The sequence below is a fragment of the Podarcis erhardii genome (assembly GCF_964252035.2).
Source record: "Podarcis erhardii genome assembly, chromosome: 6".
NCBI lineage: Eukaryota > Metazoa > Chordata > Lepidosauria > Squamata > Lacertidae > Podarcis > Podarcis erhardii.
Genome location: NC_138510.1, coordinates 70586607 through 70812615, shown reverse-complemented (window position 1 = coordinate 70812615; position 226009 = coordinate 70586607). Strand labels below are relative to the sequence as shown.

Sequence of the window (226009 nt, the reverse complement as noted above, 5' to 3'; positions counted from 1 at the left end):
GTCCTTTCGGCCTCCCGGGACCTCTCTGTATTTACTGGTTCTGCCTCTCCTGCTGGCCCCTGCTGCTCTATGGGCCTCACTGCCCCACTGTTCCCCTGGGACTCCTCTGACCTGTCCTCCTCCTCCTGGTTTTCTCCCGGGAATCGTCGCCGTATCTGGTCACAGTGGCGGCGCCAGCATTGCCCCCCATCCGTTAGCACCTCGTACGACACGGGGCCAGTGACCCTGGTGACTGTGGCGGGTACCCATGCAGGGCCTGCCCCAAAATTCTTTGCGTACACTGGGTCCTGGGCCTCGAAGGTCCGGGGGTTCCTGCCTTCCCCCACCCCTACCTCATCCTGAGCTCTATCGGGGTGAAGGCGGTCCAATCTGATTGCAAGGCACCGACCCATTAGTAGTTCAGCGGGGCTCCGGCCAGTCGTTGAGCTGGGGGTGCTGTGCTGTGCTAGAAGGAATGTGGCAAGGCGGTACTCCCAATCCCCTTGCGTCATGCGGCGAAGGGTGTCCTTGGTGGTCCGCACCATGCGTTCTGCTTGGCCATTGGTGGCAGGGTGGAATGGCGCCGAACGGATGTGGCGGATGGCGTTCTGCGCTGTGAAGGTTTGGAATTCTCCTGACGTAAATGCAGTCCCGTTGTCTGAGACGAGAGTGTCAGGGAGCCCGTGCGTTGCAAACAGCCTGCGTAGTACCCGGATGGCTGCGGATGTAGAAGTGGATGGTACCAGTGCGACTTCCAGCCATTTGGTGTAGGAGTCCACCACTATGAAGAATGTTTTCCCCTGAAAGGGGCCAGCGAAGTCCACATGCAGGCGTGACCATGGTGCTCGGGCAGACTCCCAGGACTGGACTGGGGCCCTTGGGGGATCTGGGCGGGATTCTTGGCAGGCCTGGCAGTGTTTGACCCAGGCCTCTATCTCTCCGTCGATCCCCGGCCACCACACATAACTCCTGGCAAGGGCCTTCATTCTTACTACCCCTGGGTGTGTCTCGTGTAGGGCTGTGAGGACCCTTTTGCGGAGGGGCTGGGGAACAACGACCCTGCTTCCCCATAACAGGCACCCCTTGTGGGCCGACAGTTCATGTTTGCGGGTTGTGTAGCTGGCGAATTCTGGCCCGGGGCTGCTGCTGGGCCATCCCCTCCACACCCAGTCCAGGACCCGGGAGATGACCCTATCTTTCTTGGAGTGGTGTGCAACTTCTTGTGCCTGAATGGGGCGGTCGGGAAGCAGCTCCAGGCTCATAACCTCTTGTGCAGGTGCCGGGTCGGGGCCTGTTTCTGGTAGTGGTAGCCTGCTGAGGGCGTCCGCATGGCCCATCGCCTTCCCAGGGCGGTGAATCAGTGCATACTGGTAGCTGGCAAGGAAAATTGACCACCTGAGGACACGAGGAGACAGCACTTGGGGGGTCTGCTTTTCGGGGGCAAACAAGCCAAGCAACGGTTTGTGGTCAGTCACCACGGTGAAGGGCCGCCCATACAAGAAATCATGGAATTTTTTTACTCCCTTCACGATTGCCAGGCCCTCCTTGTCGATTTGTGAGTAGTTCCGCTCGGTTGCGTTGAGTGTCTGGGAAAAGTATGCCACCGGTACCTCTCTTCCATCTGGGAGTTGGTGTCCCAGGACAGCGCCAATGCCATAGGGTGAGGCGTCGCATGCTAGCACCACCGGCAGCCTCTCGTCGAAGTGTGCCAAGACCGAGTTTGAGACAAGCAAGTCCTTGACTGCCTGGAATGCGGCCTCCTGGCGATGGCCCCACACCCAAGGGGCCCGCTTGTCCAGGAGTCTGTGTAGGGGCTCCGCTACCGCCGCCTTGTGGGGAAGGAAGGAATGGTAAAAGTTCAATAGTCCCAAGAAGGCCTGAAGTTCAGTCTTGTTCCTGGGCGCTGGGGCATCACAAATGGCCCGTACCTTGTCCCCAGTCGGGTGGACCCCTTCTGCGTCCACCATGAATCCCAGAAAGTCCACCTGGGGCACTCCTAGTAGACATTTTTCCCGCTTTACCTTGAGACCCGCTGTCTGGAAACGGTGCAGAACGGTGCGGAGGCGGTCCTCAAACTCCTCTGGTGTGGGCCCGGCAATCAACACATCATCGAAGAAGGGGGTGACGCCAGGAATCCCTTTAAGGAGAGAGTCCATTAGATTCTGGAATATGCCTGGTGCCACGCTGACACCGAATTGCAGCCGCTTTACCCTGAATGCTCCTCTGTGCGTCACAATCGTCTGTGCCTCTGCTGTTGCCTCATCTACTGGCAGCTGTTGATGTGCTTGGGCCAAGTCCAGCTTGCCAAAAATTTTCGACCCAGCCAGGGTGGCAAGGACATGGCTGACCACTGGCACTGGGTATGCATGGGCCGTGAGGGCCTTGTTTATGGTACATTTGTAGTCTGCGCAGATGCGGACTGAGCCATTAGGCTTGACGGGTGTGACGATTGGGGTTTCCCAGGGGGCATTAGGTACCGGTTCCAGCACTCCTTGCTCCACGAGCCGGTCCAATTCCTCGTCTATACGGGGTTTCAGAGCGAACGGGACCCGGCGGGCCTTGAGCCTGACTGGTCGTACTGCGGGGTCAAGCTGTAGAGCAATGGGGGGGCCCGTATACTGTCCCAATTTCCCATCGAAAACCCCCGGAAATTCCTTGCATATGGCGTCCACGTCCACTTGTAAGCTAGTGTGGTTCACCCCGGTGACAGCTAGCCCCAGTGGTCCAAACCATGCCAATCCCAGTAAGCTAATGTAGGGGCCCTTGACCACAAGCAAGTCCAGTTGCCGCGTCCGCCCTCGGTATTGCACCCTGAAGGTCCCCACCCCCATTGTGGGGACCTTACGTTTCTGGAAGTCCCGGAGGGTGAATGGGGCCGGCCTGAGTTTGGGACCCCCAGTAGGACACAGTTTCCTTAAGGTCCTTGCCGAGATTATGGATAGAGTTGAACCCGTGTCAAGCTCCATGCGGCATGGGGCCCCCTCTATCTGTACCTCTACATAAATTTTCTCTATGTTGGGGTGGGGCAACTGGTATACCTGGAAGTCCGTGAGCTCTGTCGAGTTGCCTTGGTGCGTTGGGCCCCGGGACCTGGGGTTCTTGGATTGGTCGTCTGATGCCTGGTGTCGGGTGGGCCGAGCCCGACACACCCGGGCGATGTGTCCCGATTTTCTGCACTGTCTGCACTCTGCATTGCGGAAACGGCAGGTCCTCCTCTCATGACTTTCTCCACAGCTTGCGCAGTTCCCTCCTTCTCGTCGAGGCAGCTGTGGTATGTGGGCTGCTTGAGTGCGCTGCTGTACTCGGTGCACCTCCTCCCTGTCAGATCCTGAGTCGTCGGTGAGGTCTTCATGGTGGACCCTCGGTTGGGACGGCTGGCTCGGCCGTGCCTCTTGTGTCGACCTCTCGGCAGCTTCCGTTGCCAGGGCCTCCTCCAGAGCGACCTGGAACGTTAGGTTCTTCTTAGCGTAGAGGCGTCGTTGCAGCTTCTCATCCCTCAGGCCACCGACGAGGCGGTCACGAAGCATGTTCTCCAGCTCTGAGAAGTTGCAGAACCGGGCGGCTTGGCGGAGAGAGGTCACAAACCCAGTTATGGTTTCCCCAGGGGCTTGCCGCTTTGCGTAGAAGGCATTTCGACGAGCCACCACTGAGGGCTGTGGCGAAAAGTGCCCCTTCAGCTGTTCCATTATTGTTTTGTATGGAACAGTAGCGACGTCTTCAGGCGCAAGGAGAGCCCGGGCGATTTCAAATGTCTCCTCTCCGCAGACGCTGAAGAATATTGCCCTCTTCTTGGCGTCTTCTTCATCGGTGACCCCTTTGGCTTCTAGGAGGAAGGTGAAACGGGAGGCGTACGCTTCCCAGTCTCCAGATGCTGGGTTGAACGGCGAGAAGTTGCTGTCAGTTGCCATTCTGAGTTCCTTGTGTCCCGGAGCTGAAGCCTGGATACACGGTGCGAGGCAGCGGTGCGGCAGGTGGCGGTGCTGCGGTGCTGTGTGTGGCAGTCAGCTCAGCGGGATCCCACCTTCGTCGCCAGTGAAATATACTCGGAGTCGCAAAGTGATTTCATGCTCTTTATTCAGCTCATAGTGGTGAGGAGGAATGAATGAAAGTCCCCTCAAAGTATCTGCCTTATATACATTATTTACACAATGGGCTGCACATGATTGGCTAATTCCGGAATTGTACTGTAAACCAATCAGGTTGTGGATTCACTTCAATCTGGAGCATGATTGGGTGGTTCCTGCCAACCAATCATACTGCTGCATTGTTCTAGGACCAATCAGACTGCTGCATTCTGAATCCTATTGTTCTAGGACCAATCAGACTGCTGCCTTTTGGATCCTATTGTTCTAGGACCAATCAGACTGCTGCAGTTTGGATCCTATTCGACTCAGTACATAACAATCTGCCAATTCTTGACAATCAAACTTTTGCTGGAAACACTCAGATCCCGTATATTATAACTCATAAAGCTGGGTTTGTCCTTAAAATATAACAATAAAACAATATATAGGAACAGATAATGGGTTGGAGAGCTCCTATTGAAATTAATTGAGGTCACTCTCTGATTCTCTACCATTCATCCTAGCCGTCGAACAGTCTAACTAAATTCATTTGTATGTGCATATCTTCCTAATAAAGGTAAAGGTACCCCTGACCATTAGGTCTAGTCGCGGATGACTCTGGGGTTGCAGCGCTTATCTCGCTCTATAGGCTGAGGAGCCGGCGTTTGTCCACAGACAGCTTCCAGGTCATGTGGCCAGCATGACTAAGCCGCTTCTGGCAAACCAGAGCAGCACACAGAAATGCCGTTTACCTTCCTGCCGGAGCAGTACCTATTTATCTACTTGCACTTTGACGTGCTTTCGAACTGTTAGGTTGACAGGAGCAGGGACTGAGCAACGGGAGCTCACCCCGTCGCGGGGATTCGAACCGCTGACCTTTCGATCGGCAAGCCCAAGCGGCACAGTGGTTTAACCCACAGCGCCACCCACATCCCATATCTTCCTAGTAGATTGTACTTAATATACATATGTTCAAGGAAACAAGAGAGGTGGAACCTTTGGAGTGAATTGCTCGTTCGCTTCTATTTCGAAACCGCCATCTTAATTGTATATCCAGTTTTTAACTCTTGAAAAAATCAAAGTGCCATAACATTCCACCATAAGGGTGGAACCTATTGACTTACTAACCATCTTTTGCCTTTCTAATTTGTTCCAACCTTAGCCACAAGATGTCTCTGTAAGCTTGAGCAAGACCTGGAGAAACCTTATCCACGTTTGAGTTTCTCGTCCTGCAAAACAGATTTTAGAATACTTACATATTAATGGAATTAAAAATGGATCACAAGTTGTGGGTCAGTTCACACATAACCTTTGCAGGGTGTAGGGTCACTGCTGCACTCACGCCTCGCCACGTTCCTACTTCTCAACACAGGAGTGTTCAGTCCAGTGCACAAAGTCTACCACTGCATGTTTTTGTTCAACGACTACAAAGGAACGCTGGGTTCCTTTGCATAGCCACTAGAGAGCCACTCTTTGTGCCTGGTGGGGCACCAGAAGCAGGCATGTACTATCAATGCACATCGTAATGGGTGCCTACTTCCAAAACCCACCCACCCACCTTGCGTGCTCAGGGGACTTTCTGTCCTCTGTGGACATCAGGTGTGATGCAGCTAGGCAGTGGCAGGGTAGGGGGGGCAGAGGGGTGGTGGCCCCAGGCATAAAATTCTGAGAGGGGCGCAATCCAGGCACCTCTCATCAAGGCTACGTGGCTTAGCTCCTGCCACCTTCCAGAGCCAAAGGAAGGCAAGCTGAGCCCAGTCTGGGCCTTTGGGTCTGGGGCGCCACTTCCTTCTCCTCTTGGCCAATGAAGGGACATCAGCACACCCCACTCCTGGGATGGCTGAGCCGGGAGGCAGCAGAGCCACCAAGCTGAGAAGGTGCCATCAGCAGTGGCAGCCGTGTGCCTTGCGGGCTCTGCTCACAGACACCCACCCCAGCTGCCCCGTCCACTAGGGGGTGCAACGCTTGCCTTGCCTTGGGCAGCGGAAGCCCATGCAAAAACACTGCTGGGACCATCTGCATGCAAGGCAGGTTCTTTTCCAATGAGCAACAGCCATTCCCCTGTTGTTGGCAGGCTGCTATCTCTAAGAGCTTGGAATGATGCTCCACTGTTGCCTATATTTATTTATTTAGAGCTTTTGTACCCCGCAATTCAGGCCCAAAGACTCCCAGAGTGGCTTCCAGGCAATTAACTGAAAGAAGACAGTCCCAACCTGCAGGCTTGCAATGGTTTCAAAATGGCTTCGGTATGGTTTCCTTTGCAAACGAATCAGGGAGGTGAGAAGCACCATGTGGAAGATGTTGAAATAGTTGAATGGATGACTTTGGTGGAACCCACAAAAATAGGACAGGAAGGCAGAAGGCTCTCTCATGCAATTGCTCCCTGGCAGCTGATATTCAGCTGTAAAGGTAAAGATAAAGGGACCTCTGACCATTAGGTCCAGTCGCAGATGATTCCGGGGTTGCAGCGCTCATCTTGCTTTATTGGCCGAGGGAGCCAGCATACAGCTTACGGGTCATGTGGCCAGCATGACTAAGCTGCTTCTGGCGAACCAGAGCAGCACACGGAAATGCCATTTACCTTCCCGCCAGCGTGGTACCTATTTATCTACTTGCACTTTGACGTGCTTTCGAACTGCTAGGTTGGCAGGAGCAGGGACTGAGCAATGGGAGCTCACCCCGTCGCAGGGATTCAAACCGCCAACCTTCTGATCGGCAAGTCCTAGGCTCTGTGGTTTAACCCACAGCGCCACCCGCATCCCTATATTCAGCTGTATGCTGCTTCAATCTGAACCTGGAGGTTGGACATAGCCAACAGGAACATGAAGACCGCAAGCATTAGAAATCAAAGTGAACTTTATTCATTTGAATAATAACCCTTTTCTTTTCACCATTCCTTTTCACCTCCCGCAATGGACGGCTCCCTGTAATACTTTTTCTCAGTGCTGTTTAGTTTTCAGTGGCTGTGTAAATGGAGCTCTCTTGGGAGACTTGGTTCATTAGGCCTATTAAAGGCCCCCAAACAACGAGCTGTTGGGAAAGGCATTAGCTCTAAGAATGATTGCCTGACAGCTGATCCACCAGAGGAGGTTTTGCCAGCCTTGGCGGTTCCAAATCGCAACATGACAAAAGGCTATCATTCAGAATGGCCAGATATAAACCTGGTTTAAGAAAGTAACAGGAACAGGAATAGGAAAGGAACAGGAATCCTGGGTTCATATGATGCAAGCTGAGTCGTGGGTTTTGCTTCTGTTTTACTGCGTTTGTTTATTACTGCTGCTTTGAGACTCCTTCGGGTAGTGATAAAGCGGGATATCAAATCCAAACTCTTCTTCTTCCTCCTCCTCCTTTGGGAGGAAGAGTGGAACAGATTATTTTTAAAGTAAATCCGTTTACCTCCTGCAAGGTGGGGCAGTGTTGCGGGCCGGCACTACCTCACCTGAAGCATCCCAATGGAGGGCTGCCTCAGTCAGGGGAATCCTGGCCAATCTGGCTCTCCAGCAGCCAGGAAGCTTGAATTTAGCTTGCCTGCTGAATTGGCCAATGGCAGGCAGGCTTAGGGGCAAGCATCCTTGGAGTGGTGGAGCTGAACCAGCAGGTTTCACTCAGGTCCACTCCTTGGAAATGTAAGCCCCTTTTTCAGCACACAGAACGCATTGAGTGGACACTGGTAACCTTTCATAGTATGGTGCCCTGTGTGAGACCAAAATTTGGTGTCCCCAAATGGATCTTCTCAGTTATGGATCTTCTCAATTTTGTGCCGCCTCAGCTCAGCACCCTGTGTGGGGGAACAGCCTGCACTGCCCTAAATTTGGCACCCAATGCTAGCTGGGGTTAATGGAACTTGCAGTCCAACAAAATCCAGAGGGGGCACCATGTTAGGGAAGCCAGGATTAAATGGCAGTAGATACTTAATTTCCTGCCTCAGGTGCCAAAGTGTCTTGGCCCTGCGAGTTAACCTGAGGCCATTTGTCTGACAATACTTCAAAAGCTGTTGATGACCTTCGCGTTACAACCGCTTGTCAGCATCTAGTCATTATGTAGCCCAGTGTTTATAGGAGAATGACTCATGGATGAGACATAATGCAAGATGAAGGTCAATCCCGATGACACTCAAGTGAGGAAGGCAGATCTAGGAGAGGGTGGAAAATATGGTGAGGCTGAATTTTCCCACTTCTAAAAGGATGTTTGCTTGACATTTCTTTTTTGGATAAACATCATGGGCGGAAGGGCATAGTCATTCCTCGACATCTGTTGGAAAATAATCACACAGAGATCACTGGTACCCGGTGATGTTTGGGACGGTAGTATCTTCCAGCTTTCACCTCATTGCAGATATTCATACTGTGAACTGTCTCTTTGTTGTTTTGAATAAATGCTGCAACATATGGTCATTTCTGTCATGAGACCTTTGTAGTTTCATCCTGTCGAGAACATAAATTTGGTGCTCCACAGATATCAGGCAAACCTTATCATATTTCCTAATCATGTAGTTGCTGCACTTAGACCTGTTTCTCCCACCTGCCCACATACATAACCCTAAAAGGACATGGGGGGGGGTCACCCTGCATGCTTCCATGTCTCTGCAAAAGGTTTTTTGGGACAATTTTAATATATTTTAAATTATTTTAATCAGCAGCTTTGACACAGCAGCTTTTCTCTTCCTCCTCTCTTCTTTAGATTTCTCTTTTTCTTGAATTTTCTTCCTTCTGACTTTGCTCTCTCTCTCTAGATTAAGTACTGTTTTATCTCAGTAAATTGTAAAAGATACTTTGCAATGGGTCTGTGTTTTTGAATACCTTTGAATAAGTATCAATAAATAAAACTGAAAAACAACAAAGAAAGTTTTGAGTAAATGCAACCTTGCTTACATCAGTTGCAGTTCGTGGTTATGAAGAGCCTAAAACTTACACCCGATGTAAACATTTGTATCACTGGAACCTAAAACCGAGGGATGCAAGTAGAAAGGAATGATGCAGTCATTCTGCATCAGTGAGGATGGCCAGTTCAATATTTATAAAAATGACTTGATTAAGCAGGAGATTGTTAAAACAGGACTATACGGATGTGCGTGTTTCTATCTCTCTCTGTGCATGTGTTTTTCCATTGTGAATTTGCCCGACGAAAGCTTGAAGCTTTAGGAGTTTCAATGACGGTGGCTCCTCTGCAGAAAGAATGGAAAGCTAGTCATATGTCAGGAACGAGAACGCAGCCTTGACAGATTCGCATGGTGGGAGCTGCACATGCAAAGCAAAACGCCATTCAGCCGCTATGTAACTTTGTGATTAACATCCTGGTGGCAGGCATGAAATCACCAGGGAAAGGAGAGTGGGTGTAATTGTTTACTTTTGCCTTTCAGAATGATGGATTCAAGAAAGGAACAAAGGCCTGGTTGTCCTGCCAGCCTAGCACACGGTGTTCTTCACTACATCTTGAAGGAAGAACAGGCTTATTGGCTTTGTGAGGACTAATGCATTTATGGAAGTAAGGGAAAAGGTGGGTGCACTTCCTAAACTTTCTTCCTTGTGGTTGGCATGGTCCTTTGTAGATGAATGCATATATACATTAAGGCAGCTTCTCCTCCACCACCACCATTTTGGACTACAACTCCCAACATCCTTGATCATTGGCCATGGTGGATGGGACTGATGGGAGTTGTGGTCCAGAACATCTGGAGAACCCTAGGTTGGAAAAGGCTGTGTAATGAACTTAACCCTTTTTGGTCATCCTCCAAAGTTTCATTAAGAAGTGTCTTCTTAGTGTCTAAACCAGGGTTGGGGAACCTGTGGTCTTCCAGATACTTCCAGATACTTTTGAGCAGACTACAGCTCCCATCATCCCACTGGAATTGTAGTCCAGCAATACCTACATTTAAACTATTCTTGGTTTAAACCTTTTAGATTACAAATACTGCTTTTAAGTTGCTGAGCCTTTCTCTAGTAAAGGGACCCCTGACCGTTAAGTCCAGTTGCGGACGACTCTGGTGTTGCGGCACTCATCTTGCTTTACTGGCCGAGGGAGCCGGCGTTTGTCCACAGACAGCTTCCAGTCATGTGACCAGCATGACTAAGCTGCTTCTGGCGAACAAGAGCAGCGCACGGAAACACCGTTTACCTTCCCACCGGAGTGGTACCTATTTATCTACTTGCCCTTTGATGTGCTTTCGAACTGCTAGGTTGGCAGGAGCAGGGACTGAGCAATGGGAGCTCACCCCGTCGCGGGGATTCAAACCACCGACCTTCTGATTGGCAAGCCCTAGGCTCTATGGTTTAACCCACAGCCACGCGCGTCCCAAGCCTTTCTCTATTTTATAGTAATTTCTTGTGGTTTGTACTGTAGCTTTATGAAGAACTGTGATATTTTTATTTGCTATATGCTGCACTGAGTAATGTATCACATTAAAAAGACGGGATAGAAATATAAACTTTGGCCTGGCAGCTTTTCACACATCTGTTAACTTCTTGGTGTTCTCTAAATGACATTATGAAGCTATTCACTTCCGAGAGAAGCATACATTGTTGGCAATTTCCATGTGGTATTCTCTGCCTTCTTTGATGCTAATCTCTGGTTCATAAATTATCTGAAGGGATTAATTGGGTCCTCCCTTAAAGAGAGCACGAATTGTGGTGAGACCTGGAAAACCGACACCCTGTGTTGTGGGTGGGTACAATTGGTCAGCCACAACACCCGATTGGTAGGTCCCTTGAAGCTGGATGCAATCTGGCCAATGGGACACAGTCCAAACAGTTTGAGGGACCTATTTATGCCCATGCATGTGACCCAGAGCTTCCTCTTTCGGTGTGTGCATTCGGAACACCCACCCACCTCTCCCTACTTTTAGGGCTTTGCGCTTGACCTTGCTATGCCGTCGTGTGTCATCTGTCATTGGGACAGGGGCACGGCAGGAAGTTTCCCCACTTGGCTGACTGGCTGGTGCCATTTGGGTTTCGCCTGCCGCGGAGCAAATCGTCACAACTTGTAAGGTTGTGGATAGGCTCTGGTTCAGGTGACAGGGATGGGAGAACGCTCTTGCCATCCCTATGTGAAGGGTATTCCTTTAAAGGAATCCAGGGACTCAATGGTTTGGTCAACCCTTGTGAGGGGGTTGTGCCTGTGCCTGAGCCCAGGGGGACATTTGGGTGGTGGAGTTAGCCCGTTCCCTGCTTTCTGCTTATCCAGGTGTTCAACCTTGGCTGACCTATGCTGGAACCTTGGGTCAGCGCTACCTGCATGGTAGGGAGCTAGTCAAACCAGAGCCAATGCAACCAGTCACTTTCTGTAATCAATAAAGTTGTGGCCTAAATTCTGCCAAAAACCAAAACCTAAATTTTGAGTCAAGTGTGAATTTATTTAGGGGGGAGGTTTCTGGGTCTGAACACGCAAATATGTACTTAACAACTATCATTGACTCCCATTAAAATTATGTGTACCTGGCATCTCTAAAACGTTAAATCTTTATTTTCCAAACGCTGTGAGTGTTCAAAATAAGAGGCTGGTTTTTTTGAAAAAACAATATGTGCTAAGACAATAATCTAACAGTGCAAACAGTGCAAACCAATATTTGACAGAAACCCTATGCTCTTTCTGGGGGTGCTAAATGTTTTATACTGAAAAGTTGGGGCACTTCCAGACTGCCACTATTTTCAGTGAGATTCCACCACAAACTGGCAAATTCAGGTTGCACACTTGAAAATGATTTGGTGCTCTTGTGGAATAAACCCTCTTCTCCCTAAAATTGGACTTTTGTCAGAAGTGGTGGGGAAATACATTTGGAAGTGGGGAGAGCATTTGCTTAATGCAATATTCTATAACACCCCCCAAAAAACAAATATGGCCTATTGTTGTTGTTGTTGTTGTTGTTGTTGTTGTTGTTGTTGTTGTTACTACTACTACTACTACTATTAATACCCTGCCCATCTGACTGGGTTGCCCCAGCTACTCTGCAAAGCTTCCAACATATATAAAAACATTAAACATTTTTTAAAAACTTCCCAATACAGGGCTGCTTTCAGATGTCATCTAAAGGTTGCATAGTTATTTATTTCCTTGGCTAGGGGGTTGTAGAACTTCATACCCTCCAACATTTCTCTGATGAAAATAAGGACATCCTAAGGAAAAGTGGGACATTCTGGGATCAAATAAGAAACTGGGACGGCTTCTATAAATCTGGGACTGTCCCTGCAAAATAGGGACACTTGGAGGGTCTGTATTGAGCCAGAAGCCTTTGTACTGGAGATTAACCCCATAATTGCCTGGGCTGCTGCTGTTCAGATGCCACCAACAGACCTGTCACCCCAAAGGAATCTAAAAGTCATTGTGAAAAGTTTGCTGAGAGCTATTGGTTCTTGTTGCCATAGAGATGGGCATGAGATTGGCAATAGCACATTTTTAGAATAATCTTTAAAAAACACGAAACCAAGGCAGGTAATAAATAGATCTGTAGTGTTATGTTCCCGTAACTCATGTTACGTTGCTATTTTTAACCTCACATTTCATTTTCCTCCTCTGACTATGACTTATCTGCCTAATTTAATCTATTTGAATGCATATGTTGAACATCACCATGGCACCACAAAGGACTGAAAGCTTAGTTTCTGCAGTGCTTGGGAAAGGAGAAGGCACAGCCCGTCCCCTCCCAGTTTGCTAAAATGAAATAATTTCCAAAGTGCATGGACCCAAATAAACATTTCCTTGAATTAAGCTTAATTTCTTTTAAAAGCATGTTCATGTTGCCTTCTTCTAGAGAGAATAATTTCCCACTCTTCATCCAGTCTAAATTTAGAAGCTACAGTATTTCAACTCTCTATTATGTTACTAATAAATATACTGTGATATTTATAACCCCCCCCCCTTCGTGTATATTGCCTTAGCCTGGGTCCTTAATTTCTAGGTATGTGGGTGTTTTGTGCATATTCTTGGGAAACAGTATAATTTTAGAATCAGCATTGAACTCACTGGGAAATTAAACTCCACAATAATGACTCTGTTGGAACATCTCGCTGATTTGGGAAAGTGGGGAATATATGCAACAACTTTCACAGGGTGTATGGGGTGTTAGGGGAGGGGTAGTACATCTGATGGGGTAGTTTGTCCATCTTTGGTCCTCAAGCTGCACTCAATTCTCACCTGTGGATTCTAGAATCTGTCATCATGCAGCAGAAGCCATACCCCAGGAACTGGCCAGCAAAACCAGGTGAGGGTAGCTGATGGGTCTTGAACCCTCGTTGAGCTAAGGATTTCCCCTACATGCAAAGACAGGCTCTGGCAGATTGAGTAGATGAGATCAATAGTGGGTCCAATGGTCAAGATGGCATTTTCTGCATGCGCTGTAGAGGGAAGTGATGGGCAGATGGGGCCCATCAAATTGAGAAGGTTTAACTCTGATCCTAAACCTCTACTGCCTTGAGGGATATCTTCAGGAGAAGAACAGGCTAAGCCTAAGGAGTAACCCCTACCAGAGTAAAGTCCCTAACACATTTGGATGGCGTCTTGTACACCTCCTTCTGGCAAATCCTGCAGCCAAGCTGGTGCCAAACGTATGGCTCTGCTTACCTTTAGACCACATCAGTTAGGCTAGGAGTGGGGTCTTGTTATCTGGGCAGCCCAGGACCTCCAATCACACTGCCCAGGCTTGCGCCCCAAAGTGGTTGCTTTGGTGCTGTTAACGCAGCAGTTTGACTTCACCCCCGGAGGTGCACTCCACTGTCTCTCGAGACAGATGCATGCCAACAAAACTTACACAGTTTACCTGGCATCTCAATAAATACAATTTTTATATTGATTTGGTTTTTTTAGTTAAGTAAAATTCAAATATTACGCAAGAATCTTTTTTAAAAAAAATGTATGAAAAGTTTGGGGAATAATAATAATAATAATAATAATAATAATAATAATAATAATATATTTATTTATTTAAACCCTGCCCATCTGGCTGGGTTTCCCCAGTCACTCTGGGCTGTTCTCAACAGAATATTAAAAACACGATAAAAGATCAAACATTAAAAGCTTACCTAAACAGTGCTGCTTTCAGATGCCTTCTAAAAGTCAGGTTGTTGTTTCTTTCCTTAACATCTGATGGGAAGGTGTTCCACAGGGCGGGTGCCACTACTGAGAAGGCCCTCTGCCTGGTTCCCTGTAAGCTCACTTCTCGCAGCGAGGGAACCGCTAGAAGGCCCTTGGCGCTGGACCTCAGTGTCCTGGCTGAACGATGGGGGTGGAGATGCTCCTTCAGGGGTACTGGACCGAGGCTGTTTAAACACTAGCCCTTAACACAAACAGGTTAAAACTGATAAAAACAACAACAGGGCAGGAGTTGGGGAAGATATTTCTTTTGAACAGAGGGATTGGGTTATGTCCGAGGGCATAATACAGACAACAGGTATAAACAGCACTTTCTAGGCAAGACATACATATGGGTCATGATCATTTACAAATACTAAAGTCCACATTGGGGTGGGAGAAAGTCAAAGAATTTGCTATATTTTTGGCTATTTTATGATGGTACTATCTGCAGCAGTGCCAACATGTCCTGGATTAGTTCATATTTATGGGCTCTAAAAATAAATAAGGAATATTGCCATACTAAACCTCAACTCATTTTTACAGTCATATGGAAGTAATATAAACTCTGATTCTTTATGTAATAAGAGCAATGGATAATTGTGTTAAGTTGTGGGTGAACATATCAGACGACACAGCGATTCTTCAAACAGCTCTTGTTTATTCACAGGCCAGAACAGAACTGAACTGAAGGGTTCAGCCAGCCTGCTTATATAGAGCTCCACTAGAATGCAACAGTAACCATTTTCTGTAACTATCCAATCACTGAACGTCACTTTTGATCCCTTATTTGCATATGTGGACCTGAACTGTCTACAGTATCCCCCTGCTGGCCCAGGGCATAACAAATTGTCACTCTGATTCAGAAATATCAGTTCCACAACTCCAAGGAAATCATTTTGGAGGTTGTTGTTTTTTTACACAGAGTACGACTAGGACTATTACATATATTATGCCTGTGCTGTCTTCTCTCCCACACACCCTCAAAGTTGTGTAAAATGATTTTCTTGTCTAGCCTCTGATCCTGATTGTGTAGTCAGATCAATTTTCCTTACTCTGCGCGGCAAGGAGATTGCCATGTCTGCTGCTTTATTCGATATCAAAATAAGATTCGGATCGCTGCCTTAGTTGAGTCTCACAAATGTTAACTGTGACGGATGGATGCAAATGATCCGATTTTATTTTCATTTTAACTCAGCAGAAGGGAGTACATGCTGTTCTTCACTCTGTTTTTCAGTTCAGCGAGAGTTACTAATAAGAGGGTGTAGCAAGCAATAATGGCATTCCTTCCCTGCTGAAAAACAGATTTGGGCTTAAGCCGATTGATTACATTAGGAAGAGGAGGCACATTCAGATCAGCCTGTTTAGCCTTTTAGTATATATGATAGCTGCTTGATGAAAACTTTTGAGGAAGAGATTTGTGCAAACACTCCAAGGAATCTGCATCATGTCAACGCTTTGAGGCGAAGGGCCCTAGTAGTGGCCCAGTTCACATGCCACAGAAAACCACAGATTATGGTTTACAGTGGTACCTTGGTACTCCAACAGCCTAGCCTGGCTCCTGAACAAATCGGCTCCTGAACGCTGCAAACCCTGTTTCAGTTTGTGAATGTTTTTCAGAAGCCAAACGTCTGACGCAGCTTCCGCTTGAGTGCAGGAAGCTCTTGCAGCCAATCGGAAGCCACGCCTTGGTTTTCGAACGGTTTCAGGAGTTGAATGAACTACTGGAATGGATTAAGTTCGACAACCAAGGTACCACTGTATTCTAATTACAAAAATTGCTTCTGCCTTTGCTCCACCCATTGTGCAAGCATTCCTTAGTGTTACGTCCAACTGACGATGAACATGGTTTCTTTCACTCTATTTCTGCAGTAATTTACATGTAAATTAATACTCACTAGCATTTTCGTGTGGATTTATCCCAATATACACATTTTTTGCATGCTGTTTTGACTATATACATATTTTCCAAGAAGCCCCCCCTCAAGGTAATGATTATCTGTATGCTATTTTCACTCATGTCCAATTTTTAATGAACATTTCTCCCTAGTATGTGTATTTTTGGTTGGAAACATTGTTTGGTTGAAAAACTGCACTGCAAAATTTAAAGATTTCAAAGGATAATTGTGATTTGGTTCCCACGTCAGTTTAAAAAGTGTAAACTAAATAGTTTCTCATTAAAATGCAAACAGAATCAAATTTCTTCCTCATCTCTGCTTCTGGCAGTCTGAAATTTGTTCCACCTAGTCTTAGTGGAAGCCAGCAGTACACAACTGAGAAACAGTCCCCTTTACAAATGTTCAATTCTTCCAAAGATAACCTCTATCGGACTGCCGTTCTCAATAAAGTATCACTTCCTTTTCATTCCTGTCTAAAGTCTGCTCCCCTTATTTTAAAATGCAGAGGCTGAGGCATGCAGGTTTCCATAAACCATGAAGCCATGATGACTAAGGCTCTGAATTTCCTTCGATCCCTAGGGGGAATGTACAGCCTCATTGATGCTTGCTGGCCACAGGAGGCCACTGTTGCTCCAGTAAAAATAGATGAGTTGTACAGGTTATTTTCCTGAGCTTGCCCACGTCTGCAGATGCAGAAGCGAATATGTGCGCTGCGAGAGACTCATTTTGTCACTGTATTTTTCCTAAAAAGCGAATAGGCAATGTCTCACCGCATCGTTATGCATTTGGTTGGATGGAATCTGGGTGCCAGTCACCATCTCTGCTGCTGGAAATATGCAACCAAATATTTGGGGGGTAGCAGGGGGAAGTTACGCCTGGTGGTAGCAAAATAAGTGTCCTTCTGATCACTGATGCTATCACAGGCGCTCGTCAACAGGTCGGCTTCAGTCAATGCAGTATTTATGATTGCAATGGATGTGCAATTTTGGGTAGGAAGCAGCACTTTCCCAACTGCAGTAAATTGCTATTTGAATGCTAGGAAAAGACACCCAAATAAAAAAGGTCCTTCAATTCTGCTTTGTTCGGACCTTGTCCAAATCATAGGATTGTTTCCATTTCAGGCCCTGCAGTTTAAGATGGATAGTGACAAACTGGAGCATGTCCAGAAGAGGGCGACGAATAAGATGAGGGACTTGGAGACCAAGTCTAATGAGAGGGAAAATGGAAGGGGTTGGGTATCTTTAATCTGGAGAAAGAGACATGCAGGCGATGGAAGCTGAACACACACCTGGTCCCTTCCTAAACTCCATGTATTCTTATTCCTTCAGGCATATCTTAAACACCCTGTTCAATAGTGGAACCCAAGTCAGACTGTGAAAAATGGCCTTTTTCATGCAAAAACTAGACCCACAAATTTGGCATATTTCCTTCCACATATTCCTGTTTTTTTAGTCATGAATATGAAGTGCTATTCCACCAATTGCCAATCAAATCGGTGGAATGAACTTGATGGGATGTATCCAGAGGTTCTGATGTTGCAAAGTTTGTCTTTGTCCCAAGTTAAATTGCCCTGAGTATTCTGTTTACACAGTATTTTTATCTTCCAGTACTAACCAAAATTATGTCATGTGTACTATGATGGGACATGTCATAGGCTCAAAGGTCAGTTGTTAGATATGTTTGATTTGTACACGTTTTAGGTTATAATACCTTTCCAATGTACAAATTTATTAATAGCACCATTTTAGTTGTTCTAGGAGTTAGGTCTTTTTAAAAATAAGAATAATAATTGTCTGTTTTCTCCAATGCTTTGATTTTGCTGCTCTAAATCTGCATGACAAACAGATGATAAAATATGCCAAATCTAACAAGATGCACAAAAGCATCTTTTCTCACTTCCGAAAACATTTTATTGCCAAGTGTAAGTGTAAAGATCTAATTGTTTGCAGAACTTTTTACACCTTTTACCGGCAAGTTCTGTCACGTCAGAGCCAAAGCTACACATATATTATTGATTGCTCATTCCTCAACCAAGGACGAAAATAAACGTAGCATTAGTTGTGGGAATGCAATTAACACCTTTAAAAAAAAAGAAATCTAACTAGCAACCACTGAGGGAAGGTCGGAAATAGGAATGCATGCAGGAAGGGAGGAATTCATCCCTTGAACCTCCTTTGGAATAAGGCACAGTAGAGACTGTGGTGTCTTTGTGATAAATGGTTTATTTACACAGGTATACAACCTGAGCCTACGATGGAGGGGTTCGCACAGCATGAACGCCACAAGAGAGTCTTGTTTCTCCCATAGCCACAGCCTTGGATTCAAACAGAAATCAAGCATTGCTCTCAAACATTGCTCAGATTCTCTCTCCAGCTTGCTGCTTTTCTTCTAAGTCATATCACTGCAACTCAGCTCTAAACCTTGGTTTTGTCTTGTAACTAACCACCCATTTGCCATCTCACAGAGAGCCCCTTTCCTTTGTTCCCCTTAATGGCCCATCACCCAGGCGATCACCTCAACAAAGGAAGCTAGCCTGGCTTATATTTTAACACTTGCTGGATCCAGGGCTTGGAAGGGTCTCGCATGTAGCCTATTCCCCCTCCCCCAAAACTCATAACAATATTTTGCCCTGAGGTATTAAATAATGGTAGGGCTGCCAGGGTTGTTAGGAACATCCAGTCTTCAGTGTTGCACCTCCATGAAAATTCCAAGTGCAAACCTGGTTTGCAATCTGACTGAGTCATTTTGTGAGTATGGTGTGTATCCAATGTACTACTCAGGCAAATGTTCCCTCAGAACAGGGATTTATTCTTGTGAAGCAAACGTTCTCCCCGTCTCCTCCACCTGCCCTGGGAGCAGATTGTGGAACAAAATGGGTTGCATGTGGGGAGAGAAATCCCATTGTAGATTTGCACTGTCACCTACCCCACCCCCCCAAATAGTTTAATACTGCATTATGTAGAATCATAGAATGGTAGAGTTGGAAGGGACCCCAAGAGTCATCTAGTCCAACCCCCTGCAATGCAGGAATCTCAACTGAAGCATCCATGACAGGTGGCCATCCAACCTCTGCTTAAAAACCTCCAATGAAGGAGAGTCTGCCACCTCTCAAGCCAGTCTTCTTCACTGTCAAACAGTTCTTTCTATCAGAAAGTTCTTCCCCATGTTTAGTTGGAATCTCCTTTCTTGTAACTTGAATCCCTTGGTTCCTAGCCTCCAGAGAAGGAGAAAACAAGCTTGCTCCATCTTCCATGTGACAGACTTTTAGATATTTGAAGAATGTGTCTATTGCAACTTCTAATTGAACAATAGGAAATGCTGTAAGAAGCCAAGTTCGCAAAGGAATGACCGTTCTGTTAACTGGGTTAGTGGTGGTGGTATATTTTTGAACAATGTATTCTTTTCACAAAGCATAATTGGTAACGAACTATTTGTGGAGTGTTTCTTCATAGCCCCAGGGAGCTTATAATGAAGGTTTCCTTGGCAGCTTGTTATTGGGCCTCTGTATGAAATTCCTTAGTTTTCCCCATTTTCTACACTGATCTGTTTTCTTAAAGCAAGGACTAAAGTATGAGATACCCATGGTGTCTTAATTAAATATATTTTATGATATTGTGGATATTTCATATTTTAGTTTTGGAATTACAACGTGACATCTGCAGTATATTATGCTGCTTCAATTAAGGATGTGACTAAAGATCTGGAAGGTTGTGTCAACAAACATTCCAGAATTTGGGTTCATTGTTTAATTACTGCGTAACCTAAGGGATTTCTGCATGGGGACCTCCTCTGCCTACACTACAGCCTGGTAAGGCTTAGCTGCGTGCTGCTCTAGAGAAGGTGCCCCTTTTCCAGTTCCACAAACAAATAAATAACTGGGCACCATGTCTGAGGTGATTTTAGTTCATTTATATGTAGCTACTTGGATTCACATGTCCGTGTTTCACATCTTTGTTAGGAAGCTGTTCACCCATAGGGCTTTTCTGCATGATTAAATTGGGCCATAACCACACTTCATTCTTCATCAGATAATCCTGCAAACCTTGATTTAATGACAATGCTGTGTCATTTGATCCACATGCACTAACTGGGGAGTGGCAGGAAAGAACTAGCTCTTTCTGAAGTAGAATTTGGGGGGGCCAGCCCCCTTCACTGAAAATTTGTGGGTGCCCTGGCACCACAGATGGTGCCCATCCCTATGCTAGGCAGGCCTTTGGCTCTCGTTCTAATGCTTTTAGCAAACTCCTGCCAAGTCTTAGGAAGTATAGAATTGTTACTACTGTAATACCTCTCATGTTCTAGTCAAAAGTATGTGTGTGCGGGAGGGGGGGGGAGATAATATTTTAGTGCCAAGAGACATTAAACAATACATGCTATTTGTGAGAAATGGCACTGTACTTCCTCTATGCAACAATAATTAAAGCTGATTTAGAAATGTTTAACAGCCCAAGCTTTGAAGACAAAATACAAATGGCATCTTAATTTGCTTTTCATATTAGAAGCTAATGGAAAACAGGAAATGCCACCTTTTCCCAAAACAATTTTGTTTAGGGCAGCTCATTTTGGCCTAATCCACCCCATTGAGAATGGTGTTAATGACCTTACAAATTATTCCAGAGTACTGTACACAATGTGGGTTACAGGTATGGTGAATTGTACAAATAACTTGTCTGTGACCCCAGCGAGTCATTCCCAAATCCTCTAAATTTTCTCTTTTACTAATTTGCTAGATCTTTCCTTTCTTTGCTAAATTGGTCCATCTCAAACTCTACAGATTATTTGCTAATTATTATATTGCTGAGTATTGCACACAACGTATCATACTTTATTCCCTTAAAAAAATACAAATAAATCATCAGTATACGCCAAACTTGGAAGAAAGCAACCTTAACTCATCCCCTCAGAAGAAATTCCAGAAGTGAAAGTGGCTTAGTCCCAAGTAAATAGGTATAGAATTGTCTCCTAATAGTGCAGTCCTATCCAAGCCTGCTCAGAAATAATTCCTATCGTTTTCAGTGGGGCTTACTTCATGCCCTCCAACATTTCTCCAATGAAAATAGGGACGTCCTATTCTATCATCATCATAATTTTTATTATTTATACGCCACCAATCTGACTGGATTGCCCCAGTCACTCTGGGCTGCTTCCAACATATTAAAAAACATAATAAAACATTAAACATTTTTTAAAAACTTCCCTATACAGGGCTGCCTTCAAATGTCTTCTGACGGTTGTATAATTACTTATCTCCTTGGCTCGGGGGGGGGGGACGGACATATAACTCCATACCCTCCAACATTTCTCAGATGAAAATAGGGATGTCCTAAGGAAGGGACACGGGTGGCGGAAGGATTATCTGATGAACCACAGAGCCTAGGATTTACTGACCAGAAGGTTGGCGGCTCGAATCCCCGCGACGGGGTGAGCTCCCGTTGCTCAGTCCCTGCTCCTGCCAACCTAGCAGTTTGAAAGCACATCAAAGTGCAAGTAGACAAATAGGTACCGCTCCGACAGGAAGGTAAATGGCGTTTCCGTGCGCTGCTCTGGTTTGCCAGAAGCGGCTTAGTCATGTTGGCGAGATGAGCGCCGCAACCTCAGAGTTGTCCGCAACTGGACCTAACGGTCAGGGGTCCCTTTACCTTTAAGGAAAAGCAGGACATTCCGGGATCAAATCAGAAACTAGGATGGCTTCTGTAAATCCGGGAGTGTCCCTGGAAAATAGGAACACTTAAGGTCCGTTACTTCCAGGTAAATGGGTATAGAACTCTACCCTAAGGCACAGTTACCCCCTCACTACATCTTTCCCACTCCCCCCCCCCCCCCCCCGCTGTTCCTTCACCAACCATCCATCTGGGTTGGCAGCCTTCGAACAGAGTACAGTGCTGTGATCATGGACAGACACCTACAGCCACATTCAACAGATCAAGTGTACCTATGTACCTAAGAGCTCTTTCAACGGCTGTTATAAAGAGCTTATTTTAAATAACAAAACCTTGTCACAAAGTAAAGTTAAGGAAACATTTGAAACGGCTTTGTGCGAAGTAGAAAACAAGAAAGTATAAGTATGATTTGAAATAATTATGGTGTGACAGAACACAGGCGGAAGACACAAGGGACTTGCAAAATACTTTGTGGGAAAATGCAATGTTACACACACACACCAACACACACAGAGCTGGATTTTATAGCTGTGCTATATCATTTGTCCACATGCCCTGTTGCACTCCCACATTGTACTGTATTAACTCACTGGCTTCCCATACAGTTGTAGCACAAGGGTAATCAAATCTTACACTTCAATGTAAGCTGATAACAGTGGTTAGAAAGGAATGTTTCTATGGATCACACAACTAGCACAATGAACTGTGAGGCTTTCACAAATTTCTTTGGAAGGAATCAGGTTATGATACCCTACGTCATAGAAATATACTAGGCCAGCTGGTCCAAACTGTTGGGGCATAAATTCTTGCTTCTGGTGCAAGAATAGCTATAATGTTGTGCAGCTCAGGGAGTAAGTTCAGAGAGCAAAGCATTTAATATCCAATGACCAGGAGATTAGTATTTCTGCAGTATTAAAAACCCTATCAAAATACTGTATGGATTTTCCATTTGCAAGACCATGAGGCCATATATTTAATCTCTAGGGTTGTAAAATGAACATAGACTTCTAGATTAGTGCAGAAGCATTTATAAACGATACTGACCCCCCTGATCACAGAGCATAGCACTTTCTGAAAGTGCATTCTTTTCGCAGGATTATATGGATTCCTTTCTTCAATTTAAATGCAAAAGCCTTCTATTAGTTTCTCAATGGTTGAGTGCCCATGTTTAGGACCTCAGCCTCTGCAGGAGAAAACTTGGAACAGTTAATAATTGTTCTCTGTGCCACATGCCTCTTATTTTTGAAGTCTGTTTTGCCAGCACTGATTGTATTTCACTGAATCTGCTATTTCAAGTGTATTTTGCTCATACGCTATTCTGTTAGGAATAATTATTCAACTGGCCTTTTGGACAATAATTTTTGCCCTCTGCAAAATTACTCTCATCACTAATATCACAGTCTCAGCAAGGGGCACGAAATCCTAGGTAGTTTTGGTAGAGTTAAACTGTAACCATAAAACATGCACACTCAGATTAAGACAGCGATTGTGAAATACAAACCCTTCACAGTCTGAATTTCTAATCCTGACTTGAACCCGGAAGCCTGGGATTTCTTTATAACCACAGAGATGTATTCTGTGGAGGCTTTTTATTAGCAGAAAGTGGTGATGATGAAGAAATTAGATTTGGTTGGAATTTTAATAACAACTGCATATTGGTTGGAGAAGTGGGAATTAGGTAAAGTAAAACACAATTATCCTTTGAAATTTGCTCTTCTCCAGATTGTGATGCAGTTCTTCAGCCAAATAACATTTACCAAAAAAGCATGTATTAGTTAGTGTGCATGCCCACAAAATGCAGGTATTAATGAAAATAAAATATAATAATGCATGTTATTAGTGAAAATTGCTTGCCGAAATGTGTATATTACTCAGAATCACATACATAAATGTATGTATGTATGGGGTGGCGGGGAGGGGGGGGGAGGGATGCACTAACATGCTGACAAATTTTCTGTTTTGTTTTTGTTTTTAATTAAGAAACAGAAACTAATAGTTCTAGTGTGGAGCAAGAGACAGATTAAATTTCACATTGTGTTCACATAGTTGCCCTCTTCCCTTTTATCAGCTTCTTCAATGTTTGTTGTGCATATGAACCAGTGCTTTTTTCTGGAGGGACGCAGGGATACGCATACCCCTAAACATTTTGCGAATCTTTTGTACTTTTGTCCATTTACTGTGTTTATTTTTCCCGATTTGAACTATAAAATGGTGATTTTCTTGAGTCAAAATGAGAGTACCCCTAAACATTTTTTTTTTTTTTTTAGAAAAAAGCACTGATTGAAACTAATTCAGAGCCAGTGCAAATATTCAGACACAGATGTTATGTATGTAGAAGGAAGGCTACTGATTATTCTTTTATGTCTTACCCATTTTGGACCAACTGCGGTTTCCACATGGTTTTTAAAAGCAGCCATATATGTGTGTGTGTGTGTGTGTGTGTGTGTGTGTAGTACATTACAATAGTCTAATGTGAAGAATATCAAGGCATGCGTGACATTAGAGGGCCGTTATTTCTCAGCAGCAGACACCAAACAAAGATGGTGAAAAGTGTTCCTAGCCCTAATTGCCATGTGAGCTATTCAGAAGCAATGCCAGATCCAGACATTCTCAAACTGTGGACTTGCTCCTTAAGGCAAATGCAATTCTATCTAGAACAAGGCAACTCCCACCATCAGCACCCATGTTTTCTGGATTACGTTTCACTCAGTTCGACCTCATCTAGCCCACCCCTAACCTGACTCAGAACCGAGATGGTCTCATGAGACCAAGGAAGAAGCTGAGCTTTGTAACAGCAGCGTGCTGATGATACCTTACCCCCAAATTCCGGACTACCTCACCCAGTGATTTCATGCAGATTTTTAAATAGCATAGGGTACAAGATGGAACTTGCAACATGCCACAAAGCAGCTGCCATGGGGTGGTGCAGAAATTTTCTATGTACAAAGTATAAGACTATTAACCAGTTAAATAAATCTTAGTTGATTAATCGTATGGTCCGCAATCCATTAATTAATTAAGTGTTATATGAGGGTTTTTTTAAAAAAAAAAAAGTTATGGAAAAGTAAACTCCCTTATGTTTTGTAAGAACAAGCAGCCATGACCTTAAAGATAACAGAGGCTCAGTGCTGTAACACTGAAACACTAGTTGCAGAATCACAGCCAAACAAATTAGTTTTTATCTGCAGAGCACAAGATTGCTTGAATGTCAGAGGCACCTCTGCTTGCCTGCCAGTGCCTTCTCTGGTACCCGTTTCTCCTACACTTTCCTACTCTATTAAATGCCATGCAGACAAGTGGCAAGAGAAGTACTGTTACTTACAATATTTTAAACCCTGAAAAAGTACCAGCTAGAGGGTGTGTGTGTGTCAAATGTGTGGTGTGCATATGTAGTGTGTAAGGGGAGTGGGTGGCGCTGTGGTCTAAACCACTGAGCATCTTGGGCTTGCCAATCAGAAGGTCGGCGGTTTGAGTCCACACAACGGGGTTCGAAAGCACCCAGTGCAAGTTGCACCAGAAGCAGTTTAATCATGCTGGCCACATGACCTGGAAAGCTGTCTGCAGACAAACACTGGCTAACTCGGCCTGAAACGAAATGAGCACCTCACCCCATAGTCCCCATTGACTGGACTTAACTGTCCAGGGGTCCTTTACCTTTTTTTTAAACCTATATCTAGTGTGTACACATACATCAGCTCTCACAGGATTGGCTAACCTTGAAGGTGGCTCTCAGACTGAAGAACATTAAAGCATTCTCCTTTATTCTAGAAATAAAAGTTCCTTAAGGAAAACAGGGATCACACCTTAGTTATTCACTCTTCCAGAATGTAATGGGTGACTCATATATAGAGCTGCCAGACAAAACAAAGAAAACAATAGCATTGCCCACTTAAAGGGAGTTTGATATACAGAGATTAGCAAGTCAAGTTGCCATAGCATGGAGACAAACAAGACCACCTGCTAACTGCTGCAGATCAAGCACTATGCAAAAGATGGTTATGTTATATTTTTTCTTTTGTTTTTTAAAGCTGGCACCCTTATTGCATTCCTATGGACATGTGGGTCTCAGATGCATCTCAGAGCCCACAGCATGCCTAACACTGCACAGGATTGCAGCTTTACTTGGAAGTCGTTCCCACTAAACTAAGGTTACCAGATGTCCCCGTTTCCTGGGGACAGTCCCCGGATTTACAAATCAGTCCCCATACAAAATCCATTGAAATTGAAAAGTGTCCCTGGATTCATTGGGGAAAAAATCTGGTTACCTTACACTAAACTCAGTTGCCCGGTCAAAAGTAGGTTGTGGTCCTGATCTTCAGAAACTGGATCTCAGTTTAGAACAGAGCAAAAAATAACCTTCTGAAATTCTCTGCATTTTTTTATGGGCAGTGAAATTTGGGGGAGTTTTGCCAAACTGTTATTTGGAGGAAGGGCTCACTGTTAAACAGTGTGACTGGCATAACTTCCTCCCCCCCCCCCCCAATGCAGGAGCAGCTGCCATGGCTGTGGCTGCCACTTACCTGGATGCTGAGAGACCAGGTGGGCAGAGGAAGGTCAGGATGGAGGGAACACATTGCTGGAGCCAAATCTGGTGGTCCTGACAAGTGTGCCTGCACTGCACTGACTTTTCCACCTGCCCAGGTAACACAGCAGCAATTCCACAGAAATGCCCCACCAGGCTAGTGGTGTTTGCTTTTGCTACACTGCAAGCAACCACAGTGGCAACAGTCGGCAACCTGGCCAGTGTTTTGCTCTTGCTGCAATGCTCCAGTACTAAAACTGGTGCAAAGCATCTTATATGTGTGAAAGAGTGAACTGGGTGACTGAGTTGTGGACTCTCTTCAGGTTTTTAAGTAAGAAGGTTGATGGCCACCTGCCACAGATGCTTTAGGTGAGATTCCTGCATTGCAGGGGGTTGGACTAGATGACCCTGGGGGTTCCTGTCCAACTCTACAAGTTTATCATTAAATGCAATAATAATAATAATAAATAAAATAAAATTCAAGGTAACGGCTGTACAGTGGTACCTCGGCTTACATACACTTCAGGTTACAGACTCTGCTAACCCAGAAATAGTGCTTCAGGTTAAGAACTTTGCTTCAGGATGTGAACAGAAATCGTGTGGTGGCGGTGCGGCAGCAGCGGGAGGCCCCATTAGCTAAAGTGGTGCTTCAGGTTAAGAAGTTTCAGGTTAAGAATGGAGCTCCAGAACGAATTAAGTACTTAACCCGAGGTACCACTGAGGTACCGCTCTGGTGAAAAGAAAAAATTGGGAAGCGAAACAAAAATTATTAGAAATTTTCTCAGAGGGGAGGAGTTTCAGTTACAGAAATCAGTCACCACCTCTCTCCTTTCTCCCTGGAGAGCTTTTAATCATGTTAAAACTGCGAGCACATCACATACACATCCTATGCCCTTTTAAAATTCCTTTTTTGTGGGGTGAGGGCTGTTGGCTTGTTTTATTATTATTATTATTATGTATTTTGTGGGTTTACATCTTGATTTTATTTTGTGAACCGCCCTGAGACGGTATAGGCCGGTATATAAATTCAATAAAATAAAATAAAAATACACTCCCCCCATCACTTGAATCCTGTGGTCCCCCCCACAAAAAAAACCCCTAAAACGCTCCCTAGTCCTCCTAGAACACTCATCTCTCCTGACTGCAGCCTGGGAAACTCTATATAGCCTTAGCCTCCCAATGCAAAGTGGCCCCTTTTCTCAGAGGAACGCTGCAACAGGTGAGAAAGGCGCTTCTGGCGCGCAGGGTGGGCGGTGGCGGCGGCGGCGGCCTCAGCAGCAGCTGCAGAGCCTCCCAGGGCCTCTTGTTGAAAGGTCTCCTAGCAACCTCCCGACCAATGGGGCGCCGCGTGGGGAAGGGAGAGGCGGGGCCCGCGCAGTCAGCCCGCGCGTGGGCGGGGCCAGGTCGGTTAGTGCCGGAGGCGGCGGCGAAGGAGGTAGAAGCAGCCGAGGTCGCCAGCTTGCCCCGCCCCCCTGTCCTCTCGCAGCAGCAGCAGCAGGTGGGCAGCGCCAGGTGCCTGGCAGGTGAGGGGAGGGCAGCTGCCACTCAGCCCAGCGGGAAGTGGGGCGGAGTTGCCCCAGGAGCAGGTTTGGACTTGGGGGGCGGCAGCTCACCCGCCCCACCCCGAGGTGGGTGGGGGGTAGGGAGGGAAGGAGAATAGGAAATAATACCAAGGGCGGGGGGGGGGGGAGAGACAGATGCATAGGGAGGCGGTGCACACGTGGAAGCGGGCCTGGGGGGGGGGGTGCTAGCTCGAGCTGCAACTGCATTGTAGATTTTGGAAGGAAGCACGAGGGTCATCTAGTCCAACCCCGTTCTGCAATGCAGGACTCTCTTTGCAATGCAGAACCCTCACGACCCTGAGGTTAAGAATTTGGGGACAGGGGTCTCAAGCTCCCACGTGCGCTTACACCGCCCACGGGGTGGGATGGGATGGGGCTCCGCCTACAGCGTCAATCCCTAAATCCCCTGTGGTGACGTGTTGTTTTTTTCTCTCTGTCTATCTCGTCCAGTTCTGATCTCTTGTCTGCTTGTAAGTAGCCAAACTGGATTCCCTGCCTTTCCTCCCCCCACTCCCGAGCTTTTGGAGATTTAAGTCCAGCCCCCCTCTTAAGTTGATGCGAGCTGTTTGTGGATCTGGTTAATCATTGCTTGGGACAGTCAAGGTTGTCTGCTGGTTTGGTATGTCACAGGGATTACACCTGGTTGTTTTCCAGTTCATATTGTGCTTGAGCTGCGAAGTGTGGTTCTTGTGCGTTTTCTTAGCTCTGGTGGAAAGAAAAAAATAGCAACATCATCTGGTATTAGAAGGACAAATGGAAATGATAGTGTTGTACTTACTAAACTTATTTTTATCCACCAGGCTTTTTTAAAAGTGTGGTTGTATAGCCTTTATGCAGTCCAGTTTCTCCAGATCTTTCCGGAGATTGCATGCTGATTCTTGTTATAACGCAAAGACATTGTCCATCAGTTCCAGAAAAGCTGTTTATTGTCCCCTCCTCTTGCTACCTTACGCTTAGTACTAATGCTTCCCCAGACATCTAGTATAATACATACGAGAGACAAACAAAGAGCTTGTTAGAAAATTTTAAGGTTAGTTATAGGGTTGTATAATTGCATCATTTCTGTGGCCCCTTAAATTATCCTTTGCAAAATTGGTTTTGTTTCATCCGGATAACAGAGCTGTCTATTAAGGAGATTACTTGCCAAATGAAAGGCTTAAGCTTTTATAAACTCTCTTTGCAATCTAATCTTAGAACACAGTTCTCCATGTGCTGTTTCTAGTTATGGTGTGCAGGACCGTCCTGTAATGATTTAGCATACATCCTTACCCCATGGTTAATCTCTGAAGCCATGAGTAGCTGTGAACGAGATTTGAAATAAAGTTACGTGATGTCAACTCTTTTATGGATGCTTTGTCTCAACATTTGCAAAATAATCTGAACCCTGTTAGGGGAGGTACATATGCTGCTGTGGAAAGGGGGTTGTGTTTTTAAGAACTTGGAACAAGCCTCTTTTCTTTTTGGATGACACAGCATGTGGTATTGAAAAGGCAGATGGTGTAATGTGATTGCACTGTAGTGCTGTAGGAACCTATTTATCTTCTGTCACTTAATTCTGAACTAGCCGGGGTTCTAAAATCTCACTTTAAACCTATTTATCAAGTCTAAATAATTTACAGCACCATATGAGCTTATAATCGAGCTGTTCTGCATGGAAAGGTTTGCAGTAAAGCTGTCAATATGAATTTGTTTTTAAACCTACAGTTAAAATTTGCTACTTTCATAGTCTGAATTCAACCTTGTGTTTACCTGTGTTCACTCTGTTCTGTGAAAATATTTATTCCTGGGGAGGGAATCCTAAGGCACAAATCGAAAATCCACACTGAAGCAAACCAATCAAGTGTTGTATGTTATATAAAGTGACTGGAAACTCAGATGGGCAGTACAACACAGATGTTTCCATGAATAAACAGTTAAATACCATCTAGTGCTGGTGACTGTTAAATTGGGTTGAATTTTGTACTACGCAAAATTATACATTCATTCTAGAGATACTAAAAGCCACTGTGATGTAGTGTTTGGGTTCAAATCACTATATGGCCACAAAACTTACTGGGCCACCATGGGTCAGTGGTTGCCTCTTCGCCTATAATTTGATCTCTTTGGAGGAAGTGGGCTTAAAAATGTAATAGCTACTGGCATGTCAATGTCAAGAAAGCATTTTTCTTACATAAAATATAGGTAAGCCACTATGCATCTTTTGAGCATGGCTGCGTAAATGAGCAAGTTTGCTACAACCAGAGGTGAGGTAGCTGGGTAGAGGAGACTTTGGACCCTATAAACTTTTATTTATGAGAGGATTGGCTCATGATTTCCATTTTCACTTTTAGCATATTATAAAGTCACCACAGGGTTATTTTCCTTAAGACGGTTTTGCTCTTTCCTATGAATGTGGCTTAAGCTGACGTTTTTCTCCACTTCAGGGAGCTAGTTCTGAAGTTTATACCCTGACGCCGTCAATACTTCTTGCTACATGGAGTGATGAAGTAATCACCACGCGAAATTGGCTTGGTAGCATAAAAAAGAAAGAAAGAGGTAAATCGTCTAACAACTTTGTTCAATTCTGATGTGATATTCTGAACTCGAGTGAATCAGATTTTCTTCCTAGTTTTGAAAATCATGGAAATATTGTCAGTAATGTCTCTTCCCTCTTTGTGCAGCACACCTTTTTGGGAGGAATTAACACCGATTCCTGAATGTTTCTATTTTTTCCCCGTCCGTGAAGAATACAGAGTTGATGTGATTGCATATTGATAAACTTCGAATGTATAAAACCGTTTCATTGCCTATAAGAGCCCATTTGTCATACACGGATGATAAGGCAATTTGTCTAACGCAACCCTGTTACTTTTCCTTTTCTTCACATGGATGATTAAGTATTGATTTGTAACTTGAGGTTTACCTAACTATTGCAAACCTCTGCATGGTGATGCGTTTATAAACTGTTAGCCAGGCCCATGGATCCGAAAATCAAAGAGTGTGGCTTCTAACTACCGTACATAGAATGCCTTCTGTGCCTGCTTTAGCCTCTCATTTGATTTAAATACTCACATTAATCTAAATTAATCTAAAATCAAAGAGTGTGGCTTCTAACTACCGTACATAGAATGCCTTCTGTGCCTGCTTTAGCCTCTCATTTGATTTAAATACTCACATTAATCTAAAACGTTCTTGCTATTTTAGGAGATGCTTACGTAGGAGATTTAACCCGCAGTGGCTCATAATGCTTCTCTGCTGAAGCAGTTGATCTGTTTCTCTGGATGCGTTAGTTGCTATGGGAGATTGGAACACTGTTACAGTGCCAGCACTGTCGCCAGGTGAATTATTGAAGTCATAAGTTAAATTTTGGATGTCTTAATGCAGGAAGGGTTGATTATAATTATTAAAAGATCTTAGCAGTTGATAGTCGAGACTGACCGTCTGTATACAAAATAGTTAAATTAATCTTTAAAATGGAAATCCATAACTATGTAACTGCTTCTAATAGGTTTTGCTGAAGAAAGTTGGTTTTTGGAGGATTGTGAGATATATATGTAGAGAGAGGAAGGTAGCTAAGTATTTCCATCTAACAATCAACAGTAAATTTATTGTAATGTCTTGTATGTTCAGAGTGTTGTGGCTAACGTAGTAAGCTTTGTTGGGGAAAGTTGAGGCATAAGACGCTGTATCTACAAGGTCACTCGTACTGATTATACATAAGAAAGAAGGAAAGTACATTCGTTATTTAATCAGATGCAAAGCTTCACAGTGAGAGATGTTGCCACAAATCTTTTGGAATTGTTCTTATAATTAGCTTGCTGGATGTCATAGCTCTCGGTTTCCAACGTTTAGCAACCGTTGGTTAGTCATCCAAATTCTTCAATTGTGTATTGTTTATCTTCGTTACACAGGAATTACACTTGCCTTGAAACCAAGTGAATGGTCTCTGATGATGGCTATACATGTTTGAGTAAAACAAAAACGATTGGTAATATTTTTGTAATGTTTTGCTTTTTCCTCTCCAGATAATATCACTTGGTATACCTCAGGCAGAAACATGTCCCCCTCAAGCTTAAGTGCACAGCAAGCGCATTGCTCACCACTGCCTTTGTCCAAAAGTGCGCACAGCTTTTTCAGTGCCTTCTGCACAGAAGAGAATGTTGAACAGAGCCTCTCCTATCTTAACAGGGTAAATTGACTTAATTGTGTAGCAAATATAAGCATGCTCTTTGAGGAATGAATGCCCCACTCCACCCCACCCACCCACCCACCATTTGCTCCTTATGGCAGAAATAGTACTCTGTTTGATAAAGATCTGGATGTTGCCAGAGATTGGTTTAAAAGGAATTTGTTCTGTTGCGCTAGGAGCTGACCACGCTGGGCTTCCCTTCGCTTTATGCAGACTCCAGAGGCAAAGAGTTAAACGTAGTATCGGTTTTAAACTGTGTGAATGACATGCTGCTGCTTCAGCGCAAGACTCTACGAGCTCAGGAAGAAACCGAAACCCAGCATCTAAAACTGGGTAGTGACATGGACCACCTCCAGAACAGCTATACCAAGTTAAAGGTGCAACATTTTATTATTAATTGTTTTATTTTATTTGGATTGCTCATTTGCTCTTGATTCCATGGCAGGTTACAGCCATAAAATTCATTGAAACGCCACCAACGCGTAAAAAGGAATGCTGTGTATAGTATCAGAATGCAGCATTACAGCAAATAATAATAATAATAATAATAATAATAATAATAATAATAATAATAATAATTTATTATTATTACTATTTATACCCTGCCCATCTGGCTGAGTTTCCTCAGCCACTCTGGGCGGCTCCCATTCAAATGTTAAAAACAGTACAGCATTAAATATTAAAAACTTCCCTGAACAGGGCTGCCTTCAGATGTCTTTTAAAGATAGGATATGTGCTTATTTCCTTCACATATGAAGGCAGGGTGTTCCACAGGGTGGGCGCCACTACTGAGAAGGCCCCCTGTCTGGTTCCCTGTAACCTCACTTCTCGCAATGATGGAACCGCCAGAAGGTCCTCGGTGCTGGATCTCAGTGTCCGGGCAGAACGATGGGGGTGGAGACGCTCCTTCAGGTATACAGGACCAAGGCCATTTAGGGCTTTAAAGGTCAGCACCAACACTTTGAATTGTGCTCAGAAACGTACTGGGAGCCAATGCAGATCTCTAAGGACTGGTGTTATGTGGTCCCGGCGGCCAGTCCCAGTCACCAGTCTAGCTGCCGCATTCTGGATTAATTGCAGTTTCCGGGTCACCTTCAAAGGTAGCCTCACGTAGAGTGCATTGCAGTAGTCCAAGCGGACAACCAACCATTTACCAGTCCACCTCGGATCAACCCCCTCTTAAAGCCCAGGCAACTCAGTGTTTAACTGGCACCAAAAGATTAATGATGGTGCAAACTGTTTTCCAAGGAGAAGGGAGTTCCATAAACAGGGTGCCATCTTAGAGAAGGTGCTTTCTCATGCCATTCTGCAGTGATTGCTCCCTAAGAAATGAACAGTGAGAGGGGCCTTTCCTGATAACCTTAGCGCAAGGGGCACAAATAGGGAGAGGTGGCTCTTTCAAATATTTGTGCCCCGTATCATTTTGCTTTTGATGCTAACACCTTGAATTGGACTTGGTAGCATACAATAGGCGAAGATTATTCTGAGATACTGAGCTGATCACCTGGTCTGATTTCTATTTATCTTCTAAAGTAGAATTTGGATTTATTATTGCAGGTAAATAGAATATTTTAAATGTGTGCTTTTATGTCAACTGACTTACTTAGAATGCCCTCAGTATTTTGTAAGGGAACTCACTTCAGCCTTGTCATGGACGCAACATTCAGCTTCCCTGTGTGCCACAAATAGGCATGTATTTTTGTGTGTGTATATCAGATGAAAAACTGATTCTTGAAGTTGCATTTCACATCAGGGGCCTTTTACTGCCATATCCTTTCGGTTGGGTCTTCATAGCACTGCGCTTTATTTAATTCAGAGCAGCGCTACGGCCAGGGCCTTTTTGCAACAATATTCACGGGCATGGAGTACTGGAACATTTATATTTTATTTATATTTTTTTGCTGCCTATGCCAGCCATTTTATGCAGGCACTCATGGCACTTTTATCACTATATGAGCATGATCATCTCTCTCTCTCTCTCTCTCTCTCTCTCTTTTAAAAAACCACTTGCTATGGTAGTTATCCTGGTAGTTCTCTCTTTAACACAGCATGGTTAACACAGCACACTTTGCATGCAGTATAAATGGCCCTCAGCCTTACCACTTCTAGCCTTGTGTTAATGGATTAATTCCAGAAGGCAGAGTGTGCTGTGCAATGCACATGGTCACAACTAGGATTAGATCCTCCTTATTCCAGGTCTGCAGGTTGGAGGCAAATGGAATAACTTCATTAAAATACAGAAGAACATAGAACTTCATTTCAACGCATTCCGTGAAAGTAAGCTGTTGTGCTAATGCCCTGGGTTCAGACTAATAGAAGCCAACCGCTTAGTACTAAGTGTTTGTTTCTGTGACCAAACACTACAATCTCAGTAGTTTGGCAGCAGCCAGTTGTATTTCAGGTAAACTTCTGAGACTGAATTGTGGGTCACCTCCGCTCCCCCTCTTTTTTTTTTTAAACAGGAGCAGCTGGAAACTTCTAGAAGAGAAATAGTTGGACTTCAAGAAAGGGACAGGCAGTTGCAATGCAAAAACAGGAATCTACACCAGTTGCTAAAAACGGAAAAAGATGAGGTTAGTCAGCCTCTGTGTTGATGGCAGTGGCATTGATAATTTTTGCTAGACAGAGTGAACTTTAAAAAAATATTGCCAGCCTATCATTTAAAGGGAAATTCATTAGGTGTGGAGTTGTTGAAACCTGTGTTTGCAGCAGGCTTGTGTAATTGACGGTGTGGAAGCTGTAGGCCTCCAGATGGTGATGGACTACAACTCCTATCATCACTGACCAGCACTGGCTGCTGATTTTCTGGGGTTCTAAAATGTGAAAGCTTCCCGCACAAGTACAAATGGTTGCCTTCCGCAAGTTGGCAGGTGACATCACCAGGGGCTACAGCTGGCATACTCAACGCGGGTGGCGCTGTGGTCTAAACCACTGAGCCTGTTGGGCTTGCCGGTCAGAAGGTTGGCGGTTCAAATCCCCGCGACGGGGTGAGCTCCCTTGCTCTGTTCCAGCTCCTGCCAACCTAGCAGTTTGAAAGCATGCCAGTGCAAGTAGATAAATAGATACTGCTGTGGTGGGAAGGTAAAGGGTGTTTCCGTGTGCTCTGGTTTCCGTCACGGTGTTCCGTTGTGCCAGAAGTGGTTTAGTCATGCTGGCCGCATGATCTGGAAAACTGTCTCCGGACAAACGCCGGCTCCCTCGGCCTGAAAGCAAGATGAGCGCCACACCCCATACTCGCCTTTGACTGGACTTAATTGTCCAGGGGTCCTTTACCTTTTACCTTTACTCAACCCAGCAGCCCACCTATTTTGTGTTAAATAAACACATTTCTAGGAAACTGCACTGCATCTTCAGTTTCACACAAAAGGTAGTCAAGTTGTTTTCACGATTATTAACTCTGAAATGAAATGGAGGTGATTCAAGGGTTATTAGCATCTTAGTTTTTCATTCTAAATCTGCTCAAGAGCTTTGAAGTAAGGTTACCAGACATTCCCTTTTCCTGGGGACAGTCCCCGGATTTACAAATCAGACCCCATACAAAATCCATTGAAGTTGAGAAGTGTCCCCAGATTTATTGAAAATAATCTGGTAACCTTACTTTGAAGGACCCCTTGGAACAGTAGGGAAGGTTGTGTAGGCAAAAGAGAATTTGTGGGTCACCCCTCCCCTTTTATTTGGCTCAAGGAAGCTTCCACCATATCAAAGAGCTTTTCAGAAGCAGTGGTGCAATTGCATCCAAACCAATAATTGGAATTTCTGGCTGCATCAGTAGCAGAATTACTGACCTAAGCAGTTTCATATTAGGCAGGAATTTTAATTCAAAATCAAGAGTAATCTTTTCTTTAAAAATATGCATTTTGTAGGTACAGAAACTACAGAACATCGTTGCAAGTCGAGCCACCCAGTACAATCATGATATGAAGAGAAAAGAAAGAGAATACAACAAACTGAAGGAGCGCTTTCATCAACTTCTTATGAACAAGAAAGATAAGAAAATGAGTATGTCTTCTAAATCTTTTTCTAGGGGTGGGGCTGGTCAGTTTTGTTCCCCATTCTAGTTTTAATTTATCAGTCATTCCCTTTTTTGTTTCCAAACTGATAGGCATGGAAACTCCTAAATTTTGGTAAATCCTGGCAGTTTAGGGAAGACTATTCCTCAGGTTGCATTGTCCAAACATCATGATGTATAGTGCAGGAAAAGTGGTACCTTCGAAGAAACACAGTACAGTTGTACCTTGGAAATCCTTTCGACTTCCAAAACATTTGGAAACCAAAGTGCAGCTTCTGATTGGCTGCAGGAAGCTCCTGCAGCCAATCGAAAGCTGCGAAAGCCCCATCGGATGTTTGGATTCCAAAGAATGTTCACAAACCGGAACAATCACTTCCGGGTTTGCGGAGTTGAGGAGCCAAAACATCCGAGTACAAAGGTGTTTGGGATTCAGGGTACGACTGTATATTGCTTTTCTCAGAACCTAACTTGATATGAAGCCTAACTCGGGGTTGGCAGGTAGACGGCAATGGATGTTTCTGGTACGTTTAGGTTTGGACATAGCAAGGACAACAACCAGTGCCAACTTGCCAATGTCCATCTGCACGAGGCTGAAAGTGGACAGTGTGATGACACAGTCTCACTCACTTGGGCTTCTGTACTTCACACAGCGTAATGCAGTACAAAATGTATGGTCAATTGTCATCTTCTAGGGTGTCTGAAATGTGTTTTTAATTTCTCCTTCTTGCAGCCATGGATGTTCTAAACTATGTAGGTAGAGTTGATGGCAAGAGAGGTGCATGGAGAACTGGGAAAACAGAAGCGAGGTGAGCTGGTCAACGTCTAATGTTAAAGAGCTATTACTGCCTTGTTTTTGCTTTATTTTTGCATTTCTCATGCTTGGTTACTATGCGTGTTCTGCTTTCAGAAACGAAGAGGAGATGTTCAAAGCTCTCTTAAACGAGTACGAACAGCGTCAGAAACAGCTTCTGATAGAAAATGCTGAGCTCAAAAAGCTGCTTCAGCAAATGAAGAAGGAGATAATCTCTCTCCTTCCATCACAGAAGCAGAAACCTAAGGAGAAGGCTGAAGATGGCAATGGAACTGTAAGTTTTAACACACACACACACAGCAAAAACAAAATGGCACCGTAAGGTGTTGTACCATGAGATCGTATGAATTGTTTTTCACTTTTGTCTTCTGTGATTCATCTTTTAAATGGTTAGACTTGCATCTTCCACCAGGTGCCACTTGAGTAGTTCCGAACTAAGATAACCATACAGTCAATGGGAATTAGTCACAAGTAACCTTACTTCTCCTGTTGACTTCAGAATGTGCCATAGTCATAGAATCATAGAATCATAGAGTTGGAAGAGACCACAAGGGCCATCGAGTCCAACCCCCTGCCAAGCAGGAAACACCATCAGAGCACTCCTGACATATGGTTGTCAAGCCTCTGCTTAAAGACCTCCAAAGAAGGAGACTCCACCACACTCCTTGGCAGCAAATTCCACTGTCGAACAGCTCTTACTGTCAGGAAGTTCTTCCTAATGTTTTGGTGGAATCTTCTTTCTTGTAGTTTGGAACCATTGCTCCGTGTCCGCTTCTCTGGAGCAGCAGAAAACAACCTTTCTCCCTCCTCTATATGTGACATCCTTTTATATATTTGAACATGGCTATCATATCACCCCTTAACCTCCTCTTCTCCAGGCTAAACATGCCCAGCTCCCTTAGCCGTTCCTCATAGTCAGGCTCTAACTCCACATGTTTTATTTTCTGCAAGACAGGAATAGCAGATTTCTGTTCCTTGTGGGAGAGCATAGTTTATATATATGGGTGTGTTTTCATTAACTTGGGCATGTTGGAATTGTTGCTCTTAAACCAGAAATTAAATTCCTGCCAGCAGCATTTCATTTTTTTATACTTCCCATTATTACACAAACTTCAGAGCTAGATTAGATTTGCAAAACAGATTAACTCCAGCTAAACTCCCCTTATTCTATCTACTCTGTGTGTTTGTATCTGCCAGTTACTTTCACTGCTTCCATAGTTATTAAAGCGTCACTTGACAATCTTCATAACATTTAACACTATAACATTTGAACACATTGTGTCATTCTTTTTTACTTTCAGTAGATGGAGTTATTGCTTTATTTTGCCACAAGAAACACCCTGGTTTATAGGATTGGAACTGGTGACCTAGGGTGCCAGGCTTAAAGCACAAGAGAAATTGGGAGATTCTTGGGGACTGAATTCATGTATCTTCTTTGAAGAATTATGTGTGTGTGTGTGTGTGTGTGTGTGTGTTTTTAAAAAAATATGATCCAAGGTACTATTTTCCCGAAATGTTCTATGCTGCCTTTTCAACTGCCTTTGCAGTATATTCGACATAAACATGTTTTTTTTTCTAAAAAAAGTTTTTGGAGCCCGTGCAATTTCACAACCAGTTCTGAGTGCATCGTGTCCAGAAAAACAGGATTTTAGAATTCTGAGCTGCCTTAACTGGTAGGAGATGTTGGTTAAAGGCTATGGAAATATCCTTTTATTTAAGCGGTTTTCTAGAGGAGGTGTACACATTGTGTATATAAATAGCTGTGTAGATGAATAGCCTATGCTGGAAAGCATAATGTTGTAACAGTAAGAGAGATTTCTGCAAGAAATAAACTTAGGTATATTTGTTTGAAGATTTATCTTTGTTTTTCAACTCAAAAAAGTTCTCAAAATAGACAGGAGCACTAAAAGCTAAATATTTACAGTCAACCATCTACGTTAAAACGCAAACTAAATCGACAGTATTAAAAGTAGGATAATATGAACCAAACAATCCCACAATTACCTCATACAGTTTTGGAAACCACTGCTGCTTCCCGGATATCTTCTTAACCAAGCATTTCCTTTTAGGTTCTCTCAGACATGGAGGAGGACTCTGGAGAAGCAAATAAAGAGAATGTGTGGGAACTTTCTTGTGAAACAGTGCGTGAACAGCTTGCTAACAGCATTCGGAAACAGTGGAGAATGCTGAAAAATCATGTTGAAAACCTGGACAACCAAGGTAAAAATAGAGATCTGCATCATTCTTGTGACATCTTTAATTCTTCTGTAATGTTGGTTGAGCACTTGCTATGGAAATCTCAAGCAATAGAAACTGGATTTTCCTTACTACAGGGGAACAGCTAGAAGAAAGCTGCATTTAATACAATCATTTTATTTAAGATATATTATGACAGAAAAATTTCATTATATCCTTCAGGAATTGGGGAACAAGACTTACATCATTGTCTATTTACAAATCACTTAATTTATAATCACACAAGCATTATTAGCAGATTTGACTTTAATGGAAAATTCTTGGTCTCCCTTTGTCCCCAAACACTTTATCTCAATTCTTTCAGTTGTAGAAGTTTTGAGAATAGTGCTTCTGTTATCCTGTATTTTCAGGCATTTTGGGTTCTTCTGCTTTCCATCTCTCAAGTTTTCTCCTTCTATATATTACAGCCCCTAACAAACTCAGTAATGCCCAGTGCCCATCTTTTTTATTATGTTTCCTTTGTACATTAAGTAAACTATCACATTCTGATTCCATTCAAGTCTTTTGGAGCCTTGCTAATGCCTTCATTGGACGTTTGGCATAATTGCTTTGAAAGAGACGCTGGCCATTTATCTAATGACTAAGAGAGCCCATGTAGCCCCAGAGAACCTGAGCAATTTAACAGACAATTGAGTGTTGGTTTTCTCCATTTTCATTATACAGAGGACTGGTGAGTATGATCTGTGCTGCAACACCTCCAGAATTTATTGACTTCTGTGGTCGATTGTTTGTAGATTTTTCTCCTCTAGAACAAATTTAATAACTATTTCTTAATAAAAAGGCAGAAATTAACAGAAGGCACTTTTCAAACTTGCAGTATCGCATGTGCATTCTGGGTCACCGAACGAGAAAGATACAATCTCAAGAGAGAGCCATGAGCTAGAAGTCGAGAGGCTGCAGTTGGAAATTCAGCAGTGCAAAGAGATGGTAAAAACTCAGCAGCAGCTCTTACAGGTAAGCATCTTATCAGATACATGGTCTTAAATGAAGTGTGCAAGAGGTATCAGGTAGTTCAGTCTTAGCTTTCCACTTAACAATTTCCTCGTGTTCTTTTAGGTCTGTAGTAATTAAATAATAATAATACGGATCTACAAACAGTTTTTAAAAGTACACATTTTAACATGATTTTAAGAAGTCTGCCTTGCCTGTGCATTGTTGGATCCTGGCTCAAATGGAAAAGAACAAGGTCACAAATTCCTGAAGGGGGTTATGCAGGCTTTTGTATCCTGGTGTGCTTCAGAACTAATTTTAGGAAGGAGGGCAAGGAAAACAAAACTCTAGCTGCTCTGCTTCCTTGTACTTTGAATTGACTAGTTTCATGCATGCTGCAGGTTACATAATGTTCCAAGTACAGAGCAGCTGAATTGAAATGGAATCTTTTTCTTATGCTCAGTAGTTCAGTTTATAGAGTCCTCCTTTCCACCAACACATGTTTTTCTGACTTTTGGGCCTAGTAGAACACCTAGTTAATTGTCAAGTTTATTTTGACTTTTTCTGGTAACTAAAGATAACTTTATTTTGGCCCAGGTAGTAGCTTCCAAATAATCACTTCTCATCCCCGCCCCCCGTACTTACGTGCAGCAGCAGCTAACGTCTCCATGTGATGATGACACTAATATGTTGCTAAAGGACTGTTACTTGCTGGAAGAAAAGGAGAGGCTGAAGGAGGAGTGGAAACTGTTCCGGGAACAGAAGAAGAACTTTGAGAGAGAGCGCAAAAGTTTTACAGAGGCTGCTATCAGGCTAGGACTTGAGGTACTCAAAATGATTCTGTGCTTTCTAAGGCTGGAGTTCAGTCTTTTCCTGTGCTTCTCAGGTAAATCAAATTACCAGGAACTAGAGCTGATCTGTGTAGCAGGCCTTGTTCATATTGTGTCCACTGTTTACCACACAATGAACACTCAAATGTTTGAAAGCAAAAGCAGGCAGGGCATGTTTAGGGGAGCTGCGGATAGCTACAGCTTCTTTGCATTTATTTTTTTGTATTTATAGATCTACACCCCCCACTAAAGCATGCCTGCTGTATGATATCTGGTCAGCCTTTGGCTCTAATTCCAACCATCCAAGTATTACAGCTTGTGGGTTCCCCTAGGTTGGCTTAGGGGATGTTGAGCTAGAAGAGCCATGGACCTGATCTACCTCGGATGCTCTTAAAAGCTTGCTCAGCAGCACCACAGTTCCAGGTGAAGCTCTGCAAAAGCTCTAAAACTTTGTGATAGCATTCCTTCTCTGTTTAGTGTGGGAGGTACGCAAGCAGATTATTTAATTCCTCTTTCTACAGGAAAGCAGAGATTGTGTGAGTTTAGATCCAGTGAGCCAGTGTGGTGTGGTGGTTAAGAGCGGTAGACTCGTTATCTGGTGAACCAGGTTCGCGTCTCCGCTCCTCCACATGCAGCTGCTGGGTGACCTTGGGGTAGTCATACTTCTCTGCAGTCACTCAGCCTCACTCACCTCACATAGTGTTTGTTGTGGGGGAGGAAAGGAAAGGAGATTGTTAGCCGCTTTGAGACTCCTTAGGGTAGTGATAAAGCGGGATATCCAATCCAAACTCCTCCTCCTCCTCTTCTTCTTCTTTTCATTAAGCATCTCTTAGAAGCTCCTTTCTCACTCTTTCCTGCGCTTGCTCAGAGTGGATCCAAATTCTCTCTCTTTGCTGCTTGTTCTCAGGCATCCTCTCCACCTTTCATTTCTTCTTTCCTTTTGCCTTATAATCCTTTGAACCTATGAATATCCGTGATGTTAAAGCTTCTGCGTCCTTCAAGTTAGAAGACTATGATCAGTTCGTGTGTTTTTCATAAGAGCAGAATAGTCCTTAGGTCAGATCCTTCTTTCGTCTTCGAAATCGACACCATATTTCACAGGACATTTTTCAAAGGAGCTTGCTCTTACTCCCTCATGTCCTGAACCTTTTTTGTTGCCCCAAATGTTCTCTGGCTGCTGAGCAAAACCTGGCACAAATTACCGTACACATCATTCCAAGAGACAATCTCTTTGTTTCCTTCCATCTCACCTCCTTGGTGGAAAAGGTCACCAGCCCTGCAATTGCCAGGTGGACCAAAGCCTGCTTAGCTTTGGCCTATGAAGCACAGCACATCCCAACACCTCTGAACATAGGAGCACATTCCACCAGCGTGGCTGCCACCTCACTGTCCTCTGTCATCTCGGAAAGCTGCCAGGCAGCAATTTGGTCCTTGGATAAGCACCTTCACAAGATACTACAATCAGGACTAAGGCATCTCCCCATAGGCCAGTGTTGAGTGGGTCCCCAGATGTTGTTGGACTGCAACTCCCATCATTCCTAACCAGCATGATCAGTGGTCAGGGATGATGGGAGTTGTAGTCCAACAACATTTGGGGACCCACAGGTTGAGAACCGCTGCCATAGGCAGTGTTTTCAGCCCAGAGTTGTCCTCCCTTTGTAAATAGCCACTTGCCCACCCAGTATTTAATAGAGCCTGTTACGTATTCCACCTTGGGAGAACTCCTTCACCAAACAGAGAATGGAATGTTGGCACTTGCAGGGAAGTTCATTTCTGATTTGGGGTGCAGACGTATTAAGCTTAAATTGGCTATCAAATTGTGCAGGAGGCTCTTTCATGGTCTCCTAGCCAGGTCATTATGTATGTTATTAAATTACTTTTTCTGCTGCAGCCATGATGTGAAACTTATGGGGGTGGGGAGAGCTTAGGTTCAGTGCCTGAAGTTGCATGGTCCATGCTTTCCTGTGTGAGTGGGAGATAACCCACGTTTGATACCTCCACTAACCAAAGCAGAAGGGGACCTCCAGGTGAAGGCCAATGTTATAATCTTCTTTAACAGCCTGCGTTCAGTTAATTTATTAAGTATATTGCCAAGATGTATGTTGATTTGTTGTGGTAATTTTGGGTTTTCTCTTGGTGTAGAGGAAGGCATTTGAGGAGGATCGTGGGACGTGGCTGAAGCAACAGTTCTTGAGTATGACTCCTGACCAAAATAAATGTGACCATGCAAAACCTCAAAGTGCCTTCTGGGGAAGTAAGACTTTTCTAAAAAAAACTTTTCACAAACTCATTCTCCCTTTAACAGCAGAAATGCCTACTTTTAGCTGTAAGTCTCTACGACTAAATTTGTGGTGATAAGTGCAATATTGTTCACTGGATTTCTGTTGTATACACTTAGTGTAAGTAAAGGACATGATAAAGGACAAAGCGGTGTACTGCAACGGTTTTATTTTGCTTTCTAATGAACTGCTCGCTGCACCAACAAACCTCTAGTAGCTTCCCGGCTCTGACAGCATTTGGCATTATTGTTTCCTAAGAAGCAACATTTGTTTTGCAGGTACCGACTCAGATTATCCATTAGCAAATTTCAGGTATCGCCAAAAGAAACTAAACCACATGACCAATGCCTCCAAATTCTCAGATGTTTGTCAGGCAGCTCTGCATATCCTTGAGAACAGGTACCCGCATTTATCACTTTTGCCTCCCCTTCCCTACAGCATTAAAAAGTTAACAGGCTGTGAGGTAGAAATATTCACAAACCTCAGAAGTTTTTGGATTAGATGTTTGTTCCAAGAGATGTTAGAATCACTTGACTCTGTGTAATAATTGCTCTCTTGCATAGGAGCCAACTCCTAGGGGCCCTGGGGGCTTTGGCCCCCACAAAATATTTGAGGGGGTGCCCCCCCCCCGATAAAATTGATGGGCATTTCCAAATGGGGTGTGTGCACTGTGTCATGTGATTGGTTATGCAGGACAGGGCTTCCCTGGGCCCCCACAATATTTTATTCAAGTTGGCACCCTTGTTCTTTCTCTTATGTAATCTGTTCTTAGCTGTTTCCTGGTTTCAACAAGTATAATGGTTAGACAGTTGGGTTAAGGTCTGAGGGATCTGGGTTCGCATTTTCACTCAGCCATGAGGCTCACTGGATGGTCTTGAGGCAGTTGCCTTCTCTCAGCCCAAGTGGGGGGTTGTTGTGAGGCTAAAACGGGAAGGTGGGTGACCCACGTTTACCACTCTGAACTCTGAAAGGTGGGGTATGAATATAATAGTACATATAATACTTCCCCTCCCTAACAGTTTTCCAGTCTCACAAGGTCTTGCAAGATGTCTGACGGGGAGATGGGTTAATTTTGCAATGAATTGGGGCATTCCAACATATGTTTATTTTTTTATTAGAGTCGTACCTCAGAAGTCAGACAGAATCCGTTCCGGAAGTCCGTTCGACTTCCAAAACTTTTGGAAACCAAGGTGCGGCTTTCGATTGGCTGCAGGAAGTTCCTGCAGCCAATCGGAACGCGCTTCAGACGTTTGGGATCCAAAGGACGTTCGCAAACCGGAACACTCACTTCCGGGTTTGCGGCGTTTGGGAGCCAAAACGTTCAACTCGCAAGGCGTTTGACTTCTGCGGTACGACTGTATCTACTTATAAAAGTATTTAAATACCACTAAATCACATGAAAGTGGCTTTACAACATTAAAAAGATATAAAATTAAAAAAGAGTTTAAAACAACCAACGACAAACCATTGTGGGGGGTGGGAGGAATACTCTTAATTGCCTGCAGAGGAGGCCTGGCAGACTAAAAAGGTTTTCAGCAGGCGTTTAAAAGTTGGCACAGAAGGTGCCTGATGAATCTCTATTGACAGAGTATTCCGCAAGACTGGGCCAATGACACTCACAACTCGGTTTCTTGTTGTTGTCACACGAACCTCACTAACTTGGGGAACGGTCAGCAGTGCTCCTGCATAGGTTCTCAGTGACTGAGCTGAGATATAAGGGTTCAGGGTGCTCCCTGAGTTGGCTTGGAGTGGACCTAAGTTGTTCAGGGACTTGTAAATCAATACAAGAACCTTGAACCTGGCTTGGTGGTAGATGAGCAGTCAGTGCAGCTGTTTTAACAATGGTGTCCCATGTTTTCGGCCAGAAACTCCCATCAGCGGCCCTCAAGTTTGTTGTCCCTCAAGTTTTTTGTCGCACACCTGGCCGTAGAGCTGTCATTGGAATTGTTCAGGGCAGGGCAAGTCTACACAACGTAGACCAAGCCGATTGTATCCCACCAGCCCTGCGTTTTGCTTGGCATGGGCCATTCCTTGCACCATGGAGGTAGATAATGAAGAACCCAATGGTACATTGGCATATATAGTTGCCGTATATAATTGGTAAACAGTGCCTGGCTTGGGGTGGTAGGTGTCATAAATGGCGTGAGCCAGGGCGGCTCCTCCAAATTAATGTGCTTGACCCTCTCTTCTTGTTTCTGTTTCTCCTTCGCCTCAAGTGCTCCTCTGGATAAAACGCCCGATGACCGAAAGCCAAGCCAGCTTAGAAAGGAACAGTTGAGAAAGATGCAGACTACTGATGCCAGTCCCGTTGCGCAAGACGATGTGGACAGCTTGCACATGCCACTGCCAGCAAACTTATGCACAGAGCACATAGATAACTTGCCTTAGATTCTCGGACCCCCCCCTCTCTCTCTCTCTCTCTCTCTCTCTCTCTCTCTCTGCTTAACTGGATGTGTCCATAAACTTTCGTTTGGCGAAACAGGGTGTTTGTTTTTCATGGAATCAATCAGCGGACATTGATAGCGGTTGTGCTGTATGTGTGGCTTTTTAAGGATCCCCCCCCCCATCCCAGCCCTCACTTCGGACCTTTCCTGTCTGTACCCTTTGGAAGGCTGTTTAAAAATATATGTCTTGAAACAGATTATATTCTTAGAACAGAAGACGTTCTTGGATGGAAGGAATGTTTGAATCTTCTGATAGTGAAATTGTATTTTTTACTTCAGGTACTAGTAGTGCTTTTAGCACTAGTATGGGGGAATATTCACTTGCGTCTCAAGTGTAACTGGCATTGAAACTCTCCCCCCCCCCCAACTTGAATGTACAGCATATTGCAGGTGATTAACACGGCAGGCTCTATATTTATTGTGTGACTTTGGGATTACCTCTTTTCATAAATTAAAAAGCAAGGTATTAGCTTGCACATAGATGGATACACACACACACATTATAACGTGTCAATGCCATGAAATTAAATTCACAGGTCCCAAAAAATCATAGTATTTTACATGCCAATTGTCACAGAGGTTTTTTTTTTAAAAATTGTGATACTATGTTTACAGATGGGGGATTTTTTTTTAATGCTCAGAGAAAAAGAACCTTATAATGCATCTGCAAAATAAATGTAATAAGTGTATTCTGCAAAATACAGATGAATGGATTCTGGTGTTTTATTTATCAATTGGAAGCACTGTACCAAATCGGAGGTAGGTTACAATGGAGCCCCCTCTGGCTTGCCAAGGTTTTCCATCTGGCCTCTGAATTCTAACAGCTAAGCGTTAAGTGTTTCATCAGCTCATGAATCTATGCTTGAAGAATCAAAGTTGTGTTTATTTGTATGCAACATAATTTTTAGAATTGATACTTTCCATGAAAAAGTAGTATTGATACTTTCCATGAAAAAGTTGCGGTATCTCCCTGCTACACAGTTTGCATTATGTAATGCATTTTAGCAAAACAAACAAGAACTACGCGATTCTTTTTTGCAAGTTTCCAGGGTTTCTAAAATGTAAGACTTGGAGCCAATTCACACAAAATTATTTTTTCTACATGAGAGAAGACCCAATATACTTTTTTAATGGTGTGCATGCAGGCATATACCTACTGCAGAGGTCACTCACTGTATTGGGCCAATGACCACATTTGGAATAGCAGTTGTGAGGGTTTGACTTGTAACACAAAATAACACCCACATCTTGAAAGAGCACCACAAGAGACAAGGCAGCAGAGTGTTGTGGACATGCCTCACCCTCCGGTGTGGGGGAAAGGCAGCTACATCACCCATCATCGTGCTCAGGGAAGCTCCTTATTCAGAACATTAAATAAAAAAAGCACATTGCCTGCTTTTGACACAGTGACATTCTTGGCTTCATGGAATGCTTGAGAATATTTGACAGTGATCAAACAACGGGCAATCTGTTGACTGGTCAACTGGCACTCTTGACCTGTCAGCTCCCCAACTTGCCAACACAACGCTGACATCAGTCAAACTTTCAGTTTAGGTCATTCTCAGATAATATGCAAACTTGATAAACCCAAAAGGTAAATGGAAACATGGTGAGTGAAGACACCTCAAACCCCCCCCCCCCCATCACATCTAACTTAGCCAGCAAGTGCTGGTAGGACTTCAGATACAGTTGCCAATCCATTGCTCCACACACTTCAAGGTTAGAATCCTGCAACGTGTTATACATAAGGCTACCTCTGAAGACAGCTTGGAAACCTGCTGGTGCAGAATTCAGCAGCCTGGTTGCTTACAGGAGCAAGACAGAGCATATAATGTCAATCCCGGTCCAGCTGCACTGGCAGCCAATTAGTTTCAGAGCCCAATTCAAAGGGCTGGTTTTGACCTATAAAATCTTCAACGGCTCAGGACCGCAATAACGCCTCTCCATTTGAACCTACCCAGGCCCTACGTTCAGCATCTGAGGCCCTTCTTCATGAGCCTCATCCACGAAAAATCCAGAGGGTAGCAACATGAGAATGGGTCTTTTCTGCAGTGGCTTCCCACTTGTGGAATGTTCTCCCCAAGGAGGCATGAGTAGCGCCTTCATAATACACCTTTAGGCACCAGGGAAAAATGTTCCTCTTGAACCAGGCCTTTGGCTGATTAATCTATGGCCTGTTTGTGGGAGTGCAGGGGGAGTACTGGTTTCCCTTTGTTCTTATTTTTATTATGTATTTGGTGGTTTTTATATTGTAATTTTACATTTTGAACCTCCCTGAGATCTATGGATGAAGGGCAGTATATAAATGTAATTGACAACAACAACAGTCCACCCCACTAAGAATTACAGTCTGAGATTGCACTCCTATATCCAGTTAACCTGGGAGTAAACCCCAATGAACTGAATGGGGCCTGCTTCTGAATCGACGTGTAGGATGTCGCTGTAAATTAGTCACACTTTAGTCCAGAGGTAGAGGATGTATGACTGCAGATGTGGGCTACAGGTCCATTACCCCTGGCCATTAATCTGTCAATACAGCCCATCAGGAAGGACTAAAATTCAAGTACAGAATGTTCACACCAGCCAGAAAGTCTTTGTATCTCATCTTTTCTTGTATAAACAATAAAAAAGTGCCAGTTCGTCACAAAAGTATATTTATATTTCGCTCCTTTAACCAGACATATTTGTTACTTCTCCCACCAGAGCGACTTGCCAAGCCATTTTATAACCATTAGCTAATGTGGCACCTTCCAATATTCCAATATTGAGCAACAACCAGCTAGGTAGCTACAAGAAGACAGCCCATTAGAGGTTTGAAATGACAATCCATGTTGTTTTGAAAAAAAATCTTTAACTCCACCAGTTCCAGAGATTTCAGTAGTTGCTGTCCAGGCATTTTAGTAATTTCTGCAAAGACCCCAGTACAAAACGGCAACATTTCTTCCTTTCTTTTTAAAGTCCACCACATATGCTGAAATGACCCTGGTTCCTTACACAACCTTGAATTAGAGATAGTCAGTGGAAGCTGTCTCAGAGTGCAAAAATGATATATGACCTCTATTTTTAATGCTTGTTCCCACGTACTAGATTATATAAATTTAAATGAGAAATTTAACCACATAGAATTCTAACAATGGTCTTCGATCAAAATATTCCAGTTGGACTCTTACATCCGTTTCAGGCCCTCTTCAGAGCCAATATCAATGCCAAGAAGTACATTTTAAGCACAAGACACCAACTCCTTCCTTTCACCTTCAGTGCTCGGAAACAGTAGCTCAGGGGTCAGCAAACTTTTTCAGCAGGGGGCCGGTCCACTGTCCCTCAGACCTTGTGGGGGGCTGGACTATATTTTGAAAAAAAGAAAAGGAACAAATTCCTATGCCCCACAACTAACCCAGAGATGCATTTTAAATAAAAGCACACATTCTACTCATGTAAAAATACTAGGCAGGCCCCACAACTAACCCAGAGATGCATTTTAAATAAAAGGACACATTCTACTCATGTAAAAACATGCTGATTCCCGGACTGTCTGCGGACCAGATTTAGAAGGCGATTGGGCCAGATCCGGCCCACGGGCCTTAGTTTGCCTACCCATGCAATAGCTTAATGATCCTTCAGGAATTGCTGCTCAACATGTTCCTATCTAATAAAGGAACCCACTTGATGCCAATTAAACCAGTTAAAACATTCATTTTAAAGGTTGAATATTTCTAACAGGAGTCCTGTATATTGGGATGGAATTTTAATTTAGCCATACTATTAACACTGAATAATCCGCAAGCAATTATATTCAGCTGCAATGAAGCTGGATGGACAAACGACTCTGGTTTGTCTTGGTTCGTTGCTTCCCTGGAATGACCTGCCTTTGGGGGGACAGAGAAAGCTTTCACTGACCTGCTATTGCCCAAATACCCCTTTCTTCTGGAAAACTACATAACTTGGCATTCATGGAAGATACAATATTTGCTCATCACTGTCAATATTTTTGTAGACAAAAAAGTAATCCCTTGGTCACTGTGACCGGTGATAAAAGGACACACTGCAAATTGCAGCAATGTTGCTGAAGAGGAAAATAACCCAGAGAGGCAGATTAGAATGCTGTAGAAGATCTAAAGTACATTCTTTAGAAAAAACAACAACAACAAGTTAATGCACAAATCTTCCTTTAAGATGTTGATGAATTCCCAATACCCATCAGCTCCAGCCAGGATGGCCAATGGTCAGTGGTGGACATTCTTGGACTGTGGGTCTGGGCAGTTGCCTGGCCATGCCATCATTTAACATGGTCCTTGAATGCCTGTCCACTGCCTGCCTCAGACTCAAAAACCCTCCAAGTGTCCCTATTTTCCAGTGACAGTCCTGGATTTACAGAAGCCATCCCGGTTTATGACCTGAACCTGAAATGTCCTGCTTTTTCTTAGGACTTTCAACCGGGAAATGTTGGAGGGTCTGATAAGATGCCCCATTTTACTCAGAGAAATGATGGAGGGTATAGAGTTATGTGACCCCTGAGCCAAGCAGTTAAGTAACTACAACACTTAGGAGACATCTAAATGCAGTTCTGTATAGTTTTATTATGTTTTTTATATATGTTGGAAGCCGCCCAGTGTGGCTGAGGCAACCAAATCAGGTAGGCGGGGTAGAAATAATAAAATTAATTATTATTATTATTATTATTATTATTGAATAGGACGTCTCTATTTTTATCAGAGAAATGTTGGAGAGTATGGACTCATTATGTCCCAAACTACAATGTTCCTTTTTACGCACAAGGCTTCCACTCGTCTCTCCATCCTTTTTGAGAATGACACCATTGACTTGGCTTTCTCTGTCTAATGCCACTATTTCCTTGTAACAAGTTTTGTCACTTCTCTCCTTCAAACATAGCAAAATATGCCCCACCACCTGTTCCCTTAGCACCCCTCTAAAGAAAACCAACCATTCAAGCTGACATCTCCTGTTCATTCCTCACCCTTGACTCCTGCAACCTCCTCCTCCTCCTCTCTGTTAATCCATTAGCTCACCTCAGTCTTCTTGCCTCTGTCCAGAACATAAGCCAAAATAATTACTGTGTTGCGCTGATCAGGGCCAGTCCTACCATCAGGCAGAGTCAAGCAGCTGCCTCAGGCGGTGGGTGCAATGAGGCGGGAAGCAATGGAGGACAGAGGACAGAGCTGTGTGCCTGACCTGCTCCCCCTAACCTAACCTGCTGTCTTCAGTAGTGGTGGAAGAGACTCCAGATATTCAAGTAAGAATCAACTGCTAATCCAGCCGGCTTCTGAACAAGGAGTGGATAGAGCACCATCTTGACCTTTGCCTCAGACAGGAGATGGTCTAGACCAGTGTTTCCCAACCTTTGGCCTCTAGCTGTTTTTGGACTACAACTCCCATCATCCCTAGCTAGCAAGACCCAGTGGTCAGGGATGTTGGGAATTGTAGTCCATAAACAGCTGGAGACCAAAGGTTGGGAAACACTGGTCTAGACTACAGGATGTCCCAGGAAGCTCCCAGCACAGGTTTCTTGCCATCTCCCAGATCTTTCACAGGCTCCTTCAAAGCCCTCCATGGTCTTGTCCATCTATTTGTGCCACACCTTTCAGTTCTTATATTTTGGTATTACTCAGTCCCTCCACTTTCAACATGTTAAGAAAAGGATCTTGCTCCATCAAACAGCTCTGCACCTTCTCCATAAGGAGGCTACCTCTTACCATGAGGCAAGGTGTGGTGACTGCCTCAGGGGCAGAAGATCCATCCCCTAAGGAATGTATTGCCCTCTGTTGCTGCTGCAGTGGCAATTTCAGCTGTGGTGCATTCCTTGGAGGCCACATCTGCTGCCACCTCAGCAGCCCCCTCCACAATGTTGCCTCTGGGCAAAGAGGAGGCGCTGCTGGTCTTCACCCACCCTTGTTCTCAGTGTAGATCATCGCTCGCTCCTTCTTCTCTGGCAGAGTGGGTTCTCCTAAGGCACCAAAATGTCTTGGCCCAGCTCTGGCTGCAGTGGAGTGAGAGGGACATACTAAGATGATGTAAGCTGCCCAGAGTGGCTGGGGAAACCCAGCCAGATGGGTGAGGTATAAATAATAACATTATTATTATAGCAGAGTAAGAGTCCTGCTAGATTAGGCCAAAGGCCCATCTAATCCAGCATCCCAGACCTTCCAAGTGTCCCTATTTTCCAGGGACAGTCCCGGATTTACAGAAGCTATCCCAATTTCTGATTTGATTCCAGAATGTCTGGCTTTTCCTTAGGATATCCCTATTTTCGTCAGATAAATGTTGGAGGGTATGAAGTTATCTGACCCTTGAGCCATCTGAAGGTTGCCCTTTATAGGGAAATTTTTAATTTTTTATGTTTTATTCTGCTTTTATATATGGTGGAGGCCGCCCAGTCAGATGGGTGGGGTATAAATATAATAATAATAATAATAATAATAATAATAATAATAATAATAATAGGATGTCCCTATTTTCATCAGAGAAATGTTGGAAAGTATGGCATTCTGCTCCCACAGTGGTTAACCAGATGTTTGGCTATACAATGGTAGGTGCAAGGTTCAAAATAACTTATCCGTATTTGTCAGTAGGTAAACCATTGCACCATATGTTAGGTTAGAATGACCAGGTCAATGTCTCTCTCCTAAAGTGATGCCTAAGATGACTGCTGGACATGAGGAAATCTACACCCCCAAAATTATTATTTTTTTAAAAAAATCAGCGATTGCCAAAAGAAAAGTTTGCTGAGAGAGATAAACATCTGCATGCTCAGCAAAATCTTGATCAGGATGGATCATGTGATGCTGCTGATCTCCCTATAAAATGCCCACTGTGGCTGAGGGCTATCATTCGCCTTCACCATGAGGGGAATAGTCCTAGCCCTCCTGTTCGCCCTTGTGGGTAAGTCGGCAATTGCTTTTACTATTATCCTTTTGCAGAACTCTACTGTAGAGTTTAGCAAAAGAAGAAGAAGGTTATTTTCTGCTGTCAGTACTCACATTGTGACTTATTCAATTTCTCTCTTCTAGCGTGCCAGAAGATTCCATACAGTAAGTTCATCAGTAATCTAACCTTATTTTAAAATCATTATAGTACCTTTGTTGAAGTTGCATGATAGTCAACCACTTAGGGTAGGGTGGGAAGAGATTAGTTGAGTTTGTGTAGTGTAGTGTCTGAACTGCAAAATCTGGAAGTTCCTTGTTTAAGTATTGTTAAGTGACCCAAAATGCTTAAATCTTTCTGAGCCTCAGCCCTGAAATATGGGGAACAATAAATATGACCTACCTTGCAGGCTTGTTGTAAGAATTACAAAATTAAATTATGAGAAGAGCTTGAAAATTATAGAGGGCTGTCTAAATTCTAAGCTTTATTAATTCATTCATTAATGATTTTTAAATGCACTTACATCTCACCCAAAGCTCAATATGAGTACGTTTTAAAGATACTGAAGGAAGTATGAAGTAATTTACGAATTAATAAGCAGAAGCAACAACTCACTGTTCAAAGGAAATTTCGTTTCCTATTGCAGTGTTATATTAAAGCCCAAAGAGGCTGACAAATACATAAATCACAGTTCTGCTAATTAAAACTTCTCTCCTTATTAATCAAGTGAAGTTTTAGTGTGATCATCACTGAGTAATTAATCTGATTGTTGCATGCAGTTCTAGTGGCAATACATTTATGAAACACAATGGGTGTAAATGAACCTTTGTGGATATATCTTTGTGGGTATAGATTTGAGCAGCAGAAAGCTTTTCCAGTAATGAATCCATTTTCCAGCATACACTTTAGCTAAGCCACTCTAATAGCAAACTCAGGTGGTAGGTGCCAAAAGAAATGGAGCTGAAAAAGGGCAATGCTCAGGGAAAGCGGTGTGTGAGAGAGTGTTATCAGCATGCTCAGGAAAACCCAGAGGTATTTTAAAGTGTGTTTTAAAGTGGGGGGTAGGGAGGAAGAAATCTCCAAACTGCATGCTCAGATGCCAGAGAATATTAAGTGTCGGTTGGAAAATAAACCTGGAATACCAGGAGGGAGGGGATATGGACTGCAGCAACCTGAAAAAGTGCATAGCTGGCTGGCTGGAATCCTGAACAGGAGTTCAGGAGTTCTGATAATAAACTGCATAGATGATAGATAGATAGCTAGATAGCTAGCTAGCTAGCTAGATAGATAGCTAGCTAGCTAGATAGCTAGATAGATAGCTAGATAGATGATAGATAGATAGACTAGATAGATGATAGATAGATAGATAGATAGATAGATAGATAGATAGATAGATAGATAGAGATAGATAGATAGTCAGAAAGCTAGATAGATAGATTAAAATGTTGTACTTTACTGAAACTGAATGCTGGACGATTCAAGACAGAGTAGAAGAAAGTAATTATTCAAACAGCACCTAGTTAACCTCTGGAACTCACTCCCACTGGAGGTGATGATGGCTTTAAAACAGGATTTAAAACTTTCATGGAAGAGAGGGTTATTGGCAACTGCTAGCCATAATGGCTATGCTCTGCCCCCACGATTTGCAGCTGTATGCTTCTGAATACCAGTTGCTGGAAATCACAGGAGACGAGTGTGCTGCTCTTCTGCTTGGGTTTTGCTTGCAAGTTTCCCACAGGCATTTGGTTGGCTACTGTGAGAACAGGACGCTGGAGTAGATGGGACAATGCCCTAATCCAGCAGTCTCTTCTTGTGCTTGTATGTTTGTGCAGTTATACTCACATTAACCTATCCGATTTCTTTCCCTCAGAGGGCCAGACGCAAGAACCTGGTAAGTCTGAGAGGAATTTAAATCATCTGAAAATCTCCAGTTTAATTCCTACCTGGGTGTGTCTCCATCTGGAATATAGGGACAATTGTGCAGGCCAGCCTTAGATAGTTGTTGTAAGGACTGCAGGAAGATCATTTATGTGAACTGCTTTGAACACTATAAAGTGCTCCGCACTATTGATTCACAATACTAAATGTTTTTAATTCATGAATTTCTTTAACTGATAATCAATTACTGCAGCCAGTGTGGTGACAGAATAGGAACCAAAATGGGGCAACAGAGAAACAAGAGGGTGGTATTAAGTGTGTTTGGTGAACCCCTGAGGTTCCCAGAAGTACAAATTCTTTAAAACAAACAAACAAACAAACAAAAACACATGCCTTAAAGCAGCCCCATGAGGCTTGGAATAGCTATGGAATGTTGGCTGCCATTTGAGGTGGTGGTGGGGAAACTACATAGGGAATGGAATGGAGTGAGGCAAAGAAGGGCATGGCTGGCTGACGAGAATCTTAGACAGGAACACTTCTATTAGAACATGAGGATACACCAAAACATTTTGTTTTAGGACCCACTTGTATATTTCACAGTGAAGTGGTTATGGTCTACTGTTATACACAATTTGTAACCTATCCAATTTCTTTTCCCAGGGACTGAGACTGCCGAAATCAGTAAGTCTATCTATAACATGTCATAACACTGATTAACATGACTTGTAGGGCAGTTGACTAACCGAGGGGGGAATTAGTTGAGCTGGTATATTGCCAACAGTTTCAGTCCTATAGGTGGGGAAACTGTGGCCCTACAGATCTTCTTAGAACACAGGCTCATTATCTTGCCCATTGACCATTGATGTGTATTGAAGCCCAGCATCACCCCTGCTATTATACACACCTACCAATGGAAGTAAGCTCCATTGCACTCAAGAGAATTTACGTATTTCTGAGTAGATAGCCATAGGATTGCACTGTGCAGCTGAGCTACAAATTTGAAAATTCCCAGTGTATATCCTTAGGCACACCACCCTATTTGCTCCTCAGCCATGAATCTATCTGCAATATGGGGATAATAATACTGACCAAATCAGTATTACAAAATAAACGACCTAAAGCGTTTTGAATGCTCAAGTCCTATCTAAACATTGAACATTTTAGATTAATCATTTAATGACATTTAAATGCATCCACATCTCACCCAAAGCTCAGGATTGGAGACATTTTCAAGATGCTGAAGGAAATATAAAGCAACAGTAGTAAGCGAAAGCAGCACTCATGCTTAAACGAAACGTTTTCTTGCCTGTTTCCTATTGCAGGGCAAAATTTTAAATTGCAGCTCTGAGAGCGAAACATCACCCTGCAATTAATCCATTAAAGTGTTAAATTAATCACAACATAGATTAAGCTGATTAAATCTTGACACCCTACTGGGTGTGCATATATGGAATACAGCAGGTGTAAATTGTTCTCTCTCTTATTTTTTGTAGAGCCACGCTTTGAACATGGGAAACGCTACCACTACAAGTATGTTGCTGACGTTGTCACCACAGTGCAAGGATATGAGATGGGAAGATCTGTTGTGAGACTGACTGGAGGGCTAGATATCTATGGAGGCGAGCAGGAGAATATTCTCAAGGTAAGCATCACCATTATGTAGCCATCAGACTACAGTGCATCCCTTCTAGAATTCCTGATGCATTGCAAACAAGGAGGTGCCATCTAGCTTTCACTGTAAACTCCAGTGCTCTCCACCCATCATGCAATCCTAAAATCAAATGTGTATCCAAAATAGAATCGGTGGGAGGGGAGAGGGTAGGTGATGTTCTTGATGAACCTTAAAGTAAATGTATGCTGAACTTTAAATTAACCTTAAGTTAAAGATTAAACATGAAAAAGTGAAGCAGCTGTTTACCAACAACAACATTTTAAATTTTTTTTTTTCAATCTTGGATTTCCTCAAATTTCTATTGTGGTGGCCCAGAGAAGGCTGCGATCAGAGGAATGAGGAGAGGTGAAATGAAGACAACTAGACCAGCCCTAGTATTGAGCAGAAGAGAGAGAGGCAGCTGCTTTGGGGTGTCATGAAAGGGCAGCAAATCATATTGACTAAATGTTCACATGGGACTAAAATCACCCATGGATTGCAAAGGGGAAAGCTAAGTTGGCTTTCATTTCACTCTTTGACATCACAACTGTTTAAAAAAATAGTTGCGAACTTTTCACAGAACATTATTTCTGGGGCTATAGTTCATAAAAGAGTTCCTATGCACATGTTTGCTTTATCTCTACTACATTATATAACAGTACACTGGGGAGCCAGTTTAATTACAAGGAAAGAAGGGGGAATTAAGTTAGCTCTTTATTTAGACCACTACACCAACATGGTGCAGTAGCTCAAGTGTTAGACTAGGAGTTAGGGGACCGGAGTTCAAATCCCCACTTAGCTGTGATGCTCACGGGGGGAACTCAGATCAGCCACAGTCCCTTAGCCTAATCTACCTCACAGGGTTGTTGTGAGGAGAACAACCATGTAGACCACCTTGAGCTACTCTGAGGAAAAGTGGGGTAAAAATGCAATAATAGTAAGAACAATACGTTTATCGCTTGAAGATATTGAAGATATTATATGCAAAAGTATATCTAATGCAAAAAAGAAAGACAGTATAATCATTTTTAGGGTATCCTGTTTGTATTTAAAAGACGTTATTTGGTATAACATGAAAGGGCACGATGCAGCCAAAACTAATAATTGTTGCCCTGCAATCTGCACACACTTCAGTAGAGCTTACTTTTGAGCAGACGTGTATTAGATGGCACTCTTTATCTCTCCCGCTGAAGTCAGTTGGATTTACAGGTGCTTCGCTTCAGTTGGATTGAGACACTGTTCTTCGTTTCAGAAACAAAATGAAAAGCAATTTGTTTACTCTCTCATCTTTGTCCTCAGATTGCATCTCTGAAAGTTGAAGATGCTGTCGGAATCTTTCCGGGAGAGCCTCCATTTGCATCACCCTCCAGGCAACCTGAATCACTTATTGCTTGCACCAAATATTCTTTCCTGTTTGGCTACGTCAATGGCAAGGTTCAGAACATCCGTGTGCCAAGAGACCCACCTCTGCCTTGTGTGAATCTTGTCAGAGGCTTCCTGAATGGATTTTCCATGTCAATTAAAAACCAGAAAGAGTATGAGCTACAAGAGGTTTGTTTCCTCCGTGTACATTTAATATGCATTTGGACTTGTCTTTTCGAGCAGCTTTAGTTTACCTCAGTCCTGAACTATCTCACTTTTTTTTACTTTCCCCACTGTTTTCTGTTCCCCTGAATGACTCCTGTGGTTTTCTGCTTTTCTGTCTGGCCCTACCATTTGGTAGAGTGAGGCAGCTGCTTCAGGCAACAGTTGCTGTGGGTGGGGAGCAGTAGCAAGGCCTTGGAGGGTGGAGCTGTGTGGATCCCATGGCCTGCCCTCTGACCCTTAAGTTAGCCTGCAGGCCTCAGGTGGACACTCACCCTCCTGTCACCAGTGCTGAAACAAGCCAACCTGATCAGCACCTATATGTTGTAGGAGGAGGGAGGCAACATTTTGTTCACCTCAGGAAGCAAAATGTGTGATGCCACCCCTTTCCCATCTCACTCCAAGCCACCAAATTTCCCATTTACACCTAGATAATTAGAAATGCTATTCAGTTAGATACTTTCTCATTGAGTAATTGAATTTGCAATTGAGGTTCCCTGGACAGTGCTATTTTTCTAGAAAAAGAGATGCCAGAACTCATCAGGAACACTTCCCTTGTTCTCTTGTAATGGCACTGGTGCCCACCTGAGAGGTGCCAGAACTGAGTTTCAGCAAGTTCCCAGGGATTTCAGATGGTAGGGTTTGTCTCCCACAGTTTGGGTTTCCCTCAACATTAAATCCACAGGCCTATGTCAGTGTTTGGGGCTTATTCAAATAACTGCAAGGCCTACTTCTATCTGGCTGTCTAAAATATCAATAAATAAATAACATGTGGTGTTTTAAACCAGAATAAATGAGATAAATGGTGCAGTTAGGTAATCTTATGTTCTAGAGACTTAACAGTCTAACCAGGGTGGGGTCTATTTAGACGGTAAAGTGTATTAAAGTGTATTAATTCACTTATTTCAGACTTCCTGATCATCCATTGAGTGGGGCCCTGGATCTCTGCCCCCAAGCCCAGCCCCTTATGAAGCCACTAAATGAATGCTGCCATGGATGTGCATCTTGCCATTCATGGCTCATGATCTGTCATGGATGCTTTAGCTGAGATTCCTGTACTGCAGGAATTTGGACCAAAGGACCCTTGTGGTCCCTTCAAACTCTACAATTCTATGACTCTACAAAACACTCAGCTATGGAAATTGTACATGCCTAACAATAGTTCCAGTTTCCTGGGACACACTCCACAAATTCCTTTGCATGCCTTCTTCCTCTCATTTAAAAAATAAAAACAATAAAACCCCCTAGAGTTTATCATGTGCCATTCTACAGAGTGACTAAATCTATACTTGCAGGATGGAATTGGAGGTGAGTGCCACACAAGATACGTCATCCGAGATGACAGGAGGAGCAGCACAGTCCTTGTTTCTAGGACCAAAGACTCAAACAACTGCAGGAACAAAATGGAGCGCAGCATTGGAACATTCTTCATCCACCGTAACCCCAACTGCCTGCTGGTAAGAATGTTAGAACGTGATTTGCTTACAAGCGAGGGTAACGTCCGCCTGAAAGCCATGCTAACTAGAGGTGCTTCCTTCGGTTATATAGCAAAACAGGATGATTCAAGGGACTGAAGCTTTCACCTTCAAACTGAAATATAATCCCTCTGGAGCTGACGCTCAGATCATGCAAGTCGATGCCGAACAAGTCTACCAGCTTTCTCCATTCAGTGGAGCTGAGGGTGCCGGAGTTATGAAAGCTACGTAAGTAGCCACAGCTTAAATAATAACTTTTAAAAGAGTCTGCAAGTGAGCCATGGTTCCAGCTAGGCTATGCAAGAGTCGGTCTTAGTAGCAACTGGGTTGCTACTAAAAGCATTTGCAGCATTGCAAAATAAAAATAAAATAAAGAAAATCCTCCCAAATAATAGCTGCTGTTATCTGTCTGTAGGTAAAGGCTGTTCATGTCCACTTAACTGCTTTACACCAATGAAATATTAGTTTTAAAGTCCTGGGCCTGGAGACAATGGGCAGAATTAACCCAATGAGTTCTGGCAGCATAATCTCTGTGTAAGGACTTTCACCTAGGCAATGGGTTTTTCCCTACCTCTGTTCCTCACCCCATGCCCTTCCCATGCCCTCCTGTATCAGGAGAATCCCCAGAACATTGACCAGGAGAGGAGAGGGAGAGATAATTCCATCTGAAATGATGAAGCTGGTGAAACATTTAACATAGCACCACGCTGTTGAGTATTTTGCAAACTACAAATGGCGAAGGGAAAAACAAACAAACAAAAAAAGGTTTGGGGTGCGAAATCAAATGCTTGCCATTACATGGGGACAGGTGTCCTTCGTGTGGTCTACGTTCTCTTGATTTCATCATCCCCACAGACTTTAATACATCAGACTTCCGTTCAGGAGTAAATGAGGCATTGCACAGAGTGTAAATTAACAGCAGAAGTTTGTTGTATGAGCACATGGAATGGAAGTCAGGCCTGCAAGCAGAAACAATCCAATCAAATATTTCCCCATCATCCACTAGAGATACAATTCTGACTCAGTCTTGGCTACATTTCCATCAGCTTCTCCATATCTCCCAGTTGTCCTCCTCCTAATTTTCCCTGGGCCGATCTAGAAACTGCCCGGATGAGCAAGAGCACAAATCACTTACCCCTGAATGGTACCTGTGGTTTTCTCTTCCCTTCCAGGCAAAGGCTCACACTGACTGAGGTGACAAATGAACATGCCCAACTGCCGCAGGTTCAGCTTCGGAATGTAAACATTCATTACGAGTTCCCAGAGGTTCTTCCCCAAATGCTTGTCAGAACTGGAGATGTTAAGCAACAGGTAGGGAATGTGTTGGCGTATGGAATAGTTCTACGGTTCAAAAAGCCGATAAGAGAGCAGTGTGCTTTTCTCCATCACAGTGAATATATTCTAGCTACTGTTTCCTTCTTGTTACAGATTGAAGAGCTATTGGTTGAGCTTGACCGTTTCCCACAAGACATCCGTGGAGACAATGCCCACAAGTACTTACAGCTTAGCCAGCTGCTCCGTTATTTGAATCTGGAAAATTTGCACCTTCTCTACAATAAGTTTTCGAACAAACCTAACGCCAGGTACGTTGGCTGACTAGCTCATAAGACACAGCAGCATCATAGGCTGCGAACACACTAGCACCAAAATGTAGGTTTCCCCCATCCCCTATCCTGAATCGTTCATGCTCATCATCAGCATGCTTCTTTCAATCTAGATTGATTCTAGATCCTGTTGTCCACAAGGGTGGATGGACTCTGAACCAGTCAGTGTTTGCTCCGTAGTGAAGAATGAAGAATGAAATTTTCAGAATGTTCTTTTTCTGCTCACTGCAGGAATGCCTTCCTGATTGGAGTCGCCTCTGTTGGCACTGTAGAATCACTGACATTCCTCAAAGAAAAAGTTGTCAAAGATGAACTGCACGATTTGGAATTGTACTGGACAATTTCCCTAGCCTTACACTCTGTCAAGCCTAACGTAGATAAAGCTGAAGAAATTGCTGACGTGCTAATCGTAAGTACATGTAAAATTATAATTGAGTGTATAAGAATGAAAAATGTGTTACATAGAAAATCACATTAGCTATAAAATCTACAGGAGAAAAAATTATCACAAAGTAACAAGAAGCTTCCTTCAAATTCTGGTTCATTGGAAATCTTTCTTTCACCCACAGAAAATGCTCCCCAAAATAAAGAATACCGGATCAGTTTGGCTTGTGAAGATTTTCTACCTGGGATATGGTACCACCGTCTACAAACAATGTGTTCATTCTCGCTCCTGCTCCAGCAAATTGCTTGAGGTATATGGTCCTTGTTCCAAGTTATTCCCCCCCCCCCAATAAAAAGAAGAATACCTTTCCCAGAGAGAAGGGAGAATTACACACCTTAAACTATTAATTTTGAAATCCCACCATAGCCAAAACATACCTGCTCCGCACAGGGACTTGTTTAGCTTCCCACACAAAGATGTATAGTTTTCCTTGAGTGAATTTCGCCCTGTGCCTTTCAAGAAGGCCAGTTGTGTGCTTGTGAAACATTTGGGATCTTGGGTTAGCTTGTCAACAAATAGTTCTTGCCTTTTTTTTGAGTTTTCTTTGTGTGAATGGACTGTTGGGCCCCTAAAGTCTTTTCAGTGCCATCAGTGCCACGTTCCTATACTTTTGCAATCAGCACTTAACATATTCTGAAACCATAGAGACACTTATAGGCGGTTCCAGTAATCTATGGTCCCTCTCAATCTCACTCTTCATCTTTTCCTCATTGAGCGAGGATAGTGACATGTACAACATTTATGGAGTTCTGAATGGAATTAAAAAGTGTTCATCTCATTTGTCTGCAGCCTCTGCACGACTTCCTAACTGATGCAACCAGGCAACACAATGAAAACAAAATTACTCTGGCTCTGAAAGCCATCGGCAATGCAGCTCAGCCAGCCAGCCTGAAGCTAGTGAAAACCGTGATTGATTCCAACAGATATTCAGAATACATTCAAGCAGTTGCTGTTCAGACTATGGCGCGAATTGGCAAACAGGAACCTACAAAGGTAAGAAGAGCAAAGGAAAGTCACCTTGATATATTGACTGCAAAGTATTTGGCATTATGAAGCGACTGAGATTTACTGCTGTCAATGGACTGCAAACTCACACAGTCACATCTGATAAAGATCTTTTAAAAACAGCAGCAGCAGCAGCAACAACAACCCCTTTCTCAAAGCTATTTAAAACTCTCCCAAACATTGTTTTCCTGTCTGTGAGTTGATCCCCAAGGCAGATCCATTTAAATCTGAGCATTTGATTCATCCCTCCAATGCACTCAACTGCTGCCAGGTAAATACTATTAGTTGATCCCCCACATGGTGTGTTTCTCTTTCTGTAGGTCCAAGGCATTCTCCTCCAGATCTTTGCAGACCCTTCATATAATGTGACCATCCGAATGATGGCTTGCATTGGCCTCTTCGAAACCAACCCTGCCATCCCAACAGTGACAGCTATTGCCAATGTATTGCTCAAAGAGAACAATTTGCAATTGGTCAATTTTGCCTACTCTCACATGAAAGCTTGGTCAAATGTCAGGATCCCACTGTACTACAGCCTGTAAGTCGATCTACAGTCAGATCACCTTTCATGCAATAAATCTGTTGCTGCTATTCATTAGAGTTGGTTCTGGTCCTACTGCTAAACTGGTAACATTTCAGTGGGACTCAAGTTAGTAAGATTTATTGCAGCAGGTTTGCTCTAAGCATAACTAAATCTGGATCCAATTCACTGTAATTGAGATGTTTGTTCTGCCAAATTTGGGAAGTGCTTTCATTTTTATATGTGTTTTCGTAGTATTTTAATCATCAAATTCTCATTGAAGACCACCTTGGGATTTGTTACGCAAAGGGCAGAACATGAATGCATTAAGTAGACAAGCAAAAAAGCAAACATGCATGTAGAGACTTTTGCTGTTACTTGCTGCTAATTTCAAACCTGTTTTATTTAGGTCTTCTGCGTGCAGTATGGCTCTTAAACTTCTGAACCCCAGACCCCTCCATCAGAGCAAAGTTTTATTTGTCAGTGGCTTCAGCAGTAAGTAGCAGACAACGGTTCATTTCCCGGCTTTTATCCAAACGAGCAACCATCTTTTGGATATCACAACCCGCTCCTTAGCACTTTGGAACAGAAAGCATCTATTCCAAAGGGCTCAATGATTTTAAAGACCCTTTAACATACTATGTTGGACATGGGCGTAGCAGGGGGTGGCAGGTTCCTCCCCCCCCCCAAAAAATCAAGCAAATAAATAAAAATACTTAATTAAAAGTAGAAATAAACAAAATATTTGAAACTGAAATTTCAAATATTCTGTTGTGTTGGCAGCAGTAACATCCTGTTGAATTTCACAAACAAAAAACCATGGATGGTTGCAAGCTTCTGCCAGGGAAAATCTTTCCAAGCAGTAGAAGCCAAGGGATCCCATTTTGATTCACAAGGATTAATAACACAGCAATGGCTCATTGTTGTTGCTTTTTCCACCGCAGGCAAACACAGAGCGGGATTCCTCGTGAAATGGTTTATGATCGAAAGCCCCCAAACAATGCTCCCTTCGACTATAATCTGGAAAACAGAAGTAAACTTTGCAGGTTCAACTATTCAGCCTCTAGAGGTTTGTGTTACATTTTATTCAGTTCATTTCTAGGGGTTGGGAGGTGGGGACGCTTGAGAGGTTTGTTTTGCTATCTTACCATGTTGCTACATAGGTGCTGAACGTTAGCAAACTGCTCTCAAAACTTTCCCTCTGTTTTTTGTTTTTTTAAAAGGTTAGAGTGAGAACTCAGGGCCTCAAGGAACTCTTCTGGAGGAACACGCACCAATTCGATAAATACCCTGCATATCAGAAGATAAAGGACACTGAAGCAAAAGTATGCATATTTCCAGATTCTCAGTGTATTCACTATAGGAGGTCCTTGTCAGGGTGGTTACACTAGTGAACCACTCGATTTGGTGCCACATTTCTCCACTTCGAATGGAGATCCACAGCGTGGCAAAAGCTGCAGTGAATAACCTGATAACCCATTCCCAGCTAAATAAATTGAGCTGTTTCTGAGGGCATTGTGAAATCAAGGAAAGCTGTGAGCATTTTCAACAGGAGTGTACTGAGGGCTGCAGAATTAAATAGCAAAACCATTTCTGTTGCTCTTTATTTCCTTAAATTTACTTGAATAAACTCAGTATTGAATAACCCTCATGGGCTTGATTTTCAGCTGCCGGGATTCAAGGAGTTCCCTCGTGAGATTCCTGTGATATCTGCCTCTGTCAAAATGTTTGGCCAAGAATTGATCTTTATCACCACTGATGAAATGCAGGCATTTATGAAGGTATGGAAGTTTGTGTCCCCCCACCCTCAACATATTTATCAGCTTTGTCTCCTTGTCTTTTAACCTATTGCATCTTTGCCCTATAGGACATGCAGCAGCAAAGACAAGATCAGCTGCCCATGCTGCATAAGGTTATCGAAGGCCTTAAAAACATCAACCAACATATTATGAAAGCTGTGATGCTAGATGTTCAGTATGTGGTTCCAACAGTTATTGGTCTGCCATTCCAAGCAAGAGCCAATAGCATCATCATGGCACACGGTTTATTAAAGGGTAAGCTTGGAGATAATCAAATTTCACAATGGTTTGTTGGAAATCACATACGTTGGAGAAAATCACAGAGCATGACTGATCTGAGACCCAGGTTTTAGGGAGCAGGCTTAATTACTTTGCTTCCCCCAGAAAATAATCGGAAGTGTCATTTCAGAAGGGTTCTGGGAATTGTGCCTCTGTGAGGGGCAAATTGCAGTTACTGGGATCCTTTGGGGAAAACCATGGCTGTTGAACTGGTATAAACGTGCTTTAAATCTAAGGTGTGTGGATTTGATCTACTGCATTTCACACTAGCCTAATTTCAGTGAAGTTACTTCCTATTTACTAAGGTGTAATGAGAGCACAACAAAGGTCGGTCTTTTGCTGCATCGAAGAATCATCTGTCATGCTCATGACAACTTAGTTAATAGCACCAGAGTACACTAACATCCCTGCCTGAGTTGTAAGCAGAAGACCACTCTGTTTTTCTCCACAATGTTTCATCAGTTAATGGCCTATTTCTTTGATATACCAAATCATTAGCAAGTCTCTTTAAAAGCCCTATATTTACTAATGTAAATGGTTCACTAGTAAATGGTTAAGAGAAACTTCACAGATGTTTGTCTTTGTTTTGAGCATTTTTTGTCTTCCTTTTGTCTCTCTAGCAAGGACAGAGTTATCTCATGGTGATCTCAGAGAAGCCAATATCCACCTTCAAGTTGACAGCAAACTTGCGTAAGTAAATGAACATTGTTAGATTGGAAAAATAAGGAAACGAGAGAAACGAAATGGACAGATTATTCCAGCCTACTGAAATGTTCTCATTCTCACTGCCTTTTAGCCTCCAGGGCTATGGAATGATTTTCTGGGGAGTGAACACATACGACATGCAACATGGTTTGGAAATGAGAGCCCAGATCCGTACACAAGGCGTACTCAACATGAATGCCACAGTGGACATCAGAAACAAGAACTTCAAATTTGACATCGCCCCACCCCGTGATGATCAGTTTGAGTTGGCAATGGCAAGGTAGAGTGGCTATTTTATCATTTTCCCTCATAAGTAAGGATACATACAACTTGACCATAGGAGATTTTTAGGTAAGAGCCAGATGCAAAATCAAGGCTTATATCATTCTCTGTTATTGGCTTCCCCAAAATCCTGTTTTGCGATATAATTCTCCATTTTGAGGAAGGATTAGTATGAATATATGAAGTTGCCCTAAATTGAGTCAGGCCATAAGCTTAACTTGCCCAGTGTCATTTCCTATGACTAGCAATTCAAGGTTTCAGACAGAAATGTGCCCCAGTCGTGCAGCCCAAACCATCTTTTAACAATGTCAAGAATCCAAAATTGAGCCCCAGCATCCTGTATCTTCAGAGTCAGCCTCTTACTTCTCAGCTAGTGTCTCTCCTCTTGCTGTGTTCCCAGCACAAATGAGTTCTTTTTTGATATGCCCGGCTTCATATTTGCATGTTGAAAAGTTTTCATTGCATATCCACACAGTCATGAGGCACATACTGTTGCAAGATACATACATTCTGAGAAGAAGGCTTCAGTACTTCCAGAAAGACCTGAAATCGATATTTTGGATGGAGATTTCGACTCAGAAAAAGGCAACATTAAGGTAAATTGTGTGTGTGTGTGTGTGTGTGTGTGTGTGTGTGTGTGTGTGTGTGCAGATGTGTTCTGTGGTAAATGCCATTATACTCTGTCCTTGTATTTAGCTGATTGTGGTTCAGATATGTCGTCTTTTTTTTCTTCTATAACTCTCCTTTTATTTAGTTAGTACTGTTTAGAAATCTGGGGGAAATTGTCCTTGTGTATTTAGCGAAATTAGATTCTTTCTTGAAAGTGCTTGAACACTGTGGATATTCACAGGTAAAAGTCAAATGATGGTGGCTCCATGCTAAGTTTACAACTAATACAGACATGCCTTTTGCAAAAGTTAACGTGCCATGGTAAAGATGTAAATTATTAGCTAAAGGCTAAAGGTGTCACCTGAGCAGAGAAATCTTAAGTCATCGTATGAGTTTTAACTCATTAATTAATCAATTTAATTATGGATCAAAGCCATAGTTCTGAAGAAGAAGAAATGCTTTTCTTTCCCATAATTTATATCCACAGGTGATATTTTATAAAAGGTACTACACGCACTCATGAGATGGGCTTATAGGAATAATAATAATAGTAATATAATAATAATAAAATGTTTCCAGAGCCCTCCTAGAACACACACACACACACACACACACACACACACACACACACCCCTCAGATTCCACGGGGTTGGGTTTTTTAAAATTATTGTTGTATGGTGCCCATTTCTGGTTTTGGAGTATGTGCTGGGATTTATTTCTAAATACTGACAAGCCTCTGTTCAATTCAGCAATCAAGCGATTCCTACAAATCTAAGCCCACTTGCATATGGGTGCCTTGGTGCATGACTCAGTTGTGTTTGAAGACCATCAAGAAAACAAAAGACATGCCCAAAGTGACTTCTTGGTTGCACTACCTGTGTGAAGAACATCAAGTGGAGCTTCTCTATGTACAAGGTATTATCATATGACCAAGACATTCTGTTTGTAAGTACCCACAAGGTTGCCTTCTGCTTCTAATGTTTATGCACGCTTTCTAATCTATACAGTTGTTCCTCTGGAGAAGATTCAAGGCGAGTTCCAACTAGGCTCTGGAGCACTGAGGACGAAAAGGGATGTGAGAGCTTCTGAAGCAGTAAAGGTACGTAAACGACACTTGATCTTAAGGTGTCACTTCTACTGTCCAAACTAAATATTTCTGTGGAACAATCTATAGAGGGGGCCTATATTGGGACTGCGCCATTTTAAAGGGTCGAAGCCGTCCACATAAGAATCATGGGGTAGGAGGTGCTGGAGATGAAATGTATTTCTGAACAAATGAGCACCTCTGTTTTGCCCACCTCCTCTTCTCTGCAGCGACTAACATAGCTATGCATGTGTTATAACAAATACAGCCAGTTGAACAGCAATTATTATTTGCCCCTTGTTAAGGAAAGCAAGTGAATGATGTCATGATGTATATATATTTAACCAAGGTGTTTCTTTGCTTTGCTCTGAATCACGCTGCAGCGTGGAGACAAAACTCAGAAGGATGCAAGGGATGCCAAAGGCCACGATGATGAGCATTACAGAAAATCGGATCGTTTCCCATCTCCACCACCCGGTTCTACTAAAAAATGGCCCAGCAAAAAGAGCAGCAGTAGCAGCAGCAGCAGCAGCAGTGACAGCAGCAGTGACAGCAGCAGCAGCAGTGATAGCAGCAGCAGTGGCAGCAGCAGCAGCGACAGCAGCGACACCAGCAGCAGCGACAGCAGCAGCAGCAGCAGCGACAGCAGCAACAGTGACATCAAAGATAAACATCCCCGTAAAACCAAGTATTCTCCGCAGAGAAAGTCCAGAGACAGTTCTTCCAGCAGCAGCAGCAGCAGCAGTGGCAGCAGTGACAGCAGCAGCAGCAGCAGTGACAGCAGCAGCAGTGACAGCAGTGACAGTAGCAGCAGCAGCAGCAGTGACAGCAGTGACAGCAGTGACAGCAGCAGCAGCAGCAGTGACAGCAGTGACAGCAGCAGCAGTGACAGCAGTGACAGCAGCAGTGACAGCAGCAGCAGCAGCAGCAGCAGTGACAGCAGTGACAGCAGTGACAGCAGCAGCAGTGACAGCAGTGACAGCAGTGACAGCAGCAGTAGCAGCAGCAGCAGTGACAGCAGTGACAGCAGCAGCGACAGCAGTGACAGCAGCAGCGACAGCAGCGACAGCAGCGACAGCAGCAGTAGCAGTAGCAGTGAAAGCTCTGACATTTCCCGGGAAAAGGTAACTATTTTGTCACTGCTCTCAGTCGAATGCATGAGTGTGGTTGGAACACAGCCGTAGCCACCACATTTGAAAGGAAGGAGAAAGCAAGCAGCACTGCTTCATGGGTGCCAGCATGTCTGGCTAAGGCAGGCAGCAACTGGCACGCCAGACCAAGCAGCCACTGTTCTTACTCTGAGGCCGAGCCACATGGGGAGAGGTCGCATATAGACTGTTCCCAAGTCACCCCCAAATCCGCCAAAGTCTCCTGAGATGTCACAAAGATTGAAAGGAGACTTTGGTGAAGCTTAATGATGCTTGAGGTGACTTTTCTGTGGTGGCAACAGGGGTGAAGGTGCCGACAGGCTCTGCCTCGGGTGACAAAACAAGCTGGGCTGGCTGTTTCTAGCTAATATTCCAACAGAAAAGGCTTGGATTTTGCTAATTATGTTAATGAATATTCACTTTCTCATTGTCAGAGAAAGAGAAAGAGGTTGATCCTCAGAAGCACCCGCTGTTGAATTTTTAAAAACCAACATTGTTCATGGGGTTAAATCTGTCATGTTATCTTTTTAAAGTTTTGTTATTCTGTGTTGGTGCCATTGAAAAAAGCAATCCCTTTTCTTGAAAACTCTTAAACTTTTTTTCTTTTCTCAGGGAAGGCATTCCAAACTTCTTCAATATTCTTTCCTGTCAGTGAAACAGCAGGTAAGATTTTTGGTTTTTTGTTCGTTTTTAGTTATGGGGTGACATAGAAGGCAGATTGCACACACAGAAAGAAAGGGATGTCAGAAATGCACCACTAGAGCGTTTGTACTAGCAGCAATACAGTTTTTTTAAAAAAAAAATTGTTGCAAAAAGTTGGGTGCCATCCCCACTTTCTGCTGAGTGGTAGCAAGATTATTGTCCGGGCACTCACCCAGGGTCTGCTTTCCTGTGGAGAACTGAGACACGGCGGAGAGCGTTGTAGCTTTAAGAAATGTGGTTTATTCACCTATATACATCTCCTGTCTGCATGAAGGGAGTAAAGAACTTATAGCATCGTCGTTTCAAGAGGGGCTTTGTCCCCCACAGCAGTGCAGCCCTGGAGCCCAAAGCATCTCTCCCTGCCAGCCTTCAGCCAGCCTGCCCAACAGGGATGCCATGTCTTTTCTCTGCCTTCTATTTCCCTGCATACCTTGCTCAAGACTCTCTTTTCCTGTCACCTCAAACTCATACCCCATCACCATGGCAACCCAAGCACAGGCTCTCAGATGGGCCATCAACCCCCTTTGTCATGTTAATGCCTCTATCCCAGGTGAGGCCCTGGCTTAGAAAGAAATATTAGTCTGTAGTTTTCCACTGACCTCAAATCTTCCCTTTAATACTCCAAATAATCAAAACCACAATTTCTAGGGGTTTTTTTGGGGGGGTTCCCCCAATTCATAAGACCACCTTTCTACTCCCATTGCACCATTTCTCCCAAATTGTCCACGCCATTTTCTTGCAAAAGCCAGATGACGAAATTCTCAGCCTGCTGGATTGCTGATTTCTCATTATTGTTAAGACTAGTATTTTTAAATCACACTGCAGTTGCAATCCTGCCCTTTCCCGTGCGAGGTGATAGTGTAATCTTCTGGGTGAAGGAGTGCTTGGTGACTTTTCCAGCATTAATGATACTCATCCCCCACCCTCCCACTCCCACCATCTTTGTTAAAATGCATAGGGTGGTATATTCTGAAACAATTTCGTGATGGAGACCAGGAGATAACGATTATATACTTTTACAGCGTTTAGCACCCACAAGGAAAGTGTAGAGGCTGGTCCATTGTGGTGAATGGAGCCCTGTCACACTGCCTCACTTGGATCCAGCACAGGAGGGGGCCCTGACTGCCAACTTTATCCTTCTTAGCTGCAATGTCACCCTTTTAGAACACAGCAGGGAGCATGGGGGTGGGACTAGAATGAGTTGGCTCTGCTTGTCCGTCTCCACCTATCGTTGGCCTCTCCACCTTTCCCTCTGCCAGTTGCCGCCGCAAAGAAAACTGCCTTCATCACTGTTTAATCTGGGACTAACTTTAAATCTTGACGATGCTTTTTCTTTTCATTTTTTTAGAGAAGACAACAGCAAAGTAGCTCCTCCTCCAGCTCCAGCAGCTCCTCTAGCTCCAGCGATGAAGAATACACAAAAGGCTCTTCGGTCAGTATCCCTTTGGAAAATGGCAAGGCTGAAGGAAATTTACAAGCTGGGCATAGTTGGAACAAATTGGAAAATATATTAATCGCTTATAGCTTATTTGGGTTTTTATATACTTAATTATCTTTTGATGTATTCATTGCCTTTTGACTCAGTAGGGACATCAAAGTAGTTCTTGATAAAATATGTCTTAGATTAAAATTAAAATACAAAAAAAAACCCCAGTAATAAATTAGTATCTAGACTGAGTAGGCTAGAGCAGAACAGAAATCTGTTATGATGAGGCTGCCTCAATGAGCCATTTCTGAAAGGGCCAAAGAAATAACTTAATCATCCTTCTAAAGGTTTCAGAAGAGACTCAATTGTCTCCCCCCAACATTTTATTTATTCGATTATATACCATCCTTCATCGAAAGATGGCACAGCAGTGTACAACATTAAGAACACATTTTACGGGGCACGATAATAAAAACTCAATAAACAGTATAATAATAAAATAATCATAATAACACACACCCCGCCCCAGCTTTAACAACCCATATATTATTTAATGGCCAAAGGCCTGGGTAAAGAGGAAAGCCTAAGGGCATGTAATAATGGTGCCAGGCGAGCCTCTCAGAGGAGAGTATTCCACAAATGGGGAGCCACTACAGAGAAGGCCCTCCCAGACCTTACGTGGAGGAGGTACACATAGAAGGGCCTCAGATGATGAATGCAGAGTCTGGGACAGTTTATATGGGGAGAGGCAGTCCTTGAGGTATTGCGGTCCTGAGGTGTTTGAGGCTTTGTAGGTCAGAACCAGCATTTTGAATTGGGTCCAGAATTGCTAATTGGCAGCCAGTGCAGTTGGGCCACAATCGGTGTAATAAACCATCTTGTCCCAGTGAGCAACCTGGCCACTGAATTCTGCACCAGCTGAAGTTTCTGAACCGTCTTCAGAGGCAGCCCTGCGTTTGCAGTAATCCGATCTAGAGGTTTTGGAGCCACTGGCATCTGTCTAGTAGATGATACTAATAGGTCTGAGTAATTTATTTGACTAGGCCAACAATCTAAATAATTTTGTTTTCCTTCTTTTTTGGTCCCAGGAAAAAGTAGCATCCTTTGCTGTCAAATGCCTCACTCGCAATAAGAGACAATACGGAATCGTCGGCGACGTTTATCACGGCTCCTCCATGCTGAAAGTGACTATAAGAAACATCACACGGCCAAGCAAGCCAGTTGTCTGCTTCGAAAGCATAATGGTCACCCCTCACAAGCTCAGGGTGAGTCTCTTCAAAGCGTGTCGACCCCTCACAGAGCATTCAATCCAAATGCTAATGCTGCTTTTTAACAAAAATGTGCTGTACTCTGCCCCTTAGACCACTCTAGAAGCAGGCTGGGATTGCAAAGACTACCAGGTCGCTGCAGAAGTCGAGACGGGTTGGTTTGCTAAAAGGCCAGCAGTTCAGTTCAAGGCTAAACACAAAAGGCTTCCTGCAGTAGTGACGAACTTTGTGGAACAGTGAGTAGTTGTGCATCTTCAAATGATTCACTTATGACATCCCTGCTAAGTGTATTGCAGCCAAGCATATGGGTGTGTTTACTGTGGCCAAAAAGGAGATGTCCGGTTTTAATCTAAATCCCATCTCAGACATGTTGCTGGAAGCTGCCCAAAGTGGCTGGGAAAACCCAGCCAGATGGATGGGGTATAAATATTATTATACCTTTTTTTTCTTTTTGAAGGCCTGGGACATAGAAAGTGGGGTGTGAATACCTGCTGAAGAGGAACAGCCTTCAAAAAGCTGTTAGCATTTCTTCACAAACTGCCACTTTTGGGGCAGAAGCCAAATCAGGGCTATGGACAATTGCTACTTATCATCCCTTTATGTCTTTCTGGCAATAAAAAATGGGAGACATTTAGCCCCAGCAAGCCTCCTAGTTGCTGTTGATATGAAGACATTCCCTGGAAAGCTCAACCAAGTAGTTGCCATAGTTTCCATCTCAGGACAGGCAGCTATCTCTGAGTACATTGGCAAAGGACAAACAAAGAGAAGGGGTGACAAAGATTCAGTCCCTCACCTCTTTGGCCTGCCTTACACTTATTTCATTTAGTGTGGTGTGCAGCAATCTGGGATAAAATCATCCTTGCCCATCAAGTCAGTCACAATCCAGAGTCTACATTTCTGGAAGGTTTCTGTGGGAAAGTCCCCCCGCCCACCGTTTGAACAACAAAAACACAATCCTCAGCGCCAAACGTAAATCAGGCTTGTAATTTCCAGGACCCCTGTCTGCCCACCTTGCTGCCTAAATCTTCTTTAAATTTATCAACATGCCCTGAAGCCTGAATTTGCTTTGTGGTGGGTCATCTATGATGGTTTTATGTTAGTCCTAAAGGCTATTTGAATGAGACTGCTATAGTTGTTGTTGTTGTTGTTGTTGTTGTTGTTGTTGTTGTTGTTTTAGCTTCTTTTCATGTCTAAGACAGTCTTATATTGCCAAGATTCATCACCTCTCAGTTTTTTATTCTTAAACAACACCTAAATTTTATGTCCACTACATTCTTATTTCTGCTTATTTTGCCCGGCCATTATTACTGTTAATTATTTCTTCATATATGCACCCTCATGCATAGTATTACTGCTAATCACACCTTTTATGTTACTACAGCCAATTAAGACAGATTTTCCTTTTTTTTTAAAAAAAAAAAAAAGAATAACTACAGTGATTCCTGGAGCTGCTTACATGATGGGCTACTCATACAAAGTTCAAAGAAATCCCTCTCAAGAGGTTACACTGGTTATAGCTCTAACTGATCCTAGAAGCTACGCCGTGATCATGAGGACACCCACTGTGAGTTGCAGATGACATTATTTGAGATGTGACAGGTGTGAAAGTATTATTTCGAATGAAATTCAGGGGTGTACATGTCCACCATTTTTATGACCCTTTGTTTTTTGGATCTGGGACCATGATTAAGAGGAATAGCTGGCGGCATTTATAATGTGTCACCAGAGGTGAAATTCTTGACCATTTTAAGATGACCTCTGGTTGTTGTTCCCAGAACTGATTTTACAGTCATGTGTAAAGAGGAAGCCTTGTATACTTGTCTTCCTGTGTGCACTTAGTGCATATCCATTTGCCCCCAAAGTGTACATTTAAAGTTGTTCAGCTATTAACTTCTGAGATACAATGCAATACAAGTTATTGGGCCAGTATGATCTTAGTTGACCAATCATACAAAGAGGAAGGAATACTTGAGGATGAAGTGAGAAATCATTCATGTATAAGGATGTTGCTGAACGGTGTGCGAACAACGTAAGGGTTTGACATGTGAACCGCCCTGAGATTTACGGATGAGAGGCGGTATACAATTTAATAAATATTAATAATAAAATAACACATCCTTGTGCCTGTTTGAAGAACAAAGAGAAAGACAACACAGCCAATTTCTAATTTGTTTTCCTATTCCTTTCCAGGTGACCATCTATGCTGAAGACTGCATGATTCCATTTTCACTGCCCATCGGCGACTCCAGCCAACCTTCAAAACTCTGGGATGTTCCTTCAGTAATACTTGCTAGTCAGAATGGTCAGTAGCTAAACCATTCCCATAGCATCAAAAATAATAATATATTTTTTTTTTTAGCGAATCAGTTTCTTTGAATGCCTCTAAGTATTTTTCTTTACAATTATCTCAGATTATTGTGAATGCAGAAAAGAAACAGTGAAAGCTGCAAGATCTAGTTTTCTCAGTATTTACTTCTTAGCTGGGGTAAAATGTACCAAGACTTCTTGCATATTCACCATAGTTCCATAATTTTAAATCCTATTTCAGAGGCCTTTTACTTAAAACCCAGTCCACTGCCAGCTAATTCAAATCTATCACTTAACAAGATTTGTCCTGGGTGATGTTCAAACGATTAAAAACCAAAATCTTTCTGCTAAAATTATATACAAAATGCAGGGTTTCCGGGCAGAAATCAGCAACATTTATGGGAAAATCCGGACGTATGGCCACCCATGTTGGCAGTGTTGTTTTTGCTGATTTTCCTGAAAAAACATCAATTTTCTTTTGTGATTTTGCCAAAAAAGCTGAACAACTTTGGCCAAAAAAAGCTCTGAATTTTTGAAAGATGGCAACCCTAACAAAATGCCCATGCTATTCCCCAAGCTCATTATCTCCTTGGCCAATATGTTGGTTATTGATTGCTTCCATGATGTACATAATATTTAAAAAATGTTTTTCCCTCTCTCTCTCTTACTCATGTTTATTTCTCTGTTATCAGGTGTCTGCAAAATCGATGGTCAAAAGATCACAACCTTCACTGGACAAAACTTTGACAAAAGATTGCCTCCAGATTGTTTCATGACTTTGTTACAAGACTGTACCTGTGACAAGAAGTTTATGGTGCTGATAAAATATGAATCTAATAATGCAAACAACATCCTACTCAAAATAACCATCGCTGGCAGGTAAGTACTCTTAACCACAGTATCTTTGCACTAATCCAATCCAGTCACAGGGTGAAAGGAAAAGTTTCAGCTTCCAAAAGAAAAAAGTGCATGTTTAACGGTTTGTTGTAAAATATTCTAACCCTACTCTTCTTCCAAAAGAAACCAGAATAGCTTGCATCAAGATTAATCAACATTAAAGCAAAAAACAAAAACAAATACATAATACATTGTTTTATTTCAGCCATGTAACTAAATCATACTGGGCATCTGAAAACATTCAGTGTAGGGGTTGGGTGGGCTTTCAAAGGGAGAGCATTTTACAAGACTGGGTATCATTACCAATCCCACTCCTTATGTGCTTCAGCTGGTGATGGAATCCAAAGCTGAATCTCACATGTTTACTTGAAGGTGCCAAGTGGCTAATTTGGGCAGTATTAACACTTCTGGAATATATGCAGTGTGTTCAAGCCTTTTATCTATTGCTCCCTTGGTTCTCTATGTTTTCCTCTTAACACTGTAAACAAACAATTCTCTAGCTTCCCAAATAAGCTTACTTGCTTTTCAAGAATTAAAACAATGACAAATCACAGGACAGGACAGGGAGTGATATTCTAACTAAGAATCAGTAGCTAGCAGAATGCAACTTTAGTTTTAAATGAATCTGATGAGCTTAGAATTGGGTTTGGGGTTTGGATGAAATTTATATCAGGAAAGAAAAAAAGATTAAAGGATGCACAGTAGCGGATTCAATTATTTTGTCCCTTTAATAATAGTACTTAGATAAGAGAAAAACATAATATAAACTATTTTATTGGAAGTAATTGAAACTCATTGAGAGAGAATTCATTAATTGCTTCTCTGCCCCCCCTTTTTTAACAAGTGAAATTACCCTCAAGAATCGCAATGGAAAGAACATAGTAGAAATTGATGGTTCTGTAATACCAATGGCACGTCTCCCAGTCAGACATGAAGGTATGTAATTGTATTTTTAGAAGTTAAGTCATCTGTTGTCTCAAGGTGGCAGGCAAAGAAAGAAATAAAACACCAGTATAACACCAGTATGAAATAAATACTGGATGAGAGTTTATTGTTCCTGCAATTCAGGGCTAGGATGTTGTATTTACACAGATCAACATGCACAAAAAACAGAATAATAATGTATACTCTCTCACTTTAAACTATACTGAAATAAATAATGGAGGCATTGATGAACAGGAATTTTCAGTTGAACAGGATCAGTAGTTTAATCCGAAGAATATTTTATTTTATATGTTTACCCAATTCTCGATGGATTCATCAGTTTGTCTTTTCTTTAACTTACAGAGTTTACCATTAAATCAGACCGCAAAGATAACGAAATTGTACTTTCTTCATTGTTTGGGATTCACGAGCTGATCTACAATGGACGTAATGTTCAGGTATTTTCCTTCTGCAGCTAATGCTTTCAAGGTTTTAAAACGATTTGCAAACAGCAAAACAAAACCTGTGCTTGCCTATCAGATCATCAAAGTACATTGCCCTCTTCAGCTAATAATGATAATGCTCACAGTCTCAGACTCCGCTACTCTTCAAATCAATAAAACATAACTGGGATGTTCCCAGTGCCTTTCTGATAAGCAGTGGCTGGAAGAACAGATGTGTGAAGTTATAATCATCAACGCCAGTTTTAAGTCTCTCCAGTCTCCAAGATAACTTTAAACTTTAAAGTGAATTATTTCCCTCTAGCTACTGAATGTGTCACTAATGCAGTTATGGAATTAACACAGAGAGGGTAGAGAAATCCCCATTAGGACCCTGTGTGGTGCTGGACTGAGGCACATAGCTGTAAAGATCTAGTAGACTTTGAATTTGAAACATGCTCCTCTTTGCTGTGTATTATATTTTCACTGCTTGCTTTGGCAGGATGAGCCAAATTCTTATTGTCAACTCAATCCCAACTACTTCCTCCCTCTTTTTTCCTCTCTTCATAAAGGTAACTGTTACTCCCACTATCGGATATACCTGTGGTCTTTGTGAAGTATATGGCGGAAATGCAGAAAAATTACGAACACCAAGTGGCTACTCAGCTAAAGATCCAGAGAGCTTTGCTCAGTCCTGGCTGGTCCCCGATGAATGTGGTGGAGGTAGGTAGAGTCTGATAGTTTGTTTTAATTATGACTAAGGTAGCTAGGTCTGGGTTTGAAGGGATCATGCAGAATTTAGCCCTTCCTCCATCAGTAAGCTTTGGTGGACTTAACCTGGCTGCAGCAGTGGAGGGCAGCAACAGGCAGTTGGGTCTAGCTGCCATTTTAATTTCCCATAATGCCCCAGAGCAATGCCAGATCAGAGACAATGTGGAAAATGTAAACGCGGCTAAAACCAGCTGCACATCATTGCTCAAAGCACTAGGATAACAACAATAGCAGCAATAAATGAGGTAGGCAACTGTGGTGGGGAGTCCACAGCTGCCCAAGGTTGCCAGTCAGATAGTCATCGAAAATGAATAGAAACTTTCAACCTTTCAATTAAATTGCTCGAATCCATATACCTGCTAAGTGACAAGCATCAAGATGGTGACTCTATGAACGTTGCTTTTCTTGTTGGGTTATGAAGCCCAGTTCATTGTTTTGTTGGACTTTATCACTGTTAAATATGGAATTCTGCTGTAGAACCTCTGGCTTTTTTTAGTTTTTGTTTTTTTAAATCAGTGTCTTAAAAGGTTTGTACTTTATCTGTTGCAGCCTGCAAACTGAAACACTCAACTAGGAGACTTGAGAAACCAATCCGGATTGGAGAAGAAGATATGCAATGTATTTCTACTCTGCCCGTGTTGAGCTGTAAGGAGAAGTGCAGACCCACCACAACAACTCAGGTGTCTTCTAGCTTCCACTGTCTCTCAGCTGGTAAGTCCATGTAATGTCTACTGGTTTGGACTACACACTAAAATTACACTAGTCATGCTTTAATTTTGCAGAATGACATTTTGCTACCTTTCTGGATGTCCCCAGGGTTTAAAACATCTTTCCTTTAGGGGGATCAAAGAAAGAAGCAGCAAGGAGCCTGATTTTATTGGAGTTCAGAGTGCTATAACAGCAAGCCTAGGCTCATGGTTTTTTGCTTCTATGAAAGATTAGGCTTTTGCTTGTAGCGTGTTTAAAGCACCTGAAACTCTCTGGCATCAGTAAGCACTGTAAATAAATTTGCTTTTTATCCTTTCACGGATTGCCAGATTGGTGTATAACATATGCTTTTATATTAATAACTGGTTAAACATTGGCTTGCGTTAATAAAAGTTTATTCACTATGGTCATAATAATGAAAATTGCTCTAGAGTGCATCAACAGCATCTCTAAGGAAGTTTACTCAGATATAAGTCCAACGGAGTATGTCTAGCATTGTAGCCTGTACTGGAAACATGATTTGAAATGAATTTGCCCCATATGAAGCACATCAGTGAGTGAAACTATACATGGGAGATGCAGGGGGACAATAATGCTCTCTTCCCTCCCAAGGGTTCAATGGCAGTGCCTTTTGAAAATAGCAATGCTAGAGCGAAGGTTTTTTCTTTTGAAAGTTGTAGCTGGGAGCTCCAGCTAAACCTTCAGGTGTAGGTATAAGAAGCACCATTCATTTTGCAAAAGTTTAATCCTTTTCATGTTTTTTTACTTATTTCCTTTTGTTTCTTCTAGGGGCAACCTTGCCAACTGATCTGGTTACCCTCGCTTCAAAATCAGAAGACCTGGTTTCCTCTGTTGAAGCCCACGTAACATGTAGTTGTGCTGAAGAACAATGTGAAGCTTAACTTTCCTACTGAACAGATTAGAAGCCCGTAATACCGTTTACTGTGGGAGGCCAGTATGTTAATTCTAGGCAGCCACACAGAAGTTAATTGAAAAAGCACTGCTGAGCCATCTGAAGTCGAGTCATAACCCTGCAGAAGCAAAGGCAATTATGAATGAAATGGATGAGTTTCTAATAAACACTTGCATTCAGAAAAATAAAGTGGTGGTTTCTTCTTTTCATTAGTTATGCAAAAAGGTGACATGATATATTTGTATGCATGAATGAATGATTGGAAATTTGGGTACTGTGACTATGTTTTAATTTTTTAATAGTAAAGAGGCAGGAGGAAATATTCTTTTCCAATTAATTTTTATTGAATTTCAATTAAAAAACCACACCAAATTAACATCAAGTTTAATATCAAACTGAATACATAATTTAAAAGTTGACTTCCCACCCTTCTTCCACGGTAGGGAAAGTGTTAAATGCATCAAAATAAAAGGAACAATTTCTGTCCCATCAGGAAGAATGTCCCAATTTCTGTCCCATCAGGAAGACTATACTTTCTTTTTTATAAACATTATATGCAACCGAGACAGAAAAATTATCTTAACAGAATTCCTGGGAGTTCATTTGCTGGAAGTAAGATTAGCACCCAAAACTGTCTATGCCATAATTATCTGTGGGCCTGTAAGCATGTGTAATGATGCAATTACACATTTTGTATATTTATTCACATAAAAATATAAATCAATGCCAACCCTGCCAACCTCACCCTAGAAGCATTCTTATGTTTTTAAGACCACACAATGAACAATAAAAGACTGACACGTTCTACATTGAAGATCATTATTTCCTTAGACTTGATTAGAGAATGGATAAGGAGAAGAGGACTTGACTCCAAAGAGAGGAAAGGGGGAGGACTACAAGTAATCAGCTAAGAAATACTGCTGCAGCAGGGGGTAGAACTAATCAGTGGTGGTTTGTACAGATGCTCAGTGAAAACATGAATAAGAACTTCCGAAGAAACATGCTGGATCAGACCAGAGGCCTGTCCAACCCAGCATCTTGTTCTGATGGTGGACAAACAGATGCCTATGGGAAACTCATATGTGTAGGAATAGTTCCCTAAGATCAAAATGATCTATAATAGCACAATATCTAGTCCCTATATCATGAAAGTGGAAGTGAGATGTCCTTCCAATGAGGTGAGCAAGCTGTACTGATGCTTATTGCTCTTTGTTTAATGGGAGAACAGATGCATATGCATCCTAATTTTTTACATCTATCATCTATCTATCTATCTATCTATCATCTATCTATCTATCTATCTATCTATCTATCTATCTATCTATCTATCTATCTATCTATCTTTCTATCTTTATCTATCTATCTATCTATCTATCTATCTATCTATCTATCTATCTATCTATCATCTATCTATCTATCTATCTATCTATCTATCTATCTATCTATCTATCTATCTATCATCTATCATCTATCTATCTATCATCATCTATCTATATCTATCATCTATCAACTATCTATCTATCTATCTATCTATCTATCTATCTATCTATCTATCTATCATCTATCTCATCTACACATACACACATGAATGAGAAAACTATACTGAAATGTTTTTATAAATCACTGGGCTGTTGCTGTAGGTGGAAGGGTAACACTGCTGATCATCACTACTATTCTCAAAGGCTGGTGAGAGCATCTACGCTGGTGTCTCTCTGTGCATGATTGAGGCAGGAGAGTTCAATTTTAATAGATTTCCATTTTAGCCATTAAAGTAGAAATGGGGGACCTGTTGCCCTCCATGTATTGCTGGTCTCTAGCTCCCAGGAGCCCCATCCAGAACAGCCAACGATGTGGGGTGATGGCAGTTGCAAATCAGCAACATCTGGATGGCCACAGGTCTCCATTGCTGCATCCCTGGATAGTCCCACTAGGCCAAATTAAAGTGCCAAACCTATTCATCGTGTGTAAAAGATGGAAAGACAAGCTTATTTTTAATAAACAATGTAAATAAAGACTGTACAGAGTCAAAACCACCTTTCTTTGTTATTCCTCTTATCAGCCTCTGATGTTGAGATAAGCTCTCCATATGTGCTATACCTGAAAGGTACCCACATCATTCAGCCTGGACACTGAGGTCCAGCTCCAAGGGCGTTCTGGTAGTTCCCTCACTGTGAGAAGTGAAGTTCCAGGGAACCAGACCAAGGGGCTTCTTGGTAGTGGCGCTCTCCCTGCAGAACGCCCTCCCAGCAGATTTCAAGGAGACAAATAACTATACAACTTTAAAGGACGCTTGAAGGCAACTCTGTATAGGGAAGTGTGGCATTTGTACAGAGCCCCCGGTCATCTCATGGACTATTGACCTGTACACCACTAATCTGCTGCCACCAACCAGGCCCTCCCTGGTAAATCACTTAGTCTCAGTCAGGTTCTCAAATTAACAAAGAAGAGTGTAGTTTATTGCAGACACAAACTTTAACTGCATTCCAAACATTGTTACTCTTTACCTTCTTAGTCTTAGTTTATCCTGTCTCTGTCTCTTCTACCTCCCCTCACACAAGAACCCACTGCACTAACTGTCTATTTCCAACTGCCTGCCAACTGCTTTTCTAACTGCCTTTCCCAACCAACCAACCAACCAACCCACTAAAACCAACCAACTACCCACCAACAACTACCTCAAACCTCGGGCTAAGCCCTTTGATAAACAGGTAGACTCCGCCTCTGGCTTTCCTATTGGTATACATTTTAACCCTTTCTCTCCCCCTGTACAAACATTTTCAAATGAACGGGCAAACGCCGCATCCCTCCCCCCTTAAAGAAGTTTGATCAGGAGAGATAACTGAACAGAGTTACACTCCTGATCAAACTGCATTAAACATTTAAAGCAACTCAGTTATCTACAGGTGTCAGGTCTGCCTCTAGATCCCAGCTCACAGAGGACCAACGCCCGGTGGATATAATATACAAAGTCTTTATTGAAGTTTAGTTTCCATTTCAAGGCTCTGGGCGCGCAGACCCACGTCTCGACGCTAGACCGGCTAAGTCCCCTCTGACTCACTGCTCCTCCCACACCAGTTTAAGATCCTCGCCCGGCTCCACCTCCTACGCTGTTCTTTCCTTCGCTGGGTCTTTCTGCCCTCTGGGGTCTCCTCCTTCCTGGACTCCTCTGACACTGACCCCCCTTGGTCTTCCCCTTCCTTCTGGCGGGCTTTAGGACCTGGCTCCCTACCCGGGCTCCCTGCTGTGCCGCTCGCCTGTACATTTGAACTTGGCGTGCGCGCCCAGCCGGTAACCTTCCTCTTGACCGTTTCCCCGCTTCCTGATGTGGGCGTGACCAAACCTGACTCCTCTCCTCCCGCTGGTGGTGAGAGCACTGGTCCCGATTCCTGGGACTCCCCCTCCCCACTGCGCTCTGGTGGGGAAGCTGGTCCTGATTTCCAACTGCTGCTCAGGGACTCCCCGCTGGCCCCTTCCTCCTGGGGCTTCCCCCCGGAACCCCCCTCGCCCTGGCCATCGGCGCTCCCTTCTGTGAGTCCTCCGATTCGCTGGAGAGGCTTGTGGAATAACTCTTTCCACTGTCACTGCCTGCTCCCCCCTCGTACTCCTCCTCCTCACTCTCCATTTGCTCCCCCTCCTGTGTCTCTCCTTCTGAACCCCTGACATCAGGAAATATTATTAACTGTCCATGGTTAACCTTCATCATCGGGTCTTCTTGATAAAGCATTGGCCACAATGTTCAGGAACCCTTTCATGCTTCTTATGGTGAAATTGAAGTCCTGCAGCAACAGGGCCCACCTCAGCAGTTTGCTATTAGTTCTCATCGTCCTTAGCCAAAGCAAGGCTGAATGATCGGTGCACAGTATAAATTTCCGGCCCCAGATGTAAGGTTTTAACTTCTGTAGGGACCAGATGATAGCAAAACATTCTTTTTCTATCATGGAAAGGTGTTTCTCTCTGGGTAGCAATTTCTTGCTGACATACGTGATCGGATGCAGATTGTCTTCCTCTCCCAGTTGACACAGCACGGCTCCGATCCCAGCATTCGACGCATCTGTAAAGATGCTGAACTCTAGGTCGTAGTCTGGTGTGACGAGGACTGGTCTGGTAGTCAAGGCATTCTTTAGCGCATCAAATGACTGCTGGCATGCTGATGTCCACTCCACATGCTCCAGTTCTTTCTTACGAGTCGGTCAGTGGTGCAGCTAGTTCACTGAACTTAGGGATAAATCTTCAATAATACCCTGCCAAACCTAAGAATGCTCTCACTTTCTTTTTTGACATAGGAGTAGGCCAGTTTGTAACTGCCTCCACCTTGGTCTCTAAAGGCTTTATTATTCCTCCACCCACCATATGTCCAAGGTACAGTCATACATCGGGTTAAATGTGCTTCAGGTTGAGCGTTTTCAAGTTACGCTCCACGGCGACCTGGAAGTAACGGAGCGAGTTACTTCCGGGTTTCGCCGCTTGTGCATGCGCAGATGCTCAAAATGAGGTCACGAGCATGTGCGGAAGTGGCAAAATGAGACCCGTGCACGTGCAGAAGCGTCTTACGTTCTACTCAGGATGTGAACGGAGCTCCGGAATAGATCCCATCCGCATCCAGAGGTACCACTGTACTTGATTTCTGCGTCCCCAATCTGACATTTACTAGCCTTAATGGTCAAGCCCACCTCTTTAATTCTTTGTAGCACTAACTCTAGGTGCTCTTTGTGTTCGGACCAGGTTTGACTAAAAATTGCAATAGCCTTTTGTCAAGTCTAGACAGGTAATGAAATGGCACCTGTCTATGGTATCAATTAGGTCATCTAAGCAGGGCATTGGATAGGCATCTGCCTTAGTGACGTGATTTAACTTTTGATAGTCAATACAAAATCTTATAGAGCCATCAGGTTTGTCTACCAGCGCTACCGGTGCTGCCCAGGGACTCTCTGAGGGGGTTATGATCCCTGCCTTCAGCATCTCCTGCACCTCGTTGCGGACTTTATCCATGTATGTCCCAGTTATCCGATAAGGGGTCACTGCAATGGGTTTAGCATCCCCAGTGTCTATGCGATGGACCACTCCCTTTGCTATTCCTGGAACATTACTAAAGACGGCTTTGTATTTTTGTAGGGTACTTCCTTATGTAGCGTTTGCCCTCCTAGGTGTGTGACATCATACTGGGTTCATAAGGAAAGGGTTAACTAATTGTAAAATGACTAACCTATAGGAACCCAAGGGGAGGAGTTAGAGTTAGAGTTGTTAAGAGCCAGTCTGGAGTTAAAGAAGGGAGAGGGAGGATAAGTCTGTGGGTTGGGCTAGTCTGATGTGAGAGAGTGAGAGAATCTGTTAAGAGGAGTCAGTCAAACAGTTGAGATAATCAGTCAGAAGGTATTAGGAAGGTATAGGCTGGTAAAGAAACTAAAGTTAAGATACTGACAAGAAAAGTATCTAAGAAACCATAAACTTGTTAACGCTTATAAAAGAAACTTGTTTATTTGGTTCAATTTTAACAACTGTCTGGATTCAGTGTTTTACCCAAGAGTAACGGGTTAGTGGCAGCGGGGAAGCGAGCACAGTGGTGGTACAGGGATCAATAGACCGTCAAATGTCCGGGGACCCTGTATGATCGCCACAAATACCTCCTCCCACTGTGATTGGGTTAACGAAGGGGCTAGATTCACCTCTTTCTGATTACAATGTTGCTCCCCTCTCCCTTCCTATTGGTATACATTTTAACCCTTTCTCTCCCCCTGTACAAACATTTTCAAATGAACAGGCAAACGCCACATCAAGTTTTTAATGTTTGATGTTTTTATTATGCTTTAATGTTTTTCGGAAGCCACCCAAAGTGGCTAGGGCAACCCAGTCAGATGAGTGGGGTACAAATAATAAATATTATTATTATAATTATATTTTTAAAGTCCATACATATTGGACCTATGTTTCTGTGGTGGGAGGGCTTTTCCCCCAATTGGAAGCAACCATTTGTCTCACTACTGTCATAAGAAAGAAGACCAATTTTTTATGCTTGACATTTGGATTGATATCGTTTTCCATTGACAGTAGGACAAAAGGACTTACATGGAATCAGGTACAAGACATTGTCCCATTATGGCAGATGACAGTCAGTAAAAAAAAAATCAGGTCCAGATATATTTAAGTAATCGATACACCACACATGGAGGACTGTGCCTGTTATGTATTGAAGTTCTCACCCTGGCCACCAGGAGTATTGTGTATATAGTTTTCACTCAGGTCCACATCAGTTACTTTAGGCGGGAAACCCTGGGTTGTTGTTGCTACAATGTTGACAGCCAGCTGCCTATAAAAGCAGGCCAGCTGAGCTGTTTGCTGTTCAGTTCTGTTCCAGCTTACAAATGAAGAGCTGCTTTGGAGAAATCGCTGTGTCGTCTGCTATGTCTACCCACTATTTAACAGTGCCTTTAAGCTTACATCCTCTCCAGCATAAAGGCTAGAGAATATAGTTAACTCTTGAGGAAGTTGTGGAGACTGAGGATTGCTACTTTCCCACAGCTCCCTAAGTCTCCTCCTCTGGTTCCTTCCCAAGCAATCTGAGGCTCCATCATTTTGCCTGTCTTTGCTCTGCCCTTTTCATACCTCTTCTGGTTCTGGGAGACCAGAGGAGAGGGGAGTTGGTCACAGCAGTCAGAGGGACCTTTGGGCTATCTCTACAGCCTGCCTAATCTCTGCCTCTTTGCTCCTCCCCAGCCTCTACTTCTGCCTCTTCCAGCTCACTAAAGTCTTATTGCCACTTCCAACACCTCCTCATCCCAGTCTGCTCCCTCTTTTCCTTCTGATCACTCATGGTCATCCCACCACCAGTCCCATGGCTCTGAGTCTTCTTCGCTGGGGGGGGGCGGATTCCCCAGCTGGTACCTCCCAACCCTACTCTGCCAGACCATGACAGTTAAGTAACAAAGGTCCTGCTGTCATGGATGAGCCAATGATACGGCAGAGTGTTGGGGTCCCTTAGCAGCACAAGTAGCATCTTGATAGCAGCAGTCCAGTAAAACATCTCCGCCCCCCTTCATTAAAATACACATGGCTTGGTAACTTTTTTTTTTTTTTTAAAGTATTATGAGGTGCTTTGAGCACAATTTCTTTTTGGGTGGAAAAGCAGGATACAAATTAAATGACTGGCCCCTGAACATGTGAACCGACTGCTGGAACAGCAATGTGTTTGATGTGACATGAACATACAGCTGTGATAGCTCAGTCAGTAGAGCATGAGACTCTTAATCTCAGGGTTATGAGTTCAAGTCCCATGTTGGGCAAAAGATTCCTGCATCGCAGGGAGCTGGACTAGATGACGCTCGCGGTCCCTTCCAACTCTACAGTTCTATGATTTCAGTTGATCTGTGGTGGTCATTCAAAGCAGCAAGACACCACATGAATCTGCCAGCACGAAGGAATAAGCAAGAATATATGAGGCAGCCCCAGTACATGACAGAATCCTGGGAAGTGGCCAAAATAAACAGATTGAAGGCTAAACTGAAAGTTCTTTGTGGAGAACTTTGGGTCCAAATTGTGTGTATGTGTGTGTCAAAAAACCCCACACATCAAAGTTGTTGCCTCAGCGCACCTCCACCCCAACTGTTGCTTGTTTCACATTAGGAAGCGTTCTTCTGCCACCAGTGGTGCTCCCCCTGGTGGATGACAGACACAGTTTGTGTTTCGCATGGAAAGCTGCTGTGTACCAAGTCAGACCATGGGTCCATCTACTGAAGCTTACTATTGTCTACACTGGTTTCTAATGTTGCATTATTTTGGGAGGTCATAAAGCTACCAAAAGGGATGCGGGTGGCACTGTGGGTTAAACCACAGAGCTAGGACTTGCCAATCAGAAGGTTGGCGGTTCGAATCCCCGCAACGGGGTGAGCTCCCGTTGCTCGGTCCTTGCTCCTGCCAACCTAGCAGTTCAAAAGCACGTCAAAGTGCAAGTAGATAAATAGGTACCGCTGTGGCAGGAAGGTAAACGGCGTTTCCGTGTGCTGCTCTGGTTCACCAGAAGCGGCTTAGTCATGCTGGCCACATGACCTGGAAACTGTACACCGGCTCCCTCGGCCAATAAAGCAAGATGAGCGCCGCAACCCCAGAGTTGGCCACGACTGGACCTAATGATCAGGGGTCCCTTTACCTTTACCTAAAGCTACCAATACTTCTGTGTAATGTCAGAATGGGTGTATAAAATCAACACACCAAATAAGGATGCGTGCAGACAAGGATGCGTGCAGATACATCGTTGACGTATCAGAATATTCGATCTAGTTCACATTGAAAGGCAAATCTGCCTAATTTGCACTTTCCATAACAATACAAGGACCGAAACACTGTTGGATGAAATGGACAAGAAGGAAGAGGTTAATTTCCTTCATGAGTGCAAATCATCCCATGTATGAGATAAGCCAACAGGCCAAAGGTCAGCCAAGACAGCTGCTATGGTGATGGCTCAGTGCCATCTATCTAAGTGACTGAGACATGTCAGCTCATTAGTCAGTCAGTGAGTCTGTCTGTGTGCCAGGGTCAGTCTTGAGAAGTGAGTTGGAGTCTGTGTAACATCTAGAATTGCTGGAACAACAGAGATACTTTTTGTTTGTATCTATCTGTATCTATATCTGCAAAGTCTACCAGCTCTATGTATATATCAGCATCCGGAACTGTATTACTGAAGCCTAATATTCTACAGCAGTAAACGATTTTGGATCTTAAGCTGCCTCTGTGTGGTGACTGGAACTAGAGACAATTCCACTGTGTGGGTATCTCACCTCAGATCCCCAATGAACACATCCACCCTTTGATGTCTACAATTCTCCGAATTTTGCATTGCTGTTTTTTCAGCCAAGTCATGTTAACAAAAACACATATATTAGGGTAGTGTGTGCATAAAAATGCATATATTAGTGAAAAATTGCATACAAATTTGCATTATATTAGGGGAAACTGCTCTGCAAAAAAGGGAGAAGTATTTAAGGCAAAATCTCATAAAAACATTTGTAGAAATGGACACTAAAATGCTGGTGAGCTTTGATGATGCTTTTACAAAATCACCAACTGGTGTGGAAATGTGGAGAACTGAATTTAAGATTGGGAAAATGAGAAATCGAGGAAACCTGAAACTGATAGGGGAATGCGGAATTTCAAAGGATAGTTGTGCTTTAGTTTGCATATTGTTTTGCAGAGTGTGAATTAGGTAATCCACCTTTCCGTGGGGATGGAATTGGCTATCTGATGTTTAGAAGATATCTGAAGGCAGCCCTGTTTAGGGAAGTTTTTAATGACTGATATTTTAATGTATTCTTAATCTTTTGTTGGAAGCCACCCAGAATGGCTGGGGAAACCCAGCCAGATGGGCGGGGTATAAATAAATAAATAAATAAATAAATAAATAAATAAATCTCCCTCATCCCTAACTGAATTGCAGGTGTGGGCAAAATGATTCATTGCTCCACAAGTGATCTTCACATATCTTTTAGGCTGCAGTCCACACATTCCCCATGACTGAAGGGACTTTACGTTATCTGCAGTCCTGCTAGGACAGAAGGGGCATTTGTAAGAACACTGCTGGGCCAGATCAGGCACCCAACGACAGTACGACGAGTTAAACTAAACAGGAGTGCACTTTGGCTGTGAGACCAAATTGTCCCAGGACAGCCGCGTCTCAATATGCAGCTTTCCTACCCCTACTGTTCACTCCGTTGCTCTGCCTTGAGAAAGGGCAATGTGTGTTGTGTACATCCTGGGTGGGAAACCTGCAAACCTCCAGGTGGTCTTGGACTTTCATTCCTTACCTGTGGCTGTGATGGCTGAGACTGAGAGGAACTGAAGCCCAATGACATTGACTGAGCCACAGATGTGCAACCCCTGCTTGAGTATGTTCACAAAAAGGCCTTTAAAAAACAGTATTTTATTTAGAACTATCAGAAGGCATGGCTATATGATAGGTTATGACATACCCCTCAACTGTCCTGATTTGAGCTGGAATTACAGAAGCTATCCTGGCTTCTGATTGGCTCCTGGGATGTTGGCCTATTTTGGCTCCCGCAAGAGTATGGCCCCCCAAAGATGCCCCTTTTGGGGGGCACACTCACTCACAAGTCACCTGGTTCGCTCAAGAGTGCGGCCCCCAAACCATGCACCCCAACTTTCCTCTGAGGAATGTTGGGGGCGTATGTTGTGAACATCAGGCCTCTTTCAGAACTGTGGCCCTGATTTAGATGCCTCTCTCACCCAGGTGGCTGCTATATCTTATATAAAAAAAGAAGGAGACAGGGTGAGGGGTTCATAAGACAGAAAGAGACAACCACACCTACAGTGGCAACGCAACAGAATCTTGGGGGACTTTTCAACAAGACTCCAACAGCTGTACCAGGGCTGGGGGATCTCAGGTCTGGTGGCAACAGTAGTCCTCCTGGCCTCTCAGCCCAACCCATGGGATTCCCCTCATGCCACACTCATTTCCGCCGACCACACTTTCACAGTTCCAGCTCTGCACCTACCTTGAGTTCTTTTACTTGGCTGGAATGTGTTCATGAAGTATAATAAGTCCTTTTGCATGCCTAACAAGAGAGAGGAAGAGAAGGGTGTGTGGTGGGAGAAACTTTGAACTTTTGCATGGCTGGAATGTAGATAAGAGGCTTATCAGCTACTCTGCCTACTTTTGCCCCTGGCCATGCCCACCATGGGCAGCAGTGGCCCCTGGAAGGATACCCCTGAGGGAATGTGGCCTTCAGGCCAAAAAAGGTCCCCTACTTCCAAAGAAGCTACAGGAATGGATGGGAAAGAAGACCCTCCAAGCTTAGCTGTTGCTGATGTTGCTGCTGCAACATAGCAGGACGTGAAGGATCTTGACAAGCTGGAACATGTGCAGAGGAGGGCGACCAAGATTATCAAGGGTCTGGAAACCACGACTTATGAGGAACAGTTGAGGGAGTTAGGTATTTTTAGCCTGGAGAAGAGGAGACTGAGAGGAGCTATGTCAGCCATCTTCAAATATCTAAAAGGCTGTCACATGGAGGATGGAGCAAGCTTGTTTATAAAATAATAATAATAATAATAATAATAATAATAATAATAATTATTTATTTATGCCCCGCCCATCTGGCTGGGCTTCCCCAGCCACTCTGGGCAGCTTCCAACCGAATATTAAAATACAGCAATACATCAAACATTAAAAGCTTCCCTAAACAGCGCTGCCTTCAGATGTCTTCTAAAAGCTTGGTAGCTGTTGTTCTCTTTGACATCTGATGGGAGGGTGTTCCACAGGGCGGATGCCACTACCGCAAAGGCCTTCTGCCTGGTTCCCTGTAACTTATAATAATAATAATAATAATTTATTATTTATACCCCGCCCATCTGGCTGAGTTTCCCCAGCCACTCTGGGCGGCTCCCAATCAGTATTAAAAACAATACAGCATTACATATTAAAAACATCCCTGAACAGGGCTGCCTTAAAATGTCTTCTGAACGTCAGGTAATTCTTTATCTCTTTGACATCTGATGGGAGGGCGTTCCACAGGGCGGGCGCCACTACCGAGAAGGCCCTCTGTCTGGTTCCCTGTAGCCTCACTTCTCGCAATGAGGGAACCGCCAGAAGGCCCTCGGCGCTGGATCTCAGTGTCCGGGCTGAACGATGGGGGTGGCTTCTCGCAGTGAGGGAACTGCCAGAAGGCCCTCGGCGCTGGACCTCAGTGTCCAGGTAGAACTATGGGGGTGGAGACGCTCCTTCAGATATACTGGACCGAGGCCATTTAGGGCTTTAAAGGTCAGCACCAACACTTTGAATTGTGCTTGGAAACGTACTGGGAGCTAGTGTAAGTCTTTCAAGACCGGTGTTATGTGGTCTCGGCGGCCGCTCCCAGTCACCAGTCTAGCTGCCGCATTCTGGATTAGTTGTAGTTTCCGGGTCACCTTCAAAGGTAGCCCCACGTAGAGCGCATTGCAGTAGTCGAAGCGGGAGATAACCAGAGCATGCACGGAGCATGTTTACTCCTGCTCTGGAGGCTAGGACCCAAACCAATGGATTCAAGTTACAAGAATGTTGATTCTGACTAAACATCAGAAAGAACTTTCTGAGAGTAAGAGCAGTTCTACAGTGGAGGCTGTGGACTCTCCTTTGTCAGAGGTTTTTAAGCAGAGCTTGGGTGGCTTTAGTTGAGATTCCTGCATTGCAAGGCACTGGAAAAGTTGACACTCAGGGTCCCTTCCAAATCTTCAGTTTTATGAGGCAGTTTACATATACCAATGAAGCCATGCACGTAAGCTGGGATGCCTTTCAGATAGTTTTATATGATTGCTGATGTCTCTGTCCTGCAGTGAAAGAACACAGATAAGAGCTTGGGCCATGTGTGTCAGGTCAAAATGACCTTGCCAACCTTATGTCTAAATACAAATGTTTCGAAACCTTCCAGCTCATCATGGCCATCCACGATTCTCCTTCTGGAGTAAACATTTCTATATATATATATTCTTAAATAATCATGTATCCTAAGTTTGCTGTTTTGTTTTTTTTAAAAGAAATTAAATCTCCATCATATATACTCTTAGCAAATTCAGGAAGCTGAGCCATGACAGCGATGTAGCTAAAATTGAGAAATAAGAGAAGGTATCAACGTGTGGGAGGAAGGGCTGGTCCCAAAGTTTGCAGAAGTACAGATAAAAACATATTTAGGAAAGACAGAAAAGGCCTAAAGGGCAAGGAGGAGGAAACATCCCAAAATAGCCCAGTGAGAATTCTCCAAATTTTGCATTGCACTTCACCAACCCAGTAAAGAGTACAAAAATTCATATACTGGGGGAATGTGAGCATAAAAATCCAAATATTAGTGAGATTTTACACACACACACACACACACACACACACACACACCATGAAGGGAATCCGCTTGCAATAAATGGGCACAAAAAAGTTTACTATGAGAAATTTGCACAAAAATGCTGATTTTTCATGAAGATAGAAAATGCTGCAGAAATATGGAGGACTGAATTTAAGTCTGGAAAAACGAGAAACCAACAGCACCAAAATGGAAAGATCTGCCCTGCCTTACTGGTGGAATGAATGGGAGAACAACCTTTAGTATGCCAAAAGCAACCATAGCTTGCTGGCTGGCTCAGATCATGAGCAGCAGCACTTCACAATTCCATTGAAGTTGCCCCTGTTTCCTGCCTTCCTCCACCCTGCGCTTGCATCGCAGCAGTGAATAGTTTGAGGGGGCGCATCAATATTTTTCGTTCTCTTTATAAAGCAAAAAAAGCCAATATGGTTGCCAACAGAATGTTTGAGCAACTTGAGTAACCAAGTTGATAACTCAGTAACTCCTCCCCCAGCACCAGATGCCTGTTAATCATTCTTTGTGTATAAAAGCTGGTGTTGTTCCCTGACATTTTCATTCACCTTGAACATGAGGGGGGTCGTTTTTGTGCTGCTCATCACTCTTGTGGGTAAGCTCCCTACTCCCTCTGCCACTATGTAGGGATGATGATCTCTAGGGGGACAAGGTGGAATTGGAAGTCTCACCTCACCCTATCCCAAGTGAAATCTCTATCTATCATCTATCTATCATAGATTATCTGTCTATCATATTAAATTACAATTCTTTCCACTTACAAATGTATTTCTTCCCCACACAGGGAGCCAGAAAAATGGTATCGGTAAGTCAAGTTCTCATTATTAACATGCTATCTTTTTGGTAGTTACTGGCTAAAGTGTAGAAAGGTTCTCTGTGGATTTGTGTTACAGTAATTTACATTTTGCCATTCCCCCCCCCTCAAAGGGCACAACACACCACAAGGGACCATGTAACGGTTGTTTTCATTTTTGTGGCGTGGAGGGGGAGTGAGAAGGATTAATTTATGGGAGGGTCAAGATTCACAGCATGAGTTATAGGCCTGCTCTTAGATACTGTATGTCCAACTGTATAGCCTATTAGTTACTAGTGTGTAAGCCTACTGAACTCAGTAGGACACACTTCCAGGTAAACATATATAGGACTGAATTGTGCAAGGATTGTTTTTGCATTCAGCTGTGTTTAGGAATCACAGAAATTGTTATTTACATGTAAAACTGCTTTTGAGAGACTATTACTGGTAACCTTTTGGTTTCAAGCTGAATTCAGCATCCTGACGTATACTAGAAATATTATAATTCATTCACATATTTTGCATAGTTTATTTTGTATAATTTATAGTACTTTGGGAATGGGCTCAATTCCCAAGCATCACAGATATTACTGTTACTGTTGTGTTCTTATTTGTGTAGGTACTCAGAATTATCTCTCCCCCTCCTTTTTAACAGAACCTGGTTTTAGCAATCTCAAATCCTACCTTTACAACTATACCGGACTCATTCAGATTGGATTGGAAGATGGGGATTTAGAAAAATCTGTCTTAAAACTGTCTTGCCAAGTAAAGATCAGCAGAGTATCCCAGGAAGACCACATTCTTAAGGTAGATTATGATAACAATTTTTAATTTTAGTGACTAAACTTACCTGTCAAGCTCTTTCTTTCTTCACCTGGAATCGTGTGGCTTTGGTTGGCTGGCATCCATCTGTCTCAGGGAGTGTGCTTTCAGGGGTGAAGTTACACCATACCATTGGAGAGTTACAGAGCCTGCTGTGGCTGTAGAAACTGATACAGGAGAGACTGGTTTTTTAGATAGCTGGTTTGATAGGGGACCTTTTTAAGTGGAGAAGGGGTGGGCAGCTTAAGCATGGAAGCAAGTGTCTAGAATCTCATGAGAGGCAGGCGGAAACAGGTTGAAGGGCCCCCACCCAAAGCTCTTTTCTTTAGAACAAAAATGCCATTGATGCTTTTGTTAGGTGTATTGGTATGTAAGGTGATATCAACACTTAAGACTTAAGGCTATTGATTTCAGTGGTTCCACTCTGAAGATGACTAACATTAGATATCACCCAATACTTTTGGGTTAACCTTTTCAGCCAAAATATACAGATGTTATCAATACATTTTCATCCGTGAAGGAACTGAAGGAGAATGGCTTATTACAACTCACACAGAAACAAAACATGGCTAGACTAGTGAGGTCCGTTTATTCAGAATAGCTCAGAAAGACATAAGCATCAGTGTAGCTACATGGGATCTTCTAGGAGATTTCTACTAAGCTAGTGAAAAAGATGTGGACCAGCCTACCAATGTCGGCAACTCCTAAAGAATTAGATGGGCAAACTTGAACACAAATACAAAAGTTTAGTAGCTTAACACAGTTTTTTATACTGGGGTGGACAAGTGAGTTGTATGTCTGGGAAACTGATAAAGGGTGTGTGTGGACATGACAGTAACCTCATCAAATGCTTTAGAAATGTAGGAGCTGTTTGTCATTCTGATAGGCCTTGTAAAATTGAACAGAGCTCTTGAGGGTAAGCCTCTATTAAGAGAGGGGGTAGAAAGAGCAACCCCAAACAGATAAGGGGGAGGGTGTGTGAAAGGCAGCAGAAGAGAATAAGTTGCAAGGTTAACCAAAATGGAGGACTCTTGTATCAGAGCACAATGAAGTGTTTGCCAGCATACAACAATTTCAAGTGTTGTGTCATAACACAAGGAATAGCGCTGAGGTCATGATGAACCCTACTCAGCGTACTATTCTGGTCCCAGCTAGAAGGAAGAAATAAGGTTACTCAGGCATGTTTTCCATAGTTACTTGGGAGTAAGGGCCCACTCAGGAGATACATGTTCTCAGTTTTGGTGCCACATTCAAATTTAGGTAAATCTTTTTCTCCTCCTTATATGACTCTTCTGTTGCTTGCATGTAAATATTTTAATTTGGCTCAAATCTTCACTCTTCTGGTGCTTTTGCTCTTAGGTCCTTTCTCCACAAGTGGAAGAATACAATGGAATGTGGCCCAGAGATCCGATCTTCAAAACACCCACTCTCACTCAGAAGCTGGATCTATGTTTTCCTGAACCATTTAAGTTTGAGTACAGAAGAGGTTGCATTGGAAATATTTATGCCCTTAAAAATGTCTCATTCGAGTGCATAAATATAATAAGGGGCATCCTGAACTTGCTGCAGATATCTGTAAATGAGATGGAGAGTGTGTACGAGTTGCAAGAGGTATGGGATTTTTTTGGGGGGGGGGTCTTTTCAGATTCTAAAATGACTCATTTTAAGAACAAACATTAGAGTATTAGAATCATGTGTTGTTGTTTTTACATGGGAAAGTGTCCCCCAGGGCTTGTTCCTGTGAACCACTTAATTGCTTTTTAATCACTTGATTACTTAGCAATTATTGACTTGCATTTGAACAGAAGTGAGCTAACTCCATTATGAGCATTGTGTCCAAAATTATGAGTGGTGCTGCAAAAGCTCTTTCTGTCATTTTTGATTTATCATGGCTTATTCATACATTAAATGTGATGCTGTAATGATCTAGTGATGAACATGAATCAGCATGCAGAACTATAGGGTTGGAAGAGATGCAAAGTTCATCCTGCCAAACTTCCTAGGCCAGCCTTCCTTTATCTGGTATAATTCAGGTGTTTTGGAGAACTGCCGTTAGCTGCAACCAGGATGGCCAGTGATCAGGGATGATGGGAGTTGTAGTCCAAAATATCTGGAGGGCACCAGGTTAGGGAAGATTGTCCCAGACAATGTCCTTAACCAACATCCCTTTCGCAATCTGCCATGCCAACTATATTAGAGAGTGCCAAAAGTAATGTGCTACTCCATCACAAGCTACACAGATGTTTTGCGCTACTCAGACAATGAAGTTCCTTAATTTAGAAAATGTGTGTCCATCTTGGGTGGCCCTGCACGGCATAGCTCATAGCTTCTTGGAGATATTCAAGCCCCTTTGCCACGACAAGGCAGTGATCCATGAAGGGGTTCCAGCTACATATAGAAGCAGTGAAATAAACATATATGTAGTGATCACTTATGATGAGTGGCTTTCACATTGACCAATGAACTTTCAGACCTTGAAGATGAAAGCAAAACCGTCCTAATGAGTTACATCTAGGGATGGGGGAGAATTCAACATAGGTTTGTCGCATAAATTATGCCTTGTCCACAATGATCTCATTGCAGATAAATTGATTTCAAATGAAAGCTTTCTCCAGATTGGGAACAATATCACTTTCCCCAAGTTGCCCCCATCTCTGGTACCTCAAGAGAACCACGGGTGAAGAAGAACATCAGAAATGAAATAATTTCCTTCCCACATAGTCTATCTAAATATCTGTTGCCCTGCATTGTCCATGCTTACCTATTCCCATCCTGAAAACATATGACTTTACTCACTTCACTTTGATGAGCTTAGTGTGCCTTGTTCATTCCTGATTTCTCCTTTCAACAAACTGTAACCTAAATTATGTGGGTTAATAGGAAGTGAGGGAGACAGTTATGTAGGACACCACATTGCTATGGTGCACGAGACTTTCTGATCTTCCTAGGACCTAAGATTTTGTGATTTCATTGTTGTCCATTGCTCTTTGCAGGATGGAGTTGGAGGAACTTGCCTCACCAAGTACATTGTCCAGGAGGACAAGGCCAATAATATAAGCACCATTTCCCGAACCAAAGACCTCAGCAACTGCACAAACAAAGTTGTGAAGAACATTGGAATGGCCTATGTCCGGCCTTGTCCTACATGTCCTTTGGTAAGGAGCCTTAACAGCAGCCATTGATGTAAATATTCACAACGGAGGTTGCTTCAAATTGTATAAACCAAGTTAATTTTAAAAGAACTTGATATAAGCAGTTTATTTGTCCTTATTAGAACATTACAAACACAAGAGGGGCTGTGGCCTTCAACTACCGACTAAAATACATGGATACCGGAGCCCTGATCACACACGTTGACTCCCGGCAGGTGTATACTATCTCCCCATTCAATGAAGTTGGTAGTACTGCTGTTATGGACGCAAGGTATGTCTGACACGGTGGTACAATCAGAGCAAGGGACAAGCATGTCACCAGAATTGTGGATTGGTTTGCACATGCATGCACATCACTCTATTGGCACATGATTAGGCTGTGCTTGCTGACTGGTAGCTGAGTATGGGAAACCCTTCAAAAGTGTTGTGTCTAAGGTGATGTCAGGGGATATGCAAGTGTTTGGAGTGTTTGATCTGTGATGGCTGCAGCATCACATGAAAATATCACTTCATTCTGTGGTCAACAAGTGATGACAACATTAAAGATATGGCAGCTCTCCAATGGTCAGCTGATTTTCTCTTGAAGTGAGAGAACTCTCAAGGACCGCCTCTCTTCATATAAACCGTCCCAGACTCTGAGTTCATCATTCCCTTCTGCGTGTGGCTCCTCCATGCGAGGTCCGGAGGGTGACAGCATGAGAACGGGCCTTTTTTGCAGTGCCTCCCCATTTGTGGCCTGCTCAACCCAGGGACCATTATTATATATTTTTAGGTGCCAGGCAAAAACGTTCCTCTTCAACCAGGCCTTGGGCTGATTAATATTTATATCCTTTTAATTGTGTCTGTGTTGCTGTTTTGGTTATTTACTTGTGTTTTACCTTGTATTTTATTCTGTGAACTGCCCTGAGATCTTCTGATGAAGGGCAGTAATATATAATCAGTGTTTGATGCAATGCTGGATCAAGAATGCTGCCTTGAAGCAGATCTTATAGGGTTTGAAACAAGTGTCCTTCCCAGTCCTACCTCGATTGAACCCAGGACTTCTCCATGTGAAGCATGGGATCTACCATTGAGCTGCATGTTCAGGTTGTAGAATCCTAAACTGACCAATGCTTTGAGCCCTCAGACTGGGCACCATGGTGACGTTGAACATGGGTTTCTCTCAGTCAAAGTGAAGGCTTTTCCTTTCTGTCAGAATCTATAGACTTCAACCTTAATCCTTCTTCTCAGCGTTAATACATGAATTTATTTCTTACCCCATCCAGACAAAACTTGACTTTGATTGAAACAACAACCAACCAAGACAAAATGCCAGGGAACTTGCTGCAAAACTACGGAAATATTCATTATCAGTTTCCAGAAGACCTTCCCCAGATGGCTCTGCACCTAATAAAGACCGATAACCCTGAGCCACGGGTGAGACATTTTGCGACAGAAAATGAATGGAAGGCCTAGAAAATGAATCTAGATAGTCAAGGAGGGAATATAACCAGTTTCTTTCACCCTCTGTTTACCTTATAGATGGTGAAAATGCTGGAGTGGCTAATTCAGGAGAGCCAGCTACAACTCCACCCAGAAACTCCAGCCAAGTTCTTTGAACTTATTGAACTTTCCCGAGCAGCCACCCTTGAAGATCTTGAATCTCTCTGGAAACAATTTTCAGATAGACAGCTATACAGGTATTTGGTGCTGTTAATGTGCAACCCATGTTTTTAGTTGGCATGGCCAGCTCTAGGTGTGAGTGGGGCCTCAGTGTAGTGCCCTCTGGTGGGTCCCTTCCTCTGTGCACTGCCAGTTCTTACTTGACTCGACTGGGTGGTTGGAGGTCATCATGGGTGCTCTGTGCAATTTTAAGCAACTGAAATGGTGGCTTACTAGTCAGCAGAGTGCTGGAAAAAGAGGGGACCAAGCCAACCATCAAAGGTGGGCTCCGCTGGGGCACTGGAAGTTGTCCAAGGATGCCAGGTGATTATGTTGGACCCTACTAGTCAGGGGAAACAGAAGATGATGATCTCTCACCTTGCTTTACAGGCGCTGGCTATTGAGCGCAGTTGCTGTAGCAGGAACCACCAATACGTTCACATTCCTGAAGCAAAGAATTCAAGAAGAGTCTCTCAATTCCTTGGAGTCTGCTCTCACTCTTACTTTGGCCTTCCATTTAACAAAAACCAGTAGCCTTACCTTAAAAGCGGCAGCAGTAAGTATACTGTTTAATGTTACCCACTTCCCTAAGCAGTAGGGAGCTTCAGAGCAGCATTTCAGTCTCAGTTTTTCTTCTGCCTTCACTGAAAAAGATCACAAGAGTACAAAGCTTCCTTTTCTTTTGAATAAATGATATGCAATCAGTTTTAATCAGTTTGTAATCTCTCCACTTTTTCGAGGTGGTTAAAGCGTTTGAATAATCTTGAGCCTCAGATATTGAGATTTACCTCAGAATTAATATGCTCAGCAGCCCTAAACAAATTACCCAAAATAATGACATTGTTGCAACGCTGTGTGTAATCCTTTTCTTCCCATGTGGCTAGTGTTTCTTCACAGTATCATTTTCTAGCTTGTTTTTTGCACTTGCTGTCCTTATTTGCTGACACTTCCATTTGATACAATTGGTAGTGGCGATGACCCAGATGATTTTGTTTATGGGGTCCATGATGTCATCATAGCGGTGTGACATCATTGGTTATTATGCCCCATGTGATCTTGCTTCAGGTTGCATAGGGAAACAAGAGCAAATCAGTGAGGGCAAGCAGAAGAAGTAAAGTGGTGCTGAAACGGACAGCGTCAAAGCAATATATGTTTTTGTTGGGTGTCAGAAAAGGGTGTGCTTTTGACACTCTCGGGAATAAATATGTAATGGGACCAGAAGTTGAGATTTAAACTATTGCACAAGGTCCGTCTGTGTGGTAAGGCTTATAGATAGCAAGATGTTTGGTTTTATCATCATCATCATTACCTCTCCTTCATCCTTCAGTCAAAGTTACAACAATTAAAAAAACTAAATTAAAAAATATTTTAAAAGCTTACAATTACCAAAAAAAAAAAAAGCAATCGGAAGAAATAAGGTTGTTCTGAAAACACACACCTCAGGTGTCAACGGCTAGGGGAAAGGAGGTGTGTCTTCAGCATTTGCCGAAAACATTTGCTGGTTGCACCTCTATGGAGAGAGAATTTCAAAACTTAGGAGCTGCCACAGAAAATGTCCTCTCCCAGGTCAGCACTATCTAAGCTTCTGAGGGCTGTAGAACTACTTAGAGCAGGGCATCTGTAGGGAAGGAGGTGGTGCTTCAGGTGATTTGGGGGTCTGAGAAAATTGTAGGAAGGGCTGAAAAATCTTTACAGTGTGTCATTATTTTTGGTTTCAAGCTGTAATTCTCTGTACCAGAGTTATTAATGTAATAATTTTTGTAAGCCTCCTTGAGCTCTGGGAAAAGTGGGTCAGATATATTTCAAACAAACCAATGGCTCTAGCAAATATCCACATTACATTGTCTTTGTTTTGGCTTCTGCAGGATCTGATTACCTCTCCTGGAGTTCAGAAATCCTCAGCGCTTCGCATCGTCGTTGACTTAGGATACGGTGCCATGGTAAACAGGCACTGCACTGACTTGCTTTACTGCCCTGCTGAAATTCTTCAGGTAACAAATCAGTGTTCACATTTCCTTAAAGTGTGCAAAAACCTGCCTGCAGATTGGCGCCTTGCGTTGTGGGAATTTGATTGAGACTCAGTTATTCCCTGGCTTTCACACATCTTTTTTTTTCTTTTTTACTTTACAAAGTTGTTATTGTACTTCACCAGATTTACAGTATTTGTAAGAATGGATTCCAAATATCATTGAATTTGTCCATGGCAAGTCTGCGTAAAGGTAAAGGACCCCTGGACGGTTAAGTCCAGTCAAAGGCAACTATGGGGTTGCGGCGTTCATCTCGCTTTCAGACCGAGGGAGCTTTCCATGTCATGTGGCCAGCATGACTAAACCGCTTCTGGCGCAACGGTACACCGTGACGGAAACCAGAGTGCACGGAAATGCCGTTTACCTTCCCGCCACAGTGGTACCTATTTATCTACTTGCACTTTGACTTGCTTTCGAACTGCTAGGTTGGCAGGAGCAGGGACCGAGCAACGGGAGCTCACCCCGTTGTGGGGATTCGAACCGCTGACCTTCTGATCAGCAAGCCCAAGAGGCTCAGTGGTTTAGACCACAGTGCCACCCGCATTTCAATTCATCAGTATCAGTCATTTTGCTGTGGTAAGGGCACAGAGAGTCCACTCATATTGTCCTTTTGTAATGTCCCATGTCCTGGCTTTCACACATCCTAAATATTCCAAAGCAGCTCTCATCTCCAAATGTTCATGTGCATTCTGAGAAAAAATGTGATTCAAGTTGTGAGTTTTATGTGGATGAACTGCTAGTTGTTTTGCTGTTCTAGAGTTGCTGTGCATTCCACATAGGCAAACATCCTGAGCTTCCTAGGAAAGATCAGCAACTGAACAATTAACACGAGACCCTTGTTCTGTTTCCAGCCTCTCCATGATCTTGCAGCTGGTGCAGTCAGCGAAGGACACGAGGAAGACATGGTGCTGGCCTTGAAGGCCATGGGCAACGCAGGAGAACCAGCCAGCATCAATTACATCAAGATGTTCTTGCCAGGGTTTTCATCTACGGCTGATGCTTTGCCAGAGAATGTCCAGACTGAGGCAGTACTAGCCTTGAGGAAAATAGCAAGGAAGCAAGCCCCAGAAGTAAGCAAAGTCATTCTTAACCAAATAAATGGGACACAGAGCAAATGTCAGGTGTAATCTAAAATAGGGGCCAGGAAGCATGCACATTAATGTAGGGCACTGAACCTGGGTTATCAGCAAATGGATGCCGTGCGGTACAAATTATTTTGCTAAAAGTGTATTTGCTTAGCAAAGGATCCTCCCAAGGGCACATGAGAGGCATTCACTGGGATGGTTATGTGGCCTTCTGAGAGACCCTTTCCTACCCTCTCTCACAGAAGGGTAACATGGCGGCAAGCCATTGCAAAAAGGCATTTAACTGTTTGTGTCACAGGCGAACTTTTAATCTCTGAATTGCATCCGAAGTGTCAAATCATGGGCTGGTACAACAGTACCAATTTATACAAAACACCGCAGCTCAGATGTAGGAGGGTCCTATAATTGACTATTATATATATGCAGTGCTTTTTTCTAAAAAAAAAAAAAATGTTTAGGGGTACTCTCATTTTGACTCAAGAAAAGCACTATTTTATAGTTCAAATCAGGAAAAATAAATACAGTAAATGGACAAAAGTACAAAAATTCACAAAATGTTTAGGGGTATGCGTCCCCCTGCATCCCACCAGTAAAAACTCCCACTGTATATATGTGTGTATATTCTCCAAAGTTTGCAAAGCAGTTCTCCAGCCAAATCATGTGTACAAAAATGATTATTCTGGGGATAAAGTGTGCATAAAAATGCATAAATTCATGGAAATCACATGCAAAAATGCATTCATTTAGGGAAAATTGCTCTGCAAAATTTGTATATTAGGCAAAATGCCACACAAACATGCATATTAGGAGAAATTTGCACTAAAATGCTGGTGGATTTTCACAATATGTGGAAATTGTGGAGATTGGGAAAACGTGAAATTGACAAATTCACCCATTTCTAGTCATAAGGCCGCTTCCTTTACTGGTACATAACTTCCCGTTTAAGTTGTGGCATTGTCCTTTTTCTCTCCAGGTGCGGGAAATTCTCTTTCAGATCTTTGCAAACAACTCTCTTCCTTCTAAAGTCCGGATGGTTTCCTGTGTTGTTTTCTTTGAAACCAAACCTGCTGTCCCTCTAGTGACAGCTTTGGCCAATGTCGTGCAAAGGGAGAGAAACCTGCAGGTTGCCAGCTTTGCCTATTCGCACATGAAGGTGTTGGCCATGGGCAAGATTCCACAGCTCTATGACCTGTAAGTAGAAGGAGAACTACAAACAAGGGAGCCTAGTAAACCAGCACAGCATCAAGGGTTACTGGAGCTCCATTGGCCTGGTTGCAAAAGCCCTGTGCAAGCAATTGGTTCACACCTCTGGCTGTTTGGAAGGGAAGGGTCTTTCAGAAAGAGAGAGAGAAATAGGGTCGGAGAGAGACGATTGGTGGTCATTCACTTTTTTTTTTACTCTGGTCCCACCACCAGCATGCAGCCCCCCAAATGTTACACTCCAAGGGAAAGTGGCCTTCAACAGAAATAAGGTTCTACATCCTTAACCGACACAGTCAGCCCACCCTATGTGGTTGGATCCTGAACTGATTTCCCACCTGCACAGCATCCACTCATCAAAAAGCAGGCCAGGGAGTCGCACCGGACGCATAGCCAAGAAAGGCACCTTCTCAAAGTCTGGTGAGCAGTTGCCCAGCTTTGGGAAGGAGGCATGAGGGCTCAGACAGGGCCCTAGAGCCCTCCTTCCTCCTTCCCAAAGATGGGCAAGCACTTACAGGCCTTTGGGAAAGAAGTGAGAGTGCTCTAGGACCCTGTCAGAACCTCACACGTCCTTCCCAAAGCCTGGCTTAGGCCAGCGCCACAAGGTCTGGGGGGAGGGCGTCATGTGGCCAAGGTCGACCCCTGAGCAGGCCCCATGTGACTAGGAGAACCTTTAAACTCCACTTGGGTCTTTAAAAACAATCAAAAAACAACGTGGAGGGTTTTGATTCCCCTCTTCATAATAAGTAAACATCTTCCTGAAAGTTGCTAAGTCTATTAAAGGTAAAGGTAAAGGGACCCCTGACTATTAGGTCCAGTCGTGACCGACTCTGGGGTTACGGCGCTCATCTCGCTTTATTGGCCCAGGGTGCCAGTGTACAGCTTCCAAGGTCATGTGGCCAGCATGACTAAGTCGCTTCTGGCAAATCAGAGCAGCGCACGGAAACGCTATTTACCTTCCCACCAGAGCAGTACCTATTTATCTGCTTGCACATTGGCGTGCTTTCGAACTGCTAGGTTGGCAGGAGCAGAGACCGAGCAACGGGAGCTTACCCCGTCGCGGGGATTCGAACTGCTGACCTTCTGATCAACAAGTCCTAGGCTCTGTGGTTTAACCCACAGCACCACCCGCATCCCACGAGGAGCTAAGTCTATTGCAGTGCCTTAAACACAGTGATTTTTTCAGAGGGGTACACATACCCCTAGACATTTTGTGAATCTAAGTTTGGCCTCATTGAAGGGCAGTATTTCAATATGAGTAGGAAAATGAGAGTACCCCTAAACATTTTTTAAGAAAAAAAGCACTGCTTAAATAGGATTATGATATTGTTCCCCTGCTGTCCCTTAGGTCTGCAGCTTGCAGAGTTGCCATCATGCTGCTCTCTCCCAGACTAGAGAACTTGAGCATTCGCTACAGCAGCGTCATCCACATCGATGGCTTCTACCGTAAGTAACTGGTTCGGCTGCATGATTTCTTTTTTTCTTTTTAAACTGGATTACTTGTCCTGCAAGATGTTGCTGCTGTACGAAGCTCCATCTTTATATTTCAAAAGATTGTGGCTGCATCATCCCATGCTGTGGTTTGGCAATATATTAAAAGAGGAACTTATGATGAAGGGAGACTCATGTTCCAAGTTCCCATGTCAATGTCGTGGACTTTAGATGGTGAAGTGGTGAGGGATCTTTTGACTTCACACCAGCACTCGTTCCTCAAACAGGTTTCCTCCCCATCGTCAAATCCAGCACAAATTCCTTATCTTTACCTACAAAACCCTTCTGTAAAGCCGCTCCCCTTCCTCCCACATCACTGGGGGACCCGGCTGCGTCATGGTCCCTAGCCGACCTATCTGGTCAACCGGGGGGCATGGCTTACGCTATTTAAACTACTGCGTGGCCAGGGGGCTCTTCCTTCTTGCCTCCTCCTGTGTTGGATTGCCCTCCCTCCCGCCCTAGTTTCATGCGTTTGCTTTTGGCTTTGCTATGGACCACGGTTGGTCACCTGTTTAGGGGGCCAGGCAGGAATTTTCCCACTTGGCAAATTGTCACCAGCCATGTGGTTTTCGCCTGCCTCGTAGCAATCGTCACAACTTTGTAAGGTTTGGTGGTTAGGCACTGGTAAAACCTGGTTTATGGGAGGGGAAGTAGTGGCCTTCAGCTGCCCCTCCTCTTGAAGGGTATTCCGTTAAAGGGATCCAGGAATGTGGATCCTGTCCAAAGCCCAGGTATGGGCTAGGGCCATGCCACGATCTCATCGGTGACCCTGGGGGAGCTCGCACTTGATGTACATTAACAGGGCTCCCCCTACTGGTGGTTAACCCTTATGAGACTATCTGCATGGTGGGCAGGAGTCAGATATAGTCAGTTCAGTTCCAATGCCTAAGCCAGTACTGCCGTGTGTTTTATTTTCCAAGAGGTGGGGGAGGGCCCAGGGCCTTGTCATGCAATATATCTCCCCGTACCAGGGGCACCATCTATGTGGGGCTATGGGGGCCATTTTCAAGAAGGGAGCTAAGCCCCCACAAAATTCTGCAGCTATCCTCAAAAGGGACGAGTATGCTTGGGATGGGGCAGGGCAAAACGTCTTCACATCTAAAGCCCTAAACAACTTGGGATCAGGAAGTCTAAGGGATCACTTGGCTCCCTATATCCCTGCCTGGGAACTGCACTCTTTGGATGAGGCACTGCTGAGAGCACCATACGTACTGGGAGAGACCCCTGCCTGCAACCCTGGAGAGCTGCTGCCAATCAGTGTTGACACTACTAAGCTAAATGGACCAATAGGCTGTCTCGCTATGATTCCACTTGCTGTGTAATTTGCGAGTATATCGAATCACATCTAATTGTCTGTGTGGAACAAATCCTACAATGAGCAGCAAACAGTTTTTATTTATTTTGTAAATTCCTATCATAGGAAATTACAGAGCTGGTGCAATTGGAAGAGTCTACCTAATGAATAGTCCAAAGACTCTGTTTCCATCAGTCCTTGCAAAGATGAGAGGCTACTACGCCACTTCAGCAATGGATATTGCAGAGGTAAGTACATATCAATGAAAATGTTATATAATTCCTTCTTCTAAAGCTACGATTTTAGAGGAAAATGTTAGCTTTTTCATTAGATCCAACATTATTATTATTATTTGAAGGCATGAAGCTTAAAATTAAGGGCTCAGTTTTGTCAATGGTGCTGGGAATTGGAGCTCTCCAAGGGATTTTCCAACCACACTCAGCACCCTTAACAAACTACAGTTCCCAGGATAGGGGGAGGGAGCCATGACTGCCAAAGTGGTGTAAGAGTACTTTAAATGTATGGTACAGATGTGATGGTAGTCCAGCTACATCAGGAGCGATCTAAGCTATAATGCTCAGGGCCAAATATGCTTTGTTTCCATTGCATGCTAATATTCCTCCTGTTCCTAGCAACCTGCCATGTTGCTTGCCAGGGGCAAGAATGGTAGTTTATCATAAACAAAGGAACACTGCCGAGAAAAATACTGTGTGTGAAGTAGGGAGGGAAAGATTTATCAGTTCCAGTTCTCTCAGTATCTGAATTTTTTAAATCTTATATTCAGTTTTCCACATTTAGCAGCAATTTGCAGATTATTGTTTTTTTAAAAACCTTATGGAAATTCACCAGCATTTTAGTGTGAATTTCTCCTAACAAACAGCTTTTTGTATGCAGTGTACACATTTTTGGAACAATTTCTCCAAATACAATGCATTTTTTTGTTAATGTTCACTGATATATCAATTTTTATCCATACTTTCCACTAACATATGCATTTCTGTAAGCATTGTTAGGTTGGAAAGGTAAAGGTAAAGGTACCCCTGCCCATACGGGCCAGTCGTGTCCGACTCTAGGGTTGTGCGCCCATCTCACTTAAGAGGCTGGGGGCCAGCGCTGTCCGGAAACACTTTTGGGTCACGTTGCCAGTGTGACTAAGCTGCAGCTGGCGAGCCAGCGCAGCACATGGAAATGCCGTTTACCTTCCCGCTATAAAGCGGTACCTATTTATCTACTTGCACTTAAGGGTGCTTTCGAACTGCTAGGTGGGCAGGAGCTGGGACCAAACGACGGGAGCTCACCACGCCGACGATCGGCAAGGCCTAGGCACTGAGGTTTTACACACAGCACCACCCGTGTCCCTTCTTAGGTGGGAAAACTGCACTGCAAAATTCAGATCTGAATGAATTTCCAAAGATAGCTGTGTTTCGGTTCTCATTTGTTTTGAAAAGTGCAAATTTGATAGATTCAGCTTTAAATATGAACTGAATCGAATTTTTCCTCCATCCCTCATTTGAAGGTTCCAACACCACTGGTTTCTTCCTATCTGGACTTCCTCTTATTCCAAATAATCATTTCAGTTTGTGTTTCGATGCTTCATTGTAGGGAAGGTATTGAAGTTACCTGAGATGAAATCGTACTATCAATGGAATTCCTCGAATATCTTCTCTGCTCTGTTTAGTTTCCTCCAGGCTTTTTCTTTACAAAGATTAACTAAACAACCTTTCCTCATTTTCTTTTCTTCAGAGATTCTGCACTTCATATTTTTGCGCATATAAAGCTTATTTGTTTTACATAGGTTCGTTTCGACCTGGAAGGCCTCGCTGATATCTTCAAAACACAAGATATTCCATTTGCTGAATCTTCAACGTACAAAAAAATTAGGGCACTTGGGAAACTGGTATGTGTGTGCCTTTTTGTTGTTGTTAGTTTGAATCACAGTAGATTTTTAATTGGAAATGTGGCCTGCCACTTCGTTTGCTTTTTTAGCCTAACTTCATTCCTGCTGAAGGGGGTTACTACTGCGCCAATGGATCAGGCCAATGGTCCATCCATTCCAGCATCCTATTGTCACACTTGTCATCCAGATGCCAGTGGGAAACCCATAAACTGGACCTGAGCACCACAGCACCCTGTCTACTTGCAATTCCCTGGCAACTGGTATCCAGAGCCGTACTGCCTTTGACAGTGGCCATAGAACATAGCCATTGTGGCTAGTAGCCGCTGCATTTTGCATGCATGAATATACATGTTTCTGGATGTTGCCGCAAACCACTCTTCCTCCGACCACACCTGATAAGTAGCTGAAAGGACAACAATCCCCCATCTAGCCAGAACCCTCCTAAGAGAAGTCAAAAGCTTATTCCCAGAGCCAAACACTGCATACCATGTGTATCTTGGCTTGATCTCCACTACCCCATGTTCTCACCATTTGTTGCCAAAATGTCCCATTTATCATCTTTTTCAGTTGTTTGTTTCAAGAAGTTTCAGAGAACATTTGTAGCAAATAATAGGTGTTTAGCTAGCATAGGAACATAAAAAGAGCACTGCTGGCTCAGCCCAAAGTTCCACCAAGTCCTGCATTCTGTTATCACAGTGGCCAACCAAATGCCTATGGCAAACTTGTGAGCAGGACCTGAGTACAAAAGCATGCTCCTCACAGCATTTCCGCCAGCAAATGGTATATATAGAGGCATACTGCCTCAGCCAGTGAAGACAGAGCATAGTCATCGTGACTAGTAACCATGGATAACTTTTTCCTCTGTGAATTCGTCTAATCCTCTTGTAAAGCCACTTCTGGGAGTGAATCCCACCATTTAACTATACCCCCTGTGAAGAGTACAATTCAAGTCTCCCATTTTAGAGGAGCTGCAAACAACACATTTTCAGACTTTCCCATGGTGGGTTTACAGTACGTCTTAACAATGCGAGTCAGTCAATCAATCAATCAATCAGTGACAACCATGTGCATGCACACACAATCTGTAGATCTCCTCCTATATAAATAAAATGCAAGGGTGTCGTCACACTGTGATTCGTGCGACCATCTATTGGAGACTACGCCAATTTTGGTGTGATAGCAGATAGGGAGATGAGCGAGCAGCATGGGTGGCAGGTGGCTAGGCAAGCTGTTTAATGGAGGGGGACAGCTGCTTCACAGAGTGGTTTGGTTCAGTCACCCCAAAGTTGGAGGTGTCTATAAATACATTGTTGCATCCAGGCACGCAGAAGGCATTATAGGTCAATGATAAATTCCTGCCAGGCAAAATAAATAAAGGAGAGCATGGAGCAGGGGCAGTGAGGGGTATGGCTCAAAGAAGGGTAATGACCTGGAGAGAGTCCCAAAGATCAGATATAGAGATGCCCAGGGGCCCCTAGGCTTGCAGTTGTCCACCCCTTGTCCAAAGAAAACCAAATGAGTATGTTTCAATTAGCAACTATATAATTTCTGCAATAATTAAAGGTAAATTGACACTATGTGAAACCCAACATGACTATAAGCAACCTCAAAAAAACCCAATCATTTCTCTCTTGCCAGCTAAAGGGATGGAAGGAACTCTCTTCAGAAAAGCCTCAGTTGTTCAGCTCTCTGAAATTATTTAGTCATGATATTGCCTTTGTTCTGGTTGACAAAGAATTCATTGAAAAGGCTGTGAAGGTACGTCAACTTTTGTCAGTCTGGAAGGGTGTGGAAATACTCTCCATCTCTAATTGCTGATTAAACACAGTTGCATCTTTAATTTTGCTTAGCTTGTGACCCAGCCAGCAGAGATGCTGACCGCCCTGTTCCAAAATGGCATAACAGGCAGATGGACCCAGCCCATACTGGCAGGAGAACTTCGACATGTTGTACCTACCTGTGTAGGCCTCCCACTGGAACTTGGCTTATATGGCGCCAGCGTGGCAGATGTTTCAGCAAAAGGTGAGCTCTGGTACAGCCCCATACCACCTTAGCTTTGTTAGTGATCACTGGGGATGGTGGAGAGATTCAGTTCAGCTTGCACAAACCTATCTAATTTTCACTCCCAGAAACAGTATGTGAAGCGAAAAACAGCTATCCTTCAAAAAATTGCACTTCTCCTGATTTTGCAGTGTAGTTCCCCATCCAGAAAATGTGTACACAGATGTGCATATTAGAGGAAAGTGTGCCTAAAAATGCACATATTCATGAAAATAACATGCAAAATGCTATGTTAGCAAAATATGTATATGGGAAATTGCTTGCAGAAATGCACATCCTGGGAAAATATGCACTAAAATGCCAACAACTTTTTGTGATTACACACACACACACACACACACACACACACATTCATACTCATGCAAACTGATGCAGAAAACATAGTGAGCTGCTGGAAAATTAGAAACTTCAGAGAAACCAATATTGACAGATTCACCCATCCCTAGAACTTAGTGAATTGCTTATACATTTGTGAAAATGAAAATATGCTATCTGATAACAGTAAATCCATGTCTTGAGTTCCTTTTTCGCTTCATGCTTTTGACATTTAATCACTCTTTTTTTACTTCCTACAGTCGATGGGAAGATATTTCCTTCTTTGACTAATGACTCTGGACCAGAACAGTTGCTTAAAGCCAGCCTGCTTCTTAGTGCTGACATTAACTCAAGGTAGGCATGATTGCTGATATGAAATTAGGATTGCTTAATTTTCTGATGAATGGCGAAATTAGGAAGGAATTGTTTGCATAGTCCAAACTGGGGTTTGGTGGTGCCCAACTGACTAGCATTGGCCTTCTGTCTTCTGTTCCAAAGATGGGAGACATGAGTCACACTATTGCAAGTTTTTCAAGTGGGGCCACCTGGCACCTGGGAATGTCAGATTGCAGGTGTAGCGGACAGCACTATACCTATATCAAAGAAGAATATTGCGATGGGCATTGCCGACTTCCGGTCGGCGCCAGCGTTTGATGGCGGTCCTAGCCTCGAGCTCCGAGGCAGGACTGCTCCGTAAGTTCGGGTCTTACCCGCTACGGCAAGCGGGGGACCCCTAAAATCACAGGCGCTGAAGCCTGTGAGCAAGGAGATTCGGTGGGCACCTTTGCGCCCCCCCGGCATCGTGAAAGAGCCTTTTTAAAGGCTCCGGAGCGGCATCGGGGTGAGCGCGGTGCTGAGGATCGCTACCCAGCTTACGGAGTGAAGCCGCGTCGCCATTAACGGAGAGCGCCGATTTCTTTCTGAAACTAACGATTGGCAACAACAATACCCGTGAGTAAGAACGCAAAATTAAAACGGGACTTAAAAATCCAGAAGATTTGGCTGAAAACGGGAAGGTAAAAATTAAGGAAGTCAGCCTCCCGGATCTGCATGATTAACGGAGCAATGAAAAGACCGAGCTGTGTTTAAATGGACTTTCTTTTTAACTTTTATTAGACCAGACATCGAAAGGATCTCCCCCCTGTAGTGCAGGGGAAGGGGGGGAGGAAACAGAATTAATTTAACCTGCAATAGAAAGGGATAAGGAATAAAAAACCTCTGCTGCCGACACTTCTGGTCAGACTGCCGGAGCAGCGATCGCCTGAAAAAGGAACTGTCAAGTGAGCTGTCAAAGGACAGTGGTTATAAAATAAGACTTATTTGAAACATATTAACGGGACTTTGGTGGATTACAATTTTAACAGTAAAGTGCTACAAATTAAAGACTTTTAGTGGGACTTTTGCCTCTGGACTTTCTGTTTCTTTGTTGTGGGTGACTTTGGATGGTTACAATTTCCCCCTCTAGAGGGCTTTAGTTGCATTACGGTGTATCCAGCGGGACTTTCCACTTGCAACTTTCCTGTGTGAATGACCTTGAGTTATGAGCAACCCGCCAGAAGAGATTTCAACAAGAAGTAAAACAAAGCAGGCTCAAAAACAAGCTCAAAAAAGAGGCTCTTTATCAGGAGCAGCAGCTGCACAAGAAAAAATAACAGCAGCATCAATGGAGTCAATGACACAGGCTCTGCTCAAAATAAATCAGTCACTAGAAGTACTCACCAAGCAATCTGCAGAACTTACTAAACAGTCTACAGAGAACTCTAAGAAACTGACGGAGTTGACAACAAGATTAGACCTGAACACAACAACAATTTCATCTAACACAGATTCTATAAACCGTTTGGTTCAAGAGTCTACGGAAACAAGGAGAATAGCTGAGAGTGCTAGGTCTACTGCCGAAGAAACCAAAGGAAAGTTTGCGCCTATTGCAAAAAAAGTACATGAACATGATACAGCATTAGCCCTACTAGAACTGGAAAGGAAAAGCAAGAACCTGAAACTAAGACTGGTTCCAGAAGAGGAAGAGGACAAGCTTGGGGAATTCCTCACAGATAAATTTCAAGATTTTTGGAATGATGAGCTAGATGGAGAAGAAGATGAATTTGTGATAACCTCAGCCTTTCGGATTGGCAGAAAGCAAGGGAAGAAGCCAAGAGATTGTTTAATTACCCTGGGATCAAAGGAACAAAGAGACAAAATACTGAACCTACATTTCCAGAAGGCCTTGGTCATTAAAAATTCTCAGATCCAGATTTTCAAGGATATTCCTAAATACTTTTTGGAGGTTAGATCTCAATTTAAAGAATTAGTTGATCTACTTAAACAGAATAATATCCCATTCAGGTGGGAATTTCCACAAGGGCTGTCCTTTAACTTTAAAGGGAAGAAAATTAAAATAAAATCAAACCAGGATAAAGAACTCTTTTTGGAAAGAAATCAAGAGGATCTTCAGAAAGGAACTGTTAGTGAGGGGGAAGTACCGGACATTTCAAATCTATCATTTGGACTGAACCGAGCACCGACCGAGGAGGAACAACAACTTGGTGCAGTCGGTGGAAGAGCTACCCAATAACAAAAATGTCTCTGCAACTCTACAGCTGGAATTGTAATGGTTTGAACCACCCTCGAAAAAGGGGCCAAGTATTTCATCTATTAAAGAAAGAACATCTAGATGTAATCTGCCTACAAGAAACCCACATTGCCAGGATACATAAAAAACTTTTAACAAACAAGAGATTAGGACAAGAATTTATTTCATCAGATAGAGTTAAGAAAAGAGGAGTTGTGATTTATGTTAAGGAAAAATTTGAACCAAAACTGATTTTTAAGGATGACCAAGGAAGATACCTGGCAGTGGAAATTCAAATTTATGGAGAAAAGATGTTGATTGTTGGAGTTTATGCACCAAACGAGGGGAAGGCTGAATTTTTCAAGAAGTTGCACGAGACTTTAATGGACTTTTTGGATTTTAAAATTATAATGATGGGTGATATGAATGGAGTCGTCTCCACAAACATGGACAAGGCCCAAAGACAAACAATATCTAATGATGGAAGACTACCAAAGACTTTCTTTGAACTGACTGACACTATGGACCTGATTGACATTTGGAGAACTAGGAACCCTCTGGAAAGGGAGGGGACCTTTTTCTCTGAAGCAAAAATGACATGGACTAGAATTGATCAAATATGGACTTCTAGTAATCTGGCATCGAAGGTTAAAAAAATAGAAATCTGCCCAAAGACCTGTTCTGACCACAATGCTGTCAAGATGGAAATGAAACTGACAACAGCTGGAACCTTTAGATGGAGAATGAATGACACCCTCTTTGGAGATGAGGAAATTTGTAAAAAGGCCCAAAAAACACTTAAAGACTACTTCGAGATTAACATGAGATCAGACACCGAAAAAAGAGTTATTTGGGATGCAAGTAAAGCCGTGATGCGTGGCTTCCTAATACAACAGAATTCAATAAAGAGGAAAAAACAGAATGAGAAGAAAGAGAAAATTTGGAACCTAATAAAAGAAGGGGAAAAGAAATTGAGATCTAAGCCTAAATCTCATGAGATATTAAGAGAAATAAAATTTTATCAAACACAATATATGGAATTGATGAATCAGGAAATAGAATGGAAAATCAAACAAATGAGACAAAAGACTTTTGAGTCCGCAGATAAATGTGGGAAGCTACTGTCTTGGCAATTGAAAAAGAGGCAAAAATTGAATACAGTGACATCACTTGAAGTAGATGGGAAGTTTATTAATAAACCAAATGAGATAAGCAATTGTTTTCAAAGTTTCTTCAAGAAATTATACAAACAAGGGCCAAAAAACGAACAGGAGATAGAAGAATTTATCCAAAAATACGGCCTACCAAAAATCTCTGAAAATAATAGAAGGAGTTTGAATGAGAAAATTACAGATCAAGAAATAGAGAGCGCCATTCAGGATATGCAGCTGGGAAAATCACCAGGACCAGACGGACTAACCGCGAGATATTATAAAGTACTGAAGGATTGGTTAATACAACCATTGAAAGAAGTCTGCAATCAAATTTTGGAAGGGAAAAAGGCTCCCGAATCGTGGAAGGAAGCATTCATTTCACTTATACCGAAGACAGAAACTGAGAAACATCAAGTTAAGAATTATCGCCCTATATCACTTTTGAATGTGGATTATAAAATTTTTGCAGACATTTTAGCAAAAAGATTCAAAAAAGTGTTGTTAGAGGAGATTCACAGGGACCAAACAGGCTTTCTACCAGGCAGGCAATTGTCAGATAATGTGAGGAATATTATAGATATTCTAGAACTTCTGGAAACTGACATAAATAGAAAAGCTGTTTTGATTTTTGTGGATGCAGAGAAAGCCTTTGACAATATTTGTTGGAGCTTTATGAAGAGGAATCTCCAAGGGATGGGGGTAGGCAAGAACTTTCAAAATGGTATAAGTGCAATTTACTCTGAGCAAAAGGCCAAACTAATTGTAAATGGTATGGTTATGGACGAAATTCCAATAGAGAAAGGGACACGACAGGGATGCCCAATCTCTCCTCTATTGTTTATATCGGTACTGGAGGTTTTCCTAAATATGATTAGAAGAGACCAGCTGGTTAAAGGTATACAGGTCGGAACTAAACATTATAAGTTAAGAGCATTTGCAGATGATCTAGTTTTGACATTACAACAGCCAGAAACCAGTACAAAAAGAGTTTTGGAACTTATTGAAATATTTGGTCAGGTAGCAGGTTTTAAATTAAATAAACATAAGACAAAGGTGTTGGAAAAAAATCTTACGGTGGGGGAAAAAGACAGTTTTCAAAGAGAAACTGGTTTGGAAATTACTAAAAAGGTAAAATAAAGATAATTATGAGAAATGTTGGGCTGAAGTGAAGAAAGATTTTGATATATGGTCAAGATTGAGACTTTCCTTGTTAGGCCGAATTGCTGTTATCAAGATGAATGTATTGCCGAGATTGTTGTTTCTGTTCCAGACATTGCAAATCCTAGATAAGATGGACTGTTTCAAGAAGTGGCAGAAAGACATATCTAAATTTGTCTGGCAGGGCAAAAAACCCAGAATAAAATTTAAGATTCTAACTGATGCAAAGGATAGAGGGGGCTTTGCTCTGCCGGACTTAAAACTTTACTATGAAGCAGCAGCTTTCTGCTGGCTGAAACCATGGCTACTTCTTGAGAATACAGACATTCTAGACCTGGAAGGTTATGACAATAACTTTGGTTGGCATGCATATTTATGGTACGATAAGGTAAAGGTACATAGAAATTTTAAAAACCATATTGTTAGGAAAGCATTGTATAATGTATGGAATCGATATAAAGATTTGTTTGAAAGTAAAACCCCTAGGTGGTTGTCACCAATGGAAGCCAAGGCGGTAAAAAGACTGAACATGGATACAGATTGGCCAAAATATTGTGAAATTATAGAATATGATGGTGAAAAGTTGAAATTACAGAGTTTCGAGAAATTGAAACCTAAAGTCCGAGATTGGTTACATTATTTCCAGATCAATGAAACTTTTAAGCAGGACAGAAAACTAGGATTTCAGAAGGAGAGGTCAAAGTTAGAAACAGAATTGCTAGAACCCAATACTAAGAATTTGTCCAGAATGTATAATCTGCTGCTAAAATGGAATACACAGGATGAAACGGTTAAATCAGCTATGATTAAGTGGGCACAGGATATTGGTCATGATATTATGTTTGCTGACTGGGAGCAGTTATGGACCACAGGTATTAAATTTACGGCATGCAGTGCCCTGAAAGAGAACATAATGAAAATGATCTATAGGTGGTACATGACCCCAGTCAAGCTTGCAAAGATATATCATTTGCCCAATAACAATTGTTGGAAGTGTAATGAATGTGAAGGAACTTTTTATCACCTTTGGTGGACCTGCCCAAAGATTAAGGCCTACTGGGAAATGATCTATAACGAAATTAAGAAAATCCTTAAGTGGACATTTGTAAAGAAACCGGAGGCTTTTCTCCTGGGCATGGTCGGCCAATTGGTACCAAAGAAAGATAGGACCTTTTTTATGTATGCAACAACAGCAGCAAGAATCCTTTTGGCGAAGTATTGGAAGACTAAAGAATTACCTACTCTGGAAGAATGGCAGACCAAGGTGACCGAATTTATGGGACTGGCAGAGATGACCGGCAGAATCTGTGACCAGAGGAAAGAGACAGTGGAGGAGGACTGGAAAAAATTTAAAATCTATCTTAAAAATTGTTGTAAAATTTCGGAATGTTAAGATGTCAAGGGATTGGATACAAAGAATTACAGCTATAAATTGAAATTTATAAAATAGAATTTTGTTTTAAAGAGAATTAAATATAAAAATGGGATGAAGAATTGCTAAAAATTTTAAAATATGGATGCAGTGAAGGGGAGGTTCGGGGAAGTCGTGTTATGTTTATTTGTTTTTTGTTTATGTTGTAAAATCAATAAAAATTATTTAAAAAAAAAAAAAAAAACAAAGAAGAATATTGCTTTGTGCTTCCATTACCTCAGTCTGTGAGAAATTACAGAGGCAGTGCTTAACCAGGTTTGGCTTCCATTCAAAGGAAAGGTGACAAAAGACTTTAAAAAAATTCTTTAATATCTGAGTTTATTTGTAACTATACAAGTCCACTCCACCAAGAAAGAAAGTCCCCTGCCACTAAAATTCATAATCTGCATGATCTAACAAAAATATTGACACGGCTCCTATGTTTGAATCACTAATAGTCCCTTGTGGTTATATTTACTGACAGATTCTCATTCTGTATGTTGCATATTGAATGAGATTCTAAATGTGTGTACTGTGAGTGCAAGGGAATAGTTTACATTATTATCTAAGTTGGTATTTCCATCTTTTTTCAGCGTATCAACACACCTGGTAGGAGTGATGGCAATCAACACACCACATTTCCAATCTGGTCTTGAATTCCACGCTAAATTCCATGCAAGCATGCCGGTTAAATGTGATGCCAAGATAGACATGAAAGAGGAAATATTTAAGTTTGAAATGACCCCAGTCCAGCAGCAGACAGAATTATTGGCTGTGAGGTACAGTAGCTATAACTTAATTGTGGCAAATAGCAGTGAATTGTGCTGTTGCAAAAATTATAAATATATGTTGGTTTCTTAATGCAGTAATACTTCTGGAAGTATACAGGGTTGCTTTTTCTTTTTAATTCGTCATGTTCTCAGTGGTTTCTAAACATCTATTTACCTTTACAGGCAATTTCTGTTACCGGTATTTGGTGGCCCTGATCTTGCAGTCCTTACCAAGGCAATAAAGTAGATGAGAATTTTGCCTAAGTAAGGACTTCAGGGTCAGCCTCAATAGACACTAAAGTGGCTACTACAGATCAAAATGCAATTCTCACTACAGTGGAATTCCAAGAGCAACAAAGGATGTGCGACACAACGATGTCTGGAGTGTGCTTTGGAAAGGTTGGCCAACTCTCTCCACCCGCAGATTCCTGAATCACACGCCTCATTTGTGTCTCAGTTGTTCTCAGTATCACCTCTGTCATTCATTCAAGTCACAAACATGAGAATGACTGGACTGAAAATTACAGCGACCTTATATTATGTATATTTGGTTTATTCCACTTACATATTGAGTGTTTTACACCTGTGCTTTCAGGACTAAATTTTATGCTGTGTCAAGGAATGCGGATGAACCAAATTCACCTTTGATGACCCCGGTTCCGCCAGACCTGATTGGATTTGATGTTCTAGAACAATGCTTTGGATCATCAAAAGTTAGGACCAAAAGGGTAATGGATAGTACATTGTAAATATACACACAGCAGATGATCCAGGTCCTGCTGCTGATTCCAGTTTATTTATAAATTTCCATACTTATCCAATATGCTCAATTAAAGAATCTAAATATTTGTTTATCCACTGAAATATTGTGAAGTAAATATATACCGTTTCAGTAATTCACAATTGTAGCCTATCTATATAATACAACTTCACAAAACCTATTACTTTGTGGAAACGCGTTGGGGCACCCAGTTTACCTATCTACGCATATCCAGGCCTGAGCTTTAACTAATCTGGTGAGGTAAATCCAGTTTCATATAAGGGGGGGGGGAATTGCCTCAGAATTTATTTACTACTTTTTTCCTGTCCAATATTTTATCAGTTGTTGCTCTTTTTAACGCAGCAAAGAAGTGTCTTTGATATTGCATCACGGGCATTCATTTATGGCTTGAAAGAAGAGTTTCACCACAGTCAAAGAAACGCAATGTGTTCACCCAGCTCATATATCAAACTATCTAGCTTAGGATATCAAACATGTTTCACCATGAAAGAGTGCAGCACTGCGTTCTTCAAAGATGCATACCTACACAAGTATTTTGGGCAATGTGAAGTCAAGCTAGCTGTGAAACCAGGTACAGTTTCTATTAGAAATTTATCACTACTAATCAAACTTGAACACACACACGAATTTTGTGGTTCTCAACCCTTATACTGAATTGTAAACCATTCCTATACAATAATACTTTGCCTTTCTTAGGGGTCTCCCTCCATACTCTGCATAAGCCCCATCCCATCACCCCATGGCTGTCAATTCTTTGCAAAAAGGAGAGCATCAAACATTTGATTAGAAAAATACTTTCATAAATGCAGTTTCTCCTTATCATTGAAGAATAAAGTGCTGAGGAATTATCTGTCATCTTAAAAGTGACCAAGAAGCCCCACTAAAAGGGGGAAATCTCACCAGCTTTGATCTGTTTGGGCAGTGTGCACCCTATGAATCAATGGGAAATATTTCCAGGCAAATGTGTTTAGGTCTGGAGAAAGGTTTCATTGCATTTTCCATGCGGTAGGTCAATAGGTTCATTAACAGTAATCTACACCCACAATGCTCACTAGTGTCAACTTTGAAGAGCCCTTGGGCAAGATGCTCTCCATTGGTCCTTCCCTCCACGAATGGACCCATCTCCATCACTGCTATCCATTTGCTTGCCTTCCTTCTCTGGGCCCAGAGCACAGAGTCAAGAATCTCTTGACTCTGGTCATTCTTTGCATGTCTGGAGGGAGGAACAAGCAGCAGCTGCATATTAGGAGGAGAAGTAAGGCCTGGAAGCTCTGGAGGGCAGCAGTCGTCCCCACCCCCCGGCACCCTGCACAGTTGTGGGCCAGTAATGTCAACGCTTGACACCCTACCTGATGCTCCCCACAACTGATGTTAATAGTTATTGTTCTAACTCATGCACGGGTTTTTTCGACAGAAGCGGCTAGAACCAAAATACAGCTAGAGGTTCAAGCAGACTCTAAATCGCATTCAAACACAATCCACCTGAGGCACACCGATGAAGATGAAGATAATGTAGATAATGAATCCTCTTCTTATGAAGACCAAAAGGCTAAGAGAAAGAAGTGGAAGACTAAAGGGAAGAAAGAGGATGCTAAAACCAAGAAGAGTAAAGGAACCAAACTGGTTTGTATGGCTTGAAATGAAAATGAAACCAAGGCGTGTGGAGGAGAGAGGGAATGAATGGAAAAGAGGTGGGTGGGTGAGACTCTTAGTCTTACAACTAAGTGCTGGGCCACTCATACATATTCATAACTTGCATGTGAAAATGGGCTATCACAATGAATGGGGAAACTTTTTCATCACCTACCCTGTAGTCTGCTCAGTTGTAGTTAGGCTATATAGTTCATATATATGGAAGTTAAAATCGCTACATTATTAAATACACTTACTAGTTAGTGTACTAAAGCTTTCATAGATTATGAACCTATTTCAAAATGTTTTTGGCTTATTAACTAATATCCAGCCTACTACTTAATACTGCTTTGTTTTTTCAGCCCTTGTGCTGATAAAATTAGGACCTTTTAAATGATTTAACCTCATTAAATATCTGATCTCGCACAATAGAATTTCATTGGAAATGTTTTGCAAAACAGCATATTATACCAGGAAGATGTATTTAAATTCCAGTGTGCTGTTCAGTTTTCCTCGAACAGTGTGATAATGTTTGTGGTAATGTTTCTGAAGTAAGTCCCCGCCCCCATTTATTTCTGACTTTAGCCCAAATTCTTGAGACACAATAAATCATCGGTGCTGGTTGCTGATCTCCGTGCTATCCAGAATGAGAAGAAGGTCACCATATTTCACCTTGAGCTCCACGATGAGTTACACACTTCCAGGCCTACAGTACAAGTCTTTGTGTCAGACTTGAAAGAATCCAAAAGACCCAAGCTCTGTGCTGGTATTTCCATTCTTGATCCTCAGAAGGCTGAGGTAAGAAACAACTATATAACCAAAAATACTGTATTTCCCCAACCAAGTCATTCAGCAACAATTACAATATTTATCAGTAGTAGTGGGGCAGAGCTGCAGAACCACCTTACTCCTGGCACCAGTGTATCTGCTGCTTATGTGGACAGGGCTGGGGAGAGGTGGTGGCAAAGTCAGGGCCACGGGGTGTAGTAGTAGTAGTAGTAGTAGTAATTATTAATCATTTATCATTTATACCCCACCCATCTGGCTGGGTTTTCCCAGCCACTCTGGGTGGCTCCCAGCAGAATAATAATAATAATAATAATAATAATAATAATAATAATAAAGATCAAACATTAAGAACTTCCCTAAACAGGGCTGCCACAGGTGTAAAGGAGTCAAAGCAAGAAAGAAGTTTATTTCAGTTGTGGCCTGCTTCTTAACAGATTTTCTTGAGTTGCCATTTTGCTGGTTGCTTTTATTTCACGCAGTTGTTTGGAAGTTCTGCCTGAAAAGATTCATTGCAAATGGTGGCAGAAATGCCATCTCAGTTGTGACCTTGGGCTGCAATGGACGGAAAGTGCTACTTGACTTTCAGAGGCCACTATGGTATTTGGTTAACATGCTTTTTTTCGTTTTAAAGACTAACCTAGAACTGCATTTCCCAGTAATGGTTAAGGAAACAGAAGAGTGCAGTGATATGAAAAATCAGTGTAGTAACTGCAGCGATGTAGCTACTTTGATTTTTATATCAGAGGCATAAAATCCACTACCTATTTCTTCTCAGGGTTATCTAAAATGGGGCTGGGATTGTCGAGACTACAATATTGCAACGAAGGTTGAATATGGATGGTTTGCTGGTTATCCAGCTATGCAAATCAAGGTGGACTGGCTCAGAGTTCCTCCAAGACTAGAAGCTGCTGCAAGTGGGTGAGAATTAAGTAATTCCGAACTTCAAATATATGTTTAGATTTATATGTGGAAATCGAGCTGAGCTATATCTGCAGAGAACTACCAGCAAGGAATGCCATTATGTGAGTGTTTCTTGCCCCAGCAAAATGAGTTGGATTAAAACATTAGTACTCTTCCTCTTCTCCTTTCAGTGAAGATGCACAAGGTTGTTTCTAGTCTGAAACGGACAGAATTTTAAGGCATTCTACCAAATGTGGATTTAATCCTTTCACTCCTTTTCCCTTTAGGCTATCCACATTTGTTCCTGATATGGCCTGTAGGCTTGGATTGTCCCAAAGTGAACAGAAGAATCCTTCACAGCAGACTTCTGTAGTTGTGGCTCTCACATCTCCGAGAAGCTGTGCTCTTGTTCTGAAGCTACATAATGTAAATTATTTGCTTTGGGGTTTCCACATTCCTTAATAATCTTAGCGCAGTAATCCAAAGTGTACGTGTGGGGATGGGGGGCGGGGAGAGAAGATCTGTCATGGAATTGCCACGGCATCCGGAACCCTGTGAGCTCACAATGGCCAGGGCAGGAGGTGAAGGGTGGCTCTTGTATCGTTCCTGGCAAGTCTTTGCCATTCTGAATCCCACCACCCTAAAACAATTGTTTAAATAGTCATTTATATCGCTCCAATTAATAAATGACAGAGTGGCAAATAAAACCAAGCTTCCCACAGAGGGAGTCATGGAATCATGCTGCTCTCAAGATAAATTCCTCCACAAATCTGCAGATGGAAAGAAGGCTGCGTGTGCCAACCGCTCATATTGTACCATAGGAAAGAAAGAACATTTGCGATAAGACTGTGCAAATGAAGCAAATGTGTTTATTTTCCGTTAATCTGTTCCATTTTCCAAAGAGCGTGTAAGGCTTTGTCAAGAACTAAGCAAATGAAAAGAGGAAAGCAAATACAGAAGAAGGCTAAAATCCTATACTTGCTTACTTGGGAGAAAGTCCCCTTGAACCTAATAAGACATACTTCTGAGTCAGCATACCTAGGATTGGGCTATATGCTTGGCACTAGGGCTGAGCCAAAACCAAGTAGGAGGTGACTTTCATTAGCCAGTGTCTCAATGGTAGAGCATCTGCTTTGCATTCAGAAGGCTCCAATTTCAATCTCTGGCACCTTCAGGCAGGGTGAAAAGTATCATCTTTCACCAACAAAATGTCATTTTCGTTCAGCCCTAGTTCTCTAACAGTGCCTTTAAGATATATATAGGATGCAGGAATTTAACAGGTGAAACATTCCCCATTGCTGCAGCTGGTCTTAGTGCCTGGTGTTCTTGGGCAGCTGCTGGGGAACCAACACACTGAAACAACTCACCATGGACATCTGCCTTGGAGCCCTTAAAAAACAAAACCCATTTCCAGCTGGGCACTTTAGCCACTACCAGGCAGCTGGGTCTAGCTGCTATTTAAATTTCTCACCATGCCCGGGAGTGTTGTGGCATTCTGGGAAATTTAAATGGTGGCTGGATCCAGCTACCTTGCACTGCTCAGAGTGCTGCTGCCAACCCCTGTCACTAGATAGAGCCACCATGAAGCACCAGCAGAGGAGAGGACCTTTCAGAGAGCAGTTAGCCCAGAGGTCTCTCAAACCTGGAACAGACACTGCCCATTAACTGAGTGCAATTGTAAGAGCGGTGGACTCGTAATCTGGTGAACTGGGTTCGTGTCCCTGCTCTTCCACATGCAGCTGCTGGGTGACCTTGGGCTAGTCACACTTCTTTGAAGTCTCTCAGCCCCACACACTTGTGGGGGAGGAAGGGAAAGGAGAATGTTAGCCGCTTTGAGACTCCTTAAAGGGAGTGAAAGGCGGGGTATCAAATCCAAACTACTACTACTACTACTCTTCTTCTTCTTCTTCTTCTTCTTCTTCTTCTTCTTCTTCTTCTTCTTCTTCTTCAGTATGACTTTCTAACCATTTCTACCACCTGTGTTGCTTCCCCTTGCAATAGAAATATTATGCAGGGCCTTCCTTTCAGCCAGAAATCAGCAGAACTGAGTTCTGGCACTTCTCAAGTGGGCGCCATCGCCATTATAAGACAACAAGGGAGACGTTGGTGGTGGGTTCCGGCACCTCTTTTTCTAGAAAAATAGCACTGATATTATCTTACCTTTTTATTAGGTCACACTTTATGACACAAACATCTGGCTACCACTTCCACTCCCTGTAGCCCAACATGCAGAAGATTTAGCAAAGCAGCCCCACGCCTGGAGTTTCATCTCTAATCTGCCATCCTCATTTGTTGAAAATCTGAAAGGTTAGTAGGTTAGCCAGCGTCGTTTTTCTCTCCTGGTTCCAGCAAAAGTTGGTTTACACCAGGGCTACAAACCACAAATCCTGGAAGCATCTTATCAGGTGGTTGAGAGACCTCAGTTGGTCCTCAGCACACCTTCCAAACTCCTTGCCAGTCACTGAATCACTTTCTGGGTTGAAAACTCAATAATAAAATATGCCAGAAGAATATCTCTTATCAGAATATTATTTCTAACCATTTGAAGATGCTTACTGATAGCGTTTGCTTTTTAGGTCGTTGTTCAGTATCACAAGACACTATCACAACTTTCAACAATGTTAGCTTTCGCTATATAATGCCTGCAAACTGCTACCATGTCTTGGTCCATGACTGTAGCCCGGAACTGAAATTCCTGGTGAGGGTAATGAAAGCAGAACAGTCAACTGATCTGATAATGGCCCGTATCGACTTTGCCAATCTGTAAGTAAAGCACTATAAGTTAGGGTTGCCATATTTCAGAAAGTGAAAATCTGGACAAAAAATTTGTTGACCTATTTATTTATTTATTTTAGGGGGGAAGGTTGTTTAGCTTTTTTTGCTTTTTTTTGGGTGCAAAACCACCAGAAAAAAAATAAGTTTTTCGTCTACTTATAAGAAAATAGGCAAGAAGACCCACTTACAACATGGGTTGCCTTACACCCAGGTTTCCCTGGACATTTAGAATGGACATAACAATTTAACAATGGACACCAATTTAGGGATAAAAATCCTGGCGATGTCCAGGATTTTCCAGGCATATGGCTGCCCTACAAAAGTCAACCTGATCAAAATATGAGAAGCCAAATAGTTAATGAATATTGGTAATATGACTAGTAGAAAGACTAGTTATACTGGTAATCAAACTAGATTGATACACTTTCCCCAACAAATATTTGAATTTGTCATACAAAATATTCTTAACCACCAGTGATTGATAACAAGGTAGAATGTTCATTGGTTCAATGTGAACAAGTTGTCAAACAAGGTATGCACTTGGTATGTATGACATAAATGTATCATTGCCTTAATTAAACCAGATTTTTTCTGTTTAAAGGGAGGTTGACATGTATTCTTCAAATGGACTTGAAAAGCTGAGGATTAACGGTACTGAAATTCCACCAGAGAATCTCCCATTCACTTTCAATTCCAAAGGTAGCATACCTTTTCTGACTTCTCCTGAATTGTCTGACTCACTTGAACTATCTATAACAAATTGTAAAGGGACTTATGTATGCCAGTGGTTAGCAACTGAAAGGATGACCTTAGGGCCATGTACTAGGGCTTACCACTACCACAGCTAAAATGTCACATGCCCACACAATCCGGCACAAATTTTTCATCTGTCCTTTCCATTGGCAACTTGGAGGAGAGCAGATGGTTTCTCTCAAGGAGCCGGACTGGGCCCCTACTTTGGCAGGTGTTGATATCCAATATCTATGGTCTGGTATATATCTGATTTTTCCTTTGGGACCAGTTGATCGTGGAATTAGGCCTAAACATTATTCAAATATTTTATTTATTCCGGGAACCTTTTATATTGCAAACACAGTATAGAGTAATTCTTACTTGCTGGGAGCTTTCACATAAGCAGCAGCAAGATTTCAGCTCCACATATCTGATGCTTTAATTGAAACAGAGAGAAATCAGTAATGGTGACAATTTGCACTGAGATGTTACACCAGAGTTTTTAGGGGGAAGTAATTCTGTTTTCTGGTTACAGGTGATATCCTTATCACTCGTGAGAAGAATGGCTTATCACTAAAAGCTCCAGAAGTTGGCATTGAAAATCTCTTCTATGATGGACGCACGCTTATGGTATACTTTTATTTGCTATCCTACCAATGTCTTGGATTTTTACAAACACATATGCAGCCAGAAGTGCATTGACTTTTACCACGTTCCTATGCAGATTCAAGTACCTTTATCAATGATTGGGAAAACCTGTGGAATGTGTGGAAGATACGATGCTGAATATGAACAGGAATATAAGATGCCCAGTGGATATGAAGCCAAAAATGCTGTGAGCTTTGCTCAGTCTTGGATTCTTCCGTCAGAATCCTGTACCAAAGGTTAGGCAATTATCTATTAATATGTGAATATTTGGGCACTGATGCACATATTTTCTTCTTCACAACCTTTTAACAGAATACAGTTCTGGGGCGGGGAAAACACCAAAAAGGGAACCCGAAATTTCCATGACTGTGACTAATTTCCAAATCATGGTTCCATCCACCCCTCACTAATCACCAAAGCCAACATGTGCTTTTAACGATATATAGTAGCAGCAGAAAAATATGAACAACCTCTGTTCAACCTCTGGGAAGTATGTGTCTTCTAAAACACAATTGTATACTTCACACATTATGGCTTTCTCTCATGCATTGCATTGATGTAGTCAGGTAGTTGAGCTTCCCATTGCAGAACACTGGTTGAGTCTCACTCTCTAGTATAGCTCATAATCCCTGCTCAATTTAAGCAGACACCTTTCCCTATTCTGTCTTCATGTCAGGCTGTAACACATTTTGCACAAACAAAACCGAATAACCCACCAACACAGGCAAGTTATCAATTTGCCATGTTTTCATAATTTATGTTGTAATGCGAGATTTCCAGCTGCAGTTTGGAAGCTTTAGCAAAAATCAGGTTTCTTCAAGAACCATTTTTTTCTTCCCAGTTAAATGAATATATATATATATATATATATATATATATAGGTATATGGGTTTGAAAGCTGAAATAAATAAGTAAATAAAAACCACCCTCTCACACTAAAGCATATTAAAACAGAGAGCTATGTATTACAATACAGAATGCAATCCACTGGGGTTGATCAAGTGAAGTCTCACTGAAGTTACTTTGCTCTTGAAATCCTGCGCAGAAATTAATCGTTCATTACTTTGGCTGCAAGCTATGTCCATTGTACTCCAGTTTGTTGTCGATCCAGTGATAAATCTTTGAGAGAAATCTTTATCAGTGTTCTGCTCAATAAGTAGAGTTCTAAATGCATAGTCTTTTTAAACAGTCACATGGTGAAATTGAATTAACAGGAAAAGTTTCAAATAGCAAAACTGTATCACATCCCATTTTTGTTCCAGAATCTGCTACCATTCCACGGGGAAGAGCAAATAGGTATTGACCAGAAGCTCAAGGATATCAAAATTGTAACTGAGATTCAGGCAGCATGTTCCTGTGAATATCTGCAATGCACAGCTTGGTGTTATTTGGCAGAAGATTAGAGCTTCAAATGGTTTCCATTCCAAGGCCAATATATTTAATGGACAGAGCAATGGAATTATTTCAAACAGGAAAAGTAGCATCACTTTCTCCTTTGAAGAACAATGCATTTCTACCATAATACTATCAGTAATTTTCAATAGTAATTTTTAAAAAATCTATTTGTGTTAAATCATTTAATAAAACATCATGATTCCAAGAGCACAGCTGCACTTGTTCTGTGTTTTTCGAAATACCATGTTGCATCGAGTCCAGATTCCATGACACACATTCACAAAACACACCCTCAGTATTGGCTGGTGCAACCGATACCAGAAATAAGCAGCCAGGCGTTACTGCAGAGCAATTTCAGAATTGGGAGCAAGGTGACTTGGCTTTTAGGCATCCAAATGATGCTTTTTTAAAAAAGCCCAAAGCCCTGGGATCTCTATGACAGTGGTTCCCAAAGTGGGTGGTACACCCCCGGGGGCTGGTGGGATTACCCAGAGGGCTGCTGGAGGTGTAAATAGCGACCAAACTTTGAAAAGCTGCTATCACTGGATCATGCTCAGCAATTTCAATTATTCAAACTGAACAGTTTAAATCGAATTCTCAATAAACGTAGGCAGTCGTTACTGCCCAAATTTTATGGTGCTGCTATCTTCCTTAGCACGTTGTACAACCTGCCATTCCAAATAATAGTTTTTATAGGGTTGGTGGGTACCAGGGATGAGTCTATGTTTGACTTTTATTATGTTTTTATATGGGTTGGAAGCCACCCCCATTGGCTGGGGAAACCCAGAGGGTGGTAACATGAGAACGGACCTTCTCTGCAGTGGCTCCCTGTCTGTGGAATGCTCTCCCCAGGGAAGTTCGCCTGGCGCCTTCATTGTGCACCTTTGGGTGCCACGCAAAAATGTTCCTTTTTAACCAGGCCATTGGTTGATCCAATTTACATCCTATGTCCTTTTAAAATGTGTTTTTTCTCTGTGGAGGGGGCGGCTATTGGGTTGTTGTTTTTATTTTTATTAGGTATCTTTGTGGCTTTATATCTTGATTTTATTCTGTGAACCGCCCTGAGACCCCCCAGGTATAGAGCGGTATATAAATTCAATCCATCAATAAATTGTGGTTTTATTTTTTTGTTCTGGGAACCGCTCTGAGACCTCTTGGTATAGGTCGGTATATAAATGCAATAAATAATAATTATTTTTATTTTTATGGAGCCAAGGAGTTGTGGCGCAACCACCCCCCTCAAAATTTGGGAAAGTTTACACAGTGAATACAGAGCGCAGAGGATCAAGTACTGCTCTTTAAAGTGTCCAAATTAGGCAGCTCCTGAGGGATTTATTATTTTATTATTTGTATTATTATCCCACTTGAGTTTTGTCTCTGAACTGTTAAGGCAACTGGCACAGCCAACCCCTGAGGGTGAAACATGGCAGGTGACGCTAAGGGGCGCTCATTTCCCCTCAGCGTCTCCCCCTCCATTTCTGGGCGGAGCCATCCCACCTTCCCCACGCCAGCCCTCAGCCAGGCATTATATATTCTCGAAGAGGCAGAGGCGAAAAGGAGCAGCCGCCGCGGACGCGCACGCACTCACGCACGCCCCGCTTAAGCACCTGATACGAAGACATGGAGGGGTTGCTAAGCGGCGCCGGCGCGCGCCTCCCGGTCGCGCTCCTCCTCCTCATCTCCCACCTGCGGCTGAGCTCCGGCGCGTGTCCGTGCGAGGACCCCGCGCTCTGCAACCCCATTTCCGGAGCCAGGGACTTCGAGGTGCGCAGGCGCAAAACAACCTCTTAGGCGTCGCGGAGGGGGAGAGGAGAGGAGAGGAGGGCGCGGTTGCCTGGTGAGAGCACGTGACGCTCCTCTCAGCCAATCCTCGACGGTGTTGGTGAGGGTGGGGAGAGAGATCGGGAGGTGGTGGTAACTTGGAAGGTTGTTCCTGTCAGGGGTGGTGAGGAAGCCTCTCCAGACGTTGCTGAACTACAAACTCCCGTCCCAACCCCAGCAAGCGTAGCCAACGGCTAGGGAGTACGAGAGGTGGTTGTTCACCAACACCTGGACCAGGGTTTCCCGAACTTGGGTCCCCAGCTGGCTTTGGACTACAGTTCCCATCATCCCTGACCAATGGTCCTGCTAGCTAGGGTTGATGGGAGTTGTAGTCCAAAAAAACAGATAGAGATGCAACTTCGAGACACACTGATCTGGAAGGCTGAAGCTTCCATACATATCCTGCAATGCTTGCTAAGTCCGCCATGCCCTCTCCATAGGCAGAGATTCAGCAACTGCAAGTTTTCTGCACCACAGGGAAAGCTTCACCTGTTGGATTTCTGCTTTTCATGCAGTGCTAAAGGCCCTGGTGTCCTCTCAAGGAAGGCACAAAACCTGAATATTCTTTGGGGGCTTATATGTAACTCTGGGCCTCCCCTTGTTGAAAACTGATTGGCACTGCCCTCTGTGGCCAAAACACTAGAAGAATGAGTTAAAACAGGCTATGCAGTGGGAAAAGAGAAGCAAAGGAAACAAGTTTCCTGTTGTGGTTCTGGCCATGTGAAAGTCAATTTCTTTATGCAGGTAAGCAGGAGGCATCAGCTCAAGGACACATTCCACCTATGCTAAAGCAGCACTGGAAGGCATGAAGTAGGTTTAGTGACAAGAGAATATATATGCCTGGCCTGGGCAGAGGACTGAGGGCCAGATAGAAAGATACTGAGGGTCACATTTAGCTCCTGGGCCTAAGGTTCCTTATCTCTGCTGTGCATAATACAGTGGTGCCCCGCAAGACGAATGCCTCGCTAAACGAAAAACCCGCAAGACGAAAGGGGTTTCCGATTTTTAGCGGCTTCGCAAGACGAATTTCCCTATGGGCTTGCTTCGCAAAACGAAAGCCCATAGGGAAATCTCCGGGGACAGCGGGGGAACCCTCCTCCCACCGCAAGCCCCGGGAAGAGAGGAGAAGCTGCGCGCCTTCCCCTCTGTTCCCGGACCTGTCCTGAAGGCTTGCGGTGGGAGGTCCGGGAACAGAGGAGAAGGCGCGCAGCTTCTCCTCTCTTCCCGGGGCTTGCGGTGGGAGGAGGGTTTTTCCTCCCCACCGCCAACATTCAGAAGGCTGTTCTGAAGGCTGGCGGTGGGAAGAAAAGCCCTTCTCCCGCCTCCAGCCTTCAGAAGAGTTCCCCGCAGGGCTCCCCAAGCTGTGAATGTCTGCCGCGCGCGAGGGGCGCTCTGCTTAAGAGCGCCCCTCGTGCGGGGCAGCAGGCTGCTATCCGCAGCTTGGAGAGCCCTGTGGGGAAGTCCGGCAGGGCTCCCCAAGCTGCAGATGTCTGCCCCACCCGAGGGGCGCTCTGCTTAAGAGCGCCCCTCGTGCGGGGCAGCAGGCTGCTATCAGCAGCTTGGAGAGCCCTGTGGGGAAGTCCGGCAGGGCTCCCCAAGCTGCAGATGTCTGCCCCACCCGAGGGGCGCTCTGCTTAAGAGCGCCCCTCGTGCGGGGCAGCAGGCTGCTATCCGCAGCTTGGAGAGCCCTGCGGGGAAGTCAGGGCTCCCCAAGCTGCAGATGTCTGCCCCGCCCGAGGGGCGCTCTGCTTAAGAGCGCCCCTCGTGCGGGGCAGCAGGCTGCTATCCGCAGCTTGGAGAGCCCTGCGGGGAAGTCCTGCAGGGCTCCCCAAGCTGCAGATGTCTGCCCCGGGCGAGGGGCGCTCTGCTTAAGAGCGCCCCTCGTGCGGGGCAGCAGGCTGCTATCCGCAGCTTGGAGAGCCCTGCGGGGAAGTCAGGGCTCCCCAAGCTGCAGATGTCTGCCCCGCCCGAGGGGCGCTCTGCTTAAGAGCGCCCCTCGTGCGGGGCAGCAGGCTGCTATCCGCAGCTTGGAGAGCCCTGCGGGGAAGTCCTGCAGGGCTCCCCAAGCTGCAGATGTCTGCCCCGGGCGAGGGGCGCTCTGCTTCAGAGCGTCCCTCGCACCCGGCAGCAGGCTGCTATTCGCAGCCTAGGCAGCCCTGCAGGAACTCTTCTGAAGGCTGGCGGCGGGAGAAGGGCTTTTCTTCCCACCGCCAGCCTTCAGAAGGCTGTTCTGAAGCCTGGCGGTGGGGAGAAAAGTCCTCCCCCCCCCCACCAGCCTTCAGAAGAGGTCCGGGGAAAGACTGTCCCCGGACCTGGTCTGAAGGCGGTCTCCCTAGGAACGCATTAATTGATTTTCAATGCATTCCTATGGGAAACCGTGCTTCGCAAGACGAAAAACTCGCAAGAAGAAAAAACTTGCGGAACGAATTAATTTCGTCTTGCGAGGCACCACTGTATATAGCCATAGCCATCATGGCTAGTGGCAATGGATAGTCTTATCCTTCATGAATTTGTCTCATCTCTTATTTTAAGGTGTCCAAGGTAGAATCTACACACATATTTTAAAAATGCTCTGAAAATGCTTTTTTAAAAAATGTTTTGAAAAATACATTGAATTTGGCATAGCTCACTGCCACCACCTAGTGTCACATCTGCATATTGCACTTTACAACACATTTGAAACATTTTATTTTCAGCTATATAAACTGAGTCCCAAGTTGCAATGCATAGATTGCAATCCTGTGCATAATTAAACCTGTTTGGATCCATAGATTTCAAGGGGCTTAGGTGTATCTCCGTTGAAATGTATACAGAACTGTTTTATTTATTTTTCATTTGAACATCCTGTTTTTACCACAACACTGCTGAACCGTAATAGTCCCTTTTACTGAGAAAATTTGTCTGAGGCAGATATGTATCTGAGGAAATGAAACCAATGTGCCCTGCCCCTTCAGGCATGCTTCTAATTGTTAAAATGCTCAAATTAGATGGGAAGTGCATTTCACCTACTTATCTGAAAGTAAACTCCCAAATGTATTGTCTCTTGCTTCCCAGGGATAATTGGTTGAGCCCTGGAAAATCCTCACCAACTTATATTACAAGATGTTCTGTGGGTTGCTGCCTAGAAGTGGTTTAATTAACGATACCCATCTTTGTGCTTCATATTAGTCAGTAAACTTTGAATTTTAGCTAATCTCTTTAAAGATAATACTTATTTGAAAGGATAAATGTTTATCATGAGATCCCATAATTTAGCGAACTATCTTATTTGATCCATACAAAGATTAAGTCTCTTTAGAGACATCGTTTTTTGGCAATCTACTTCATGAATTAGGAACACTACTAGCATTTGACCATGAGAGCCTATTGTGGGAGCTACACTGATGACCTATGAGGGCTTTCGTGTTTTTTTCTGGTCCTTATGTCTTTGTGTTGCACCTGCCTTTAGAGTTTTAAGGCACTGGGTGCAAACTATTTTATTTACCTGTACATTTAATGGTGTTCAGTAGGTTTAGCTGAGTTGTGTCGCTGCTGTTGCCACTGGCTTTTAATTTTTGATTATCATGTAACTTAAGTGTTGGTGGACTTCAATACAGACGATTTTTGTGCTTATAGTGTTGTAAGCCCAGTGGCGTAGCGTGGGGGGTGCAGGGGGGCCGCCCGCACCGGGCGCAACATCTGGGGGTTAGGGTTAGGGGGTGCAAATCCACGGGTTAGGGGGCGCAAATTACTTGTCTTGCCCCGGGTGCTGACAACCCAGGCTACACCACTGTGTAAGCCACCTTGAGGATTTCTGTTGAACAATTGATAGAACTATATTGAATAAGTAATAACCAATTGAACAAATAAACGATTTAAATGACACCAATAACAAGAGTTAGCACATCTGGCTGTTGTAGGGGGAGAGAGAGATTTTTACTATTTTTCTTTTTCTTTTTGCTATGCCTCGGCAGGTCTTTATATTTGACATTGGTGGGAAGGCCTGGAAATTTTATGACTGGTCACATATTACTACAGTGGCGATTTTCGGAAAATACGACCCTGAGCTTATGTGTTACGCCCATTCAAGAGGAGCCAGAGTTGTTTTAAAAGGTACGTTCTGCAGAGAACATTTTGGTGTATCGTCAGCATCTTGTATGCGTTTTCTCATAAGTAATTTCCACTGAGTTACTCCTGTTCAGTGTGCACAGGAGCGCAACCTTAATAATTATATGAGATTATTGTGATTGTGTGAAAGTAAGCTTGCACTGTCAACTTGCACCACCAGTCTCAGGACACACTAGCGATCTCCATTATGTTAAGCTGCTTCAAGCACAAAGGGATGATGGACCGATCAGTTTGTCTTTGGGGAGCTCTCTTTTGAAATTTGCTGGCTTTAGATTCATGCATACTAAGAAGTGTAAAGCATGCATGATTCTCCTCCCATTATCCCTAGTTCTAGACTCATTTACACAGAAGATAAAGTTCCGATTGTTTCAGGAGAACTTCTATGTAAGCTCTGTTAAATGGTTGTGTAACTGATCATGAGACTTCATGTGATATCCTGTACTGTTGTCATACTGTGGACAGCCAAGGATAAAAGGAGATGTAACTGCTTGAGCACATGCTGCCAGGCCAGAACACAAATGTATCGCTCCAGAAAACCATGGTCTGGATGTAAAGTCTGGAAGCTATGGTGTTTCCATTTACATTGAACGTGCTTTTTTAAAAAAAACAAACACCAAAAAACAGTGTTGCATTTATTTTGAGAAAGAAGCACACTTGCATATCTTCAGACTGATAGCGTATTCCCAGTCTAGATCAGGATCCCATATAGATCTCCTGCCAAGAAATCTCCTGCGGCTGCTATTTGTCGCCAGCACCAGAGGTGCTGTTTACTGCAAATAGCATCTTCAGAGGCACATGCCAGCCAGGAGATTAAGGACCCATAAAACTGCTTTTCCTTCAAAATAAAAGTGGTAGCATTAAGCACACTTTTTTTTAAAAAAAAGTGTGCTGAAAGAAACATGTAGTTTATGTAACATGTAGCTTACTCCTTGGGCCCCATTACATAGTCTAAATTATTAGTGTAAGCTCTGGCACACATTGGAGTTAACTAGATCAAGTAATTGGGAACAAGAATCTGGATCACAAAAGAAGGAGGATACAACTCAGTTTTATTCAGCAGTAAATCAACAAACCAATGCAGTGGTGTCAGCAACAGTATAATAAGTTTAGCACAACGATAGACGTGCGTTCACAAAAGTTCAGCAATATATCTTGTGACTAGATTTAATTCTTAAGTAACTTCTGAAGCAGTTTCTAAATGCTTTTTAAATTTCTTGTTTCGCTTTCTCCTTTCCTTTATGAACATTGGTGTTCAGACCCTCTCTTCTTGCTAATATCCAAAGCCCACTGCTAATCACATAATCCACTTCAGCAGGTGTTCATACAAACCTTGATCTGCTGATGAAGGCTTTTTGCCCCAGGATGTGTACAAAGAGCTCTGGGTGGATAGATTGGGATAGTTATGAAGTAAGGGATTAGGGCTCCAATCCTAAACATAGCCTATCACAAAGTAAGCCCCCTTGAGTTAAGTGGAATATACTGCTATATATTATGTGAGATTTAATATCACGGTAGTCTAAAATATTTCTTGTACCTTCTAGCAATTCAAGCCTGGCACTTAATCACATTTTCTTATTTAGGAGACATATCTGTGAAGTCAATTGTTGACCCTGCTGTCAGAGCAGCCTGGATAAAAGAAAAAGTGAATCTGGCCAAAAGACAGCATCTGGATGGAATCAATATAGACATTGAACAGGAGGTTGCAAAGTCTTCACCTGAATACTATGCGTTAACAGATTTGGTTAAAGAAACAACAGAATCTTTTCACAGAGAAATTCCAGGATCACAGGTAAAAAATAAAGCAGAGATTATTCTTACACAAATATGAATTCAGTTCCACACCAGCCAAATTCCATTGATTCATCTCAGTGCATGACATTAAACACTCCTTTTTTTGACACCATTTACTGTTGTGAGCACAAATTTTGGTACCGGATATTGATAATAGGCACAGATATTCCATTAAGTGTCAGCCCAGCAACAAAAAAAGCAGTAATAGGCCAGGAATAATAATAATAATAATAATAATAATAATAATAATAATAATAATAATAATAATAATAATTTTATTTATACCCGCCCATCTGGCTGGGTTGCCCCAGCCACTCTAGACGGCTTCCAACACATATAAAAACATAAATAAAACATCAAACATTAATGATAACAATCTGATCCAATGTAAAACGTCACAATAACTTTTAAATAAACAAATTTAGAATCTTATACCTTGTTGCCAAGTATACACAGATGATGCTGTGGTTGTGTCCCCAAACATTCCAAGAAATTAACAGGAATGGATTGTATTCAGATGAGTTTTACTTAGAGTAGACCCTGTGAAATTAATAAACATGAGTCAGTTAGGGCCTTAATTTTAATAGGTTCACCCTGAGTAAAGCGAAGTTGAAGAACACACTATATGCAGTATTGAAATGAATTGCAAATTGTGTATAATGTACTAAGAATATCCATTCAGAGATAGATGTGTGTTTTTATTTCCCCCCACAGGTGACTTTTGATGTAGCCTGGTCTCCAGATTGCATAGACAAACGATGTTACAACTACACCGGGATTGCAGAGTCTTGTGATTTCGTATTTGTTATGTCTTATGATGAACAGAGTCAGGTGTGGTCAGAATGCATAGCCAGAGCCAATGCTCCATATAACCACACCATAATGGGTAAGAACCAAATATATAATCTTTCCAAAAACGTTGAAGCCATGGAAATTTGTTCCCACTTTCCCCCCCCCCCCCAGGGAAGAAAACAAGTAAAAAAAAAAAATTGGGGGAGAGAGGGTTGAAAAATGGAGTTCTGAGGAAGGCGAGAGGATTTAAGAATTGTAACATTTGATATATGATTGTTCCAGTTGAATTTCAGATGGTTGGATATAATATTATTTTTTTTGTTATTTAATTAGAATATGAAAAATACATTCACATGGGCATTAATCCAAAGAAGATTGTGATGGGTGTTCCATGGTATGGCTATGATTATACCTGTCTAGGCTTAATTAAGGTAAGAGAAAGATAGCTGATTTATTATATTTATTATTTAAAACAACTTCTATTTATTATTTAAAATGCTTACAGAGATACATAATATATAACACTATAACTTTCATAATTCAGTAACATAAATAAATTATACGGATATATGTTTTCCTTAGAATCATTATTCAAAACGATAGCAATGCCAAATGTTCTTTATAAAACCTGCTTATTTGCATGTTATTTTCTCTTCTAATACAAGTTCTGATAATGTTACAATGTCCCAAATATTTTCAAACCCATTTTGAGACTGGAGATGCAGTGCTCTTTGTCTAAGCTTTTGCAATACTTATTTTTTACAGTAAAGTAGACAATAAGGTAGTAGCTAACATCTAACTATGTTTTGTTCGCTGTTGTCTCTGAAGTTTAATTCAGGGGCATGGATTAAAGACTGTTCCCTTTTTTTGAGTTTTAACACATCTGTGTAACAGAAGTTGCTTTTCTTCAGGCCCATGTTTGTTCAATCGCAAAAGTTCCTTTCCGTGGGGCTCCATGCAGTGACGCAGCAGGACGTCAGCGCCCGTATAAAGTAATCATGGATCTGGTAAATAGTTCTATTTCTGGGATCCTGTGGGATGAGGAACAGGAAGCCCCATATTTAGAATACAAGGTGAGTTGTTAAAAGACTTGCTTTCTGAAATGTATTTGCCTCTATTGATGATTTCAGCTGCTGGGCAAACACTGTTGGAACGATGCAATCTTTCAGGGACCCTGATCCCAGACCATTTATGACTTTTTAAAATTGTGCCCAGAAGCAAACTTGGATCTAGTGAAGCTCTTTAAGTATAGGGGTGAAAATGCTAATACCAACCAGCATCTCTCAACAACCTAGCTGCTGTATTCAGCACCAACTGGTTTCTGAATTTTCCCCAAAAGCAGAAGCTAAAACGTGTTGCATTAATCAAGCATGGATAATCCTGATGAAATGGGTACCTGCCATGTCTTGGCTGAAGGCTTCATATATGGGGAAAGTAGACTTGCAGAATTTGCAAATAATTATTGGAAACATAAACAGTAAGCAGACATATTATTAACCAGTACTCTGTGTAACATGTTGTCAATAACCAATCATTTTATATAGCGTTTAAAATTTGCAACGGGCTTCCTCTTGCTTTGCTTCATGGTAAAACTTTGAGGCAGGTGCCCATTAGAGAAGTTGTTTTGTCTGAGTATATGCAAAGGAGCATTTGGCAGAGATTTGAGTTCGGCTCTCTTGGATCCAAGTGCAAAAACCTCTCATCATCAAGCTTACTTTGCAGGAGGCATATTAACACATTCTCTTTGTTTCACTGTTTTGTAGGACAAACATGGCATTTTTCATCAAGTGTGGTTTGACAATCCCAGGAGCATTTCTCTGAAGGCAGCCTATGTGAAAAAACTTGGCTTAAGGGGTATTGGCATGTGGAACGCGGATTGCCTTAACTACTCTGGTGGCTCCTTAGCACAAGAGCAAACAGCAGCAATGTGGGCAGCCTTGATACCAAAGTGACTTAAGGAGAGTGCTTAGTTTGCCTGTTAGCTGTCATTATTTTCAATTTTAATGCATTTTTAAATACAGATATAATTAGTTTTAATTATCTGGTTTTTATTTTTTCAATTCTAATACATCATTATCAATAAAATTAAATACCTGCTTTATATTTTGTTCAGCATTAATAAAAAACATTTTAAGTACCGTATATCACATGTGTTTCTTTCATCCTGTAACTGATTGATTAGCAAAACCTTTCAATAGTACCATGGGCACTAGGAAGAGCCCATAGAATGGGGGAAGAAGCAGAAAGCGAGGGGAATCGCCCTAACATTTCTAACATCCCTTCCCCTGTAAAGGCCTAACCTTTTCAACCCATCATGTGTTCCTCTGTTCTCCACCCTCACGATAGCATTTCTAATTCTCATGACACCTCTGGCCTATGCAAACACATAATCTAATTCCAATGTACCCATCCCTTTCTGACTACAACAGGGGGCCAGCAGTGCCCTATAACAAGAGCCAACCTAAGCCCATGGCAGAAAATAAATAAATAAATACAGCAAGAAAAAAAATATCACACAAATATCATCTGCTCACCAACCCTCCAACTGCCTGGCCTGATTTCACCACTAAGAGATAACCCAGGCGAGGTCAAAAGGCAGAGCACCCTCACTCTTGTGACACAATACACAAGCTGGCCTCAGGACAACCTCTCCCTGACAAGCCACTTCAGAAAGCACCCTGGGGGTGCAGTTTCTACATGGGCTCAACATGCCACCACCAGCTCCACCTTCCAACAGCCGTCTCAAGAAGTAGGATAGCATGACATTAAAGTCGCTCTTCAAGGAGATGTGCTGTTGCTGCTCTACTTTCTTTTTCAGTTAGATCTCGAAAACTTCTCTCCCCCAAGCAAAGATGGAAGTCCAAAGACTCCTATAATCCTGGTGATCATTCGGCAGCTCGTGCATTCATTCTATTTGTATGCCAAGGACGAGTGGGGGACAGTTGGAAACACCACTCCTATGGGGTTAAGTTACCCGTTTTCTTTATAGGCATACGCAGAACTAACTCAATGCACAAACATATTGGGACGTAGCAAAGTACACTGGGCCCTTTTCTCAATGTACCATTTTTACTCAAGAGAATATACTGTGCACTATCAACTCTGACTAAAGTATTCTGACTGGTGTTCCTTTTCATAGCTGCAGGAGGAACTTCTCTCTTTTGAAAATACATACCCTAAGAAAGCAAAGGACAGAAAACTGTTGGTCAGTGTAAATAAAATGCAGGGGGAAGATGCACATAAAACCATGAGCCATATCCTGAGCTGCCAACATCGAGAGAACTGCCAGATCAATGACTTGACATGGGAGAGGGGCAAGAGACAGTTCTGGTTAATAATCGACTACCCATGTTCACAGCTTAGGTCAAGGTGCATAGCTGATAACGTTGATAACGCTTAGCTTTATTCATCACACGGGGACTGGCCTTATATATGTAAGGCCTTTACCTATACAAATTATATTAACTCTGGAAAACCAGCCGAGTTTTATTTGATCTTTTGTGTAACATTTCAGTTTCTTTTTATCAGCTAAGCTGAAGAACAAATCAAGGAATTGCTTAGGAAGATAAGGTGGTGTATTCAGGGCCGGATTTAGGTTTGATTAGGCCCTAAGCTACTGAAGGTAATGGGGCCCTTTGTATGTCCAGCTGTCCTTTGTCAACAACAAATTGTCGCTGTTTTTTGTGTTGAATATATGCTATACAGTATGGTCATTTATGGACCTATGAGGTATCAAAAGCCATTTGCACATATCAAAATATGTATTTTATCAAAGTAATTGATATAGAAATGAGCAAACGAGTGATATTTTAGGGAGCAGGCTAGCAGGCGGGGCCCATTACTTACATTACAGGAGCCTACACAACACAAAACACTGTTGCTGTATGTAGGTTTTATTTTTTTATTTTATATTTTGGAAATGTACATCCAGTTTTTCCCCCTTTAATTTTTTGGGGCGCCCCCAAGAGAGTGGGGCGCTAAGCTATAGCTTGTTTAGCTTATATGTAAATCCGGCACTGGGTGTATTACACCGAGTCACTCGGACCATTGCTCCGTCTAGCAATAGCCCTCCAGATTTTTAGAGAGATGCATTTCCCAATCCTGGAGATAGGATCGGACCTGGGACCCTTTGATGCATGCCCAGTGTACTACAGAATGAACAGCCCTTCCCCAGGGATATTTACATCTTACCAGAGGGGATAGCCTATTATTCTACTGTAGCAAAAACAATGAAAAGTCTTATGATACCTTAAAGCAGCGGTGAGGGGACCTCTGGCTCAGGGTCAAAATACAGCCCTCCAGGCTTATCTAGTTCCCCTTGGGACTACATAATATGGACAGATGGGATGTCAGTCCCTAGCTACATGTAACTTTATAACCTGTTGATCAGGTAGATATATATCTCAGCTTTGCTATCATCAACAGTGGAAAAGGCCATCTGTCCAGAGGAAAAAAGTGTTTGAGGGTAAGATACTCTACTGAATGGAACAAAATATGGGCCAAGGGTCTTAAGAACCATGAAACAGGTTACATGAGCCCAAGGGGGCTTTTGTCACACAGTTCTCCTTAATAATAATAATTTTCTACCCGTTGCGACATTTAATAAAACACTATACAGTGGTACCTCGGGTTACATACGCTTCAGGTTACATACGCTTCATGTTACAGGCTCCACTAACCCAGAAATAGTGCTTCAGGTTAAGAACTTTGCTTCAGGATGAGAACAGAAATTGTGCTCTGGCGGCACGGCAGCAGCAGGAGGCCCCATTCGCTAACGTGGTGCTTCAGGTTAAGAACAGTTTCAGGTTAAGTACAGACCTCCGGAACAAATTAAGTACTTAACCCGAGGTACCACTGTATTTCAAGAACAGATTGACTGCAACATAGCCACCCCTTATTTTGTATTTTGTTTTATGAAATAGTATATTAAATTTCCATAGTGGAGGCAGATCTGTTTTTTTAAAAAAAAAAATTCGATAGAGCTGGCTTTTCAAACTTGCACGCCAAGGAGCAGGCAGAATTGATGCTTTGCAGCTACAAAATTAAGGACTTGAGTCTCACTTTCAATCTTAGATGTCAAATGCTTCCTTAACAAATGGTAAAAAGGAAATGGATGGGGGGTGGGTTTCTGTTGGTTGATGTATTTAGGGATACCAAATACAGAGGGCTAGGAGGTGCAGCTCTCTCAAACCTTGTGAAATTAGGCTGCTTCCTCTTTGTTGAAAAAGTCCCCCCTTCACTAATACTGTAAAATGCTGACTTCCTACTTCTGCCAAAATCCCCCTCAGTCTGCAAACACTGGCAGGGGCAGCTGACTGAGGGAAATGATGACCATCTCCATCTACAAACCCGGTCTGAGGCACTGACTGGCACTAGGGGGAGCCCACAGACTTAACGTGGCCATCACTGAGTAACCCCAGCATGCACACCCCTTTTTCTGGACACCCCCTGGCCTAGAACTTCTTTCCTTGTTAAGAATCAGCAGAGGAATTGTTCCCACAGCGACAGATCCAATAGCCATGTGCAAGGCCTAGTCCCCAGTTTGACCAGGAATTTTCTTCTGAGGGCTCAAGGACAACAGCACGTAGTGTCTTGATTTGATAGGGTTGGGCTTTGGGTTAGAAAATGAACCAGCGGAGCAATGTTACTAAATTTACTGTTGCTGAAAATTCAGGCTGCAATCCTGGGCCTGCTTAACTCACGGAACATAGTGCTGTTTGCTAGGAATGAGCCACACAGCGTGTTTTCTGTGGGGTGCTTCTTTTGCTGAAATCCCATTTAAACCAGCTGCAGACTGAAAGTGACCAGTTGGTGCATTTCAACCGCTGCATTTGCAAGCAGCGTTTACCAGTCCCAAATATTGTGCAAAAGGATGGCTAGTCTAGGGTCGCCACCTTTCCCTTATAATAAGGGGACCTGCTGACCAGGGAAGCGGTGGGTACTAGGTGGCCGTGTGGGTCCTTGTTGGTTTTACGCGCTTCCTTGACCCTGTTCCTTTATAGAGGGGTTAGGTGGATATTGCATGCATAGTCTATAGGTATCAATGAAACCCCCTCCCCTCCCCCCAAAAACCACCTCATGACTATTTAAGTGTTTTAAATGTGTGCTGCAGATGAAAACTCAAACTCCCTTGCAAGAAACGGTTAACAGCCCCAAATTCTCTTAGAGCTTGATCCTTTGAAAATAGAAATGAGTGCCAATTAGTTCAGCTGAATATGGTATGCAGAGGATTGGAGCCTTAAAATGGTGGTTGTTTTTTAAATTATTTAAATAAATATGATGGAAAATATTGTCTAAAGGACTATGGAATTATCACTCTCATCCTTTGGAAGTCTACGTTGACTCTCTGGCACCTGAGACAGAATGATTTGACTTGTCCCACTTCCCGTAGGATGAAAATGAGGAGGGGGGAGGGGAGTTCTGTACACACCAACGAAGAATCTTGATTCCGGTGGGGGGAGGGGTTGTGGAAGTGAGACTGTGGCATGGGGAGGTTGCTAGGCAGTAGAGACACACACCTGCTGGCTGCCCTTCTCCTCCGCCTGTGGCTGGGCTCAGGCACGTGCCCCTGCGAAAACCCCGTGCTCTGCAACCCCATCTCTGAAAGCAGAGAGTTTGAGGTGCGCAGGAACAAGGTCCCTTATGGGAACCATGTGGGGGTAAAATTTATTATGATTGTTATTTTGCAATGAATAGGATTAAAGGGCACATCATGTGGACCAGTCAATCCCTAACAATGAAATGGAGAAATCTAACAGACAGTTGCAAAGTCACCTCCTGCCCTGGCCACCTCTTTTAAGGCTCCCCTACTACTCAGCCTGATCTGTTTTCTTCCTCAAAGGGTAGCTCTGGTTTTATTGAGAAGGAGAGGAAGGAGCTCTGGCAGAGGGGCTTCCAGGAAATATAGGACACTCTTCCCTCTGAAGGCAGCCAACTCAGAGAGTGCCTTAAGCTGTCACCACCACTCCATTCTCGATTTCCAGGCCTGCACCCACTTCCTCCATCCAGTGGTGTATCGTGGGTTGCCAATGCATGGGGCCCGCATGGGAGGGAGGGAAATGGTTGGAGTCCGCATGCACACATTCATCGGCCTAACGGTATCCACGTCATCCATGAGATTGCAGCCGCAGAGAAAGAGGAGTCGTTCTGTTGTCTGGAGAGGCCACTCCTTGGTTTGCATGGAGAAGCCATTTTCAACAGAGCCCAGCAACGGAAGGATGCAACTGTATTGAGGCAGCACCGGATGTTGAAATTTTGCACCCCCCCAACAATTTTGCGCCCAGGGCAACTCCCATACCACACCAATACCTCCATCTGTTCAAAAAGGAAAGAAGGCAAGCTTTCCTCAGACGAGGTGGAAGGGGAAGAGGAGAAGGGAGACACTGTGGGATCTCTTGAGTTACTTTTCCTTAACTAGTTATGTTTTCCCCTTCCTGTTCTGTTGTTTATTTTTTTACTTACTTGCTTAAGCACGAATTGAACTGGTAAGGGGTGTGCCCTGCCCACCAAATGTACCCTCTAAAATTTTTCATTCCCTGCCAATGGGGGGGGGGGGTTAAACATCCCATACAGACTCCCCTTCCTCCCTACAGAGAAGGAACTTATTGTGGTAAATACCAACTTTCACACCTCCATATCAGTAGAAGCTTCCTCTATTATTCCCCCCCCCCCAACACATAACAAAGGCACAGAAGCACAAACATAGAAATCCTGTCCTGGGATGTCGGGTGAGGATGCCTCTAGGACTCAGGAGGGCTTATGTGTAAGTTGGGGTTTCCCCTTGTACAAAACTCGGTGACAGTGCATTCTGTATCAAAATAGTAGAAAAAGAGTTGACTTTTAGTAGGAGACAGTGGGTGCAGAGTAGCGACCAAAGGAGACAAAGTGAACATATATTTTGGGTGGCAGTGTACTGCTGGATCCACGATCTGTTGGGGACCCTACTTTTTATGAATTCGCAACACATCACTTTATTGGTCAACTGCGAGAGTGTGCTTGGCATTTGAGACATTAAACAAATAATAGAGCTGATGAAGAGAGTTAACATCTCCAGTTGTTGAGGGAGAGAGAAAGAGCTTTGCTGTGCCTCTGCAGGTCTTTGTATTTGATGTTGGCGGGAAGACTTGGAAGCTCTATGACTGGTCGCAAATTACGACAGTGGCGGCTTTTGGAAAATATGACCCTGAGCTCATGTGCTACGCTCATTCAAAAGGATCCAGAGTAGTTTTAAAAGGTATCTTCTGAGCAGGGTAATAAGAACATTTTTGTGCAAACTCGGAATGGATGCTTTCTGAAGTATATGTCCCTTGTAGGTCAATGAAGTTTACATGCATTAAATGCACGTATGACGGCAGACGTTAATATGACCCTATATGAGAATCACATAACAACTGTGATTCTCATCACAGTTTCTCTGTAGTGTGTGAAAGTGACTTGTTCCACCAGCTGGTACTACCCGAGAGGCCTAGAACTGGCTAATAATCTCCAGTCTACGTTAAGATGCCTCTGCTATAAAAGAAAGAAAATAGTCTGCATTGCATTGCTTTTGGGGAATCTCTCTTTTGAAGGTTCACAGCTTTAGATGCATGTAGAATCTGCTGCGTTCTTTGCTCACCCACCTAAACAAGTTCCACTGATTTCATAGACGTTCTTCAGGTAGCCTTTCCCAGGAATGCTGTTCAACTGCCGCCACCCATCTTGGTGTGGAAATCCCCAAAGGCATATGGCAAAACATCCTCTCCCTGATTCAACAAAATCAGCTTGTGTATTCAGCCACTGTAGCAGCAGATACACATCTGGCATTAGCTTCGCCCAAGGCATGATGGAGAGCAGCAATGGCTGGAAAAAGATAGACATAACATTTTACAAGGACAGGAAGGAACACCACGGACAGAATAATTGTCACACACAGGAGGAATAGGGATGTAGTTTGAATGCTTCACCTATAGTTTTATAAACCCTTTAAATGTGTGAAGACGAATGGATATCATTAATATTGCAGTTGTTGCATAAGGGATTTTTTTTTACTGAAAGGTAATTGAAATGAATAAGATTTTGGAACACAGAAACAAAGTAAGTCATCAAACCATCAATTCTAGCATGCAGGAGGCCACCTAAATTATATAATGATTGGGATTAGTAATTGTATTATAATTTGGCATTGTTATAATGAGACTATCATTGCATAGCTGTAATTGAAAACTAATAAAAATTATTGTAAAAAAATAATAATACACACCTGGCAATCCATCTGCATCTGTATCACAAATTGACTTTATTGAGTTGGCTGTATGCAGCTGTGGCCTCTGCATCCCCATTTGGGGCCACTAATTATTGCTACTGACTAACTGCCCTTCATTAGAGCTATAACAAGACCAATGTGTTTACTTTATTTCCAACCATTTTAAAAATCTTATCTCCCCGCCCCCAAAAGGAGATTCAAAGTCTATAGGTATATAATGAAATAAGTGGTTCAAACTCTAATCCTAAAGTCATGTGGTAGACTTCTGAGTAAACATATTTAAGATGCCAGTGGTATTTTTATATACAGGGAACAACCATTTTGCATGTGTTCAAAGCACATGCAACCATGTGCCATTTTTAGACCTGGAAGATGGCGTAACGGGAGTTCGTGTCCCGCTGATGTGTGCAATGACCCAGAATGCAACTGTTTATATAAACATCTCATCTAGTGAAATTTGTATTAATTTGGTGAAAATTTGTTTTTTAAAAAAACTGGAAAATCAATAAAAACAATAGGCCAAATATATATATATCATCTAGTGATGCAAAACTTTGACAACTAATTGCCATTTGTTCTTTAGGAGACATACCTCTGAAGAAAATTGTTAACCCTGCTGCCAGGACAGCCTGGATAAACCATCAGGTGGCCCTGGCCAAAAGGCAGTATATGGATGGAATCAATATAGACATTGAGCAACAGGTTAAAAAGTATTCGGCCAAATATTATGCATTGACAGCTTTGGTTGAAGAAATGACAGAAGCATTTCACAAAGAAATTCCAGGATCACAGGTAAAAATAAAGCAGATTCCTCTTACAGGTTGTTTACATATCACATGATGAAGTGTTTCACTCCAGTGGATGGGATTCAAGGCTCCTGCTAGCATTTCCCATTGTGAGCACAAATTTTGGTCCTGAATATAGGTGTAGAACTCTAAAACTATGAAGAACTGCAAAATTCTACAGTACAAATCCTACAAACACCTTCCTTATCTCCTCAAAGTCATTTCTCCTGCATATTCCCCATCTTACATGTTAATTTATTATTAATAGCTATATCCCACACCTTTTTATATCATTTTTCCATTTTATATTCTGCTTGCCCCTTCCACTTCCTAGCTATAGTTTGTGCAGCTGCCAATAAATTTGTGAGCAAGTCCTTCATAGTCTCTTCTTATGTTCCTATAGTAGCAGATGATTATGATGGTTGGCATTTCTATTTATTACTCACACTTCTTCACTATAAGGTATTTTAAATTGTTGTAACCCATCCTGGGATCTTAATAATAGTAAAAACAATTTAAAACTAATTACAGTCCCAAGAATAGTCTGGGTCCTAAAAATACGTCCCCCCCCCCCCGGTTCACTGTTTGTCAAAAAACAAATACAGTGGTACCTCAGGTTACAGACGCTTCAGGTTACAGACTCTGCTAACCCAGAAATAGTACCTCGGGTTAAGAACTTTGCTTCAGGGTAAGAACAGAAATCGCACATCGGCGGTGTGGTGGCAGCAGCGGGAGGCCCCATTAGCTAAAGTGGTACCTCAGGTCAAGAACAGTTTCAGGTTAAGAATGGACCTCCAGAATGAATTAAGTTCTTAACCCGAGGTACCACTGTAACCTAAAACCAACTAACCAACCCTTTATCGACTTAAGCCACAATCCCATCTGATAGCACTGTTGCGTCCTTTTAGAGTATCTGTGCCAGCTTTCTGGCCTTCTGTGAACACCTATTCTGTAACAGATAGCCAGTGCTTTTTTTCCTTAAAAAAAATATATGTTTAGGGGTACTCTCATTTTCCTACTCATATTGAAATACTGCCCCTCAGTGAGGTCAAACTTAGATTCACAAAATGTTTAGGGGTATGCGTACCCCTGCGTACCCCCCAGAAAAAAAAGCACTGAATTCACAACATATATGTGTTCAGCTAGGCTGTGGGAAAACCCAAATCGATGCAAAGTGTGAAGAGCTGGCTGCTCAAATTGTGGGTGGCTGCACTAATGGAGAAAATTGGCAAGCTAGTCTTGAAATTTAGGCTGGAATCCCACACTTACCTGGGTGTGTGCCCCATTGAATACAGTAGGACATACACCCGAGGAAACATGCATAGAAATCAGCTCTAATGACACTCCCTTGTTATAATTTGGAAAAAATAATAGGCATATATATATATATATATATATATATATATATATATATATATTTGCTTTCGTAGATTTTCACGGGTACAGGAATGCAGGTTTTGGTGTCCTCGGGTGTCTTCCCGTGTAAAAGTTGGGGTGTCTAGGCGACGTTTCGACGAGGTCTCACTCGTCATCTTCAGGCTGGTGCTTTCGGCTTCTTGTTACTGGAACAGAGCAGGATCTCAGTGTTTGAGTTCCTATAAATACTGTAGAGGGGGTGTGGTGTATAGCCTCCAATGTTCTGGGCAGAGAGGAAGTTCCCAGGCTAGTGTGCCTTTTCTTCTTTTGTTCCTTAATTACTTGAGAGATATCTTGAGTGATTTCTTGAGTGATATCCTGAGTACCACTTAGGTGGGTCATTAGGTGTGGATTAGTTGTTAAAGTCTTTGTGTCTTGACCTCTTGAACTTTGTGAAGAGTTTTCCTGAGAAGATGGCTGTACTGTACTTAGTTGTGCTCTGGCTTGGCTTCGTGTATAGGGGCGAGCTGTGGTTTTGTGGCTTGTGTCAGCCAGATCTGTGTAGGGATTGCAGGGGGGTGCAGCATCCGGAGGTGCCACCATGGATTGGCTACTGGATGGTGTCTGTAATTCATCTGTGGAGAGGGTCTGGGTTTGGGTCTGGTGTGGTTGATTGGTGTTGGCGTTCTGTGTGCCTCTGGATCTGGTGTCAGTTTTTGTGGGGAGGGCTAATTTCCAGATGTCTGGCAAGCGGGATGTGTCGTCACGCTTGTTCATGTTGTGAGGGTGTTTCTCTATCTCGATGGCTTCCATGATTATTCTCTTGTGGTGATGTTCCGTGTTAAAGAGCAATTTGGAATCTGCAAAATTAATTTCGTGTCCTGTTTCTTTCAACTTCCTCTCTTTTCCAACACATGAAAGAAACAGGACACGAAATTAATTTTGCAGATTCCAAATTGCTCTTTAACACGGAACATCACCACAAGAGAATAATCATGGAAGCCATCGAGATAGAGAAACACCCTCACAACATGAACAAGCGTGACGACACATCCCGCTTGCCAGACATCTGGAAATTAGCCCTCCCCACAAAAACTGACACCAGATCCAGAGGCACACAGAACGCCAACACCAATCAACCACACCAGACCCAAACCCAGACCCTCTCCACAGATGAATTACAGACACCATCCAGTAGCCAATCCATGGTGGCACCTCCGGATGCTGCACCCCCCTGCAATCCCTACACAGATCTGGCTGACACAAGCCACAAAACCACAGCTCGCCCCTATACACGAAGCCAAGCCAGAGCACAACTAAGTACAGTACAGCCATCTTCTCAGGAAAACTCTTCACAAAGTTCAAGAGGTCAAGACACAAAGACTTTAACAACTAATCCACACCTAATGACCCACCTAAGTGGTACTCAGGATATCACTCAAGAAATCACTCAAGATATCTCTCAAGTAATTAAGGAACAAAAGAAGAAAAGGCACACTAGCCTGGGAACTTCCTCTCTGCCCAGAACATTGGAGGCTATACACCACACCCCCTCTACAGTATTTATAGGAACTCAAACACTGAGATCCTGCTCTGTTCCAGTAACAAGAAGCCGAAAGCACCAGCCTGAAGATGACGAGTGAGACCTCGTCGAAACGTCGCCTAGACACCCCAACTTTTACACAGGAAGACACCCGAGGACACCAAAACCTGCATATATATATATATATATATATTTCTGATAACGCTGCAGTTGAGGTGGAAACATTTTTTCAATTGTAATTTTTAATGCAGTGTTATTGGGCAGGGGTCAGCAAACTTTTTGAGCAGGGGGCCGATCCACTGTCCCTCAGACCTTGTGGAGGGCCAGACTATATTTTTTTTTGGGGGGGGGGATGAATGAATTCCTATGCCCCACAACTAACCCAGAGATGCATTTTAAATAAAAGCACACATTCTACTCATGTAAAAACACTAGGCAGGCTCCGCAAATAACCCGGAGATGCATTTTAAATAAAAGGGCACATTCTACTCATGTAAAAACACACTGATTCCCGGACTGTCTGCAGGCCGGATTTAGAAGGCGATTGTGCCGGATCCGGCCCCCAAGCCTTAGTTTGCCTACCCATGTTATAGGGTGTGTTTGTGTGTGTGTTGTTGCTGCAATAACATATGCAATAACAATTGTTTCTACAAATAATGACTGTTTAGTGACAAACGTGCAGTTCTCTTTCCTCCACAGGTAACTTTTGATGTACCCTGGTGTCCAGAATGCATATACAAAAGAGTATACAACTATACTGGGATAGCTAATTCCTGTGATTTCGTGTTTGTGATGTCTTATGATGAACAGAGCCAGATGTGGTCACATTGCATACTAGGAGCTAACGCTCCATACAACCAAACCTTAGCTGGTAAGTTAGCCTCAGTTTAGGCACTATGAAAGTCCACTGGAGATTGGCAGTAGGCTTAGCAACCCTAAGAACCTTAATTAGAATAAATTATGTAAATTGTGGAACTTTGAATAAATCTGTATATTGCTTGGAAGCGATACATTAAAACCATGTTTGAGAGAGTTGCAATGCACATCTTTAAGCAGATACAGTAGTAGAAATCCCAGTTGTGGATCTTGGTTCTAAAGGAAGTGTAGCCACCTTAAAATCTGTCAACATCTGTTCTCATATTAAGGTGCCTTCTTGATAAGAGCAAGACATAAATCACATGGAAAATGGAATCACACAGCACTCTTCAAAGGTAGCTAGCTGCATGTGAAAAAGACTCGGAGGGCTAGTTGTATCTTGAATATGTTTCTCAACAGCTTTTGATTTGTTAATGCTACAAACGTAGCTGCAGGCGTGGAAGTAAGAATAAAAAAGCAGGCAGGTAAATGTTAAATTTTATATTAAATTAGGCTATGACAATTATATTCGCATCGGCATTAATCCCAAAAAGCTTGTGATGGGTGTTCCATGGTATGGCTATGATTATACCTGCCGAGGTTTATCTAAGGTAAGAGAAAGACTGCTAATTTCTAACTATGTTTTGCTCGCTGTGGTTTATAAAGTTTGTTTTTGTGGGCACGGATTCTACACTGATTCAAAACTGTTGTAACAGCCTGCGTTTTACCTCCGCCCAATTCTATAAATTTGCACACCGTGGTTAGTGCGTGGTGTACTTAAGCAGAATTTTGTTAAGAAAATGGAGAGCTTGTTAAACAGAATATATCTTATTTCTGAGAGATTTTAATGGGGTAGTAGACTCATGTGTGGACGAGGAATTAAAACATATGCACGTGATCTACATAGCGCTTCTTGTGCTTTAGTACACTTGCATGACACAAGTTGTGTTTCTTCAGGACCATGTTTGTTCCGTTGCAAAAATCCCCTTCCGAGGGGCTCCATGCAGTGATCCTGCGGGACACCAAGTGCCCTACAAAGCAATAATGAAGCAGATAGTTCCCAGATCCCTGTCTGGGATCCTGTGGGATAAGGAACAGAAAGCTCCATATGTGGAATACAAGGCAAGTTGTATAAAATTCCTTTATATGTTTTTTTAAAAACCATTTATTTATTATTCTATATATAAAAAAGAAAGTTACAGCAGTGCATCTGTTCATTCAGGATTGAATCCCTCCTGGCAAGAAGCCACCTCGTACATTCCTAGTTCTAACACACAAAATTCTGGTAATCTCATGGTGGTCTATCAGCTTTCTGTAATAATTGGAGAAGAGAGAAAATGATAAATGCACAACAGCAATAATTTAACCAAAGGAGGAGGAAAGGTGGACGGAAAGTAATCTGTTTATTTTTTTATTTAATTTTTATTGGAATTTTATTTACAACATAACACAAACCCCCAATACACAAATCCACCCTCATTAAACATGAACTTAACATACAGTGAGCATAACATTCAACAATACAAACAACCAAATAAAAGACTTCCTTTATCCTGTATCTGGCCTCTTTATTTACTTCTTATAAACTGTTTCCTTTATGAATAATTATTAAGATTTTCCTAATTATATAAATATCCACAAAGTCTCCTGAAGACATTAATAGAAACAAATCCAGGTATGTATTTTAGGGCACTGTTTTGTGAAGTATTCTCTGCATTTTCCCCATGCTTTTTGAAACTCTTGTCTAGTGTGATCTCTAACTGCCTCTGTTAATCTAGCCAGTTCAATATACTCTAACAGTTTAGCTTGCCATTCCTTTTTTTGTTGGCACAGTTTCTTTCCCCCCAGTTTTTAGCAATTATTTCTTTAAAATTTCTCTTTTAGCTAGTTGCATCAGTCCCTGTAACCAAGTCTGTATTGAAGGGGCTTAGCTTCTCAGTAGCACCATATTGATTTTACTTTTACTGTCAAGCAAGTTTAATAATAATGATAATGATAATGTTCCTATTTATACCTCGCCTGTCTGGCTGGGTTTCCCCAGGCGGAGTGCAGCATATCTAAAAACATAATAAAGAACACATATCAAGCCTTTGAAACCTCCCAATACAGGGCTGCCTTCAGATGTCTTCTAAAAGTTGTGTGATACTTTATCTCCTTGACATCTGAAGGAAGGGCGTTCCACAGGCGGGCGCCCCTGCTGAGAAGACCTTCTGCCTGGTTCCTTGTAACATCACTTCTCACAGTAAGGGAACCGTCAGAAGGCCCTCAGAGGAGGCTTTCAGAGCCCCATACATCTGGCAAGGAGCCAAAAATTGTAACGACAGAAGAAAACTTGCCTACTCTTTCCCATCAGCTTTCTGCAGAATAATTTGTAGAAGATATCAAATCTAACTGGCCAGTGTGTATACAGTGGTACCTCTGGTTGCAAATGGGATTTGTTCTGGAGGCCCTTCGCAACCTGAAGAGAACACAACCCACATCTGCGCGTCTGCACACGTCGTGATTCACCGCTTCTGTGTGTGCGCGTGATGTCATTTTGCACGTCTGCACATGCACTAGCGGCAAAACCTGGAAGTAACCCTTTCCGGTACTTCCGGGTTGCCGCAGGATGCAACCTGAAAACGCGCAACCTGAAGCAAACGTAACATGAGGTATGACTGTATAGCCCTAGTTCAGGCTTCCTCAACCTCGGCCCTCCAGATGTTTTAAGACTACAATTCCCAGCATCCCTGACCACTGGTCCTGCTAGCTAGGGATCATGGGTGTTGTAGGCCAAAAGCATCTGGAGGGCCAAGGCTGAGGAAGCCTGCCCTAGTTCCTTGGATTTCTCCTATGCTCATGAACACCTAAAGCTGTGAGGCTGGGTTTGGAAAGAATACAGGGAAAGCATGTTAACATCTTTTCTCCCTTTGACACATTTGCAGGACCCACGGGGCGCTTTCCACCAAGTGTGGTTTGACAATCCCAGGAGCATTTCTCTGAAGGCAGCCTACGTGAAAAAACACGGCTTGCGAGGCATTGGCATGTGGCATGCGGATTGTCTCAGCTACTCCGGAGACTCGGCAGCACAAGGGCAGACAGCAGCAATGTGGGAGGCCTTGAAACCAAAGTGACTTTATGAAAATATGGGCTAAAATTTGGACAGCTGTGAATGGCTAATTTCCTTCATGGGCATAGAATGCAAAGAGGGGAGAATCCTTTGAAATGTACCTCACCTTTCCCTCACTACAGTAAAAAGGCATACTGTGTACTATTGTACCAATAGATTCTTACTGTCATTTATTTATTTCTGTATAAGAAGAGGGGAAAATGTTACAGCAATGACTCTGTGTAGGTTACCTTGAGTTCCCTGGAAGAAAGGCAACATAAAAATGTAATAAATGAGTCACCAATCGAAAACCTTCTATAGCTGCCGTTGGACCTCATTACTTGACTTAGAACATGCATGATATACTGCTGCAGTTAAAACGAGCATCACGCTGTGCAAATGAAAGCCATGCACAATTTCTCATACACAAACTGAAAAATGAACAGTCAATCATTTGGATGAGGAGTAAGAAATATCGCATTGCTGAATTATTTGTGGTTTCCATAGCCTAGTTCAAGATGAGTAATTCAGTAGGACTGCTTGGTTGCGTCTTCAGGCCTTCACTTTTAAAAACTATATAACAAAACATTGTTAATAGTTGTATTACATTTAGGCTTGTTTTTATCAGATCAGTTGAAGAGTTACTTTAAAAAAAAAAAAAGTTCTAAACTTCTTTCCAAAAAATAATTTCATACATTCAATTCTAATTATCTTTAAAACCATTCATATGACATAACATGATTTTTGTCATGCACCATTTTAGTATTGAAAGAGGAAGCCTGTTGATCCCTAAATATATGTAACACACACACACACACACACACACACACACACACACACACTGCTATTATCTGCAGTGAAAGACTGTAGCCTAAGTGGCATTTGGGAGTCTGTTCAGAAGTGCCCTGGGTGGGTGAAATGGGAAGCAAATTTTTCCATTGGGCTAGCACAAGCCTCTTGCACGAGCCAAAGTAGCTTGCTCAGTCCTGGCACTAATCTACTTTAATCAATCACCTGGTCAAGGAAGTGAGAAAGTCAGATGGTCTGCACTGAGACTTTTATTCTCTGCCATCCCTTCGAAGTTGACTGGCTGTCAAGTGACGATGCCACCCATTTATTTAGAATATTTGTGCACAGATCACGACATACACAGGTGTTTAACTTGCATAGTACACACACACACAGAGAGAGAGAGAGAGACAGAGAGACAGAGAGACAGATTGTAATAAAATTTCTAAGTGGTTTACAAGGAATATTAACTCAATAAAGAAATAGTTAAAATAATTGAAAATCCTCCAAACTTTGTCAAACAGAGCCAACTCCAGAACAGATATGTACATTGCTAACAAGCAATGGCATACCTCTTCATCCTATTCTTCGTGCGAGAGCATGGCAGCCATTTTGGGTGCTGCGATCTCACCCCAGTAACTCTGGTCTCTTAGGTACATCTCTGATGGCTAGTAACACCTGTGTGCCATTTTTGACGTTTAGCAGCTTTAGTTTGCATTGTTCTGCATCACTTTTTAAAAAAAATCTTTTGTGGGTCCCCCCACTTTGCTAAAAGATTTGAAAATGGTGCATTTCTTTTGCATGGTGATGGACAACAGATCTCCCCTGTTTAAACAGAGAGGCAAAAAACATGAACTTTTGCCTCCTGCACGAATATTGCTCCCTCCTTGTAAATAAAGCTGATGTCCCCAAGGCTTCAAAACACACTTGAACCAGGGCTTTTTTTCCACCAGAACTCGCTGAAACTCTGTTGTGGCACCTCTCAGGCCATTCTAAGAGAACAAGGGAGAGGTTCGTGGTGAGTTCTGGCACCTTTTTTTCTAGAAAAATAGCACTGATTTGAACCAGCCCTTAATTTTAAGCCTTTCACAAGGAATGAATTCACAACTTCTGTTTTCTTAATTAAAAGCAAACAAATCTGGCATCTAAAATTAAGCACGAAGCGAAATAGAGTGAGGGTTAAATCCTAAAAAAAAGCGCAACAACTTTGGTCGGTCCTCACGCATGTTCACTTCATCAAATCTGGCCCTCTTTGAAAAAAGTTTGGGTACCCCAATAAAGGTTTTTCTGAATAATACTAGTGCTAGGGATTGCTCAATGTATGCAGAGTTTCTCTTCCCAAAAGCTTACCAGGATTTTAATATCCTCTTTCATATTTCATATCGTCTATTACTCATAGTAATTAGCACTTCCTTGTCAGCTTTCCAGCTGTTACCATGTTAATGCCTCCTATTTGGCTCCTTGACTAGACGTATGACATGGTTTTCAGGCAGGAAGAGCTCACGGGCAGGGCTTGCCGAAATTTACCACAGATGAGGCATTTACATTCCAGAAACTCATTCTCTGAGGATGATAACAGGTCTAAGATCTGATCGGAATATGGTGGCTGATGGATTTACTTTGATGCGTTTACCTTTTTTAACCAAATCAATTTTTGTTAAAAGTAAATCCATCAGCTGCCATTATTTAGATGCATTGTGATATTGTGAAGGGCAAGTTGTTTCTCAACTTCTACAGAAAGAATGGAAGCTTGTTTACAAGATGAACCAACACCAGTGTGGGGCCTAAGGCGTAAGGTTTAGATAGATCTCCATTATCTGCTTCTTGCATCGCTCACCCATCTCAGCTCCCCACTAAGCCGCCAAGGGACTTCAACTAGCCACGAGCAAATGTAAACCCAATAGCAGTCTTCCTCTACTACATTGTTGATCTTGCTAACAACTAAAAACTTGGGGCTTGAGAGTGGAAAGCAAGAAGGTATGTAGCAGCTTACTCAGAAGCAGATACCTTTCTTTTACACCAGAATTGCAACTGCAGAAGAGGAAAAAGGAGTCAAATGTGGTTTCCATAAATGAGAATGAATATAGTAATAATACTAGATGCTGGCTGCTTCCTCCTATCTCACTCTACATGGAAGCAAGACTTGGGCTGTGTAATTGCTATATATTTGAAGCCCGTTCCTCTCATCAAAGAATTCTGGACACTGTAGTTTTACCCCTCACAGTTTCAACCCCCCCCCCCAAAAAAACCCCCATTAACCAACTACAGTACTCATAATTCTTTGGAAAAAAAGGATATGGCTTAAAGTGTAACGTGTCTATTGAGATGCAACTTACAAGTGTGTTTAAGTTTATAACCAGTTTTTGATTTTCAAAACACTTAGATTTGAAATAAATACAAAAAGTGGAGACGTTTACTTATAGGGTTTTTTTGTCTTTTGTCTTTAGATTTCTTATAAATGTTGGTTTTCCCCAATCTGTAGTAGATAACTGTCCACACACACTGTGGCACACGCAGAACCAGCCCTGCTTAACAGGCAACGTGCAGCGTCCGGGAGAAGCTTCAGACAGCATCCTAATCACCAGAGGATGTTGGGAAGAATTCAGGAGTCACCTGAGGCGGCTCTTTGCCATTAAGAAGAAGCCAACTACTGGAGCTGCAGTGGTTTTGGAGTCAGGCTTCCATTGCAATACACACCAGAAGGATTTTCCACCTCCCCCTGTGAGGAAAGGTTCCAGCATTGGGGACTTTTCAGTTTAGAGTAAAAGCAAGTAAGAGGTGACATGACAGACGTTTATAAAATTATGCATGGAATCGAGAAAATGGATAGAGGAAAGCTTCCCTCCACTTTCTCATAACACAAGAATTCATGGACATCAATGAAGCTGGATGTGGGAAGATTCAGGTGATATGGAGGTACTTCTTCAAGCAACTGCATATTGAACTATGGAGCTTGCTCCCACAGAAGGCAGTTCTGGCCACCTACTCGGATGGCTTTAAAAGAGGACGAGATAAATTCATGGTTCAAAAAATTAACGGCTACTAGCCATGACGGTTATGGGCCAATTCCTGACTGAACGGACTGCTTGCGATGCAGCCAGCTTTTATGTCCTGGCGGTGGATCTGACTGAACACCGGCTCTGTCAGGTCCGTCGCTGAAGCAACCCCCGGCCAACTAGAGCCATGACTGACCCATTTTAAATTTTCATTTTCAGCAGGCAATCTCACTAGCTCCCACGGCCGGATGAGGGCGACTGTATCTGTATCTGTATCAGTGTATCTGAAGAAGTGTGCATGCACACGAAAGCTCATACCAAGAACTGACTTAGTTGGTCTTTAAGGTGCTACTGGAAGGAATTTGTTTTGTTTTGACTGTGGCATCAGCTGGTTGTGAGGGCAGGTCCCCCTCACCCACCTACCCCAGCTATCTAGCGGCCAGGCTGCTATTGCTACCACCACCTGGAAAACAGGTGTGTGGTCTTTCTGTTGTGAAGACAGGATGTTAGATGGGTCATAGCCCTGATCCAGCGGGCTCTTCCTATGTTCCCGCTTCCAACTGACATTTTGTCCCTGCACATGGTTGTTCGTTACTGGAATGAGGTGATAATGCCATTTAACGCCAGCAGTAGAATTATTACAGATCGGTGTTGTGATGAATTACTGTTGTTCAACATTCATTTTCAACACACACAACATCTCTCCTATAGCTGAACAAATTTAAAACTGGAAGAAATAGGTTCTGGGAGTAGCTATACAAATATGCAGAGAAGAATCTCACAAACGGCAGCCAGCTAATAGACTTGTCCTTCAGGGTGGAGTCTTAAAGAAGACTGAACTTTCTTGTGCGCCAGTTCTGCCTTCAGTGCTCGCAAATCAGAAGCTGCCTGCTTCCTCATCTAGAAAAAAATATTCCGAGATTGCAAAAGGAAGAATGAAATTAGAACCTTCGTATTATTTTATAGATACAGTTCAACCTTTATGTGGATTAATAACCATTTCCTTGTTCTTCCATCTTTCAAGCCCAATGAGTTAAAGGATGAATCATTTTGGTTTGTTTCTGGCATATTAAGGTCACTAGTAATGGCAAGCCCTAGTGTACAAATTACATCATATTCCCATTAATGAGAGTGGGAAATGAGGTGAAGAAATATCACAGATTGTACTGCAGATCTCAAAGTGGTGTGTTTCTGTTCCTGTGATTTTTCTGACCACAAATTGCCAATTGTTGTTGTTGTATTATTAGTACAATACCATAAATGTACAACACATTTTAGAGGGTAGTATAAGCAAAAGAGGTCCCTGAGCTACATTTAGACTACTGAAAAGCACACGCCATCTTGGTACTCCATGTTGGCAGGTACAATGCTTAAAGCAGAGATGCTAAACATGTTTGGATCCCAGGCACATTTGGAATTTTGAAAAATTGGTAGAGGCACAGCGGATGTGAGAAAACATTATGTTCTGTCCCACCCTGTGTCAGCTGCATGCAGCACTGTTTTCTGTTCCACTGCAATTCATCTTCTGCTGAAATCTACGCTATTCGTCTTGCTGTCCGCTGCGGCAAAATTATTTGTGTATCCTATGCAATTACACTGCCTGTATGCTATTCCACCCATCATTTCAGTGCAAATGAAAGGCAAGACGAGTGGTTTGTTAATCAGTTACGTGCCCTTTGCCAACTGAAAACAGCAACCATCACAGTGGACACCAGTTGTATTTGCTGGTTCCAGACATGGGACCAAAAAGTAAAAAGCTATATTGCTTTTCTATGTGGTGTAGGACATTCTCTGGTGCAGCATCACAGACTTTTAGGTCCCTATTCAAAGAACAAGGGTTGCATATTTGCTTTTTGAAAAATAGCCTCTCTTTCCTCCTTAGTGGAGTAGTGGCTGCTTACAGAAACACCGCTGCTATGGAAGCAAAGTTAAAGTTCAGTGTTTTGGTGAACCAGATCTCAAATATGACCATGTGCTTAACTCCAGGGTGAACACCCTTTAGTCCTCAGCTCCATAGTGCAATGAACTCAGAATACGCCTACAGAACAAAAGCAATTGAAAAGCAGAAGTTATTTCCTTGACCTCCAGCTCTCCAGTCTTGAACTACTGAAGAGCCAAGTGTGGTGTAGTGGGTGATGTGTTTGACTATGACTAGGGAGGTCCAGGTTTGATTCCTCACTTAGCTATGAAGCTCTCAAGAAGCTATGAAGCTATCCCATAGTTACTTTTTCTCAGCCTAAGCTTTGTAAGAGGTATTCTGAGGATAAAATGGGGGATTTGGGATGTATGCCACTTTAAACTCCTGAAAGGTGTGACTTAAATGTTGTTTTTTTAAAAAAAGAAAAACACTAAAGGGTATGCTTGAGATAAAAATCTAAATATAATGTTTGCATTCTTCACTTGGATATAAAACGAACTAGGCAAGTTAAGGTGTAATACCTTAATTTCTATGACAAGCTTCATTTTTGCATTATCAACCTTTCTCCTTAGTTGTTCAATTTCATGCTGCAGAGTGATGATCTGGATTATTGTATTATTCTAGAAGAAACAAAGAAAAGTTTCGTACAGTTCAGAGTTAACATACATCCTGCACTTATTAATATCACTGTCTGTGCAAAACGTCCAAATCTGCATCTCTCCTTAAAATGATATGATTTAGTCCCTCAGCTTCTGTTGTATCACCTTCCTCCCAGAAACATGCATAGGGCAGAACATCAGGGCTATGTCTCATGCAGTTATTCAAATGGTGGACTGATTGGTCACATGGCAGGTGAGGCCCTGGCCTCACTGTATTAACATAAAATAATGCAATTCTGCATGTGAATTTACTTCCATGCTTAGTTGGTACACACCTGGTAGACCTTGCTATAGCTACCCTAGACTGACCCAAGCCCAAAATAAATTTGTCCTTCCCTTCTCCCCATGAGACTTCTATCTATTAAAAGGCACAGGTGAATTTCAAAGAGAGAGAGAGTTCATGTGCAGATATGGGTGCTTCCAACGTGAGTTATCTTCCTGTCTCTCCACACCTCTTTGTTGTGAGAGGGCATGTGTTGGACTCCATTTTGGGGATTGGGGTAGACAAGAGGCTATTTTCTGGAATCAAGGGATCCAGTTTTGTCTAATATTTCTTTGGCAAATGTAGGGAAATGGGCAAGGAATCCTGTGGTTTGTATTTTGTTTGTACTGCCAGTTTTAGACTCTCCCATCTCCCCTTTTGATATCACATAGTTTTGAGTTTGAATGTGTGACTATATAATAAAATTGAGTATTAATTTCTCCTTACAGCTATTATTTCAGGCAATGATTGCATCTATCTATCTATTGGATGGCTTTCCTTCACCCAAATGGAAGAGACCATTGTCATAGATGTCACCTGGCCTCACAGCTTTGTAAAGGAAAATGGCAGCACCATTGCCACAAAGGAAAACTAACACAACAAGTGGTAGCTGAAATGGTTGAAAATGAAGATAGAAAGCTGTGAGAAACTAAACGAGGAAGTTCCTGGTGCTACCATCCGTGCAGTAGTGAAAATGGTCAAGAATGTGTTTCCTTTACCCACTCAGAGTGTGCTCAAATAATCACATCTTTCTCTACCAGAACGAGCAGGAAAGAACACCAGCTCCTTGATTAACATTCTAGAAAGTTCCAGAGTTGCTCCGAGCAAATGCAGAACTCAGTTGTGGGAATGAACAGAGCTGACAAAGGTGTTGTCTTAACGCATGATCGAAACCAGGAATGGAGAACCTGTGGCATTCCAGATGTTGTATTCCGATTCCCATCATCCCTGACTACTGGCAATGAGGCTGGTAGGAGTCCAACAGCATCTGGCAGATCACAGGCACACTGTCACTGCTGTAAACAGAAGGTAATCTGAAGGGGGGGGGAAATCATTCATGCCTTATAACTGGGATATATAACTGGGATAAATCTTGGTTTAACAGGAAGATAACTTGAAAGATGTAAACAGGAGGAAGTTTGCTACATGAGAAAAGGCTGAGACACAAGCAAATCCTTTGGTTCTCAGAGTAATTAGCAGAACTGTGTTGATATCTCAAGGGCATGATTCATATGGGAAGGATTTAATTAACTTAAAACTGTATTCTCACGAGTTTCATTGTCGAGCCAGCGAGAAAGCTATTTTATACACACAAAACAATTTAATTACATATCGGAGTTGAATCAGGCAAGCAGTGTGTTATGCCAATTCAAATTGAGGGGGAAAGAGCCTGCAGAGAAATTTCCATCTTTCCTGTTTGTAAAGCTATGATTTTTGGCAAGGCCACGTTGTTACAATGCTATGTATTAATTTACATTTCATCTAGTTTGGGGGACTTCTCTCTGTCTCTCTCTACTGCCATTATAGTATTTGTCTTCTAGTGCAGGTCACTATCAATTTCCATTATTTTCACATTCTAAACACAATGCCTTGATACAGAAAAGCTTGCATGGGCAACCTGTGGTCCTTCTGAAGTTGTTGGACTTCCATCAACCCCAGCTGGCATGGTCAATGGTCAAGGATGAAGGCAGAGAGCTGTAGCATGACAACATCTGAAAATCCACAGCTTGCCCATCCCTGTAGTAAAGAAACTGACTACCCAGGTAAGTGTATGTTTAGGATCATGGCTTGAAAGTTAATCTGCATGGATATCATTTTCCTGTGCAAAAGAAAAACAGTCTGATACAAATATTCCTGATGAGCGTGTTCCTTTATGGAATTGAGCCTTTGAGATATAAAAAGTAGCTCAATTTAAATTATACAGGCAGGGATTATGTCAGATTAGTAAAGGAAATTATTAAACTCTCTTCAAGGGTTATTATAAAATCTGAAGAATACTTATCTGTCTAAATGGCATGAAGGAGCTTAGATTTTATGGAAAGGAGAGCTAAAGACTGAGCAAACAGCATTACCTTTGAATTAGCAACCTGTGTTAAATTATTTCGTTTTTTCCTTATATCCCTAGCTTCTAGCTGCACCAACAATTTCTGGTAGTGAAGTTCTAAATCTTCCCGCAGTTTATTCGAAACTTCCTCCAAGGAAGCTGTGACTTTTTTAGCTTCAAAATATTTCTTTTTCCAGGAATCACGAGCTGTACGGGGAAACAGATCAAAATGATATTCTCAATGGCACAATTCTATTCAGGTTTTCAGACCATTTTCAGTTCAGTGAGGCTTAGTCCTAGGAAAATACAGAATTGTAACTTAAGAACCAGAATAGTAAGCAATATTGCTCAGTTCAAACATAAACCAAAAATATTAAGAGTTGAAAACATTGTATAAATTTTAACATGCTAGGTCAAGTGCCACAGCTTTCATACAGTACTTAAAAATGAATAGCTGGACTCTAGCATGTGGAAACCCAAACTCTCGAATGTGTGGTTTGCAGGCAGGTATGAGACTTTGCTTTAACAAAGGTAAAGAAGGGGTATAAACTGAGAGACATCTAAGAAATGGTCCAATTCTGATGGAAACCAGGGTGCTAGATGACACACTACCATGGAGGAGGAAGCAAAAGCAAACCCACCTCCAACAATGATGCTATCTTCTAGCTTTGCTAGCTCCTCAGTCCTCCACCACCTCCACTCAAGCAGAAATAAAGTTATTCTTCCTTCACCTTCTTTATTTCCTTGACCTGTCAAAACCCACTAAACCACACCCGCAACCAGTCAAAAGCTACCTTGGTTTTTATAGACATAAAGCAGTTACGCTTTGTCAATGTATCTCTTGGGCTTCCCTTTTTCCAAGATATTGCTTTGGTGACTCCTGAGACAATGGAGGCCAATGCAAAAGCTGCCTGTTCACCTAAGTACAACTTTTAAAAAGCAGAAGGTGGGGTGGAGGGGGGAGACTTCGCTGTTCGTTTTTTTCTGGCAACTGGCCTAAAACGAAACAAAACAAAAACTAAGGAGGGAGGTGTGTGGGGGAGTGTCGATAACAACCTCAACAGATATCTCAGCCTAATAACACATACCCTGGTATCTCCTGAGTTTGTTCTGTTCCAGTAAGCTCCTCACTTTTTTAACCAGCTCTTCTCTAGCCCTCTCCAGGTGCTTTCGTTCTGCCTTGGTGTGTTGCAGCTGTCTGATCAACTCACTACCTGAGGAAAAGAAACCTCAAGATTAGTATACTTGTGCTGGTTAAAAAATGCGGAAAGCCCAGGATAAAGAAATCTGACACAGGAGTGCCTCCGAGAAGAAAAGAAGCCCAGGTCTACAGAAAGATCTGCAGTATTTTAGGGGTCTTTGATGTGGCAATTTGGAGCATCAGATCCCTGCCTGCCTCCCAAGATCCAGGCACACAGCCCATACTAACATTCTGCCTGTATCTGTCCTGTACGAGATGCTAGTGCACAAAACTCCACACCGTATGAAACAAATCCTTCTCTGTGACTTTCCCCTTCACGTACCTCAGACATACCATCTGAAGGTGTCACTGCAACAATTCCTCTTGAGGGCTGGGAAGGGAATTTTAAAACTTGCAAACACATATTGTGTTGCCCAGGCTTTCCCTGATCAATACATTTCCGCCAGGACGGTAATGTTTTAATGCTTGTAGTTTTGCATAGAGATTTTGAATATTCAGCATTTTAGAAATGCTTTTAAATAAACGAAACAATGCCTAAACGCCTAGAGATTAATGAGACCAGGCATGTCTACTGGGAACCTGCCACTGCCTAGCTCCTATCAAAAGCAGAAACCGTGCAACATATGGGCAAGTACAAAAAGTCTGCACTACTCCAGAGAGGTGTTGTGGCTGGAGTTGGACTAGGACCAAGGAAACCCGGGTTCAAATCACCTCTCAGCCACAAAGTTTACTGGGTGGCCTTAGGCCAATCATGACCTCTCAGGGTAACCTACCTACCTCAGAGGATTGTTGTGAGGTTGAAATGAGGAAGGGGAGAACCATGTATTTACATGGCTGAGCTCCTTGTACAAATGGTGCTCTATATACCATATTTTTTCGTGTATAACACACACCCATGTATAAGACGTCCCCTGTTTTGGGGGACTCCAACTTGAAAAAATGGGGGAGCGGGGAGATTGTATCCGGGTATAAGATGACCCACAATTCTGAACATAATTTTTAAATAAAAAACCTTTGTCTTATACATGGAAAAGTACGGTACATATACTGTATGTGAAATAACAAATATAAGTTCAATGGGGATTGTGCTAATTGTATAACAAAACACTTAGTCTGTGATGTGACACAGGCGGCTGGATTAATTTTAATGATGTAAAAACTGAATTAAGCCAAATTATCCTCCCTCAGGGGCACTCGGTCAAAGGAAAGGCAAGCACCGGGGTTGGGATTAGTGTCTTTGGAACATGCCAGCAATGACAAGTGACTCCTTAGAGGCTCCCCGACAACGGTGTTTGCTTAGACAATGCATGCACTGGGGTCACTTACGTTTAAGCAAACTCTGCCTCCTACTTCGTAAGAGAGCCAGGAAAAGCCTGCTGCTGTTAAGTTATGCCATTTTTAACTACCGAGTTGTTGCACACCCTCAAAATTGAGAGTGGTGAGAGGGGTCCTAGCACATACTTTGTACTTGGTTTCCTTGGAATGAAGGTCCCTAGAGAATTGTTGTTTTTGTGTGTGTGTGTTATAAGGTTTATCTACACACACGTACAAGCAGAGCATGAGATTCAAGGCTTTTCCTGCTTTTCCCATTAGGTTTCCAGAGGCTTTGATTTCTGTCAAGTCATATTAACACTATATGTTTAAAGAACATGGCTTCCCCCCAAAGAATGCTGGGACACATAGTTTACCCCTCACAGAGCTTCAGTTCCCAGCACTCTTAACTATGAATGTAAGACAGTGATTTCAGTCCTGACCTAGCTTTGTCGCAATCCGTTTCCATTCTGCTGCAGTTTGGCTTCTGCTAAAACAGACATTTGTTCATCTCACTATCCACGATGACTGAAACTAATTACATAATTAATTCCAGTACATTTCAGTGCAAGAGAAACGGCAAAAACAATGCGGAAAACAGTGTATCTTTTATGTGATGCTTATGGACTGAAAAGCAGCAGCAAAAACTGCTCGCATTCGCTTGTGAGATTTCCGTGCCTGATCTCAGATGAACCTGTGAATTAGGAGTGACTTCTGCTGTTGTTTCCATTTCCAGCAGAATTCTTTGACATCCCTACCATTAACTATGGTGCCCAGGAACCTTTGGGGAAAGGTGTGCTTTCAATGTACGGTGTGGATGTGTAGGTCTCTTGCTGTCAATCTTTGTTCCCTTTCACAGTCAGGCATTGTGGGGGAAGACTTTAACCCCATAGGATCTCTTAGAACAATTTGCTCACCCTCTCTTGGAAAGATTCCGCTGGGAGCTTCAGCTCTGTTTACAGACAGAGCCAGAAGAGGTGGAGTAGGAGGCGAAATATACTGGCTCAGATGTGCAAAGTCATTTAGGTTATTTTCATCAGTCTAGGGACCAAATGAAAAAGCATGTCAGCATTTGCTGCTTTCCCTACAGTACATGAAACTGGAGATTCTATTTATATCAGTCTTAAAGGGAAGGCTAACTCAAGTGTCCTTTTAGTGGAAAACAATAGTTACCTTCAGGGAACCCTGTCTGCAACCTGTCTGGCTAGGAATCCATATGCCTCTGCCACCGACCTCTGAACATTGCAGAGTATCGAGGGCATATTTCATGGCACACATCTGACCCATGTGTTCTGATGGACAAGCAAGCTGAACTTCAGCACTGCCCCAGATAGTGGGGTAGGAGAGCTGAAAATAATGCCAATATATTTCACATCTGTCAATCCATGAGCTGTTTTGGTTTCAGATAGCACATGCGTACACAAATCTAAAAGCCAGGGCCACAAAGTTTCACGGCCCTCTAGCAGCTATGGTGGCTCGGTTACCAGGAGTAATATATTTAGTGTTACCTTTACCTGGAAGTGTATACTAACCAAACTAAAGCTCCTAGGATTATTTTTTATAATACAACCCAAAAATGAATTATATTGGGGTAGATTATTTGCAAAAATATGTACATTAGCCAAAACAGGATATTTCACCCTCAATTGTTTAAGGATTTTCATGAGGATTTATGTCCCCAAAAATGTGAATTGTTGCAGAAACGTGGAAAACTGAATTTAATATTTTTAAAAAATGAAAAACTGAGAGAACCAAAATTTACATAGCCTTCCGTTCCTGTTTCCAACTAAATATGCATAGACTTGGTCTACTCCTTGGTACTTTGGTACTGAATATATCTCTGTGTATGTGTACATATACATACATACGCAAACATTATAAACCCACATGGATCTCCAATTGCTTGTAGCATATGTGCTACTTCAAATGTATGGCAAAAGCGCTTGTTTCATGAGCATTTGTCAAGAGTGGGTAGAAGTTATTCTGCTTCAACAACGAAATCTTATTGCAATCAACAATCCAAAAGAAAAGAAAAACGAGCTCAAGTTATTGAAACGATTGCAACCAATTTCAACTACCTTATTTATTTATTTTGCTAGATGTTTGGAAACATACCTGGCTATCTTGCACGCTACCGGTGTCAGCAACAGACTTGGCAATTCCAGGATGCTGTTGGCTAAAGATGAAATTAAAGCACAGTGCAATTACATTAGAAACAATAAATAATTCCAGGGCGCTGTTGGCTAAAGATGAAATCCAAGTGCAGTGTAGTAATTACATTAGAAACAAACCACCTTAATTAAATTTGTTTAAAAGGCTGGTGGGATCTAACAAATATAGAGTGCTGGGGTGGCAGATTACCAATCTGAAAACGGGGCGCTGAAATTAGGGTGCGGCAGCTTGCTGGTAGCCAACTGGACTGGTAGCAAACATTCCATGGAAGCACTAACCTCACACACAGGAAATGAGCTGAAGAGAACAGGTTCACAGGTTTAATTATATTTGTCTGAAAACTAATTAAAGTGTTTGCTTTTTCCCCCATTATCCAACATGTTGGGAGCCCTTAATGCAACTTTAATGAAGGGCAGCTAATACTGTCAGCATGACGGCTTGTTTATTTCAAGTGTTTTTAGCCTTTATCACAAAGATATATAAAGAAATTTCTCCGTTTCGTTACCTCCTCATTCTGTGTGAATAGTCCATGTCTCTCTCCTCCAAAGATTCTGGGATTCCAGAATCCCCTGTGGTGTGTCTTCCCATTCCAATACCTGTCAGGTTGCCTTCATTTTCTATATTTGCATCCAGCGCAATAGGAGCTTCTACATCAGAGGTCAAAAAAATAATAATATTTAGCTGTTTTTAATGGTGTGTTTTAATGTTGTAACCTGCCCTGGGACGTTAGGGTGTAGGGCGGGTAATAAATAATACCCAATATTAAATAATATTTCTGTTTCCATATACATGTTTTTACTTCTGCCATCCACCACCAGAAGCAATGGCTTGGCGAAAAAATGAGTGTGTACAGATTCTGGGCATATCTGCCTGAAGCAAAAATGGAAATTATCAATGCAAAGTCAAGAACGCCAGTTGGCTCACAGGCAGGATATAGAAGAAAGACCCTGAGATGAAAGAAAACTCTAAGGGCAAATGCCAGTATGTTTTAATAAAAACGTGTCCAGCCCCATCACACAGGAGATTGTAAAATGTAGAAAATGGGAGGCAATCTGGACAAAAGTGCATATTAGCCGACGGGCAGAATACATTTCCCCTTTCTTAAACTGCTGTAGTTTGCAATGTCCAACCATTTCAAGTTTCTATTTTTTTCATCTAGGTTAGGATTGCTGTCACTCCTGGCTTTTAATTAGGCCCGATGCAAGCAAGCGGATCTTATCACCTAAAGAACCACCAATGTTTACTACTGAAAAACTGTCCTCATGTGGCTTCTGGACCAGTTCCACAGATCACTGAGCTTTATTAAATAGTTTAATGAAATTACCGTATTTTTCCATGTATAACACGAACCTGTGTATAAGACGCCCCTGTTTTTGGGACTCCAAATTCAGAAAATGGGGGGAGATTGCCAAGAGTTGTTAAGGTTTTTTTTTGGGGGGGGGTGCCAAATATTGCTCAGCTGCCTGATTGACACTACCAATCCCACGCGTCGCCAGAGCCACCAATCGTCTGCCCGCTCGCCACTAATCACCCGCCCAATTTCCATAGCAGCAGCCAATCAATAACAGTCCTTGTGGCAGCCACCAATCACATGCCCAATCGCCGCTGACAATCTCCTGCTTGCGGCTGCTACCAATTGCCCGTCCCCCCTCTGCACTATCCGTGTATAAGACGACCCAAAATGTTTAACATTATTTCCTAATAAAAAAACCTCATTTTATACACGGAAAAATACGGTTAAGTGCATTATTTATTAAATGCTTTCATGCAAACCAAAGGGTTGGGATTCAGAATGGCTATTCCGTAAATGGAAGGCCTCCTTATGTTGATGGAAAGCTCTCAGATCCCATGGAGGTTCCCCAAGTAGAGGAAGGCGGGAGGCAATCTTTGCTTATTCCTCTGCCCCTTGGAATCCTGCATGGTTCCTCTCATGCTGTTCCAGATGGCTCCCCGAATCTCCACAGCAGCTTTTTCAGATAGATTTTTTTTTTACAATGCTAATGCAAAATACAAATAAACTTTAAATGGAGTGCTTAGTGGAGCAATGTATACCTTTTATCTTCTGTGTGATGTGATTGACTTGAATCTGGTTGTTTCCCTCTTGCTCTCGGTTCTGATTCATACGCAAAGGTGCAACAGAATCTTTGTGTTCCTTGACCTTTCTAGGAGTATTTTGCTGCCGTTCTCGAGCTTGGCTGAAAGACTTTCGCTGAGGAATTTTCACTGATGTGGATTTTCTTAGAGAGTTTTGTTTTGCAGAAATTTTATATTGGAATGTATAGGGAGATTTAATGGATTCCTTTAGGTCTCTGTTACAACTAATTTCTCCTGGAGGCAGTACATAATTATATATTAGGCTATATATACTTATGAGAGTTGTGTTAAGTTGTAGATTTATCATATATTATTATAAATAATCATATTTAATAGTCATGTTAACGTAAGTAATATGAACTGCTTTATGCACATTTTGAACTTTTTTTTTGGTAAGTCGCTTTAAGTTTATTTTATTTCTAAGAAGGCTGGGCATAAATTCTAAAGAAATATATACCCAAGTAAATAAAAGTTAAGGGTTTTTTTTTGGTAACAAGTGATATTGTTGGAACCATTGTTAAATTAAAAAAGCAAATGTTACCATATGCTACAGTCTAGGTAGGACCAAAATACAATTAAAGATCAGGAACTCGTATTGCAAACAAGTCGTTCTGATTTGATTTCCTCCCCACCCCTGAAACCTTAATTTTGAACGAAACCAGTCCGGACATATGATTAATTGAACAAGGGAATGGCAGTGTGACAAATGAAGTTTCAGGGAAGAAAAACCTGATGGGACCAAAACTCTAGCAAAACTGTTAACACCAAAAGGCACAAAACCAGATTAGTAGACGGGAATCCTACTGCTAGCATCATCAATACAGACAATGAAATAATGGCCAGGTTAAAGATGCTTAATCTCCCTCTCAAATAAGGTATGGTAGGGCAGGAGGGGAGATGCAACAGGCTCCAAGCCTCGATTGTGGAGAAAGAAATTAAAACTATGCTTTCCTCCTCATGTTGAAAACTCCTCATGGTTTCAAACAAGGTATAACTTGTCTGATCTTAATATGAAGTGCAGCTCTTGCTGGAGGAGAAATAATTGAAAACTATTTTTTAAAAAAATCAGAGGAAAAGAAATATTTGTGCTTGTCCTTGCAATTTGACCTGCACTTGGTTGTTATAGCAATTAAGCAGCCTTGATATATCTCACCTTCCCTTCTTTGTGAATTATATTTCTCTTTAATCCTTTCGTTCTGTTCTTGCTTAGAGATCTGTGTTGCAGGGAGATCTTGAGCACTTCCTTTTTCAGTTTCGTCCCATCCTATTAAATTATTTTTATCCTGAGTTGGGCTGAGATGACGTTTCAAGGAACTCTCCAAAACAGTGGGGTTCTGACCAGATTCACAATCTGGAGCTGATACATCAGGTGGTCTATGATATGATGTATATGCACGTATATAGTCTGCATTACTGTGATGTCTTTCTGGAGTTGACGATGAAGATGAATAAATACTTTCTACTCCAGGCAACAAATAAAGTTCTGGATGAAATGCCTGAAATATACAGCAAGTTAATCTGAAATAAATAATATATTTTTAAAGTATAATATATATTTAAAGCAAAGTAGCTTTGCTTTTACACAAAAATTGATGTAACAATATACATACATAGGGAGGAGCAAACGATTTGAGCTTCAGTTCTGTTTCTTGCTTTGCTTTTACCTTGGAAGGTAAGAACAGAAACGACGTTATCAAAACAGGATAGTGCCATACCATTCAATTTGTATAGCATCTTACATTCCTGAAAGCCAGAATATAACATTATTTTTTTAAAATGCTATACTCAAACTTTTGTGAATAATGGAAAACACAGAATATTTATCTTGGGAATTCTGGTAGATTATAAAAGAATTTATAAGCCTTTGTAAATAAAAAATGGCACAACTATTTTTTTATTTACAAAGGCTTATAAATTCTTTTTCACTTTGGCAGTTTTATTTTTATTGTTTTATTGCATCTGTCTGTTTTTAGATAATTTCTAATAATTTTTTTATAAGTGTTAGACTCAGAGATGCCCTTCTGCAAATGGCTCATTCCATTTCTGGAAGGGAATGCGATTCAGCAGAAGTGTCTGAACCATCTTAGATCACTGCTCCCTTAGGATTGATCCATTAATCAACCGATAAATCAATTAATTAAATCTCATTAATCACCTAAGGTTTCTTCAGTTGTGTGAATGCCTTAGAAGTAACATAGAAAATGCTGCTATAAATTTGGCTGCCCTTGTTATTATTCTGAATTTATATGATCAGAGGTTTATCAAAAGTATAATAGTTCCAGTCTTCAGAAAGTCACACTCATCAGTGTTAATGGGGAGGCACAAGGAGAGCTTTAGAAGCAAGTTTTGGCAGTTTTGAATCTGGATAGAAAAAGGGAAAGAGCGTCAAGAGCACTTGGAGTTTATAGATAAGCTGACTAAAACAGAAGTATATTTGGGGTGCAATTTTTCTTTTGAGAGCTAATAGAGAATTGGTGGTTTTGCTTTAGAAGTCTGTCTTTATTACTTTCTCCTTAGAAATATTAAACTGTTATAAAATATCTCATTCTTGTGCTACCTCTGGACTTCTCACAGGGGAGTTGGAAGTATATAACAATATAAAAAGATGCTTGTTTAAAACCACACCAGATTTTTACCATGAAGGGTTGCGGTTCATTAAAATAAAAGCATGTTGCTTAATTTGAATGTCACTTAACTTTAATGGCTACAAAAAAATAAGGCTGCTGATTCCCCTAAAATAAAAGCAACATGTCTTTACAGAGTTCAAGTATCTCTTCTCTTATTAGAAAGAAGTATCTCTGGGAAGAGATTAAGGCGCTGTTGGGCAACGGTAGAACTGGGAAATTCAGTAAATGTTTGTTCACATGCGTATAATTACATATAATTGCTCTGACCGCTCAAATATTATAAAACAACTTCAACCTTTCCTATCAAGTAAATCAAAAGGGTGTTTTATACCATTTGTACAAGGGCTTTTTGAAACGTACAAAAAAGTGGGAAAAGACCAAAACCATATACATAGTGATTTGCTAAAGATATAGCATGGGCTCCTTACAAACTATAGTTTGTAAATTGGGAACAGGGCTTGAGAATATGCACTCCCTGCTCCCTTATTCCTCCCCACACCTTGCTAGAACCCCCCACTGCATGATCTTGTTGGTCTTAATCATGGTTTGATTATAATGCCTACAGTGAAGCTAACCAATTCCGATATTGATCTGGATTTGAAAGCAAGGGTTGAAGCAGGTTTGGAAATCTTGGTTAAGATGGAACCGGATTAGTGTTAGCCTTGGTTAACATCACAGCAGATGTGGCACTACAATATGAAAAGACAGCTGGCAAGTGAAGGAGGACTTGCACTGAAGGGGTCAGGAGGAAGGGAAGGAAGTACATGTTCATGAGGTCAGCTCCCAGTCAGCAAACCGTAGTTTTCAGGAATACAGTGAACTGTATCCAAATGGGTCACATTTCTTATGGAAATCAATGGCACAAGTAGGTCATGACTAGCTTATATTCCAGCTATTTCACTTGAACAATGTATGAATCGCTTTCTCTTGATAAAACCTAGTGCCTTAATCACGTTTGTTGGGAATACAGTGGTACCTCAGGTTACATACGCTTCAGGTTACATACGCTTCAGGTTACACACTCCGCTAACCCAGAAATAGTGCTTCAGGTTAAGAACTTTGCTTCAGGATAAGAACAGAAATCGGGCTCCGGCGGCGCGGTGGCAGCAGGAGGCCCCATTAGCTAAAGTGGTGCTTCAGGTTAAGAACAGTTTCAGGTTAAGAATGGACCTCTGGAACGAATTAAGTATTTAACCCGAGGTACCACTGTACCAATGACTGTGTGGGTAACTTCTGTAGTTATTTAAATATTATGACACTAAGCTTTTCTTTTTCCTAAGCAGAGCAGTTAAAACTTGATTTGATTCTGTAAATACAACTGAGAGATTTGCAGTAAAGAGAAATATGTTTGGACAAGACAAGAGCTTGTCAGCTCTTCCCAGGGAGTCTGTGACAACCATCTAAAGTAGGCTTTCCAAGCTACACACTCTGCACACAGGCAGATCGTGCACTTGAAAGAACCATCTCATTTTCTTCATGGTTGCGTCTTTTATTAGTCTTGGCTCGGAAAAGAATTGGGGCAGTAAAAAAAAAAGGGAAAGCAAAACAAATTCCAAACCTCTTTGTCAGAAAGGCTTCCAGCAGCTCAAAGGGAAATGATTAAAACTTGCAATTAGACCATTAATTTTCCTCGGAATTACTACTCTCCGCTATGTCAGCTATTAAGATCAAAACATTAAGAGTGCTTTTAAAATTGCCGAGCGTTTTTACATGGGAGGTCTATCTCATTGCATTCGTGGGAATTTACGTTGTTAAAGGTGAAATGAAAGTGAAAGCGAGAGGCATTTTTGCAGAGAACAAACATGGTGGACAACGTAGGTTCAAAGTTTGCTTTGTAGGCCAGTTAACAGAAGGACTCTCTTAGAGAACCTAACACCCGTAAGGTTCCACTCAACTAAGTTACACTCAGGGTGCTGCAATACAACCTATTTAATAAGCAGTCATTTGGATTTGATTGCAGATGTCGCCAGCTACTTTATGAGTGTTCGTCCTGATTTGCTCTTGGGGAGATTACGCAGGTGTTGCATCAACCAAGCATTATCTCACACTTTCCGGTGCATTTTCCTATTATTTCCTTATCACAAAAAGAAACAATGCTTTGGGAAAGCAGGTTTGCTTTGCAAGAGCTCCAAATTGGCTCTAACAGCATAATCTGATGTCTAAGGGGCTTAGTTTGGTCAGAATCAAGTACTCATTGTCAGGGTTAACGCTAAATACATTACTTCTGGTAGATGAGCACCATCGCTGCTAGAAGGCCGTGAAAATTTGTGTCCCAGGCTTTTTGGATTCATCTACCCATGTATTATCTGAAACCAAAGGGGTGCATTGGGTGCCAGACGTGTTTTTTTTTTTAAGCTCTCCTACCCCACTAGATCAAACCTATCCATTCTGAAGGAAATCAGCCCTGAGTGCTCACTGGAAGGACAGATCCTAAAGCTGAGGCTCCAATACTTTGGCCACCTCATGAGAAGAGAAGACTCCCTGGAAAAGAAACTGGTGTTGGGAAAGATGGAGGGCACAAGGAGAAGGGGACAACAGAGGACGAGGTGGTTGGACAGTATTCTCAAAGCTACTAACATGAGTCTGACCAAACTGCGGGAGGCAGTGGAAGACAGGAGTGCCTGGCGTGCTCGGTCCATGGGATCACAAGGAATCAGACAGGACTAAACGACTAAACAACAACAACCCCACTATTGTTATATTTAAGGTTGTGGGTTCAAGCCCCATGTTTGGCAAAAGATTTCTGCATTGGTTGGACTAGAATCAGAGGTAGGCAACCTTATCCAAGTATGGGCTGGTAGACGCTCTGTCTGTCGGAGGATGAGCCGGAGCGTGCACACACACGTGCTCTTCCGGGTTGGAGGAGTGCCTGTGCACATGCGCACACACTATTTCCGGTGCTCCTTCAACCCAGAAGTGTGCCAGAAATAGTGTGTGTGCATGCGCATGGGCACTTCTCTGTCCCGCACGCATGCACACACACTATTTTCAGCACACATCCGGGTTGGAGGAGCGCCCGAGTGCATGCGCACAGGTGCTATCAACCCGGATGTCGGTCCCCGCGCCGCGCCGGTAAGAGTGGGCAGCGGGGGGCAGCAGAGGTCGCCATGGGCTGGTTAGACAAGCCTCGTGGGCCGCTACCAACCCATGGGCCTTAGGTTGCCAATCCCTAGACTAGATGTTCCTTATGGTCCCATCCAACTCAATGGTTCATATTCTTCCAAGCTCCCAGCTCGTGAGTGGCAGGTATGGAAGTTACAGAATTTTAGAAATGTAAGCCATGATCAAAATTGCACGTGACAGAAGAGACCCATATAATGTGGATTTCCCCAAATATTCACCTCCTCATGACTTCAAATTAAACTTGTGGTGTATAGTGTAAGGGCAGCCATGCAGAAAGATAAAGCCAAAACTCCTTTTGGCATCTACAGCCCATGAGCAAAGAAGCCTACTGGACTGTGACCAAAACATGAATAATTTTAAAAAAATAATCTTGGTTTTATAACTCTTTATTTTGAAACGGTAGCTGCCAGGGAGGAAAAAAATCACATTTCCCCCCCGACTGCCACTACATGAACATGAAATGTTAAATGGGAACATTTGAAAATAAGCACACAGCTCTTCTTGATAACCCACTCACAGAAACACAGAAGAAACTTACCACTGCAAGTTTCTTCCCTATACATTTTAGGAAGATATACTTATCCACAACTGCATCTTCACCCAGGTAGTCTCCGAGCTGCTCTCTTAATGTTCTCAATGTCATATAAGGTGGCACCCTAGAATACCAGATTACATTACTGCAGAGACATGATTGATATATTTGTTTTGGAAGTGGGTGTATAAAGGCAATGTACATTAATTACATGCCACAAAGATCTAATTTTACCTCCGAAAGCTCACACTGATGGCTTAATCCTTGAACATGAACTTTTAGAGCCCTCTGGTGCCAAGGTGGGTTTTCTTGTGCACAAACAATGAAACATTTATTTTGTGATAACAAATAGAATCTCCAAGGTGCCAGAAATCTCTTTATTCACGTGATTCATCCATGTCAAGCTCTTAACACCGTAGCCGAAACTTCTAATTTCATGCGTAAGATCTTAGTTAGCAAGACCGATGTTCTAAGCAGTTTCTCAGATAATTAAGGCAGGAATTTTCTTCATTATAAGATAGCATTGTATTGTAATTCATAATGCTAGGAATGAATAACACTAATAGGACATTAATAGTTTCTGTGATCTATAGATAAGTAACTATTAAAATTCCCTATGATCTTGGAAATGTAACTAGGTGGGTACAAGTTTCTGAACTTAGTAAGGTGATTAACCTGAAGACAATAAGACTCTTGCCTAATTTAGAGTTGTTGACATTTTCTACAGTGATTGCCAACATCTTTCCCCACCAATATGTCTGGTATTGAAGGAGTGCACTTTACACAGAAGAACACTAAACACTTCTGCACGATAGACCTGAACAACCATTACTTATTTCCAGTAAAATCTAGGAATTGTAGTCAGGGATGGAAGAGAAATCTGACTCGGTACTCATTTAAAGCCAAATCTATCAAATTGGCTCTTTCTGAAACAATGCAAACCAAAACACAACTGTCCTTCAAAATTCATACTTATCTGAATATTGCAATCCAGTTCTTCAATCAGTGTTTACAAAAATGTATATATATAGGGAAAGTGTGCATAAAAATATAATTAGTGAAAATAGCATTCAGAAATGCATTATATTTTGGGAAATACTTGCAAAAATGTGTATAAACTGCACGTAAAAAGGTGTTTATTAGGAGAAATTAACACTAAAATGCTGGTGAATTTTCATGAGGACTTAAAAAAAATATAAATAACAAATTGCTGAAAAATGTGGAGAACTGCATTTCAGTCTGGGAAAATGAGAAACCGAGAGAACCAAAACTGAGATCTTTGCATCCCTGATTGTAGGTTGCTGAGAAAAGGGAGAGTAGCGATCACTAACAGAAAATAAGCAGAACCTCATAAACTGAAATTCTCAGGATTCTTGGCGGCAGGAGCCCAAGAGTTAACATGATATAAACTGACATACGTGTGCTATAAAGAAGTGCATTTATTTTAAAATACTGTCTGACTTAAACGGTTGGGGCAAGTTGCTCCTTTTGTTTGAACCTGAACTCTCGTTTCTAAAACCTTAACGATAAAACTTTCCAATACAATGAATATAACACACATTTTATTGTAATCTCCTATGTGGCATGCTGAAATCAGGAGCAAAGGACCAGGCAGAAGAGGAGCTCCTGGACTCTGTCCCTTCCTGTTACTTGTCCAGTCCAAACCCCATCTTCCCAGAAGCTCATTTCTCATTAATGAGAGATAAGATACAAGAAACCCAAATCTTTTCCCCTCAGGGAGAAAAGCAGCTTGAGGGTGGTTTTGAGAGGACAAATGATTGAAAAACCCCTCCCCTCCCCTTGAGTAATTTGGCTGTTTTCCATTTTACAAAAGAATTGATGGCAGAATCATGGAAGCTTCCCAACATACGACATTTGGCTTTTAGAAAACTATACGACTTATATAATGGATAAATTGCTACTAGAACTGCTGCTCTCAAAGGCAGACCCGACGTTTATTATTCCAACTCACCTTATAAATCCCGCCGAAAAAAATTTGCTGGCAACATCCACAGGAACTGTATTCAACTTGAAATTCCACACGTCTTCCGGAACGTAAAAAACGTGAAGCTCTAAAAGCTAAATGCATTAAAATAAATATTTAATTTTTTTAAAAAAATCTTATATGCAATTAGTATGGACAAACTAAATATGCAAAGGGGCAACCCAAACCCCCAATCCACTATTCTGGAGGGGCTTTAAATGGGGTGGAGGTTTGGACTGACGCCAAATGAGATATCTTTGATTTCTTATACACACAAGTCCTGTAACAGGAGGGAACTATTAATGGTGTGTTTGTTTGTTTGTTTGTTTGTTTGTTTAGTCAAACACTATGTCTGCCGGGATGACAGAAACTCTGACATGGTAACAAGACACAATGAAACTGAATACTACTGTTAAAGGTTTGCCTATCAGATTTCTGCAACTGGCCTGCTTGGCACTTAATGCTAAACTAAGGTTGTTGGGACAGTGGAATGTGCTGTTGGAATGTTTAAGCTGCATGCTTCCACATGTATGCTATACGCTTCCACACTGCTCAGGGAATGGGAGCAAGCTTAACACATTGTGGTGATCAAAAGTGGCTTCTGGTAGGATGAAGCTGTGCTAGTTTCGCTCTTGAACTGAGAGATGAGCTTCCCCTTCCCCAATATCCAGCACTGTTATCCATGTTTGACTGACTACTAAGTAAAGGTAAAGGTAAAGGGACCCCTGACCATTAGGTCCAGTCACGACCGACCTTGGGGTTGCGGCACTCATCTCGCTTTATTGGCTGAAGGAGCCGGCGTACGGCTTCCGGGTCATGTGGCCAGCATGACTAAGCCGCTTCTGGCAAACCAGAGCAGCACATAGAAATGCCGTTTACCTTCCCGCTGGAGCGGTACCTATTTATCTACTTGCACTTTGTGCTTTCGAACTGCTAGGTTGGCAGAAGGGAACAAGCAATGGGAGCTCACCCCGTCGCAGGGATTCGAACCACCGACCTTCTGATCGGCAAGCCCTAGGCTCTGTGGTTTAGACCACAGTGCCACCCGTGTCCCTTGACTACTAAGTAACAGCACTCAAAAAAGAAAAGTAATGTCACCTCGGAACCAGTGTTGGAAACTCCCGTTGTTCTAGGTACATTTTGCGACAGGGAATTTCATTAGAGTGAGCAGTTTCTGAGCTCTGGGCACAGCCTAAGATTTCAGATTAAAACTGTGGAGTAGAAGGAGGACCTTTTTCTGTCTGCCCACTTCAAGCTACTCTTCAAAGACTGGAGAAGAGATCCTCTTAAGAATATTGGGGGGAGGGGGGAGCAGGGGAAGGACTAGACCATGTGAAAAATGAACATAATATTTTAGCCACAGTTCATTTATTTTCAGCTTTGAATTCTTGTTATAAAAAAGTGTGCCTACAAACATTCAGTTGTTGCACCCATAACCTAGGTTTAAGGTGCTGTTTAGCTCCCAGCTTTCATATCTCAGTTTCTAACCCTGCTCAGAACATAAAAGAACTGTGGCAGATCACTGGGTAAAAATGGCAACACAGTCATTTAAATTTATGGAAGCTGAATGGAGAGCTGTGCCTCATATACCGGTAATCTAAAAGTGCCATGGGATAATTACATTACCAGTTTAAAATACTGTTTGAGCATTCTGGAATATATGGGTTGTGGAGACATTTTTATAAAAGGAGTTAAGGCAATATATATTGATCAATCAGCAAAACTGCAAGTAAATACTGACTGAGAATTGTAAAATAACTAAAGGAACCAGACAAGGCTGCCCACTGTCACATTTATTGTTTATAACAGTTTTAGAAGTTTTGGTGCAAATAAAAAGATGTAATCAAGAAATTAAAGGAATAAGGATGGCGCAGAGACAATAAATTAAAAGCTTTTGCAGATGCTCAAAAGATGACATGGCGGCGGGGGGTTTGACGAAAACACTATATCTCCATTCATGCGATCCTTTCAAAATGTGTCATTTCTTTTCTAGGTTAAACTGATTAAGCCAGAACCGGCTTTCGATCTGGTCAGTCTAGCTTTTATTTTCACAACTAGGTGGATTTGCGGGGAGGTTGGTTTTAATTAGAAATTAGGAAAGCAGAGTAATTAGCAATACAGGGCTTTGTTACCCCTGCTCCTCCCTCCATTAGATCTGTACAGTTAAGCTATTAGCGACATGATAGCAGGGAGGAGGTGCTCCCTTCGCTGTATTAAGGTAGCCTAACACTCCTTTGCTTTGAACTTCTTATTTAAAAAAAGTATCAACTGTTGCTAATAGCATTTCAGGTCTATTAGTCACAGAACATGAACACTGAGCACTCATGTGCGTAACTAGCAGCTGTCGCAACCTTCTAAACTGAAGCACCACGTAGGGTAATATGACCCTGAGCTTAAAGATAAAAAGTGTAACAGACAAGAGAGAACGCTGAGGAGACTTCAGTTACCACCTGCCCTGTTCCTGATGGAGATGAACTCCCACTGGCAACAAAGGAAAACCTTTACTAAATCACACCCAATGCCTATATGTATTTAATCCCCATAAAGCAAATTTAAAACATTATTTGGGTAATGTTTAAAACCAGCCTACTTGTAAACACCTTTCACAGGCGGTGAGAATTGATCACACAAAAAATGAAGATAATAAAGGGCTTTGTTTATAGGAAAAAGCAATTTATATACGTTGCTGTTACCTCATCAATCTACAGCAGAAAATGTACACTTAAGATTGGATAGACATGCTTTCTAAGTTCCATTATTTCTCACCTCTGATGTGGGAGGTCTGATATGGCTGGATGGCATAGTTCCTGTTTAGCCTCGTTCACAGCGAATTCCGAATCATTTTTTTAAAAAAACCGCACAAACATAATTTAACAGAGGATATTGGTCTCTCGGAGGTAACATTCCACTCATTTCATATGTATTTCCGTGTCAAAAACATTGCTGCGTTTAAAAATGAGACTACTTAGGATGACAGAAGACTTTGCTTCTAGCTAATCTGAAAACAAAATGAAAGGATTCAAACGTTGGCTAACATCACGCTTTGATGTGAACACTCCTTATATACAAGTAAATATCACCTTAGTAACCCAGTGAATTGCACAACCAGGGCCATGTAACTGAGATTTATTTCAGTAATCAAAGGTCTGTTCTACGCACATTGCTTACATGGGGATAATTGCCATGTAGAATAAAAACAATAACATGAATGCCATCGGTTGGACAATGCAGTTTATGCTGTAAAAAGGCACTGGCCAGATAATCCTAACTGTAACTACACTCAGAAATATGAAGAATTAGTACCTGAATCTGCTTGCCCCTTTCCTCACTCATAACAGCACAATTATCCTATACTTGGCAGTAACCAAAATGGAACTTATGTCTAAAAACATGCATAACTAGAAGGAATGAGCAACACTCACACATAAACAGAGCTTGGGAAACACAGTATGCACCACTGATATTGGCTTAGGTGTTTTGTAGATCATATTGTCAAGATGTGTAGTTTTATGATCTTTGGGGAACTAGGGCTGAGCCTGAGGATCATACAAATGACGAGCACTCGAAGCCAGTTGATCTGTGTTATTCATACCCCTTTGGGGAGTTGAAGGATCATGAGGATCATATGAAACACATTGTCGTGGTGCTCAGTGCATGTCCTGCAGACAGCCCAGTAGACGAAGGCCATCCTCGCAGGGGTCAACCCCTATATTATTATTATTATTATTATTATTATTATTATTATTATTAATTATTGTTATTATTATTAGTAGTAGTAGTATTACTCAATTTATTATCCACCCTTCACCAGCAGGTCCCAGGGCATCTTCTAACAATTAAAAATTCCACATTAAAAACAATTAAAACAAATGAGCGTTGCGGGAATAGGATGGGTTCTGAAAACATTTATCTCAGGTGTTAGGGTAAAGGTTAGAGTAAAGATGTGTCTTCAGCATACACCGGAAACTATCTAATGAAGGTGTCCGATGCAACTCTGTGGAATTCTACAACCTAGGAGCTGCCAGAGAATATCATTGCCCAGGCTACCATCTCCAGAACCTCTGAGGGTGATGGAACTACCAACTACTACTCTGGTCAGTCTTAACATCCAAGAGGGTCTGTAGGGAAGTAGAAAGTTTGGAGGGAATACTTGGCAACTAAGTTGTCTAGGGCTTTAAACACTAGTGCGAGCGCCTTTGAATCAGGCCTGGAAACAAACCGAAAACAGGAGTTACATGAGATCTAAAAGGAACCACAACCTGTCATCTGGCTGCTGCTTTTTGGACCAGTTGAAGTTCTGAGTTGTTTTTATTAAGTTTGGTTTCCCGATCCTATCTTGTGAGAGTGAGTCTGTATTTCATTAAAGATATACTAATCTTCCTGTCACCTTTGCTACCTCGGTTAGATCACAAAACTTGGGAGTTGTGGTTAGGTCATAAAACAGATATTTTATGATGTCTTCCTCCTGGTTGCTGCCCTGCTGCCCTTGTGAGCATCTTCCCTCAAAAGACAAACAAGTAAACAGATTGGGGAATTTCCACTGTTGCAATTGTACGCCTAGCAACACTCACTAATTTCTGAACCGGGCATTTTTATCATCCTGCCGCACCCGTCCCTCCCTCTCCACGCATTTACTCAGCATACTACATCAAAGGATATTATCTAATGACATGAGAAAAATCATGCCAATACTTTCCAGATGTAGGCCATTTGCCACTGGTTGTGTTTTCCTGGACATGCTCCTGTGCGTTTTAACAGCCTTCTCACTTGAAAATATAGAAGACTATAGTTTTACCTGGCAGGGGTAAATGATTGGGATTGCTTGATCCCTGTATTGATTCAGAAATTAATGATTCAGTCTTGATTCAACCTGTTGTTGTTTTTTGTTTTTATTTTAAGGATGGAGGGCAAACCTACGAAAGACAGCAACCCTGTATGTAAGGAAAATGCAAGATGAAGGATGCACACTGAGCTGGAGAGCAAACCCCACTGAAATAAGTGGAATTTACTTCCAAATAAGCACGCAGAGTTAAACAAACAAAACCAAAATGAAATTAACTGTGATTTATTTATTTATTTATTTATTTATTTATTTATTTAAAGCCTAGCCCGGGCAATCATCTCACATGCATTTGTTACTTTTCTCCTGGTGTAGCTATAAAATGAGTTCAGAAGTTAAACCCTTGAAGAATAACAAAAACAAAGGAGAGAGCTCACTAGGCTAGGAAAGGGTGGTTGGGTGTGTTTTACTTTATATATATAAATATAAATAAAACTGCAGGCCATTTCACTTGCTAGGGCCGAGTCCTGTTTGCTCCTCTGGTTGGTCGGTGCACAAATAGGGCAAAATTCTCATTTCTGCTGTGTTCCCCTCGTCCCCTTACTGGCAGCAGAGGGGAGAAAGGGCAGCTAGGCATGAAGGTCTAAGGAGGAGAGAGGCCTGTGCATGGCATCAGCCTTCTCTGTAGGGACTAAACTCTACCCCCAAACTTATATACAAGGCTGGACGGGAGTGTTTAGAAGCCGTCCCGCTCCCTCGGTTTCCCCAGGGCGAAACAGAGAACGTTCAGCCAAAAGGCCTAGACCATGGACAGGCAAACTAAGGCTGGATCCAGCCCAATCGCCTTCTAAATCCGGCCCGCGGATGGTCCGGGAATCAGCATGAGTAGAATGTGTGCTAATCTCTGGGTTATTTGTGGGCCCTGCCTGGTATTTTTACATGAGTAGAATGTGTGCTTTTATTTAAAATGCATCTCTAGGTTATTTGTGGGGCATAGGAATTTGTTCATTTCCCCTCCAAAAATATAGTCCGGCCCACCACAAGGTTTGAGGGACAGGGGACCGGCCCCCTGCTGAAAAGGTTTGCTGACCCCTGGCCTAGATGGTGCCCTGAAGGCTGGGCGCATTGTCAAAGAGAGGCAGAGTGGAGGAAATCCTTGGGACCGATAGGAGAGGGTGGTGCAGGGCTTGATGCCAATCTAAGGGAAACGAGCTGACTTCCCTTCCAGCCTCTGCGTTTGCAGCAGCAATGCCAGGCGGAGGCCTCAATCTAGGCTCAGGCCGGCACCTCGGCCTGAACACAGTGGAACGGGGAAGGGTAGGCGTGAGCCTAGAGAGGAGAGTTGGTTCTCCTTACCCGCTCCCTTACTCACAGGAAGGCCAGTTGGCGAGGCAGGACCCAGTGGCTTCTGCAGGAGGATCCTGAGCAACCTATAGGCTGGAGCCTGCTGGCTGCAGAGGACTTGGCAGTTGCTGAAGGCCTTGCCGGCTGAGCAAAACACGGACTGCAGTACTGGTTGCAGGAGGGCCCTCTGAGGCATTGGGAGACCACGAAACCTGGGGGGTGAGCTAGCCGACCCGACCGGAAGAGTCTGCGACCAGAAGGTGGAGGAGCACCAAAAAGAAGGGGTGAAATTTAAAAGAATATTTAGTTAAATATGTTAAGATAAATGGAATTATTTGCGAGTACCATATAGGCCTAGGATCTAAACATGTGATGTTGTAGAACATCATGGATAAAAGTCAATATGAAAAGAAAGAAAGATGTTAATAGGACTATGTAAATTTCATGTGAAATTACTTTTGGAAAACCGCTACAATGATTGATATGGAAACTCAGCCAGGGGGATTTGAGGAAGTCACTTAACAATGTTAACAGAAGTGGAATTATTATAATTAAGATAAAGGTTTTTGTTTGTTTGTTTTTGATGTTCTTGTTTTGTTTGTTATAAATTTGGAAAACCAATAATTTTTTTTGGAAAAATAATAATAAAATAAACCTGGGGGTGAGAGCAGGGGGACAGCATTACAGCCAGCCCCTTTTTTTGGGGGGGGGGGAGCCTCCTTTGTGGGAAAATCCCCCCAGGGGGATTTAGGCAGTTAGCAGTGGCTGGGGTTAGAATATTGCCCTTGCTGTTGTGAGGCCTAGGCTTGAGCAGTCGTATAGGGAAGGGTGAAGGGAGTTTCTTCCAGAGCTTGATACTCATTTGCTGTGGCCTTGTTATTTTCTCGGTAGGTAGTGCTGTATAGTGGTTAGCGCACTAAGCCCAAGGAGCTGAGAGAGATCAGGTTTAAAAATCCCCCTTCAACTGCAAGTTCATGCCAAGTCTCATTTTGTGGTTGGCTCCAGGTGAAGGCAAGGGGAGGCAGGGGAGGCCCTATGGGTAAAGGAACGGCGCCACCTGCACCCCAGAGGAAGCGTGGGCAGCCAACCCCCTCCCCCTCACCTGAGGAGGTGGAAAAGCCAGATTTGGGGGGGGGCACTATATTGACAAGCCTTGAGGCCTTGAAGGGGCAGAAATCAGCCCCTGCCTCAGCTGCGGCTTCCAATTCAGCAGCTGCAGTGGGAAGTGCCTGGCAGCAGCAACAAAAAGAAAAAGTCTAACCAGGGTGCTGTTGATTTAACTTTAGCACGTTTGAATGCCTTGGGGGACAGATGTCAGTTCTGCTCCACTAGCTGTGGAAGTCACACAGGAAGCAAGTGTGTCTGCTGACACAGCAACGGGTGAGGCATTTTCCTCCCATCAATGGAATTGGTCAGGGTGGCATCCACAATCGCCAAGGGCTTGTCAGGGTTGGTGTTCTGCCCAATGGCCATTCTCCCTTTTGGTGGCTAAGGCTTTTTCTGGACCCCCCTCCAGGGAGAATCATGGGTTTGAGCCCCACGTTGGGCAAAAGCTTCCTTCATTCCAGGTTGGGCTAGATGAGCCTTGCTGTCCCTTCCAACTCAACAATTCTATGATAACATAACATATTGTAGAAGTTTATACATTTTTAATTATGCTAATGTTTAAATATGTTTGTTAAATTATTGTCTCCCCACCCAGCTTTGTTTTTATCTGTAAGCCGCCTTGAGTCCCTGTCAGGGAGAAAGGCAGGGTATTAATACATGATGATGATAGGAACGGCATGTAACTGTAATCAAGTGCCCAGAAGCAAATCCAAGCATTACCCCTAATCCTTAAAAAATTACCCTGCAGATGTAGATAACCTACTACATATTGCAAGTGGATGATGGGTGGAGGCTGATTACGAACCTTCCACGGCTAAAACTGCGACCCGGCTATCCCACCTGTACTCAGAACTATTCCCAGGTAAGAGTGACAAACGGCCACCCAATCTTTGCTTCAAAAACTCCAAGGAAGGACTCTCTCATGGGAGTGGAACAGGTCTTACTGCCGGAGTCTTCCTAACGTTTACGATGCAAATTGTGGGTGTCACCTGCGTAGAACAGTAGAGTTGGAAGGGATTCCAGGGTCGTGTAGCAAAAACCCCTTGCAATGCAATGCAAGTCTTAAGTGTTTCTAAACCTCGCCCCGCCACCACACGAGGTTGGGAAGAACCTTAAAATCTCGTTTCTTCCCTTTTAAAACCCTTCCCTTCATTTCCCTCTGGGCAGCTCCCTCTTCCGCCCCTGGGGGCGGTGGGGTGGGGTGAGATCCGGGAGGCAGGCTTTTTCCTTCTTCCAAAAAGGAGCCCGGCAGCGAGCGCTGCGCGTGAGTCTGCAAGCCGCCGCGAGTCTGCGGGCGGGAGAGTTTGCCGAGCGCCGGAAACTTAGTTGGGAAAGTTGCGAAGGCGCCTCTTCGGCTCGGCTTGCCCCAGAAAACAAGCGGGATCCTCGAGCGAGGGGACCATGTCCGGCTCCTCCAACGTGGCGGCCATGAAGAAGGTCGTGCAGCAGCTGCGCCTCGAGGCCAGCGTGAGCCGCGTGAAGGTGAGAGCCGGGGCGAAGCCGCGGGTGGAGAGGGTGCCATTACCACTGCCGCCATTATTGCGCCTCGGGGCAGCGCCTACTCATGGCTGCTCCCCGGGGCGTTAATCTGAGCCCCGGGAGCTGTTGCTCCCGCTCACACAACTGCTTCAAATATTTCGTTTGCACTTCCCTTCGCTAGGCATAGGAAAGGTTGGTGCGCAGCGCCTTAGCAATGGCAGAGCGCGCGTAAAAACCCTGTGCGTAAAATCCAACGCACTCGCCAAAAGCGGGGCGCAGGAGACACCCCAACCCGACCTTCCCAACTGGCTTGATCTCTCTCTAGCTTGGCCCGTTAGGCGCTTGTTCCCGGAGAAGCGGCTGATCGCCGCCGCCTAGTCCCCACCCATACTTGGATCTAGTTATTCCCTTGTTTCCCTCCTGGGACCTGTTGTCTTTCTCTTAGAAAGTTGGAGGAGGAGGAAGGGTTGGCTTGGGAGCGCTTCTGAAATCATGAAGCGGGGGCTTTGTCATCTCGGCTTTCTCTCCCTTGGAAGCCTTTTTGTTCCTCGGAGGGAGGGAGGGAAGGAAGGAAGGAAGGAAGGAAGGGGAGGCGCAGCGAGCGATCTGGCGAGCTGAGCCTGAGTCCGCCCAAGCCGCAAAATGGGGAAGTGTGCGAGGCCCCGGGCAAGCGGAGGAAGAAAGATCGCGGCGGGGCGGGGGAATCCCCGGCTTTAAAAACAAGCACTTTTGAGCCTTTGGCCTCGGGCGTTCCGAGCAATCCAGGCCGATTTAAGAATGGCGAACTTTGGTCGCTTCCCCCCCTCAAGCGCTCAAAGCACTTCGCATCGAGAAGCGGAGTTAACCTTTGCATACAGGACCCACGAGTAAGATCTTTTGAGAATGCTTGCTTCTTGAAGTGAGGACCTGGCAACCTTATGCTCAGCGTCGCTTCGTTTGCTTACTGATTCGTTAACTGTTAATACACTTGTTGCGTTTTCGCCTTCAGTTCCAGCAAGGGCAATTTGTTGTGCAAGCAAGGAACTCACAAATATTATTCCTCTGGTGCCACCATGTCTCCTTGGGGAAACGTGGCTCTTTCAGAGCAAGAGACTCGGCCCCCAGGATATCCACATCCAGACAGCTTATATTTGTGTTGTTCTTGTGAAAATCCCTTACAGTTCTGCACTGGAGTGGGGGCAACCTGTGGCCTTCCAGATCTTCTTGGACTTTCAGCTCCCACCACTGTTGCCAATTGGTTGTACTGGCTGGGACTGATGAGAGGTGGAGGGCAGCATGTGGGGAGCCACAGATCTTACACCCCCCCCCCAAGTTAGAGGTTTAGTGCCAAATGTGCCAGATTCATTCTGTAACATCTCCCATTAATAAGAGTTCAGAAGGCTGGTCTTAAAGGCAGTGGTGCTAAGTAGGACTGATGTGTGGCCTCATAGGGGCCTGATGCAGATCACCGCATCCTTCCTGGTTTTAAAAAGTAGTATAGTCAACTGAGTGTGTACACAAATACAGGTGCTCACTTTATTAATTTTGCTTTACCAAATGTATACTAAGGTAAAGGTAAAGGGACCCCTGACCATTAGGTCCAGTCGTGACCAACTCGGGTTGCAGCACTCATCTCGCTTTACTGGCTGAGGCAGCTGGTGTTTGTCTGCAGACAGCTTCCGGGTCATGTGGCCAGCATGACTACACCACTTCTGGCAAACCAGAGCAGCGCACAGAAACGCCGTTTACCTTCCCACCGGAGCGGTACCTATTTATCTACTTGCACTTTGACGTGCTTTCAAACTGCTAGGTTGGCAGGAGCAGGGACCAAGCAATGGGAGCTCACCCCCTCGCGGGGATTTGAACCGCGGACCTTCTGATCGGCAAGTCCTAGGCTCTGTGGTTTAACCCACAGTGCCACCTGCGTCCCTAAATGTACAGTATTTGTATACCAAATTATGCTTACTCCCAAGATTGCATGATGGGGGCTCTGATTTGATGTTCTTTGTTAGCTTTTGTTCTAAAGCATGTAGAGTGGGTGAAGACATACTGTGTACTTGATGACTCAAATAATACACGCAGCTGTCAGAACGTTAGTCCATGAAGTCTAGAATCAAAAATTACCAAGCTGTGCCGCTTCTTGGAGATCTGCTGCCAGTGCAGTCCAACTGGAACCTTGGGGGGTGGGGTGAGGAATCCATTTTGATTTCTGATTAGCATATGCATATTAACATCCTATTAAGTATATTACTGAATCATGTGGATTTGTTCTAGGTTTCACAAGCTGCAGCTGACTTGAAGCAGTTTTGCCTGCAGAATGCACACCATGACCCCCTACTAACAGGAGTTTCTTCAAGTACAAATCCATTTAGGCCGCAGAAAGTGTGTTCATTTCTCTAACTTGTGTGACCTACATGAACTCTTTTAGTGGTAAGTTTTTAAGTAAATTATATGGCTTTGGTGTCTTTATAAAAGGGATGGGGAGTCTGTAGCACTCTAGATGCTGTTGGACTTCAGCTCCCATCATCTCCAGCTAGCATGTCTCAAGGGTTAGGGATGCTGGAAGTTGTAGCCCAGGAACATACCCTACCCAAAATAATTATGGTTCCATTCCTTACGCTACGTAGAGTTAAACTAACACTTACCCACTTGAGTTGAATGCTAGATATGCTTTCTAGAAAGTAAGTCCCACTGTGTTCTATAGGACTTTCTCCTAGGCAAGTGTATAGTAGTGCAGCTTAAGTTGCACCAGTTTCTAGGCTAAGAACTTGTTATTGTGAATCATAAATGAGAACTGATTGTGCATATCTACTAACATACTGTAATTTTTAAATAATTAAATTTTGTGGAGATACAGGGCTCTATTTACCATTTCACATTAAAAACTTCTTACTGAATTTAGATAGAACTAATGTTAAAACTCTTGGCTGCCTGTGGGCTGGGGCAGTCATCCTTTCCTAACCTTGTGCTGCAGTCCAACGGCTATTGACCTCAGCCAACGTGATGGGAAATGTAGGCCAAAACAGCTGGAAGGCACCAGGTTGGTGAAGCTGGTCTGTGTAGGATATATGAATGAGCAGATAATCCCATGTGCCATATGATCTTTGGGGGGAAACCTGCTATATGTTCTCTCAGGCAGATACACAGATGAGGGCTAGCTAGCCTTCAGCCTTCCTAGAGCACCCATCTCCTTGCAACTCCTAAGTAAAATAAGCCTGACTAGCAAACTTCCTTTGTAACGTAAAAAACATTTAGTGACTACATGGGAGGAAAGCTGTTTTGTTTTTGGTGTGTTTTTTTGCATCTTAGCAATTTTGTTCTATGTACAGTGGTGCCCCGCAAGACGAAAAACTCGCTAGACGAAAGAGTTTTTCCGTTTTTGAGGTGCTTCGCAAGACAAATTTCCCTATCGTCTTGCGAGTTCTTCCTCTTCCCCCCCCTTTTTCTAAGCCGCTAATAGCCGTGCTTCGCAAGACGAAAAAACCGCAATACGAAGAGACTCGCGGAACGAATTAATTTCTTCTTGCGAGGCACCACTGTATTTGGAATTGCAGACAGAAGAGCTCAGTTGAAGGAGTTAGTAGTTTTCAGAATTCACACATATCAGCAAATGAGTTTTTCTTTTGTGTTTTTCAGAACTAATCTGTTGTGGGTCTGGTGAATATGGAAGTGAAAGAGAGTGACCTGGAACCTGTACAGAAACTTTGTGTTAAATGTGCCAACTTAGAACTAGTAATACTGCTACTGTTGTCAAACTTCTTACAATCTACCTCTCTAAACTTGTATGCTAGTTGCAATAACTTCTGTTATCATGATGGAATCAATTTTATATTCCAGCAATAAAGAGTTGATTTAATAACTTTGCTGGTATAATGCTTTACACATTAGATTAAAAAAAAAAAACACAGGGCATTGTCAAAACGTAACTTTCTAAAATGGCACAAGCAAGACACCATCAAACTGCTTGCAGCAGCAGTCTGCCACTTCTTTTTCTTACTACAGTGGCTAGAGTAGGGGTAGTCAACCTGTTGCCCCACAGATGTTGGGCTCCCAACTTCCCATCAGCCCCTGCTGGTACAGTTACCGGTAATTGTCAGGTTGTTGTGAGTTGTACTCAATATTTAGAGGGGACCGCATCGAGTACCTTGGGGTTAAAGGATTCTACAACTGAGGACAGCAGCCAGTTTGGCATTATTCGAAGATGGAAACTGTTTAGGGTTATTACCTCCGTTTGAAAGTTTATGTTGACCAAACAGTTTAAGCTCAGCAGTTTCTGGCAGTTAAGACACAACAAGCCACAGCTAGTTGAAAATAACAAATTCCTCTCTCCTTGTGGCTATGCATAGGTGGTAGGCCATACATTTAACAACCATTAAACCAGGACTTAAATGAGCTGTTTTGAGTATAAACAATAACTGCAAGGTAATACTCAGATTTAAAATTAGCAAGGTTTTTTCTTGTATTATTTAAATCAATATATGAAGACTGGTTTTTAATGAAACCTGTTTTATATGCCTTTAACCCTTACTGAAGTTTTTTTGTGTGAAGAAGGGAAAAATTTGGGGTACACTGCCTTCCATGAAGCCAGAATGCAATGCTAGTCACTGTCTCCTGTCTCTAATATTTTCAGAGTTAAATAGAGACTTGGATCCCCCCCTTAAGTCTTACAGATTTATGCAATACTTGACTTGTATTTCCATACCTTAATCAGCACTGAATGTGACCATACAAGTTAAGATACAAGACAACCCTTGCAAATTACTGAAAATGGTATTTGACAATCTTTATCAAGATCAGTTGTCTTTTGACCAAGAATAGACTTGAGGCAACTCCTTAGCAACCCCTGTGTTCCTGAAAACTCAGCAGAACATGAAACAGCAGTTTCGCACTTTTAGTCTGTTATAGGTGGAATTTTCTTCGACTTGTGTCCATTTCACGGCGCTAAAAGATAAAGCAGTCATGAGTAAGAGACAGATTATTAAATATTAAACAATTTTAATAGGGGTTTTTTTGCATGTTAGGAATGCTGAATACCAGGCATAGTTTCACAAGGAGTTTAGGTAGGGGATCAGGTAACCACATAAGCACTTCAAAAGTTAAGTCAGCCTCACTTTAGGTCATCAAATAATTTGGCTTGTGCTTCCTGACTGGGCTAGCCCAAGACTTTCGCTGCCCAAGGCAGATGGCAAGAGCTTGGGCTGCCCAAGCTTGGGCTGGCAGCTAAATCTTACTTTGCCTAAATTTTACTTTGACACTGGTAGGCAAAAAGGGGACTTGTTTTGGCACATTCCCAAATGAGTCCCTGCTCCCGGTTTGGCCCTGGAAAGTGGCAGAGACAATCCCTAAAATTGTACTGGGCTTCTGTGGCCACCTAATATGAAGTGCAACTGCAGGAACTGCCTGGTTGCCCCTTCAGCTCTAAACATGGAACTGCAGAAAGAAAGCTGGGGTTGTCCCCAACCACAATAATAGAAAAGGCACAGGACTAGGGACCAACAGCCTGAACCTATGCATGGTTGCCGTGTTCAATGGACCTTACTCCCAGGTAAATTTATTTTTGCTTGGCAAATTGCCCTGGTTGCTACATTAAAATAGGTAGATGTACATTGCTACATTAAAATATGTAGATGTACCTAGGAGCAAGCATAATTGAAAATAGGATTGCCTCAAATGGACAAGGTGCTGGCAAGTACAGTGAATGATAGGGATAAGGCCCTCACAAGCAAACTTCTGGCTTGGTTATGAAAGCTAGCCCAAATCTGTAGATGCTTGACCTTAGGAACTGCACAGAGTACACATGAACTAGATGTATGGCTCTTTGCATTCTGGCTGCTGTCCAAGCTAAATATATAAAACTGTCACTCCATATTCAGGAAAACCAATATGGGAATGGCAATTTCAAGTATTTTTAAATATTTTGTAGAAGAAAGATGTTGCATACCCAATTAAGTGCGCTACTACTTGCACCCTGTAAATGCTGTCTAGCCTCTTGACATTTCTTACACATACAGAATTCTTCATTGCTAAGAGATTGTTGAAATATAATACCTTGTGAATCCATTCATATTCGCCAAATTTAGAATCAAACGTTCCCTTTTGAAGAGACCTTAATTTCAGGGTAAAACGTGGGCCCAGTTCTTGAATTGCCACCCTTTTCTCATTTTTGAAGATGTATCTTTAAAAGATGATAGGAAACATTAGCAAAAATGTCAAGCAAAGTGAGTTCTTACACCTTGCAACAGATGTTTTCACTCACCTATGGAATCTGAAAAATATATAGTCACGCTGATTGTGAAATGTAGCTACTTGTCTACCGACGAACTGGGGATCGTGAGGGAATAAAGAAGCAAACATCCGCCCAATGGAATGGCCCAATCGTGTTGTAAAGTTGTTCAGGATTATTTCAGGCTGATGTTCTGAGGGAGCTTTTCCTTTTCGCTAGAACAAAATAACAGTATTACACTGAGCACACAGTCACGCAAGTTGGAAGACTCTGCTTGTGAAAATAAACTCACCTTTATTTCTTTACGCAGACGAACACTACTCATCCTAAAATGAGCAGTTGGACCTTCAGGCAAGTGACTTAACACAAGCCCATCTATTCCAACAGAGTTAAGACAAACACAGTTAAACAATTTTCACATAAAAGCACTCAGTGCAAAGGCAGCTTCTGTAGAAACTTAAAATAGTGACAGACTATCCAGTGCAAGAGTAATAATTATTGCACTTACCATTCTATACTTTATGCAAAACTGCAGTTTCCACATTACATATCATACATGCACATCCTTAAGTACCATTAAAATGCTGTTTTGCTTATAATCTAATTGTGCTATCATTATTTATTAATTGTCTATCTCCCCCCCCCCAAGAGCCAAGGACAGCAATTATCAACTGTAACATTAATAACTACTGTATAAAAGAGAGTCTCATATGTGAAGGATACTTGGTACTTTACGATCTTCATTAATAACAATCAGATCTGTAAAGTCCCTCGAGATACACTGTGGAATTATTCTTTTTAGAGCCAGTCCTCTTCGATAGTAAACATGTGAATTCGGAATACAAGTTGATAACTGTTCACAGAATCTCACAGTTCTCTGCAAGCAAAAAAATAAAAAAATAAAAATTAAAAATGCAAAAGACTTGGTTGGGTGAGATAATTCTGGGGGAAATATAGCAGATAACCAATTAATTCTGATATCTTGGCTAAAAAAATATATGTATCAAGTTATTCTTCCATTATAGCCACCAAATATTTTAAGAGAGTTTTTCTTCAAACGTGCTTTTTGTGAATGGGTCACTGCACTTCAATTTTTAAGGTTATATGAAGATTATTGTGTGTCATTCTTTTTTAAAAAGAAGAAACTGGCAGTAGATCATACACATTAAATTTACAAACGGATAAGAAATCTGGAGCAAATAAACAATCCCACAATGTTATGCCTCCTAACCTTACGTATAAGCTATGTGTAACAAGCTTTTACCATCTTTCTTTTTATTTATTTCAAAGAATTTTTTTTTACCCCACGGGGCCTGTCAGATGTTGTGATAAGAATCTTTGGAACCGTCTGCCTGTTGAAATAGGGTGCAAATTCATCCGTAGCTTCATCCAAAGTAACCTGGAAATATAAAATGATAAATGTTACATGAAATCACACAAGAGTATTTTTGTTGTTGATGATGATGCTAAAAATCAAAACCTTCAATTTGAGAGAGTTAACAGCCAGTAATCATTTCATACCAGAACCATACATATACTTGTAGGCATTTGGATAACAATCTTTAAATATTAAGCAACACATATGAGGCCCTTTAAAATAAGACTGCAACATAAGGATCAGAGGTAGATAAATAGATCTACCATCAGGCAGATGCTTCAGGTATATTTTCAAGACAGAACCATAAAAGGCTGCCTTAAGACAGGTCAGACTGTGTGTGCCCATCTAAATCAGTATTATCTTATCTAACTTGCAGCAGTGCTCCAATCTTTCACACCTTCTGCCATCTGATCACTTTAGATTTCAGGGATTGAACCTGGGACCTGAGAAAAATCTTAGGGAAACTTGCTTTATCTTGCAAAATAAAAACCCAGTGTCTAATATTTTATTGAGAAATAGACTCTACCAGCTTGAAAACTTAACATTTGATCAGTAACCTATGGCTATTAATGGCCTATTACAAAACGGGGGGGGGGGGGAGGAATTAAATACTTTTATCCACATCCATCTACTTCGGTTATTTATTAAATGTAATCATGCAAAAACTATTCAGAATATACAACAGGGAAATGTTATTCAACATTGGCACATTTTAAGGGAAACTATAGTTTTCTCAAATAGTGCTACCTCTTCATCGTTTGGATCAACTGTGGTTTCATCATATATACGCTGGTTTTCAATTGTCTTTGGTACCGGCTTTGGTGGTGCCTGCAAGAAATAAAATTAATATAAAATAATAAGTATTCATGTAATCTCTTTTTCCAATAACTGCTCCAGTAGTTTTTATTAAATTTATATACTGCCCTATACCCGGAGATCTCAGGGCGGTTCACAGAACAAAATCAAAATATAAAATCAAAAAATATATAATCAAAATAAAAACCCAATAACCCCCCCCCCCAGAAAAACCCCACATTTTAAAAGGACATAGGATGTCAGTCAAATCAACCAAAGGCCTGGTTAAAAGGGAACTTCTTGCGTGGCGCCTAAAGCGGTATAATGAAGTTCCCTGGGAAGAGCACTCCACAGACTGTGTTAAGTGTGTTGATTAAGTCTGGTGGTAGAAAGAAAGTTACTAGGACCGCCTCTAGCCAAAATGTACTTACACCAAAAAGTAACTTGTCTTCTAAAACTGTACCGCAAAGTAGCTAAGTTTCTATTAGCTACTCAAAACAATGTGCTCGCATCAAGTGTAATCAATTTTAATAATTTCTGAATGTTTAAAGGTTCTAAACAGAATTATAACTATAGAAATTATCAAAATTCTGCAGTTACTAAAATGTATTACATTTGCATACAAGCAACCACGGTTGTGCTCCAAAACTGTTTTTCTTACAACAGAATAAAATTCACTAATACTTCAGTAATGCATGAAAAGGCTATCAAAATGGCAACACCACCTTAGTATTTGGTTATCACATTGCATCTTTTCAAAGTCCTGCAGCTGTAGATCAGTACTCAAACCCACTGTCAGTGCCTTTCACTTTCAATTGCCAAGGGTCTACCAGAGTTGAAGGCTCTCATGCTTTGGGTCTTTGACCCACACCCACACTTTCCCATTCAGTTTTTATCTAGCAGGAGACAACTGCTGTCAACCATTTTCAATTCCCCACAACACCCAGGAGCAACACTATGCCAGGGCTTTGTGGTCAAATTGTGGGTGCTTACAGTCACATATTGCAAATAATGGAATTGCTGCTACCCTTCACCATTCATAAACATACCAAGGAGCTCCCATTCAGCAACTCTTCATTGGAGGTTCCCTCAAGCCTGGAAGATGTTCTTATTTGCAATAATATCCATGTAAGGCAGAATAGTATTATCACCTCTCTGTTACGGATGGTGTGATTCCATAATGTGACAAAGTGTGTTTGTGTGTGTGTGTGTTACAGGGGGGTAAAGTTTGGTTAACAGGGTAGAGGGCAGTTTGATGATGATTATCTAGAGCAGTACTGGGCTCTCCACTTTCAAGCTGAGACAGCGCAGCCATCTGTTGGGGATGCTCTAGTTCTAATTTCCTGCACTGAGTAGGAGGTTGGACTAAATAGGCTATGAAGGCCCCTCCAGGTCTAGTTTTTTATTGAGTCCCCACAGTCACATAACCTATCTACCCAATGGTATCGCACCCAACGGCGAGAATGTTTTCTAAGACCACTTGCTACAACAAATGTACACATATCAGGAATTCACTGTACAAGAGAAAATAAACTCTACGAAGTCAGTTGCAAGTCAATGAACATTTACTTTTATTAATAAAAAGTACATATTAAGACAGGACGCAGGTGGCGCTGTGGTCTAAACCACAGAGCCTAGGGCTTGCAGATCAGAAGGTCAGCGGTTCGAATCCCCGTGACGGGGTGAGCTCCCATTGCTCGGTCTCAGCTCCTGACCACCTAGCAGTTCGAAAGCACGCCAAAAGTGCAAGTAGATAAATAGGTACCGTTCTGGCGGGAAGGTAAACGGTGTTTCCGTGCTCTGCTCTGATTCACCAGAAGCGGCTTAGTCATGCTGGCCACATGACCCGGAAGCTGTACGCCGGCTCCCTCGGCCAATAAAGCGAGATGAGCGTCACAACCCCAGAGTCATCCGTGAATGGCCCTTTACATATTAAGACACATAAAATTCCTACTTCTTCCCCTTTACCTTGTCTCCAAGTGCTTCTCGCTCCTTTTTTCTCTTTTTCTTAATGGCTAATTTCTCCTGGACCATACAGGAAGGAAAGAAAGAAAACAAAACGTTTTGATAAACTTGGCCACTAAGAATGAACAAACAGGCACATCCTTCTCATGAACGATAGCAAAGCTAGTATATATAGAAATTCAGGTACTGATCACATAGATGAGATAAAAACTCAATACACTGCTCTCAACAATAAATTTTAAAGGCAGAAGAACTTGCCACAGTTCTTCCCTACCTCTCTTCCAAGATGTGCCCAGTAGTGTTATCCGATTTTCTTCCCCCCAGTCACCCTGTGGCTCAATCTGAGGGAACTGACTTGCCCAGCCCATCGATTTGAGTTTTTGCCTCCGAGTGGGCACTTGAAATCGAGTCTGACCAGCCGAAATCAAACGAAAAGACGTACAGTACCTCCCGATCCCTCTCACGACGAAGCATATCCCTGCCCCAGTCTCGATATTTTGTTAATACTTCATCCCCCCCCAACCACGTGTGCGCCTTTAAACGCCCCAACAGCTTCCAACCATCCCTCTTCCTCCTCCTCATTTCAGGCTCCCCAAGATCCGGACAGCTGCGACGTATCATCTGCCAGCGGCCACCCTTCCCAACCTCCCTCCCTCCCTCTCACAACTCCCACCTTCCTTTGCTGCTGCTTCCAGCGCAGAAACATGAAATGGCGCCGCTGCTTGTTCTTGATTTCCGAGACGCTGAAAGACGGCGGGAACAGGACCTGGCCCTGCTCGGGGGCGCTGCCTTGTCCCCCCTCAGGGCCAAGCCCTTCGCTCGTTCTCTCAGCATCGTGCTGCTCCTTCTGCCGTTTCTTCCCTTTCCCCGGGATGCCGGCCATGCTGTCTCCCGCAGGCACTGACCTTTCACCCCGCTCTTCCACTTCCTCTTCCGGGCTCACGCCGCGAGAGGCTCGCGTGATTGCGCGTGCGCGAGCGGGCAACGGCCGCATCTATTTTCGAATTTTTAACGTTCCTGAGGCACGGCGTTCTGTGCGCGCGACTCCCCCCCCCCCGCGACGCCCTCATCTCTGCTATAACAGGAGGGCGAGGCGGGGGGCGAATTCTGCGCCTGCGCATTACGCGAAGGCTGAGGCAAAGTTGTTTTTCGTGAGGGAGCGTGACTAAAATGGGAGATTATCAGGAGGACTGTGTGTGCTTTTACTGCAACGTACATTTAAAAGTTTCAGGGCTGTGGGGAAGTAAAAGGGTAGGGTCGAGGTCACTAGGCGCATGCTCGGAGCCGGCAAGCCTCGCCCGTCAGCGGACGAGTTAGGCGTGGAAGGCACTTTGCGCATGCGCGAAATGACGCCGAAGGGAATCCTTAGAGATAGAAAAGATTCAGAATGGATCTTGAGGATATATGGTTTATTTTCACATTTATACAACCTGAGCTTACAATGGGAGGGCCTCACACCATGAACACCCCAAGAAGGTCTTGCTTCTCCCATAGGCACAGCCTTAGATTCCAGCAGAAATCATGGATGCTTTAAGTTGAAAGTTCTGCATTCCAGGGGGTTCGACTAGATGACCCTTGGTGTCCCTTCCAACTCAACAATTCTATGATTCTATGCCCATCAGAGGCTTCAGCCCTCTGCTCACATACACAGCTCACTCTGATTTTGTCCTTCTAGCTACCAACCAGTTGAGGGAGTCCTTTGGCACGGAGCCACTGCTGTTTGTTCCCTTAAGGACCCAGGCTTATGCTGTTACCAAGAAGCTGGTCTGGTTATTCCAATAATTCAGGCTTCCTCAACCTTGGCCCTCCAGATGTTTTTGGCCTACAACTCCCATGATCCCTAGCTAGCAGTACCAGTAGTCAGGGATGATGGGAATTGTAGTCTCAAAACATCTGGAGGGCTGAAGTTGAGGAAGCCTGCAATAATTGAAATCCTTGCTGGATCTGGGAGTTAGAAGAGACTCAGGCAAACAACCTATCCCCCCTCCAAAAAAAACACCCTCACAACATTTAAAATATGTTGTTAAAGTGGTAATTAGGGTCAAATTCCATTATTCCTGTTGGGACAAAATCCTAGCATGTGGACATTTAACTGACAATTGATGATAATATCTTTAGAAGCGGGCAGCAACCCTAATGTGTGTGCGCGCAGTTCCACACATACAAGTCTCATTAAAATCAATGAAGACCACAGTTTTCTACCCATTCATCCTTGAGTCCGCCAGGGACCTGTCAAGTTGCTATCTGGCCCACCCCACCTCATGAAACTTGCAACAATGTGCACTTAATAAATAAATAAAAAATACCCTCCTAGGGTGCCATACAATACACATTATTTACCAATTCAGTAATTAATTAGTATTGTTACCTGATACAAGTACCCCTCAACAAACTTCAAGCAATTTTGGGTTAGTGATGAGATACAGGCTGAACAGAGATCAACACCAGAATATGTGCTCTGAACTTTACAAAAGACAGCCCTTTATTTGAAAGTGCTAGTGATTTGAAGAGCAATCCAGCCCAAGGCCAATTTCAAGAAAAGGAACCATAAGAAGGAAGAGCAGGGGGCTTGATGTTTTCCATAAACAGAACCAGAATAGCAGACTGATCCAGTTATGTGGTCACATACTTCCCCAATAAAGTGAGCTGTGTTGTGCTTCTGTTTAAATGACAGTAATGGGTTTCTGAATTTGCATCTACACATATAAATTAGCACATGCTAATGTGTCCTTTGGGGGGGGGGAGCATTTCCTCTTTTTTGGCAGTGTTTAGACAGAACACTGGACTGTAGGACTAAAAGTGTTCCTTACTACACTTTTGCATGGGCTCTTGAGACTGGAAGTAAAGGAGTGTGTAGAGCTAAATCTACACTGCCAGAACTCAACCTGCATTTACCAGTAATTATAGACATGTTTAGTTCAGTGGATACGCAAAGCATGGAGACACATCCCCCCCCCACCAAAATCTATAAAAGCAGAGGCACAATTGGTCTGTCTAGGGTCCCAGCAGACTACAAGGGCACTTGAGTTACCTTACCTTTAATTAAAAGTTACTGGGCTGTCTGGAAAAGTGTACTTACAGAGAATAGACAGAAGAGTCAGTAATTTCAGGCAACAAATGATCAGTGTCCTTTCCTGTGATCTGCTGCTGCAGTTGAATTTACTGCTTGTTTTACTGGAAGTATCTTCATAAAAGAGGAAATGTATAATATTTTCATTTTCAGCTATTTTCCTTTTATACTTATGTAATTGTAAAGTTCTTTCCTCACAGTAGTTTTGCATTTTGATGGATTACAAAAGTTGATGAACTTGAAAAACCTGAGCATAGATTCAGGCAAGTAGGAGCACAAGACCTGTTTTTTATTTGCCATACAGCACCGTCACACTGCCTGAATCTTAAAAGTGCTACTGGTGCTACTTAGCACCAGGGCAGGTGTCTACGTATTATGTAGTTTATGAAGCTTATCATCTCCCAGACATGATAGGCTCTAAATTTGTGCTAAGTATTTAATTAAAAATATTAAACGGTCAATTCCTTGAGGTATCTACATTTCCTTCTGTGTATGTAAAGCAGCTCTCTCACACATACTAGTATTTATAAGAATTACACATAGAACTTGTGTGATTTAAAGCAACAGATTTCAAAATTCAAAATTGATAAAAATGTACGTGGTATATACATAAATTGTCTGAATAAATAAAAACAAATGCTAAAGAATGAAGCAACTACCACAGGAGGTACCTTTCCCTCCTGAGCTCCTCAACACACACACCCCTTTTGTAATGGGCACACAGCCTCACCTGGGCCTCACAACCTGGCTTTCTACATCAGGTGTAGCAAAACAGCCCATCACCAATCCGTGCTACATGGAATGAGGAGAAGCGGCACATTATTTTTTGCTGCAGCTAGGAAAACGTGGCCCCGATGACTAAACAACAGCAAAATCCTCTGACTAAATTTGCATCAGTCCAGCAGTATTCGTCTTGCCTGCCCCTTATCCTCCTCCTGTGGCAGCACCGGCCATTTTGCCCAGGGCTTGCTCAAATCTGGAGCTAGCAGTGAGAAATCACTTGCACATCCTCTAACATCTCTCCGGTGAAAATAGGGACATCCTAAGGAAAAGAAGGACATTCTGGTATGGAATCGGAAACCAGGATGGCTTCTGTAAATCCAGGACTGTCCCTGGAAAATAGGGAAACTTGGAGGGTCTGCTCTTGCTACATCACATTCACACACATGTAATCACATCATTGTTCTCCTTGTTCCTATTCTCTGAACCTGCATTACCTGAAATATTGCCTTATAATTCTTATACTGTTGAAATTCACATTGCCACTATGACAGATTGATTGTCTTTATCCCCCAGGTGAACTGCTACTGTTTTCCCTAGGCTTATTTCCAAGAAAATCTAGGGAATACAAACACACGTACACACACACACACACACACACACACACACACACACACACAACTTCCTGGAACCAAGGAGTGACAAGTGAAATGCACTGTAAACACAGGAAAATTAGACTCACTGACCTGAAAAGAATGTGATACAATCATGAATGAAGTTGTGATTTAAATAACACTTTAATAAAAAGGCATAACTACTGAATTAAATCATAACTCAAACTGTGGGAAGCATAGAGTATTTCTTAATAGAGACAGGATGTCTCCTTCAGGATGTTGTACTGATTATGTATATATCTATATGCACCAAGCATGCACATAGCAAATAGCTACTTATACTAAAAAGGCTTTACAGATGCAATGTCCCAAATCTGCATCTGGTTGTTTACTAAGCAAAAGTTACATTCAAAAAGTGCCGTGCGTAGATTTTGACTGCGATCCTATTTGACGGAGATTTCAGCGGGATTCCTGAATAAGTGCAGAAAGGATCTGTCAACATGAAGCTTCTAGCACATTTAGACGTGACTTTAGAGCACAAGCACTTCTTTTGAGAGAAAATAATACAATGGGGAAAAAATGTTAAAGTCTAATATACTCACAAAAATAGCATTCTTGCACACCCTCCAAGTGTCCCTGTTGACTGGCCAGAAATGAGACCTTGGGGTCATAGTGGCAGTGGAGAAGCGTGGGGGGTGCAGGGGGAGCCGGCCGCACCGGGCGCAACATCTGGGGGTTAGGGTTAGGGGTAGGGTTAGGGTTAGGGGGCGCAAATCCACGGGTTAGGGGGCGCAAATTACTTGCCGTGCCCCGGGTGCTGACAACCCACGCTACGCCACTGCATAGTGGATAGGTAAATGAAGATGTCCACCTCATTTGTGGCAGCTGTGAAAAAGGTGAATTCTATGGAAGGAATCATCAGGAGAGGGACTGAAAATGCAGACCTTCCAAGCATCCCTGTGTTCCAGGGACAGTCCTAGATTTACAGAAGCTTCTGACTTGATTCCGGGATGTCCCACTTTTCATTGGATAAATGTTGGAGGGTATGGAGTTATGAGACCTTGAGCTAAGGAAATAAGTAACTACACAACCTTTAGAAGACATCTGAGGGAAGCTTTTTAATGTTTAATGTTTTATTATGTTTTTTATATACGTTGGAAGCCACCCAGAGTGGCTAGTGCAACCCAGTCAGATGAACAGTGTATTGTTATTGTTGTTGTTGTTATATAGGACACCCCTATTCTCATCGAAGAAATGTTGAAGGGTATGAAATAAAAGGGCCAGGGCCATAATAAAGGTAAAGGTACCCCTGCCCATTCGGGCCAGTCTTGCCAGACTCTAGGGTTGTGCGCTCATCTCACTCTATAGGGTCATAATACTGTTACAGAAATCCATGGTTCAACTGCACTTGGAATACCATGTAAAGTTCTGGCAGCCTCACCTCAAAAAGGCTAGTGTAGAGTTGGAAAAAGTTCAGAAAAAGGCAACGAAAATGATCAAGGGGATGGGGCAACACCCTGTGAAGAATGGTTGCAGCATCTGGGGCTCAGATATGATTTCTAACTGGTCCAGTTTATGGAGGCAAATTAGCTGAGATAATTCAAAGTTTCTAGTCATTTAGGGCAAGTGCAAATACTTTTACTATTTACTGGGAGAAAATAACTGAAAATACACAAAGGGTTATTCGGTGCAGAACCCTTTCTCAGCTAGTGTTGAGGGTTTCCTTTTATGGCCTTTGCAAAAGAAAAGAAAAATTACTTAAATATGCAAGATTCAGTGATTTCATACCACCTCTTTATATAAGGATGTTGTCATTTGCAACTACAACACTAAATCATCTCTCTCAGATCCTTATGGTGATAGTTCCTAAGGTGACGATCTCACTGTTCATTGTCTGCTTCTTTGAGCTGAGTACTTTGTGCCTTTCCTATATGCATGAACTTCATGCCGGAAAAGATGGGTGGATTTGGGCTGGATTTCCTCCCCTGGGCCTGGTTCTTAATCTTCCCAGGATCTGCTTGTTACATTTGGATCACACACACCCACTACTAGAAAAAATTTAAAACAATTAGTGCTGACATGCTTTGCAAATAAAAATGCTACGTGCAGGGCTGGCCCTATTATGTGAGCAGTTCCCTGAAGGTAGATTTGGGGAAGCAAATTATTTTTTATTAATTTATGAAGGTTTTCTTTTTCTTTTTAATGTACCAGCCCTATTCTATGCAGAGTTAGGAGTGAGAAACCTGACAGGTGTCAATGTTCTTACAGATGCCTGTCTCGGAAAAAGGAATGGGTTGATTGTGTGATAAATAGTATTGTGTGTGTGACATACCGTATTAATACAGTGGCACCTCGGGTTACATACGCTTCAGGTTACATATGCTTCAGGTTACAGACTCTGCTAACCCAGAAATAGTACCTCGGGTTGAGAACTTTGTTTCAGGATGAGAACAGAAATCGTGCTTCGGTGGCGCGGTGGCAGCAGGAGGCCCCATTAACTAAAGTGGGCCTTCAGGTTAAGAACAGTTTCAGGTTAAGAACGGACCTCCAGAACGAATTAAATACTTAACCCGAGGTACCACTGTATTGGGTTATGAAACATGGATTTGTAGGCATTACTATTGTTTTGGAAGGTCAGGTGGTCTTTTCTTTCGCCAGAGGCTGAAATTTTCTCCATCAGGTGCCAAAATGTTTTTAGCCACTTCTGGCCAAGTACAACTATGGTTGAAGAAGCTCTTCTATGCAAAAGATGTGTTCTTCTATACTGGGGGCAGGGGGGGGCGGAGCTCTGCATTTGGTCCTCAAGCCAAATGGATTTCATTTCGTCCTGTGAAGCCATTTCCCCCAAACCATGCCCACCTGTCCCAAACCTGATATAGAATCATAGAGTTGTAGAGTTGGAAGGGACCCCAAGAGTCACCTAGTCCAACCCCCTGCAATGCAGGAATCTCGGCTAACGCATCCCTGGCAGATGGCCATCCAAGCTCTGCTTAAAAACCTCCAAGGAAGAAGAGTCCACAACCTCCAGAGGGAGTCCATTCCTCTGTCGAACAGCTCTTACTAACAGAAATTTCTTCCTGGTGTTCAATCGGAATGTCCTTTATTGTAACTTGAAGCCATTGGTTTGAGTCCTACCTTCCAGAGCAAGAGAAAACAAGCTTGCTCCATCTTCCATGTTCTGTCTTCCGTCATACATAACACTTTAGTTATGCATACAAATCTGGTCACAAGCAAAGGCCTACATGTGAAGAAGGCACGTATCACAGCTCAATGCATGTATGTAGAAGTCTTGAGATTCAACCCTTAGCATCTCTAAGAGAGAAAAAAGCGATGGGAAAGGCAATGGAATCAGAAAGGTACACAGTAGGTTTATTGTCTCAACCCTTGCCCCAACCTCCCACTTCACATAATGCAGTTAGGTTTAGGGTTTAGCAGTTGGCAAGTGAGTCCTACTGAGACTCTTGCACATCTGTGGCACATGGTAGATTGTGCTCTTGGTAGCAGTAGTAGCTGCAAGTCAATCACTCCCCACAGGCTTCAGTGAGATTCGATTTCATTAAAGGCCAGTCCACCCATGAGGCAAGCTGAGGCAATTGCCTCGGGGGGCAGGATCCACAAGGGCAGCAGATCCGGCCTCCAATAAATGCATCGCCTGCTGCTGCTACTGCTATGGTGGCAGCAATGGCTGCAGCGCACACTTCTTGGAGGCCAGACCTCCCTCTTGCTTCTACAGCGGCCTCCCAGTGAACAGGACACCTTGAAAGCAAACCACACCTTGAAAGCACATTCAAAGCACATTCGTTTTCCTCAGAGAATCCTGGGCACTGTAGTTTACCCCTCACAGAGTTACAATTCCCAGCGGCCCTTCACAAACTACAGTGCCCAGAATTCTTTGAGGGGGGAAATATGCTTCAGATGTGGTTTAAAACTATAGTGTGTACACAGCCATAAAATTCACAGTGAAGGTCTGTGGCAATAATCTTGCCATGAAAGATCAATGATTGGATAGAGCCAGGCAATCTACCCTTCCAGAAGCAACCAAAGTTACAATATAAAATGTGAACTTTTTAAAAAAAATTGTAAATTTCTCATATGTTTATTCATGCAGGAAGAAGCCTTGCGAGACAAGATGTAAATTATTTCAATCACGCAGGAGAGGTTACATGACTCTGATACATTAAAACGAATCTCTTTAAAAACCTGCAGGCAGGGCAAGATGTTTTGTAAGAAGCTAACAATAAAAAAATTTTAAAATGTTGAGCACGTACTGGGGAATGTTTCTGGAGTGGCCGCTTTGCATATTCAAAGAACTTCCTTCTAATCTAAGCGGCATTTGAATAGGTCCTGTGGACTCTTTCAGGCAACACACACTAAATATTGTAAAGGTAAATTAACATGCAGAGCATGTCTGTGAATCCAAGTAGGCAGGGCAGCTTCAGTATTAATAACGATACTTTGCGCTCGTTAAAAGCCTTTGATCGTGATGATCTCATGTTATTTACAACGTGCACAGTGTTAATATCCCCATTTTACAGGTGAGCATACTGAGGCACTGGGATGTAAGCGCATTGCCTATGGCCACACAGAGAACTAGCAGCTTTTGGAGTCCTGGCTTGAAGTCTCTAATTACTCCTATTAGACAACACTTGTTTTCATAATAATGAAACTCATTGTTTGTCTATTACAGGATACCGAGAAGCAGGTCTTAGGCATGAGGCTTGTCCTATACTGTACAGACACGGGAGAGCTCCATGGTGGTGACTGGGGTTCCCCTCTATGAAGCTGTGGGAATCAGTACTGCCAAAACCAGCGAGTTTGCCAATATAAACAAATTCCCTGAGAAAGAGCCATGTTGCAGCAAAAACAACAAAGTGTCTTGCAGTACTGTACTTGAAACAATTTTTTTATGGCAGATAGTTTATGCCAGGCTAAATGTGCTGGCTAAGGTGATTGTTGCTGTTAATATAAAGCTAAACGCCTGTTGGATGAAAACACACACACACATTTTGATCTCCAAAGAGCACATTCAATTATAATTTAGCATAATAATGTTACACACACCCAAATCTGTAAGTGAATTTGCAGGGGTTCCTGCACGTATCCCAGGCTTGGTTTCCTTTGAATAGGGTCACCTGAGACTTGCGGCATTTGTGTGATGTACAGTTTTATTTATGCATATATACCAGCTGAACTTAAGATGGGGGTTCTCAGAATCAACTTCAGCAGATATTGCTCCATGTCACATTTTTAGGGGAGCTTTCTTAACAGAGAGCAAGTCAGGCTTCTGGGTCTTTTTCAGATAGAGCATCTACACCATACATTTAAAGCACAAGACTTCCCCCAAAGGATGCTGGGAGCTGTAGTTGACCCGTCACAGAGATACGATTCTCAGCATCCTTAACAGAGTACAGTTCCCAGGATTTAAGTGTGTTAAATGCACTTTAAATGTATGGCGTGGATATGTGATCGGTTTCACACAGAGACATGTCTGTGTACAAATGATATATTTAAAACCCCCAAAGATTCCTGGGAATTGTAGTTTACACCTCACAAGCAATAATTCTCAGCACTCTTAACAATCTGCAGTTCCTAGGATTCTTGGGGGAAGGGTGTGCTTTAAAGGGAAACCATACCCTTCAGCAGATTCCCGATGAAAATAAGGATGCCCTAAGGAAAAGTGTCAAACCTATCCATTCTTAAGGAAATCAGCCCTGAGTGCTCACTGGAAGAATAGATCCTGAAGCTGAGACTCCAGTACTTTGGCCACCTCATGAGAAGAGAAGACTCCCTGGAAAAGACCCTGATGTTGGGAAAGATGGAGGGCACAAGGAGAAGGGGACAACAGAGGACGAGATAGTTGGACAGTGTTCTCGAAGCTACCAGCATGAGTTTGACTAAACTGCGGAAGGCAGTGGAAGACAGAAGTGCCTGGCGTGCTCTGGTCCAGGGGGTCATGAAGAGTAGGACACGACTAAACGACTAAACAACAACAAGGAAAAGTGGGACATTATGGGATCAAATCAGAAACCAGGATGGCTTTTGTAAATCCGGGACTGTCCCTGGAAAATTGGCGCACTTGGAAGGTCTGGGATAGTGTGTACATAGCCTGTGATGCCAACTCCACCCAGGGGAGGGTGGGAATTAGACCCTGATTCCCAAATGGCTCTCTTCTTCCCATATAGTCCATCAATCAAATGACATGCCTTAAGAAAACCAAGGCAGCCTTGGTTCCATTAACCTTCTCCAAATCTCTGTCTTGCAACTAAGAATCGCAGTGCTGTAAGAGACCCCCTCAGATGACACCTAGACTAGCTCGGTAATTTGCAAACAGAGCACTGTGTCTGGAAAGTGCTTTACAGATAAACTGTAATGGGTGTTGGAAACAATGTCTATGGGTACTGCTGGGGGACAATAATTAAATCAAAGGGAAGTTCAGAGTTAAGTCACATGTCCCCTAATGGATATTTTTAGTGGAACCACTGACATACAAACCAACCCTAAGCACATTAACCTCCCCACCACAAAATGAATAGGAGTTACTTCCAATGAAAATGTTGAAGAGTTAGGTGACAGCTGCATCTGATATTTAAGCCACTTATTGCTTTTTTTAAAAAAAAATCCTAAGCAAAAATACATAAAATGACTTTTCTTTGCGAAGGTAATACTTCCTCGCCTTTCTATAGGTTATCGATGAGCGGCCATGACTGGAACCCCCTGCAAACGGTTCAGTCTTTGCAAGTGTTATTGGAAGAAACTTGCATGATTCTTGGTTTTGCTTTAGAGTTCTCCTAAGCTCAGAAAGATCCAGCCCATTGGAGCTCCTCCTCTAGTCCTTGGCTTCTTTGCTTCCAGTTTCCAGGCTCCCCCAGAAGACCTGTTTCTTTGGCCCTCATCCTGATTTGCTTGCACAAATCTTACAGGGTGGTTAGACTATGGACATTAACTCTTCTGCTTGCCCCCAAGCCTTGAAAGCACAGATCCGCTGTCGCCTAGTAAACCTACTTGCTAGTACTGAATCAGAGCCAACATCTGCTGAAAAACTGATTGATGTTTGCTCCGATTCAGCGGCAAAGAGCTGGTTTTCCTGGGGGGAAATTGCAAAAATGATTCAGCTGATATTCCCCCCCCCCCCGGCTTGCATTGCATCTTCCAATTTGGGCACCTGGCCAAGACGATCCAATTCTGCACAGGCTGGTAAAATTAAGGCTGGGTGGTAGCCCTACGCATAGGCCTCATTTTCCCCTGTGTGGTAACTTCCCATCAACTGGGGAGCGACAAAACCTATGGCATTGTGGTTTGCAGGCGAATTAACCAAGGCGAGTTGTTTCAACAGGAAGGCGTTGGCATCAAAAGTCATGGCAAGTGCGGTGTCTAAACTAAGGGACATCCCTTACTTATAAGTAAACTAAGGTCACAGACTACCCAAGGTATATGCAGTACACAAGGAACATTGGATAACTCTTATTGCTGAGAGTGTTTGAGTGTTTCTGATCTCCAAATCAAGCAATGAGGAATCCCTCAGACTGAGAATGTGCAGATATTTAATGAAGGAACACTGCATTAATGAACCACCACACTGCAGAGGTGGTTTCCTACAGAGAATGAAGAAGCATTCCAAGAACAAATTCCCAGCATTAACTGGACAGAAAGGTCTACTGGTGGTTACTAGGCATAACAGCTATCCAAATGTGGCTAGTGTACTGATATAGGGATGCGGGTGGCACTGTGATCTAAGTCACTGAGCCTCTTGGGCTTGCCCATCAGAAAGTAGGCGGTTTGTACCCCCGCAACAGGGTGAGCTCCCGTTGCTCCGTCCCAGCTCCTGCCAACGCAGCAGTTCAAAAGCACACCAGTGCAAGTAGATAAATTGGTACTGCTACGATGGGAAGGTAAACAGCAATTCCTTGCGCTCTGGATTCCGTCATGGTGTTCTGTTGCCCCAGAAGCGGTTTAGTCATGCTGGCCACATGACCCGGAAAGCTGTCTGTGGACAAGCGCCGGCTCCCTCAGCCTGAAAGCAAGATGAGCGCTGCAACCCCATAGTTGCCTTTGACTGGACTTAACCACCCGGGGTCCTTTACCTTTTACCTCACCTTAGGGTAAAGGTAAAGGGACCCCTGACCGTTTGGTCCAGTCGCGAATGACTCTGGGGTTGCGGCGCTCATCTCACTTTATTGGCTGAGGAAACTGGTGTACAGCTTCCGGGTCATGTGGCCAGCATGACTAAGCTGCTTCTGGCGAACCAGAGCAGCGCACGGAAACACCATTTACCTTCCCACTGCAGTGGTACTTATTTATCTACTTGCACTTTGACGTGCTTTCGAACTGCTAGGTTGGGAGGAGCAGAGACCGAGCAACAGGAGCACACCTCGTTACGGGGATTCGAACCACCAACCTTCTGATCGGCAAGCCCTTGGCTCTGTGGTTTAGACCACAGTGCCACCCGCGTCCCTTACCTTAGTGTACTGATATGTAATTAACGTCCCTTCTAGTTCAGAATTGTTCCAGTGTGAACCGGTGTGAACTGGCTCTTATTCAGAGGCCAGTTGAGGAACCACTTCCTGGCACCCTCAGGAAGTTGTCAAAGCCCCCATACTTAAAATTTCAGTACGGCATCCACAAGCAGTCTTTAGGATAGACCTCATCTCTGTTGTTGACTGCATCCTTTTCATGCAGAAAATCCCAGGTCCAATCCCTCGTGTCACTTGGTAGACTTGGGAGAAACTCCTGTCTGAGATCCTTGAGAGTCACTGCCCATCAGAGTATGGAATACTGAGCTGGAGACACCCCATGATCTGACTCAGTAAAAGGCAGCCAGTGTGGTGTAGTGGTTAAGAGCGGTGGACTTGTAATCTGGTGAACCGGGTTCGATTCCCTGCTCCTCCACCTGCAGCTGCTGGGTGACCTTGGGCTAGTCACACTTCTTTGAAGTCTCTCAGCCTCACTCACCTCTTGGAGTGTTTGTTGTGGGGGAGGAAGGGAAAAGGAGATTGTTAGCCGCTTTGAGACTCCTTAGGGTAGTGATACAGCAGGATATCAAATTCAAACTCTGCTTCTTCTTTTTTGACTGCTTCTGGTGAATAACCTTGGGCAATCATTGAGGAATTTGCCTCTGAGCAAGGACTTCCTCACTTCCCTTGTGCCTGTACCCACAGCTGGCACAATATGGATGTTAAGTAGCAATAACCAGTTCCATAATGTCTTTTAATATGTGAAGTGTATCACCGCCAGCTTTTTATTTGTCCTCACGTAACATGGGGATGGGTGTTTCCATGCTTAGAGGAAGTGAGACAGAGAAAATGTTGGCTTCCTCAAAAGAGAGCCAACCATTTCTTGCAAAGTTGGCTAAGATCTCAGTGGACTATAGGTGCCTACTTTGCGCGAGCACATTTGCCCTATTACACACTCAACAAAGGGTGTGGGTGCCTCCTTTATTCTGGAAGGTTCCTGTGCCTTTAACAGTTGCCTCACACAGCAACTCATCCTCAGGACCCAGCTTCCACCACCACATAACCCTTCAATCTGAAGAAGTGTGCATACACACGAAAGCTCATACCAATAACAAACATAGTTCAACTCAGTACATAACATACTGGAAGGATTTTTTTTATTTTGTTTCGACTACGGCAGACCAACATGGCTACCTACCTGTAACTTTCAATTTCTGTTTGTCATGCAGCAAAGGCAGAGAAGCCCTACACCAGGGGTCAGCAAACGTTTTCAGCAAGGGGCCGGTCCACTGTCCCTCTGACCTTGTGGGGGGCTGGACTATATTTTTTTTTGGGGGGGGGGAATGAATGAATTCCTATGCCCCACAAATAACCCAGAGATGCATTTTAAATAAAAGGACACATTCTACTCATGTAAAAACACGCTGATTCCCGGACCGTCCACAAGCCGGATTTAGAAGACAATTGGGCCGGATCCGGCCCCCAGGCCTTAGTTTGCCTACCCAGAGGTACAATTCCAAGCCCCCTTAACAAACTACAGTTTCCAGGATTCGGGAGGGGGGAGGGGGGAGTCATTAGCTCTACATGCATGATGGGAGTGCAGCATAAAGAAATAGAAAGATAGAAAGCAATGCATTCTGTGTACAGTGGTACCTCTACTTACGAACGTGAAAGAAACAATAATGTCTGTGTTAGATAGGCTCTTTCCGTTGTTCAAAAAAGATCGGTAGGTTTCAATAGTGTAATTCCAACTAGCAAAATAAAATCATTGGTGTTTACCTCCTACGCATCATGGAGAGGCACCCCTGTTTTCCAGGAAACTGGGATTACTGTATTAAATTAGCTCATTGCCTAGATCTTATTATTCACCATTTCAGAAATGCATTGTGCCAGCAAAGTAGATAAATTTGGGGAGAGACCACAGCTGAATGGCAGAAAATGTGTTTCACACACAAAATGTCCCAAGTTCAGTTCCTGGAATCTCCCATTGAAAGGACCAGGTAACAGATTATGGGAAAAGACCTCTCCCTGGGAGCCTGGAGAGAATTGTTTATTTATTTGCTTATATACCACTTTTATGCCAAAATTGCTTTGAAGCAGTTTACAGTCAATGCATATTGTAAATAAAATACACAATAACCGTTCCATTGTGACATTAAAACATCCTTAATTAAAAAATACAATTTAATGAGCAATTTAAAAAGCACGACAATTAAATCAGTTTAAAAAGAGCTGAGACAATAAAATCAGATGAAACTGGTCAGAGAAACAGGTGTGTCTTTAGGAGCCGGTGGAATGCCAACATTGATGGGGCCTCTCTTATTTCAGAAGACATTGCCCATAATTTCCTGCTCATATCCTATTCTTTTTGATACCACAAATGCTCCAGTTTGTTTTTTTGCCTACTTTTTGTTACACTGTAGTGCAAAAGACCCTTTCTAATAATAATAATAATTTATTTATTTATACATACCCCGCCCATCTGGCTGGGTTTCCCCAGCCACTCTGGGCGGCTCCCAATAGAATATTAAAAACACAATAAAACATCAAACATTAAAAACTTCCCTAAATGGAAATAGTGCAACAGGGGAGGCATTGCAGAACATCTAATGAAGTGGATTCTTGTGTGGGCAGTCCTGTGTAAATGCACCACTAATACACTATTGTTGTACCAATGCAGAAAGTCCCCACAATCTCCCACCATTCAGGAGCAAGCCCTTTGCTTCTAAATCTTAAGTTTTTTGACTGCTTTGGCTCTTATCTTCTGAAAAACTTGATCATGCCATTTTCCACACACCCCCCCCCCAATGAAGATTCCACTGGATTAGCGCATGCCCCCATGCATAAGTCTAGGTAGTTATTTTAAACACGGATTCAGAACTTTCTTCCTGAAATTACTATGTTGGGGAGGTCACTTTGACAAATTATGAGTCCTGAAAGCCCTTCGCTTTAAACCCAAATGTGTGGGCCTGTGGTGAGAGAAGAGCACTCTTAACAGACACAGAGATACTGTCATCTTCAGTCTTACTTTGCACCTGGTTCCTGGTTGTTATATATCCGAATTTGCAAAAGAAGCACTGTGAATCTCAAGGAGCTGGCATAATGCTAAGGTTATACTGAACCTTCAGCAGCGTGAACAGTCATTTGTTTGAAGTGTTTATACTCTGCTAATCAACTGGAAAAGCTCTGAGTGTGGCTTACAAATCGAGAAAAATAATGCACTTTTCACAAGTGTACAGAAGGCATAATTCCCTGATTATGAGCTGTTGGGAGATTGCCACTGTTTTAGGTGGTAGAGTCCTCTCATGGGGCTGTAGCACTTCACTCTGCAGATAGGGAGGCGCTAGCTGGAATGTGCTACCTTGTGAAAAATCATACCCACATCAAAACCAACTGCCCCAGACAGGAGGTTGGTTTGAGAGCAGTAAAATGTTTTAATTTAATTGCCGTAGTCAAACTATGGGAAAAGGCTACCTCAAATAAGGATCTTCTTGTTCCTCGTCTGCCGGAATCAGCGCTTTCCTACCTTATCCCAGGAATCAATTCAATCCTGGCATCCTATCAGACAGCTGATTGTCTGCACAGATTGGCATGTGAGACAAGCAGGCTCTCACATCTCCTGGGAGAAAAAGATGACCTTGTCAGATCTGAGGCAATACACCGGCAACAATATCATGCTGTTAATTGTACATTGCTTTGCAAGATGGAGAACTTCTTTCCCCCTGGAAAGTTTTATTGAATTTTTTAGTGATACAACAAGAAGAAAGAGCTAATCTACAGAGAATACTAACAAGAGAGAAACTTGAAGTGATGAAAAGAAATAGAAAACTACAAAATTCTCTCTCCCCTGCTATATCTTAACTTTTATCCCATACAGAAAAAGGTGAGCCTTCCCGGCTCTCACCTGTAAGCATCCCTCTCTTCTCATAGCCTGTGAAATCCCCTCTTCCCCTCCTCTCACAAAGGGCCCGTCAAAGTATCATTCACCTTCACCTGCATGCAATTCTTACCCAAATACAATAAGAGAGAATGATAAAAGTAATAAACTACCAAAAGAAGGAGAGATAGAAAAGAAGGAAATACCTGTAGATAAAAAGGGACTTCCAGCTATCCGTCTGTTGGTTAGGTAAAGGAAAAGGGACGCCTGATCATTAGGTCCAGTCGTGGCCGACTCTGGGGTTGCAGCGCTCATCTCGCTTTATTGGCCGAGGGAGCCAGCGCACAGCTTCCAGGTCATGTGGCCAGCATGACTAAGCCGCTTCTGGTGAACCAGAGCAGCGCATGGAAACGCCGTTTACCTTCCCGCCGGAGCGGTGCCTATTTATCTACTTGCACTTTGACGTGCTTTTGAACTGCTAGGTTGGCAGGAGCAGGGACCGAGCAACGGGACCTCACACCGTCGCGGGGATTCGAACCGCCAACCTTCTGATCGGCAAGTCCTAGGCTTTGTGGTTTAATCCACAGTGCCACGGAAAACAGAGAACTTCTAAAGCATACAGTTAGGTCTCAATCTGAACAAGGGCTGTCAACCTTAATGCAAGTTCTCAGATCAGAAACATCAGTAGTAATAAAGCAGAGAACACTCAAAGGCAGATGCAGAGTGTCCTTCCCGCACTTGCATTTAGAAACTACAACCAAATTCTGAGCATCTAGGTTGCTGGGTATCCAAACAACCTTAAAAAATGTGCTGTTTCTCAGGGATCTCAAAGCAGTGTTCCTTATGTATTCAAGCCTTTTGATGGTTCAGTATGCGTTCAGACAGTAAACGCAAGTTTGGAAGGGTACTCTACAATTTATCTGTGCAACAGATTTATTTATTTCATGATATAGATAGAGAGATAACTTGACTTTTTAAAAAAAAAAATCTTCCAAGCAATTATAGTACTGTACAGCCCTAACATGTCTGCTCAGAAATATTTCCCCATTAAGTTCAACAAGACTTACTCCGAATTAGTTGACAGAGGACCAAAAACTTACAGTGCTTTAATACTAATTTCCACCATGGACAGAATAATTGCCACACACAGGAAGAACAAGGATATAGTTTGAGTTCCTCACTTGTAGTTTTATAAATCATTTAATGTGTCAACATGAACAGAAGTTATTCATATTGCAGTTGTTGTATAAGGGATTGTTTTTATGATCTGAATGTAATGGAAATTAATAAGATTTTGGAACGCAGAAATAAAGAAAATAATCAAATCACCAAATCTAGCATGCGGGGGGGGTACTTTATCTAAATTATATAATTCGGTATTTGAACGATTGGTATTAATAATTGTATTATAAATTGGCATTGTTATAATGAGGCTATTATTGGACTGTAATTGAAAACTAATAAAAAATATTATTAAAAAAATAGTATTTTCCTGTCGGCATTGAGGGGAAGGATGAGGATTTCTAACAGAGAATTGCCAGCATTCTTACTAAACTGCAGTTTCCAGGATTCTTTGGAGTAAGAGCCATGAAATTTACATTGACATAATCCCAATAGCAATTTGAAGTGTAGAAATGCAGAGGCCCAAATTCAGACACTCACTGTTTGACAACTAGCCTCTCATCTGGGACTGTGGGGCATGATTTTTATGTGGCAGCTCTTCATCAGAGCATTCTACCATCTGTACACTTCTGGAAGCATATCCGAGACTGAGAAATGGAAATCTAGCATCCATTTCCATATACGGTGGTACCTCGGTTTTTGAACGTCTCTGTTAACGAATGTTTTGGAACTCGAACGCCGTAAACCTGGAAGTAAATATTTCCATTTTTGAATGCGCCTCAGAAGTTGAATGGCTTCCACTGAGGTACCACTGTATTTTTCTCAATTTTCTTTATTAAATTTGCAGACCGCCCTTTGTGTCTCAGACCACCCTTTGTGTCTCGGTTTTCAAATGTTTCAGAACTTGAACGGTCTTCCGGAACGGATTATGTTAAAAAACTGAGGTGCCACTGTAGGTTTTTTCTGATCCTCAGATTTGCAGAGGTTTAAGTCAAATCACAAAAATGCAGATTAATGTGGGCAAGTCACTAAAAATTGACTACAGTGGTACCTCGGTTACATACGCTTCAGGTTACATACGCTTCAGGTTACACACTCTGCTAACCCAGAAATAGTGCTTCAGGTTAAGAACTTTGCTTCAGGATGAGAACAGAAATCGGGCTCCGGTGGCGCGGCGGCAGCAGGAGGCCCCATTAGCTAAGAGTGGTGCTTCAGGTTAAGAACAGTTTCAGGTTAAGAACGGACCTCCAGAACTAATTAAATACTTAACCTGAGGTACCACTGTATGTGCTTGAACAGCGAGGATCTGGAGGTGCCCAGGATGTCCCTCTGCAATTAAGCAAAAGTGACATTTGCAGGAAATATCCGAAGAATTTGGATTGGGCGGGGGGAAGAGTGAGAGACGTTGATAAGGCTAGTGAAATTTCTTTGGAGGCTGAGGAGGATGTTCATTCAACATTTTATGCTGCCACTCCTAAAGTCAAATCTCACAGCATGTCAAAGTGTCCCAGATTCTCCTCCCCACAAAAAAGAAGAAGAAAAAGGCTCCATGGGGATCTTCTCTGAGCAGCTTGTTGGAATCCAGCCACTGTTACTCAACATATGTGAGTAACAGCATTAGCAAAAGTAGACAGGCTGGGAGAAACACAGATTGCCAAGGACAAAAGTGAGCCTAATCGGTTCCCTGTAAAGAATAAAGCTTGCTATTTGCAGTACTGCCAGCACCTGATAAGCAATTTTCTTCTGTGCACGAATGTATATTTTATTAATGATGTTTAAGCCATATCTAATTGCCACTAGCAGAAAGGTTGGCATTTACCTCCAACATACAAAACCGCACCTGCCTTCCAGCGAACCCAGGAAACTCCCTGAGGAATTGCTCTCATATTCTTCTGGGAAGCTTTGCTTCTGTTTTATAGTGTTTTCAGGCAACTGTAATTCTCCGCTCCCAAAACCTTCACAGTTCTCTTTATGGTTGTGTAAGGATTAGCAGTTTAAAACGCAGCAGGGTTTTCCCGCGCCCACTGCTGGGTTTCACGTCACGTTTGCACTTAATGTACACACAAGACAGTGGTGAGTACTAGCATCGGGTGCTGATTACCTGATTTGTTTCCCTGGACTTGAATCTCCAGCCCCAAACTGCAATGTGTGCCCACCACACATCTCAGTTTAACTGTGGCCTTCTGTTTTCAAATGGGATGGAAGCTGATTTGAGAGAAAACCCATCAAAAAGGAGTATTTCTCAAGAAGTCTATGGATTATGGCCAACTACATGTGCAGTTGGTTTTTGAAGACCATTGGGAGGGTGTGCACTAGGGCCGCGGTCAATGGTATTCCAACAGCAGTGGGGAAAGAAGGCTTCACTCTCTCCTTTAGACCATTTCCCTGCTCAAAATCCCTCTCCTCACTGCTCTCCTCTCATTGTGAATAGCAGCCAGTCCATGAGGGTAGCCAGGATTTTTGTTAGGAGGGGCATGCCTTTTGTTAGGGCGGGGGGCAGAACCTCAGTTTGCTATGTATTTTTATTGATTTAGTGTGGGCAGCTGCCCCTCCCTGCCCCCTCTGGCTACGCCCATAGCAGCCATAGTATCATACCCTCCAACATTTCTCCGATGAAAATAAGCATGTCCTATTCCATAATAATATTATTAATAATGGTAATTTTATCCACCTCTCCTGGTATGCCCTGCAGAGGATCTTAAGGTCCATGAATAATTATAGTTTAGAGGTCCCGGGCCCTAAGGAAGTCAGATTATCCTCCACCAGGGCCAGGGCCTTCTCAGTGATGGCTCCGACCTGGTGGAATGCTCTGTTCCATGAGACCAGCGTCATGCAGGATTTAACTTCCTTCCGCAGGGCCTGTAAGACAGAGCTATTCCGCCTGGCTTTCAATTTGAACTTAGCCTGATCTATTCCCCTTCCTTCCCTCCCCTTCCCCTTTTTATGAAGATTACCTGCTCTGGGATCCCACAGCTAATTCTTCCCTGGTCTCCTCGCTGGCCCAAATAGGACTAATTTAGCCAGCTAGTCCTGGTGATCATCTAATGTTTATTGAATGGATTTCCCCCCCTAAACTGATTTTTGAATTCTGAATTTATTGTTATTCATGTTGTTTTTTGTTGCATCAGTTAAGTGTTTTAAATTTGTTGTTAGCCGCCCCAAGCCTGGTTTTCTGAACCAGGAAGGGCGGGGTATATATATATAAAAAATATTTATTATTTATTTACACCCCACCCATCTGACTGGGTTGCCGCAGCTACTCTGAACACTTTCCAACATATATATAAACATAATAAAACATTAAACATTTTTTTTAAAACTTCCCCATACAGGACTGCCTTCAGATGTCTTCTAAAGGTTGTTATAGTCACTTATTCCCTTGGCTCAGGAGTCGCATAACTCCATACCCCCACTCAACATTTATCCAATGAAAAAATAGGGTTGTCCTAAGGAAAAGCAGGACATTCCGGGATCCAGTCAGAAGCCGGAATGGCTTCTGTAAATCCAGGACTGTCCCTGGAACATGGGGGCACTTGGAGAGTCTGCAGTATGCGGGGAGCCCAATTCTGATGGCATGGGCAAACTTAAAGTCCTCTTCCTTTCTACCCCATGCAACAGCACCAATCCCACGCCAGCCATTTAGCTCTTTTTTAAATTACCTATGCCACACCAAACAACATGACCAGCACCATGTAGGCAGGCTGAACTATTCCAGGAAGCTATTCTTTACTGTAAACCAGGAGTCTTGAGGGCAGGTTGTCCCGTCTGTTCAGAGAGACACTTTCTCTGAAGCATTTGATCTTCTAAAGCAAACCATTTAAGTATGTAATTTACAGCTCGTTCTGCATCGTTCCAGTAAAGGCACTGCTCTCAAGCCTCCACCCTACATAATGCCCTACATAATGCCACCTATTTAGAGGCCCCACATTCCCTTTGTTGCCCCTACATGTGATTAATGCCAGTGTTAAGTTGTGGGTGAACATATCAGACAACACAGCAATTCTTCAACAGCTCTTGTTTATTCACAGGCCAGGACAGAACTGAACTGAAGGGTTCAGTCAGCCTGCTTATATAGAGCTCCAGTACAACGTAACTGTAACAATTTTCTAAAACTATCCAATCACTGAACGTCACTTTCGATCCCTTATTTGCATAACTATCTACAGTATCCCCCTGCTGGCCCAGGGTGAGAACTTCAGTACATAGCAGCCGGAATATGGCATAATGTAACCTACAGTCAAAATCTGACCGAGCCTCATTTTCCCAAGCAGGTCTTCTGTGAAAAAAGAGAATTAACACCACCTGGATGTAGCCTGTTGTTCTCCAAAGACATTACTAAGATCATAACTACCTCACTGGTGTGTAACTGTCAATTGCAAACTTATAGCTGCACACCCCCTTTGTAATTTTTGGTGTCCACTTTTAGGACTGGCCCTACTGTTAGGCCGAGTGAGGCAGCTACCTTGGGTGGCAGATGTCAGGAAACAAGAAGTCTCCACTCAGAGTCCCACGAGCTCATCTGCTCTGCTCCTCCTAAGCTATCCTGTTCCCCACAGCCACAACAGAAAATATTGTCCTTTTGCCTGTGCTGAAATGAGATTTGACGGCAAGTCTCATCTGATTATCGTCACCATACATTCAAAGCACATGATTTTCCCTCAAAGAATATTGGGAGCTGTAATTTGCTCCTCACCGAACTACAGTTCCCAGCACCCATAATAAATAACAGTTCCCCAAGATTTTTTGGGAGAAAGCCTTGTGCTGTAAATGTATGGGGATGGGGGAGGGGTGCCATCTTGTCCTTAATCTCAGGCAAAAAAAATCCCAGTTCAGTCCTGCTTGCTATGATAGAGGCCTGCGTACATGCAAATGATATACCTGCAGCAGCATAAAGTATGAATTGTCCTTTAGAAAATCGCATTTAGCTGGCCACACCAAAACAACTCATTACCAATAAACTGTGTTTAGTTTTCCCTGGTTGGGAAGAGGAAGTCTAGATGTTCCTTGAGGAAGAGTGTGGTTTTATAAGGAACCCTAGAAAAACACATTGTAATTTCCTATAATTATATGTTTTACAAAGGCATAGATTAGAATATGCAACTGATTTTCGAATGGATCGTTTCCGCTTTCTGTATTCAATGAATAACACTAAAAGGTGTTAGGCTGGTGGATTTAAGAATGTTAATTGCACTTAAGCCTCATGCTTTCAAGGAGCTTAAACATATTTAACTCTGTGCTGAGTTGTTGCTCTGGTATAGAAACTTTTTCAAAACAGAATGACGATCTTCAAAGAGTTCATCCATAACCTACAATCAACAAGCAGAGACAGTTCTCCTTCAGCAGCTGACTCTGTTTAAATAAGGGGCTGTGTTGCTAACTAAGATTGCTTAAAACAAAATCATCTTGTTGCATTGACAGTTTGTACCATCACAGAAACCTAATTATTTTCTTTCACCCGTGTGTAGCTGGTAGGATTGACACACATACCTATAGAATCCACCAACCACCTCCACCTAATAGCCTCCGGAATATGTCATTATTAGATTACACAACTTGCAGAAATTACATTATTGATCTCAGGTCATAGAGAGAAGCAGGGTGGCAAAGGGATGAGGAAGAGGTTGAAGGTTTTCCTAAAGCACCCTGGAGCCTATACAAAAATTGCTTATTACAAAACTGCAAATGCTAATGATATCTTTTTCTTCTGCATGTACCAAGAAATACAGAACAGATTCCTGATAAGGCTTTTTTTAAAAAAGCCTATGATTGTTTCTAGGTTCCAAAGGTAACTGTGAGTCCACTTGTGTTTGCTCCCTTTCAAGATCTCCTGATAATCCTGTGGACGATCATCCTTTAAAAAAAAAAAAGAATAAAGAATAAAATACATTGGGTACATCTAGACTGTGAGGTGGGATTCAGTTGAGTACTGGAAAATTTAGGTTGGGCAATTAAAAGCTTTTGCCGCTCTAGGGAACCAAACCTGCTCCCCCCTTTGTGGTAAGGAAAGTTATTATTATTATTATTATTATTATTATTATTATTATTATTATTATTTACACAGCATCATATAACCACTCCACAAACAAATAAAGATGGATGTTTAATAAACAAGTAATTTGGAAGTGATGGCTGACATTTCCATTCTGTGAAGAATATATGCCTCCCCCCCCCCCCGCCCCCCTGCAGACCTGGCTTACTATAAGGCAGAGAGGGAGGCTCAGGCTTCAAATGGTTAGTTATTTAACTTTCTTACCGCTGTGTTTCTGCTGTTGGCATGGGAGCAGGTGAGGTACATACAGGAAAAAAAATAACCTGGGTGGCATTGGTATCTTGACTTCAGAGAGTCACTATTTTGCTGTTCCACCTCAGGCAGCAAAATGTCTTGGGCAGGCTCTGCCGCTTTCTCTCACGCTTTCAGGAACAGCCTCTCCAGCTTGCTACGCTGGGTGGAAAGGCTGCTTTTATACCTCAAAACTCCCCAGTCCTGTTGATCTCTCTGCCCGTTCTCCTCACCTTGAAGCAGTCGCTCGTATGGAACTGTGCAGACACTGTCAAGGACGGATAAAAGTGAGTTCAGCACAGCTCGCCAGGTCACTGCGGCGTCTCACGGCTGGGATGGCCCTATCTTAATGGCGCTGGGGTCCTCTTCGTCTTCTTTTAAAAACATTTATAAGGGCATAAACATTGATGGATTACTAAACACACACAGAGAGAGAGACAAAACCTGAGTGTATGTGGTTTCACAACTCTCAGCAAACTGCAATTATCCTTATTATTTTTTTGCCAACCTTGATAAGCAAAAGGAAAATACTCTGAGCAAGTGCGCTTAACTGCAGGTTGGTTATGCTCTTTTCATGCATGGGAGGGGGGGGAAGCAGAACCACACAGACTGCCTTTTGCACTAAATAGGCCTGGGCGCAGGGGCATTCTGAGGTGGGGATGGGGGGGGGGGCGATCCGCCCCAGTGCCATTCCAAAGGGTGTGTGTGACAAAATGCTGACCTCTGATCAGCGGCACCCCCCGGGGCGCGCGCCACACGCCAGAAGTGAAGCAACCTGCTCCGGTACCCAGAGCGGCGCTCGTCCCCAAGGGCAGCGCATCATGCCCCCTGGGATGAGCGCCGCTCCAGATACTGGAGCAGGTTGCTTCGCCTCTGCCTGGGTGATGTATTGATACATTGCCCAGGACCGGAATGAGGAGCAAAGTGCAATGGCTGCTTCACTGGGCAGTATATCGCGAGTGAAACAGCTGCTGCACTTGACTCTCTCCAGCTGGCGCTGGTAACAGAGGGACTCAGGAGCAGCAGTCTGCTCTGTCCTCATGACCAGCACAGGGGGAGAAACAAGCTGCATTGGCAAGGTGCTAATACAATTTGCTCCTCCCTCTGCTTCTTTAAACTTTTCAGCTGAGGAGCATACGGTTGCCGTTGCCTCAGCCAACCAGTTTTATGGAGTCCCTGCCCTGCCAACGGCTTGCACAAGCCAGCAGTGGGATGGCGGCTCCGTGAAAGTGCTCCGCTTGAGGGGTGAGCAGTTGCCGCTCCCCTCTGTGGAGCAGTTAACAGAGACCCCAGTCTGCTGCTGGCATGTGGGTGGGGGCTCCTTTAAAATCCTCCCACCTCAGCTACAGGGAGTCTTGGTGCTTCTCCTGTTTGCATGCAAGCTGGAGACGCATTGGGCTCTCTCAGCTGGGGGTTAGGATGCCTTCTGAGGCATCGGAGCTGTTCAGCTGGGGGGCAGAAGGCCACTTCCACCCCTCAGCTGAGCAGTTCAGCAAAGCCCCGATGCTCCTCTGCTCAGACTTGAACCTGAGACGCATCATGTAGGGATGAACCATGTACCGGTATCTCGAAAGAAGCAGCCAAGATAAATTCCAGTCATCATGATATATCAGTATTTAGCTGCTGATACATTGTGATGTTTAAAAATGAAGTATCGTCCAGCCCTAGCACTAAACTAAATCATTAGAGGGTGAGTGGTGTTAACCATAGTGGCAATTTGCTTAGCTATTTCCCCTGTTGGACTTCCAAGATGAGACATGAATACCAACCTCATAAGGCAAGATTCACTGAAAACCCTACCTACAAGCAGTGCAGGAGTCATCTCAACCTTGAAAGCAATTAGAAGTTCTTTTCCGTTAAAAAGTAGAGAGCAAGGGTAAGGGACCTCTTACATTTTTTAAACGATAAGCATGTGAACCCACCTCATGGAGCAAGCCATTTGCACTCTCTCTCTGCCCCCTCCAATCGCAAGAGCCCCAAGGAACTGTGTCAGAGGTTTTTTTTGCCCAATTCCAACTCCCTTGCCATCCAGCAACTCTTTTGCAAGTTTTCTCCTGCCAACAAGCAGAGGCTGGGTGATCCGTGGATCAACATTGTGGCTTTCACTGTGCAATTAACAAGTTAAGTCCCCAGACAGCCTAACTGAGAACCAGGATAAATGGTGCAGGATAAACATTAATACTGGAATTTATGTCAGGAACCCAAACAGCCAATGGATTCCATAATCTTTTTGCTGACATGTGTATAGAACAAGATTAGGGACAGACAAAATGAAGAACTGGCTTTCTATATGATTGCAGAAACAATATGGTACCATAAAGACTAACATTTCTGTTCTGTTCTATTTAGTATAGGGTTGACATTACTTAGATGTTATGTACTAAATAAAGGAAACCAGGTTATCCATGGTTATTCAAGGGTTATCAGTGTTTTCTGGGCTCCTGATGACCGAGAACATTTCCTTCTTACACCTAGTAGGCATGAATGAATTTGTCAGTTTGGGTTTTGTTGCTTTTTGTTTTTCCAATCTTAAATTCAAGTTCTCCACATTTCCACATCAGCATGCAGCTTTATTTTATCTTATTTTTAAAAATTCATCAGTATTTCAATGCAACTTTCTGTTACGTATACAGATGCAATTTCGCCTAATATGCACATCCTTCAAAGCATTGCTCCCCAATATAATGTATTTTCACTAATCATAGAATTATAGAGTTGGAAGGGGCCCAACCCCCTGCAATGCAGGAATCTCAGCAAAAGCATCCATGACAGATAGCCACCCATGTATGCATCTTTGTGCATGATTTACTCTGGATGGAGCACTGCAACATCAAATGCAGGAGGAATGTGGATTTCAAAGCAGGGCTATGTTTCAGTTCATGTATTGTTTCAGAAAGTGCGAATGAGGTATATTTGCCCTTGCTGAACGAAATTCCTTCCCCATTCCTAATACCTGGGAAAGTTTGGATTTTGAGCCAAACTAAATATTCACGTAAGTGTGCAGCTGAAGCCAAGAACAATCTTAAAGTTTGACTATAGTGCTGGGTTTTTTGTTCAAATTTTCCACTCTGATCCCTGACTTCAAAGATTGAGCACTCCTCTGTAGGATTATTACCAGTCCTTTATGCAGCTTTCATTTAAATCTAATTTCATTTAATTCCCTATTAAATAGGTTACCCAACCGGGATTACTGTTCTGTACTCAGGCCTAGTTTATCTGTGTCTTCTACCATTATGAAGAGCCTTTTGTTCATGTGTTATCAGATTATGATCAAGAGCCTGGATTACTTTTGACATGAAAGAACATCCACAATTACCCTATTTCAGAATGGCTTCACTTGTTTCTTGAACAAAGAGAGAGGGTGCGGATTAACAGCAGATCCTCACGGATTTTGTAAGTGTTGACACCCAAGCCCACAAACTACAACATCTCAAAGAGAAGATCTCAACTCGGAGTTCTACTTGCTCTTTGCAAATTTCATTGTCTCTGAGGAAACATAGGTCAACTCTAGGGTTGACGCCTTTGGTCGGGCAAAATAAAGGACAGGTCAGGGAAAATAGGGGACAGGTTGGAGGGGAATTCAGGGAAGCCGGGGCTAAAATTACTTTACCTGGTGCAGAAATGACTTCAAACTCTCTCTCCCATGACTCCACCAGACCAGGCCCATGCAAACCCCCTCTCTTGTTCTCCGACTCACCTGCCTGTATTGAATTTCTCTTGCCAGCGTAGCACAACAAACCCACTCTTTTATTTTTAAAAATGGACATTTTGCAGTTTGGAAAGTGGCAAGGGGACACACTGAAAAGGGTGGGATGAATAAAGGATTAACGGGCAGATGTATAAACACTACCCATGCTCATGACAAACATTTTGCTGTGAAGGAGTTAAGCCTAGGAAGGTTTCAATACACCTTAAAATGAAGAATGTGCAGTATTCAAATAACTGATGTTCTGAATATGACACTAACATTCCTATCATAGCTGCTGCTGCTCTGTGATTATTTCATTTGGGTGGAGTTCACCTGTCCTGGTGTTCCCCCGCTTGCCTTTCGTTCTGCTATGTTTGCATATAGCTCTAGAACAGAGGTGGTACATTAAGTTAGATTCAGCCACTGAAGCCATTTTTAATGGCCCATCTCTCAGGCAGTCTCCTGAACCCTAGAAGCCGAGTCCCACTATTAAGAGTCTGACTTCCAGTTTAACTCTCCAAGCATGGGTTAAATTCTTTGTTGTTGCTGTTTAGTCGTTTAGTCGTGTCCGACTCTTCATGACCCCAATGGACCAGAGCACGCCAGGCACTCCTGTCTTTCACTGCCTCCCGCAGTTTGGTCAAACTCATGTTTGTATCTTTGAGAACACTGTCCAACCATCTTGTCCTCTGTCATCCCCTTCTCCTTGTGCCCTTCATCTTTCCCAACATCAGGGAGTCTTCTCTTCTCATAAGGTGGCCAAAGTATTGGAGCCTCAGCTTCAGGATCTGTCCTTCCAGTGAGCACTCAGGGCTGATTTCCTTCAGAATGGATAGGTTTGATCTTCTTGCAGTCCATGGGATTCTCAAGAGTCATGGACACTTTCAAGATGGACACTATGACCTGTCCATCTTGGGTGGCCCTGCACGGCATAACTCATAGCTTCTCTGAGTTATTCAAGCCCCTCTGCCATGGCAAGGCAGTGATCCATGAAGGAGGGATTACATTCTAACACTTACTAAATCCAGGGGTTATGGGTGTCTGTCACCCACAATCTCAAAAAAATAAAGAGGGCAGGGGCTTTAAGGCTCCCATCCTAAGTGCATTCATTTGGAAATAAACAACATTCATATTAGATAACTTATTTCCAGACTAGGGCTGCTGCCCAAACCCCCTTATGTGGGGCTGTGGGGAGGGGAGTGTTCAGATAGAGCAGAAGTGTCTCTCTGCTTACTTCTGCTGGCTCAGCCAGCTTCCTGCAAATTGCTGCTGACAGAATGAGTCTGTGGGCAGCTGAAAGGCTCGCTGGCAGTTTCCCTGCCAGCACAGCTTGGTGGAAAACCCCGAAATGGAACATCCTGAAGGTGGGGCTCAGCTGGCCCAAGGTCTACTAGATCCTAAATTGCTCTCACAGCCAGTGCCACCGGGCCCAATCCACCTGCTGCTCCCCCTGCTTCTGCTGCTGCAAGTGGCTGGGCTGTGGATGTGGCGATGGTTCTTCTGCTCTATGGAACCTCAGCAACAACAGCAGCAAAAACAAACAAACAAATAAAAATTGTGTGTCTCTGCCCCTCGTCTTAATATGAGAAACAACTCTTGAAATGCGCTGCATTAATTTGTCAAGCTCAATCTGTGTGTGTGTGTACCAGGAAGCTGCGGGATGCCCTCAAGATCCCTGATTAGCCATGAACAGTTCCTTCTGGTGATGTAACGCTTGTAGCACAATAACTTTGCTGGAGAGTCTCCCTCTCTCTTTCTCCCAGCAAACTGGTCTCACAGGTTTCAGAAAGCTGTACTAAGAAAGCAGTAGTTATCATCCGAAATCGACGCCAGACTCCTAATTATTCATTTAAAGAGAACCACAGAACAGCATCAGTAAGGTTTTTTAGTTTAGTTTTGTTTTTTTGTTAATCTATCCAATAGGCGTTTCTCGCTACGCCTACCACGTAAAAGGAAACAATGTTCTTCTCATGACAGGATGGTACAAATATGCATTCATTTGGCAGAGAACATTTTTGCATGATTTCTTCCTCCCTCTATTTTTTTTCAGGCCCTTGGCCACATTCTACCTTCACTCGCCTCACTAATAACCCAGTCCGGATGCAAAAGGCTGTCGTGTTTATTTCTGATCAGTTGTACTTTATTCTCTCCAGAAGGGAGAGAGAGAGAATGTGATGCTAACATCCAAGATGAAGGTCTACTGGGTTTGCATGTTCAGCAACACTGCCTTTATGGTTGTGAGTCACAGGCAACCTTCAGCCACCAGGAACGATGCCTCAATGCGCTCCACATGCGCTGTGCCAAGATGATTTTGGGCATCACGTGGCAGGACAGAGTTTCAAAAAAAGATGTGCTCTCCCAAGCCCACATTCCCAGCACATTCACACTTCTCTCTCAGCGACGTCTATGCTGGCTTGGCCATGCCCACAGAATGGAAGATGGCAGGATCCCCAAGGATGTTCTGGCTTCCAGCACCAGGCCTGTTGGCAGACCAACTCTGTGTTACGAAGATGTCTGCAAATGTGACCTGAGGAGGCATGAGCACTGGGAGGTGTGCAGGAAGAAGAAACACCATGGTGTACTTGCACCAACACAACTGGATGCCCTAACTCAGGGGCAGACTTTGCTACAATGGTATCCTGAGCTAGGCCAAAATGTGGTGCCCCCACTCTTAGCCCTCACGGGTCCTAAAATCCTCTCACCTCCTTCCCAAAGCTGGGCAAGCGCTAACTAGACTTTGGGAAGGAGGTGACAGGACTCTGGGACTATGTCAGAGCCCCCATGCCTCCTTCCCATTGCTGTGCAAGTGCTTTTTGGGACGCATCTCTGCTCGGTGCCCAGTGTGGGGGAACCAGTCGTGCTGCCCTAAAACCATCTCTGTCCAGCTGCAACATATCATGTCTCTCCCATATCGGTCTCTACAGCCACAGCAGGCACCGTAACTCTCTGTCGCTTTGACTTCACTCCCAAAGATGCACACTTCCATTGTCTCCTGAGACTGATGGAAGCCAACAACAACCAGTTGCCCTTAATTTAACCAATGCTGTGGCAAAACATCTTGGTGACATTGCATATTCACAATTATGCCTCTCCTTTTCCAGTGGTAGGAGCAGCCCTGCCACTGGGCAAAGTGAAGTAGCTGCCTCAGGTGGCAGCTGCTGTGGAAGTGACAAGGTGTGTCAGTGAGGTGCTGAAAGATAGAGCTATGTGTATAAAACAGCTTTTGCTTTTGCCCTCTGAGGGAATCTGCTGTCCTCCGGTACAGTGGAAAAGGATGTCTCACTACCAGTGAAGAAGTTAGTTTCAACAGCAAAATCCAGTCAACTTCTGTTGGGGCAGGGGGGAATCTTGACCTTTACCTCAGGCAGCAAAATATATTGGACCAGCATTGTACAAACACAGAAAACGGACCTTAACCTAGCGGCTTCTACTAGTTGGTCCAACATCAGGAAGAACTTTATGGCAGCAAGAGCTGTTTGACAGTGGAACAGTCTCCCTCAGAAGGTTGTGGACTCTCCTTCCTTGGAGGCTTTTAAGCAGCGGTCGGATGGTCATCTGTCATGGATGCTTGAGTTTAGATTTCTGCATTGCAAGGGGTTGGTCTGGATGAATCTCAGGGTCCCTTCCAACTCTACAATTCTATGAATCTATGATTCTATGGTCTTGCTGCTGTCTGTGGTAAACCCACCTCTGCAAACCACTCACTTTCCTGATTCCTGGAGGGTGCTGTTCCAAGAGGGGCAAGCCTACTGAGCTGGCAGGTAGACACTGGGCTGTCCTGGCATTGGTGGGCAACTGGAATGGGCCAACAGAGTGGCAGCTTCACCTTCCCACCATCCTGGATTTCATAATTGCAGGCAAATGCAGTGGCCCAGGTAGTTGGCATAGCTCCTTATCTCTGTCTACCCATTCTTTTCTCTGCCACCATGACTGCAG

General features: G+C 42.9%; 8 protein-coding genes and 1 long non-coding RNA gene across 13 annotated transcripts; 6 read left to right on the top strand and 3 right to left on the bottom strand.

Moving 5' to 3' along the window:
* The first annotated feature begins 30164 nt into the window (after nucleotides 1-30164).
* On the top strand, nucleotides 30165-45506 carry SSX2IP (SSX family member 2 interacting protein). Of its 2 annotated transcripts, none has more exons than XM_081865935.1 (14): nucleotides 30165-30279; nucleotides 30928-31061; nucleotides 31749-31912; nucleotides 32089-32289; nucleotides 34375-34485; nucleotides 35776-35911; nucleotides 36652-36727; nucleotides 36829-37006; nucleotides 38802-38952; nucleotides 39806-39942; nucleotides 40573-40743; nucleotides 42891-43002; nucleotides 43306-43426; nucleotides 45244-45506. In XM_081865935.1, exons 2-14 carry the CDS (start codon nucleotides 31019-31021, stop codon nucleotides 45413-45415), a joined length of 1773 nt encoding a protein of 590 aa, XP_081722061.1. In that variant the 5' UTR covers nucleotides 30165-30279; nucleotides 30928-31018; the 3' UTR covers nucleotides 45416-45506. The 2 variants fall into 2 exon arrangements, with proteins under 2 accessions (XP_081722061.1, XP_081722060.1); XM_081865934.1 differs by having other exon boundaries at nucleotides 40570-40743.
* Nucleotides 45507-52328: 6822 nt separating this feature from the next.
* Nucleotides 52329-78915, top strand: LOC309344256 (vitellogenin-2-like; the record flags this gene model as incomplete). Its single annotated transcript, XM_081866506.1, has 39 exons — nucleotides 52329-52368; nucleotides 52497-52517; nucleotides 54221-54241; nucleotides 54889-54909; nucleotides 55722-55870; nucleotides 57179-57430; nucleotides 58759-58920; nucleotides 59012-59166; nucleotides 60111-60249; nucleotides 60367-60521; nucleotides 60774-60951; nucleotides 61112-61237; nucleotides 61777-61980; nucleotides 62313-62530; nucleotides 62922-63007; nucleotides 63457-63581; nucleotides 63736-63837; nucleotides 64180-64293; nucleotides 64380-64566; nucleotides 65211-65280; nucleotides 65387-65575; nucleotides 66053-66173; nucleotides 66936-67101; nucleotides 67194-67285; nucleotides 67654-67924; nucleotides 67972-67976; nucleotides 68038-68394; nucleotides 69031-69081; nucleotides 70469-70552; nucleotides 71635-71811; nucleotides 71908-72050; nucleotides 73240-73378; nucleotides 74005-74116; nucleotides 74814-75000; nucleotides 75863-75954; nucleotides 76306-76400; nucleotides 76955-77105; nucleotides 77703-77864; nucleotides 78651-78915. The coding sequence occupies 39 exons, from the start codon at nucleotides 52329-52331 to the stop codon at nucleotides 78761-78763; spliced, it is 5232 nt and encodes a 1743-aa protein (XP_081722632.1). The 3' UTR covers nucleotides 78764-78915.
* Nucleotides 78916-93145: 14230 nt separating this feature from the next.
* LOC309343774 (vitellogenin-2-like) lies at nucleotides 93146-126515 on the top strand. The gene is made up of 29 exons (XM_081865686.1): nucleotides 93146-93219; nucleotides 94594-94845; nucleotides 96228-96389; nucleotides 96509-96657; nucleotides 97652-97802; nucleotides 97908-98065; nucleotides 98418-98583; nucleotides 99893-100018; nucleotides 100906-101124; nucleotides 102113-102330; nucleotides 103688-103785; nucleotides 105251-105372; nucleotides 106920-107021; nucleotides 108660-108779; nucleotides 108872-109043; nucleotides 109658-109751; nucleotides 116283-116468; nucleotides 117055-117187; nucleotides 117583-117811; nucleotides 118655-118863; nucleotides 119458-119670; nucleotides 120437-120579; nucleotides 120849-120987; nucleotides 122733-122868; nucleotides 123138-123324; nucleotides 123938-124035; nucleotides 124604-124698; nucleotides 124793-124952; nucleotides 125979-126515. Exons 2-29 carry the CDS (start codon nucleotides 94627-94629, stop codon nucleotides 126017-126019), a joined length of 4245 nt encoding a protein of 1414 aa, XP_081721812.1. The 5' UTR covers nucleotides 93146-93219; nucleotides 94594-94626; the 3' UTR covers nucleotides 126020-126515.
* LOC309343992 lies at nucleotides 125658-127852 on the bottom strand. The gene is made up of 2 exons (XR_014157500.1): nucleotides 127719-127852; nucleotides 125658-126080 (listed from the first exon to the last, which is right to left on the bottom strand). It is a non-coding gene; the product is annotated as an uncharacterized lncRNA (long non-coding RNA).
* On the top strand, nucleotides 127664-136764 carry LOC309343894 (di-N-acetylchitobiase-like). The gene is made up of 7 exons (XM_081866092.1): nucleotides 127664-127875; nucleotides 131886-132024; nucleotides 133620-133828; nucleotides 134545-134716; nucleotides 134956-135053; nucleotides 135534-135695; nucleotides 136386-136764. The coding sequence occupies exons 1-7, from the start codon at nucleotides 127732-127734 to the stop codon at nucleotides 136572-136574; spliced, it is 1113 nt and encodes a 370-aa protein (XP_081722218.1). The 5' UTR covers nucleotides 127664-127731; the 3' UTR covers nucleotides 136575-136764.
* Nucleotides 136765-141079: 4315 nt separating this feature from the next.
* Nucleotides 141080-151660, top strand: LOC309343890 (di-N-acetylchitobiase-like). Of its 3 annotated transcripts, none has more exons than XM_081866082.1 (7): nucleotides 141081-141281; nucleotides 142717-142855; nucleotides 144447-144655; nucleotides 148247-148418; nucleotides 148916-149013; nucleotides 149360-149524; nucleotides 151327-151660. In XM_081866082.1, exons 1-7 carry the CDS (start codon nucleotides 141108-141110, stop codon nucleotides 151513-151515), a joined length of 1146 nt encoding a protein of 381 aa, XP_081722208.1. In that variant the 5' UTR covers nucleotides 141081-141107; the 3' UTR covers nucleotides 151516-151660. The 3 variants fall into 3 exon arrangements, with proteins under 3 accessions (XP_081722210.1, XP_081722208.1, XP_081722209.1); XM_081866083.1 differs by having other exon boundaries at nucleotides 141083-141242; XM_081866084.1 differs by lacking the exon at nucleotides 149360-149524 and having other exon boundaries at nucleotides 141080-141281.
* Nucleotides 151661-155875: 4215 nt separating this feature from the next.
* SPATA1 (spermatogenesis associated 1) lies at nucleotides 155876-181850 on the bottom strand. 2 transcript variants are annotated; one of them, XM_081865936.1, is made up of 15 exons: nucleotides 181355-181850; nucleotides 179998-180133; nucleotides 177969-178200; nucleotides 175191-175297; nucleotides 173225-173342; nucleotides 168547-168600; nucleotides 168090-168432; nucleotides 166895-167170; nucleotides 165348-165489; nucleotides 164786-164846; nucleotides 163588-163711; nucleotides 161247-161372; nucleotides 160187-160365; nucleotides 157715-157813; nucleotides 155876-156175 (listed from the first exon to the last, which is right to left on the bottom strand). In XM_081865936.1, exons 3-15 carry the CDS (start codon nucleotides 178002-178004, stop codon nucleotides 156071-156073), a joined length of 1770 nt encoding a protein of 589 aa, XP_081722062.1. In that variant the 5' UTR covers nucleotides 178005-178200; nucleotides 179998-180133; nucleotides 181355-181850; the 3' UTR covers nucleotides 155876-156070. The 2 variants fall into 2 exon arrangements, with proteins under 2 accessions (XP_081722062.1, XP_081722063.1); XM_081865937.1 differs by lacking the exons at nucleotides 179998-180133; nucleotides 181355-181850 and adding an exon at nucleotides 179462-179969.
* A 1409-nt stretch (nucleotides 181851-183259) lies between these two features.
* GNG5 (G protein subunit gamma 5) lies at nucleotides 183260-187750 on the top strand. The gene is made up of 3 exons (XM_081866232.1): nucleotides 183260-183915; nucleotides 186166-186321; nucleotides 187528-187750. Exons 1-2 carry the CDS (start codon nucleotides 183835-183837, stop codon nucleotides 186289-186291), a joined length of 207 nt encoding a protein of 68 aa, XP_081722358.1. The 5' UTR covers nucleotides 183260-183834; the 3' UTR covers nucleotides 186292-186321; nucleotides 187528-187750.
* Nucleotides 187751-188697: 947 nt separating this feature from the next.
* Nucleotides 188698-195261, bottom strand: RPF1 (ribosome production factor 1 homolog). Its single transcript, XM_081866089.1, has 9 exons — nucleotides 194926-195261; nucleotides 194256-194312; nucleotides 192240-192320; nucleotides 191418-191513; nucleotides 190838-190991; nucleotides 190407-190489; nucleotides 190148-190329; nucleotides 189940-190066; nucleotides 188698-188832 (listed from the first exon to the last, which is right to left on the bottom strand). Exons 1-9 carry the CDS (start codon nucleotides 195244-195246, stop codon nucleotides 188791-188793), a joined length of 1143 nt encoding a protein of 380 aa, XP_081722215.1. The 5' UTR covers nucleotides 195247-195261; the 3' UTR covers nucleotides 188698-188790.
* Nucleotides 195262-226009: the final 30748 nt, after the last annotated feature.

Coding starts and splice junctions, on each gene's coding strand:
- LOC309343774 (XM_081865686.1), top strand. CDS start 94,627: ATGTGGCCCAGAGATCCGATCTTCAAAACACCCACTCTCACTCAGAAG. Junction 119,671..120,436: donor TTGATCCTCAGAAGGCTGAG/GTAAGAAACAAC, acceptor ATTTCTTCTCAG/GGTTATCTAAAATGGGGCTG. Junction 124,699..124,792: donor ATGATGGACGCACGCTTATG/GTATACTTTTAT, acceptor GTTCCTATGCAG/ATTCAAGTACCTTTATCAAT.
- SPATA1 (XM_081865936.1), bottom strand. CDS start 178,004: ATGCCATCCAGCCATATCAGACCTCCCACATCAGAG. Junction 163,712..164,785: donor GTAGCGTGCAAGATAGCCAG/GTATGTTTCCAA, acceptor TTTGGTCCCTAG/ACTGATGAAAATAACCTAAA. Junction 157,814..160,186: donor CACAGGTTGCTAATTCAAAG/GTAATGCTGTTT, acceptor TGTTTCTTCTAG/AATAATACAATAATCCAGAT.
- GNG5 (XM_081866232.1), top strand. CDS start 183,835: ATGTCCGGCTCCTCCAACGTGGCGGCCATGAAGAAGGTCGTGCAGCAG. Junction 183,916..186,165: donor CCAGCGTGAGCCGCGTGAAG/GTGAGAGCCGGG, acceptor GATTTGTTCTAG/GTTTCACAAGCTGCAGCTGA.
- SSX2IP (XM_081865934.1), top strand. CDS start 31,019: ATGGGAGATTGGAACACTGTTACAGTGCCAGCACTGTCGCCAG. Junction 36,728..36,828: donor ACTGGGAAAACAGAAGCGAG/GTGAGCTGGTCA, acceptor TTCTGCTTTCAG/AAACGAAGAGGAGATGTTCA. Junction 43,427..45,243: donor CTGCATATCCTTGAGAACAG/GTACCCGCATTT, acceptor CTTCGCCTCAAG/TGCTCCTCTGGATAAAACGC.
- LOC309343890 (XM_081866082.1), top strand. CDS start 141,108: ATGGGGAGGTTGCTAGGCAGTAGAGACACACACCTGCTGGCTGCCCTT. Junction 141,282..142,716: donor CTTATGGGAACCATGTGGGG/GTAAAATTTATT, acceptor GTGCCTCTGCAG/GTCTTTGTATTTGATGTTGG. Junction 144,656..148,246: donor AAGAAATTCCAGGATCACAG/GTAAAAATAAAG, acceptor TTTCCTCCACAG/GTAACTTTTGATGTACCCTG.
- RPF1 (XM_081866089.1), bottom strand. CDS start 195,246: ATGCGGCCGTTGCCCGCTCGCGCACGCGCAATCACGCGAGCCTCTCGC. Junction 194,313..194,925: donor GGAAGCAGCAGCAAAGGAAG/GTGGGAGTTGTG, acceptor TGTATGGTCCAG/GAGAAATTAGCCATTAAGAA. Junction 191,514..192,239: donor TTGATCCAAACGATGAAGAG/GTAGCACTATTT, acceptor TTATATTTCCAG/GTTACTTTGGATGAAGCTAC.
- LOC309343894 (XM_081866092.1), top strand. CDS start 127,732: ATGGAGGGGTTGCTAAGCGGCGCCGGCGCGCGCCTCCCGGTCGCGCTC. Junction 133,829..134,544: donor GAGAAATTCCAGGATCACAG/GTAAAAAATAAA, acceptor TTCCCCCCACAG/GTGACTTTTGATGTAGCCTG. Junction 135,054..135,533: donor CCTGTCTAGGCTTAATTAAG/GTAAGAGAAAGA, acceptor GCTTTTCTTCAG/GCCCATGTTTGTTCAATCGC.